At 43.6% G+C, this 278,611-nt stretch overlaps 3 protein-coding genes across 3 annotated transcripts; 2 read left to right on the forward strand and 1 right to left on the reverse strand.

Moving 5' to 3' along the window:
* Window positions 1–74,935: 74,935 nt before the first annotated feature.
* Window positions 74,936–96,941, reverse strand: KIAA1143 (KIAA1143 ortholog). The gene is made up of 4 exons (XM_068236321.1): window positions 96,858–96,941; window positions 93,793–93,902; window positions 90,690–90,834; window positions 74,936–77,904 (listed from the first exon to the last, which is right to left on the reverse strand). Exons 2-4 carry the CDS (start codon window positions 93,898–93,900, stop codon window positions 77,696–77,698), a joined length of 462 nt encoding a protein of 153 aa, XP_068092422.1. The 5' UTR covers window positions 93,901–93,902; window positions 96,858–96,941; the 3' UTR covers window positions 74,936–77,695.
* KIF15 (kinesin family member 15) lies at window positions 96,851–215,017 on the forward strand. Its single transcript, XM_068236320.1, has 35 exons — window positions 96,851–97,103; window positions 110,268–110,301; window positions 110,386–110,572; window positions 113,395–113,471; window positions 118,919–118,956; window positions 121,835–121,936; window positions 125,332–125,507; window positions 126,063–126,272; window positions 127,603–127,728; window positions 131,064–131,186; window positions 137,141–137,264; window positions 142,428–142,516; window positions 143,930–144,139; window positions 145,427–145,604; window positions 146,551–146,689; window positions 149,773–149,914; window positions 152,222–152,419; window positions 153,049–153,156; window positions 155,357–155,462; window positions 158,080–158,245; window positions 160,786–160,936; window positions 163,413–163,498; window positions 163,576–163,654; window positions 167,673–167,759; window positions 184,054–184,158; window positions 184,451–184,573; window positions 184,738–184,884; window positions 185,560–185,643; window positions 187,272–187,409; window positions 199,212–199,318; window positions 202,465–202,540; window positions 203,308–203,345; window positions 207,823–207,988; window positions 211,651–211,761; window positions 214,902–215,017. Exons 1-35 carry the CDS (start codon window positions 97,085–97,087, stop codon window positions 214,974–214,976), a joined length of 4,125 nt encoding a protein of 1,374 aa, XP_068092421.1. The 5' UTR covers window positions 96,851–97,084; the 3' UTR covers window positions 214,977–215,017.
* A 21,033-nt stretch (window positions 215,018–236,050) lies between these two features.
* Window positions 236,051–257,707, forward strand: TMEM42 (transmembrane protein 42). The gene is made up of 3 exons (XM_068236323.1): window positions 236,051–236,309; window positions 250,120–250,266; window positions 256,835–257,707. The coding sequence occupies exons 1-3, from the start codon at window positions 236,166–236,168 to the stop codon at window positions 256,970–256,972; spliced, it is 429 nt and encodes a 142-aa protein (XP_068092424.1). The 5' UTR covers window positions 236,051–236,165; the 3' UTR covers window positions 256,973–257,707.
* The last annotated feature ends 20,904 nt before the right edge of the window (window positions 257,708–278,611 follow it).

The raw sequence follows: 278,611 nt of genomic DNA on the forward strand, positions 1-278,611 counted from the left end.
AATTACAAGAAAAGACACACAAATCCAGGCACATTACCTAAAGTTAGGACATTTAAATAAATTATTAGGAAGGTGCTAAAGGGGGTGTGGCCAAAAAAATGGCAAAGACAGTTAACCACTTCAGCTTACAGCCCATTTTACCTTAACATGAACCTCCAGACTAAAAATCTGCTCAGCATCACTGGACAGACTTGGTATTTCTTTAACAGTTTCACAGCATCAGAACTTTGTTTTTCTTACATAAGCCTTATTTTTAGCTGCACAAAAGCTTAAAGAGAATCTGTATTGTTAAAATCACACAAAAGTAAACATCCCAGTGCGTTAGGGGACATCTCCTATTGCCCTCTGTCACAATTTCGCCGCTCCTCGCCGCATTAAAAGTGGTTAAAAACAGTTTTAAAAAGTTTGTTTATAAACAAACAAAATGGCCACCAAAACAGGAAGTAGGTTGATGTACAGTATGTCCACACATAGAAAATACATTCATACACAAGCAGGCTGTATACACCCTTCCTTTTGAATCTCAAGAGATCATTTGTGTGTTTCTTTCCCCCTGCAGCTGTCTTCCACTGAAGTGTCAGGCTGTTTCTTACTGCAGAGTGCAGACAGCTCTGCCCATATGTAATTCATCAGTATGTGAAAGCCCAGCCAGCTCAGAGGAGGATTTATCCAGCTTGTAAAAGATAAGAGAGAAGAGAGAAGCTGCCCTAATCTAAATAATACACAGGCAGTGTGCAGAGAGGGGCCTGGAGGGGGGAGATGCATCACAGAACCACAACACTGAAGAACTTGGCAGCCTTCCAGACACAGGCTGACAAGTCTGACAAGAGAGAGATAAGTTGATTTATTACAGAGATGGTGATAGTAGAACGTGCTGCAGTAAGCCAGAACACATTAGAATAGCTTTTGGAACTTGTAGGATGATAAAAAACAGGATGCAATTTTTGTTACGGAGTCTCTTTAAGCTGCGCCCCATCAAAGAAAACTGCCCGGGCTTTTTTCCCTGATGCTGTGCAAAGCATGAAGGTATTTCCTATGTTGTTATTCACGTTGCCTAGCAACTGGGAGGGGTGATAAGCACACAGGACAGTTGGAACTGTGTCTCATGCTCCCTGTCACATCCTTTCAACCAAAAAGATGGCTGCCCTTATGAAATCAAACATTTGCCTGCTCTTTTAAAACAAGGTGGGCAAGAGATTATATTGCCTATCTATTTTAATTAACATAACTAATGTAACTTAATGACAGTATGTTTGTTTAGGCTGAAGTTCCTCTTCAACATAGCAATTTACTGTCTCATTTCTACTCTTGATAAAAAATGATCTGAGTCACAATGGATCCCTGAGTGATATCATGTTCTGTATGGACAACGGCCTACATAAAGTTCCTCCCGCAGCTGTAATTTGGGCATATGGAAATACATAGACAGCTCTCCCAGTGCTGTCTAATCTAGGGGAATACAACAAACATATTCTCCTACTGATTACCTAATTAATCCCTTTTCACACGTAATTCAGGCCCAAGTCAGGCACTGTGTGGTGCTGTGGAGGTTCCAATGCAACCTGACTCATGGACAACCCCCATCTCTGTGACACAGCACATGATCAGTTTGGTAGCCCACATCTTGCAACTGTTCAGCCTGTTGAACTCCTTACATGTTAGTTCTGCAGTGTTTACACACATTGATCCTTGGTACTTTCCATGTTGCGAGGTGAATCTTTTATGTAGGCAATGTATGCTTCACTAAGCTTTGGGATTCTGCTATATTGCAGATTTTTTTATCCCATTTTTCCATGGAGACCAAATCTACCTGCACCATTTTAATACTGCACTTTTCTTAATCATGGAAGATTATCAGCACATTATTTTCTGTGACTCTACACTCTTCAGTGTAAAACTCTTTTGCTTCGTCTTCATTACTATCCTCTGTTGCAGTAAAGGCATCAATGAAAGTTAATTTGAAAAATCGGCCTTTGACTTTTAATCTGTAAAGACTCTTTCATTGATCAGTCTAAATCCCAGAACAGCTGGTCTTGTTTTAATGGTCTATTCCACTGTAAAAGAACAAATAATTCCCACTTACTTCACATGTTCCTCTCTAACGTTGTTCTTGCAAAGCTGCTATTTCCATGTATGTTGCAATTCCTTCCACATTTCCTGCTCTTAACAATGTTGTAAATTACAGGCACCAAGTTTCCAAAAGAAAACCATTCTCTACATCCTCCTAGTTTGCTGAGGTAGTGACTGTAAGATCCATCTGTTTTTGTCTATGCATATATTCATTACAAAAAGATGTTGCTTAACCCTGCTACTAAGTGTAAACCTGAAGAACCAGGGGCTTTGATTATAGACTAATTTGCATTCACCCCAGTCATATTAATGTACATTAGCCTAGGTGTGATGACAATGACAAACTAGTTTGTCATCCGCCATCACCCTTTATGTGAAAAGGGTTAATATAGTGAGAGTATCCAATGTTAAACGGAATAGGAGTAAAGAAGCAGAAAATTAGGTGGGCCAAATCCAGGAAAGCTATTCAGTACTGAACCGATACTCTCTGAAATCAACAACAGCGAAAGCTGCACACATAATCTTTACCGCAGCAGAGTCAAAGATAACTGAGATTCTGCTATTACCCCAAGCAGAGTCATAAAACGCTCTCTAAAGTGTTTAAACAAACTGCCATTTTCCCAGTGGTGTACCTAGGGTATTTGGCACCTAGTGTTGATTATTACAGACATCCTCCCATTGCAAAAAAATTTTGAGTGGGTGGCGGCGCAGAGTACATTGTGGCAATTTTTGGGGGAAAAGGAGTGAGCGCAGGGAGTGAAGTGTGCCACGCCGTAAAATGGCCGTGGTCATGACAGGATGCAGGCGGAGCTAACTTTAATGTAACAATGTAACTCAAAGATAGTGGGCCTGAGTTTCCTTCCAAACACAGTTAGGCAAAGTGACCCTGAAAGTAATTAGACAACATTCCCCCACACAAGAAAAAAAAACCTACACACATTAGAAAGGCCATGATATGGTGGAATGGGAGATTTGCATCATGGTCAATTTTATAGGTCTAATCCCATTAAGCGAAAGTGTCCAGAGAGGGTGAAGGAAAGACTGTTAGTGAGAGACGGTAGGCAGAGAGACAGAGGTTGAGAGTTGGAGGGCAGAGAGAGACAGAGACCGAGAGAAAGTAGATGGAGAGACAGAGGCATCAGGAGACAGAGGGGGGGGGGGGAGAGACTTTGTGGGCAGAGAGAGAGAGAGGGTGAGAAAGGATGGGCAGAGAAAGACAGATGTCAGGCAGAGAAGTGGAATGGTGGGGTGAGAGAGGGTGGGCAGAGTGAGAAAGTGGGTGAGAAGAAAGATTGAAGGCGAGGCAGGGTGAGTAAGAGAGAGCAGTGAAAGACAAATGGTGGGCAGAGAGAGACAAAGAGGATGGACAGAGAGACAGAGGGTGGGTAGAGAGAGACAGAAGGTGAGAGAGGGAAGGCAGAAAAAGACAGATTTGGGCAGAGAAGGGGAAGGAGAGGGATGGTGAGAGAGGAAGGACAGAGAGAGACAGAGTGAGTAGAGAGTTGGAAGGAGAGGAAGGGTGAGTGAGTGAGAGAGGGAAGTGAAAGACAAAGGGTGGGCAAAGAGAAAGAAAGAGGGTGGGTAGAGAGAGACAGAAGTGGGCAGAAAAAGACAGTGGTTGGAGTGGGTGCTCCCAGCAGGTGATAGACTACCTTACAGCCAGGACAGACTGGCAGACTGAACTGACTCCAACGTTGGGTTCCCTACATCTCTGCAAACCAGAGTTATGGGGGTGCAAAAGGACAAAGTACCCCTTACCCATTTCCACAAAGAATAAATGAAATAAAAACACAACGACGAAAAAAATCCTTAATGTTCTTAATTAACCAGAAATACTTACCTGTACCTTTAAATACATTTTCTCACGCCAATATCCTTGGCAAATGATCCCACGAATACAGTATCCTCTTATCTTGCGATCTTCAATTAAGTTGATTGAAGATCTCCGCCGTCCCACACATAGCAGAGAATGCGTCCTTTGGGACGCATAGCTGCCGGCTCCCGCTGTCTCTCCCCACCTGCCTTCACCTGTCACCCTCACCTAGGCTGGCACCTAGAGCACCCATGGGTGCACCGGGTGCCAGGCTAGGTGAGGGTGACAGGTGAAGGCAGGTGGGGAGAGACAGCGGGAGCCGGCAGCTATACGTCCTGCACAGGACGCATTCTAAGCTATACTTTCGTGAATTTCATGAATGATACAGTTCTTTTTAATGAATCGGCTCTTTTTTCTTTGAAACTTTAAAATCGATTTTCTCAAAAAGTATAAGGTCTTTTTGAAAAAAAAATGTTCCTCTTGTTCCCACTTTTCTTCTTAACATTCTCAGCAATTTTGGTGTTTCTAGCTTTTAAAGGGGCTTTGCTATTAACCGCTAAAGTCGGCAGGGGTTAATTTTCCCACGGTCGGAAGGAGAATTTTCATTGAAACTTTTTTTTCCCTCTTGTATTCACTGAAAAAACTCAAGGTGTTAGACCCCTTGAAACATCTTTTCCATCACTTTTCTGGCCAGCATAAATGTTTCTAGTTTTCAAAGTTCGCCTCCCCATTGAAGTCTATTGCGGTTCGCAAAAGTTCGTGCAAACCGAACTTTTGCGGAAGTTCGCATTCGCGGTTTGCGAACCGAAAATCGGAGGTTCGGGCCGTCTCTAGTGTACACTTCAAGGGGCGTTTGCCCCTCATATGTCACCAATATAACGATCCACACTCTTAGATCTTGATGACTTTGAGCCTGATTCACAAAGCTTTTCTGTTAAATTATCTCACCTTACTTATTAGCTCACAATGCATCACTCCTTAAATGACTTTACCCATGATTTAGCTCTCCTTAACTGACTTAATTAATTGTATAACTCTCCTTAACTGACTTAAATCGCGTACTAGGTCCCGGCATGCTCCCCAAGCGTACGTCGGGCGGGCGCACACAGGCTGCGCAGTCGCGCTAGCGACAAAGCGTACTGTGCAGCCGCGGAGCAAGGCGGCGGCCATATTAGAGGTGGCATCCATGCGACCCATTCGGTGGGGTCGGGCCGAGCCGTAGGGGAACAATAAGACGTGCATTGATGGCGGAACAGAGCGGAGGACGGGCAGGACGTCCTCCGTGGATTCTGCAAAAAAAAGGTATAGTGTGATTTTATTAATTTTGGCCTCGGAAGTCCTTTAAAGAGAACCCGAGGTGGGTTTGAAGAATGTTATCTGCATACAGAGGCTGGATCTGCCTATACAGCCCAGCCTCTGTTGCTATCCCAAACCCCCCTAAGGTCCCCCTGCACTCTGCAATCCCTCATAAATCACAGCCACGCTGCTGACACACAGCTTGTCAGAGCTGGCTGTGTTTATCTCTATAGTGTCAGTCTGCTGCTCTCCCCGCCTCCTGCAGAACTCCGGTCCCTGCCTGCGTCCCTTCCCTCCCCACTGATTGGAGGGAAGGTACGGGGACAGGGACCGGAGCTATGCAGGAGGCGGGAGAGCAGCCGAGACTGACACTACAGATGTAAACACAGCCTCACAGCATGGCTGTGATTTATGAGGGATTGCAGAGTGCAGGGGGACCTTATAGGGGTTTGGGATAGCAACAGAGGCTGGGCTGTATAGGCAGATCCAGCCTCTGTATGCAGATAACATTCTTTAAACACACCTCGGGTTCTCTTTAAGGCGAAAAATAAGTAACCTTTGTGAATCAAACCCTTTGAGATTTATTTGTAAATCATTTAAAGCATTGCACAGGGAACAACCTTTTATGCATTTCACCTTGCAGAGGCTTACTCATAAGGTGAGTGATATGAGTGAAAAGTGTTAAGGTAGCCATACACTGGTCGATTTGCCATTAGATCGACCAGCTGACAGATCCCTATCTGATCGAATCTGATCAGAGAGGGATCGTATGGCTGCCTTTACTGCAAACAGATTGTGAATCGATTTCAGGCTGAAACCAATCACAATCTGTGGAGCCACCGCTGCCGCCTGCCCCCCCTCCCCCCCCCCCCCCCCGCGCATACATTACCTGACGCTGGCTCCCGGGCATCTTCTCCGCATCTTCTCCACGCTGCACCCGCTCCATCCCAGCGCTTCCTCTATTTGAACTTCCTGGTCACTGCAGTGACAGGAAGCGCCGGGATGGAGCGGGTGCAGCGCGGAGAAGATGCGGAGAAGACGCCCGGGAGCCAGCGTCAGGTAATGTATACCTGATCGGATCGGCCGCCGCTAGCGACGCGCTCCCTACCCGCGGGCGATCGAGGGTAATTTCCCACACGGCGCGATCGACGGACCGATCTGATTTCGGGAGGAAATCGGATCGGCGGGTGCGTTTAGCGCGAACGATTGGCAGCAGATTCGATCCCAGGATCGAATCTGCTGTCGAAACGGCCGCGAATCGGGCCAGTGTATGGCCACCTTTAAGGTTGTTCTCTGTGCAATGCTTTAAATGGCTTACAAATAAATCGCAAAGTCAGCAAGTTGTGGGTGTGGATCATTTCCTTGATGATTGTACTCAAATACTACCACACCTGGAAGACTGCACAGTTCACATAGCTGAATTTTTAAATTAGAAATGTCCTCTTTGCACAAAAAAGCCTCTTCAGTGAGTTATTTTATACTCAGTAACAATCCGGCTTGCCAAGCTCTGGTTCTTCTCAAGGCCCATACACACACAGGATGGATGTCACCCAATGCCGATTGGCACCTGATTCATCGGGCAACATCTCTGGGCCAAGGCTGTACAAGTGAATAGTCAGCCTATAGGTTGACAATGCATTCTGTTGCTATGTGGGGGGGGGGGGGGGGGGGAAGAGGGCCAACAGAGTGGCACAGATGTGTTGTTGCGTGGCAGGCGGGCAAGTTGTGAATACAAAGGTATTGGAGTTGATCTGCCTGGCAGATTGCTGGCTGGGCGGCAGTCATGAGCTACTGTACACCCTGGATTATGGGCAGAGGTGGTCTTTATTGGCCACCTCAGCCGACTTTAATCTGCCGTTTGTATGGGCCTTTCCTATTGTTTCTACTACTGAGCATTATATAGGTACAGGCTTGCGAAAACCTCAAGAGGGAGAAAAAACAGCTGGGGTTGATCAATCATATTATGTAAGAGGTTGGTATTAAATTAATTGATTTATTAAGCATATTATGTCCTGTTAAATGCATGAAAAATAAAACTGTAAGCAAATATTGCTTTCAGCTAATCTATCCTTTAGTGCCTCTATCTAAAAGTAAAAGAAAAATTATTTGGCCATTGAACTTTAGCACTGTAGTAAAAAAAAGTAACTACTTTTTTATGTAACTATTATATCCTTTTAAACTTAGAAATATTTCTTCAGTGATTGAGACAGTGATGCTAACGGTAAAGATCTTTTGTCAACTTTCAAATACTAATTATACAGAAAAAGAGGATCTTTAATGAGAACACTGGTGACATAGTTGGCAGTAACACTGTGGGTTTGGCAGAGTACAGATCTGCCGATATGAATGATTGATGTGAATAATATATTATTCTATTATCCAGATACTAAGTCATCAGTCTATGCAACTGTGTTTTTGTATTAACAGTATAGTTAGGCGTAGTTTATTTCATCAGGAATGTCACAGTGAATATGCAAACTTAACTAGGTGAAAAAGCAGTTTAATATATTTTAAGTGGAAGACGAGGAAAAGGCCTAAATAATGTAATTTCTCACACAGGCCTGGCTATATGAGCTCCAGTGTCTAGGCAAATTTATTCCCTCCATGTGATATCCACTGACGGGTATCACTGTTCCTAAGGCAGAGCATACATCATTTCTATGTTAAGATAGAGACCAGCAATGTGCTTTCAGTGATTAATGGAGTGTATCAGTGCGGATGAAAATGCTCAGCTCAGTAATAATATTGTAACAATTGTTCAAAGTTGTCTTATTTAAAAAAAAAAAATCAGTGAAAATAGATAATACCAAACCACTGATTTGCACACCCGATAACATTCCCAATGAACTGACAATACTCTTGAATTTATTCAGCAGCAAATGTAATAATCCAGCAGTGAGGTTGGTGTTCGAATTCGGGTCACCATTAACTTCAACCTAAATATGGCTGTTTGAACTTGGGCCTTGCCAACCCAAAAAACGCTGATATTCACGGGGCAAATTTGACTTTTTGGTGCCATTCCCATAATGCCCTGCGCCCAGGCTCACCCATAATACCTAGGGGCCTCCAATATCAGAGGGAATCCTCTACTTCATCTTAGTGGTGACAGGCAGCTTATTGTCTTTTTGATCTTGTTGGGCCTCTGAGGAAGCGGCTAGTAGGCAGAGAAACCTGCTCCAGGCAAAGAAAGGTAATGCGCTTACTTGGATAAATAGCCAAAACTATGTGATGTATAAATTGTATGAAGAAATTTGTGATGGAGTGTTTATTTCACTTTAAAATGTATATATATATATATATATATATATATATATATAATTTTTTTAATGCATTGAAGCTATAATAAAATAAAGATTTGTAATATACTACTTCTACTTGATAATTGCCAAGGTATGCAAAAAGTCCCTGCTTGAGTCCTATGTGAAGGTGTGGGGCCAATACCTGAGGCAGGAAACAAAAAACATGTTTTCTTTTTCATCACCGATTGGCCACATACAGAAACCACGCCCAACTGGTATTCTTATCACTGCAGCAGGCAATGGCAGCTTCCACCCCATCATCTCTCATGTGACGTTAGTTATGGGGGACAGGATTTGTCAGAGAAAAATTATTTGTGATATGGGGCTTTTAAAAAACTTCAAAATTGTTTGTCAAACACCTGCGCCAGTGAGGCCTGTCAGCTGCTGGATGGATAACAGTATGCTTGTATTACTGAATAGGTGCTTATAGTAAAATTTAATCCACAGCGCTATTTTCAAAGTATTACAACTTCTTTATTGTTAAAACAACAAGCAACATGTGTCTCCTGGGTCCTTAACCCTTTTTAAATCATCTATAATTAACATGCATGCATTACCCACACACATACAATTCACTGCAGTGAATAAATATTAAATGGAAAGAGAAAATGTTGGGCCCAAAACAAAGACATGCGCTAGTTCAAAACTTAAAAATTATAAAGAATAAAAACTATTGAATCAACAGCGAAAAAAAATGAGCTTTCCACAACTATTAAGACAGTCTCCTGTCAAAAAACTGGAGGCATCCAGTCTATCAGAGGCAAGAGTACTAATTCCATAAAATTGCACTGGTGATTGATTGTATATGCATGCAGTCTCTTTGAATCCAAATGATGCAGCCGCTATAGTAGATCCTGTGACATGTATGCAGTTCAAAGATGGCTGCTTAATCCTGCATAATCAAATTTCAGATCAGCTATAAACTGGGTCAACGTTCATACGTTACCCGTCCAGAGAGAATGGCTGGTTAGATGACAGGTATCTGTGTCTCAAAGTAATGAATGGCTGACGTTTCAAGGGGTCCGCCCCTCTTCTTCAGTGCTCTTGAAACGTCAGCCATTCATTACTGTGCGAAGTGACGTCACTCTGAACAGCACGATTCTGTACCCTATCAGCGGACACTTTGGTATTTGCGTGCAGCGCTAGATACCTGCAGCTTCATGAACGCTAGTCTCTCCCTGCTTGCTGGAACGGCCGTCTTCTAGTGGAGGATTGAGTCAAAGATACCTGTCATTTAACCAGCCATTCTCTCTGGATGGGTAACGTATGAACGTTGACCCAGTTCATAGCTGATCTGAAATTTGATTATGCTGGACAGGGGTGAGCCTGGGGTGCCTGGCACCTGGGTGCAAGACTTTCTCTGGCGCCTATGGGAGTGGTTAAATTAACCACGCCCAAACACATAACCACACCCATGTCCATAAGCATTATGTGGGCAGTATTCACCAGAAAATAATTGCTATGTGGGGAGCAATCACCAGAAAATAATCGTTATGTGGGGAGCAATCACCAGAAAATAATCGTAATGTGGGGAGCAATCACCAGAAAATAATCAGAAAATAATAGTTATGTGGGGAGCATTCACCAGAAAATAATCGTTATGTGGGGAGCATTCACCAGAAAATTGTTATGCAGGGAGCATTCACCAGAAAATAATTGTTATGTGGGGAGCATTCACCTGAAAATCGTTATGCAGGGAGCATTCACCATTTAATATTCATTCACTGCAGTGAATTGTATGTGTGTGGGTAATGCATGCATGTTAATTATAGATGGTTTAAAAAAGTTAAGGAACCAGGAGACATATGTTGCTTGTTTTTTTAACAATAAAGAAGTTTTAATACTTTGCAAATAGCGCTGTGGATTAAATTTTACTATAAGCTTTTAAAAAACTTTCTTTTTTGTTTTTCATGCTGGTCCTCTGTCTCTAATACCACCCAAAATGGGTCTGCAGATCAGGTGTTCTGACTTCACTGGCTGTATTTTTTCTACAAGTGTGCAAATCAAACACTAAAAGACAGTCAAACAACTAGCATTGATGAATACTTCTAACTATTGTTTTCTTTAAATATTATATATTTCTTTGCTAAGATATCATTTTGCACGAACAAATTCTCTTTTATCAGAGCAAAAATGCATTTGAAAGGAAGATATTTCTGTTCTTCTCTCTACGCATGGCCAGGCTGTGTATTTAAGACTGCACACTGGTTTTTCATTTGCCTCATAGATTTTATTGTTTTTTAAAAGACTTAAATGATGCCATATTTTATTGGCAATCTCCCTGCCCTAACATTGATTTTTGTCATTGAATTTGCTCATTACTAAGCAGCCTGTACAGGGATCCAGAATTGTCTTATAAAGAGAGTCTATCATCATATTTACATTTTATCAAAGGCCTAAGAAGTGTAGCATCTTTTTATATCGTGTATTGGGTAGTTTGCATAATAGTCTTCAATTTTGACTAAGAAATTCTTGTAGAAGCAAATCTTACAGCAGGTCCTCAAGGGAGATTGAATGCACTACTAACCTAATGAAGAAATTTCATGAGCAGGTCATACTGTTGCCCTCTAAAACCTTTCTGTAAATATGCTAAATAGGAAGCTGGGAGTACATTTTAATGTGTGTTTTTTTTAATATTGTCAGAAGATTGGATTAACCTACATAGCAGAACCAAATCTACACCCGAAAACAGAGAATGCTTGTAAATCTAATAAAAAAATGTGAGTTTGCCAATGAAAATGCTACACCCCATTAGCTGTTGTTGTTGATTTAGACAGTGTCACTAAGTGCGAAAGAACCGCACAAACAGGCACATTTGCTCAACAATGTGTTACTACATTTCTTTTTTTGGTCTCCAGTGCAATCCGTATACAAATGACACCCACATTTACTTGTGTAACTTTGAAACTGTAGATGGAGGCACACTAGGCTAGAACTTGCGTTCTTTGTTTATTGCAATGTTTAACACACTACATGTTTAGGGCGGTGCCCTTCATCACTTGACGCCAAAACATGTAGTGTGTTAGATACTGCAATAAACCAAAAATGCAAGTTCTAGCCTGTAGTGTGCCTCCTTCTACAGTTTCAAAGTAGCACTTTGTGTCCCAGGTGTGGTGTACCTACTTGAGGGAGTGCACCGGCGCCAAGCTCTCCTACCCAGGATAGAACCTATTGGGGTTCCACAGCAGCCATGGTATTCAAATCTACTTGTGTAATCCTGATCATTCTCCCCTTGTACTGCAAATCAGTACTAATTACTCATCGGTCACATCTTTAGGGAAATCTGAAAGGTACCTACAATTTGGCCTCAGTAAAGCTAAGATAACTACAGAGGATTAACTACTGAAAGAGCAGCCCCTGTGCCTGCAGGTGGATGGGGGTGTAGAGCTGTGGGTGGCAATACCCTCTTGCCAAGCAATACAGTGGCTCAACTCCAAATCAGGATGTTGTGGCCACACTTGCTATAAGTTGGGGGAGTCATGGTAGCCACACTGTTATGGAGCGGGGATCATAGTGGCCACACTTGTTATATGACCCCTGAAAATGTGACCCCAGGATGTGCGGGCTACAAAGGAGAGGGGGGGTAAGGGGTGTCAATGTAGGGGAGGCCACGTCAAAGCTTTGATGGGGATCCTTATGGTTTGTAGATACACCTCTAAATAACTCTCTTCCCTATTTACCTTGCATTCCACTCTGTAGCATCTGTGTGTGTAAATAATACTGTAATTCTGCCATCTGAACAAGTTTCTCATCTTAGAGTCACTCCAGGACAGTGTTTCTGGTAAACCAGGAAACTTTTCAATGCTTAGTGAGTAAATTCAGCTCATGTACATTGTGCATATCATCTGGACAATATTTTTTATTTTTACTTTTGTTTGACCTACATACCAACTCGTCTCTACTGTTTTCACTACAGATTTATCTACACCAGAGCAGGACAGTAGGCCACTGGCACTATGTTATTGTTCCATGGCTACAGGGGTTTATTTACTTTCAAATGATTACCGGTTCCTTTTATGGAAACTGCCTCATTAACTTTACACATCATATCCTCTCACTTAAGCCTTGTACTGACATGAGGCATGCTGGATCTGTAGGTGATGTCGAGGAGCACTTGTACACACGGTAGATTCTCAGACACTTCAGTCCTTAAAGAGACTCCGTAACAAAAATTGCATCCTGTTTTTTATCATCCTACAAGTGTCAAAAGCTATTCTAATGTGTTCTGGCTTACTGCAGCACGTTCTACTATCACCATCTCTGTAATAAATCAACTTATCTCTCTCTTGTCAGACTTGTCAGTTTGTGTCTGGAAGGCTGCCAAGTTCTTCAGTGTTGTGGTTCTGTGATGCATCTCCCCCCTCCAGGCCCCTCTCTGCACACTGCCTGTGTATTATTTATATTAGGGCAGCTTCTCTCTTCTCTCTTATCTTTTGCAAGCTGGATAAATCCTCCTCTGAGCTGGCTGGGCTTTCACATACTGAGGAATTACATACAGGCAGAGCTGTCTGCACTCTGCAGGAAGAAACAGCCTGACACTTCAGTGGAAGATAGCTGCAGGGGGAAAGAAACTCACAAATTATCTCTTGAGATACAAAAGAAAGGATGTATACAGCCTGCATGTGTATGAATGTATTTTCTATGTGTGGACATACTGTACATCAACCTACTTCCTGTTTTGGTGGCCATTTTGTTTGTTTATAAACAAACTTTTTAAAACTGTTTTTAACCACTTTTAATGCGGCGAGGAGCGGCGAAATTGTGACAGAGGGTAATAGGAGATGTCCCCTAACGCACTGGTATGTTTACTTTTGTGCGATTTTAACAATACAGATTCTCTTTAATGGCTGCCTTGGTGCAGTTTAATCCAGAGTGTGTACACAGCTTAGCTCTTATCTGAACATGTGACTAGTGGTACGGCTATCATATCACTTTATATAGGTACCTAATGAAGATAGCTTTTAGTTAAGCAATAGGCACTGAGGACAACAGAGCTACAACCTGGCAAAGGGTTGAAAATGAATCAGCAAAGAGAGGGATGACTGCAAACGTATTTGAATGCCACTCAAGAACCCTAACACTAATGACCTTTGAATACAGTGCCAAACTGAGGCTGGGGTAAAGTAAACAGCAGGAAGGGCTCAAAACTGGCTCCTACAGGCAGGGCTGAAGTCATGCAAAGCAATAAAAAAAATAGCAAAGGAAGAGTCAGGCTGAGGTTAAAGAACACAGGAATTAGACAGAAGAGAATTGGCGTAAGGTAATCTCTGATTAATCCAATTTCCAGCCTTGCCCAGCACCTGGTCTTCCTATAGTTAAAGGATACCCGAAGTGACATGATGAGATAGACATGTGTATGTACAGTGCCAAGCACTTCCTGAAATAGTTAAATATCAGGTATGTAAGTGACTGACTCAGTCCTGACTCAGACAGGAAGTGACTACAGTGTGACCCTTACTGATAAGAAATTCCAACTATAAAACACTTTCCTAGCAGAAAATGGCTTCTGAGAGCAAGAAAGAGATAAAAAGGGGAATTTCTTATCAGTGAGAGTCACACTGTAGTCACTTCCTGTCTGAGTCAGGACTGAGTCAGCCACTTGCATACCTGATATTTAAATCTTTAAGGCAGAGAAAGAAAAAAAGGAACACAGCATAGTTATTTGTGTGCTTGGCACTGTACATACACATGTCTATCTCATGTATTCTTTAAACAGAGACCTGAAGAAGCCTACAACCCCCAGTGCCTCGCACAAATTGTAAAATATAGAGGAGAGTCAGTGATGATCTGATGATGGGAGGGTCAATGATGAGTCAGTGATTATTCAGCAAGTCTGCAATGTGTCTTTGTGAAGGAAGCATTAATCAAGCCCCATACAAAGGCTACTATTAAAAAATATATTGATTCCTTCTGTTAAGAGAAAGCCATCAAAGAAAGCTGAGCTGTTTGATTTTTTTGCAGAAAAAATGACATAAATTTACCCAAGAGCAATGTGAAAATCTGGTCGAGAGCATGCCAAAATGCAGGAAAGCTGTGATTTTAAATGGGGGTTATTCCACCAAATAGTGATTTGTGAATGTTCTGTAGCGGAAACATTATTGACATTTTGTTTAAGAGCGGACAAGGGATTTGTTTTCTTAGTATTACTCAAGTTCTGCAAGCACTGCAACATTTCTCTTGTTTTTATGTCATTTCCTTTAAAATTACGCTCAAAAGAGCAATATTTTTATTTGGAAATTTGGAGGAATATTGTCAGTAGTTCTTAAAAACTGAGACAGTTGTTCAGTTCAATGCTTGCACCTATAAAAGAATAAACCTGAGAAACTGATCATCAGCAGTAGTGTCAATCTTTGTTTATGCTATTTTTGGTATTTTGGGTTTGTTATTTCTCCCCCGTCATTTTGCTGACACTAAGGGGTTGATTCACAAAATTTGGGTAATACTGCAGTGCACAGACAGCGCACGATATTATTACCCTTATTTCCATCCTCAAATACTGTGAGTTACACTATTAGCGTGACCCTTGGTACTCGAGTAGGGTTCCCAATGATACAGTTATGTGAGTTACTAACGAGCGGTACCGTCAGTAGCGCACATTACCACAGCAATGGTCGCACTACTCAAGTACTGGGAGTAACTCATGGTACTTGTGCACAGAAATAAGGGTGATACTGTCTTTGCACTGCGATATTACCGCAATTTTGGGAATCACCCCTAAGTGACTACATGTAATAAAGCCTTCTTTTTGACACTTATCCCTAACTTTAACCATTGACTTACCTTTTTCTGATGCATAACTTTAATCTGCCTGCCCCTAAAGTTAAACTCTTTCTGACTACTAACTCTATCCTCCCTTTTTCATGTCGATCCTTCCTGTTGTCTAACCTTAACCTCTCTATTGAAAATAATAACAATTAGGGCGCTCAAGGGTAAATATGCAGCCACTATCAACACTTCAGACAAATCTGCCTAAAAGAATTCAAGTGGAAGCGCTTACAAGTAGTTATTAATAAAAATATTAAACATCAATTGTTGTTACAGAATTGGTAGACATAGTAATAACAGTTACAACTGTAACATGATAAACAAAATATATAGCAAATTCCAAGACACAAATGGATGAGAGAGCCATCACTACACTCACACATGTCAAACAAACATGGAGTTCCCCTTTAATTATTATAGATGATCTCACCAACATCTCCAGGGACTCCTCATTACTCATAAAAGCCAGAAACAAGGTATAGCATCAACCTCTGTATGGTTCAGTCATGGGACAACACTGAAGATATAACACTTTGATACAATGTAAAGTAGCCAGTGCACAGCTTGTATAACAGTATAAATTTGCTGTCGCATCAAAATTGCTCAAAACACAGCCATTAATGTCTAAACCCATGGCAACAAAAGTGAGTACACCCCTAAGGGAAGACTTTCAAAATGCTGCCCAAAGTGTCAATACTTTATGTGCCCACCATTATTTTCCTGCAAGTCTGTGTACAATTAGATCCTGGAGGAGGGGGTGAGAGCCCACATGGGTGTGATACATGCATTACCACTATCTGCTTTCAAAGCCCCCACACACGCGGCTATGAGACTGGCTACTGCATGGAATGTCTATGACCCGGCATTGTGCCTGCACAGATCATGACGAGTTATGCATATTACACACCACAATATAAAAACTGGAGGACAGACATTAATAAAGCATGGATTTGCAGATTGCCATGTAAAATCTCTCAGGAGTATATTGGACATTGTTGCAGTGTGTATGCTTAGTGTGAATGGTTGTGTGTAGACACAGCCAGCTGTGATAGGTTTATTAGGCTGTCATTAATAACCACTGTATGTTGGCTACTTTTAAATGGGGATGGAGATAGGATTCACAAGCAATACAAATTGAGTATGTGTTATAATCAAACACCTGTGGAATCCTAACACAGATAATTGACCTTCAAGGATACCTGAAGTGAGGGGAATATCGAGGCTGACAAATATTTCCCTAAACAATACCAGTTGCCTGGCTGTCCTGCTGATCCTCTCTGCCTCCAATAGTTTAGCCATAGATCCTGAACAAGCATGCAGATCACTTGTTTCTGACTGAAGTTTGACTGGATTGCCCACATCATGCTTGCTTCAGGTGGGTGATTCAGACACTACGCTATGACCCCCCCCCCTTGTTGGCCAGTTGACAATATTTGCGTGGTACGTTTGAGTCCCTATTCTGATGAATACAAAGTATTGAGCACTATGGGAGATCAGGGGGGATTACTGCTCAATTCACACAGGAAAAAAGAAACACATCCCACAGTGATTCACCTTGCCAACAGTAAAGATGCCAGCATCACTGGTAAATTTACAAATGCAAATAAGGGTCAGGTAAGATTTTACATTCACTAAACAATTTATCAGTGAATATTGTAAAAGACAAGCAATTTTATTAATCATATTTCAAGTTATTTTCCTCTTTCACTAAGCGCTCCACTTTTGATATGGTTCTTTTGCTGGCTAGCAAGATGTGAGCTGCAAAGTCTTTCGCTGAACAACTGGAGTTTACATAACAAGCTTATTATCGTGGTGGGTCTGTGGGAAAACTTTTTAGGCATTGCTGCATGTGAGGTAGGTATTCTGCAAGGCTGAGTTCCCAAAAATATATTTTTTGTGTATTTGAAATTTAGCCTGAGAGAATAAAAGGGGATAAATAGCCTTACTGCTGCATTTAAGGATTTAGGAAAGAGTGATAAATAATTCACTCAGATATCTGTTCATAAATACATTAAGAAGTGACAAAATTAGGAAATTGCTAGAGCAGAAAACTGAAGCTTATCTACAATTAAATTTTAGGATATTACAAGGGAGACTAATATTGGCTGTAAGCAATGTGAATGATATGATTACCAACTGGCAACGCAACATGTGGAATTAAATAGCAAAAAATAAACAAGACTCTGAAATGAAAGACATAATTCAGTTTATTCAAGAAAGGCTGAAGGTGAAGCAATGTCAGCTTCAACACATCCATCTTTGGTTTCTGAGAGACAGACAGTTGAAAGAATAGCTAGCTTCCCTGAAATGTGGTCACGTCCAACTCCATAGCTGTGACATGGTGGGAAGGGATTTGGTTAGACAGAGATGCGCGCTCATTGGACAATTTTAATTGTGCCTTCTCTTGTGCCTCCTAGACATTTATAGTGCCTGAAGGAACTATAATGCAGTATACAGTTTTAAAGTGTACCTGTAATGAAAAAAAAAGTGCACAGTTTAGACACTTACCTCAGTAGAGGGAAGCCTCTAAATAATCCAGAGGCTTCCTCCACCCCTTCCACCTCGCCGTTCCAGGGATGGAGCCCCCAAACTCCATCAACAAGAGCATGCTCCTGTTCAGGCACAAACCATCCTGCGGCTGCGCAATGCAGCTGCACTTGTTCACATACAGGAGCACAGCTACCATGTAGGGGCATGCGGCTCACACCTATGCAGTAGCATGGAGTCCTGGCAGCTTTATATCTGAATAAGCATCAACTGTTTGTGTACCTTATTCTACGTATAAAGTCTGGTACACACTTTCAATTATGATTGGCCAATAACTGGTCACTTTTACCACCTCTATGTAGTATGAGGGTTTATCTACACAATCTGCCCATAGTATTCAATATCAGTTGACCCCCATACTACATGGAGGTTATAAAATTGGTCAGTGATGGGCCAATAATAATTGAAAGTGTGTAGCGGGCTTAACTCTTTCAAAAATACATTTTATATTCTCATGTAAATTCCTGTTTGAGTAATTCATCTGCCATGCCGTAATTATTGGTTTCTAAAAGCAAAAGCTTATTTTTATATTTTTTCAAAGTGAGTTTTCCATGTATGACTGAAAAGTGTAAATAGAAGCATGGCACACGTCTTTACATTGTTGCATTGTTACAACCATTGGATGTCTAGTGAAGCTCCTTAGGGCTCTTTCACATTGGGGCAGATTTTCTGCGTTTCAACGCAAAGGATAAAGTTTGCGTTACCCAAGGTGATATGAAAGTCCATAGACTTTCATTTTAGCTTTCACATATAACGCAGCCTTTTTGTGCGTTGCGTTACACTGCACCCAGGCGCAGTTTTTTGGCCAACGCTAGCTTTATGCGTTGCAATGTTAGTCAATGTAAAACGCACACTATGCGCGTTTTTAATCCGTTAACGGAGGCAATCAGTCCCAGAATGCAACAGAGGAACAATGTAGAAAGTTGAAAACAAGAAAAAAAAAATACCTGCGTTTTCCTATGTCCTGTAACGCATTGAAAACGGATTAAAAATGCACACTCACTGCAGTGCAACGCATATCAAAACGCATTAAAACGCATACAACAAAACGTATACTTTGAGCGTTCTCCAACGCAAGCTCTGATGTGAAAGAGCCCTTAGAGAGTGGTTGGACATCTTTCTGTAACCCTTAGTCAGGTTACTTCTTGGTTATCTACAAGATACAGGACGTGTCCTTAGTCTTGAGGAATTGACTTGGGAAAGCGGTTTCCCTTTACTTACTTTGGATTTTAGGGAATTAGAGATAAACTCAAAGCAAGACCTCTAAGGTATGTTTTTTAGAAATGCTGCCAACGGCTTCTGGTACACCCAAGAGGGAGAAAACATATAAATAAGTTGCTAAAAAAAGACAGTATAGGAAAGAGGGGTTTGGGTTTGGATAGCATAAAGGAAGAAATGGTTACATTTCCAAATATTCACTCAAGTGTTACTAAAAATAAAAATTATGGAGGTAAAAAAAATACATAATTAATGCTAACTAACACAAGGTTCTTTACAAACAAAACCAACAAACTGGAATTGTTTATAAGAGTTAAAAATACTGCGATTGAGAGAATCACTAAGGCTTTATGATAGCCATGATAAGATAGAAAATTTAGAGGTGTGTTTGAAAGGATGAACCAGAGAGAAAACATGGAGGGATTTATTTATTTGTTATTTTAACAACTTTTATGACCAAATAATGGCTGAAGACTGTGACAGTATGTGGTAGCACATGCCTGTTCTGATCACACCAGGCAACAGTTGTGGCTCTAACCAGGGTGTTTCCCCCTGTTGTCTGATTCCCTAAATTTGTCAGTCTAAAAGAATGGCAAATCAAAAGCAGATGTAAGGACTGACTTTTCTATAACCCTATTTTTTTTAAATGAGGCACAGTGTAAAATGTTAGTAAGAACAGAATGAGATAAGTTAAAAAATAATTTAAAACATCTATATTTTTAAAAACTGTATGCAAAGTGAGAAAGTTTAGAAGTTTTATGACAATTTAAGAAAGAGTGAAAAAATTAGTAATGCTAGGAAACATTCTCAGACTATATTAGGTTATTATACAAAAGATTAGTAACATAATTGGGATGAAAAGATCCTTTTACACATAAAGATAGGGCTCTATCTATATCTATATCTATAGACAAAAAGAATAATGGTCTTGATTCATCAGTGAGCGCTATGCACGCCTTACATAGCAGCGCTCGCTGCCATGTAAGGAGCGTGCCTTCCTTAGTTACGTGCATTGCTTCTTTAGCAATAGTCGTAACATTAACTGCGGGTGGTCCTGCTCCTGTGAAGTATCGCCACCACAATACTTCACTCGCGGCCGGTACTGTGTTAATATACATAACAATGTAAATTGGCAGCATCATCATCTACCATGGACAATATAATTAAAATATTCAGAGAACAGAAAAGAATCTCTTTACACAAGGGTCAAGGCCAACAGTCAATATTGGATGTGTGTGATTATTGGCACCTCAGGTGGCACTGCATTAAAACAGACTTATTTATGTACTGGAAATCACTAGATGGGTTCAGGAACACTTCTGAAACACTATCTGTTAACTACATTTGATGCATCATCCATACATGCAAGTCAAACTCCATCTTAGGAAAAAAACATATATAAACATAATCCAGAAAAACTGCCAGCTTCTCTGGGCCCAACCTCATTTAAGGTGGACTGAGGCAAAGTGGATTTTTTTCATGTTATCTGAGTAATTAAATTATTGTCTGGTATTGTATGGGCTCATTGGTAGCTTGCTCATGTGGGAAGGTGCCATTAATATTTAATGATAATGATATGCTGACCACTAGAAGATTTCAACTTCAAGGAAACCTTGCTTATTTCAGCAAGACAATATAATTTTGCACGTATTACAACAGCATCAATCCAATTTTAAAATAGTCTGAATGCTAAACTGTCCTTCCTGCAGACCTGTCATTCGGTATAAATATTGTAAACTGTCATTCGGTATAAATATTGTAAACATTATAAAATGAAAAAATATGACAAAATAACTATTGAGCATCTGAAATACTATATCTGACTGTAATGAAAGAACATTTCACTTTCAAAACGAAAGCAGCTGATCTCCTCAGTATTCAACTGTTTACAGAGTGTTGTTAAAAGAGATGGTGATGCTACACAGTAATAAAATTGCCCCAGATCCATTTTTTTAAATGTGTCATTGCCATTATACAGTATGTAAAATAAGTATACCTGTATATACTCGCATATAAGCCGACCTGTGTATAAGCTAAAGTAACAATTTTCCCCTCAGAAACAAGAAGAGAAAAAGTGATTGACTCCTGTATAAGCCCCCTCCACAGTAGCCAGATGTTCCCCGGTATAAGTCAGTCCCCTCCTCATAGACAGATGTGCCCCAGGATCATACAGCTATGTCTCAAGATGCCGCTAGATGGCGTCATAGATATGAGACACAGCGAGTGCCACACAGGAAGAATCTCCGATCATTGCACTGGTGACATATTGCTTGCATGCTTCGCTCCACAAGTCAGGGTACACAGGTCATCTTTAGCAGCGCACTCTGCACACCATGTTGTAGGGGATGGAGGACATGGACACAGCAGAGAGATAGCTGGGGAGAGCAGGATTACTAGTGCACAATCCTTACGCTCCTCTGCCATTAACAAAACCTGCTCCACCATCTGTTTTGCTCCACTAACTCGCATATAAGTCGAGGGAGGGGGGGGGGTAACTTTTCAGCACATTTTTTATACATACAGAACGTAAATGATTTGCCAAGCATTATCATCTGCACCTCTTTAGAAATAAGGTTGTACATTCAATTTATATCTATTTTAGGGTGACCAAGGATGGCTCCCCTCTTCTGTGTGAAGTGATCATAAAGTAGCAGGAGTGTAGATTATCTTATCCCCAGATGGCTGCATAAACCCTGGATCTGGCATGTGTTGCAGCGCTGTTTCTGAATCACATATGTTGCTTCTTTTAAGTGCATGTGATTTCCAGGCCTGGATAATCAAGTTTTTGTGCTGCTTTGGTACTATTTAAGACACACATGCTAGATCCCATTGGGTAATTGAAAAACTCTAGTATTGCAACCACAGTAGCCGTTAATGATGAATCAATTTAACAATTACTACATGAGAACTTGACCATAGGGATCTCATTAAATCCTGAAATCTAGTTTCTCAGAAACATTAAGCATACTGGAGCTTTAATTTTGAGATTAAAATTGAACTATAACCTCAGATGGGCAGATTTCACAGAATATAGCATGGCACCGCTAAACCAACCAGACATGTTTATAGATACTGGTGCTGAGCTTATTAATTCCTACAATGGGTCTCACATTAACCTTAACACCTCTACATTAACCTTAATACAACTAACATATACCTTTTTTACATAGTTACATAGTTATTTTGGCTGAAAAAAGACATACGTCCATCGAGTTCAACCAGTACAAAGTACAACTCCAGCCCGTCCCCCACATACCCCTGTTGATCCAGAGGAAGGCGAAAAAAACCCCACCAGGCATGGTCCAATTAGCCCCAAATGGGAAAAATTCCTTCCTGACTCCAGATGGCAATCAGATAAAATCCCTGGATCAACATCATTAGGCATAACCTAGTAATTGTAGCCATGGATGTCTTTCAACGCAAGGAAAGACCTTTATACTAATCTAATCTTTATAATACTAAAGACAAACCTTAACTCTTGCAAGAAATATATTACTAAACGAGCCCATTCAGTTATTTGCTAATTGATCATAAGGTCAACCGTATCAGTACAGACACACTGCTAAGCTATAGGCAAGCACCATGTACTGTATAATAGACAGAGAGAAAAAAAGAAGAACATGCAGAGAATTTAGCAGCATTCTGCAGCACAAAAAAGACAAGGACACAATGTGCTCATTTGGTGTTTGTCCTTTAGCATTAGCAATCTGTCATAGTGCAGCACTAAACCACGCTGGGAGATGGCTGTACACATGCTAGCTTATCTAGGTGCTGCATTTGATTCAACAGAGAGGGACAGAAGGATTTGCTAGTAAAAGAGGGAATGTCCTTCCAAAACAGGGACAGTTGTGAGATATGATTTTGTGGTGCTATAGATATGAATTTTACAAAAGACCACCATGTTAAAGAACCTCTGTGTGACTTCCTGTGTTGGTCTTAAAGTAGTTTAAAACTCAGAATTTCTTCTTTGCTCTAAAAGATTACTTACAGCTTTAAACCTACAACCACATAAAAATAGTAACAGAACAGCATTCAGACAGTTAAACACAGCACTTTTCTCTGCAGTGGAAAGCTCCATCAGCTTATGATCCGCATCCGAAGAAGTGATAATATTAACTTTTGTTTACATTCCTCAGTTGTTACATTCTTAACTGTGCTAAAAATAAGCTCTTTCTACTTCAAGCATACACACAATATAGAAAAGCTTACTAGAAGATTTTAATATATAATTTTTAGCAGCTATGAATAAAATGCAATGGCAGCTTTCAGAGCAGATAAACTGTACTTTGGGTACTTGTAATCTGTAAATGGACAATATTACTTGAGTACAAAAGCAAATATGATAACTGTATGGGTAATAAAAAGTAGGAAAACACATTTGTATTGAATGCTATGTCAGAGTTTTATTCCACATTAAGTTGTAAACTATCATATGTCTGAACAACAGGTGCTAATCTGTAAATTGCCACAATATAGGCTACAGAGTATGTTCATCGCACTCCCTTCTCCTTTAAAAGACATCAGTAGGCTCCTCCTTTTAGCACCATTTCATATTGTGCATTAATAGATCAGATAAAATACTGTAGTTCTCGCTGAATAATTTACATTCTGTTCCTTCTTGCAGACTCAGACACACCGTGGGATGTACTCAGTGAAATATGAACTACACAGCTCCTCATTTGTCATAAAGAAATGTCATAATAATTACACTGACTTTCTCTGTGCCTCAGTAGCTATAATAAAGCTTTCTATAATAAAGAGATTTTCTTTTGTGTTCTACGGGTTTCTTTGTGGCTTTATAAAGTTTTCCTTAAAATATTGTCTTCACAGGAAGAGCAATAACAGATACTGTCTAATGTGCATGTGCTTCAGTGGTAGTTATACCCACAGGCCAACTAAGAAAAACAATTTTTATGATTTAAAGGGATACTGTAGGGGGGTCGGGGGAAAATGAGTTGAACTTACCCGGGGCTTCTAATGGTTCCCCGCAGACATTCTGTGCCTGCGCAGCCACTCCCCAATGTTCCGGCCCCGCCTCCGGCTCACTTCTGGAATTTCAGACTATAAAGTCTGAAAACCACTGTGCCTCCGTTGCCATGTCCTCGCTACCGCTGACGTCACCAGGAGCGTACTGCGCAGACGCAGACCGTACTGGGACTGCGCAGTACGCTCCTGGTGACATCCGCGGGAGCGAGGACACAGCAACGCAGGCGCAGTGGTTTTCAGACTTTAAAGTCTGACATTCCAGAAGTAAACCAGGGGTGGGGCCGGAGCATCGGTGAGTGACTGCGCGGGCACAGGACGTCTGTGGGGAACCATTAGAAGCCCCAGGTAAGTTCAACTCATTTTCCCCTGACTCCCTACAGTATTCCTTTAAAAAAATGTCTGAACTATCAGATATATTGTTTATGAAGCATCCTATCAAGGGTTTGCAAGCTTTGGACTGGCTGATTTCATTCGTGTGATCATCTATCTGTTTATGCTCCTTCCTGTAAAGACAAAAACATGTTTGCAACAAGCTATCAGAAACTTACCAATCTGTCACACTTTTCCCGACTTTTCCCTAATTTCTCCTTTAGGAGAATTTATGTATAAGAATTTGACCAGTGGCGTAGCCAAGGAGCTATGGGCCCTAGTGCAAGTTTTCATTGCCCCCCCCCCCCCCCCCCCCCCCCAAGCACTCCATACATACAACTGATACAGTTCACCAAAATCTGCCAAGGACAACCAAGTAGGGGATGGGGAACTGTTTGTTAATGATTGCTACTATTTTTTAACTCTTTTTATTGAAGAATGTTTTGAAATAAAAATTATAACACTTACATCCATTACAGAATTCTTATTCATAGTAAAATAAGACTCATCATTTAACGTCTTATCCACAAAATGTTGTCATAGCCCATATTAACATTTGTTTGAATAAATTCACCATTAACTAAAATACGAGTGGGCGTCCATTATAGTAATATTACAGTCCATCATGGTATATAGTCTTCACCAAAGGTTGGTAATATTACGATTCGAAGTAAGTATGTTTTGACCAAGAGCCCAAAGTTGCAGAAGTTGGTAAATGCTTACCGTACTAAAAAATGATATAACCAAGGTATGTAGCACCAAGATAAATTACTGATTCAATAGCGTGACTAAATAATAACATGAGATAACTTACAGAAAAATTGCAATTACTGTGAGTTGACTGTAAGAGGGCTATCTAGCCATATTGACCATGTAAGAAGAAATTTGCCTATACATCCTCTATTCTTATAAGTAATTTGTTCTAACGACAGGTTAGCATTAATAAGCCTTTTCCACATTTCTACAGAAGGGATTCTGGGCTTCATCCAATTTAGGTCTAGAGATTTATTAGCAAAATAACATTATATATAATGTTATTATGTTATATATATAATTATATAACATTAAATAATAAGTATTTGGACCAAGCCTCTTCATCTATTATTCCTAATAAAGCAATCTGAGGAGAAGGGTCTATGGGGAGTTCTATAACTTGAGATATCTCAGAAAGAAGACGTCAGCCCAATTTTTTTTTAAGTATGAGAAACTCCAGATCGTATGGAAGTAATCTGCTGCATATAGTTTACATCTGGGGCAACGTTTAGATTGTCCCCTTCGTATTTTAATCATGCGTTTGGGAGTACGATATACCTGATGAATAAGAAATGTTTGTATAAGTCTGTCATTTGCAGCTACTGAAATCTTTGAAGGTAGCTCCCAGACATCATCCCAGTCTTCATTAGTTAATTCTGGAATCACCTCACGCCACCTGTCGTATGCAACATCCTCTCCTATCCTAGTGTTTACTGCATATGAGTATAGAGTAGATATAAGGTCAGATGGTCCCTGAGTTTTAAAGATTCCAATTAAAGGAAAATCAGAAATCTTGATGTCCACCGTGGAGAATTGGGTAGTCAGTGCATGGCGCAACTGTAAATATTTGTAAAAACCTTACCTAGGAATACTGAAGTGTGACTGGATCTGCTCAAACGATTTAAAGACATCATTATCATATACTTGTTGAATATATTGTACACCATACATATTCCACCATCTAGCATCTTGGGATCCTATCAAATCTTGAAAGGCCAGATTATTGCATAGAGGAGATTCTGGAATAATATCATGGTAATTAGATCTATTTTGATCTGGGACCAGGTCTTATGGCTGAGCTTGAGTTATTGCTACTATTTAAAGAATCTATAGAAGTGATTATTACCAGCACAGAACAAAGAAAGAGCTAATACTGTGGTTAAGGGAGGGCCCCTCTGGCCCAAGGGCCCCGGTGCGGTTGCTACCTCTGCACCCCATATTGCTAGGCCACTGAATTTGACCATCTCCAGTAATATCTTTGGCCACTCTTATACAAACTTGTTGTTTAAAGGAGTTACAGGCAAATATTAATAAAACAAGTGCTACTTTCCTGGGGCTTCCTCCAGCCCCAAGCTCCCATGATGTCCTTCGCCGTAGCTCATGTCCCTTGCCACCTGCGCAGTCTGCTCCGGTCCATGTGGCAGTGATTGACAGCGCCGCTCGCAACCTGGAGGTCGGCCTGACGTCCTCGCCGGGGACCGGGATGGAGCTGGGGTGAACAGCTGCGTGCAGAGCTTTGGGGCTGGAGGAAGCCCCGGGTAAGTAGCGCTTGTTTTATTAATATTTGCCTGATAACTCCTTTAAGATCTAATGGGTTTCTCTGTAAAGATTAAGTAATAAAGCGCCCTGCAAGCGCTGGGTCCTCCGGTTCGAATCCCAGCCAGGTCAACATCTACAAGGAGTTTGCATGTTCTCCCCGTGTCTGTGTGGGTTTCCTCTAGGCACTCCGGTTTCCTTTCACATTGCAAAAAACATACATACAAGTTAATTGGCTCCCCCCCCCCCCCAAAAAAAAAATTGGCCCTAGACCATACATGCACTACACGATACATACATATGACTATGGTACTAGATTGTGAGCCCCTCTGAGGGACAGTTAGTGACAAGACAATATACTCTGTACAGCGCTGCGTAATATGTCGGCGCTATATAAATACTTAAATAAGTAAATAAAGAGATCACTATTTTTTATGTGTTTGTATAGCAATGATAGACCAATGAGCAACTTATGCTACTAAAGATGCATACACACATTCAATCTTGATAGGCCAATTTTACCACCTCCATGTACTATGCAAACCAAAAGATTTTGAATACTATGAATATACTGTGAAGGTAAGCTTTTATACTGCATGGAAGTGGTAAAATTGCCAATGAAGATTGAATGTGTGTGAATGCGTGTGTACGCACCTTAACTGTCCTGTATTTGGTTTGGGAGATGAGAGGGAGGGGATATTAAACCTACAAGTTTTCTGGTAGTGGAACGAAACCTATAGAAACACAGGCAAAGCGTGCAAGAAAGCAGACAGTACCCAGCCTGAAAGTCATACTCAGTAGTAGTGCTAGGTGAAACCACAAAACAACCGTTCGGACTTAATAAAGTTAAAATATCTTCAGTTTTCATTACACAGCTCAGTAAATCCTACAAATCAATAATTTATAATAACAGTGAAATAATCAATAATAATCAAGGAGCATTAAGACAAGTAAAGCCTAGGCTCTCAGCATGCAATATGCAAACCCTGGGGTTACTTCAGATGGAATCAGGGAGAACCAGGGATGAGCAGAAACTATGCTAGTGCGAATTTACGCATCGTAATTCGCATCTACGCATCATAGTTCATAGGTGATGTTTCAAAACTACGCTTATGAATTTTCCGTAGTTTATGCCCGATACGCGTTGTTAACATGTGTATTATGAAGTAAACTATGAATGCGTTATTCGCGTCTAATATTCAGCGTACGATTGTATGCTTACAAAATTATGCATTGGAAAGGGAAATGTACGCATAGAAGAGTTCCCGGTACAAGCTTTTAAAATGGAATTCATGTGGAAAATGTTCTGCATCATGGCATAAGCGTCCGCATAAACTACGCTTCACACTATGCGTAATTGCGTATTTTAACGCGTAGTCTATGAAATGCATACGAAGCGAATATTTGATTTCAAAGCCGTAGTTTGGCTAAGCATAATTGCGTAAAACTATGTGTAGTTCCAGCGTAGCGAAGTTGGCTGACTACGACCATCCCTGGGGAGAACTTGAGATCATTAAATAAAATTAATTAAAGCATGGTTTAAGATTATTAAAAATATAGATAACATATAAACAAATCCAAATAAGTATGTTTTTGTTATTTTAAGTGTATGAGGGTGTTTGTAATGAAATTATACAGTATATATGTAAATGGTATACGGTACTTGAGATGATGTTACCAACAACATTGGGTATGTAGCAGACACCAACCATCTTTCATGCTGTAAAGATGTTAAGGAATACTGAAGTAAAAGAAGCAGCCTAGCACATAGCAAAGTCACAGCGGTAGCAATATTTAAAAGGGCAGCACAGTGGCATAGTGGGTAGTGGAAATGTCTATAAATGTGTCAGAGAACATAAAGCTTGTAGTGAATGTACACTGCTGAAACACCTTTCTCTGTTCAGTCACAGAATGTGAGTATGCACACACTCAAAACTGACGCCACTTTACAACTGCTTACTGCTTACATAGAGAATTATTCTGTCCCTCCCCTTGTCCTGTTCCACTACAGGTGCCATACAGAGCAAAATCTGTGTGCACAATTGTTTATACAGTCTTCCCTAACATGAATGAAAATCTGAGAAACTATTCATTTTAGAAAGTTTAGCTTTGTAATCAGAGGCGTAGCTAGGGCTTTCAGTGCCCGGGGACATAGACTATTAATGCGCCCTCTAAGGGGGGACCTGCGGCCAAAAAAGGGGCCATGCAACAGAATGCAGGTTTCTAATGGGTGGGGCCAAATATACATGACCTTAGCAGTGGTGTAAAGGTCTGCCAGGGAAGTTTGAGCTCTGCCATAGTGTTTCCCCCAAAATACATGTAATCTGGCAGCATTTCACCAAAAATACATGTAATCTGGCAGAGGTTCCTCCAAAATATAGATAATTTGGCAATGGTTCCCCCAAAATAGGCATAATCTGGCAGCAGTGGTTCCTCCAACATACATATAATCTGGCAGCTGTTCCCCAAAATACACTTAATCTGGCAGCAGCGGTTCCACAAAAATATAGTTAATCTGGCAGCAGTTCCCCAAAATAGGTGCCCCTAGTATAGGTAACCAGGTGTATAGGTGTCCCCAGTGGAAGTAACCAGGCCTATAGGTGTCCCCAGAATAGGTAACCAGGTGTATATGTGTCCCCAGTATAGGTAGCCAGGTGTATATGTGTCTCCAGTATATGTAGCCAGGTGTATATGTCACCAGCATATGTACCCAGGGGTATAGGTGTCCCCAGTATGTGTAGCCAGGGGTATATGTGCCCAGTATATGTAGCCAGGGTATATGTGTCCAGTATATGTAGCCAGGGGTATATGTGCCCAGTATATGTAGCCAGGGGTATAGGTGTCCCCAGTATATGTAGCCAGGGGTATAGATGTCCCCAGTATATGTAGCCAGGTGTATATGTCCCCAGTATATGTAGCCAAGGGTATATGTGCCCAGTATATGTAGCCTGGGGTATATGTGTCCCCAGTATAAGTAGCCAGGGGTATATGTGCCCAGTATATGTAGTCAGGGGTATATGTCCCCAGTATATGTAGTCAGGGGTATATGTCCCCCGTATATGTAGTCAGGGGTATATTTCCCCAGTATATGTAGCCAGGGGTATACATGTCCCCAGTATAAGTATCCAGGCATATATGTCCCCAATATATGTAGCCAGGGGTATATGTGTCCCCAGTATATGTAGTCAGGTGTATCTGTCCCCAGTATAAGGGGTATATGTCCCCCCCCCCCCCTTTCCCTCACCTTAGGGCTCACCCTCTCTCTCGCTCCCTCTGCAGATATGAGTGGCGGGCGGGCGGCAGAACACTTACTCTATTCCCAGCGGTAGAAAGATCTGTTCTCCGATACTCTGGTCTAGACTAGACCAGATTATCGGAGCACAGATCTGTCTACTCTGCCGCGAATTGAGTAAGTGTTCTGCTGCCCGCCTATGCTCATATCTGCAGGGGGAGCGAGAGAGAGGGTGAGCCCTAAGGTGAGGAAAGGGGGCAGACTTCCCCCCTTCCCCACCGCTGTGTCCACCATTCTCTCCCTCTTCTCCGCGCTCCGCTGGGGGGAAATAAATAAATAAATAACCTCAGGTCACGGCTGGGAGCCCCTAGGGACCCAGCGCCCTGGGGCACGTGTCCTACCCCGCCCACCCCAAGCTACACCCGGGTTGTAATTTACGCAGAATCATGTTACTTTAAAAGTAAAAATAGAAATGGAGACTCAGATTAGATGCTGAACATGTGCCAGGCACATTTAAGGCTAGAGTTAATATTTCAGACTAAATACAGGCATTCAAGCTATCAGGCTAGTGACAAAAATACATTAAAATAGGTTTACAATATAACCATAAATTTATGTTTTGGACCTCAACAATTACATAAATATACAGTCAAAATTCCATAAACTTAATAAATACATGACCTAATAAAACACAGGATGTAAAAACAATGGAATGTTTCCATAGAAGTATATTTATGAGAGTTTAATAAGCCAACAAATACACCCAACAGGTAGATGAAACACCACGAATGGGGACCAAAATAAGAAAACCCCATGTGCAGATTAAGGGCCCTTTTCCACCAGCGCGTTTGCGCTGGCTGAATCGCAAAAACGCAAACCGCTAGCGATTTTACAATCGCTACGGTTTGCTTTTTAACATGGGAATCACGATTCAGCAATCGCTAGCGTTCAGCGTGAACGCTAGCGATTGCTAGTGGAAAAGGGCCCTGAATGAGGTTTACAGACTAAAGGTTCGTCTTTCTCTTTAGTAGTGCATGTGTACGCACCTTTACTCCCTTGAATTAAAGAAGTTTTGAATCAGGATGCTACCATTTATTGGCTAACTTAGAATAAAAGGAGTAAGCTTTCGGCTATGAAGCCTTGACTTGGCTTGAGGTCAGTATACAGGAATCAAGTCTGAGGAAGGCTTCATAACCAAAAGCTTACTCTTTTTTTTCTAAGTTAGCCGATAAATGGTATCATCCTGATTCAAAACTTCTTGCTTTTATTGATAGCTAACACGGCACAATACTCTACTGCTACTACTATCCCTTGAATCAACAATGTACAACACCTCAGCAAATGTGTCATGTACTAGGCAATACAGTAGGTCATCAACAGTGTTCTTATGCTAGATCATGAACCTAGTATGTTCCACCATAAAATGTTTCCATATCATGGCAGCAATGGGGCATATACCGGTATTGTACTGGATACAGGTTAGTTTTTATAGTCATATCAGTAAATCAATCATTCCTAATAAAGGATATGTGCGGCCAAGGAACCAGGTATAGACTTTCCACAGAGATATAAGCTCTAATTGAAATGATTATACATTATAATAACATTAATAAAGAATTACCAAGAAAATAATCTTAACCAAGCATATATAACACCCAAAATTGGCATAAAAAGCACCAGGTACTGCAGTGCAGAAATACTGTAACTAAACTGAGAGCAAATATTTCATTTGCAAATCAGAAATACCCTTAACATATTTTTTTTACAGTGCATTCATATGGACTAAAACTCTGATTTTTACATTTGCCTGAAAAATGACTGTAAAGGAAGAGGATCCCTTTAAAATAATATGAAATCATTTCATTATTTTTAATGGATACATGGACTCACAGCACTTTGCAAGATCTTTCTTCTATGTACATTTATTCTTAACAGAAGCAAGTTATATCCACCTTACCCATTAGATAAAGGTCTTGTCATAGAGTCTTGCTGCAGTGCTTAAAGTAAGGGGTAAGGAAGCAGATGTGACTTTAAGTTCACCTAAAGTAATTAAGTACCATGGGTTTAGGTATATAAGGTCAGATGTTGTTATCAGTTTGCTCTATGAAGAAATCATTCTGCATATATCTCTAGGTTTAATATCTATAATATGCAATAGCAATCCACATAAGAACAATAAACATCATTGAAAAGGCCATAAATATGTGATTCTAAGGCTGTGGCATGCATGTATTTTCAAAATATAAATTTGCTTTCTTAAAACAGAAGGTATTTGCAATTATTCAGCCACATTAAATGACAATATTTGTTGAAAACTGTAACATTTTAAATACATAGATATAAAATGTATGCTTGAATAAAATGCACTATCATTTTTTTCCCCTTTCACTGTCGCTTCCAGTAGGGAGTAAAAATCTCACAGCTCTAACAGGTTTTAGACTAGTCCATCTTTACATGGGAGATTCTCAGGTAATTCTTAATTTACAAAACCACTAATTAATGTCAATTGTTTAGTCCAACTGCAAAACAAGCATGCAAACAAGTAGGGAGGCGGTCAGGCATCTTTGTATAGATTCTTTTCAGTAAGTGCATTTGGAAGCAATACTGTGAACCCCTCATGGGGAGATAAACTAGTCGAATGCTGTCAGTTTTTTACAACCTACTGTAAGTGACAGAGCATACGGAAAAAGTAATTTACAGTGTATTTTACTCTGGGAGACATGTACATTTTTACTTTACAATTTCTTGTGATAGTTGTCTTTTTAATTTATAACTGAGTGATAAAGGCCAATTTAGCCTAAATCAGCTGCATGCTGGCAAACCAGTCTGCATGCTGGATTAGTACAGCGCTGTAAAATTGACAGGTTACATTTAAGCTCCGTACTCACCACCCAACGGGTCCAGCGACATCCCTTTGACGGCGGCCGTTAAGCGACGCCTCTTCCTGCCAGCGAGTATGCACTACTACATCACACGACGTTACATGTCGGGCACGAACTAGAATTCTAGTGATTGCGGTACTTTGCGCGGGAGTTATCGGGGATCTTAAAGATCCAATCTGCCGTGACAGTCGTTATTGGTGTGCTACACTAAGCGACGTTTGCGTGGTCGTGTGTCAGAACCCACATCACAATATCGCGGAAATGACCGCTCAGCGCTAAAAAAAAAGCCGGTCGTTGGGAAAATCACAATGTGGGTACATAGCTTTACACTGTACATCAGTGACTCTGGATGTGTGCTTGGCTTTTCAGGAACATAAAGTAATGATTTTCATATTCAGTCAATGATTCGAAGTTATGTGTCATGGTAGTTCCTTCTTGCTCACATAGGGCTCGATTCATCAATGTATTTCACGCTGTTCAGCACAAGATACATTGATGACCGTGAAGTAAAACTTACTCTGCAAGCTATGCGCACTGACAGCAGCGTAGCATGCACTGTTTGATGTCCACGCGCTCCTTGCAAAGTACGTGTGCTGGTGCTGGCCAGCGGCCGCGATACTTGACTATTGCAGCGGCTGTGATAGTCGAGTATTGCGGTCGCTGGCCTGCACTAGCACGCATACTTTGCAAAGAGTGTGCGGACATCAAACAGCGCATGCTACGCTGCCGCAAGTGCGCAGAGTTACTTTTATCTGGCGGTCATCAATGTATTTCGCACTGAACAACAGCACATAGAGCTGAATACACTGTAATTGTAAATACCTTTTGACATTTTTATTTATTGAAGGCGATCCAAGGTTCTGGTGATTTCACATCCAGGAATTCTGGGTCACCTCATGCAGAAGGAGGGAAGCAGCAAAATGGAAGACACAACGTTTCCTTTAACTATAAAACTGCTACACATTATTTGTTAGATCAAAACACTTTGTAGCTGGATCTTCATTCAAAACCATTTGGTGTATTTATAAACACTTAGGCTCGTTCACAATGCACGCGTTCCAGACCAGTGCGGTTCAAGAACGTATGCTGCACGCATTTTTTAACAAAACGCGCGGCTGACCCATTCGGGATCAGCCACGCAACGCATACAAACGCAGATGGCGTGCGCGTTGCGTTCCGAACGCACGGCAATCTGTGTTTGCTGATGTGAACGGGGTCCTATAGCATTTAAAATCCACAATATGCAGTGTTCTCTAGGAGAGTGTTATCAGGCAGCCAGGCAGATCTTGCAAGTTCTTTTGCTAACCATACAATAGGGGAAACAGCTGAGATCCTTTTCCATAGACTAGCAGTACAGAGTTGCTCATATGTGGTACCTGCCTCCCTCCTCAACTTCTTACTATTGCTTGGCAGGTGAGCTCCTCCCTTTGCTATAGCAATGGCCAGCTCTTGCACTACAGGTGAGAAAACATAATCACATTGCCAATGCAATACAATTACATTGTAATGGTATGTTCCATCAAGCAAATGTGGGTGATCATTCACCATTCACCAACTAACAGCCAACTTTGAAACATTTACCACCAGATAACCTTTCCAGAGAGTCATCACTAAATGCAGTTGTTAGCATTTTCAACAAACCACTTGATGCACATAATTGCAAAGTGGCCCAGAGCAGATGGAACTCAGGTAGCTTTTAATGTCTTTGCTACTGGTTTAGTTTTTCTTCAGTCCTTCACTGTGTTACTTTACATATCTGTGTCTGCATTCTGTATGCATTGTACATGACAAGACACAGAACACTTATATTGTGCTTTTCCTCTGGCGGACTCAAAGTGCTTGAGCTGCAGCCATTTGGGAGCAGTAGCAGTGTTAGGGAGTCTTGCCCAAGGTCTCGTTACTGAATAGGTGCTGGCTTACTGAACAGAAAGAGCTGAGATTCAAACCCTGGTCTGCTGTGTCAGAGGCAGAGCCCTTAACTAGTACACCATGCACATGAGTACACCATACATGAGTGCATGGGAAGGTTTCATTGCTCAAGTGTGCTAAGGGCTGTACGCACCATCAAAATTTTGCTGCAGGGTCTTGTGATTTTAGCTACACCACTTTCTGCCTACCTGCTCCAAGCTACAAGCTAGTGATCTGATCTACATCTGTGCCCCTTTACCCAACTATAGGATCTCAGCACATCTGATGTGAGCAACTGAGCTAATGGTGTTGCTTTTAGGGCTCTTTCACAGTGCGACGTTAAGGTAGCACGTTATAAAAAGTAATAACGCAGACTAACGCACAGCAACACAAAGTCTGTGCGACATTCACAGTGCACACGTTGCGTTGTGTGTAACGTGTAGCAACATTTAGTAAGTGCTGCATGCTGTGCGTTCTCTGCGTTATTAGCTACGTTGGACTGTTTGCACATGCTCAGTAATGTTTTTGATTTTTCTTAAAAATGTGTCGCATGCGCCGTTTTCATTCTATCAGTATGCAACGAAAACGTTGCATCGCAAGACACATACTGCAGGGCAATTTAACGCCACACTTCAAAAGTGACATGCGTTGCGTTAGGGGCACGTTGTGCGACCATAACGTCGCATCAAAAGCAATGTCCTAGTGTGGAAGAGCCCTTATATGACAGTGGATGCAATATAGCCAGTTTACCAGATGGTGTCTGGATTTGTCTTCTGCTTTCCATTAGTGAGAGGTCCTACTGGCAGTCAATTAAAGGTGCAACTGGAAACAACTAAACTGTGTGGCAATGGGAGAAACCACAGGACAGTTGAAAATACAAAAACATAGCAATAGCCACAGCCAAATGTTTTTGATGTATGGTACTTCTTGATTTTATTCAGCTTGGTACAATTCTATATTATCTCTTACTTTTTTTTAAAGGAGCATTTATTTTCAGAGCCTGGCTGCTATAACAAGTTCAGATGTATATGGTGGTTGCAAAATTGTAACTATAGCCTTGATTTTTGCCAAACCATGATTGCATATCCAGTTAGCATGTAATTTTGTTTGGTTTTAAGTGGTGTGTTAAACACAGTATACTAAATATGTTACTGTGGTTTGTACAGTGGGCCTGATTTAGTATGGCATCTGCATGCTGGAGTTCATTGTAGGATATTGTAAAACAGAAGTCCTGCATACCTCACATAGACTTATTAAAATTCCTTGTAATCAGGAGGCAAAAGTTGATAACTCTCACTTAGGACATACCAGACCATAGTAAGGGCTGCTGAAACGTTAGTCAGTTTGTAGTTGAGCATCATGTGACTGCTGTCACATGCATGCAAACACAGCTGGATTTTTCTAAATAAAATCAGGTAATCTGATGTTTCCAGCGACCTACAGCCTAGAACCTTAGTAACCTATCCCTAGGGCAGGCAGTGTTTCCTCTTTCACAATACTGGTAGTAAACACACTAGCATGTATCATTCTTTCAATTAATATTTTAGAGGAAAAACACCTGCAGTACCGGTACCATGTTCTGCATAGCTGCCCTCATTTAGAATACTGGAGGGGTAGCGAGCAGGACGGGGGTATTGGGCCTAGCGGTGGGGAGGGGGTTGGACCCCCCCTCCCTCGCCTGGGTCCCCCGATCTGCGCTCCCCTCCAGCTTTAAATAGTTAGGAAGCAGCCGATATAGTAAGAGGCACGGGCGGGGAGGACTCACCTCTTCCGCATTCCAGCGTGCACTCCACTGACGTCACTTCCTGCAATGCCGTCCACTTACAATACAGTGGGCGGCGTTACAGGAAGTGACGTCAGTGGATCGCACGCTGGAACGCGGAAGATGTGAGTCCTCCCCGCCCGTGCATCTTACTATATCGGCTGCTTCCTAACTATTTAAAGCTGGAGGGGAGCGCAGATCGGGGGACCCAGGCGAGGGAGGGGGGGTCCAACCCCCTCCCCACTGCTAGGCCCAATAGCCCCGTCCTGCCCACTGCCCCTCCAGTTCGGCGGCAATTTTTTCTAAATTTGCCTCAGGCGGCAAAAAGTCTAGGGCCAGCCCTGGGAGTAACTAAATAAGATGCTCTGTCTATAGGATGAGTTGCCAGAGGTAACTGGAGCCCTTCACACAACAGTTTAATTGACAAGTGCTAAAAGTTTTGTGGTGATGAAACCAGTTGTCAAGCAAGTCAGTCAAAGTGATCTCAAATGTGCTTGATTAAGTTAAAGGACCACTATCGTGAAATGTTGTAAATTTAAATATACATACATATAAAATTTAAATTTCTCATAAAGTGAAATGCACTATATTTTGGACTAGTCCATCTCCTCATGGCAGGCTCTCAGTATAATCTTTATTTTTAACAAACGCTCTTCCTGCTAAGGATCTATACAAAGATGCTAGTCAACTTCCCTAGTCATTTACACAATTTCGGCAGTTGGACTGAGCAACTTCAGTTTAGTAAGTGCTTTTGTAAATTAATGAGAATATTCCATGACAAGATGAACTAGTCCAAAACCTGACAGATCTGTTAGATTTTTACTATATACCTCGGCCACTAGTAGTCCAATTCTCTGAATGACCTATAAATGCGATCAGTCGGAAGTTATTGACTGGGTCCGTTAACAGAAAGGAAGATGGACTCAATCCGAAACACTTATCGAATCCATGGATCAGATTGGATACGTGTTCTCCTCCCCTCTCTTTAGTGGGCCCAATCTACAGTTTCCGATTGCATTGATCAGATTGGCCAATCGATCATCTGGAATATTGTGGCCACCTTTAGTGACAGCAAAATAGAAGAAAAGTAAGTTCTAGTGCATTTGAAACTACAAGAAATGTACATTTATAGGTATGTATTTTTCTGCCAGGTGGTACAAGGTCAAGGTCGGTACACCTGTGCAAATTGCAGCCATTTATTTTTTTTGCAATGAACCCCTATGAGCATTGGTGCACTTAACAGCCATTTGCTCTGGAGCACCATTTGCACCAGTGTTCACTTCACAGTCAATTCCTATACAAATCTAGAAGTCTACTGGTTAATTTAGACAGTGAGTTGCTCCATGGGAGCATGCCAATCAGTTCACCCCACATACACAGCCGTCCATCATCTCTCACATCAATGACTTGCTATTCCCCACAGCTATCATGTCAGGTTGTCATAACGGTTGCATTTGCCCCTCACAGTGCACTTTATCTATAGCAGCCTGCAAACTGTTCACAAGCACAAATGTTTCCAAAATGTTGTTGCCTTTGATCCCATAGCAGATGATCATGCCTTTTTCAATATCTAATAAATCACATAAATTTACCCTATGACAGCTCCAGTTGCGATATATAGATAACTTACTAACATCTCATTTGGTATACATACAAAGTCTGCAAATTTGTTCATTAGCTGTGACATCAGAGGTAGACCCTGGTCATAATAGTATGCCTCAAACAAAGAAAATATATCCACGTTTAGCTGACCTATTTTAGCATTGGATTTTTGCTGTAGTTTCTGTTTTTATATGCAAAAGAAAAAAAAAGTAAGAGTCAAAAATAACATTTGCTGAAAAACACAAAACAGATTAGTTGCTATGTATGCCACAACAGTCAGACATCATTGACCTTTAAAGTGTACCCGATGCGACATTTGACACAATGAGATAAACATGTGGATGTAAAGTGCAGAACATACTAATAACCAGGTTGCTTTAGTTTTTGGTTTGTTTGTTTGTTTTTTACTGACTGAAAGAGTTAAATTTCAGGCATGCAAGTGCCAGCTTCTGTCTTGTCGGTATGGGAATATAGTAAACCTTACTGATAAGCAAATTACAGCCATAAAAGTTTTCCTGACAGAATACTTCTGAAGGCAGGGGAGAGAGATAGAAAAAGGTCAATAGTTCATGTATTTTAACTCTGGGACACTTAATAGACTGCCATTGAGACAATAAAACATTCAGGCCGGTTTTATACGAGGCAAACAATGCAAATCGCCACCCGCATCGCCTCGTAACGCCAAAAACTAAATTCATATGATCCTGCGGTGGAGTGCACCGACAGGGTCTTTAGAATAGCACCCCACACACACTTGCCACCCAGTAACGTCCTTCATGCTGGACAGGAAGTACATCACTGGGATTCCAGCCTTCCCAGTCATATTTGCATTCCGTGCAAGTGTGCCACACCGCCGGCAGCAAGTTTCAATTTTTGCCTCGCACATTGACCTTCATGCATTCTGCCACCACTGAGTTGCTACGGCAGTTGCACAGTGAGGCACTGTTGGCTTTGCGGTGGGCCGGGAGCTTAAAGTGCAACCCAACAGGGTAAGTGTACTAGGCCCCATAGACTATCTTTGCTGTTGCGTTACTCTACGTGCAGAATAGGTAACGCAGCACAAAGAAAGAGGCCTAGTGTAAAAGGGGTCTTTACCTAATTTGAAAATGTTTAAATATAAAATAAAACCATGGACTCTCTAAAAAAGGTAATTTTTAGGAATAGGAAGATAAATACAATTGTTTATCTCATTAGTTTATTTTCACCTCCGGTTCACTTTAAGTAAAAGGAGCCGTTATCACTTTTAATGAATTATATTCTAACAAGGTAAAATAAAACATAGCAATTTGGCATTGCAAAGAAGAATTTTTTAATGCATTCGCTACAGAACTGTGTGAACTGAAACTACTATGGCACAGTTTACAGGCACTGTACTGAGGATGCAATATTAACTGAAAGCTTTACAGCTCCCTTGACCTTGAATGTGTTCTTTTCAATCCATCACTATAGGTCTCTGAGTCCGATAGCTCCCGTTTATCAATGACAGTGGCACATTTATCTTTAATGTGGAATAATTATTTTTCTGCAAGTGAGACACTAGATACATATCATTTGATCAATGGCTACGGTATTTCAATGCAATCTGTTTTAACAAAAAAGGGACAATTCTGTGAAAATTTAATTTTATTACATTTTACATATAAATATACATGTAAATATACATATTTTCTGAATGATCTAAAGCATACATGTAAAACTCTGGCCCACAGACCAAATCTGGCCTGCAGAGCCATAAAATCTGTCTCGCAAAAGGTTTCCCTACTTTGCATTATGTTTGGCCCACTCTACACCACCAGGGATGGTCGTAGGCAGCCAACTTCGCTACGCTGGAACTACACGTATTTTTACGCAAATACGCTTAGCAATCTACGGCTCCGAAATCAGCCACTTCGCTACGTTAGCATACCGTAGACTACGCATTAAAATACGCAAGCTTCACGTATAGCGTAGCGTAGTTGATGCGACCGCTTATGCCCTTATGCGGAAAAATTTCCACAATAATCTGCTAACTATGCGCATACACAAACTAATTTAAGCATACATTCCAACATCCAATGCGAAATTGTATGCGTACAAAGGGCAATAAAATTTCTGCGCATGCGCAATGACCCATATCAATGCAGTTACCGCACGCGTAGTTGACTTCGCAATACATACGTCAACTACGCGTAGCGGGCGAAGCTACGCATAGCGGGACTACGACTACGCAGAAATGCGTAAGTGTAGTTCTTAAACTTCGCCTACGAACTACGATGCGTAGTTGCGTACTACGATGCGTAGATTCGCGCTGGCGTAGTTTACGAGCAACCCTGTACAACACAAAGGAAGTGATATTGGTGGTGAAGCCCTATATCACCAGGGAAGCCAAATAAGAGAGGGAGGGGGCGGGCCACTAGATACCAGAAAACTGTATCGGGGAGGAAGGGGGTCACTAGACACCAGGGAACATTATATGAGTTTGTCCTGTGACCTGGTCCCAGGGTTCAATTTTGTCCCACTTTGTATGTGAGTTGGACACCACTGATCTAAAGACTTACCTTACTCACACACACTAGCATCAGACCTCGCTGTTTACACACCGTCCATCATCCCGTGTGCCCAGGTAATGCCTGGAAGGCTGGCCCCTCCCCCTCCCACTGCAACCGCTACTGCATCCTACAATTGTCTTTAACATCCAGTGTAGGGTGATGGTGATTGAACAGCTGCTTTTGCCAAGCAGGCATTCACAGGAGACAGGGCAAGTGGCATCTGTTGCTATATTCAGTAGCATAAAGAGTTCATAGCGAGAGTTGCAATATTTCCCCTCCGAGAAGGAACTGTGGGATACTGGGCCACATGTCTGTGGAAGTCTCTGGGATCCAGGAGAGAAGACAGATTATGTAGCAACAGAACATTCCACATGCATTTCATAAGTAGGTTCCTTTCTTAGATGGTAGGAGAAGCCAGGGCAGAAAACCAGAAACTAAATCCAAGAACATGTGTTTTTTAAAGTGCAATGTAAATTCATGTTGAATGTAGTAATAAAATATATATCTAATGAAGACAAACCATACATAAAATGTTTTCAAGCAATTATAAGATGCAATCACATGCCATGGGGTAAACGTTCACCAAGGGACTCACTGCATCTCTAGCATGGGCTTCCTCCAGCTGTTCTAATTTCCCTTAACAGGAACAAATTGGTAGGTTAAGTGTTAAAAAAAATGGTATTTGGATTTGGTAGAAATGCTTCTTTGTGGGTTGTATTGGATGATAAAAGCACACGTGGAACTATGAAAAACAGGAACACATTGCATCACATCTTATATCATCCTGACCCTGGCAGACACCACTAATGATTGTTTTCATACAAAAAAAAATTGTTGTTAGTGCTCTTTTTCCCACCACCCTACTAACATCTTGTGATTAATAACCCAACAAATTTTAGTTTGGCAAGACCATGTTTGAAAGTCAGTATGCACCTTCCGTAAGGCTCTTAATCATGAAAATCTACATATTATTGTCAATTAAGTTGACTGTTCATTGAAGTTGCTGGATTTCTTGTATTTATAAAATGCATTTCACATTACACAAGTTACTCTGCAGGAGCACTGATTGAAGAGGAACTCCGGTGACATCCAGTAGAATGTAAAAAATTATTCAAGATATCAACTTTTATGGGAATTTCCCTGGTTTCAGTATCAGAAACACTTACTATATCTATACTGTATATTGGTATGTAGCCCCACTCTACCAGTGATGTTTAGCTAGGCTGTCCATTATGCAGAAATCTCCCAGTGCACTATGGGAGACCAATTGTTGTTTCTAAACACTTCAGAACTAAAAAGAAAAAAATCTGCACTGATGCACCTGCCAGCAGTAAAGATTTTGCCACCTTTGATACACTTCAGAATGTAAATAAGAGGGAGGAAACCTTTTACAATGCCAAACACTGACAAAATAATTTATAAAGTAATATTGTAAACAATAAGCAATTTTATTAATTACGTTATACAATACAATATATTGAGTTTTTCCTCCCCTTGTCTAACCTACCTATCATCCTGTTTCAAAACGTCTACCTAATACTAATGTGCTTCCACTCAAATGCACCAACTCCCCCTTTTTATTGACAAGACCTCCAAACGTCTAGCAATTTTATCACCCTCGGGCTTTCTTCTAGGTTCCATTCAGCTCCTGGAAGTGGATTGCTGAATTATCACACCTGCCCAGACACCCACTTTACTACAGGGAGGAAACATGGTACTCAGGCCAGTCACCCTTCCCTTCACTGACTTGAGGGGAAGTGTGCCTAGTCCAGCTACAGTATATCAGTCAGTGGTGGGTGTGGTTTTATGGATGATGCAGTGGGTAATCAGCAAGGTGGGTGTTTCTAGGATGAGGTATAGAAGGTTGGAGGGGAGGCAGCTGGAAGTACTTTCCCCGAAAATAAGACAGTGTCTTATATTAATTTGTACTCCAAAATATATGCTAGAGCTTTTTTTGGGGGGGGGGGATGTCTTATTTTCTTTAAGGGGTATACGGTAGAAAATCGTAAGCTATGTTTGTGTATGGGGAGGTGTGGAGTCTCTTACCGCACCTCCCTTGTGACTGCCTCCCCCTCCATTCCCCTGTGTGGCGACTGGGTCAAAGGGCATCAACCATCTTAGAATACTGGAGCCGGTTACAGCAGGGCTGTGGAGTCGGAGTTAGAGGAGGAGTCAAAGCAGGAGTTGGAGTCGGGAGTCGGATGATTTTTGTACCAAATCCACAGGCCTGCTAAGTATTAGACTAAGGAGCCGGAGTCGAGGAGTCTGAGCAATTTTGGGTACCTGCCTGGAGTCAGAGTTGGAGTCTGAGTCGGTGGTTTCATATACTGAGGAGTCGGATGATTCTTGCACCGACTCCACAGCCCTGGTTTACTGGCGAACTTAGGGGGACGCAGGCACGAGGAAGGTGCGGCAACACACACCTCCCCAACACACTAACATAGCGTCCGATTTTCTATGCAGCTTATTTTCAGGGGAGGGCTAATAGTTGAAGCATGCTTGATATATAAGCTAGGGCTTATTTTCAGGGGAGAGCTTATTTTTGGGGAAACACAGTAGGACAATGTTGATCTCAGTTGTTTGGGACCAAAGTGGTTTTCGCTATCATGGCTGTCGAGCAGTGGGGGTCACATAACTCCAAAGTTGGGTGCCTTCAGATACTAAGTATGGAAGAAGATCTGGGGGGATAGACAATTTAGTGCTATGTTAGTTACCGGAGGAGAGAAAGGTTTATTAGAAAAATGGTCTTTCAATATAAGCAAATTGGTACTTTTGCTATTGCAGTCCTGTGTCTGCAGCAAAAACTTAAAAAAATGCACGAAGAGCGGTTGTAATAAAGAGAATCATGAATAAAGAAACATTTGTAAAATTGTATAGCCAAATTTACTAAAAAATATTTTAAAAGACAGATTGCCAGCAGGAACCTCCTAGTTTTGTACAGGAAGCATTCTCAGCACTTTAAATCAACAGATAAGTTTTGTGTTAAACTGAGATTTTTAGATTTTTTTTGTCGTGAACATCATAACGTGTTAATTAGAAATAAACACACAGCTATAAACCAGCAGCGCTTTCCAGGGCGTGAAAAAGATTCCTGGCTACAAATATTTTGTTGTAGATCGCTGTTGACTGTCTTGTACCATCTTGCTGGCATAGGCTGTGCAGACAGAATTTTTATTTTCAGCATTCTGATGGCAGAGCCGAAAGATCTAACACAAACGTATAATGATACTTGCAATCAGAATAGAGAACAGCAGGTTCCTCCAGAATAACGTGGGCGCCATGAAATAAAAGAACATCTGTTTTTAAACTAGGAAGCGTCACAAATTAGGAAAACTGCATAATTGTCCAAATATTCCATACATCCATGCCACGGATCGCGTCAGTCAGCACCTCCTTTTCTTGCTGTAGGTTAGCATGTAGCACTTACTCCCATCTAAGTACAGCTTTCTGCTGACATGCCAAATGGGAGCGGTTAATTGGGTTAGAAGGGAGAGAGCATCTACCAGCTGCTTGACTATCACAAAGTACTAGAATAGCATTTCGGAACTGAGCCTTGTATATAAGTAAGAAGTATACAAACGCACAGTTATTGCAAACTTTAGAAAAACTCATCATTTTTATTTATCACAAATGGAGATGTTTATGCAAAAAAAATGTATTTCTAGGGCTTTTGTGCATTTTAAATTAAGTAAAACATAGGCAGCAGGTGCTGGTATAGATATGTAGGAGAAAAAAAAATGCAGTATGCAACTCCCAGCTTTAAAAACCTAATGAAAAACACGCTGAGTTACCAGAAGCTTCTTTCTAGTCAGGCCCCCTGCTGAGATAAAAGGTCAGAAAAGAGAGACTGGCAATGGGAGGAGGTAGGGAGGAAGAGCAGAGGAAAGGTATTTTGCAGGAAAGATAAATTTAATGCGAGTCAGTGCCCAAGCCGATAGTCCGGAGTGATTATTTTCTTTGAATGCCAGATGTTAGCATCTTTCATAAAGAAAAAATAAGATATAATCCATTTAAAAACAAATACAGGCAGCCAAATTTCCCCTGCTGCACTGACATCTGCGGCAAGAAATTCTATTTCATAGCTAATCGTTTTAAAAACCTATGGAGGGGTTTTCGGCAGTGCCCTACTGCCTCCTGCTGGCTAACTTGCAAATTGAGCTGTTCTTGGAGCCATTTACTATAGACAACAAAAACATTAGCAAAATAAGCACATTTGTCAAACGTTTACTTTATATCTATAAACTAGATTACAGTGTGTGTTTATGTAGAATATAATTTCCATTGGTTTAACTCTTAGATACAATATAACTAATATTTTAATTAACATCCAGCTCTGTAAAGAGCATATGTTTCAGCTTGACAGACACTGAATTCTGCAGTCACTAGAAGACAAGGATTCTTATACAAAGACCTAGATTTGAGACAAAGAAGATGAAAATCATGTACAGTCTAATGTTACAGATTGTCTTACAATACATTTATGTCACACAGGTTATAGAATCCAGAGCTGGTATACATAAAATAAAATGTAGTTTTGGACATACATTATGCCATATTTTTAAATGTAGGTATTTTAAGATTCAAAAGCTATGGAATTTAGATATTACATGAATTAAATGTTAAAACTAGCCTGCACCACCCATTCACCCCAAACTATGTGGATAAAAAGCTACCTAGATCCAGGAGTGGCATTCAGGTGGATACTTGTAGGATACGTTGCTCACTACCTTCTGCTTATTATTTGGCTTGGACATTTCTCTTATGAGGCAGACTATGTTGAGTTTTCTTTGACCAGTTGGTTTCGACAGCCACATAGTTTTTGCACTGCATCAAGCTGCAGTAGTGCAATAAATCTGACAGATTAAGTCTGACAGATTAAATGCTGCAATATGCTAAATCAATTACAATTCAAATAATCATGTTTTTTTGTTTTTCAGAACCATGCATGCCTTACTCTCTACTGAAAAAAAACATGATTATTTGAAATGTAATCGATTTACCATATTGCAGCATTTAATCTGTCAGACTGATTGCACTACTGCAGCTTAATGCAGTGCAAAATGATGTAGCTGTCGAAAAACCAACCAACTGATCAATGAAAACTCATCACTGTTCCCTATCAGGTTTAAAAAGTACTTACTATAGATACTTTTTAGTACTGCTTGTTGCCTTCAAGGTTCCTTCTGGTCCCCGTTCAGCAAAGTCTTTTCTACACACAGTCTCAAAGTTTCACAGAGCTGTGAACAAGTGCATTTAATCTGGGAATGCATGGTATGAAACTCTTGCATGCCCAGTTAAAATGTACTTGAGAATAAGCACTCATGCCCATCTTCTGTCCTTTCGGCACATGCAAGTTCTGAACCATGCATGCCCAGTAAGACTGCATTTGTACATTGCCACAACTGCCAATTAGGTTGATTATTATTATTATTGGGCAGAACAGGGAATGGAGGGTGGGAAGACCCTGAAGAAAACAAGCAGCACTAAAAGCAATTGTAGTTAAGTACTATTTCCAACAATGTATTTAGTTTAAAAGCCTTTTCTATTTTCAGGTTTCCTTTCATCGAACAGTTAAGTTATAGTGAAAAAAATCATTTGTTTCTTATTTGATCAAACTGACTGGATCTGCTAATAAACTCATCTATATCTACCTTGAAGGTGCTAAGAGAGCCCGAAAATCATATTACCACCTACCAAATTCTAAAGATTACTGTTGTTTTAAATTAAAACAGGCCTTTGTCCTCTCCTTTATTTTCCTTCCCTCGCCCATTAGAAACAACCCTCAGCTACAGTAGCTCCAAAGAAAAAGGCAGAATTCCAGATTTGACATTTCTTGATATTTGTGTGTTTCGGTATAGTGGACTTGCAGGACCGACCTAAGCTCAAGAAACTTGGATTTTGTTTTTTGTTTTTTTTTGTTTTTTTCCACTTGATTCAATTTGAGGTTTTCTTAAGCTGTCCATTGACAAGTTTTATAGGTCCTCCGAACAGGCCAAGGCCCAATTAAGCACTCCCTCTGCTTAATACTGTAGATAACCTATTACAATTCTGCAACTGGTTAGAAATTCTCAGTTATCAATGCTTATAAAGAACTAGGGCATAAAGTCCTGTGGTCCCTTCCTGAACTTCGCCTTGGTATCAGAGGTGGGTGAAGTCAGTGTGAAAGGGATAAGGAGTACGGCTCCCTGCACACTGCAAATCCGTTTTCCGATTCCGTTCCCGATTTTCAATTCCGATTTTCCCTGAATACATTCAACAGAAAAACAGATAAAAAAAATGCAGCATGCAGTAAAGATTAAAAATCGGAATCGGATGTAAAAACCGATTAAAAAGCGGAATCGGAATCGCATGCAGTGTGCAGGGGGCCTACATCTGTTTTCCTTGTGCCCTAGACCCACATTAGAACTATAAGTTCTGGTTTGCACTGATGAATGATGCAGGAATGTTTATAGTACCCCGATCCCAACCTTCCTCCACACACAAAAAAAAAAAAAAAATAAAACTCATCAAGAAGAATAAAACAGTTTTTAAAGTCAAACTATATACTTAATATTAAACAAACACCCTTTAATAAAAGTCATCTGCTATGTGTAGTTTTAACCATACACTTTCCTAACCACTTTTGCCCTGACAACCCTAACATGAGCCTTGTGCCTGTACATAACCCTTGTTAAGGCATATTTTCCACACTGAAATACATAAAATGATGCCCACACCATGCAGCAATAGAGAAAAACAAGAAGTCGCAAAACACTTCAATCTACCCCAATCAAGGCCCGGATGTGTATTTTTTTTTCTTATTTTTTGTCCCTAGGCCAACATTGTTGTGGCTCTCCTTCCAAGCACAGCAGTTAGCCTCCCATTCCATGTTCCTCCCCCTCTAAACAACAGCTCCTCTTTCATATACAGTTTCCTTGGACAGCAGCTCTCCTCTTCCGTGTGCTGTTCCCGATTTGCAGCCTCCTCTTCCATATGCAGAAAGTCAGCAAAACTTTTCCATGTCCAGCTGCCCCTTTGGCCAGCAGCCACCCAATGGGCTTCAAGACTTGACACCAATATAATACATATGTGCCCCATCAACTACCTTCTAAAATGGTAAATTGTGCAAGGTCCTCTTCTAGTTTGTGTATCTACTCATTATGTATTGACATGTTTTATTTGTACTCTCCTACTCACTGTCAGTGAAGTACTATCTTCAACAAGTGTTAAAAATATCAAGGTATTGTCTGCTTTCTAAGAATTCCTAAGATTACTGCTGCAAGTAGGTTTACAATGTATATTTAAAGCAGACCTGAACTCAGAACTTCCTCTAAGCTCTAAAAGATACGCAACAGCATAATAACCTTTAAAGAAAAACATTTCTTTGTTACAGCTGATACAAATCATAAAATAAATCTTCAGTGTTTCTACTTCCTGCTTTCATGGAAGCAGACATATAACTTAACATCCTGTGCTTTCAAATGAGCTCATCTGCTGTGGCAGTCAGGCGACACAGGGAGAGATCAAATTACAACTTATGATTAGACACAGATGATGAGGGGGAATTAGACAGGCTAAACTCTCTACATACATACTGGGTACATTTCTCTATGTTTTCCTTCTGTCATGTGCAGGAGTTTAAATTATTTGCCTTACAAAGTCCAGTAGGTCTGTAATTCCATCTCCATATGTGTATCTTTGCTAACCTTAGTATAGTACAGCTCCATCCATTTTATAATATCCCTACAAATATAGTAACCAGACTGTTTAGTACGGAGTAGGAATGCAAACAAGTTTTGACATGTGGACCTAGAACAGCGCATACCTGCCTCTGTTGTAGAGACCAGGGCTGTTTCTGCCTATTCTGGTGCCTACGGCAAGATACCCACTGGCATCTCACAACATGCTACTAGGAAACCACACTAATGCATGAATACAATAATACCTCCTCACAGACCAGTATTATGCTATTTAGGCTATTGTTCATGTAATTATAAAAAGGGATTAGGCACTAATAAATTACCGGATCTGGATAGGTGTTACATCACACCCTATAAACAAAAATTACGCCACTCTTCTATTTCCTTTTTTTTATCATGTATCCAACAAATTAATTTGATAAATGATCATTTGCTTGGCATGATTTTTACAGGCGGAGAAACTCCTCCTCTTATGGTCTCTTCGTCGTGCGATCATCAGAGAGGACGGCAGCCATGTAAGTAAGCACACACACACACACACACAATTTTGCCACATAGACCCCCTGATCGCCCGCCGCCGATTTGAGTGCCCCATGATTGGCTGTGATTGCCCTGTGATTGGCCTTTGATTGGCTTTGATTGGCCTGTGATTGGCTTTGTTTTCTCGTGATTGGCTTTGATTGTACCGTGATTTGAGTACCCTGTGATTGGCCTGCGATTGCCCTGTGATTGCCTTTGATTACCTTGTGATTGGCTTTGATTGGCTTTGTTTTCTCGTGATTGGCTTTGATTGTCCAGTGATTTTTTCTGATTTCCTCTGATTCCCCACTCGCCATCACCCCCAATCCCCCCACCCCACCCCAGATCACCCCCCTGTCACTATCCTAGTGATCTAAAAACAGTGATCAGTGAAAACTGTCACTTTTTTAGTATCACTAGTGTTAACAGTTAGGCCAGTTAGCTAGGCCCCTTTGTTAGTGTCAGTTAGTGCTCAGCCCACTGCACCACAGTCACTAAATAGCGTCATCACTGTCGCTAATCAACATTGGTACTATATAGTTTCTGTAAGGGATCATTACTGATCGCAGTCAGATCTATATTAGGGTCACTAGGATCCACTAAAAAAATGCAGTGTTTGCCCGATCAGGCCTGATCGTTCGCCTGCACTTGCGTTCAGCCTGCCCCTCCGCAGTGACAGAATTTTTTTTTCTGATCACTGCAAAAAACACTGTACAATAGCTGTGGCACTGTAAAGATCAGTTTTGATTTATTTTTTTTTTATCAAAACTCAGTGACCACAGCTTTCTGCTTCTCAAGTACTCCCTTTTGCTAGGTAGGTGCTCTTTTTTCTGGGTAGTCTCAGAGGAATACCCCCTAAATTTAACAGTCCACCATGGCAAGAAAGGGGTATTCCGATGATGAGGTGTTCAGGTACATGGCCCAGTCGGATGAGGACGATTGGGACGACTCATTCGACGAATCTTCTGGGTCAGAGTTTGAACCTGTAGAGAGCAGTGGTTCACTGACCGATAGCGATAACGAGGATGAGGTCCCGGCTAGAGCCAGGCGCACCACATCCCATGTCACTGGACTGCAGGTGGCGCAGGATCTGCCTCAAGGGCAGCAGAGTGGTGCTAGTGCTGGTATGATATTTCAATGGTGAGGCAGGCACCAGCAGCACAGCATCTCCTGGACTTAGCACCAGTGCTTCCTTATACCCTGGTGAAGTGGCGAGCACAAGCATGGAAGTTGAAACTGGTTCGGTGGCACGTGCAGTAAGATCCCGGTCGCAGCCACCAAGAAGACGGGCCCGTACGACCCCTAGTTTACCAGTGGTGCTGGCAAATCCTGATTGGCATTCCCCTGATTCCGCCACACCCGTACTGCCCTCTTTCACCACCCAGTCTGGAGTCCAGGTGGAGACAGATATTCTAGGATCGGCCCTAGACTTTTTCTATCTGTTCATCACCCAGGATTTGCCCAGCCTTTTCGGTGGAAACCAGTACAAGTTTCTGAACTTAAAATTTTTTTGGGCCTCCTCCTTCACATGGGACTAGTCAAAACAGAATGTGTTCTGGTCTTATTGGTCTACGGACCCAGCACATCACGTTCCCTTGTACTCTGCTGCCATGTCCAGGACACGATTTTTGTTTTGTTTTTTTTTGTTTTTTTCTCTTTTTTTCCATTCATAACCCTTCCAGGTGGACCGAGCAACTGACCAACCAGCTGCAGCACTGATGGTGCATCCTGACAGAAGCATTGTGCGTCTGTCAGATTACACACAAGTCGGTGCATGCAGCGCTGCAGGACGAGATTTCTCCTCCGCAGTAAAAAAGATACGTTTGCCGAGGCATATGAGCTGAGGGGCAGTGTTGGAGTTTCTATGCTTTGGCAAGCACTTTGTATCAAAAAAGAACTCTGGCAATGATTTGTTCATCCACATCGATCAGTGTGAATGGAGAAATCGAGTTTGCCAGGGCATACGAGCTGAGTGGGTTTGGACGTTTTTGGGTGGCAGCTCATATGTCCTGGCAGATGCCTTCCCCTCCTTTTTTTCACATTTTTTGGCAGATATTTTTTCATGCACATTGATTGATTGATTGTTTGACGTTCATTTTTCCTTTCAGCCCAGAGTGCATTACCCGTATGCCCAATATAAGGAGTATAGCAGAAATTCCTAATACTGGCCATACATGTAATGATTGCAGAGACCCTAAAATGCCAGGACAGACCCCACAAATGAGGCCATTTTGGAAAGAGGACACCCCAAAGTATTCCGTGAGGTGCATGGTGAGTTCATAGAAGATTTTATTTTTTGTCACAAGTTAGCAGAAATTGTTGTTGTTTTTTTTTTTGTTTTTTTTTTCACAACAGTGTCATTTTCCGCTAACTTGTGACAAAAAATAAAATTTTCTTTGAACTCACCATGCTCCTCATGGAATACCTTGGCGTGAATTCTTTCCAAAATTGGGTCATTTGTGGGGTTTGTTAACTGTCCTGGCAAGTGGGGGTGTGTGCTAAATTGTAAGCACCCCTGTAAAGCCTAAAGGGACCCTTAGCGCAGTTAGGACGCAAAAAAAGTGCCACACATGTGGTATCGCTGAACTCAGGAGAAGTAGTGTAATGTGTTTTGGGGTGTATTTTTACACATACCCATGCTGATTGAGAGAAATAGCTCTGTAAATTAGATTTTTTTTATTTTTTTACACACAATTGTCAATTTACAGAGAGATTTCTCCCACCCAGCATAGGTATGTGTAAAAATACACCCCAAAACACATTATACTACGTCTCCTGAGTACGGCGATAGCACATGTGTGACACTTTTTTGCAGCCTAGGTGGGCTAAGGGGCCCAACGTGCAATGAACACCTTTAGGATTTCACAGGTCATTTTGAGACATTTGGTTTCAAGACTACTCCTCACAGTTTAGGGTCCCTAAAATGCCAGGACAGTATAGGAACCCCACAAATGACTCCATTTTAGAAGGAAGACACCCCAAGGTAGTCCATTAGGAGTATGGTGAGTTCATAGAAGATTTTGTTTTTTGTCACAAGTTAGCGGAAAATGACACTTTGTGAAAAAAAACAATAAAAATCAATTTCCGCTAATTAGTGACAAAAAATAAAATCTTCTACGAACTCACCATACTCCTAACAGAATACCTTGGGGTGTCTTCTTTCTAAAATGGGGTCATTTGTGGTGTTCCTATACAGCCCTGGCATTTTAGGGGCCCTAAACCATAAGGAGTAGTCTTGAAACCAAATGTCTCAAAATGACCTGTGAAATCCCAAAGATACTCATTGAACGTTGGGCCCCTTAGCGCACCTAGGCTGCAAAAAAGTGTCACACATGTGGTATTGTCGTACTCAGGGGAAGTAGTATAATGTGTTTTGGGGTGTATTTTTACACATACCCATGCTGGGTGGTAGAAATATCTCTGTAAATGGACAATTGTGTGTAAAAAAAATCAAAAAATTGTCATTTACAGAGATATTTCTCCCACCCAGCATGGGTATATGTAAAAATACACCCCAAAACACATTATACTACTTCTCCTGAGTACGTTGGTACCACATGTGTGGCACTTTTTTTCACCCTAACTGCGCTAAGGTGCCCAAAGTCCAATGAGTACCTTTAGGATTTCACAGGTCATTTTGAGACATTTGGTTTCAAGACTACTCCTCACGGTTTAGGGCCCCTAAAATGCCAGGGCAGTATAGGAACCCCACAAATGACCCCATTATAGAAAGAAGACACCCCAAGGTATTCTGTTAGGAGTATGGTGAGTTCATAGAAGATTTTATTTTTTGTCACAAGTTAGCGGAAATTGATTTTTATTGTTTTTTTCACAAAGTGTCATTTTCCGTTAACTTGTGACAAAAAATAAAATCTATGAACTCACCATACTCCTAACAGAATACCTTGAGGTGTCTTCTTTTTAAAATGGGGTCATTTGTGGGGTTCCTATACTGTCCTGGCATTTTAGGGGCCCTAAACCGTGGGGAGTAGTCTTGAAACCAAATGTCTCAAAATGACCTGTGAAATCCTAAAGGTACTCATTGGACTTTGGGCCCCTTAGCGCAGTTAGGGTGCAAAAAAGTGTCACACATGTGGTATTGTCGTACTCAGGAGAAGTAGTCTAATGTGTTTTGCGGTGTATTTTTACACATACCTGTAATGATCTTCTCGGCTGCCTGTGCAGGCAGGCAGCTTTTTGGCCATTGTTTAGGTTTGCATGCTGCAGGACTCTGGAAAGAAGAGCTTCTGTCAGTTTTGCAGCTTGTGCTTGCTGAGGAATTTGCATACGTTGTCATGCAAATTGCCTGGCCACATTCATTGGAGGCGTGTACTATAAGTACTATGTGTTTCCCACAATGCTTGGCTGGTCATAAGGATTTAGTCCTGTGTAACACGCCTGGAGGAGTGTCAGCCTTACTCTCTGTTTGAAGATCAGCTTAGAGTAATTCCTGGAAAACTGCACTAGGCAGGTTTCCTTAGTGCAGTTAGGATTGCTTATCTGTTTATTTGTTCTGTTGCTATTGTCCTGTCCCAGCGGTGGTCGACAGGAAATGGTTCTGATCTCTGTTCTTGGAGTATAGCTGGTGCAGCGGTTGCTACCAGCTATCTCTTCTGATCTGTCTCACTTGGATCGTGCTGGCATCTTGCGCTAGCGCTGTGGATCCTTCTGTTCTGTCTCCTTGGATCGCGCTAGCCACTTTCCGCTAGTGCTGTGGATCCTTCTGTTCTGCTACTCTGTACCTGGATCGCGCTGGCGTCCTGCGCTGGTGCTGTGGATCCTTCTGTTCTGTCTTCTTGGATCGCGCTAGCCACTTTCCGCTAGTGCTGTGGATCCTTCTGTTCTGCTACTCTGTACCTGGATCACACTAGCATCCTGCGCTAGTACCGTGGATCCTTCTGTTCTGTCTTCTTGGATCGCGCTAGTCACTTTCGCTAGTGCTGTGGATCCTATCTCTCGCTTGTCCCTGTTTTCGTGTGTCTGTCTTGTCTGCTACGAACGCTTGCTGGAGGCTCGGTGAGGTAACCATTAAGCAAGCGCTCGCGTCCTCTGTTACATGTTTGTCTGTCGATGGTTAGTTAGGCGTGCTTGTCTCTATTGTGCTTATCACGTGGAGACCGCGCATGAACGCGTGCACTGTTGCGAATGAGTGCGGTGTTCGCGTTCAGTTAGCAGTTGTTATTTTCCGTATCTCCTCATTGTATGATTTGCTGTGCCTTTGCTATCATCGTATTCTGTTCTGATCTGCCTTGTGTCACTTGGCAATCGCCTTTCTTGCGGTTGCGTTTCTGTTTCGTATCTGCTGTTGTGTGTGCGCTGTCGCGGGGTGGCGACTAGGTTGGCGCACACACATACAACCTGCCCCTTTGCTCGTTCTCATTCGCAATCGCCTCTCTTGCGATTGCGTTCTGCGCTTCGTACAATTCCTGTCTGCCATTTGTGGAGGTACAGAGGATTGGTTCCTCTGCACTCCCTAGCGCCATCTGCCGACAGGAATTTCCCTCTACGGGTGCGTAGCACCTTTTGCTGGGTGCCTGCAATTATACGCTTGTGGAGGATTTCCGCCGTGTCAGCGCACGTGTTGTGCGCTGATCACGGAGAAAGTTCCACGATCGTTACAGTATGACCAGCCCAACCCAAAACCCCAGTGTAGACGGAATTTCCGATTTGTACGATTTTGGCGAGTTTGGGTCCTGTGTCTTTAAGAGCTTTAAAAGGCAGAGACCAAAGCGGAATTTCTTTCTGAATGTGTGAGGTTTTGTCTGAATCCCACCTTTCAGATTACTGATCCGTCTACGTCGGCTCTTCAGTTTGCCTATATGCTCTTAAAAGACGATTTGTTCACCTGGGCATATGATGTTCTAAAAAATAATTCTTGGAATGGTAATCTGTATCAGTTGCTTGCAGTGATATTCTCTCACTGGTTTAAACTGCCTGGCTTACCACCTGCTCTGATTGAATGTGTAGCTGCTGATAAGTCAGCTGATCTTTCCCTTCCATGCAAAACTTTTCAGTATGACAATCAGTTCAATGTGTCTGTTGCCACTTCAGGTTTTAAACAGCAGACATGCAAAGTGGCTAAAAAGAGAAAAACTAAAAAACGCAAGCATCGGAATAAAACACTCCCTATTGATGTTTATAATGATGTTGTTCCGTCTCCGGCCTTTTTGCCCCAATCCAAAGCTTATGTGGATCCTGCTATAGGTAGGATCGCACACTATATTAAAGCAGTTAAAAAAACTGGTCTTTTTCCTGAACTCCACCCCTATGGAGATTATCTGGATACTGGCCTGTTTGAACCCCCATTTGCTTCCTGGGATGTTGGGGCCTTGCTGGAGGAATTCGATTTTGATTGGAAAGCCTTTTGCGATTTCTATATCGCAAAAAGCGAAGATGTCTTGAATGCTTGTCTCGATTCTATGTACCTTCTGATTGATTCCGATGAATGTGACGAGGGTGATGTGGATCTGGTGATTTATGTGTGGCAGACGATTTTGGATGAGTTGCACACACACCAACCAATTGATTCCAATAAAGAGACATCGTTGTTGTTCCTGCCTTTCTGGGGTAAAGCATGAGAGTCTTGACTTTGTGCAATCTGAAATGAATGAGTGTGCCGCTGTGGTTGATTCCTCTGCGAATCCTAAAGGATTCGCTCCTGACAGTGTGCAGTTTGAATCTGTGCGATCAGAAGCCTGTTTCTCGGATGTTCCTGCAGATTGTGATCGGCATGAGTCTGCCGGTTTCCTCAAGGATGTGTGGGATCCTTTGTCATTTAGAAACAGATCTTTGAGATCTTCCGTCTGTGACCCTGCTATGGGGAAAATTTCTCGACTATGCAGCGTCAAAAGTAAAATTATTATGCCTAATAAAGTTTATCCTGTTGATGTCGCTATTTCTTCTACAGATGAGTCTCTGTCTCACCCTGTTCACACCTGTAAGAACCCGTTGCCTGGTGACAGTTGCTCCAGAGTTTCGGTCATAGATGCCTTGCAGTCTGCTCCGCAGATCGCGGAGGTTTGCGCTATGGAAGTGTCAGTTTCACAACCTAAAGTGAATTTTGATTCGCAGGTTTTGCGTTCTGGTTCCTCGGATTCGCCATTGTTAGCCGAATCTAGGAGTGAGACAGCACTTCGGTTTTGCGAATCTGATGCTGAACCTTCTTTGCCTTATTCAGAGACGCTTTCTATGAACCTGCCCTGTACCATGAATGAAAACATGTTTTCCTTTCACACTGACGTTTGTGAGCCCCTTTCTTGCTCTGAGGGAAGTGCTGATTCTGCACCCTGTACTCTGGATGAGTCAATGTGGCCTTGCTTAGAATCCCCTGCAGTGTCCCTAGAGGCTCGTCTAGGTATTGCCACTATACTCACCTGTTTTTCTGCAGTTTTGGAGTTTCAAGCTAGTTTGACTGCCACACAGAATTCTGGGTACAGTGAGAATGAAGTTAGGGAGTCAGTGTGTGTTCCAGTAAATATTCCTGTACATCCCACCAATTATGATGAAGTTCAGTCTCAGGTTATGGTGGAACCATTCCTGGGACATCTGCCCTGTTCACAAAATAAAGTTCCAGTTTTGCCCTGTAACATGGATAGTTCAGAATTCTTCTTAGAAAACCTGGAAAATGATGTTCCTGAGGTCTTGTTTGATGTTCTGGAGGTCTCCGAGTTCCTCCCAAAGAGTGCAGAACTTGTGGGAGATGTCTCCTGCCCCCCAAGTCCTTCTGAGGTGTTGCCCTCTTCCGTAGGCATTGCTGCCTTGCTGGCTACCTTTTCAGCTCTGGTGGAGCTTCAGTCATGTGTAGTCAATGATGAATTTCTGTCAGATACCATTACAGTCATTGAGATTACTAATCCTGAGACCGAGTCTTCTTTTGAAATACCAGTACCTGTGACCTCTACTCGTGATGATTTTCTGCCCGGTCCTGGTTTTGGTCTGGTCGTGCCGGACTCTGAGGTTGACAGTTCCCCGACGTGTCCTGAGGTTTCTCCTGTGCTGGTGTACCCCAGTGTGCTCTGTGACCCAGAAAGCCCAAGTGTGCCTCGGTTACCAGCGTACTCAGATGCTTCCTTAGTGGAGACATGTTCTGATTTAGCCTGCCTGCTTGCATGCCCAGAAGTGGTCTCTGAAAGTCCTGATCTTGATGGTTGTCCTGCTAATTCTGAATCTGGAACTGTCATAGGTTCCATGGGGGTGCTTGGTAGCTCTCCATGTGAGCCTGGTGAGCGTTCTGGCTTCTTGGAATCTCTGCGGAGCTTCAAGGCGTTCTGGGAGATTCCGAGAGAAGTTTTGCTTGGTACCCTGAATACGATCAACAGCGGCTTTTGTTTTGAAAGAGACACTTCGAACGCGTTTTGTGGCAGATTTGGTATTTTCGGACGCTCCTTGGAAGGTGGTGGGTGTTGTCTGGAGGGTGTCAATGGCTTCTTCTCTGGTATCCACAGTCCTGATGGGTGTTACGCTGAGACTTCTAGTGCTGATGGGCATGTTTCGGTGGCTTCTGTTTCCGATGAGGTCGGTTTCGGTGGACTGACTCTGAAATTGGACCTTGTCGGGCTGTCCCGACCTTCATGAGTCTTCGGTTGGAGTCTTTTGCTAATAGCAGTTTTGAGGGTTGTCTGGAATTCGACCCTGGAGGGGGGGGGGGGGGTACTGTAATGATTTGCTCGGCTGCCTGTGCAGGCAGGCAGCTTTTTGGCCATTGTTTAGGTTTGCATGCTGCAGGACTCTGGAAAGAAGAGCTTCTGTCAGTTTTGCAGCTTGTGCTTGCTGAGGAATTTGCATACGTTGTCATGCAAATTGCCTGGCCACATTCATTGGAGGCGTGTACTATAAGTACTATGTGTTTCCCACAATGCTTGGCTGGTCATAAGGATTTAGTCCTGTGTAACACGCCTGGAGGAGTGTCAGCCTTACTCTCTGTTTGAAGATCAGCTTAGAGTAATTCCTGGAAAACTGCACTAGGCAGGTTTCCTTAGTGCAGTTAGGATTGCTTATCTGTTTGTTTGTTCTGTTGCTATTGTCCTGTCCCAGCGGTGGTCGACAGGAAATGGTTCTGATCTCTGTTCTTGGAGTATAGCTGGTGCAGCGGTTGCTACCAGCTATCTCTTCTGATCTGTCTCACTTGGATCGTGCTGGCATCTTGCGCTAGCGCTGTGGATCCTTCTGTTCTGTCTCCTTGGATCGCGCTAGCCACTTTCCGCTAGTGCTGTGGATCCTTCTGTTCTGCTACTCTGTAGCTGGATCGCGCTGGCGTCCTGTGCTGGTGCTGTGGATCCTTCTGTTCTGTCTTCTTGGATCGCGCTAGCCACTTTCCGCTAGTGCTGTGGATCCTATCTCTCGCTTGTCCCTGTTTTCGTGTGTCTGTCTTGTCTGCTACGAACGCTTGCTGGAGGCTCGGTGAGGTAACCGTTAAGCAAGCGCTCGCGTCCTCTGTTACATGTTTGTCTGTCGATGGTTAGTTAGGCGTGCTTGTCTCTATTGTGCTTATCACGTGGAGACCGCGCATGAATGCGTGCACTGTTGCGAATGAGTGCGGTGTTCGCGTTCAGTTAGCATTTGTTATTTTCCGTATCTCCTCATTGTATGATTTGCTGTGCCTTTGCTATCCTCGTATTCTGTTCTGATCTGCCTTGTGTCACTTTTGGCAATCGCCTTTCTTGCGGTTGCGTTTCTGTTTCGTATCTGCTGTTGTGTGTGCGCTATCGCGGGGTGGCGACTAGGTTGGCGCACACACATACAACCTGCCCCTTTGCTCGTTCTCATTCGCAATCGCCTCTCTTGCGATTGCGTTCTGTGCTTCGTACAATTCCTGTCTGGCATTTGTGGAGGTACAGAGGATTGGTTCCTCTGCACTCCCCAGCGCCATCTGCCCACAGGAATTTCCCTCTACGGGTGCGTAGCACCTTTTGCTGGGTGCCTGCAATTATACGCTTGTGGAGGATTTCCGCCGTGTCAGCGCACGCGTTGTGCGCTGATCACGGAGAAAGTTCCGCAATCGTTACAATACTCATGCTGGGTGGGAGAAATATCTCTGTAAATGGACAATTTTGTGTAAAAAAAATCAAAACATTGTCATTTACAGAGATATTTCTCCCATTCAGCATGGGTATGTGTAAAAATACACCCCTAAAACACATTATACTACTTCTTCTGAGTACGGCAATACCACATGTGTGGCACTTTTTTGCAGCCCAACTGCGCTACGGGGCCAAAAGTCTAATGAGCACCTTAAGGCTTTACGGGGGTGCTTACAATTAGGCACCCCCCAAAATGCCAGGACAGTAAACACACCCCACAAAGGACCCCATTTTGGAAAGTAGACACTTCAAGGTATTCAGAGAGGAGCATGGTGAGTCCGTGGCAGATTTCATTTTTTTTTTTGTCGCAAGTTAGCAGAAATGGAAACTTTTTTTTTTTTTGTCACAAAGTTTCATTTTCCACTAACTTGTGACAAAAAATAAAATCTTTTATGAAGTCACCATGCCTCTCAGTGAATACTTTGGGATGTCTTCTTTCCAAAATGGGGTCATTTGGGGGGTATTTATACTATCCTGGAATTCTAGCACCTCATGAAACATGACAGGTGCTCAGAAAAGTCAGAGATGCTTCAAAATGGGAAAATTCACTTTTTGCACTATAGTTTGTAAATGCAATAACTTGTAGCACAATAAATTTGGACAAAAATGTATACAGAAATTTTACTTTATTTGACAAATTTTATCACAGAAAGTTAAAAAAAAAATCATTTTTTTGACAAAATTCATGTCTTTTTTGATGAATATAATAAAAACTAAAAATTGCAGCAGCAATCAAATAGCACCAAAAGAAAGCTGTATTAGTGTCAAGAAAAGGAGGTAAAATTCATTTAGGTGGTAGGTTGTATGACCGAGCAATAAACTGTGAAAGCTGCAGTGGTCTGAATGGAAAAAAAGGGGCGAAAAGACTGTGCTCCTTATGTGGTTAAAAAGGTGCTGCTTGGAAATGAGCTCTTACCTAATCTGTGTTTTGAACGCATGTATATTCATAGGATGTGCTCCATAGCGGTTAGTAAAAACTTTCCCTGAGGCTTTTAAATATTATTGTATTTATAAAGCACTAACATATTATGCAGCGCTGGACAATAAATACATACAATAGTACAAAGGATGACAGAAGTAACATAACTGGGTTATAACACAAAGTTAGGTAGTTCCAGTAATTAAAGTATGAGGAGGTCATAGGAAAGGAGCATACAATGTAGAAAACACTGGGGAAGGGAGGACCCTGCCAAAGGCTTACAATCTAATTTAATTGACTATAAATACTTATTTGGGTTTGTTTATATAGGATGTATCATTTCTTTAATGTTAAAACTTAAAAAGACTTTCTCGACCTATAGGTCACAATGCTGCGAGGAGAGTCTCTCACAGCGTGAAGGGAGGTGGGGGAGCATCAGGGGGCGTGGCCAGGGAGAGCGACCTGCCCAACGGCAGGTCTGGAAACTCTGCAGGAACACCCCTGGTGAGTGTTTGGAACAGGGAATTCCTCTCCCTGTGTTTACCTCCGAGATAGCGACAGATATTGTCGCTAATCTTGGGGAGGGGGGGGGATGGGGGGGCGGCTATAGTGCGATAGTGCGGCGGTGGGGGGAGCAGAGAGCAGTGGTCTGGTGGGACAGAGGCATGTCATGAGGCAGAGAACATGCCTGTGTGTCCCATCTGCCCCCCCACCTCGGGTTCTCTTTAATGTAATGGATTGTCCATGGCAAATTCTAGTATCCCCGGGACATAAGTACCACACATTGAGAACTTAAGATCTAGAAAACCTGTATTTAAAATTTAAAAAAGGGACCCTGAGCAGAGTACAAAAATTAAGTGCAAAAATTAAGTGCAGCGAAGTCATCCGTAACTGCACATGTGCTCCCGGCTCGATCACGTGCACATTGCCGGAAACCTCCAGCACATGCGCAGTTCAGTCTTTTGAGAACTGCACATGTGAGGCTAATGACGACGCGCATGTGATTGAGTCGGAAGCGCATGTAGAGTTGCAGACGATTTTGGCCAAAGACGCCACATTAACAGGGTGTGGCCAAAGACGCCACATTAATATGGTGTGGCCTAGAGGGTGATGTCATCTGAGCGAACATACCAGCAACCAGCAGCTACAGCTCAATACGCTGGTCTGGCGGCTGAGAGAGCTGCAGGGACGCGGTGAAAACACATACAGCTGAGAAGCCGAGCGTGGTGGAGAGCCGGCGGAGGAATATTGTTGCAGCCCGTGGAGGTGGTGAGAGCCCTCTCGGGCATAACTATAACGCTGTGCCGCAAGCCTAGTGCAACGTTTATCATCTGACACAAAGCAACCTTGGACTTGGCTGAAAGCGCAGTTGGGAAACTCCTGTGATATACTGTATATCTAGATGGAGAGAGGCCTATTAAAGGAACTGTGACTGCATAGCCAATTAATTTAAGGCTTATATATAGTAACTAAGCTGATGCTGTGGAAATGAACTGCACTTTAAACTGAGGCTTTGCAATATCTAAGGGCAATCAACTGGCAGCTGCAGAAAATAAATTGCTCCCGGGAGTAGTACGAACTTTCAGGTTGAGTGCGGTGTGAAAGAGGCTGAGTAAATGACACAGCTGGCTGTGTATGGGTCCAAAAGTATACAACCCAATTAGGCCATTTTAATGGGGGTTGAGGGTTTTTGTATGCAGTATGTGTAGTAATAAAAATTGTATTTATAAGCAGACACCTGTGTAAAAATTTGATATAACATTAACGGGGCCGCCAACAGGAACATGGAAGGGACTGAAGATGCCGAGGGACCTCACGGGCTACAGGAGGCTGGAGGAAGCCCCAGGTAAGTGCCAATTTTCATTTTTGTACTCTGTTCAGGGTCTTTTTATATGTTGTAATTTCCCAGTTAATCAGTCAGGCAGTCCTTTGCCAAGGCTTGCACCCAAGGACACAAACTCAAAACATATGCAGATATAAAAGGTTCTATGCATGTAAATAATTACGGGGAAAAGCTGCTATTATATAAGAGTAAATAATACATCTTTCTATGCCCTCAATTTATTTGTGTAACCTTGCAGAGTAGAGGCAGTTACCTTTACAACACGAGCCCCTGAATTAAGAGACAGAAAGTAATAGCCACCTCATTTCACATTAATACAACAGCAATTCCATAGTATGCCTGTACTACACACAGCCCATTAATAGGGTGGGCCATGAGACATACTGCTGTTTGCCATCATATGGCAAGAATGTAATGTAGTAACTGGTCCTCCACCCCGCTGTCTCCATATCGATCATATGGTATTATTTGAACAACGTTCCAATTATAGCTCTGCTAATCTGTGGAGTGCAAAAATAAGCCCAGCGTGCAGGGAAACCCGAAGAGGAGGGAGCAAAACTAAGCTATCAACACGGACAAAAGAGCAGAATCGGGCAGACAGCAGGGGGAGAACCTTATGAATGGTGCAGAAAAATGAGCAATACAAATTAGATTGCCTACCGCTAATGCAAGCCTTAGCACACAAAAGATGTAACACATGCACAAAAAGAAAGAAATAGAGTAAGGTATTATGACAGAAATGACAAAACTCCTGGCTGAAAAAAAAAAAGTTGTCTTTTGTAAGTAAAAGAGGCAGTGCTGAACAAATCCCAGAAGACAGGAGGGAATGTATGTGAAAAAAAAAAACTCTTTTTACATTCCTATTAAAGTTCTAACCCATATAAATCTAAATTTTTTAAGGTTATGAATGACCCACAGACTGAGTGTTAGCTTTAACCACAGAAGGGCCAGACACTTTTTTTCCATTCAGACCACTGCAGCTTTAACGGTTTATTGCTCGGTCATACAACCTACTATCTAAATTAATTGTACCTCCTTTTCTTGACACTACTACAGCTTTCTTTTGGTGCTATTTGATTGCTGCTGTGATTTTTAGTTTTTATTATATTCATCAAAAAAGACATGAATTTTGTCAAAAAAAAAAGGATTTTTTTTTACTTTCTGTGCTGACATTTTTCAAATAAAGTAAAATTTCTATATACATTTATGTCCAAATTTATTGTGCTACATGTCTTTGATTAAGAAATATCCAATAAGTGTATATTTATTGGTTTGGGTAAAAGTTATAGCGTTATTACAATGCAAAAAGTTAATTTTCCCATTTTGAAGCATCTCTGACTTTTGTGAGCACCTGTCAGGTTTCATGAGGTGCTAGAATTCCAGGATAGTATAAATACCCCCCAAATGACCCCATTTTGGAAAGAAGACATCCCAAAGTATTCACTGAGAGGCACGGTGAGTTCATAGAAGATTTTATTTTTTTGTCACAAGTTAGCGGAAAATGACACTTTTTTGACTAAAAAAACCAAACGTTTCCCTTTCTGCTAACTTGTGACAAAAAAAAAATGAAATCTGCCACGGACTCACCATGCTCCTCTCTGAATACTTTGGGGTGCCTACTTTCCAAAATGGGGTCATTTGTGGGGTGTGTTTACTGTCCTGGCATTTTGGGGGGTGCTAAATTTGATTTTTTTTTTACACACAATTGTCCATTTACAGAGATATTTCTCCCACCCAGCATGTGTATGTGTAAAAATACACCCCAAAACACATTATACTACTTCTCTTGAGTACGGCGATACCACATGTGTGGCACTTTTTTGCAGCCTAGGTGCGCTAAGGGGCCCAAAGTCCTATGAGTACCTTTAGAATTTCACAGGTCATTTTGAGGCATTTGGTTTCCAGAGTCCAGACTACTCCTCACGGTTTAGGTCCCCTAAAATGTCAGGGCAGTTTAGGAACCCCACAAGTGACCCCATTTTAGAAAGAAGACACCCCAAGGTATTCCGTTAGGAGTATGGTGAGTACATACAAGATTTTATTTTTTTGTCACAAGTTAGCGGAAATTGATTTTTATTGTTTTTTTCACAAAGTGTCATTTTCCACTAACTTGTGACAAAAAATAAAATCTTCTATGAACTCACTATACACCTAATCGACTACCTTGGGGTGTCTTCTTTCTAAAATGGGGTCACTTGTGGGATTCATATACTGCCCTGACATTTTAGAGACCTAAAACCGTGAAGAGTAGTCTGGAAACTAAATGCCTCAAAATGACTGTTCAGGGGTATAAGCATCTGCAAATTTTGATGACAGGTGGTCTATGAGCAGTTGAATTTTGTGGAACCGGTCATAAGCCCAGTGGCCTCTTAGATGACAGGTTGTATTGGCACTGAAGTGCAGGAAGCGTGGGATGTTCTCAAATCATGACCTGGACATGGCAGCAGAGAACATGGGCATGTGATGTAATGGGTGCGTAGACCAATAAGACCGCAATACATTCTTTTTGACTGGACCCATGTTAACCACTTAAGGACTGCAGTCATAAAACCCCTTAAAGGACTTACAAGGCCAAAATCCTTAAAAAAGTGAAGTACCTGGAAGATGTTTAACCACTTGCCGACCGCACGCTTATACCGTGCGTCGGCAAAGTGGCAGCTGCAGGACCAGCGACGCAGTACTGCGTCGCCAGCTGCAGGCTGATTAATCTGGAAGCAGCCGCTCACGCGAGCGGCTGCTTCCTGTCAAATCACGGCGGGGGGCTCCGTGAATAGCCTGCGGGCCGCCGATGGCGGCTCGCAGGCTAAATGTAAACACAAGCGGAAATAATCCGCTTTGTTTACATTTGTACGGCGCTGCTGTGCAGCAGCGCCGTAAGGCAGATCGGCGGCCGGGGATCGCCGCCATGTGACAGGGGACGTCCTGTCACTGGCTGCACAGGACGGATAGCGTCCTGTGCAGCCTCGATCACCGGGGGGGGGGAACAGGTAGGAGAGGGAGGGGGGAATTTCGCCGCGGAGGGGGGCTTTGAGGTGCCCCCCCGCCAGCCACACGCAGGCAGAAGAGATCAGACCCCCCCTGCACATCATCCCCATAGGGGGGAAAAAAGGGGGGCAATCTGATCTCTCTGCCTGCACCCTGATCTGTGCTGGGGGCTGTAGAGCCCACCCAGCACAGATCACTAAAAACCACGCTGGTCCTTAAGGGGGGGTAAAGGGTGGGTCATCAAGTGGTTAAATGCACGGAGGACGCCGTCCACGCCCTCCGTGCAGTTCCGCCAGGTCCCCTTCCTGAAAGCGCCCCCCCGTGCCGATCACGACCCCACAGGCCGGGTCGGGCTCTCATGCCGCTCCTAATATGGCCGCCGGAGCTACAGTGCGTGGTTTGGAGGGGTTGGCCCTAGAGCTGCGCAGCCGCACTCGGGGCAATGCGGACTGCGCAGCCGCTGCCAGCTCCAGCGGCCATATCAGCCTGTGGGGTCGCGCTTGGTACGGGGGGCGCATTCAGGAAGGGGACCCGGTGGAACTGCACGAAGGGCGCGGACGGCATTCTCCGTGCATTTAAACATCTTCCAGGTACTTCACTTTTTTAAGGATTTTGGCCTCGTAAGTCCTTTAACCTATTTTAGTTCCTGGACGTAGAAACTACGTCCAGGAACCATGCGCGCTCCCGTGGCCGATCGCGCTCCCGGCCCGCGGTTCGTTAGCCAGGCAATCAGTGAATCGGGCTATGGTGCCCGATCACGGATTCCTCTCCCCCGCTGAAAAAGCGACAGCTTCTCTCGGAAGCCTAGCTTTTTCTGGCTGTTGCCTCCCCCATGTTAAAGCATGTTAAAGTATGTTACGCTTAGAGTGACGTCATGTAAATAAACTCATGGCCGCCATCTTGTGGCCAAAAAGTAAAACTACAACTAAAAGTAAAAAAAAATAAAACTAAACACACATTTACATTATAAAACTATTGTTTACATCCCACCCTCCCAAAAATACCCAAATAAAATGTTTAATATAAAAAAAACAAACAAACATTACAATAAAAAAAAAATGTAAATATTTACCTAAGGGTTTAAACTTCCGGGTTCCGGGTGGTTTTGCTGATCTGTGCTGCGAGGGCTCTTCAGCCCGCAGCACAGATCAGATAGCAGGCAGGGCGATCAGACTTCCCCCCTTTTTTCCCCACTAGGGGGATGTCCTGCTGGGGGGGTCTGATCGCCGCCGGCTGTTTGCGCTTGCGGGGGGGGGGCTCTTCAAAGCCCCCATCCGCAGTGCTTTCTGGCCTCCTTCCCCTTCCCTCACTCTCCCTCCCCCTGTGAGCGGCGCAGGACGGATTTCCGTCCTGCGCCGCCTCAGATAGGCTTCAGCCTATCAGATGCTGGCGATCCCCGGCCAATCAGAGGCCGGGGATCGCCGATCTCCTCTACGGCGCTGTGCCGCAGCAGCGCCGTATGTATGTAAACAGCGGGAAAGATCTTCCCCGCGTGTTTACATTTACCCTGCGAGCCGCGATCGGAGGCTCGCAGGGTGTTCACGGAGACGCCCTCCGTGAACTGACATGGAACGGCCGCTCCAATGGAAACCACTTCAGGATTCAGGGGCGTACTTAAGCGTACGCAGAATCCTGAAGTGGTTAAATATCAATGTAAAGATGAAATATTTCTATATTTTTTGTATTTTAAACTTGTAAATAGTGATAGATGGAAAACGGAAAAAATGCACCTTGATTTCCAAATAAAATATTGTCGCCATACATTGTGATAGGGACATAATTTTAATGGTGTAATAACCGGGACATATGGGCAAATACAATACGTGAGTATTAATTATGGAGGCATGTATTATTTTAAAACTGTAATGGCTGAAAACTGAGAAATAATGAATTTTTTTTGTTTTTTTCTTATTCTTCCTGTTAAAATGCATTTACTGTAAAGTGGCTCTTAGCAAAATGTACCCCCCAAAGAAAGCCTAATTGGTGGCGGAAAAAACAAGATATAGATCAGTTCATTGTGATAAGTAGTGATAAAGTTATAGGCTAATCAATGGGAGGTGAACACTGCTCAAGTAAAAACGACGGAACGCGAATGGGTTAAGGACCAGACACTTTTTTTCCATTCAGACCACTGCAGCTTTAACGGTTTATTGCTCGGTCATACAACCTACCACCTAAATGAATTTTACCTCCCTTTCTTGTCCCTAATACAGCTTTCTTTTGCTGCTATTTGATTGCTGCTGTGATTTTTAGTTTTTATTATATTTTTTTAACTTTCTGTGCTGACATTTTTCAAATAAAGTAAAATTTCTATATACATATATATTTGTATATATATACAAATTTATTGTGCTACATGTCTTTGATAAAAAAAAAATCCAATAAGTGTATATTTATTGGTTTGGGTAAAAGTTATAGCGTTTACAAACTATGGTGCAAAAAGTGAATTTTCCCATTTTGAAGCATCTCTGACTTTTCTGAGCACCTGTCAGGTTTCATGAGGTGCTAGAATTTCAGGATAGTATAAATACCCCCCAAATGACCCCATTTTGGAAAGAAGACATCCCAAAGTATTCACTAAGAGGCATGGTGAGTTCATAGAAGATTTTATTTTTTGTCACAAGTTAGTGGAAAATGACACTTTGTGACAAAAAATAAAAAAAAGTTTCCATTTCTGCTAACTTGTGACAAACAAAAAATAAATCTGCCACAGACTTACCACGCCCCTCTCTGAATACTTTGGGGTGTCTACTTTCCAAAATGGGGTCATTTGTGGGGTGTGTTTACTGTCCTGGCATTTTGGGGGGTGCTAAATTGTAAGCACCCCTGTAAAGCCTAAAGGTGCTCATAGGACTTTGGGCCCCTTAGCGCACCTAGGCTGCAAAAAGGGTCACACATGTGGTATCGCGGTACTCAGGAGAAATAATATAATGTGTTTTGGGGTGTATTTTTACACATACCCATGCTGGGTGGGAGAAAAATCTCTGTAAATTAGATTTTTTTGATTTTTTTTTTTTACACACAATTGTCCATTTACAGAGATATTTCTCCCACCCAGCATGGGTATGTGTAAAAATACACCCCAAAACACATTATACTACTTCTCCCGAGTACAGCAATACCACATGTGTGGCACTTTTTTGCACCCTAACTGCGCTAAGGGGCCCAAAGTCCAATGAGTACCTTTATGATTTCACAGGTCATTTTGAGACATTTGGTTTCAAGACTACTCCCCACGGTTTAGGGCCCCTAAAATGCCAGGAAAGTATAGGAACCCCACAAATGACCCCATTTTAGAAAGAAGACACCCCAAGGTATTCCGTTAGGAGTATGGTGAGTTCATAGAAGATTTTATTTTTTTTGTCACAAGTTAGCGGAAATGACACTTGTGAAAAAAACAATAAAAATCAATTTCCGCTAACTTGTGGCAAAAAATAAAATCTTCTATGAACTCACCATACCCCTAACGGAATACCTTGGGGTGTCTTCTTTCTATAATGGGGTCATTTGTGGTGTTCCGATATAGAGATGTCCCGAACGGTTCGCCCGCGAACGGTTCCAGGCGAACTTTAGGTGGCTCACATGCGAAGGAGAACTTCTCCTATTTCGCACCATAATGCTCCATTGAGCAGAACTTTGACCCTCTACATCACAGTCAGCAGGCACATTGTCACCAGACTACACTCACTCTTGGAGCCCCATCTGCCCCCTTATAAAGGGCAAGGTTCTAGCTGCTGACAGACTCTGCTAGGGAGAGTTTAATTAGACTCTTGTAGGCTTGTTCCTAGCTGATTGTTATTCCTTATATTACCCTTCTTCCTCACTCAGGCCTGGTGCACACCAAAAAACGCTAGCAGATCCGCAAAATGCTAGCAGATTTTGAAACGCTTTTTCTTATTTTTCTGTAGCGTTTCAGCTAGCAGTTTGCGGTTTTGTGAAGCGTTTTTGTGTAGTAGATTTCATGTATTGTTACAGTAAAGCTGTTACTGAACAGCTACTGTAAGAAAAAACGCCTGGCAAACCGCTCTGAAGTGCCGTTTTTCAGAGCGGTTTGCGGTTTTCCTATACTTAACATTGAGGCAGAAACGCATCCGCAATCCAAAATCTGCAGCAGCCCGGGAGTATGCGTTTCTGCAAAACGCCTCCCGCTCTGGTGTGCACCAGCCCATTGAAATACATTACCCTAGCGTATCCGCACCCGCAAGTGGATCGCAAACTGCAGCAGAACCGCTCTGGTGTGCACTAGGCCTCACTCCCTCCTCCTCCCTCTCTCCCTCCTCCCGGAGGGTCTCATCTTCCAGGGAATTGTAGTATTTCAAAAGCCAGCTTACATACCGTGGCTGGGAATTGAACCCAGGCTGGGCTGGGAATTTAACCCAGGTCGCAGCGTGTGGTAGGTAACTCACTTAACCACTATACAACCAACAACACTACATGCTGAAGCCAGCCTAGCATGTACCATTATGATCAATCCAAGAGAAAAATTAGCTTGCTTAAGGATTTGTAGCATGTCAAAAGCCAACTCACATTGGCTGGGAGTAGAACCCAGGCCTACCGCTCTGTAGGCTGCTATCCTAACCATTATACCACCAACACTACATGCTGAAACTTCTTGGAGCAGACTTACTTTCTTCCTCCAAATGACACACATACATCCCCTTAAAATCATTCAACACCAACTGCATGCACAGTCTTTGTGGTACACAGTCTGTGTGGCACAATTAGTTAGTGCGTTTGGCTGTTAACTGCAAGGTTGGTGGTTCAAGCCCACCCAGGCATGGCCTGGCCTTTTGTGTCCAACAGTTGTCCGAAGAAAACCCCAGATAGCCAGGTAGATTAATCTCTCTCTCTCTCTCTCTCTCTCTCTCTAGTAGGGATGGTCACCGCTTTCCGCGGAATTGTATTTTCCGCAATTTTAGGCGGAAATTGGTCATTCCGTTCCGTGTGGTTGGAACGGAATTGCTTTTTCAATCTGGCGGAATTCCGAAATTGCCTGTGAAATTCTGCCGGTATCCGTTGATGGTTTTAAGCTGAAAATTCACTTCAATGGCATGAAATCCTAGAGAGAGAGAGCTCATTTTTCTCTTGGGTATATCACAATGGTACATGCTAGGCTGGCTTCAGCATGTAGTGTTGTTGGGGGTATAGTGGTTAAGTGAGTTACCTACCACACACAGACCTGGGTTCAATTCCCAGCCACGGTATGTAAGCTGGCTTTTGAAATAGTACAATTCCGTGGATTAAGCAAGCTAATTTTTCTCTTGGATTGATCATAATGGTACATGCTAGGCTGGCTAGCCGAACCTTCCGCAAAAGTTCACGACTGGGCCCCTTAGCGCACCTAGGCTGCAAAAAAGTGCCACACATGGTATCGCCGTACTCAGTAGAAGTAGTATAATGTTTTTTGGGGTGTATTTTTGCACATACCCATGCTGGGTGGGAGAAATATCTCTGTAAATGGACACTTGTGTATAAAAAAAAAAATCAGAAAATTGTCATTTACAGAGATATTTCTCCCACCCAGCATGGGTATATGTAAAAATACACCCCAAAACACATTATACTACTTCTCCTTAGTACGCGGTACCACGTGTGTGGCACTTTTTTGCACCCTAACTGCGCTAAGGGGCCCAACGTCCAATGAGTACCTTTATGATTTCACAGGTCATTTTGAGACATTTGGTTTCAAGACTACTCCTCACGGTTTAGGGCCCCTAAAATGCCAGGGCAGTATAGGAAGATTTTGTTTTTTGTCAAAAGTTGGCAGAAATTATTTTTTTTCACAAAGTGTCATTTTCCACTAACTTTTGACAAAAAATAATACTCCCCACGGAATACCTTGGGGAGTCTTTCTAAAATGGGGTCATTTGTGGGGTTCCTATACGGCACTGGCATTTTAGGGGCCCAAAACCGTGAGGAGCAGTCTAGAAACCAAATGCCTCAAAATGACTGTTCAGGGGTATAAGCATCTGCAAATTTTGATGACAGCTGGTCTATGAGGGACCGAATTTTGTGGGACCAGTCATAAGCAGGGTGGCCTCTTAGATGACAGGGTGTATTGGCACTGAAGTGCAGGAAGCGCAGGATGTTCTCAAATCGTGACCTGGACATGGCAGCAGAGAACATGGGCATGTGATGCATTGGGTGCGTAGACCAATAAGACCGCAATAAATTCTTTTGACTAGACCCACGTTAAGGAGAAGGCCCCAAAAAAATGTTACGGTCGGAAACTTGGAGTGGCTTCCACCGAAAAGGCTGGGCATAGTAGCTTCTTGGATTGGCGGTTGCATATTGTGTGGCATAACGGTTGGTCTCAGCCGCAATTAAGTCGTACCAGCAGTGATGGTTTGGCCGGGTGATCAGAAGCCCACAAGGGGGCAGATTAGGGCCTGATCTGATGGATAGGAGTGCTAGGGGGTGACAGGAGGTGATTGATGGGTGTCTCAGTGGGTGATTAGAGGGGAGGATACAATCAATGCACTGGGGAGGTGATCAGAAGGGGGTCTGAGGGGGATCTAAGGGTTTGGCCGAGTGATCAGGAGCCCACACGGGGCAAATTAGGGCCTGATTTGATGGGTAGGTGTGCTAGGGGTTGACAGGAGGTGATTGATGGGTGTCTCAGTGTGTGAATAGAGGGGGGAATAGATGCAAGCAATGCACTGGGGAGGTGATCGGGGTTATCTGAGGGCAATCTGAGGGTGTGGGCCGGTCATTGGGTGCCCACAAAGGGCAGATGAGGGTCTGATGATCTGATGGGTATGATGGGTAGCAGTGACAGGTGGTGACAGGGTTATTGATAGGTGATCAGTAGGTGATTACAGAGGAGAATATATGCAAGCAATGCACTGGTGAGTTGATCAGAGGGGGTATCTGAGGGTGTGGGCGGGTGATTGGGTGCCCGCAAGGGGCAGATTAGGTTCTAATCTGATGGGTAGCAGTGACAGTTGGTGACAGGGTGATTGATAGGTGATCAGTAGGTGATTACAAGTGAGAATATATGCAAGCAATGCACTGGCGAGTTGATCAGAGCTGGTCTGGGGGGCTATTTGAGGGTGTGGGCGGGTGATTAGGTGCCCGCAAGGGGCAGATTAGGGTCTGATCTGATGGGTAGCAGTGACAGGTGGTGACAGGGTGTTTGATGGGTGATTAGAGGGGAGAGCAATGCACTTTCGGAGGTGATCTGAGGGTGGTTCTGCGGGCAATCTAAGGGTGTAGGCGGGTGATCAGGTGCCCACAAGGGGCATCACAGCACGCGATCCCCGGCCAGACAGTCCCAGGATCCAACGCCTATCGGCGTTACGTGGTCCTGGGCGTGGCACTTTGCCGCCGCCCATAGGTAGTGGACGGTCGGCAAGTGATTAAGGAGAAGGCCCCAAAAATGTTACGTAAGAAACTTGGAGTGGTTTCCACCGAAAAGGCTGGGCATGGTAGCTTCTTGGATTGGCGGTTGCGTATCGAGGGGCATAACGGTTGGTCTCAGCCACAATTAAATCGTAGAGACCAGCAGTGATCAGAAAAAAAAAAAAATTCGGTCACTTCGGTGGGGCGGGTAAGCGTTTGGGCGGGTGATCAGAAGCCCGCAGGGGGCAGATTAGGGTCTGATCTGATGGATAGGAGAGCTAGGGGGTGACAGGTGGTGATTGAAGGGTGTCTCAGGGGGCGATTAGAGGGGGGAATAGATGCAAGCAATGCACTGGGGAGGTGATTTGGGGGGGGGGGGGAGGGGGGTCTGAGGGCAATCTGAGGGTGTGGGCGGGTGTATGGGTGTCTGTTGAGTAGCAGTGACAGGTGGTGACAGGGAGTGACGGGGTGATTGATAGGTGATCAGGGTGTGAGAGGGGAGTATAGATGCAAGCTATTGCACTGGCGAGGTGATCCGGGGGGGGGGGGTGTCTGAGGGCAATCTGAGGGTGTGGGCGGGTGAGGTGCCTGCAAGGGGCAGATGAGGGTCTGAACTGATGGGTATGATGGGTAGCAGTGACAGGTGGTGATTGATGGGTGATCAGTGGGTGATTTGAGGGGAGTACAGATGTAAATAATGCACTGGGGAGGTGATCGGGGTGGGGGGGGGGGGGGTTTGGTCTGAGGGCAATCAGAGGGAGTGGGCGGGTGTTTGTGTGCCCGCAAGGGGCAGATTAGGGTCTGATCTGATGGGTAGCAGTGACAGGTGGTGACGGGGTGATTGATAGGTGATCAGGGTGTGATTAGAGGGGAGAATAGATGCAAGCAATGCACTGGCAAGGTGATCAGGGGGGGGTCTGAGGGCGATCTGAGGGTGTGGGCGGGTAATTGGGTGCCTGCAAGGAGCAGATTAGGGTCTGATCTAATGGGTAGCAGTGACAGGTGGTGACTGACAGGTGATCAGTGGGTGATTATAGGGGAGGTTAGATGTATACAGTACACAGGGGGGCTGCCTCCTGCCCTGGTGGCCCCTCGATCACTGGGACCACCAGGGCAGAAGGCAGCCTGTATAATACGCTTTGTATACATTACAAAGCGTATTATATGCTTACTATGCTGCAGATCGGGGGTTAACAACCCGCCGGCGCTGCTAATTGGCCGGCGGGTTGACGTCACAGGTAGGCGAAGCGAAATGCAGAGGATTGCGCGATTGCCCGCAATCCCCGCCCCCAGGAGCTGCCGCCGATCAGCATTAGCCGGTCGTTAAAGTCATTTTTAACCTACCATAACAATAACCACTTAACGATATAGGTACAGTACATGAGACGTTACCTCTTTTTTTATATAGTGTTGGTTGCACTAATGCTGGTTTCACACCAGCAACCAGCGTTTTGATGTGGTGCGAGCGGATGATTGCATCACTAAAAACAGGCTTTGTATTTATAGTATCTGCGGTAATGAGCCTTCAAGTAATTCTTGGCATCAATTCAAATCATAAGTGAGGCTCTCTAGTCCTCTCTTTCTGTGGCGGAAATACACATTGCAAGCAAGTGTATGGAAAAAAAAAAACAAAACTGGTTTTTATGGCACAAGTGGAGAGTTTAGACATTTTTTTCCCCCTATTCTCTGTTATAACGTCTGCTGCATGTGCTGATTGTGTGGGGTTTACTTTCACACCAGCTGTATGCTTTAAAGGGACACTGAGCCCAACTTAAAATAGTACTCACCCGGGGCTTTCTCCAGCCCAGTGCTGGTCGGGAGGTCCCACGACGGCGTCCTGGCTCATCTCCTAGTCCCCGCTCCGGAATGGCTGCTCAGACTAAAGCACACATGTGCCGTACTTTCACGCCGGCCGCCGTGATGACGCGAGGCGGCCGGCGTGGTGACATCAGCCGCGTCATACGCGGAAGAAGGAGCCCGACACTCTACCGAGTGTCGCCGGGCAGCCATTCCGGAGCGGGGACTAGGAGAGGAGCCAGGACGCCATCGTGGGACCCTCCGACCAGCACTGGGTTGGAGAAAGCCCCGGGTGAGTACTATTTTCATTTTTAAAGTTGAGCTCAGAGTCCCTTTAAAGAGTAACTGTCAGGCTGCAGAAGCTAATTTAAACCTCTATTCTCCTGTGTTAAACAGTTTAGACAGAAGCCAAAAAGACATTACTAAAGATAAAAATCTCTCTTACATTTAATGTGTGCTTATCAGCACAGCTAAGCTCCTAAGGAGGACGCAAGCCGCATTCCATACTGCAAAGCATTCTGGGGCCCTCCCCTCGGCTGCTAAGGAGAAGACGGGATCAAGTTTCAGCAGCTTCTAACTCAGTCCAGCCACAGCACAGATAAATCTCCGGGAAGAGTACTCTGCAGGAGTCCGCTATTGTTCCTAGCCACATGGCTCATTAATATTCACTGCACACTGTGTTATTCTGTATGAGCTCCTCTGTGAATAGGGAAGCAGGCAGGACATGAGGACACATTTGGCTTCACAAACATGGAGCCTGCCATGAGCTGTCAGGAGCATCATTCTCTGCATATACTATATAAAAATTCTGTGAAATCCAAACGTGGACAGTGAAATGCATATGTAATGTAAGTACAGCCAATCTTTAGCTACTGATATATGTGTTTATTTTCTCTGAGACCCTATACCTAACAGCTCCTCTTTAAAGATTTTTTTTAACCAGACTGCGGTATTTGCAAGCACGAATTGCTCTGTTGTTAGTTTTAATGCAGAGATGCAGAAGATGTCATTTTTTCTCTTTTTACCAACCTAGAATTGGTCATAACATTATAGCCAAGAACTTTCCCTTTAGAAACTCACAAAAGCTCCAAATAAAGTACAGAGCGATGGACTAATGTTGCTGCATTGTACACAGATGGTATACCCAGAATGTTTTGTCTTTTTTCTCAACAAAAAGTAGAATTACACTAAGCAAATAAAAGCGACATTACATTTACTTTTTTTATTCTGTATCAAAAATGTACATTTACACACAAGTAACATCCAGACAACTATAAAAAAAAAAAACAACTATCAGTTATAATAGAAACAATGCAATACACACGTAAAGGACAACCGAAGCGAGAGGGATATGGAGGCTGCCATATTTATTTCTTTTTAAAGTGGTACGAAACTCAGCATTTCTTTTTTGCTCTTAAAAATTATTTACAGCATAAAATATACTATGACAAAAAAATGGTAGCAGATAAGCATTCAAACAGTTGAAACACAGCACTTTATTCTTCAGTGGAAGTCTCCTTGCTTCAGTGAGCAGCTACGAGCCTCATCCGAAGAGGTAATATTGTATTTTGTTTACATTCCAATGCCTGCTACATTCCTGGCAGTGCTGAAAATGAGCTCTCTCTGCTTTAGGAGTAGAGAGTTGAGAAGGGATCACTAAATAGATTTTAAATATAGAAATAGAGCATCTATGCAAGGAAAAAAAGTGGCAGCTTTCAGAACAGATAAACTGTACTTTGGGAACTTGTAATTTGTAAACACAGTATTACTTATGCACAAAAGCAAATATGGTAACTGTACGGGTAATAAAAAAGTAGGAAGACATGTTTATTGAATGTTATGTCAGTTTTATCTCACTTTCAGCAATACCAGTTGCCTGGGTATCCTGCTGATCCTTTGCCTCAAATACTTTGAGGGCCCATTTCCACTATCGCGAATTCGCATACGTTTTTCGCATACCAATTCGCATAGCAATACAAGTGAATGGGACTGTTTCCACTTGTCAGGATTCCTTTGTTTTTCTGTGCAGAAAAAATTCGCATGGCAGAGCCATCAGAATTCGCATACCGCTATGCGAATCGCATACAATGTATTCAATAGGAAATTCGCATGCGGTTTGGGTATGCAAATTTTCATGCGAATTTGCATAGAAACAATGGAAAATCACACCAGCACTGCCATGGTTAAATTCACATACATCGGCACCCATGCGAATTCGCATGATAATTTGATTAGACTCGCATGCGAAATTCGCATCCGCATGCAAATTTTCCCGCGACGATTCCCACCGCACAAGTGGAAATGCAGCCTTAGCCATAGACCCTGAACAAGCATATGCAAATCAGCTGTTTCTGACACATAAGCTGCATGTTTGCTTCTGGTGTTGGACCCTGTTCCCTGCTCATCACTAAACAGGCAGTAATCAGCTCCCATTTTGTAAATAGGAGCCGTTCACACCTGTCATGCTGCAACGGCTCCGCGTGACCCGTTGCAATCAGCAGACCGCACTTCTGTGCGGTCAGAGATAATATCGTGCAGGCGGATGCATTCCTCCATATAGCCTATGGGGGTAATATCTGCCCCAGGCTATAGCTGGAAACAGCAGACCACTGGCTCCCGCTGGCCGGCTGTGGTCTTGCACAAGTGAGAACACAGCCTTATTCAGACACTATGGCAGCCAAACAGATCAGAAGGGCTGCCAGGCAACTGGTATTGTTTAACACAGGGTTGGCCAAATGTTGCATGGCCCAGCTGCGGACAGCACTCCTAAAATTCCTTCTCTCCCTGCAGTCGCAAGTGGAAGAAAACCAAGGGTAAACATTTACCTACCCAGCGCTCCATATGTAAGGTCTCCATGGCCACAGAGCATCATGTGACACACATCACATGACATGCAGTCAGGACGCACAGCATAATATGCTGTCATGTCCTGACCAGCGTCTCACGTGATGCCCTGTAGTCATGGAAACCAGATGCGGGAATCGGCGAGTAGGCGAGTGTTAACCCTTGGTTCCATCCACTTGCGACTCAGCAAGGAGGGAGTAGAAGAATATGGCTGCCTGCCAGCCCATGGGCGTAGACTGCCCATCGCTTTTTTAACTCAATTATCTTGTTTGATAACGGGCAATGCTTTTGACCTCAGCAAGCAGAACTAGTTGTGCTGTAAATTCTTCAAATGCTTTGATGTCTCTCTGCTAGGAGAAGATATAGAAACTGAAAGCAGAAGTCCCCTGTTATTGTCTCACACTGCCCCTAGTGACGTGTGCATAAATACAAATTGCAGCAGTACTAAGAAGTAGCAAGGAAATGTAACTTATAAGAAATAAAAAAAAAATGTGCTTAAATAAATTTGCCTGGAGAACCTGCAAGCCATTAAAAACCATTGGCTGCTAAATTGTTAATAGGAAATAAATATGGCAGACTCCATATTCTTCTCACTTCAGTTGTCCTTTAACAGGTTCCAAGTGTATATAAGAATTAGGGCCGTCGATTTAAAAAAATGCTTTCCAATGAATGACTGGTGGTGAACCCGCTAGAGTGTTTGCACTGTAATTTAAGCTATGGGAGCACAGAAATCGCTTCTAAAATCACTAGCACTTGCAATTCCAAGTGGGTTCCTGTCCTTATTAACTTAAAACCCCTTACAGCTGGTTAACACTGGCCATATAAATGGTCCGTTTAGCGGACCACATCTCAACGGTTAATGGTTATATGTTAATCAATAGAATCCGTTCGCATATTGCTGTTGGAATGGATCCGGCTGGCCTGTTCTGCTTAATAGGCCGCAAGTTTGAGGAGAGAGCAATTTTTTCCGGATCATTGGATGCGTCGCATTCACTGCACGCTAATGGAACTGAGGGTTACAGATCAAAAACTGATGCCCAATAAAAACTCATCGGTTTCCCAGGTTTTAAACGGATTAGTTTTTGATCTGTGCAGCGTGAACCGGCCCTTAGACGCTGATAGCCTAATCATCTTCTTCATCAAATGACAGTAAGCTGCTATTCCGTAGTGGTTTCTGGCTGGACTTGCTGCTAGGACCGGAGTCCGTGCTTTCTTCTGCCTTCTTTTTCTTGCTGGAAGCTGAACTTATACTTGAAAATGTATTATTATCAGTAGTGCGTTTAGCAGGCTTCCTGAACAGGATTTTTCCATCAGCAGAAGCTGGATCTTCATCTACAAAAGAATAAAAAAAAGTTAATAAAGTATCTGGTATTAAAGCAGAGTTAAAACCCCAATCCATGCACTTTTTTTTTTATAACTGACTTTCAGTTTTTGCAATACAAGAATGTAAATTTCAGGATAAAAGAGTTAGGCCTCGTTCAGACTATACGCGCTGCCGTCCGCATTTTGGCAGCGCGTATAGTGTGCGACACGCAAGAACGGTAGAAGGGCATAGACAGCCCTTCTACCGTTCCCATCATATGCGCTGCGTGGCAGCGCGATTGCGCTATCGCGTGCTGCACGCATTTTTGGGAATCGCAGCGCAGATCCCATTCATTGTAATGAATGGGATCTGCAGCGCAGCGCATAGGAGCGCAGATGGCGTGCGATCGGACGCGTTGCGTTCCAATCGCACAGCCATCTGCGCTAAATGATGTGAACGAGGCCTTAGTGGTAGATGGGACTGCTGTGTTCACAGCGGTAATCTCTGCTCTCTCCCTCCAAGGCAAACGCCAACCTCTAGCAGTACTGTGGTTAGGCTTGGTTCCCACTACAGCAATGAAAATTATCTGCAATGAAAAACTGATAGTTCACGGTTCCTATTTTATAAATCGGATCTGTTCACATTTGTGAGTCTGCAACAGATCCCTCGTCTTTGCTACAATCTTTATTATTTTTATGTATAAAGCCCCAACATATTCCATAGCGTTGTACATTGCGCAAAACATACAATGGGGAGCATAGATGCATGAGCAGTTCAACATACTGTTCTATCAGGACAACCAGTCGGATAGAGGTTCATTTGATGCCTAGCCTTGCGAGCTTACAGTATACTCTAGAGGGTAGTGGGGTTGAGACAGTGGGGGGGGAGTAGACAAAGGTGTTAGCAGATTAGGCAGTGAGTGTCACATTCTAGCTTGAGTGGTCTGATTTTTCCCAGAAAGTGGATACGTTTCCCATATATCCTATGGTGGAAACGCATCTGCCCCAGACTCCAACTGGACCACAAATGGAGCACTGGTTGGACACTACACTGTCTGCTCCCACTGGCCATTGCAGTAGGACTCAAGTGGGAATTCAGCCTGAATGTGTAGGTGGAAGGACTGTAATGGTCAGATAAAAAAAAAAAAAAAAGTATGCGATAGACAATTTCTGTAACTGTGCATTTATTGTTCCGAGTGCAGCCCCTTCCTTTGAATTTTAGGTGGGAGAAGGAGTCACAATTCTCTAGCGATTAGCAATGTATACACTGGCTGTCAGTCACTAAAGGAGCATGGTGGCAGAAGAGATAGCAGGTGGTCCCACCTTCGCATGACATCTAAAGTGGAAAACTTATGATATAATGATTTGTACCGTCTTTCCCCGAATATAAGACACTGTCTTATATTCTTTTTGGGGAGGAAGTGTGTGCTAGGGCTTATTTTCGGGGGTGGGAGGGGCTAGACACTGTGTGCATGGGCAGGTGCGTGGTCTCTTACCGCACCTCCCTTGTGGCTGCGTCCCCCTCCGTTCCTGGTAATTGCTCCGGTGGCGGCGGCATTGTAATTCATCTGTGAGGGCGCCCTGTGACCCTCACGCAGTACGCTAGGCCGGTTCTGCGCTGGCACTCTCTTCCTATCATCATGTGCGCCCGGCAGATGCGTCCCAGGCGCACATTGATGTGCGCCTGGGACACATCTGCCGGGCGCACATGATGACAGGAAGAGAGCGCCAGCGCAGAGCCGGCCTAGCGTACTGCGTGAGGGTCACAGGGCGCCCTCACAGATGAATTACAATGCCGCCGCCACCGGAGCAATTACCAGGAACGGAGGGGGACGCAGCCACAAGGGAGGTGCGGTAAGAGACCACGCACCTCCCCATACACACAGCGCCCCGCCCCAAGCTAGGCCTTATTTTCGGGGTAGGCCTTATATTTCAAGCATGCTTGAAATATAAGGGAGGCCTTACTTTAGGGGAAAGACGGTATGTGTAGTACAGCTAAGAAATAGAACATTAGCAGCACAGATACCAGTCTGGTATTGTTTCCAGTACAGGAAGAGTTAAACCTCACGTGTTATCTATGCAAAAGAGCTTCTCTGAGCTCTCTGACCCAACATGGGTCAGCGAGTGCTGTTTTCTGAAGCACTTATCTCAACTTGTCTCTCACGGTTTGTTTAAGGTTTTGCTGCCAGGAAGTTCAAAGGGTCATTAGTACTGCTCTGTTTCATCATTTAACCCTCCTGGCAGTTAATTAATTCTGCCAAATAGGCAGAAATTATTTTTTTTTGTGTCATGTAAAGCTACCAGAGTGGTAGCTACATGAAAGACTAGAGGGCGCATGTGTCCCTCTAGTGCGATCGTCACCGGCATCAATAGCAAACAGGGGAAAGCGTATATAACGCGTTCCCGTTTGGATCGGAATGACGTCATGGACGTCAGCCGACGTCCTGACGTCAGACGCCTCCGATCCAGCCCGGAAGTCATTGGTCCGGGCAGCGCAGGACTCTGGCGGGGGCCCTCTTCCGCCGCATAGCGTGGTGATCAAGCTGTACGAGCTGCGCGTACAGCACTTTAAATGGGGTGAATTACCCCACCAGGGCCTGAGAAATCCTCCTGCGCGGCATAGCCGCCAGGAAGGTTAAAATACAGTGTAATTTGTAAACTGCAAATAATGTTCTATTCATTATCCGTACTACACATACAATTCATCATACTATTTTTTTTCCCGCTTCAGGGTATGTTTCCCCTTGTGCGGTGCGATTTTGACGGGAAAATCGTGGCAACGAATCCGCATGCGGTTGCGTTGCCTTTTCTATGCGGAATCGCTTGCGGTTTTCACAATGCGATTTTAACCATGTCAATTCCGGCAAGCATTGACATAGGTTTTTAAGCGAAACGCCGGGAAAACTGCAAGACTAAAACGCTTGCGGTTTTCCTATTTACATTACGACGAATCGCGTGTGGGTGTGTGGCGTGCGAATTCTGATGGTTCTGCCGTGCAGATTTTTTCTGCACAACAAACCGCACAGAATCCTGCACAAGTGGAAACAGTCCCATTCATTGTAATGGGTTAAGCGAATCTGCATGCAGAATACGCATTCAGATTCACTGTAGTGGAAACGGGCCCTCACTGTCACTTCAACTGTTTCACTACTAGGGGCAGGTGAGCTGACTATATGCCCAGAGGAGAGGAGAGCAATGTGCAAGAACAGAAAGCAAGGGCAAACCCAGTCAGTCATCAGTTTTGACTTTTTTGTATTTTATCAATCTAATTGCACAATGATTTTAATTGCATTTCAAATATAATTCAAAAATTGTGCCTGAACTACAAACTTTAAAAAGGTGCCCATTAATGGTATATTTTCCTCAGATACAATAATTTGATCACAATATTCAGGATCAATAATTAACAGGAGGGTAATTATCCATGGTTCTCATAAAAGAGTCAGTAAGGACACTTGGGGGTTGATTCACTATAACAATGTAAATCTTTACTAACCTGGGGCCTCTTCCAGCCCCTAGATATCTTCCGAGTTCCTTGCCATTGCTCCCTGCAGGCCGCCTGTTAAGTTTGCCGACCCATTGCCGTTTCTGCGCATGGGTGAGCAGCCGCACACCCACATCATCACGCTGTACTGCGCAGATTAACTGCATAAACACAGTATGCGCCCGATGATGTGGGTGCGCTTGCACATGCGCAGAAGAGCTTAAAGGACTTACGAGGCGAAATGCTTAAAAAAAGTTATGTACCTCATTGCTAAAGCAGACCTCAGGGCAGACGAACAGCACCTTCCTTTTCACGATCAGGTGCTTTATCAGGCTAATCCAGGTTACATGGCAGCTCCCGACCCTCCACAGGGTCGCCCTAGCAGAATCGCCGCTTTAAAAATCCAACTCCTGCGCAGCTCGCATAGCCGTGGCCGCGCAGGATTACAGCCCCGCTCGTGTCCGCCCTCACTCCGTGCGCTCTACTATACGTCATGTGGGCGGCTCCACATGACCACCCACATGACGAACTACACTGCCAGCCAGCCGCGCCCCCTCAGCAGAGAATACAAGCTCTGAACGAGCAGGTACTCACTCGTTCAGCGCTTGTATTCTCTGCTGAGGGGGCGCGGCTGGCTGGCAGTGTAGTTCGTCATGTGGGTGGTCATGTGGAGCCGCCCACATGACGTATAGTAGAGCGCACGGAGTGAGGGCGGACACGAGCGGGGCTGTAATCCTGCGCGGCCACGGCTATGCGAGCTGCGCAGGAGTTGGATTTTTAAAGCGGCGATTCTGCTAGGGCGACCCTGTGGAGGGTCGGGAGCTGCAATGTAACCTGGATTAGCCTGATAAAGCACCTGATCGTGAAAAGGAAGGTGCTGTTCGTCTGCCCTGAGGTCTGCTTTAGCAATGAGGTACATAACTTTTTTTAAGCAATTCGCCTCGTAAGTCCTTTAAGGGTTGGCGAGCTTAATGGGCAGCCTGCGGGACAGTGGGGAGCACTGGAGCTGCAGCGAGGGACTCAGACATCTAGGGGCAGGAAGAAGTCCTAGGCGAGTAAAGATTGCCTTTTCTTTTCACCTTAGGAGTCCTTTAAGTGTAGGCACTGTCAGGAACCGGCCCGCCTGTGTATACGGTTCCCGACTGCAGGTTTGACCAGATCAAGCGGGGAACAGCCTTATTTAAGCTACAGACAAGGCTGGGACCCCTCAAACGCTCCTTACTGCCACCACTAGCTGTTGCTAGAAACGTCCACTCTGCGGTCGAGTGCTCATGCAATCCACGTTTTCGTATTCGGGTCAGCTTTGCGCTTAGGCCGAATACGGGAACACCACGCATGCACACACACACACAATTGCAATCTTACACTGTAGTGAAGCAAAACCACTAACAGTCGTTCCGAACGATACTATTAGCCACTCTGCTGTCAAGCTACTCGCACTGGCGGTTTCGTACGTTGGGTCAGCTGCACGCTTTAGGCCGACGTATGACAAACGCCCCACACACAATGCAATCACAATCTTATATGGTAAGGTTGCTCAACATACAATTAGGCATGGACTTATACACAGTTGCACTTCAGTCTCTTCTAGGCTATGAGTGTTAGTTTAGTACAGCAGAAGTCAAGCTTATTAAATAACAATTTAATATTCCAGGAAAAAAGTGGAACAATGCAGAAAATAATATATACAAAAGACAAAATAAACATTACAGAGTTAAAAACCAAAGTTACACACAAGGACAGTTGCGTAAAATAAACGGGGGGAAAAAAAGACCGTTACCAGCGTAGGTTAGAGCGTTGTTTGACTGGAGAATGACGTTTTTCGACCAGGAGTTGAGATCATCCCTAGCTATGCGCTACCTCCAGGAGAAGATCCCTGTGACTGTCCTGGACCAACTTAAATAGTCCGAAGTGTCCCGTGGGGCATTTAATGTCCAGCCCCCAGGAACTAATGCAATCTCCTAGATGGTGACATCACAGAACGCTTGTCAGCCTTCCTGTGATATGCGAACTTCAAAGGGTTCCTGTTTTAGCTTTTTGAAGGTTGCAGATTTCAACAGGTAAGATTGTATCCTAACAGACTTCAAAAGGCTTCTCTACTCCAGGTGAAAACTTGATTAAGGCTTCCTCAACAGTTCAGACTCAGGCCTAGTGCACACCAAAAACCGCTAGCAGATCCGCAAAATGCTAGCAGATTTTGAAACGCTTTTTCTTATTTTTCTGCAGCGTTTCAGCTAGCGTTTTGCGGTTTTGTGTAGCGGTTTTGGTATAGTAGATTTCATGTATTGTTACAGTAAAGCTGTTACTGAACAGCTACTGTAAGAAAAAACGCCTGGCAAACCGGTCTGAAGTGCCGTTTTTCAGAGCGGTTTGCGGTTTTCCTATACTTAACATTGAGGCAGAAACGCATCCGCAATCCAAAATCTGCAGCAGCCCGGGAGTATGCGTTTCTGCAAAACGCCTCCCGCTCTGGTGTGCACCAGCCCATTGAAATACATTACCCTAGCGGATCCGCACCCGCAAGCAGATCGCAAACAGCAGCGGAAACGCTCCGGTGTGCACTAGGCCTCAGTCCTGATTTGTCTAGTGGGACAAAGGGGGCTGTTTACATGAATACAAAGATCAAAGCAATGCAACACCTTTGCACGATGCCAGACAACAGGGGATCGTTACCCAATTACCTGTATCCTTGATGGCCAGAGGAACTGTATGCCAATGTCCAAGCTCCCTGCTTCCAGAGGAATTTAATGCAAACATAGGTCTATTGACACATTAGCAGTTTGGTTTACCTGGCTTAACACAGCACCTAGGCCAAAGGCTGAGGCGTCCGTCTGGACTACAAACCGTCGGCTGTAGTCTGGCGCTTGCAACACGGGAGGGCTGGCTAGGGCCCTCTTCAGAGCTGCGAATGACTGTTCACATTCTGGCGTCCAGAGAATCTGCTTTGGCAGCTTCTTTTTGGTGAGATCTGTCAATGGCTTGGCAAGGGCACTGTAGTTGGGGACAAACTTTCTATAGTACCCAGCAGTTCCTAAGAAGGACTGAATCTGTTTCTTCATTTGGGGGGTGGGCCAGGACACAAGGGCATCTACCTTCCCAGTATCTGGACGAAGCTCTCTCCCCCCCCCCCACCACATGTCCCAGGTACTGTACCCGTTTCATACCTATCTGACACTTGCTAGGCTTGACTGTTAGTCCTGCTGCAGTGATGCGTCCCAGAACCTGTGAGAGCTACGCTAAGTGGTCTTTCCAGTTGGCGCTAAACACGGCGATGTCATCTAGGTAGGCGACAGCGCAGTGTTCCAAACCTTCCAGGAGACCATTTACAACCCTTTGGAAGGTGGCTGGGGTGTTTTTCATTCCAAAAGGCATCACATTAAACTCAAACAGACCTGAGGGGGTGATAAAGGCAGACCTCTCCCGTGCCTCAGCTGTTAGAGGGACCTGCCAGTATCCCCGACTCAAATCCACGATTGTTAGATATTGCGCACCAGCTAGCTTATCTAACAATTAGTTGACCCTCGGCATTGGGTAAGCATCTGATGAAGTTATCAAATTTAGTTTTCGATAATCTACACAGAACCGAGTGGTCTGGTCCCATTTGAGTACTAGCACTACAGGTGATGCCAATGCGCTGTGCGACCGTTGGATCACCCCTAGTGACAGCATTTCCTCAATCTCCTTGCTGATGTGGGCCTGAACCTCAGGGGAGACTCTATATGCTTACTGTCTAACCGGCTTGTTATTTCCGGTGTCAACATGGTGTACAGCCAGGCTGGTCAGACCAGGGCGGGCTGTAAAAGGTACCACGGTAAAGGGTCAGCACATCAGATCGCCCAGCCTGCTGCACTGCTGTCAACTCCGGGTTGATCTGCACCTCGGTAACAGAGTCGGTTTCCTGGGTATCAAACCAGGGCCTCTGTTTCACAGTCCGGTAGTAAACTGCAGACAGGGAGAGTGCAAGCGGTTCTATCATGATGTTCCTTTAACATATTGACATGGTACGTTTTCAGCTAGTTACCTCGGTCATCCAGCGCGACCACCTAGGTCACATCACTAATCTTCCTATGTATGGTATAGGGGCCATCCCAAGCGGCCTGCAGCTTATTCTATCGCATTGGGTTTAGGACTCCCCCCTTCCACCCCCCCTTGCGACCTACCTCATAAACGCTCTCCCTAGCCCCGTGGTCATACCACTGCTTCTGGGTGGCCTGGGCTTGAGTAAGATTCTCTCGCAGCAACCCCACCAGGGTGTCCATCTTTTCCCGGAACTTTAGGACGTATTCCACTATGGAGACCCCGGGACCCATATCCTGCCCCTACCAGACCTCTCGAATGAGATCGAGGGGTCCACGTACCCTCCTCCCATATAAGAGCTCAAAGGGCGAGAACCCGGTGGATGCCTGGGGCACCTCACGATAAGCAAACAGTAAGTGGGGCAGGTATCCCTCCCAGTCTCTCCCTTGCGATTCAACAAACACCCTTAGCATCTGTTTCAGAGTACCATTGAACAGCTCACATAACCCATTTGTCTGGGGGTGGTAAGGGCTGGCCATGATGTGTTCTACCTGCATTTGCTTACAGAGGCATTCCATTAGGCGCGACATGAATTACGGGCCGTGATCGGTGAGCATTTCGCTGGGAAAACCAACCCGTGAGAAAATGCGCACTAATGCGTCCGCAACCTTGTCTGCCCGAATGGAGCTCAAGGCTACAGCTTCAGGGTAGCGAGTGGCATAATATACCACCGTAAAAATAAAACGTTTCCCTGTGCTGCTGGGTATTGCTAGAGGCCCAATTATGTCAACAGCAACCCTTTGGAAGGGCTCCTCTATTATGGGTAAGGGCCTCAGTGGGGCTTTGTCTGTTTCACCTGCTTTGCCGACCTGCGACACAAGACCGGCAAAAATCGGCAATATCTGTCCCCATGTGGGGCCAATAAAAATTGTGGGCAAGACCAGATTTGGTCTTGCAGATCCCCAAGTGACCAGCCAGGGGCACCTCATGTGCTATTCTTAATAGCTGCTCCCTGTACCTGTGGGGATCAACTGACGGTCTGCCTCCTCCACTTCAGACGGCTCAGAGGGAATAACCTCTCTGTACAGTCTGCCTTGCTGCCAGTACATCCTCACTCTGTCGCCCTCAACCGGTGCCCTGTCCGCCAGACCCCTGAGCTCTTCCAGGCTGCTATCAAGTCGTACAGACTCGGAGAACTCATCGCTGTCGGCCACAGGCACCAGGGAGGTGGCAAACTGAGAGGCCTCTGGGTCCTCAGAGCCAGGCTCTGAAGTGGAAGAGCCCGACCCAGTGGCATCAGCCCCTTCAGTGGACAATTCGTCTGCTGCAGCCCGGTGAGCACTGCGGGTCACCAATGCAGCTAATGGAGCATTCACTGTACACATGTCATTATGCAACACATCACATATTACATCAACATTATCTGCATTCATGGTAAAAACGTGTGTCCCCCCCCCCCCCCCCAGGCCTGGGCACTGGAGACTCACTAGGGCTGGCTCCTAGTACACAGTCCGTAGCCCCTGGGGCCTCACCAGCACTCCCCACTTGCACAGCATTATCAAACAGTACCTTGCAAGAGTCCTGAACTTCTGCTGGAGATGCAGGCTCCACAGGGTTTGGAGTAGGCTCATACCGGGCCACTAACCGTCCCAGGTCAGTACCCAACAAAACGTTCGTTGGGATGGCATCCGTTACCCCCACTTCTTTTATTCCACTGCCGGCCCCACAATCCAGGTGGACCAAGGCGGTGGGTAAGGCGGGGGTGACACCCCCAACTCCTTTGACAGCCATAGTCTTGCCAGGAATGTACTCCTCGGGGTTCACAAGTTGGGGGGTGCACTAGAGTCACCTCTGCTCCAGTGTCTCTCAGACCGGTGGCAACTGTATCCCCAACCGTGACAGGATGCAGATTCTCTGCATAGCTACCTGTATTCCTGGTGGCACACAACGCATTTTGGGCCCCGCCAGAGTTTGGGGCTTCCTTCTTTTCTGGGCACGTAGCACTGATGTGACCCGGTTTGTTACAGGCAAAACATTTCCGAGTGTCAACTGTGGCTGTTCTACCTCCAGGAGGCTGCGGTGCTTGGCTTTGCTGGGTGCTCAGAGAAGGTCTCGCGGTCTTTTCTCCCTTCCAGCTGGGCGCCGTAGTCCTCCGAAAATCCAATGCACGATTGGACGTGTAGGAATCAGCGACTTTCGCGGCCTCATCCACGTTCTTCGGCTCTCGGTCCCGTACAAACTGCCGGACCTCAACAGGACAAGTGTGGAGGAACTTTTCTTTTATTATCAGTTCCTGCAGGGCATCAAAGGTTTCAACCGCCAGTCCTTTTACCCACTGCTGGAAGGCAGTGCGCAGGTTGCACGCATGATCCAGGTAACTGTCATTAGGACCTCGCTGCACTGTCCTGAAACGTTTGCGATACACCTCTGGCGTGAGGTGGTATCGCGCAATGATGGCTTTCTTAATTGCCTCAAAGGCTGTTTCTTCCTCCTGGGGGAGACTCACAAACGCCTCCAGGGCCTTGCCTCTCAGCCCTGGTGTGAGGTATCTTGCCCACTGCTCACGGGGCACCCCATACTGCCGTCAAGTCCTTTCAAATCCCTGTAGGAAAGTGTCTATGTCAGAGTCCTTGTCCATAGCAGGGAACTTATCCAGGGGGATTCTGTGGACTCGCTCACCTTCGTGTTCTGCGGGTCCAGCAGACCGGTTCTGCTGCTGAAGTTTAGCCAGCTCCAGCTGGTGTCGCTATGCAACTTGTTCCCTCTCGGCCTGGTGTCTTTCCCTCTCGACCTGGTGTCGCCATTCCGCTTGTTCCTTCTCTGCCTGTCGGTGCAGTAGGATCAGCTTTAGGCGCAGTTCAGGATCAGCCGAGTTCAGTAGCTGTAGATCAGCTTCCAGAGATGGCATCTCCCTGTTTGGTGGGTCGTCCAGGACATCGTCTCCACTCGCATTCTGCGGCGTGAGCGATTCCTCCTCTGGCAAGTCGTGAGCTGCATCCGCTGGTGTTGTAGCACGGGCTTGCTCTGCCACATCATACTCCTCGAGGGCATGAACTAACTGCTCCTTAGTCTGGCCGCTCGCCGTCTCGATGCCTTTGTGCCCACACAGGTTGAGTAGTATCTCTTTGCTTTGCCTTGCATAGCTGGATGCTTTCTGAGCCATCGTGTTGAAAAAAGAAAAAGAAAAAAGGGGGAGGGGAAGCAAAATACCAAGTGTGTATCTTTGGGGGGGGGGGGAATATATAGATTCTGCACGGAGAAGACTTCTGTAGGCTAGTCGCTTCTAACAGCTTCCAGCCTTTAGTACACAGAATAGAGAGCTAAACTGCGTACTAATGTACTAAACGTTCCCACCACTGCCAGCCAATTATGTCAGCAACCGGCCCGCGGCACGCCTGCGTATACGGTTCCCGACTGCGGGTCTGACCAGATCAAGCGGGGAACAGCCTTATTCAAGCTACAGACAAGGCTGGGACCCCTCAAACACTCCTTACTGCCACCACTAGCTGTTGCTAGAAACGTCCACTCTGCGGTCGAGTGCTCATGCAATCCACGTTTTCGTATTCGGGTCAGCTTTGCACTTAGGCCGAATACGGGAACGCCACGCACAATTGCAATCTTACACTGTAGTGAAGCAAAACCACTAACAGTCGTTCCGAACGATACTGTTAGCCACTCTGCTGTCAAGCTACTCGCACTGGGTCAGCTGCGCGCTTTAGGCCAACGTATGACAAATGCCCCACACACAATGCAATCACAATCTTATACGGTAGGGTTGCTCAATATACAATTAGGCATGGACTTATACACAGTTGCACTTCAGTCTCTTCTAGGCTATGAGTGTTAGTTTAGTACAGCAGAAGTCAAGCTTATTAAATAACAATTTAATATTCCAGGAAAAAAGTAGAACAATGCAGAAAATAATATATACATAAGATAAAATAAACATTAGAGTTAAAAACCAAAAGTTACACACAAGGACAGTTGCGTAAAATAAACGAGGGAAAAAAAAGAACGTTACCAGCGTAGGTTAGAACGTTGTTTGACGGGAGAACGACGTTTTTCGACCAGGAGTCGAGATCATCCCTAGCTATGCGCTACCTCCAGGAGAAGATCCCTGTGACTGTCCTGGACCAACTTAAATAGTCCAAAGTGTCCCGTGGGGCATTTAATGTCCAGCCCCCAGGAACTACTGCAATCTCCTAGATGGTGACATCACAGAACGCTTGCCAGCCTTCCTGTGATATGCGAACTTCAAAGAATTCCTGTTTTAGCTTTTTGAAGGTTGCAGATTTCAACAGGTAAGATTGTATCCTAACAGACATCAAAAGGCTTCTCTACTCCAGGTGAAAACTTGATTAAAGGGACACTTAAGTCAAACAAAAAAAATGGGTTTTACTCACCTAGGGCTTCCAATAGCCCCCTGCAGCTGTCTGGTGCCCTCGCCATCTCCCTCCGATCCTCCTGGCCCTGCCGGCAGCCACTTCCTGTTTCGGTGACAGGAGCTGACAGGCTGGGGACGCGAGTGATTCTTCGCGTTCCCAGACACATTAGCACCCTCTATGCTGCTATATGGCATATGATATATGCTATAGCAGCATAGATGGCACTATTGTGGCCAGGAACTCGAAGAATCACTCGCGTCCCCAGCCTGTCAGCTCCTGTCACCGAAACAGGAAGTGGCTGCCGGCAGGGCCAGGAGGATCGGAGGGAGATGGCGAGGGCACCAGACAGCTGCAGCGGGCTATTGGAAGCCCCAAGTGAGTAAAACTCATTTTTTTTGTTTGACTTAAGTGTCCCTTTAAGGCTTCTTCAACAGTCCAGACTCAGTCCTGATTTGTCTAGTGGGACAAGGGGGCTGTTTACATGAATACAAAGATCAAAGCAATGCAACACCTTTGCACGATGCCAGACAAAAGGGGATCGTTACCCAATTACCTGTATCCTTGATGGCCAGAGGAACTGTATGCTAATGTCCAAAGCTCCCTGCTTCCAGAGGAATTTAATGCAAGCATAGGTCTACTGACACATTACCAAATCCATTTAAACGTTCCTGCTCTCCTGTTCACAAATGTACTATATACAATTAGTAGCTTCCCCCAAAGCCAGACTTGCTTGTAGCAGGCATACACATCTGAAGTACACAGCAGACAGGAAAAAGAAGACATTTGTTCCTGTATTATCCTTACATCATAAGCACCCCAGTATATCACCACAGGCACTACTTTACAAGAATTACAAAGGTTATACCAGATTATATTATAACATAGATTCATCTTTTTCAAACTAACCGCATACAGAAATAAATACCAACCCTTTTCACTTCCTTTGATTTGTTCTTTAATTTTCATGACTTCCTCTGCTGACAGGTCACCTTTTTTAAGCACAACCACTTGTGGCTGCTCATCGTCCTTGTCACTCCCATCACTGTCATCTGCTACAACAGGAAGGTCCTGACGCTAAGGGGAAAAGGGATACATAAAAAGAAAGTTGTTACACACTAAGAAAAATCTTAAAGGAGTGTAAAAACACTACTTGCATAAGGAACTGTTTACCGGTACTTACAGGCTCCAGGAAATAAAATGTTTTGGATAGTTTGAAAAAAAGGTTAGAGCTGGTTCACAATGGCATTAAAAAAAAAACGGTCTGTTTAGAGGAACTAAATGGACCGGATGCTAAGTTAATCAATAGGATCCGTTCACATTGCTCTGCTCTAACAGATCCGTTTAGCCTGTTCCGCCGAACGGCACACAAGTTTGGAGTGGCTGTGATTAATTTGGAGCAGTTTTTGATCCGTGCATCGTGAACCAGCCTTTAGGGCCTGCTTGATATTGTTATTCGTGACCTGTGTCCCATTGGGAGAAACTATCACTTCCTGTTCAGACAGGAACTGAAATAAAATTCCCCAAAAGTGACAGCAAAAATCAGTAGAGCGAGACCACCAGTTTTCACATTAAAGCGGACCCAAACCAAACATTTTTGCAATTGAAAATATTTAGTTGCACCACTCTGACACATAAAAAGATAAATAAACACTCCAAGCCTATGAGCATTTCAGTGCATGCTTTTCACCCTTCTCTTTTCATAACTAGGGTTATACATGTGGCAGCCATTACTTCTGAGCTTAGTAGTAGGTTTTAGATCATGGGTGTGTTTGTCATCAGCTACCCTCCCTCACAGGGGCGTCGTCTATGTGAAATCTCACACAAGCTGAGATCACCTCCCCTGTGACATCAGTAGCAGCCTGTGTTTTGTTTTTTCTCTCCTCCACCAGTCTGCTGGATTCTGTCCCGTCAATATGAAAAGAAGGGAGGGGTTCATCCAATAAATGTAAAATATTTTATATTTGTCAACATGCAGCTGAAAAAAAAAAGGCTGCTATTTATTATTATAATTTAGAAAATAGATTTCATTTCTGAAATCTTGTATTTTTAATTTGGGTCCACTTTAAAGCCACAAAGCTCTATTGAGGTCCTAAGGACAGGAGGGGAGAGGGAAAAAAATCTGGTAGGGACAGCATTAATAGCTTCCAAAAGATTTGAACATTTCAAAGCTATCCAAATGCAAAACGGAAAGGAGAAACATCCTGAAAAATGGCTGCAAGGTAAATATAGAAATAGGACTCAGTGATATAGGCGCTTGGCTGAATTACAAACCTGCTTGTATATGCTCCGTCCTTATTGCCTGAGGAAGCCGGGTCAATCCTGTGAAATGCGTTGTATGATCTTTGGAGTGTATGAATAAACTGCTTTATTGATATTACATCAATATTATATTGCGTCTGCTTGGAGGAGGTAAGTCCACCACTGCCTCTTTTTTTTTTTTTTACTTTTTAGATACTTTTATTTTTTTTGCACCTCTGTATACCTATAACCAGCAATAATACTTGCCCAAGTACACAATATTAGTAATCATAAGACACTTAGGAAAAAGTTTTCACCAAGGGAACACTTAGGAGTTAATTCAGCCACAGACAAGAGTATTGCTTACCCTTCTACTCTGCACTGACAGTTCACAGGAGTAAACTGGCCAATTGAGCAGGGCCTCAAGCTTCTCAGGAGGCTGTCCACAACCCCAAGTCATAGACTGCAGAGGTCACTACAAATTTATGACAGTAGTTCTGTACAGTAAAAACTAGGGGGACACATTCATTTTTTACCCAGGAGCTCATCCCTGCTCACACTCCCAGTGACTGAAGTTAATGTTGCATTACCATATTCACTTTTTATGGAACACTGTTGGATTCCTTCCATTACTAGCCATTAGTTTGCAAACAGCAGTAGCAGAAAACCTCTGCAAAATGCCGGTATATACACATCAGAAATGGATGAGCAGTAGCATAGTGTCCAGTTTATGTGTCTGCTTTCACCTGCTGTTCACTACAGTAAATGGTGCTGTGCATAAAAGTAACACATAGGGCCGGTTCACACGTGCATTTTGTTGACATATAACCTCTGAGGAATGCATAGGGTCTCCAGCACTCCACTGTTACTGCCTGGAACAGGGGGTGTGCCACTCAGCATATAAACAGCAGCTATTCACCCAATGTACAGTACTGCATCCTAGTGCAGAAAACACATCCACAATGAACATGTGAGAACAGGTCTATGGGAAAGCATAGAGCCATTGCAGTTGTCCATTTCTTGTCCAATGTAGTACAACATAGCAGAACAGAGCAAATGTGAACCAGCTCGAGATTTTGAATACCGTCACTCACATCACATGCATTGAGAATGCTAACACTGAAATGCACAGGACATACTTTCACTTCGTAAATGCATTCAAAACTGTATACAAAAACAAAACATGGTGTGCATAAAGCTTAAAGGGAAGGTCCAAGCAAAAAAAAAAAATGAGATTCACTTACCTGGGGCTTCTACCAGCCCCATGCAGCCATCCTGTGCCCTCGTAGTCACTCACTGCTGCTCCAGTCCCCCGCTGGCAGCTTTCTGACCTCGGAGGTCAGGGCCAAATTGCGTACATTTTTACACATTCCCGCTAGTGCAGGATAATTAACACATACATTTTTACGCGTTAGTGGTGAAACGCGTAAATTTTTGTTCCTGCACTAGCTGGAATGCGTGAAAATGTATGCAATGTGGCCCTGACCTCCGAGGTCAGAAAGCTGCCAGCGGGGGACTGGAGCAGCAGTGAGTGACTACAAGGGCACAGGATGGCTACATGGGGCTGGTAGAAGCACCAGGTAAGTGAATCTCATTTTTTTTTTTTTGCTTGAACCTTCCCTTTAATGGAAGTTTCAACTATAAATACTGTAGAGGATTCCATTTCAAAGTGTAGGTAGCAACTATGGCAGATATAGAATATTCCTTATAAATGTGCACATGAGCCATTTTACTACCCACAATAAACAGCTAAAGAAACACATGTTTTAAAGTCTCAGAGCAGTAAATAGATACCTTAGTATCCACAGTCGGTCCTTCTTTGTAGCCAACATCTTTCTTGAATTTTGTAAGAAAAGAGGGTTCGGACGGTTTCACATAGGACACCTGATTCCTTTTACTCATGACTAAAAAGCAACCACAAGAAAAAAAAAAAAAAGTCAGTCAACACAGAGGAAGGGCATAGTAGAAGAAAAAATAAAAAATACAAAAGACATATAAGATAGATCATATATAATTTTTTTCCAGTCGTTTGAAAATCATACACACAAACAAGGTAAGGGAACAATAAAGATCCACCATGGTACGCAGGCATTTTGAACCTCCAACATGACTGATCACAAACAACATGATGGATCATTCTTTATGAATTAACATTTTGCTACATTTGTTCCGATAATCACCGCACAAGGCGGTGATTTATCACTCTGCTCGGTAGTGTCATTTTTTCATGCGGAAAGAGCCTTTATGAATGCTGACTTTGCCGAGTGGTCGGTAAAGTCAGCTGTTTTTAGCATTTCCGCATGCGGAAATGCTTTATGAATGATACCCTATGTCCGCAAAGTCTACAGCAGTGTTTCTCAACTTTTTTAAACCAAGTACCCCTTATCGCTACTCCATATCTACAAAGTACCCCCTGCGAGTGTGTGCACGCACACGGCTGGCTGAGGGTGCTGGAGAGAGGCAGATGCGAGTGCTGGGTGGGGAGAAACTGGTGAGGGCGCTGGCTGAGGCTGGCAGAGGGTGATGGGCGGTGAGAGACTGGGGTGGGTGCTTGCTGTGGCTGGCAGAGGGTGAAGGGTGGGAGAGACAGGTGAGGGTTCTGGCTAGACTGGCAGAGGGTGAAGGGTGGGAGAGGCAGGTGAGGGTTCTGGATAGACTGGCAGAGGGTGAAGGGTGGGAGAGACAGGTGAGGGTGGTGGCTGAGGCTCGCACAGGGTGATGGGTGGTGAGGGACCTCCTCTTGTTCCCCTGTGTCACCTCATGTCCCAGTTTAGGAAGTGAGTGGTGCCCCCAGAATAGACAGCCCTCCCAGTTTAGATAGTGAGTGAAGCCTCCAGTACAGGCATCCCTTCCCCAGATTAGGTAGTGAGAGCCCTCCCCCCCCCCCCCCCCCCCCATCCAGTCTAGGCAGTGAGTGGTGTCCTCAGTATAGGCAGCCCCACTAGTTTAAGTGGTCAGTAGTGCCCCCATTATAAACCCCCCCAGTTTACGTAGTAAGTGGTGCCCCATCAGGTAATATGTGGTCCCCGCAGTATAAACGCCCCCACCCGTTACAGACCTCAGATCAGCGCTGTCCAGTGCCCACCGTTCCCGCTGCCTTCCCATCACAGCCTCAGACCTCCAATCAGCAATGCCCGCCGTCCCCATTGCCTCCCCGTTACAGCAGCAATGATCATTACGCTTCAGATCAACAGGAAAGTGAAGGCACATGGTACCCGTGCAGCTGTACTTCAAATGCGGGAAGTAACTATTGACATCACTTCGACATATGCAGTACTCTGTGTGGGTACCATGTGCCTTCACTTTTCCATTGATCTGAAGTGTAATGATCATTGCTTCTGTAATGGGGAGACAGAAGCGATGGCGGGCAGCACTGATCGGAGGTCTGAGGCTGTGGGAATGGAGAACAAATGAAAAAAAACCACTGTCCAGCCTTGGGAAGATGGATTGGCTCAGGTAACAAGCCACTGTGTGTATCCTCTGCAGTGGTCTCGCGTACCCATGGGGTACCATGTGTTGAGAAACCCTGGTCTACAGCACTTCCCTCTCCAGTGTTGATTAACAAGCCTATTGGTAAACAATTATTTGGAATTTCAGTTCCAGTCTTCTGCCATCATTCACACCACAGCACTTGACATCTTCTGTATTTGATCACGGTACGGGCATGCTTAGGTTATTTCCAACCATTTTATCTTGAAGTGTGTATGTAGCTGTACTCAGTTACTGCTGATGACAAAAGATATACATGATAACCAATGCCATTCAAGTGGTAGTATTTTTTTAAACACAATTCACTTCCTTCATACTCCTGTATGGTGTGTGTATGCATTAGAGTCCTTTTACACTTGGTGTGGGGCAATCTGAAACTATCAAACTGCACCCAAAAGAAGCACTGCGCTGCTGTGCAACCCAAGAAAAGAAAAAAAAAAATGCAACTTTGTGCACTTCTGGGATTACCACGAAAAAAATTGCACAGTAACTCACGGCAGCTTCTGCGTTACCTGGAGCTCTTCTGTCTCACCGCAACGCAAGCAGTGTGTCATGTTCCATTGCCTGTAGCATTTATGTAAACAGGATGCACAGAAATTTGGGCGCAGGGTGAAGCTAAAAATGTCTCACTCTGTTCCTGCAAAGGTCCCGGCCTCCCGGGCACCATAGATTACCATTCCCCCTCCAGTCTGTCAGGGTCCCAGGGGTGAGATGAAATTCTGGTGGCGGGTGAATTGCAGTGCATTTTTCCCATAATTTAAGCTCAGTCTTTTGCCTAAAAGACCCTCTGAGCACTGCTATAGCCAAAATTCACATTACATTTCCAGCACCCTATTTTACCAGTCTCGTTGTATGTAATGGCCATTGCAACAGGCTGTGGTAGGAGAGAGTACCATGACACCCACGTGACCCACCACACCAGTGTAAACACACACACACACACACACACACACACACACACACACACACACACACACACACACACACACACACACACACACACACACACACACACACACACACACACACACACACACACACACACACACACACACACACACACACACACACACCCCCCCCCCCTAGTTGTGTTTTGAGAGGGGGGGGGGAATAAGCAAACGGAATAAATCAATGCAGCAGCATTTTGTATTTCAAAGCATCAGAGGCTACACTCCAGACTGCAGAAGGTAGTGTGGGCTACAGGATGCCATGTAGGTTTATATTCAGCCCTGTAGACCAGACAAAAGCCTTGCTTATGCCATCTCGGCCGTACATGCTGCACGATGTCAGAGACCAGCCTACAGCACACAGCAGTGGGATTTAGTGTACTACAGTATAACACAATACACAACAGCAGCAGCAGCACTCACCTCCTGCCCGGCCAGCCGCACAGCCAGGAACCAGAGAGCAGCTGCTGCAGTGACGCTTCCTGGGCCCACCCCCGTTCAGGCCGATCATGTGACATGCTGGCAGCCCCTTTCGCCCTGGAATCGCTTGTAGCTGAAAGCGCCAAATTTGAAGGCTCCGCCATTTTTGCTATGGAAAGGTGCTGAAATAAAGGATCGCCGCAACGGAGTTTACGTAACCAAAAAGCGAGATGGCTCCGGTGACAAAAAGTAGGTGCCTGACTGCCGCTGCCTGCTGAGTGTTATGTGAGGCGTGTGTTCCGGGGGAGGCACTGCACACAGCAGGGGTCGTGTAGTGACAGGCAGTGAAGAGTTCACTTCAGACCCATGATTATGTGCACTGAGGTCTCAGCCCTGCATATGATTGGAGGTTTCATTGAACACACTGCATATCTATCATTCCCAGAGTGTTCTGTAGTGTTTCCCTGGGCAATAGAGAACAATCGATGTGGGTCCATTTAACATGTAAATCGCAGTGCTGTTTTTCCACCAGTGCACTTTGATTTTTTTTGGAATTGCAATCGCTGGCCTGCATGAATTTGCATGCGATCGCGCTTCCTAGTGCCCTTTTCCACTAGCAAGCGCGATTGCAAGCGCAAATCACTTGCGATCACGCAGGCTTCTTTTTCCACTGTCGGCGTTCTGCTGTACCGCCGCCGGGAGTGTAACGCGATTGCGACGAGAATCGTGCAGGACGGCGATTGCGTTTCGGCAAAAAATGAATCACGATCGAAGCGCTGTAGTGGAAAAAGAGCACCGGGATTTACATGTTATCGCGGTGCTCTAGCGATTAGAAAAACGGCTGCGATGCGATTTTTAAATCGCATAGCAGCCAGTGGAAAAGGAACCGTGCTGAAATTCAACCGTGCTTCTTCCAGTTTCCACTCGTGGTGAACTATCAGGTACCGAGTGTGATCGAAATTTGAAAAATCGCACAGGCCTTCGATTTGAAGAAAATTGAATCGCGCTAGTGGAAAAACAGCAGTGCGATTTATCAGATTCGATGGTGCCAATCGACCACAATTTGTTTTATTGATCTGCTGATCGATATGTTTTTTTTGGATCTATGCTATTTGAAATTATTGGATTGGTCCCTTTTTTTTTTTCCCAATCCCATCTATGGACCTGAGCAATCATTTCCTTCCAATCACAATTATCGGATCTGAAGATCAATCGTTCGCTAAAATTGTATCATTAATCACCTTAACCTGTCGATCTTTATTCCAAGTGGAAGTCACGCTAACAAACAAAGGTGAACATTTAGTTCACCAAATCAGTATGTTTCTAGTCTAAATGAATTAGAATCAGTGCATGCTAAACTGGAACTTTGCAGGAATTTAAATCTGGGCATTAATAATTAACTAATAGCAAAATATAAGTAAATGAGGATTGGCTCTTGGGTGCATGAAAAAGACAGACAATGCTTTATTACTGACAATCCCATATATTAGAAAAATTGTACAAAAAACAGTAAACAATGGAACCCTAAAATCCCCTACTAAAACCCATAAAGACTCTCCCCACAAAATTTCCAACACCAAAAGGGGCTGCAGTCCCTAACATGTCAAAAACAAGGAGTCCTGTACTCTGACCAAAAGGATGATTATTGTAGATGATATCACTGTTGAGCGTAGTAGCTATTATTATTGTGGCACACATATGGTGAAGTTCATAGCAGCCAGCAGAAAACAATGAATGGCATGTAGTAGCAGGTGATGTTATTATAATGGTGATCAGATGATAGAGTTCATAGCAGCCATGCAAAAAAGCAATAAATAGCACGTGAATGCAGATGAATCAAGCTGATGGCTCTTCTGAAGCATGAGAGCAGCAAGGATAGCAACATCCATGAACATATGATCAAGCAGGCTGATAGCAACCAAAGCAAACTGATGGTATGCACAATACATACATGGAAAGTCCCCCAATCGCAGGGCATAAGCTGTTTGTGGGTGGATCACACACAAATGGAGAAGCTCACAAAACAGGTAAAGCGACCAGTCCCCCAGTCGCAGGGTGTATGTACAGTCTTAGTGTGATGGACATGAATGCCACATAGTTACCAGTCCTTTCATCAGAAGATCCAGACGACAGTGCAGCTGCAGACTCCAAAATGTATGAGCCACGAGTGCCATATGTTGCCAAACATGCATCATCCAATGTGGTGGGTACAGGTCTCCAAATGCAGTGGAAAAGGAGGAGCGCTGTCAGGAGAAGCCTGACATGTTTCGCCGCAGCTAGCGGCTTTTTCAAAAGCAGACAGCGGTAGTATGTACATGGACGCTATAATGGCGTCCATAAATACTGGACGCGGCTGCGCAGCTCCGCCCGCCCACCCCCCAACCCCGTCATCACCGCACGCCCACCAAGCACCATGTGGGCGTGCGGGCAGCGAACATCCGGAGCGCATATGCGCTCCACCAACGGCCAGGCCGGAAGCGCCAAGCGGCGCCAGGCAGGGGGCGTCAGAGGAGTGGCCGCCCATTGGGGAGGGAGGTCAAAGGCAAGCCCGAACAGCGCAGCCGCACCCAGCATGGAGACGTGTGAAAAAACACACAAAGTAAATTAGACAAAAGAATGAAAACAAAAAATAATAACAAATATCCATAACCCTCCCTAAATAGCCGTGCCCGGCAAAAAGTAGGGAAGGACATTGAATCAAAAATTTGTATCATATAATTATAAATAGTGGACACTGAACCTCACAAATACCGAAATCCGCATCAACAGACGACATCCCCCAAAAAAAATTAGGTACGCCGTATACGCGGACGCGGATATCCGTACATCTCAGTAGACCAATATACATATTCATAGGAAATGGAGAGTGACCGGCTCATGTAAAAATATAACAACTGTAGGGGTGTAGTAAAAAAAAACCCCATCAGTATATAAATTGGCCAACACCAAAAAAGCTACAGCCAAAAAAGGACAAGACCTGAGAGAGTAAAGCAGGAGAGGATCAGCGGGCGAAAGGTCCGGAGGACCCCCGCAAATGGTGGCTTAAAGTGCACATAGGGATAGAGGGGAAGGGGGGAGGAAGCAAGGAGAAAAGAGGGAAGGGAAAAAGGAAAGAGGAAAAGAAGGGGGGGGGGGGGAGAGGAGAGAGAAGGATGGGGGGGGGGGGGTGAAGGAGGGGAGGGGAAAGAAAGGGAAAAGGGGAAACAGTAAGAAAAAGAAGGGAAGGTAAGAGAGCAGATCAAAAAACATCCCAACAGGCTCCAGGGATGTTATTGGTTATACTATGAAGGTTATTTGGGCAGAAACACTCGATAATTGATACTGTCATTCAAACCTTTTGGTTCAGTGGTATTAAGGTTGAAAATCCAACGAGATTCCAACTGTGAGAGGGCTCTATGAATATCACCACCTCTGGGATGCGCGTGTATCCTGTCTAGACCTATAAATCTAATGAAACTAGGATCTCCTCTATGTTCCAAATGCACGTGTCTGGAGATTGGAGATTTAAAGGATACCGCAACTGAAAATAAGATTGCGGCAGTGTGTGGGGGAGTGTAAGTAAATACCTTTAGCTCCTCCTGCCCCCCTCCGTCTGTTGCCGTTCCTCTAATAACCCTCCCGGTGTCCGGCGACTTTGTTGACCTACAACCTGGACATACTGCGCCCTGTGCGCGCAGTATGTCATCCCCACTTCGCTTCTGGCCGGCGCATAGCGTCCGGCTCAGAAGCACGCCGATTCCTCTGCCTCCCCTGGGCTGCGTGTGCGCTCCATTACACTAAGCGTCACATGCTAATCATGTTTTACCAATGTAAAAACATCCACATCTGCAATACAGTAGATAAATAACACCCACCGTATTGCAGTTAACAAAATGTCTTAATTTCCATTGTCGCCCATTGGGTAACACTACAGACTTACCAATTTGCAGATACTGACAATAAACACACCCTTCACAACGGTATGTACCCGTAACTGTACAGTGTTTCTGGGGACTAGTTTTGCCCCAGAAATGCGATGTTACACAATTTCGCAGAGTTTTACTGCGTTTATAAGTTATCTGAGGGGAAGATGACACAAAATCCCTCACAGTTTTGTCGTTTGTTAGCACATGCCAGTGTCGACAAAGTATCCTGTCAACCTTTGTTTTGATCATAAAAGCGAGTAATCAAACGCGTAAAATTGCTACTGGGGATATCTTTATTCTTTTTGGTCAAAAGTGTCGTACGATCCGCCGTTTTCGCACGTTTATAGGCCTTCTTCAGCCACCGATCCTTGTACCCCCTCTCTCTAAAACGAGAGCGTAATAATTTGGCTTCCTTTTCAAAGGTAATTTCGTCACTACAATTGTGGCGTGCCCTCAGGTATTGACCCGTTGGAATGCCGCGAAACGTATGTATATGATGTGCGCTGTTGACATGCAGATATGCATTAGATGCAGTAGGTTTACGATACAAGTTGGTTGACAGAAAACCATCGACACTGACCCCAATCATAAGAGAAAAGCTATGGAATGATCACTGCATTCCATCGTGAATTTTAAATTCCAGTTGTTACAATTAAGAGCAGTGACAAACTCATGCAACAATTCCTTGCCACCCGTCCAAAACATAAGCACATCGTCTATGTACCTGTGCCACGCAACAATGTGGCACAGGTACATGACGAAGGCATCATTGCCGAAAAGAGAGCGTTAGTAAATCAAGAAAAAATTGGTTGTGAGGCATCTCTCCAATCTCCATCTCTGAAAGAAATTTACCTACAACCTCCACTCCCCTAGCTTGTGGGATACTGGAATAGAGGGCCTCCACATCCAGGGTCACTAACAAAGAATCAGCAGGAAGCTGCAACCCCTCGAATTCCCAAAAGGTGCAATGTATCCCGAACATATGAAGGTAAACGATGGACATGTGGCTGTAGATGCTTGTCCACATACACACTAATACGCTCGGTTAGTGGCCCATTGCCCGAGACGATGGGTCGTCCCGGCGGTCGACTCAAACTTTTGTGTACCGTACTTTGGGCAGGGCATAAAACGTCGGTATAGTGGGGTTAATAATTAACTATTTGACAATTTGAATAATAAAGTCTACCTGAACTGACATAAACGTGCATACATATTAAACACTTGTCTGAGGTCCCTCTCAATCATTGTGTTATTATTTTCTACTTTGCAAGGGCTAAGGTCCCTTTCATGCTATGCGTGGGTATGCGTTCAGCATTGTTTGATGGGCAATGTAAAATGCACCCAATCTTTTTAATGTGTTATTTTTTTGCTTTTTCCCTAGTGCAGAGCACAACATGCTGCTGTACGCATTTTACCAGACTGCGCACAAGTCTGTCATACATTACGAGTGGGAGCCATGCTGCAGCAGACAGAGCTATGTTGCGTTAATGCAATGCATATCATTTTAAAAAGGCGCTCAAGACAGGGGTCACACTTGTGGGAAATGAATGCATTTTCCCCTCATGCAGAATTTCACCAGATGTGACAGATGTTGATTGGTTGGTTTCCGCATTCTGCCTGCAATACATTCTCGCACACCATGTGTGATGCCAATTGCGGGCAGTCAGCTAAGGTGTGTAAAAAAAAAAAAAGCACATTAACCATTTACCGCCATCCTAACGTATTAAAACGTCATGCTTACCGCTATTAACAGCAACATGACGTTTTAATACGTCGCGCATTCCCGCCGCTGCTACCGCCGTGTGTCCGCCGCTACCGCCGCCATTACCGTCGGGATCCCGTGCTGGGTGATTGGGGAAGAGGACCGAACAGTCCACTACCCAATCGCAGTGCCTGGAGTGAATGGACGTGACCGCGAACAGCGGCTACGTCCATTCACATAAACAGGAAATGTAACAGTTTAATAAAGTGTAAAAAAAAAAAAAAAAAAAATGAACACGGCCTATGAGTGTTCACTAGCGCCATCTTGTGGCCAAAAAGTATATTACACCTACAAAATACATACATTTTCAAGTATATACACATCATTAATAAAATTACACTTCCGACCCTCCCCCCCAAAAAAAACACTTGTAAAAAAAAAAATCAGCTTAAAAAAAATAAATAAATAGTTGCCTTAGGGACTCAGCTTTTTTTATTCTATATTTTATGGGGGAAAATTAATTTTAATTTATTACATAGGGGCTTGTAATTATGGCCAGAACAAACAGAAAAATAACCACTTATATTTCAAAATAATATACTGTCGCCATACATTGTGGTAGGGACATAATCTAAACGGTTTAATTATCGGGACCACTGGGAAAATAAAACGTGTTTGTTTTATCCACAGGAGAATGTTTAATTTTAAAACTATAAAGGCTGAACACTGAGAAATAATGATTTTTTTTCTTTTTTTTTCTGTTTTTCTCATTAAAATGCATTTAGAATAAAAAAATTCTTAGCAAAATGTACTATCCACAGAAAGCCTAATTGGTGGCGAAAAAAACGAGGTATAGATCATTTTCTTGTGATAAGTAGTAATAAAGTTATTAGGGAATAAAAGGGAGGAGCGCTGACAACTGAAAATTGCTCTGGTCCGTTAGGATAAAAACCCTTGGGGGTGAACTGGTTAAAAACCGCAAAAAAAACTGCAAAACCATGAACATGTTCTGTGGACTCAATTGTGATTCCTCCCTAAATTAATGATGATAAAAAAAGTTGCTTTTATCAATTCAAATCAGTCTTAACTCTCTTGAACAGGAAATCGAACCCAAAACTCTTTTATTTGGCTGAGGGAAGCTGAGAACTCAAGATGCCTCTGAATCACACACCTGAAACAAGCATGCAGCTAATCGTGTCAGAAACTTCTGTTCTGCATGCTTGTTCAGATTCTATGGCTAAAAGTATAGGGCCAGTTTCACACTGGCATTAAAAAAACGGTCCGTTGTGTGGATCGGAACGGATACTGTACAAATGGAACGGATCCAATGTTAACCTACGGATCTGTTCACATCCATCTGTTCAAACGGATCCATTCCGCACGAACAGGCACAAAGTTTGCTGCAGCACCTATTTGTTCTGGACCGCTGAGCCAGCGGACCGGAAATGGTAGATGAAGCCCTGCATTGGGGGCAATGGGAAAACGGAACATTTCTTCACACTAGTGAAGAAATAGACTGTTCTAAGGGCAAAATACACAGGGGGTGGGGGTCTGGGGATGCTCCACTGGGGGTGGGGGGACGAAGTGTACCTGGGCGGGTGAGGGAGGGAGTGAGTGTTTCTTACCAGGCTTCAGTCTTCTTCCCCTTCAATTGTGTCACACATCGCGTCATGTGACTACCACACTTCATACTTCCGGGTTGACGGAGGAAGCGTGGTAGTCATGTGATGTGACTTGGAACCCGACGTAGGACGCAATTGAAAGCGTCCCTCCGTCACTTGCCCACTAATGTAATGCCACAGGTGTGATCCCACTTGAGCGAAGTGATTTTGTAAAAATCCCCCATAGCATTACATTAGCAAGAGCTTTTTCAAATCACTAGCACTTAGAAAAGGCTGTTAGGGCCCTTTTCCACCAGCGCTGGCTGAATCGCAAAAACGCAAACCGCTAGCCATTTTACAATCGCTACGGTTTGCTTTTTAACATAGGAATCGCGGTAGGTCATTTCCACTACCGCGATTCGTTTTTGTCGGGAACGCGAACGCGCGGCGGAGCGATATTTGCCGCGATTTTGCTATGCAGTGCATAGCATAGCAAAATCGCGGCCGCGAACGTCGGGGAATCGCCGCTAATTGCGATTCAGCAATCGCTAGCGTTCAGCATGAACGCTAGCGATTGCTAGTGGAAAAGGGCCCTTAATGGGTTTGAGCCCCCACAGCTACAATAAAGCTACCTTTACAATTAAAGATTGGTCGTTTCTTGGTTAGAAAGCAAAATCAGCAGGGGATCAAATAGTTCTTTCCTTCACTGTATGTACTGTATATACTCGAATATAGGTTGACTTCGTTTATAAGTCGACAACAATATATGACCCTCTTAAAGAGACTCTGTATCATAAAAAAACTCCCCTACAGGGTACTTACCTCGGGAGGGGGAAGCCTCAGGGTCCCAATGAGGTTTCCCCCATCCCTGTATCTGCAGGCAATTCAGCGCTGGCTCCCCCGAAGCCTCCCGCAATCCTCCCCCGACAAGCCTGACAAGGCTTGATATATTTACCTTGCCGGGATCCAGCGCAGGCGCAGTAGTGGCTTTTCCTTCGGGCTAGGCGGAAATAGCCGAGCCCGATCGTATCCGCTCTACTGCGCAGGTGCAAAGGGACTCACGCCTGCGCAGTAGAGCGGATTGATCGGCATAGGCTATTTTTCCATTAACCTCCAGGACAGGTCCACCATGAGAACGACAGGCTCCTCCCAGGAACAGGAAACGTCCAGATAGAGTACTCTATAAATCTTTGTCCAACCCCTTGATCCTCAGTTGACGTTTCCTGTTCCAAGGAACAAGGAGTGCTCTAGTCGCTCGCCGGTCCGTCAGACCAGGTGTGTTTGGGACCCGGTTGGCGGCGAATGGTGGACCTACCTAGAGAGGTATTTGGGTCTAGTAAGGAGAAGCGAGGTGTACCTTCTCCTGTGGCTGTCCTGGCTGCCCGAGTTGCAGGTGGATCCGGAGGACACGCGCGGTGTCCATGATTCCCCTAGAGCGGAGGCTAATGGCGCACCGGAAGTGACGTGGGAAGTCTAGCAGGCCTCCGGAGGGAAGGTGGCTGATTGCCCTCAATGGCGGCGTCCTTGTGACGTACTTCCGCCCTTACGCGGCGTCACTTCCGGTGGCGCGGGGAAGAGACGCCGGAAGCCCACATGGTTCGGCATTTCGTGTCACGAACGGAGCGGGAGGGACGCTAAGCAGGAGCCAGGAAAGGTGAGAGTGGCGGAGGCTTGGGGACCTATATGGTATGAGCCGTACGCCTTATGCCGCGTCTGTACTGAGGTCTGTTACTTATTATCTGACTGTGCAGTATAATATAAAGCCGGCTTAGCGTCTGATCTGAGGTCTGTATAAACTTATGCATATAGCTGGAGATATGTTTTGCAGATATTTCAGTTGTGATATTGCTGGGTCATATGTTGTGTGTGTGTGTGTGTGTGTGTGTGTGTGTGTGTATATATATATATATATATATATATATATATATATATATATATATATATATATATATATATATATATATATATATATAGGGGCCAACATAGGATCAGTGTACAGGCAATATAAGTGTATATAACCCTGTTGGCAGTTTATGTGGTATCATCCCCTGTCTAATATATATAGGGGGATTATATAGATGGCCTCAAATAAATCATATGTATATGATATTTCTATACATGTTCTTATCCATCTGGGCTCAGGGTTACTTATCACTCTTTGACATATGCGCACCAGGGTGTTCTTTCTTTAGGTTTAGAAAGAAAAATGACACTATATTTTTTGTTTGTATTGTTATAGGGCACAGAGTCTACTGACCCAGCAAGGCCAAGAAGGTGGTGCCCGCTCTGTGATACAAAAATGGCCCATACTTATAATAAGCAGTTTTGTCAAACCGGTTTAAGTAAAGTTAATGCAGGAACATTCAGGGGACTTAAAGGAAGAATTAATGTCAGCCGTAAAAATGGAGAGGGCTGAGACAATTAAGTCATTAAGGGAAGTATTTGCTTCTGCTATCATACCAGCAACAGAAGCAGTAATCCCTGGTACTAGTACGACCAGGCCGGCCGTAGATATACCAAATACAGAGGGTGAAGAGGAGGATAATGATGAGTCAGACTCTTCTTCTAAAAGTATGGACAGCCAGACTGAAATCAGAAAATCTCCAGGTTTAGATTCCAGCTGATGAGACTGAGCAGCTTATCTGGGCTATTAATAAAACTCTAAATATTGAATCTAAGAAATCAGAATTATCGATGCACAATAGATTGTATCAGGGAATGGAACCAAAAGAATCTTTGACTTTCCCTATACATAGATCTACAACATCTCACAGGTTAATATAGACAATGAATTAGCCTTTGAGGATCCGGGATACCTGAAGGATCCACAAGATAAGAAAGTGGAGTTTGCCCTTAAGAAGGCCTGGACTGCAGCAGGGGCAAATTTTCGACCAGCAGCAGCCACAACATACGTAGCAAGGGGAGACCTGGGGCTATTAATAGAGAGGGAACGAAAAAGAGTTTTCTTTTTCGAAACCAAAATAGTCAAGAAAAGAAGTGACGCCAGAGAAAGAGTTGGGGGTCGTCTATCGGAATTCTATTCCCAGTGGACGAAAATAAGCAAAAACTATTTCATCCTCAATCTTATAAACCAGGGGTACAAAATTCAGTTTCAGTCCCTTCCAGCAAGAAAATTTATTGCCACTCCTCTTCCAAAAGGACAGAGAGAAAAGCCAGCATCATAAAATCAATGTTAGACGAGAACATGGTCGGACCGGTTCCGGGCAGTCAGATCACTGGCAACCAGGGATTTTATTCGACGGTTTTCTGGTAAGAAAGCTGACGAGAAAATTCAGGTTAATTCTAATCTTAAAAGCTTAAACACCTTTTGTGTCTTATCAAAGATTCAGGATGGAATCCATATTCTCTGTGAGAAACTTGTTAACCACAAACTGCATGATGATAAACATAGATTTGAGGGACGCATATTGGCACATTCCAATAAGAGCGTTGTCTCAGAAGTTCCTGAGATTTGCGGTAAGGGAAAAGAAGACGATTCAACATTTTTAGTTTACTGTCCTGCCCTTCGGAATATCATCAGCACCGAGGATCTTCTCAAAAGTAATGGCGGAAGTGATAAAGTATTTACATGCAGAGGGAATTCTCATAATTCCATATCCAGACGATCTCCTTGTAGTGGCGGAGTCATACCAAAAAACAGAGAGGAATACAAGAAAAAGTACTAGATCAGTTACAGACCCTCGGATGGATAGTAAACTGAGACAAGTTGGTCCTACAACCAACGTCAAAGATTCAGTTTCTAGGAGTCATAATAAATTCAGAAACAGAAAGAATGTACTTAACAAGCGAAAAGATAAAAAGATTAAAGAAAATAATACAAGCCGGGTTTAGATTTCAGAAGATGTCTTAGATGCTATTTAGAAAGGATAGCGGAGTTTAGGAGTTCTAGAGCCCTTTTAATCAACACTTCAGGGCTACTAAAGGCGGGAAAATGCCAAAAAAGAACAATCGCTAAGTGGATAAAACGGTGTATAGAGGAATCCTATAAGATTACAGGGGATACGGTATTATATACAGTTAGAGCTCATTCAGCTAGAGCAGCGGCCACTTCATGGGCTTACAGAGCGAGTGCTACGCCGGAAGAGATCTGCAGAGCAGCTACGTGGTCAAGTCTAAGTACCTTCTCTAGACACTATAGAGTGAACCTGATGTCTGCAGGACAGCAATCATTTGGGAGAAAAGTCCTGCAGGCAGTCGGCCCACCCTAATTGGGTAAGATTCTTGCTCATCTTCTCATGGTGGACCTGTCCTGGAGGTTAATGGAAAAACCAATGTTAGTTACCTGGTAACATCCTTTTTAGTAACCTCCAGGACAGGTCCGTAACCCACCCGAGTAAAGGATTTATATGTGTATATAAGTACAAGAAAAGTATATGTATATGCAGTATGAATATTAAAACCCCTTTGTTTTTAGGAACAGTACTTGGAATTGACTGAGGATCAAGGGGTTGGACAAAGATTTATAGAGTACTCTATCTGGACGTTTCCTGTTCCTGGGAGGAGCCTGTCGTTCTCATGGTGGACCTGTCCTGGAGGTTACTAAAAAGGATGTTACCAGGTAACTAACATTGGTTTCCGCCTTACCTGAATGAAAAGCTGCTAGTATGCCTGTGCTGGATCGTGGATGTAGGAGGACAGGGGCGGAAGCCTCGTTAGGCTTCCCCCTTCCGAGGTAAGTATCCCCCGGAGGGATATTTTTTTTATTACAGGATTTATTTAAGCTGAAATTTTTTAAATGACTCAAGTATAAGTCGACCCTTCAAAGTGTGCAATTATGGATTAGACTTAGACATTATGGGAATAGATTTAGGGCTGATTAACCTCCCTGGCATTCAATTTTCCCAAGATTTCAGTGCGAAAGGTGATAAAATTTATTTTAGAACCTTTTTTTTTCCTTTTGATTTGTATGCACGTTTATACTGTTCACAGCATGTTTTTATTGAAGGATATATCTGTCCATACCGCTAGGGAGGTTAAGGTGGTGGGGGAATAGACAACGGGATTATATAGGGTGCTGGGATAATAGACTAAGGCTCAACACACACCATACAATCTTGGTTGTTCAATCTTACCACTTTCATGTAGTATAAGAGCTTATCCAATCAAGCATGTAAGGTATTTTCAATCTGTTGGCCCTTATACTACATAGATTTGGTAAATCTGTACAACCAAGATTGTATGGTGTGTGTTGAGCTTAAGAATTGATTGAGGATGCAGGGAGATTGGGGAAAGCAGGGGCACAATTGAGGTTGTTGAAGGGTTGAAAAGAGAGAACAAGGGCAGAGAGTGTGTGGGTATGTAGGTGCCCCCCATATAGGCATGCAGGGGCCCTCAGTATAGGTATGCAAGGGGGGGGGGGGTCATGAGTCTAGGTATTCAGGGGGGCCCTCGGTATAAGTATATAGGTGCCCTCAGTATAGGTACGTAAGTAACATCAGTATAGGTAACCAAGCACAGGTTCCCACCGTATAGAAAGTCAGGTGTAGGAGCCCTCGAGATAGGAAGTCAGGTGCAGGGCACCCAGTAGAATATGCAGGCGGCAGTCACTGATCACTCCCCAGCTCCGTGGCTTCCCACGCTGACATATCGCTTCAGCGCCTGCTCTGTCTCCCTCTCTGCTTTTGTACTCCGCTTCCACTCCGTGTTTACTGTATAGTTAGAGCTACAACAAAATGTCCGCATTTGTCAACATCACCATTTTCTTGTAGCCCTGTTCTAATTCTACGTGGAGGGAGGTAGACAGAGTGGGGCGGCAACACATACCTAAGGCTGTCATGTGACCTTACAGGCCCCAGAAGAATACAAATAGTTCCATGGCTGGCGGCATGGGCAGATTTGATTGCAGCCACACTTCCGCAAGGAGGGGGAAGGATGCAACCATTTACATATACCGGCCACAATTTCAGCTAGAATAGGGGTCAGAGTGGACAGGGACACATAGTCTGCTGCCAGCATTCCGGAGACCAGAATAGGGGAGAAACACAACAGGGAGACACTTAATACTTGGCTGTAAGTCAGAAATTTAGGTCTGACTCGGGTATAAGTTCTCCCCCATCCCTTAAGCAGAACAGATATGGTAGCTGTTTGTAGGCTTAAAAAGTACATGTTTGTGTGTTCTTCCTTATGTTTCTTTGTTTTTAGCATTGTTTTTTTTCTGAATTTGTGAAAATTGTTTACTTCACAGGTGACCTAGTTGACATTCCACCCTGCTTACCAAGGTAGAGAGAAATCTTTATGTAATAAATTTTACATAAGAATATATACTGTGTTCCCAAATGATTTTTTCCCCTTCACCTTTGCAGCTCTGAGGGTGATGCCATAAGAGTGTTTGTAAGGGTCCGTCCCCCTGTTGAAGGAAGTCTGGTCGGTGGCGATGGGGATCAGGCAATGTGTCTCTCTGTAATGTCTCCAAACACAATTCGCTTGCATTCCAAACCTGAGCCAAAGGTTTTTACATTTGATCATGTGGCTAATGTGGATGCAACTCAGGTCTGTATGCTTGCTGTATGTACCCTTTAACAAATTTTTACATGCAGTTCACAGAAACGAATGGGCTTGATTTACTATGGTTCTCAGGGCTGGGGATCATTGGTGAACATGATTATCCTGCATACCCGGCCAGCATTTATTAAAGTTAACCTGAGAGTGATATGGAGGCTGCCAAATGTATTTTAAGCTGAATCTACATGCAGCGATTATTAGCCGCCGGATCGCCTCTGCCACATCCCCGCGTCCCCGCTCGCCCGCCCGTGCGTGCGTCGGATTCAATCCCCCCCCCCTCGTCCCCGCCGGCGCCGCTTATCTTCCGCTCGATTCCCTGCGATTGTCCGCTCGTGGGGAACGAGCAGGGAATCGGCGGCGGCGAGATCGGACCTGTTGGATCTTATCAATCGAGCCGCATTAGCGGCTCGATTGATAAGATACATCGCAGCGTGTAGACCAGGCTTAAAACAATATCCGTTGCATGACAGTCCTTTTCTTCTGGCATCAGTAGTGTCTGAGTCACAACCCTGAAACAAGCATGTGGCTAATCCAGTCAGACTTGAGTTAGAGCACCTGATCTGCATGCTTGTTCAGGGTCTATGGCTAAAAGTATTAGGGACAGCCAGGCAATTTGCATTGTTTGAAAGTAAATGAATATGGCAGCCTCTATATCACTTCAAGTTCCCTTTAAAAATTATTTTCAAAGATGAAGACCGGCACCATCCAGTATTATAGCTTTTACTTATTAGCTATAAGAGCTAATTGCATTGCTGGGCCTGGAGTGCTGCCAGACCTTATAACCAGGCACATCACCTGCACTTGGGGAGTGGTGTTCACTACACAGAGCATATAAGCCCTCCTAGATCTGGGTAGCCCTAAATGAAAACAGAATACTTTCATAGCGTAAAACCAGAAATTTGAATATTCGCCCAATCCTCTTTAAAATGCAAGTACAATGTAATAAGAAAAGTCAAGCTTATCTGAATGCACTGCTCTCCCATCCACCGCAGTTGGATCAGACAACACATCTAAGCCACTCCACCCCTCAGAACGTTCCTCCTTAAGCATACATATGAATTGGCCGCCTTGGGCACAGGATACAGCCGATATGGCTTATCCTGCTGCTGCACAAGTTCCCAGCGGCGTTAAATTCTATTCCCCTTCTAGGTCGACGTGGATAGTGGGGAATAATGTAATTTGGCTTCCAGCTATTGCTGGAAGGCGAATTACATTGTTTTAGAAGCAACTTCAGCTCTGTCTTCTGACGGCGCTGAAGTTACTGACTGTGCGCCGCTATAGACGTAATTCCTATTACGGCCTATGGTGGCGCCGGCTGCGCCCAAATATCCTGCACTGTAATCACAGCACTCGCTCCTTGCTCCCAGGTATATTCTGGTTCACACGTGTGTCTCGCATATAACCAGGATAAACACATGAGAACCAGGATATACCCAGGAGCAAGGAGGAATGTTATGAGTGGTGTAGCGGCTGTCTTATTGATGGGGGGGGTGGAATTTCTGTCATTAGTGTATTAGGGGCAAGCAGGTAAGGGATTGTCCCTACCACCCGCTGATCCTTGCAGCAATAATAGAGAGCCTTATGGTGGGGATACACGGGACGACCCGAGTCTCGTCCGCACGGATCGATTCACGCACGTCCCCGCCGGCGGTCCTTATCAGCCGCTCGATTCCCTGCCATTGTCCGCCGGCGGGAATCGGGCGGGCGCGGGTCGAGCGGCATGATCGGGCCAGCTGAATATTATCAGCTGGCCGGATCAGCTGGTCGATACATGGTACAGAAACGTACCGTGTATCCCCAGCATTACACTGGATGAACTCTACAAACAATAAGGTTGATTCATTATAATTAACGCACCCCTCATTGCACAGTAATTTGCGGGAACGCGAGTTAAAATTAGCGTACACCCGCCATGCATGGTCCTCCCCGTGTAGCGTGCGCTCCTAACTTACACAAGCTAAACTTAATTGCCATGTGATAGCATGTAGCGCTACCGCAAAAGTCCACTTGCGTGGCCGATTCGTATTGTTAATTAACATAGTAGCAGTGGTGCTAGTGAACTATGGAAAACGTGCTACATGCTATTGCCAATTAGATTTAGCTTGCGTAAGTCAGGAGCGCACGCGGAGAGAACCGTGCATTGTGTGTGCATGCTAATTTTAACTCATGCTCCTGCAAATTACCTCACACTGACAGGCGCGTTAGTTATAATGAAGCAACCTCACTGTGACATAGGTATATTACAGCGTTAAATAATGGTACTCAAAATAGTGGTGAACTGATTGCAATGTAGGGTTACATTTAGCAGACAAGTCACTGAGTCTATAGCATTGTAAAAAAGAGCACATGGGGAAGAGGGCTCTGCCATATATGTTTACAATCTAAGGCAGGTATGTCAAACCGGTCCTACGAGGGCTGAGATCCTCACACATTTTTGACACAGCTCAAATGAATTGATGGGTCTGAATCAGGAAAGGTGTGGTCCATCAGGTAGAACACATTCCTTTCTTTTTCAGTCCATCCTAAACACTGGCATGGATCTGGCCCTCCAGGCCTGGAGTTCGACACATGTGGTCTAAGGTATCCACATTCATTGGTTCCATAAGCAATCCTTCATACATAATACAAAACATAGTGTTTGTTATATTTACTGTAAATAGTGGTGAACTATTATACAGAATTGCAATGAAGGAGCAGGAGCAGTCCATTTAGACTGAAGCTCTCAGTACAATCTAGCAGTATGAATGGTAAATGCATTGTGGTGTTAAGTGCAATTCTCAGAATCTGTGATATGTTTTTCTGTTTTTCAGGAATCTGTTTTCTCATGCGTGGCAAAAAATATTGTCGAGTCCTGCATGAATGGTTACAACGGTACTATTTTTGCCTAGTACGTATATAATGTGTTTGTTTTTGTACCTGAAGTATTTGTACCTCTGGTGCAGATATGCACTTGGGGAAGGGTTTTTTATTGAATGATTTATAATGGCAGCTGGTAAATTTTTGTTAGCCAGTGGCTGCATGGAATTGTATTGCATTGAACTAGAAGCTTGCCCCCCATCAAACTCCCTCGTCCAAATAACAGGACGCCCTGATTAAAAAAAAAGCCAAGCTGCATATTTGTGTAGGGAAAGGCTGTCTGAAACCATTAAAGAGACTCTGTAACAAAATTTTCAGCCTTATTTCTTCTATCCTATAAGTTCCTATACCTGTTCTAATGTGGTCTGAATTACTGCAGCCTTTTCTAGTTGTCTCTGTAATATATCTAATCTTCTTTTCCCTGTCAAGCTTTGTCGACCCAGGTAGGAATGGGCTGCCTCTGTTGTAATGAATACAAGTTATGCATGCCCCCTACAGTCTATGTGTGCTTTATTTACTCCTCTCTCTGCTCTCAGTTTCAGCTTGTCTGTGATGCAGTTTGTAAAGCTGAGGGGGGAGGGAGCTGCCTGTCACATGCTGAGAAACTGTGAGAATCCCAGACTGGAGTGCAGATAATTCACTGTGTAATAAAAACTTCTAGTATACTGTAACATGAGATATACACACACACACACACACACACACACACACACACACACACACACACACACACACACACATCACTTCCTGGTTAGCCGCTATGTTTTTTTGTTTGACACTGCCTAAAACTGGTGCATAAAAGCCAGGATTGCAGCGGAAATGGCAAAGAGGGTTCCAGGAGATCAGTATCTCGATTGGTATGTTTTTTTATTGTACAAATCGGACAGTACAGATTCTCTTTAAGAACAGTCCTTCAAGAGGATATTACTACTAGTGTATACAGGCTTTTAGGGCATCTTTACACAAACTCTTGTATGGATGTGCGTTTAAAGGACACCTGAAATGAGAGGGATATGGAGGCTGCCATATCTATTTCATTTTAAACAATCCAAGTTGTCCAGCATCCTGTTGATTTTTGTGGCTGCAGTAGTGTTGAATTACACACCAGAAACAAGTATGTTGCAACTCCAGTCAAACTTCAGTCAACATCTGATCTGTATGCTTGTTCGGTGTCTATGGCTAAAAGTTTTTAAGGCAGAGGAACAGCAGGGCAGCCATGCAATTTGCATTGTTTAAAAGGAAATAAATGTGACAGCCTCCATATCCCTTTCAGTTCAGGTGCCCTTTGACATATAGAAAACGCTTGTGTAAAACACTTTGCATTTGATCGTGTTTGCTCAAAGCATTTGTGTTTGTTTTTAATTAAAATTTCTGAAATTCCTGTACACCGCTCACAAACACCTAGTATTAGTAATGTGTTCTTTTTTTTTTTTTTTTTTTATTTTAAAGATTCTTTATTTATAACAAAGTTTTACATAGAAAAACAGAGAACATCCCAGACATAAAATGGAAATGTAATACATCCAGGAACATAGCATATCTAACACTAACATAGAAAATAGGCTGCTAGCCAGTGCTGCCAGCAGATATGGGTTAACAGATGTAAGATACTCCCATTACAAAACAGTACATAAATCTACAGTCTTCATATGCCCAGAAAAATAAAAAAGGAAGGATAAACAGTCATTTACATATGCATTAACAATCGTATTCACATGGCTGCCCCCATATGACTTACAGAGAGCCCCATGAACAGTACTTCCAAGTTGGAGGATAGAGAACGGGAGACGACCTCAAGGCCCAAAGGGATCATACACTCGGGTGTCTCCAGCGGGACAGAGAACCAGGAACCCCATGTCATCATACATAAATGATAATTATAACAGAGCATATGAGACCCGATATTCAGTGGGATAGAAAAAGGAGGAGAAATAGGGAGAATAAGGTAGGGAAAGAATTACAGGGGAAAAGAGAAAGTGTAACCAGAAGAAAAGATGATGGAGAAAGGAAGAAAGAAATGAAAGAAGTGTGGTAATGCCACATGATAGTGTGCTGAGGCGCAGGGGTCCACGGGGGGCCACGAAACATGGGTGACCCGCCAGGGGTTGTGAGTCAAGACGCCAATTAATGTCTACATGGGAAGGTGTATGTATATGTTGTCGGTAGTTAAGTATCAAGCAGTCTAGTGTACTCATCTGTTTCCTCATACTCTGACCAAGGAGCCCAGGTGTGGCTAAATTGCTCGTCCCGGTTGTATATTGATTGGGGGAGATTTTCCATCATTTAATAATATGTTTAACTTCTCTCAACCATTCAGCTATAGTGGGAGATTGTGTCGATTTCCAATGACGGGCTATGACTAGTCTGGCAGCATTAATTAAATGTTTGGAAAGGGACTTCTTGTATCTTCCTAGACTCCTGGGCGTGTTGTGCAGCAAATATGAGGGATCAGAGGAAGCATCGACACCTGTCACATTTTCCATTATACATTTCACAGATTGCCAATATGATTTTAGATCCGGGCAACTCCAAAAGACGTGCAGCAATGTGCTTGTATGCACTTGGCAGCGCCAGCACAGAGGGCTCGTGATGGGATACATCCTGTGAAGCCGCTCCAGGGTCTGATACCAGTGTGAGGAGTTTGTAGCCCGACTCTTGAATATGAGCCGATATCGAGGCTTTATGGGCCAAGATAACCATCTTTTGCCACTGAGAGTCTGTGAAAGAAGTTCCGAGGGAATGTTCCCATTTTGAACGTAGGATGTCACCAAAGTCTCTAGAGGTTATTAATAAGTCATATATCTGAGATATTACTTATGTCATAAAGCCATCCCCAGAGCACAACGATTCGAAGTGGGTTAGTGGACGAGAAAAATCCGCCTTCGAGCCCAGGCCGTGTAGGAAGTCTTTGAATTGGGAAAAAGCCCATACATCTCAGCTGGGAGAGTCTCGGCGACATTTCATATCATTCAAAAAGTTCCAGCTACCCTCAGCCAATAGGTGACATGCCCTCAGGGGGCCTCCAATTTCTATAGGCGAGCCCACAAGTACCCGGGGTAAAGCGGGGGTTATCTAGAAGAGGGGAGGGTCAGGGCGCCAGAGAAGAGAGAGCTATTTGACTATATTTGGCAAATAGCCTAATGGTGCCCATACATGACACAATAAAAACATTCGATTTTCCCGTTTTATTCAATCTGAATGATCGAATTGAATGAAAGGTGAAAATATTTTTTTTTTCGATCAAGAAATTCGAACAATTAGCCCGTTTTTCCGAGAAAAATCTGATTGGACATACTGGAAAAATCTTTATATTCGATCTAATGGAATAAACAAACTAAATTATGTAGTCCAAAAAAAAAATTAAAATTTGTACCATGTATGGCCACCATAAGGGAGTTTATGATAGCAGGATGAAAGACGGTTTCCTAGAGCACGGTGTGAAATATCACGCTCCATTGAGTTCCACTGTTTATAGGAATCGTGACGATGCCAATCCATTATCCTAACCAGAGATGCTATTGCATGATGAAGCTGCAAGTTCGGAATAGGCCCCCCCCCCCCCATATTTTTGGGTAAAGTCGTGATATGATAGCGTAATCTCGAGGCCTTGTTTTGCCAAATAAAGCGTTGTAGGCATTGCCTTATTTCTTTGAAAAAGGTAGGTGGTATAGGGACGGGAAGGGTCTGGAAGACGTAGAGGAACCGTGGAAGCAGGGCTGTGGAGTTGGTACAAAAATACTCCGACTCCTCTAATTTGCATATTACAATCTTGTTGATTAAAAGTATGTAACATAAAATGCTTCTTTTAACTGCCAACACTTAGGAATTTTAAAAGACAACTGAAGTGAGAGGGATATGGAGGCTGCCATATTTATTCCCTTTTAAACAATACCAGTTACCTGGCTATTTGGCTGATCTTCTGCCTCTAATACTTTTAGACTAAAACTAGTCCTTGGTAAGAGTACTTGTTCTTTGTTCCTGTCTGTACCTTCTACATCTATCAGTCCCTAGGGAATGTAATTGTGGGTACATGTAAGAGTGCAGTTACTTTGCAGGAGAATGAGGCGATTCTTCTGTATTACGCATTCTTCATGCACAATCTGAACCAGGTTTATGGGTGACAGACAACACCTCTGTGTTCAATGTGCATAACATTCTCAGTGGATTCCCTGCAGCTCTGTGGGGGCTGCATATGTAGAGTATGGTACTACTGTGTAACAAAGTAAACCTGAGACAGATGAAATTAAAGTTTTATACATACCTGGGGCTTCCTCCAGCCCCCTTCAGGCTAATCAGTCCCTCGCTGTCCTCCTCCGCCACCTGGATCTTCTGCTATGGGCCGAGGTACTTGAGCCAGTCTGGTGTAGTACGCATGCACACACTCCGCCGCTGGGAGCATACTACACCTGCGCAGCACTATTGCGTAGGTGCAGAATGCTCCTGACTGTGGAAGCGGCACATGGCCGGACTGCGTTGATTGGCTGAATTACCAGGACTCATAGCAGAAGATCCAGGTGGAGGAGGAGGACAGCGAGGGACTGATTAGCCTGAAGGGGGCTGGAGGAAGCCCCAGGTATGTATAAAACTTTTCTTTTCATCTGTCTCAGGTACCCTTTAATTCGTAGCCACCAAATTAAATTTTAACATATCGAAATTATTTGATTTCATGAGCAAATGATTTCATGAGCATACATTTGCATAACCTAGCATCAATGCAGAATTATTAGCATCTCATTGCCCATCTATATTAGTGACACCGCTACACATCAGGCTTTATTCTTACAGCATAGATAGATGTTATTTAGTATATATGTTAGGGCCAGAACCCGAAGTGTGGCCACTTCGCATTCTGGCCAGCCACTTCGGATTCTGGCCGGCCAATGTGCGAAGTGGCCGCAGCGCAGCGGCCAATGTTAGAGATGTAATGATTACACTAAGCACAATGTATTTTACGGCCATCTTGCTGCGGCCAAATGTATTACAACTTGCTTAATTTAATTAAATATAGCCGGCGGCAATGTAATAGTTGAAGCCACCGGCTTTCAGGCATAACTGCAACATTTTGTTTTTAATGCTCATGATTGTCACTTTTCATTGAATACTATTGTGAATATACACAATACAATTCTTGAATGCTATAACTGACTGTCTTTTTAAAAGCAAATCTGCATTTGTCTGATGTATAAATGCTTTATAAACAAGCAGTATGAACACTTGTGTCCGAGTCCCTCTGCTGCCACTCAGTCATCCAGCCTAGGTCTGGGTCCACCTTCCATTGCAAATGTGAAGCTTTAGCAATCCAGGTGTTTTGTTCCAGGGAATGTTTGATAAAATAGGGAAGCAATGATGGATCGATCTCACTTGACCTTTTATGAATAAAATAACAGCTTGAATGCTTTTGCTATTCAAATTTAGTATACCACAGCTGTGATTACTGCTATATGCTCATCCTCATTATTTACAATTATTTTTTTTCAGTGGTCAAACTGGTTCTGGAAAGACCTTTACGATGCTTGGTAAGCATAATGCATGGGTGTTTAAAGCTTGGTACACACGTTTTCAATTTTTTGTCAGATCGACAGATTTATCAGATAATTTCCGATTGGATTTCGATTGATAACACAATCTTTTGGGTAGTTATCAAAGCAAAATAGATAGCATTATCGATCGGAAACAATTTGGATGTCTACACACGATGCAATTTCTTATCAGATCACCCGTTGATCTGATGAGCAGCACAAACCAAATTATATAATTATATGCAATACTATGCAAAGCATGCATGCAGCACTGGAGATCTCCAGGAAATATATAAATACAGAGGGGCTGCAGCACACAACAGGAAAGCAGTGACAGGGGCTCTTGGTTACGCTTTAACGCGTTTAAGCTCACCAACTGTGCCAATCTGGTGAGTCCTACTCTGACCAGGCAAAAATGCTATTTTTTTTTATCAGCTTTCTAGTGGGAACCATGCCAAAAGCCCAATAGTCAACTAAATGGGAGAAAGGAAATTAAAAACACCTCGCCTTCTACAAGCCACTGACTGTGTGTGTGTATATGTGTATATTCCCCCCAAAGTGTGTGTGTGTGTGTGGGGGGGGGGGTTAAGTGCCTCTTGTGGTCTGAATGTGCACATATGTTCCCCTGTCCCCAAGTGCAGTACTTGTGGAGTGGTCAAGGTATAATTGAAACTGTAGGCAGTGTGCCCGTGAATCACATGGACAGCGTGTCTGGCGATGATTAGAGGCGGAAGAGCTGTCACTGAGTGGAAGTAGATGGTGCCCCATGGAATTTAGGCAGGTGGCCCAGAACAGCTTCCGCTCCCCAGCAGGTGCAGTGTAGCAGATCAGACACTGCACCTGCATGCTCAGACTCCTACCACTTCCTGTCCCAGCCATCTGAATGTGTGACCACAATAATACCAATAGTAATGGAACATTATAATTGGCTCCGATACCTCCGCGGGTGGGATCCTTCTCCACCAATCCCCATGTAATGCAGGCCGGCAGCCAATCCAGGAGGGGGCGTTTCCATTAAAGCAGCTTCCAGGGTCAGTTATTCAGATTGCCGGGACAGGAAGTGGCAGGAGTCGGAGCATGCAGGTTCAGTGTCTGATCTGCTACACTGCACCAGCTGGGGAGTGGAAGCTATTCTGGGCCACCTGCCTACATCCCCTGTGGCATCATCTCCCTCCACCTCAGCAGCAGCTTTTACTCCTAATCGTCCGCTGTACACTCTCTCCATGTGAGTCAGGGCTCACTGCCTGCAGTTTCAATGACCCCCGCAACTGACCAAAGAGCAGATGGAGGACTCTGGCTGGAGAGGTGATAAGGCCTGTACTTATAGTTGTTTAGGGTACATAGTGATTAGTATATGCATGGATCAGTGTTAATAATTGGAGCAGCAGAGGTTTGTGTAGCTGGGCAGTGTAGTTTAGACAGCTTGGGGAGAAAAGGTCCACAAGATGCCCCTGCACCATGGATGCATCTCAGCAAAATTTGGAAGCTAAGAAATATGCACAGCGTTCTCCTGGTATGGTGAGATGGAAGAACTGGCGACAGTAAGTGTGTGTAACTACATGACAAATATATTGGTGCTTCTCAATAAATTACAATATCACAGTAATTCAGCTCAGGAAGTGAGCCTCCTATGTCATAGAAATTCATCACACACTCAGAGATTTCAAGCGTTTATTTTCATTGTCACTTTGCTCCCGTCCGTGTATGAGCCTATCCATACAGGGCATGCGCGTTCATGCATGCCAAGAGAGTCAAAGCTGCTCATGTATGGCCCTGGTCTTCTGCAAACGAGTGGCTTTGTTCTGCTAGACATGTACAAACCATAACCACACCTGCAGTACTGATGTGCTCATTCACGGATAAGAGCACAGACCTGAAACTAAGGAGGATCCTGGACAGCCGGAGCTAGGTGGGCTCGCAGAGGATCTGTGAAGACCATCAGAGGCATCCCACTACCTACATTAGTATCAAACTTTTAACCTCCCACCCCCGCACCTTGAGTATATTTGGTACATTTTTAAAGGTAACATATAGTGTGTGTGTGTGTGTGTGTTTTTTTTTTTTTTTTTCTTGTGCTACGTAAGATGATACAAACTTTGGGTTGATGAACATTTTATGCTACCTTTTATGCCAAGTAGCTTTGTAATTGTAGCTTGGAAGCAATAAAGGAAATAATGGTGCATACAATGTCATGTACAAAGCTTCCACAGTCATAAATCTACAAACAATAAAGAAGTAAAGGATCATACTAATATACCTTGTTGAAATGGGGAAGGAAAGCTTCCAAAAAGTATTTTAACCATACAGTTATGCTTACAACACCAAGGGACCCTGTCTTTACAATGTCAGGCATGTACACAATTGGCTGGTCCCTTTACCTTTAAAAACGTATATGATGGGTAAAACATTTTAATGCCACTGGAACTGTGCAGGGAGCAAGGGTATGTTACATCCGGGGAAAATCTCTATGTGGATTTGATATTGCTTTATAATATTTGAGAATATTGAGTAAGTTTAGGCCCTCTGTCACATACCGGGAACTCTTTTAGGGTTTGCTTCTTTTATAAGTACTGTTGTAGTGCTGTAGCCAGTATTCTCTTTGTTTTCAAGACATACAATTTTTCCAGGTGTGGAACACAATTGGGGCTTTTGGATATACTAGGATAGGGTATGAACCTCAGTGTCATATTCACTGTGTTCAGTTTTGACTTTGTGCCTTTTTTAAAGAGGACTTACTAGAGTTTTAGGTGCTGAAATAATTGCAGTACGTTTTTGTTCTAGAGGAAATTGTTTTTTCACAAAAGTTTACATTTTCTTAAAATTGTCATAATCTTTATTTGTGGCACTAACTTAGTGTGCATGTTTTATCCTTAAGGACCATCTGATTCTGATAACTTCACTCATAATTTAAGAGGCGTAATACCTAGGAGTTTTGAATACCTGTTCTTCTTAATCAACCGTGAAATAGAAAAGGCAAGTATTGTGAAAAAGTAGTTACGATTTTTTTTTTCTGCATTAAATATCTGATTTAGCATAATTTGATGAAAGCTTTTGTATACAAATAACGCAGATACAAGAGGGACCTTTGTTATAAAAAAAACAAAAACCCTTTAATAGTTGGTCCTAAATGTATCGCAATGAAAGTCTTGACAGAACATGATGTAGCCAATTTTAATCAATGTGCGCTATACATTTGCACTTTTTTGTTGAATATTGATTCTGCTTGTACAAACAAGTCGACTCCAATATTTGACATTCTCAAGCTGCAATTTTTTATTGACTTAAGTGTAAGTCTAACCAGCAAAGTTAATGGCTGCACTTAGGGCCCAGGAAGAATTAACAGATGTACTTGGGGACTAGGAGGGGTTATTGACTGCACTGCTTACAGTATTGCAGCCATTAACTCCTCCTGTCCCTTAAAGCGGAATATAACCCTGCATTTCAACTTTGCTCTAAAACATTATTTACAGTATATTATATGCAACCAGCATTTTTTTTTTTACTAGACCAGCATTGGAAGGGTTTCACAGGGCTTTAAAGTTCCTTTAGATTTCTGCAGACGCATCCGAAGCTGAAAAGAGATACATTTTGTTTACAGAAATGTATCTAAGTGTTGAATGACTCATCTCTCTGACTGAGAAGGAGCTTGGAGGACTGCCAAAGAGTGTGTAACTGTTTATCAATAGATACATAGAATGTAACAGTCTGAACTTTTGCATATCTCTCCACGGAACTTGAAACGTCTGTGTTTAACCCTTCCAATACTGGTCTAGTAAAAAAAAAAATGCTTTTTGCATATAATATGCTGTAAATAATATTTTAGAGCAAAGTTGAAATGCAGGGTTATATTCCGCTTTAAGTGCAGCCAATAATTCCTCCAGGCCCTCATTATTCACCCTTCTTCCTGCAGGCCAGTTTTTCCCCTTGCCCCTTTCCCTGTTAATTATTGCGGCCAGGTCTTTCAGACCTCTGCTTTTTTGGCATTTCCATTATAAAGAATGTGTCACTTACTGCTGGGTAAATTGCTGTAAATGGGAATGTCACTAATAGTACACTCATTACTCAGTGTTGCCAGTGACTCGTGTATAAGTCGACCCCTATACTTTTAGTGAATCAGACCTGCATTTTTAGACTTATACTTGAGTATGTACGGTGTATATACAGTATAAAACTCATATTTGCTTTTCAATAGGATCTACTTACTGTACTGAGAAAATTACAAGACTGACATTTAGTTCAAGCCCTATGTCTGTCCTGCATTATAGGTGTGATTAGATTTCTTATAGTCGGTTTTTTATATGTTCAGTGCCATCTCTTAAAGGGGTTCTCTGGGGGGGTTTGAAAATAAAAACAGACACTTACCTGGGGCTTCTATCAGCCCCTGTAGCTGTCTTGTTCCAGGCCGTCCTAACAAGACGAATAATGTGCGCTTGCGTCATCGGAAGCTTACTGCGCAGGTTTGGTACGAAGTTTTCTTGTACTGTGCCTGTGCAGTAAACTTCCGATGACACAAGCACGCGTGCGGCCACGGCTGCGCAGCCACAGTTGGTTGGGGTGCCGCGCTAGACCGGGGCCGGCAGCGGGAAATTTCAGATCGTAGGACGGCGCTGGACATTACAGTTACAGGGAACTGATAGAAGCCCCAGGTAAGTGTCTGTTTTTATTTTCAAACCCTCCCTGGAGAACCCCTTTAATGGCTGTGGAAATCAAGAACATATTTCAGTGCTTGAGTACAACTAAAGTGAGAGTGATATGGAGGATTTCCTTTTTAAAAAATGTAGATTTCCTGGCTGCCCTATTGATTCACTGCTTTTAATACTTGTTAGCCATAGACCCTGAACTAGCATGCAAATCTGATGTTTCTGACAATAAATGCAGGACTGCCATGCAACTTGGTATTGTTTAAAAGAAAATAAACAGGGCAGCCTCCATATCCATCTCCCTTCAGTTGTCCATTAAAGCCTACAAAACACTGTTAGAGATGTTTAATAAAATACACTTTCAGCTTGGTCTCCTCTCGGAGACTTGGCTCATAACTAGGAGTGCAACCTATGAGGACCTCCTCATACTCGAGCGGTGGCGGGAAGTCCAACATATGCCCGATTGTACAACAGGAGGAAATGGCAGCGCTTCCAAATGCAGGCTGCACCCGAATTGACCAGCTTCATAGATGTGCAGAACCCGAAATGTGCAGATTACACAACTTGCATTCAAAACAGATGCAGCAAACTATAACATGACACAGTCAGTTATGCAGGTGGAGGTCATACAACATGAGAAATGTAAGCTTACACACTTGTGCACTATTGTAAATAAGGCCTACAGCCTATCAAGTAGTATATTTCTTGCAGGATATGCTGTAATCCCAAAAAGGTATCATGTTAAATCTATAGCTGCTACACTTTATAAAAATGAATCAGACGGTCAGTTATCTTAGAATTAATGTTTTCCCAGTTATCTTGTAGGGCTCGTTTTACCAACACTTGTTCTGATGCAATTACGCACCCAAATCACATGGGTGATGAAATATTTTGCTGCTGGCCATATGTTTGGTTTTTTCTTATCCACATGTAAATTCAGAGGCAGTCTATTGATTTCAATAGGCAGCGTTTCCCTGTCTGAATTCGCTAGCGGAAAATGCTGCCATCGCCCCTAGTGGAAATGAGACCATTGTGCAGCAACAGGAGGTGTAAGAGGCTTCTTGCAGGTCACAACAATGTAACATTTTTGACTTTTTGTGTCGGTTAGCCATGGTACTAGAAGCCCCATTCTGTTATGCCTCCTCTCTTTCTTTACAGGCTAAGGGCCTGTTCAGACTATGCACGTTCCTAGACGTTTTCAGGGAACTTGTCTAGGTACCAAAAACGCATAGAAACGGCTCCTAATGCTTTTGAATGGGCTAGTTCACATGTATGCGTATGAGACGCATACGTTTCTCATCCGCATTGCTGCACGCAGTTCTGTGCGTCACGCATACAAACGGACGCAATGAAAGTCTATGGACGCGTATCAAAAACGCGTACTATTGCGTTTTTAGCGTCCGTTTTCCTCTGCGGTTCCCATAATTCTTTTTCTTCTCCTGGGTCATGTGTGTGTGCAAAACGCAATAGAATACGCATTAGAACGCAAGAAAAACGCATGCGTTTTTCAACTTGCGTTTCTTTGATTTTAAACGCATTATTCATACGCAGATAGTCTGAACAGGCCCTAAGCTATCCTGTTTTGTATTTCTGAGGCCAGAAAAGTGCCATGTCCTCTCAAACCTGCACTGTCTACTAGAAATTAATTCATGTTAAATGTGTTAGAAATTAGTGTGTTATATTGCCTTCTCAAACTGTTGTCTAACTTCCTTGCTGGTTTTCTTCTAGGCAGGAGATGCAAAAAGTTTTCTGTGTAAGTGTTCATTTATTGAAATCTACAATGAACAGATATTTGACTTGCTGGACTCTGCATCCTCAGGACTTTTTCTCAGGGAACATATAAAGAAAGGAGTCTTTGTTGTTGGCGCTGTGGAGCAGGTGGTGACTTCTGCTGCTGAGGCATACCAGGTATGTTCCTAAATGGACAGTACTGCTAAAGGGGACTTCAATGTCAGGACTACATTTTCCTTCTGCCTTAACCTTTCTTTCTTATCTTACACCTGTATAACTGAGCAAGGGAATGATTGGTATAACTGAAGGAGACTGCTAAACACTCTGAGATCTTTATGTGAAAGTTGTACCTGCTGTGTTATTCTCTCCAGCCAGTGCCATGATTCTCGTAACTGAATAAAATAAAACGATCTCGGTGAGCAGCACTGTGCTCTTTCCTTGCTCCACCTCTGCAGCAAAGCCACACCGCATAGGCAAAGCCCCTCCCTTTTAGCCTTTTAAATAGACTGTGCAGCTTAATAGTTAACAATTCATCATTCTGCTTTCTATGAAATTAAGCTCATACTGTCATACAATTAGCAGCCTTCAGTACAATAGAGCTTATTTCCCGATGCTTAGGACTCCCCCTGCTTTACTAAGCCGTGTACACTTGTGTTAAATAATATGAAGACAAAATTGGTTACTTTTTTTGATAGTCTATGAAATAAATGTAATTTGTGACACTTTTGCCAGGTTCTCACCACCGGATGGCGTAACAGACGTGTAGCTTCAACATCAATGAACAGAGAGTCCTCTAGGTCACATGCCGTCTTCACTGTTACAATTGAATCCATGGAAAAAGTCAATAACATTGTTAACATAAGATCCTCCCAGCTTAACCTTGTGGATCTTGCTGGATCCGAAAGACAAAAAGACACTCATACTGAAGGAGTCAGACTTAAGGTGAGCTACAAATTGCCAAGGCATCCACTTGAACCAAAGTCAATGTTATGGACAGTCTTTTAAATATTGATGCTTACTGTTGAAAATATGTGTGTATTAAAGGACGAACAGCACAAAATAACAGTGATATGATCTAAATTTACAATGTAACACTTGCTTACCTTTTAAAACCCTTGTGCCAGTTATTGTGGACAGCTGGCTACGATGTGTTTTTTTTTTTTTGTTTGTTTGTTTTTATGTCACTACTTGTGTCCAGTTTTCAGTAGAGAATAAATCATGACCTTATATTTTCTCTCAAGCATATAAGAACAAAATTAAAGATAATCTAGCAAATCTAGTGGAAGAATTAAAGGTTGGGAAGACTGTCAAATTGTTATTGCTGTGTGGGTGCCTCTAGCTAAGTACATACTTAAGCACTGTCTGAAATGGTCTTTAAAGATTGTTTTGGAAGGCAATTTGGTAGTGTTTGATGTACAGACTTGCTACCTAGCTCCCAACTGAGCAACATGTTCCGCTGAATGGAGAGGAGAAATGCCTAAGTGTTTTTATGCTGTGGAATTCCCACTGGCAGCGATGGACAGATTACTACTAAAGAGGTCAATGCAGTTGCACATGTTATCAGCACATCAACTTGCAGTAGTCCACATGCCTTGATAGAGGGGGGCCCTGCGAGGCTCCCGAAACAATTGTTGGACTTCTGTGGATACTGGTACTAAAGAGTGTGCATTAAACGGCAACTTGGTGTGCTGATAACATTTGTAACTGCATTGAATCGGTGGTACTGCCTATACCACTTTATCAAGCACCCGTGAACGTTGATGGTGTGCCCGCTCTACTGATTTTCTTCTACTGGGGTCATCCACATTGGGAGACCATCTATACACACATTAGATTTTCAGCTGAGACAATTAGGAATGATCGTTCTGACTGAGGAAAATGTAAAGTATTTTACGCATGTCACAAGAAGTGTGTCACAGAAAACAGGAAATTGGGTGAAATTTCTCCCAGTACAGAAGCAAATTGCATTAAGCTGCTTTTAGTAGCCTGGAAATAAGACCGAACATTTTATATTTGTATTGTTGTCTGGCGCTCCATTGAAATGATTTCACTCACTTCTTGTTTGGTAAAAGCTTCATTGAGGACTAGAACGTATATTAGAATCCTAAAATGATTTTTAATCTAAAATTAAACAATTTGGGCTGGTGTTTCATTTTAGTATACTGACTGAACTACATGATTTTAATTACAGTAAATACTGATGGGCACACAAAGTTTCATATTGGTGATCCGTTTATGAAATATATGTAAAGTGTACATTCTTTCTCTGCAGGAAGCAGGCAGCATAAATAGATCGCTGAGTTGTCTGGGCCAAGTGATCACAGCCTTAGTAGACGTGGCCAATGGTAAACAGAGGCACATTTGTTACAGAGACTCCAAGCTTACATTTCTGTTGCGGGTAAGCACTAATACAATAAACTAGCTAACCAAAAGAGCATTATTATTATTATTATTTATATAGCGCCAACATCTTCCGCCGCGCTGTACAGAGTATCTATTGTCTTGTCACTAACTGTCCCTCTGAGGAGCTCACAATCTAGTCCCTACCATAGTCATATGTCTATGTATGTATCGTGCATTGCATGTATCATAGTCTAGGGACAATTTAGAGGGAAGCCAATTAACTTATCTGTATGTTTTTGGGATGTGGGAGGAAACCGGAGTACCCGGAGGAAACCCACGGGGAGAACATACAAACTCCTTGCAGATGTTGACCTGGCCGGGATATGAACCGGGAACCCAGCACTGCAAGGCGAGAGCGCTAACCACTAGGCCACCGTGCTGCCTGTGCATGGTTATGTATGAATGCAGTTTAGTAATCTATTGTTTTTGGCGATTCCAAAAAGAATAGGTTAATGAAAGTCAGTGGAGGTGATCCCACAGACAGTAGCGATTGCAATTTCTCCAGTGTTTGTTCTTCAATACATAGTTCAGTAGAATCTTGCTGTAGTAAACTCTGATATAGTAAACCTCTGGATAAAGTAAACTCAGTCCTCAAGTCCCAGCAAATGCGTCTGTATAAATATATAATGTATGACCAATTCTGATATAGTAAACTTCTTTTTCCTGGTCCCTTGGACTTTACTATAAAGGGATTCTACTGTATAGGATTGCTACAAAATCTCTTTTATTACCAATCCTATGCAAATCACAATCGTTGTGCAAATGGCTTGCATTAACCCTTTTCACTCCGTTTTTTTCCTAAAGGGAGTCGTTTCTGCGCTGAGTCCTTTTTTTTTTTTTTTTTTTTTTTTTTACAGAAATGCACTCTCCCTCTTACTCTCTCTCCCATTTTAACATGGAACATAACCTAGTAACATGGTATGTCTTATTTTAAAGAACACATTATATCGTTTAATTTAATACCTTATTTGGACAGTTTGGCATCTTCTATTGGCTGGTAGCAGAGAAGAAAGCCAAGGTATGGTAAATTTTACAGCAATTTCCTGGGTGTAATCCTGGCTTGCGTGAGCAATAATAGGTGGTTTTATGCCTGCCACCCGGTGTCTTCATGTCATTACACACGATGCAATCTTTGGTATTTCGATTGGGAATTAGAGCAATTAAATGCTTGCTACTATTTAGATGCTCCTCCACGTCCATTGCATAGGATGCCATTGATCCTCTATGCAACTTTGCAAGCAATCTGCAATGGAATCTGCATGAAATCTGCAGAAAGGAATCTACAAGAAGGAATCCGTAAGGAATAAGCAAGGAAACGCTTGTCCTACCACCTCGGTTAAGTCAACCAGTAGGGGAGTCGAGCCTAAAGTGTGGAAAGGGTAATTTCTTCACAATATAGGTCATGCAGAATCCAAAAAGAAGTATGTTTGTTTCTTTTTGGATCCAAACAGGAGGAAACATTAGAAAAGGATCCTTTTCCTTTTTTGTAGGGTTTTTATTTTCTTTTGTGTGATAGGAGACAGTCCCAAGATGAAAATCTGTTTCCAACAAAGAAATACTCGGGACAAATCAAGCCCAACTGTAACTGTGTCTTCTGCTCATTAGCCATAGACCAATGAGACAAGGCTGGGAATAGGTCACCTTTATCCCTTTGCTGAGCTATGGAAGTCGTTCTTTTTTATGTTTTTGTGGTTGAATCTTTCCCAATCCTTGGTCAATAAAAAATGCAGATTTAAATTGCAAAGAGACCTGCATTGGAGGTTTCTTCTAAACAATTTACAATTTGACTTAGCTCTGCAAGACTCCGCTATGGACCTGCTGTATGAAGAAATCATCAGGCAGGTTCCCCCTTCAGAACCATTTGAGGGATATTATCCTGGTTAAATCTTGGTTAGCACATACATTCAGCCTGAATGAATCCTGTTTTTTCCTGTAAATAATCTAGACCTAAAAGACACCTGCGTATTTATAGCTGTAAGAAATTGATTAGATTTGCAACTCTTCTTCAGAAGGAAATTCGATACTTTCAGTTCATTGACTTAACTTTTAGGTTATCCTCTGCTCTGTGGTAATTTGCAAAAGTTGTGTCAAGTGAGCCATATTTTACATCTGTTTTGACCAGATTAGTCTGAGGCTCCAGACAGCCTTTCTACTTTTAATATTTCTCAAGTTTTCACACATCTCAGAAAAATGTTAAGTCTACCTTTTGTAGCCTCAAAAACACTGAAGATACCAGAATTCCATAGTCTTGATGCAAAAAGATGGCTTTGTCATTAATTAGATTTTTGGAGAAAATGGGGTAATTTTTCCTGTATTCTATACTGGCAAAAAGGCACCTAAAATTCAAATCTTTCATAGCCTGATGTAATATGCAAGCAATCACTAACTGAACTAAAAAAAGGCATATTCGAGGAGACCAATATCTGCTTCCTGGGCAGAATGAGTAGGAGCCTCAGTCAAGACGATTTTCCAAGCCACCATGTGGAGTGGTGCTAACACATTTGTTTCGACAGTTCTGGCTGGATGTATGTGCTAAACAAGATTTAGCTTCTGGTCACAGTGTTTCAGGCTGTTTACCTGGCCAAAATGTTGTAATCTTGTTATTCAGAGGTGTGCTGTCCTGTAGATCAGAGTTCCTCAACTCAGTCCTCAAGTACCCCTAACAGTGTATGTTTTGTGGAAATCCACAGAGCTCCGCTGAGACACTTATTACCCCACCTGTGAATGTTTGTGGTTTTCTGCAAAACATGCGCTGGTGGGGTACTTGAGGACAGGGTTGGAAAACCGATCCAGAAAAGACCAAGTTAGACCTACCGGTAACAGCTTTTCCAGGAATTAACAGCATGGGCACCTCCCCGAAGCAGGTAATTTTGGTGCGCACTCTTTGCCCGCGCTGCGCCTGACCTGGGCGCCGCCATAGACATAATGTTATGTCTATTGCCATGCAAGTGAAATTTGGGGATCCGGCGGTTTCCGATCGCTGAATGCATTCTCCCTCCAAGTTGCTACGACCCAGAGGGGGAATAGTAATTCAAGGCACATGGAATTTTTGCGGCAGCAGGGAGAGTCATCACTCGGCTCTCCCTACACCAAAATGGAGGGTGCTGACATACCATTTACGCCCTCCCCCAAAAACCAACCTCATCCAGTTTCTTTTTTAGTTACCATTTACTGTAGTTTTGAAGCATTTTTCCCTGCATGGTAGCCTAATATCTCAGTTTTCAGTGGTGAACAAAGTTAGTATTTTAGATATAGTGACACTGTAAAACCATCTTTACCATCTGCTTATTTTTACCTCTTTCCTGTTTAACCATAATATTTCATCCTCAGGATTCCCTTGGAGGCAATGCAAAAACTTTTATCATTGCAAACGTTCATCCAGGATCAAAATGCTTTGGAGAAACTCTTTCCACTCTACACTTTGCTCAGCGTGCGAAGCTCATCAAAAACAAGGTATGCAATTTTATCATTTTTGTAGAGGACTTCAAGTTTCAATGGAGCTTGATTCTACATTAATCGCCCAGCTCCTTAGACCTTTGCAACATTATATTTTCTAAATATTTAAAGCTGATTAGAATTCACTCTCTTATAGAGTATTATGTTGGCTATAAAAAAAAAATCCTGAAGCTATGTCAGTAGTCTACCTGAAAGTGGCACAATTGTGCATTGTTCTTTAAAGGGAATCTGAAGTGAAAATAAACTGCTATAATGATTCGTATGTGTAGTACATCTAAGAAATAAAACATTACATCACATACATCACAGAGAGCTCTGTCTTCTGAAGCTTATTATCTAAATTGTCTGTCACTGTATTTTGTTTTTTCTGCAGAGTAAAGTTCAAAAATACACTACCCTGCTCTGTGAAATCATTAAGAATGCTGAGTGTAGTGTGTAAATAGCAAATATAAGAGAATGATGCAATGGTATAAAAAAAAACTGTATAACAAAAAAAAAATTAGACTATATTGTTTTTGCTACTAATGTTCTATTAATTATCCGTACTACTCATACAATTGATTATATCTTAATTTTTTTTCCGTTTCAGTGTCCCTTTAAAACTTTTTTTCTTTTCATTTTGTTTGCGGTTGTTCTTTGTGTGGGCAGTACTGGCAAGCAGCACAGCAGAGGATGAGAGTAGCAAATGGCCACCTGCAGCTGCTGATGGGCATCCTGAGGTGAAGAGATATTATGTAAACCTCAACTGTTTTGATCATCCTGACAGATGCAGCAATATTCTCAGTACAGAGAGGAGGTATACATTTATCAGTGATGTGCTTTCTCCTCACTGCAGTCAGTTGCAATCTCTGTTTTGGTCCAGATGCAGCAGCATAGAGGACCTGAATGGGAATAGCGAGATTGTGGCAACTTGCACTGAAGGAGCCAACACAGCTCTCTGATGAAGAAATAACTACTCTCTGCATTGAGCATATTGCTGCATCTATCTGGGATCAGAACTTATTCTGGAGTGCATTTGAAGCCTGCATGGAGATCTCCATCAGCACCATCTGGGCACTATCAGCAGTTATCCTGCAGTGTATCTTTGCAACGATTTTGCAAAATTATCATGGAAAAATTGATTCCTTTATCAATCAGGAGCAGTTTGAACATGTACACATGGTACAATTTCCTGTCCAGTCACCCATCGCTCGGACGGGGAAATTGCATCATGTGTACCTAGTGTTACCATTCTGTGTGTTTACCTTGACAAAGGGGCCCCCTCGGGGCCCCGAAACGAATCGTTGGTTATGGAATGGAATTGTGTCACGTTTTTTGAATAAAACAGCAGACTTGGTCTACATATGAGTGTGCGGACCTTCTGGATTTATCAGTGTTACATTTTGGTATTTGCTAATTACTGAGGAGAAAGTGCCACTCGCAGCTGCTGAGTTCTGCATGCAAATTTCATTGGAAGTTCTAGTCATTCCAGGCAGACATGGTAGAATACTCTGTGCAAGCAGAATGAGGCCTGGTTCACACTGCAAGCGCTTTTTAAGTGTTATTGATTTGAACAGCTCTTGCGAAGGCAATATGTTTTTTTTTTTTTTTTTTTATAAAATCAAATCGCACAAGTGTGAACACATACGGTACATAGCATTACATTAGCAAGAGAGTCTAAAATCACAAGAGCTTAGAAAAAGCTCTTGCAGTGTGAACCAGCCCTGAATGAAGTATTCCTTCTGTGATGTGATCTCTCTACCCTGTTCTAGTCCACATGCAGCAGCATAGAGCTGTTCTAGTCCACATGCAGCAGCATAGAGGATGAGAATGGGTAGAGAGAGCAATTGTGAATGACTGCACTGAGGACAATGGAACTTGTATTCAGAACTTCCAGGCATGCACATCACCATAATGTTTTCTGCATGTCCTGCGCAGAGTACCATATATACTCGAGTACAGAGTACCAGGAAATCGCGGCCTCCACCTCCACCGCCCATCGGAGGTGGAGAAGAGCCCCTTGTCCTTGGATTGGACAAGGGCTCGGAGGGGGAGGGGAAAGCTTGGCTGCCCCTCCCCTTCCGAGACCCCCCAATCCATGGACCATGCGGGCTGGTATAGTCAGGGTGCGGAGCCTCACGCGGCCGGTGCTCCGCATTCTGGCTATCCCAGCCTGCATGGGGGACAAGGGGTTAAAGAGGTCTGGAAGGGGGACCCCACGTCGTTTTTTTTTTGTTTTTTTTTATATTTCCCACACTCAGAACGAAGTAAGTAAAACTCTTCCCACTTGGGGGAATCTATGAAAATAATACACTATTGTTACCTGTGCAAAAAAAAAACTGACATTTTCCGCTTTAAAAGACATTTTTGCCCTTGAAACTTAAAAATCGATTTTCTCAAAAACTATAAGGTCTTTTTGAAAAAAAATGTTTTCCTCTTATTCCTTCTGATCTCCTTAATATATTCTCCAAATTTGACGCTCTTAGCATTTAAGGGGGCTTTGCTATTAACCCTTAAAGTCGGCGGCTACCTAACATTGATCCATGCGTCAACTTTTCCGCTTGGGAGCATGGCCTTACCCATTAATTGCTAGTAGGAAAATTAAGCGTAAGACTGTTCCGTAACAACCTGCATTACGGTATTCTTACGCGTAATTGCGTAAGGACCATGCGTAATTACAGACATGAACCGTAGATAAATGTCTACGCCGCAACCGTAATTCCGTAATGCGTAATAGCGTAAAATTACGCGTAATGATCCGTAAGCGTAGTTTTTTCCATTACGCCCAGCACTAGGGCAGCAGCATTTAAAAGGTGAGAGCAAAGCGGCTAGGTCTCACTGCCGCTCTGCTCTGAGGGGTTGCGGGGGTGCTCGGAAGGATGGCGGCCCACAGCCTGCTCATCTGCATGCACCTCTCAGTAGTGATGACTTGCACTTTTGGGCCACTTTTGTGGGTTGAAAAATGTGGCTTATATGCGAGTATATATGGCACATCTCTAAGTTCTCATGCATTGCAGGGCTGTGGAGTCGGACCAAAAATCATCCAACTCCTCAGTTTATGAAATCGCAGACTGACTCCAGGTACCCAAAATTGCTTCGACTCCACAGCCCTGGAGAGTGGTATTAACTTTCTCGACCACTGAAAAAAGTCAGGGAGCGGAACCACGTCAATCAGCTTGTGTTTTTATACATAAAAGTACATTTTTTGTAATGTAAACATAAAGCCCTTTTGTGATACAAGTTAAAAAGCATTTTATGTGCAACAAACTAAACGTTATGAGATCCGTTCCTCTTTACCTTGGTCTTTTTAAATTAAGTTCATATGTACCTGCCCTCCATCTCCAACATGTCTGTGTCCACACTTTCCACCCACTTTGTTACCCACATCTGACCAAGTTATACAGGCAGTACATGTATTACAGGCAGTTCACAGTTGCCCGAGTTGGATAATGTGTTCCCCTGCAGTCTGGATTAGCTGCTTGTGTGGACATCACAAAACCTAAACTGTTGGTGAGACTTGAGGACAGGTTTTGAAGCACTGCACTATGGCGATCTGACTGATGTGACAGCATCATGGGTCCTGAGTTGTTTTCATAGATCCGGTCTGCTGATATTTGCTGAAGAATTAAACACACACAGTAGCCAATATAAAAAAAAAAAAAATGTGCATCTTCACCAGTATGAAGCACCTGTAACAAATGTCAGGCTATTTTTTTTTTCTGACACCAAAGCATATTTTTATTCTGTAAATTGAAAGCTGGATATCAGATATCAGTCCAAACCACCATTACACGCTATGTCCATTCATTTAAGAACCAAAAAAGTTCTTTAATTTGTGCAATAATGGGTGACACTTTGCATGCAACAGTTTATACAATATTGTTTGAATACCAAGTACACATTGTTCATGTAGTGTGTATACACTATACCAGGGGTGCCCGCACTTTTTCGGCGAGTCCACGAGATCTACCAACCCTTCTCCCCCGCACAGTGTAATGATCCCCCATTCCAGCATACAGTTGCGTTCAAAATTATTCAACTCCCACGGAAATTGAGTTTTGGCCAGTTTGACAGATTTTGATCATTTCAGTCATCTTGTTTACAATTAAATCAAGGGCACTTGTAAGTCAGACAAATATAACATAACATTTATAATGAAATAACCACAAATTTATTTTCTGTGCTCACATCATTATCAATTTTATTCAACCCCCAAGTGACATTTATTCTTTGTACTTAGTACAACATCCTTTTCCAGTTATAACAGCTTTTAAAAGTGAAGCATAGCTTGACACAAGTGTCTTGCAGCAATCTACAGGTATCTTAGCCCATTCTTCATGGGCAAAAGCCTCCAGTTCAGTCACATTCTTAGGCTCGTGCGCTGCAACTGCTTTCTTTAACCTTCCTGGCGGTAAGCCCGAGCTGAGCTCGGGCTATGCCGCACAGGAGGATTTCTCAGGCCCTGCTGGGCCAATTTGCATAATTTTTTTCTTTGTACACGCAGCTAGCATTTTGTTAGCTGCGTGTACTGCCCGATCGCCACTGTGCGCTAGGCTAGCTACATGATTTAAAAAAATAGAATAAATAGTGCTGCGCTGCCCCCTGGCGGTTTTAATTGACCGCCAGGAGGATTAAGTCCCACCAGAGGTTCTCAATCGGATTTAAGTCTGGTGACTGCGATGGCCACTCCAAAATGTAATAAGTGCATGTGGAAAAATTATGTGAACCCCTAGACAAATGACATCACCAAGAGCTAACTGGAGATGTCATCAGTCTAGGGTTCACATAATTTTTCCACCTGCACTGTGAATGTTTACATGGTGTGTTCAATAAAAACATGGAAATAATTATTTGTGTGGTATTAGTTTAAGCAGACTGTGATTGTCTATTGTTGTGACTTAGATGAAGATCAGATCACATTTTATGACCATTTATTGTGCATAAATCTATATAATTCCAAAGGGTTCACATACTTTTTCTTGCTACTGTATGTATAGGTAGATAATTATAACTGAAGTACAGGTAGTCACTCAACTTACGAACGACCTGCCAATACAATTGATTCATTGGGGGAGCATTTTTTTTAAAAACGCAAATGCATCACTGACAGATCAAAAAGCGTTCTGCAGTGTGTCTCAGGCCTCCAGCGGTGGTGTCGAAGAGGACATGGGAAGCCTTTGGACTATGCATAGGCTTCCCTCTACCTAGGTTGTATCTTAACATTCTTGTTTGGGAGACTATAGGTTTACTTTAAGCAATAAACCTCTACATACAGTGGCGTAGCTAAGGAGTTGTGGGCCCTGATGCAGGTTTTACATGGGGCCTCCCAAGCACTCTATACATAACCATTGATACGGCGCACCAAAACCTGCCAAAGGCAACTACAGTGTCAGAGGTGCAAGAAGGGGATGGGGAACAGTTTGTTAGTGATTACCACTATACAAAGTATCTATATAAGTGATTATTATGAGCACAGGACCAATAGAGAGCTAATACTGTAGTTGAGGGAGGGCCCTCCGGGCCCCTCTGGCCCAAGGGCCCCGATGCGGTCGCTACCTCTGCAACCCCTATTGCTACGCCCCTGTCTACATAATATTATCAACTAGTGAGACTGGCTGAAGTAAATAGTTTACCTGTCCACATGAAATGCCCAGGTCTTAGAGGAACTGAAGAGATTACTCTGCAGGATTGGTGAAACCTCTTCTAGAACAGAAAAGTGTGTCTAGTTGAAGCTATTTGAATTTTTTATGAAATGAAAAATGGCAGTGCCCATAACACCATAAATAATGGTAAAGGAATAGGGAATAATCTACACAAACAAATAAGATCTTGTTCCCAGAATGCATAACAGGTTACTGTGGATTTTCTAGCTAATTATGCTGTCGATTGCAGTGCAAGACAATCAGCTCCTGGATGTGTGTCCAGCTCTTCTCTAGAGGTAATTCTAATTTGTCGCCATTGAACACCTTCAGGCTGTAGTTAATGAAGACACCCAGGGGAATGTGAGTCAGCTACAAGCAGAGGTGAAGAAACTGAAGGAACAGCTTTCTCAGCTCCTTTCCGGACAGATGCCACAGGATATTTCTGTTGCCAGAGGTGAGAAGAGAAATCAAAAGCATTTCCTATTACCTGCTTAACTCCTTCACCTTCACACTGTGCATGGCATGGTAATGATGGCTTCTGGCTGTCACTCCATAAATAATTTGTCACAGCACTGGATGGCAGATTCCTTCAAACTGACATTTTATTTGACTTTTTAATTAAGGCAACTTTTTAATAAATCAACTTTCTGCGAGTTTTGAAACTTTTTTGGGAGACTCAAGTTAAATCTTTAGTTGACAACATTTTAGATGAACTGTATACTTGCTAATGAGGCCAGCTGACTGTTTATTGACCAGCAGAGCATTAGCCATCACCGGTTCATTGCAATCTGAAGATTCTCATAGACCTTAGACAGCTGTCAGTCTGTCGCTAGGTTACAGGCCAATGTGAACACTTTTTTTTCTTTAGCTGATATATTTCTGGCCTATAAACTGCTGTGTTTAGTCTCTGACTCAGCACATAAAAATATCTTCTTTTTTTGTCATAGATCAGTATAGTATCCGTTATCGTTTTTGGCTTTGGTTTTTTTTTTTTTTTTTTATAAGGCTATACATAGTGCTCATTAGTGTAAAGGTGGCCACACACCATACAATGTTTTACATATCTGATCAATTCAAGAATAGCAATCAATTTTTCTGACTAATTGTAACAATTCAAAAATCTGACCAATGTACCACACACCTATGTTCAATTGTCCCCCAATCATTAATAAAATAATTGAAAGCTCAGAAAAAAATTGATTGAAAATGTGCATCAAGTAATTGAAAATCCATCACACACCATACAATTCTTGATAAAGTTGGTCTGAAATTTCAAACATGTCCAATCTCCAAAAATAGAAAAAAAAAGGAAATCCGATTGGATTTATTGATCGAAAACAAAGAAAAGCTCTCGATTTTTTAGGGGGACAACCGATCGTAAATATCGAATTGGAGAAAGAAAAAAAATGGATCTTTTAATAGTATGGTGTGTGGTCACCTTTAGTGTTAATAGCATATCTGGTTTATATCGGTAGCTGGGTTTACACAATCTTCTCTTGGTTGTTTTTATTATTATTAATGATTTTTATAGCTCCATCATCTTGGGACCCTATATAGTGTGCAATATGCAGTGTATGTAGATGCCCAAACTTAACAACAAATAATTACGAGTTGATGCAAATATATGCTAATTTATACATAATGGACAAACCAAATGAAGTCGAGATGGAAATTGATTTTTTTTTTTCAAGCTGCATACATTTGCATAAAAATGTTGCTTAATTCTGCATCATAACAGAATTATTTGCATCTTCTTGACCATCCCTACTAAAATTGCCCATATATTAGTCAATTTTCCCCGGCAAATACGATCACTGTGATTGAATCTGTCAGTGATCAATTCGCCTACATGTCCGCCTGATCTTTAATTTAGAGGACACATATAGTGAGAGTGACATGCAGGCTGCCATATTTATTTCCTTTTAAAGAATACCAGTTGCCCGGCTACCCTGATAGATATCCTGACTATCCTATGCTGATCCTCTACCTCTAATACTTTTAGCCACAGACCCTGAACATGCAGCAGATCAGGTGTTTCTGACATAATTGTTAGATTTGACAAGATTAGCTGCATGCTTATTTCTGGTGTTATTCAGACACTACTGCAGCCAAAAAGACAAGCAGAGCTAACAGGCAACTGGTATTGTTTAAAAGGAAATAAATATGGCAGCCTCCATATACTTCTCTCTTCAGGTTCCCTTTAAATTTATTTACACCTTAAAATGAGAACCGCTGGAGTATAGGAAAGCCTACATTTTTACACCAATCCAACATGCATATACTGTACATCTGTTTATAAGTTTTTTTTTGCTCCTCATCAGTCATGGATCATGGATTGATCGAGCTCTATGGGATAGGGCTTTCACCAGAACTATGGAATACCCAGAAAGCTCATGGTGACCCAGAACCACTAGGAAGCTATAATGGGCTTAAAGGGGTTCTGTGGGGGTTTGAAAAGAAAAACGGACACTTACCTGGAGCTTCTACCGGCCCCCTGCAGCTGTCATGTGCCCGCGCCATCCACTACGATCAGCAGCTCCTGGCAATTATTCATCTAATTAGACGAATACAACTGCGGCCGCGCGCATCCTCTCTCCCGCGTGCATTTCCAGAAGAGAGGACACAGTAAGCTCCCGGCGTCAGGAGCGAGGACGTGCGCAGCCACAGTTGTATTCGTCTAGTTAGACAAATAATTGACCAGTGACGATGCCGGATCGTATAGGACGGCGCGGGCATATGACAGCTGCAGAGGGCAGTTAGGAGCCCCAGGTAAGTGTCAGTTTTTCTTTTCAAAACCCCCCACAGAAGCCCATGAAAGTGTACCTGAGATGAATAATAATAAAAAAAATTTATACCTGGGGCTACCTCCAGCCCACTTCGGCCCGATCGCTCCCTTGTCGTCCTCTTCCGCCTCCTGGATTCTCTGCTATGGCTCTTGGTACCTTCGGCCAGTCGGCGCAGGCACAGTGTGGCCACTTGCGCTCCCCAGTTGCACTCTCGGGTGCGTTCTGTGCCTGCGCAGTACACTCCTGCCGATTAGGGGGGTGGGGTGCATATGGCCGGGCCACGCATGCATAGTAAGCCCCGACTCCTGAAGTTACGAGTCGTAATTCATCTCATGTTCTCTTTAAAGAGATCAAAAAGCCCTCTTACAAAAAAGCTATGCTAAATATAATTTTGCCTTCTTAAACCAGAAGGTATGTGCAATAATAATAATAATACGCTTTAACTAAGCAAGTAAGGACTCCCATGATGCATCAGTTTTGAATATGCAAACCATCTTTGTGCTCCTAATTTACAGTATTGCTTAGTACTGTCCAATTTCTACCGCATTGAAGTCCATGCCATGCACTGATGAGAAGCAAAATACTTGAAAACCGCTGTATGCATGTCAGATTAGTGTGGCTCTGTCAAATTTATAAGCTCAAGGCTCACTATACACAAGCGGTTCTGGATGTGTGACTGGGTTTTAGGGGCATAAGGAGATGATTTGCACAATTGGCACTGATGCACCATGGGAGACCTGGCTTGCTCACTTCTAGTATAGCTGTACGTAAAAAAAGTGCCCTGAATAAATATTTAGTATAATCTAGAGCAGGGGTAGGGAACCTATGGCTCGGGAGCCAGATGTGGCTCTTTTGATGGCTGCATCTGGCTCACATACAAATCAGTAGGGGTTGATTCACTAAGCTTAGTGTGGCAGTCCGAGTTAAATTTTCAAAGTAGGCGCGCTACTGCTGTAGCATGCACTACTAATTTACTCGCAAAACCAAAACCATGCAGCCACAGAAGTCGCATTTATGGTAAAAAGTACTTTATTCATCATTGGTTGGCAACCGCATAACAACGTTATTTAGAAAGAAACTCAGAGACTTATTTTACTTTAAAAGTGTTGGTCTTACATAAAATGCACACATTTACTTGTATTTAGTTTTGAAACCTATTGTATGGCTCTCGTGGAATTATATTTTAAAATATGCGGCGTTCATGGCTCTCTCAGCCAAAAAGGTTCCTGACCCCTGATCTAGAGGCTTCTCACATCCCCCTGCACCTCGGCATTCCAGTGCAGGAACGCTCTGAGCCTATTCAACAATGGCTCGTCGAATAGGTTCACACAGCCTCACTCCAGTCTGTGTACAAGTATGGCCACAATGCACAGACGCAAGACAACTCGCGCCTGTGCAGTAGCATAGAGCTGCTTGTGCTTGTTTTTTTCGCCATGCATGAGCGGCATCGTGCCACTGCGCAGGAAGTCCCCGGAAAGCGGTGTTGGTCTGGAGGAGGAGGAGGATCCAGAGACTTCCCTCTAACAAGGTAAGTGTATAACTTTTATTTTTTCCCTGTACTTTAAGGTTTGCTTTGAAACTGAATTATTGCAACCACCTTATGCTTCAAAGCGGACCTAAACTCAGAACTTCCTCTCTGCTCTAAAAGATGAGCAACAGCTTAAAGAGACTCTGTAACAAATTTTTCAGCCTTAGTTCTTCTATCCTATAAGTTCCTATGCCTGTTCTAATCTGCTCTGGCTTACTTTCCTAACTGCACCGTCTCTGTAATAAATCAATGTATCTTTCCTCTGTCCTGTTTGTCAGGCTAAAGCTTGATTGTGTGGAATGTGCAGGGCTGCTTGTGATTGGTAGAAGCGATACACACCCTCTGCAGGCCCCCTGCATACTCTGAATGACTCACACTCTATACTTAGCTGAGCCTATTAGAAGCTGGTTAGTTTGTTTGTAAACACTGCCTAAAACTGTTAATTACAAGCCAGGATTGCAGCAGAGAGTGGCAGAAACAGCACAGAGGGGCACAGGAGAAAATAATGAATAGAATGGTATGCTTTTTATTGTAAGAATATTAGAGTACAGATTCTCTTTAATGACCTTAGAAAAACATTTCTCTGTTACAGCTGATACAAATCCCTGCAATAAATCTGCAGTCTGTACTTCCTGCTGTTATGGAAACAGACATATTGTTAATATCCCCTGTTTACCAATTAGCTCTCTTCCGTGGCGGCAAGCTGACACAGCTGAGGGATAAAATTACAACTTGTGCTTAGTCACAGATGAGGCGGAATTAGACTGGCTAAACTCTCTAAAGACATACAGGGTGCATTTCTATTTTTTCCTTATGTCCTGTGCAAGAGTACAGGTCCACTTTAAGAAGGCAAAATTATATTTAGCACATCTTTTTTAGTATGGACTTTTATGCCGGGCATACACGGCTCGATGCGGGCGCGTGGATCGATTCCCGCTCGTCCCCGCGGGCACTTACTTATCTTCCGCACGATTACCGCTATTATCCGCGGGGATCGAGCCGGGAATCAATCCACGAGGTGATCGGACATGCCGGAAATGATCAATCGAGCCATCAACGGCTCGATTGATAAGAAGAATCTGGGCCATGTATGCTCAGCATTAGTCTTTTAAGCCCTTAAAACCTTCCTAGTGGTTCTGGGTATTCTGTGAAACGCAATGATAAATAGGAAAAAAATGTAATAATAAAAGCATTTTATTTTCCTGATCACTGCTTTATAAAGTGGCCCCTATATTTGTACGTATTTTATGCACATGGCATGCTTACTCATGTCCTTTTTCTTCCTATGCATTTGGAAATCCAGCTCCTTCTTTGGATGAGAATGTTGGTGATTACATGAATAACTTCTTAGAAGCAATGATGCTTTTGGAAAAGTCCGAAACTGAGAAGAAGGTAAGACCATATTTGTACAGTAAGCAATATTTTAAATGCACTTAATTTCTTAAAGGGAACCTAAACCGAGAATGATATGGATTTTTCCTTTTTAAAATAATACCAGTTGCCTGACTCTCCTGCTGATCCTGTGTCTAAAATACTTTTAGCCACAGCCCCTGAACAAGCATGCCGATCAGGTGCTCTGACTGAAGTCAGACTGGATTAGCTGCATGCTTGTTTCAAGTGTGTGAGTCAGACACTGCTGCAGCCAAAGAGATCAGCAGGACTGCCAGGCAACTGGTATTGTTTAAAAGGAAACATCCATATCCATCTCAGTTAAGGTTCCCTTTAAACAAAGTAAAAATGTATCCTATGATGAAATTCAGGCGTGTATAGTAAAGCAGGAGGAGCAGTCCTGCCAGAAAAGTACTTTTTGACACTTTCATTTTGCATGCCTACAACCTAGACTCGGGACTGGGTAGACCAACCATGTTGCAATTGAAAAATGTTTTTTAACAGTTCCAATTTGAAGTCTCAGAAAAGAAAAGTAAAACTTTGTAGATGAAAGTTTCCTGCTTTATGTTTAGGTTTGCTTTGAACTCTCAGCCCAACAAATCCCCAACAGTGACACCCAACCTTTCACCTAATCATAACCTTTAAACCATCTCTAAAACTAGCTAGGCTCCAAAATTGTTGCTAATACTCAGCTATTAACTGAGCTTTAAGCATAACCTGACCAGTACACTAACTTCCCCTAAACGTGGCCTTCTTACTGTAGCCCTGATGCTGACAATATTTGCCTTTTCAGATTGAAGAATTCTCATAATTAAAGTAGATGGCTAGGATAGTGTTTCTTCTGGCCACCATAACAGATTGTCTTTGGTGAAATACATTTGTGGAGGATGCATTTGATCTTTGAAAGCCTTCACCCAAATTACAGGGTACCCCTAAATCTTGATGAATTACTATGATAGATTGTTGTGGATTACAGCAGAAAGGTTGTTTGCTTGCATGATTATAAACTGGATTGGGCAGTGTCCTCTTCTAATCTAAACATATCTTCGCTTTTTTTTAATGTACTGTATAAGTTAGTAGTTGTAATGCATGTCCTCACTTATTCCTTTTTGTCACTGGAAAGTGTTATGATGTCTATTCCATTCAAGCAAATTTGATCATGCAAATCTTTCACCTCAACGACCCTATATCTTGAATTACCCACCTATTTTGACTGATGGCACAAGGCATAACCCCATTACAGGGGAAGCAGTCTACATTTATAAGACTTATTGGAATGCCTGCCCATCCACTGGAATTGGGCAGACAATACCTATACCTTGCCATGGCACCCTCCAGCCTATTTTTGTTCACATTATGGATTTAAGGTAACTAAAGGCCACCACTGATTTTGTGCTATTCAAAATTTTCTTGCAGGTTTTACTACAAAAAGTAGCCCAACTGGAAGACCTCTGCGGTAAGAAAGAGAAGTTTATCCAGTCAAATAAAATGATTGTGAAATTTAGGGAAGATCACATAGCTCGGCTTGAGAAGTCCCACAAGGAAGGCAGAGGAACCTTATCAAATAGTGAACAAGATGACCTCATAGCAGAAATGAAAAAAGAACTGCTTGTTTTAAAACAACAGGTAATTACTTGCACATGTTGATGACTTTACAAAGCATATTGGTGTGGTTAGTCTTAAATCTGATATTAAGTTTTTACATGGAAGTTTATTTTGCACTTTTAACTAAGACCACTGATCCTCAGCCTAAGATCTGCTGGTTACTTTGACACCTATTTTGATGCAGTCAAATTGTATCACCATCCAGTTTTTAACACTGTTTAGCAAAACTTTATTGTGGCGCTGTGCTCCGATCCAACCCCTGGTCTCTGTGAAGTAGGCTGCAAGAATATGGTTGCTGGAGCCCATTGTTGTAGACTTTATTAGTGTCTCCAGTAGTGATGGGCAGTCAGTTAATCTGTAGTTCCTGTTTCTGATTGCCCTCTGCAGACATCCATTTCCTGTCGAACAGAAACTTGCATAGAAGACACATTTTCACTCCTCTTCAGTCTCCAGCAGTTTTGTCCTACTCAACGCCGTACAAGGTTTTGCAGCTACTGATCTACCCTGCCGCCCCATGGCAAAATTTACTGCTGCTTCTAGTCCACAAACTGCATGTTAATTAGACAGTTGCAGTGGACAGATTACCAGAAGATTTGATAAAATATGTTGTATCTTATGTGAATGATCTGTTTAGGACTTGTTCACACCTGAGGTGTTTTTGCCCTTTTTTCAAGCGCCAGCGATTTTGAAAATTGCCCTAAAAAGCTTGTGCAATGATTCCCTAAGAGTGTTTTCATCTGAGCGGTTCATTTCTGATCCGCTCAGCAAAGCCTTCCTGTGGCATTTTCTGAGCGTTTTTGTCCAATAGAAGGAATAAGGAAATCGCAAAGTGCTTGAAAAAGTGCGTTGTATAGAGATTTCCCCAGCACTTTGATGATAAAATAATTGTATTTATTCATTTCCGGATCAAAGAGTTCACTTCCTGACTTGCGTCAGGAAGTGAAAAAAGACGAATCCCTCTGCAAAAGTGCTTAGAAAAGCACTTTAAAAGAACCACAGCACCCACCCGAGCGTCGGGAGGGTAAAGAAAATCGCCCACAAAATCGGAAATCTCTGCTGTCAGCGATTTCGATTTTAGATGTGAACAAAGCCTTACTCTTGCCTACTTCTGGAACAAGATTCCGAGTAGAGGACACAGCAGTAAGAGAATTTACACAGCATGATCATTTCTCCACCTCTGATATGCTTTGTCCTGTGTAATACACATCAACATTTTGTACGGTAAAGAAATATGCATTTACTAACGGTGAATAAAATCAGCTGTTGTGTGACCTATTTTTTGCTGAATTGATTTATGTATCCCTTCAGATTGATCAACACCCTCGTGTAGCTAAATATGCGCTGGAGAACCATAACTTGCGGGAAGAAAATAAACGCCTTCACTCCCTGCAGTCTGTGAAGCGAGCGCAAGACATCAACAATCAAATGGTTGCAGATCTTGAAAGACTTTTCCTAGACGTCTCCTCAGCTGCAAAGAATAATGGAGGTTTATTTATTTTATTTGCTTCTTACATTGACTAGATTACGGATTTCTGCCCACGAGTATCACCAGTAGCTGGAACACAGCCGAGTGTAGTAATAGCAGAATATCAGACTACAGAGCTCTGAAAAGCACCTGGAAACAGGATGAGTGGGCCAGCTAACAGCCATTAACATTATTGCCAATGTGGTTTGTCCCTGCTCTGGGGTTCTCTCCTAGTTTCTGTGCATAAAATACTGATCTTATGCTCCTTTGAAAGATATACTCTTAAAGTGACCCTTCTGTCTAATAATTTTTCAGACATGTGATCACTCTGGTTGAGTCTGTGAAGTACAAGACGGCACATCCTTCGTAAATACTTTTTATTGTGATAAGTCCAAATGCCAACGTTTGAAGGCCACATAGGGCTTCTCTGTCAAGGCTAAGTGTTGTTGACAAACTCTGGCATGCTGTCATCATAAGGGTTCCAAATATTCAGAAACAGAAGATGGTGCGAATTCACCTTATTATACCGGCTCTCGAGCCATGTAATCAGTCCAAGTGGCTGCTGCTGCACTGATTACACTGCTGTAGAGACGGTATGTTGAGGTAAATTCAGTCACGTCCTTTGCGCCTGATTACGTGGAACCTTATGTTGGCAGGGTGCCAGATTTTGTGAAGAACACTTCGCTTTGAAAAAGAGGCCCTATGTGGCCTCATAATGTTGGCATTTTTACTTATCACAATAAAAGTTTTATCATTTATGAAAAAGGTGCCGTCTTGTACTTCATGGAATTGATCTATGATTAGTGTCATTCACTCGTTGTTGCACCGGCACTCCACATATATGGTATGTTGAACTTACCTTAAGGTCTGTTTGTTAAACCTGTAGCAATACAGGTGCTTTGTTTTTCTATTCAAACAGAAGGAAAAAAATGTGCTTAATTAATTTTTTTACTTTATTTCTATGTAGTTTTACCAATGCATTCCACACCAATACCTTCTGAAAACCATATGGTTTCCACGGAGAGACTGAAGGAGAAGATACTTCAACTACAAAGTGAGCTGACCACAGCAAAGCAAGAATATGAAGAGTTCAAAGAGCTAACAAAGTTTGTAATAATCGAGTTTTAATTTCATTTTTTTATTCATGAACTTATGTTTTTTTACATCATACAATTATAATATAAATACACATTGAAGTATTTTTAATAGAAATTTAATGAAATATCAAACATTAAAGTAACACTGAAGCGAAAAAAAAATTATGATTATAATAAATTGGTTGTGTAGTACGGATAATTAATAGAACATTAGTTGCAAAGAAAATAGTCTCGTATTTTTATTTTCCGCTATATAGTTGTTGTTGTTGTTGTTGTTGTTGTTGTTGTTGTTGTTGTTGTTTGTTTGTTTGTTTTTTTTTTTTTTTTTTTTTTTTTTTTTTTTAGAACATTGCTTTGTTCTCTAATTTTTGCAGTTTACACACTACACTCACGCATTCTTAATGATTTCACAGAGCAGGGTAGTGTACTTTTGAACTGTCCTCTGCAGAAAAAACAAAATACAGTGACAGACAGTTGAGATAAGCTTCAGAAGACAGAGCTCTCTGCGATTTTGAAAGTCGGAGAGCTCAGTGAAGCTCTTTTGCATTGATAACAAATGGAGTTTCTTAACTCTTCCGGTACCGGAAACAATATTAGACTCCTATCTCTGCTGCTAATGTTTTATTTCTTAGCTGTACTGCACATACAAATCATTATATCATAAGTTTATTTTCACTTCAGATTCCTTTTAAAGCCGTATTGTCACCATAAAAAAAACAAATTTCAACAGCAACTGGTCTGAGTGTATTAAGTGATAAAGATGCTAATCCTGCATTCAAAACTTTTTCTGCCGTTATGGTTTGGAGTTATCACATACTTTAGGAGCACTGGCCCTAGTGCCAAACAGTTGAATGCTGGGAGTTCTATTTAATGCTGGGAGTTCTTTTTTATCTATAATATATTCCTCCTCTTCCATTTATTTCCCTGCCTAGCTGATCACTTGTGTTTACAAGCAAGGCTGAGGTGACTCAGTGATTGGATGTGTAAATTAAAAAAAGACTTTGGGAGGAGGGCAGCTAATAAATACACAATGAGCAAGAGAAGGGAGGGGGGGGAAACAAGAGTCAGGGAGGATATGATGTTAGCATTAGCTTGGCAAGATGGCCACTGCTTAGAGTAGGATTCTCTGCTTTTCCTTTATAAAATTCACAGGAATCGTTACGTGGATAGCACAATACATCTGTTATGTAAGTAGAAGTAGTATTTATCTACTTATACATGTGTATTTTATTTCTAGGTTAGCATGGGTGTCGCTTGTTCTTTAACCACTTCGGGACCGGCCGCCTAACCCCCCCTTAGGGACCAGGGCAATTTTGCGGTGGAGGGGGTGCCCGCGTTTGGGGGGGTCTGTCGGCCGGATCCCGTCTGTGGCTGGCTGTACTGTCTCCCCCCTGTGTGGCCAAGTGTCCCCCCTGTGCGCAGCAGCCATCACTTACCTTCCAGGCTCCAGCGATGAACCTCAGTAGCCCCCTTCTTCTCCGGCCGGCATCTCCGCTAGTGATGGGTCGTTCGCGAACGAGCCGGCTCTAAGAGCCGGCTCTTTGCTGCGAACGACAAGAGCCGGTTCTCAGTTTTGAAAGAGCCGATGCCTCAGCTGCCCCACATAGCTCTGATTTGCTGTGTAATAAAGGGCGCTGGGAGATGTAGTCCTCCTCTTGCAGCTTGTACGAGTGTATGGGGCAGAGCAGTAGCAGGAGGGATTGCCCAGTCAGAGAAGCAGTCTGGAGTTGTCATGGAGATGGGGGCGGGGCTTTTACTCCGATTCTGAGTGGTGTCTAGTGATATTTAACGAAGAGCCGATTCAGAGCCGTAAGAGCCGGCTCTTTAATTGGAGCCGATTCAGAAGAGCCGATTCTCCGAGAAGAGCCGGAATTCCCATCACTAATCTCCGCTCCAAATGACGCTCAGGTCGGGTCGCGGCTTGATGACGTCATCAAGCCGGGACCCGGCCCTGACGTCAGACTGAGCAGAGATACCGGCCAGAGCAGAGGGGGGTGCCGATCGTCGCTGGAACGGCAGGGAGGTGAGTGGATCCTCTTCTTTTCCCCCCTGCCGCCGCCGCTGTCAAAGTGATCACTACGATCCGACGGCGATCGTAGTGATCACGTGATCAGCAGCCATACGCGATGGCTGCTGATCACTGAGGGGAGATGCCAGCTGTCATATGATAGCTTAATCTCCCCCTCCGGGTGCGCATGATCGCGTCGGGAGCGGTTCTTTAGCGCGGACGTTGAATCAACGTCCGGTCTGAACTGTACAATCCCCTGCCGGACGCTGATTCAACCTGCCGCGGTCCCCAATAGGTTAAAGACGAGACATGAGACTGCCAGGGTAATCCCATCGCATGTCAACTGTGACACATGAGGTATTGTCAGACGCTGCCATTTGGCTGCATGTAATTGCAGCCGAATAAGGTTTGTGGCTGGGAGGCTGAAGTGCTCCATAAACAAGCAGTTTAGCGCCCATGGAAAAGAGGCCTAAAGGAATATGAGAGTTGTATTTGCCAAATTTGATGCAAGGCCCAGAACTAGGCATGCAGTTAGTGAAAGCAAAAATCTTTCACTGCCTCCTATTTTTCTAGACAAGAGAATCACCATTTAGACCCCTTTTCCACAGACAGCTGATCTTTGCTCTTGTCTGGCAGTTCTGCTTTCTGGCTACCGGCTACAAGCACCACGGTGGAATGGCAATGTTAGTAACACCAGGCATGTCATAGTTTCATGTTGTTACCCAGCAGAAAAAAAAAATTACTTGTCATGTCTGAGCACCACCAGTATATGAGGGGCTGCCTTTCCAAGTCCTAATAAGTGCTCGGTTGGTGCACGGGATCTGGAAACAAAGAGGGCAAAGATTTCACCAACATCAGATTATTACTACCCTTAATAAAAGTTATTGAAGATGAAGCCTGTGAGTGTTTTTACATTTTATGAGCACTGTTTATTACCATTTATGTTGATAGTTTCTTGTTATGTTTTTAACTTTTCGTGACTGATCTCCTTTAAAAGCTGTAGATGTTTACATTGATGATCAGTGTAATGTAAAGTTTATTTTTTTGCCATTGAGAATTCATCTGTAGATGTGTTTTTATAAAGGAAGAAGCAGGTGGAGCAAGAGTCAGAGCTTCAGTCACTACTCAAATCCAATAAACATCTAGAAGATATTTTGGAAGCCATTAAAGCTCACAAGAGGAATGAAGTGTCTCAGCTGAACAGGATGCATGCGGAAACCATAAAGGTAAGGAGACCGTTTACTGAGCAAAACCGCACCTGAATCCAATATAGAATTATATTTCTCTGCTATTGGTGGTCCATACAGTTATGTTTTTTGTGTTATGGACTTTACAGTGTGATATCATCATCAACAACAACAACAGTACACGATATGGTGTATTTTCCTGCTTGTAGTTCCACGTGTGATTTTATAACTTCGCTCATTTTTTCTGTCATATTAGCTCAATCTGCTGATAAAACAACCTGACATTGTCCATGCAAAGTATTGGAACTCGGGAGACAAGAAATGAAAACAAACACAGTAGACCACTGTCCCATACATAGATTACTTCATTGTGATCACAATTTAAAGACAGTCTGATAAAAAATAAAAAGGTAGTAACTTACCCAAGAGGCTTCTCATGTCTTTCTTGAGACCACCCCCACTGAATGGTTTGCAGTCGCGCTCCTCTTCGTGCATAAGCGCGGCTATACTGTGCCTGCATAGGTATGTCTGCGCAGTATAATGAATCTACTTGTGGAAGAGCAGCTTCATACATGGTGGGGAGTGCGGCCACGAGAACATATCTGACAAGCTCTTGTTTGATATGTTTAGAGGCTTCATGCACAGCAATGGTGGGGTGGAGGAGGAGATGGGAAGCCCTAGGCAAGTATCTAATTTTTTTATTTATTTTTTTTACCACTTCTAGGTGGCTTTAAGAGTGTGGATTCAGAATTTTGTAAATGTCCACTTTTAAAAGGTTATTTTAATATATTTGTATATTACAGTAGAATCTCGTTATAGTAAACCTCTGGATATAGTAAACTCAGTCCCCAGGTCCCAGCAAATGTCTGTATAAATATACAATGTATGACCAATTCTGATATAGTAAGCTACTTTTTTCTGGTACCTTGGAGTTTACTATAAAGGGATTCTAGTGTATATGGTCAAATATGAGATGTTTCACATCATTTTACACATGACCCATTGGAATGTATTGCTAGATTGGCCCATTTTCAAGGCCTTGTGTATATTTACTTGGTACTGTATATATTTGTATACTGTGGACCTCAGATTTACTCTACTGCAAGGTGACACCTTTTGTAAATGTATTATGTAGGAGTTTTGGATCTGGTTGTTGGCTGGACAAATATGTATTATGTGACATGTTTAAGTAACACTCCCAGTGATTTCTGTGCTTAGTGGCATTACAAAGTAAATTGAAATGCCTTATTTTGATTGATTGACAGTAGTAGTAGCAGTAGTAGTTGAGATGCATGCAGTGAACGTCGGGCTGTAGAGCCAAGTGATGATGTTCTGTAGTAATAAATGTGATAAGTTTGTAATTGTAATATTACCACATCATCCTAATACACAAAATGCAGGTGCTTCTCAGTTATCTGGGTACCTACAAGCCCTATACATCTATGCTTTGCAGGAAAGGGCAAATTCCCTCGGACAGCTGTTTGCAAGTTGGACTAAATACCTGTAAAATTAAAAGGTGTGTGTGTGTGGGGGGGGGCGGTCCTAGATGCATGCTTGGCCTGGAGTTGCATAAATAATTGATCTGTGGTGATTTATAGTCTTGGTTTTTTTGGACACATACTGAAAGTGATGAGACGCTTCCTGTTTTAGGGCCGGTTCACGCAGGCGTTTCCCAGGCTTGAAACTTCGGACTGCGGCGCTCGTCAAATGAATGGGCAGTGCATGTACTGTTGTTTACCAATTTTTTTGCAAAAAATGCCGCGTTTTTATCCCTGTATTTTGTGGTGTCTGCCTGGGGATTAGGCGATCCTGGAAGCAACATGTAGCTTCCAGGATCTTTCCTCTGTGTCCTCCTGTGTGGGAGAAAAACGCTGTACACCGCCGGAAGCCACTAAATTATTTTCTGCAAGCATGCAGAAAAGCATTTAGACAAGATGCAGAGCAGAACCTGTGTGAACCAGCCCTTCTGTAGGCAACAGTCTACTTTGCAGTGCTTTCAAATAGAATTAGGGGGGGGGGGGGGGGGGGGCTGATTGAATTCCTTTTAGCACTATTGGTTCCCTGTAACTTGCTGCACCTTACAAGGATAAGGGAAACTGAATATGGCTTCAGTATAGAGGTGAACACTAAATGTATTGCCACGAGGGTCAAAACAAAACAGGATGTTTTCTTTTACCACAGAGATTTGGCTGAAATGTAGTCTATATATAGTAGGTATCGCATAAGATAAATAGAAGCAACATGGTAGAGAAACTGAATTTCTCTGTTCTCTTTATCCTGCAGTCTTTCTTTTTATTACATTTTATTAAATGTAGTTATCTGGTTTTTGGCTTTGTTTCATACCAGATTCTGACCACTCCGACTAAAGCTTACAACTTAAGGTCTAGGCTTGTGCCTCGTCTCACTCCAGACATTCTGCAGCAAGACTTACTGGATACTCCTAAATCTGGGCAGCAGTTTGACAATATTATCAATGAACCTATTCCTCCTGAAATGAGTGAACAAGCCTATGAAGCCATTGCTGAGGAACTCCGACTAGTCCAGGTAGTATAAAAATGCTGGTGTCATTATCACCTCCTGGTTATATAACATTTCAATGCTGCTTAACCTTGGGACAATAAAAGGGATTTTTTTTCCTACTATAAAATGATCTACTGTAATCTTAAATCAAGACACCCCTCCTTTTTACCTATGTGAAAATGGTCATCTCCCAACTTCATTCCTGCCGGCATCCTGGTACTCTAATTGGTTCTTTCACCACTTATATATTGCCAGTTCATCACCAGTGTGGTTTCTAGGTCCAATTGGTCCTTCAGTCTCTGGTTCCCGACTATAGTGTTCTGAGTGCAGTGTGTGCAGTGGAGGTCCTATTTCCTACCAGGCCACCTGTGGTTTCCCCTACTCCCTAATGCAGAGTACTATCAGCAGAGCGTACTTGAGAGAAAGTGTAATGCTGCTGCCTGTGGTTCTGCTGCTGGATCTCCTGTCTATTGGCCACTTCCTTCCCCCGTATTTAGACTCTTGCCACTTTGTTATTTGGGTCCCCTTTTGCCAAAGTCTCTCTGAGCCCTGCTCTCCATCGCCAGTATTTGAGCCTCATATGGCTTCAATATTGGCAATGGAGTGGCTGGAATTTTATGAACTCATTGGTCAATGTTTTTTTTTTTTTACAGGAGCAAGTAATAACTTTGGAAGGTGAGCTTGATGAGGAAGAGAGCAAAAATATAAAGCTTCAACAACAAGTTAACAAGATGGAACATCATGCTGCTCAGATGGAAGAGGTTAGTTGTGTATAATTGTCAGTTCTCTGTTCCTCATTATACTTCACTCCTCTCTGTTTCATTACACTTCATTCCTCTCTGGGTATTGTCATAGCTTTTTATACTTCAATTTTCTCTGCCCCTTATGCCTTCTTTTAGCTTGACTCTTTTCTGTGCTTTTACCTCATTTCATTGTATCTTTGTCCTCTGAAAAAAAAAGAACAGAGTTCCAATGTCCGTTGCAAAGTATAAATCCACCTTTATTGAATCAGGATACAAATACACAGCCAGGTAGCTGACATGTTTTGGACTCACATTGGTCCTTAATCATAGCACAAGTTCACAATGCGCAATGCAGCACATAAATGCAAAAAGCCAAACCCACCTTGGGACACACCCCAAGGAAAAGGAGGGGAGAGAGGCCAGCTTTATTTTATGTCAAAACAATGTCCAGAACAGAAACATTCCACTACACTGGGTATTTAGCAATCACACTGCAAGCACAGCACTCTGCTTCTGTGCCAACCCTGACCTCGGGTTATCTTTGAGGGTTACTCCATACCACCCCTGTTACAATCCACAGCCACACTGGCTCATGAGTGACACCCTGCCACGGGCCTAATAGCAGTCCTGGGCCACTCACCTTTTCCAGGCTTCTCCTGGATTACAAGTACTGGAGTCCAACTCCCCTCCAGCACTTCACCACAGCAGCTTCTCTATTGCAGCAGGCCAGGCAGCCCTGTCGGCTCCACAGCCTTTCAGGAGCCTTCTTGCTCCACATGCAGCCCACTGCACACTGAGTGATGCAGCCTCTTATGCAAATAATGCATCTGAGCCAGTTAACCATCTCCCTGCCAGACTCAGGCCTGGACTTAATTTATTACAGCACGTCGCAATTGCTCTCGTGATGATGCGTTGTGTGTGAGTTTGACACTGTAGGATCTTGTCTTTGTGAATCGTGATGCCCTAATTGGGTGATCTCTATGGGGAGAAAACTGGCCCTTGAGAGAAGCAGGGAGTTGCTTTTGAACATTACTCCTAAGGTACGAGATGGCCACACTGCAGATGGCACGGTTTTTGTCACTACTAATCAAGTGGTGGGAGTGGCTTTTTGCATATACAGTATGTGCTGTGTATCGCCCTGTGAACTTGTTCTATGAATAAGGACCAATGTGAGTCTGAAACGTGTCAGCTACCTGGCTGTGTATTTTTAACCTCATTCAATAAAGGTGGATTTATACTTCACAACAGACATTGGTGCGGAACTCTCTCCTTTCTTCAGCATTGTTTGGGTTTGAGTTGCCTGGTTCCTGCACTGCCCTTGCAGCAAAGGTTGCGTGGATTTCACCAACCTTTGTGCTCCTTTTGTCATCCCCATTACTCATGTCTCATTATACATCACTCCTCTCTGCCTCATTATTCTTCACCCATTTCTGTACCTTATGCTGCCATTTAAAGGACCACTTTTGTCAAAAAAAAAAAAAAAAATTGCATTAGCTGTTGCTTAAAGATCTGACAGGTTTTTGGACTAATTTATCTTTCCTGGGGGATTTTTGGCATTCCCTTCCCATTTTATACACTATTTTGGCAGTTGGAATGAGCAACTGCTGTTTCGTAAGTGCTTTCAGAAGTAACGATTACTTGAGACTCTTCCTTGAGGAAATGGACTAGTCCAAAACTTGTTAGATCTGTACTACTAATACCTACTGTAAGTGACAGAAACATAGGAAAAAAGAAATGTGTAGGGCATTTTACTTTGGAATAAATGTACGTTTTATACATATGGATATACATGGATTTTAAATTTTACAATTTTTCGTGATCGTAATTGCATCAATATGTCTTCTCTGCATTCATGCCTTCTTTTACTTACTTCTTTTCTGTAGCTTTGCCATAAATATCATGGTACCTTTTTCCGTAGTTCTCTGCACTTCATGATTCATACTTCATGATTCATTTTATTTAATTTTTTTTTCCTCAGTGCCTCTTACCTCAGTCTTTTGAAGTTCTTGCCCTGCAATACTTGTGACCCCTCTCTGTACCTCACTGTGTCTGTTTGGGCATCCTACCTTACTAAAATTGGTTTTCCTGTATCGTTTCCCCGCAAGCTCCTATTTTCTTGCAATGATTATTTTCTCTCCTCTCAATGCACTTTTTACTGCTTGTTATACAGATTCAGCTTTTAAACATTAATCTAAAAATCTGACAAATTTTCCAACAGCTTCTTTCGTCAGAAAAGGCCAGCTGGATCAGCAGACACCAGGAGCTTATTGAGCAGATTAACATTTTGGAAAAACAGCAGCAAGACTATAAGGGCAGAGAAGATGGTAAGCTAATATGGAAGGTGCTTCTGTAGGAGTGGAATTTATGTAGCGTAGCACAATACAAGGCACATTTGTAAAAATGCTGAAGATGGATCAGCATGTTGTAAATGGGAAACTAATAGCCTTTGCAGTGCAGTTCATTAGGAGTGGTGCACTTTCATTTTGTCTGTATATAGTACTGACAATAAACAATACTTTATGGTTGCCCAATCTTGTTTAATATTATTATGTATATATAGTAATAGAAATGCCAGGCTAAACAAAATATATACATAAATTTTTTCCAAACTGTTCTATTTCGTGTTATGTAGATGTGGGTAAGATATTACTACCAGATTGTATCATGTGTGGCCAGCCTAGAGGTGCACGCAATCACAGGTAAAATGTGGCTCACTGGTATTGGAACTGTTCTAGGCCAAGTGCTGTACAGACTTGTAGCCTCACAATGCATTCTGTTGCTATTGCTATGGAAGTTGGGGGGAGGCATGACAAGGAGTTGTACAAATACGTGGCTTCCAGAAGTAGTGGTAAAGTGGAGAACAATGCACTTGGCTGAAACTCCACAGCACTCTGGATCTCTTGGCAACACATCAGGGAGGGTTTACACAAGGTAGATTCCTCAGGTCTAGGACACACGGGTGACAAATGAAAAACTATTTGTTGCCAGCAAAGAATAACTCAAATGGTCTATATAAATACTAGTGTCATAACTAACAGAGCAGCTTATCTGTGTTGCTAACCAAGATTCTGCTCACAACTAAATGTGCATACGCATGCACAATCACTAATGCCAGCAATGATCAGGACTCGACCCCCCTAAGCGACAGTTCACGACCAAGTTCTGTGCAGACACGTCGCTAGCCTACAGGCTACTGATGCATTCTGTTGTTGTGGAAAAGGGACGACAGCACAGCGCACAATGGAACGGCTTCGAACGGATGTTGTGTGGTAAGCCAGTCCATTGCTTGTGACACAAGCAAAGCAAAGCCATTACTGCCAATGTAAAATCAGGTGATTTGTCACTGATATTTTGTCAGCTAGCAATCACTTCTGCAATCATACATTTGTCACAGGCTCTGGGGCTCAGTCCAGATAAAGAGTGTTAGATCTGAGATATTTCTACACTAGATGTATTTTACCAACAGAACGGTAACTTTTCCATTTATGTCTTTTCAAAGAGACTTTCACCTCAAGTGATATTTTAAAGAATGATGTATTATTACACTTATTGTTCCTGTGCATGGGAATGGGATGCCAGCTGTGATACAATTAGCTTTTGTTATTATTATATCGATGTATAAAGCACATTAATTTAGCTTGGCAAAACCTTGTTTTTGATAAAAGAAAAAATGTGTAATGATTGAAGATGAGCCTGATTTGAAGACATTGGTTATTACCTAATCTCCCCAAAGTCAGCCTGGAACATTTTGTACACAATATTAATGTGGATTTGTGTCATACTAAATTAGTGAGATTTTGACAATATTTAAATTCATTTTTACAGTGTGTTAATAGCCTTTGTAAAAAAGACATTTGAGTAAATATTCATAAAACATTCCAGTTTTGGAGTATTTTGCATTAACACGTGCAATATTGCTTCGAGGGTTGAGCCCAAAATCTGCTATCTGCATTTTTGCAAACTTTAGGGGGAGCCCAATCATGCCACTTGCAATGCTGACCTTTAAGATATAAAAAGGTCTAACTATTATGTTAAAGTTGCCTTACCTTCCAAACATGCATGCCTTAAGGTGCGTACACATGCACTACAGAAGCCAACGACAGGTCCTCCGGACCCTCCCGCTGGGCGGACTTTCAGCAGACTGTAGTGTGTGTGTACGCACTGTCGGCAGACTGATAAGGCTGTTCCTGAACGATCCGCTCAGTTTAAGCTTTTTCGCTTAATGAAATATTTAGGGAGATTTAGCACTCTAGTTACAGAATTCTTGCGGCACATACTATGCCTCTCCACAAATTTTCTGATAAGCGCAAAAAGATAAGGCAATTACTGCTGCGTACATAGAAAAAAAGGTTCCACGGTAATTTGGGTGCTGGTAATAGCTGCTAGTAGAATATTGGTAAATTACCAATATACTTCTATTGGGCAGTGGCTAATTATGATAGTAAAATATCAGTAAAAATTACCAATTGTTTACTATCACCTAACCTGGCCATATTCTCACTCTGTTATGTTGCCTAACCCTAACAAACCTCCTGCGCCGCAATTGCAGCCAATATAAGTGCCACCTTCAATGCTTAAAATTCCCTCGGCCGATATTCTCTCCACCTAATCACAATAATTATGGGGCATCGTTTATGTGGCCACCATTTTACCAGGCGGACACTGGTGCCCAAATTACCTGCTTTGACCGCTCCCTGCTAAATACTTCGGTAAAATATCCAGAACAGAAAAGCGGTGGCTAAAAAATAATCTCAAATGTGTCCCCACAGGCTTGATCCAGCGGCTTGGCTGGAAATGTGAGTAAATCAATGTGTAATCAGAATTTTTCATCCCAGCAATAGTTGCTACAGGACAGTTTTCAGATAATAAGCAGTGTATTTATCTTCATGATAACCTCAGATGTTGCTATCGGCTTTCTAAAGGCTGCATTTTGGTTTCCAGTTTTAAAGAGCGAGGTTCATGATCTTCGCGTAGTTCTTCAGTCTGCAGACCGCGAACTTCGCAATGTCAAGACGGAGTACAGCTTGTACAAAGAAAAGCAAGAAAAGGAGATGAATGCATTGTCAGACCGACACATAAATGTGCAATTGCAGCTGGACAATGTCAGGTATTCAGGCTTTTATGTTATCATTGATAATTGGGCTGCTTTGCCGTGTATGGTGTATCATTAGCAGGTCCTAGCAATGTCTATTATTACAATCTAGCAACTTTTGTTTCTACAGTATAATGCTATTTAGTTTGTGGGACACAGAAAAGTTCTAATGTTGTAATACCGTATAGCTAAACTTTTGGTAGAAACCCTCACAGATAGTCTGTGGTCTGATTATTTTGTCTGCCCTCATGCCTGTCTCTTAATGAAGAAAAAGCCGAAGGGCCCTTTTCCACTACCTGCGTTTTTGGTTATTTGATTCCCGACCGCAATTGTCATCCTGCTGAGTTTTGGATGCGATCGAGCTACTATATGGAGTATGGTAACTCAGTTGCAATAAAATTTGTGGAAATAAGTTTAAAATGTGATCGCATCGCAGCACTTTCATAGTGGAAGAGAGCCCTTAAGCTCTCAAACGTGGTAGCTGTGCTCATCTTACGCAGACCATATATATACGGGAAAGGTAGGTGCAGAGGAATGTGGCCAGATAAAATGAAAAGACGTATTAAAGCTTACAGTTGCAGCAACGCACAGCAATAAAAGTCACACACATAAAATGAAGGCTGTTCTCTAAAAATGCTGTGGCATTCTCATATTAAGGGCACGTTTCCACTTGAGCGGAAACCGCCGCGAATCCGCAGAGTTTCCCAGCAGGCGAATAGTGCGGGGAAACTCTGACATAGGGCGCGGGAGGCTGCGGATCCCAAAGACGTGCATGGCACGGCTGATGGGATTAGTCTGCTTTTCCCGCAGACCCAGAAGAGCCGGCTCTCGTCTCGCAGACGCGTGCCGCTCAAGTGGAATCGCGCCCTAAGCCAACTTACCAATTGTCAAGATTCCCAACTTAGAATTGGTCCACTTATACCAGAATGCCTGCATACAATTCATTGCATACAATTTGAAATGTAGATTGGTTGCAAATGGGGTTCTTAACCTTTTAAACAAAAGGAACATGAATATGTAGGCATCAAACCAGGCAGTCGGAGAGCTACAAATTCTCTATTACACCACTGAAATAATAGGCTATAGTGGCATAAGGATAGGAGAGCTACAGATTGAAGCCTGGCCTACATGGTTTCCAGAGACATTCAGACAAGCAAGGTAGCTGTGCTCATCCTACATGGACCATACATAAAGGAAAGGGATTTGGCTAAATCAAAGGTAAAACAGTATTAACCCTTGCAGTAACACATAAAACACAGCAATAAAAACTGAAAATAAAATGCTGCAGCATTTTACAGAACCAAGATCCTCCATTTTATTTGCCATTTGCTATTGCTTTATGACAAGCGTTGCTGCAAGTGTAAGCTTTGAGTGCCAATTTTCCAAACCACCTGAGGCAATAAATATAAAAGTTGCCTCCTTGGTTCTGTGGTTGTTTGAAATGAATGAAGCTAAATATCCTATATCTAGACAGACGAATAATGTTCAAGATCTGGGTGCTTTGGAGGTCAAATAAGTTGTCCTAGTATACACGGAGGATAATTGTCTTCCCAAATTATTGTTTTGAATATCTGTTTATCCTTGCTGCCATTAAAGACAAAATTGTGAGGGCTCGTTTCCACTATTGCGATGCGGAATCGCCTGGATTCCACCGCTGATGAAATCGCATGCGGATGCGATTCCGCATGCGTTTTTTGCCGCGAATTTGCATGCGAATTCGCATAGGTGAGGGTATATGCGATTTTAACCATGTCACTGCCTGTGTGAATTTACATTGGTACCTATGCGAATTCGCGACAAACGCATGGGGAAAACGCATGTGATTTCCCTATTAAATACATTGTGTGCGATTCGCCTGCATTCCACCCGCAGGCGAATTCTGCAGGGTGTTCCGTGCAGATTTTCTCTGCACAATAAAACGCTCCCGCAGACGCATAAGTGGAAACAGGCCAATTCACTTATATTGTCTATGCGAATCCGCATACGCAAGACGCATGCGGATTCGCGATAGTGGAAACGGGGCCTGAGAAAAAGAAAGTTCCCCTATAGAATACATACCTCAGGCGGGGAAAGCTTCTAGATCTTTATGAGACTTCCCACCCCTCCTCTTCAGACTTGGAGATCCAGCACTGTCAGCCCCAGACAATCCACAGACAAGCTTGTCAGCGGGCGGTGCAGTAGCGTCTTCAGTGTGCAGCAATATTTAACGATCAGCACAGTAGAGCGGACCCGATCGGCCTCCGCTATTTCCACCGGAGCCTGAGGGGAAGATTGTACTGCGGCTGTGCAGGAGCAAGGGTTGGTAAATATTGCTGCACGCTGTTCGAGGCTGCCAGTGCTGGATCCCGGAGTCTGAAGAGGACAGGGAAAGCCTCATTAGGATCCAGAGGCTTCCCCCTCCCAAGATAGGGGCAATTTTTTCCCTTACAGACATTTGCTGAAATTAGCCATTTAACTTCTGGTGTTATTATGTCCGTTTAAATGTTTTATTTGTATTTATTTTTTACATAACATAATGATTATACTTGTATTTTTGTAATCTTCTCTTCTATCAGACTGGAGCATGAAACCTTGTTGGAGGAGAAGCGATCCCTTCAAGATGCTTATGATAACATGGAAGAAGTTATGAAATTTGAGACTGACCAGCTGAAAGCAGAGCTTGGCAATAGCAGGCGTGAAAATGAGATCCGTAAAGCAGAACTTTCTGTAAGAAGATCCGATCATCAATCCTTGTATTATATTTATTAAGTAACAACTTGTGTGCTATATGCAGAAAATAAGCTGTCTTATGGATAGAATATTCCAGACAGTCATAGAATAAATGGCACTTTGCTACCAGGAGGCCAGTAAGAGAACCCTGCCCCCCAGTGTACAAACATAATGTTTTCTTTGTTTAAAAATAAATTTGAAGCAAGTAAAAACCAAAAAGACTGATGCTTACCTATGGACAGGGAAGGCTCTGAATCCTACAGAGGTTTCACTGTCCTCTCTTGTTCCCCTATTCCAGCTCCGTCACCCCCGTTTAAATTTGCCGCCTAGGTAAGCTTCGGAAGTTCTTGTGTCCCCAAGTGCGTCTGAAGACAGGCGGCTCTACTGCGTCTGTGCGGACATATACTCACATATACACACAACAGGGGTGACGATGCTGGAACAAAGGGAGCAAGAGAGGACAGGGAAGGCTCTATAGGATCCAGAGCCTTCCCTGTCCATAGCTATCTTACTCCACATTTACTTTAAATCTGATAAATTGATGGTTCTATCCACTAGGCATAATGCACTGGTTTCTGTACAGTAAGATGCCTCCTGCTTCTGCTTATGTTTATTATTCCTGCACCAAGGTAATTAGTGTTTTTCTAGGTATCTCATATTTGATTGGCATACAGCTAGCTGATAATAAGGCTTCATACTTAGCAGCCTTGCCACCTGACCAGAACTGGCTGCAGTCACTGTCCTCTTACTCCAGTGGCTTGAATTCATCTAGACTTCCTAGTACTCGATTCCAGCCAGAGTCCCTCCCACCCCAGGCTGCCTCACAGAGTGGCCTTTGTTCTAATGCCAAGAACAAGTAATGCAGAGAATAGATAACGGTAACATGAGGTAGGGTGACTGCCCTAGTTCCCTAGTCCCTACTTTTCAAAGGACACAGTGGGACTGAGTAAAGCTCATCTTATTGACCCTTGCACTTCTGAATAACACCGCATGACATTCAGCCTTACCACCAGCTCTGTGTACCACCAGCTCTGTGTACAGCGATCTGCCACACGATGCAATAAAATGATCCAATTTTATGGCAATTCGATAAAAAAGATTCGAATTCCAGAAAAATTCAAAAGCTTTTATTCAAGCAAGAAATCTGATTGGATTTCCCGTTTTTATTCGATAAACGTTGATCGGGAATGGTTGATTTTTCTGATCAATTTTTATGAAAGTTGAATGGTGTGTGGTAGATTGTCAGTCTATTAATATATGCACCCAAGAAATTTTCCAATCATTTTTATCATAATTGAGGAAAAATTAAACACGTGTGTGGTACATTGGTCAGATTTTTTAAATGTTACAATCGGCCAGAATAATTGATTGCATATTCTTGAATTGAACAGATATTTTAAAAAATTGTATGGTGTGTGGCCACCTTAATGCAAGTCCAGTTTTCCTAAGTCTATGTGGGCAAACCTCATTCTTTTCTATGCAGGAACTCTGGTTAGGAGACCCTTCTCCTCACTTCTTGCCCCACTGACTTCCATAGCTCTAGTCTGCAATTTTCTCAGTGTATTCAGTCTCTGCTCCTTCCCTTTGCAACCTGAACATCATAGTGGATTTGATAAAAGCAGCAGCCTATCTAATACAGCCTACTGTAAGTTCTCAACCAGTGGTACGCGTACCCCAGGGAGTACTTCTGATGGTTGCAGGGGGTACTCAGGCTTGATATACTTAACCAAGAATAACAAATTCAGAGTTTTAGAAAATGATAAATCTTATTTAAACAACACCAAATTAGTATTTTAGCTAATTAAAAGCAATAGTACATTCTTGGAAATTGTTTAGAACCAATTATCATGTACTACGATTAAATATATATTTGTCAAGGGGTACTTGTGATAATGTTTACTATGCTAGGGGGTACTTGGTGTGTACAGGGTTTTAAAAGGGGTACATACCAATAAGATGTTGAGAAACACCGATTTACAGTATATAGAGTGAACCACTTCAAGTCGTGTGACCAGATTTATACCTGTAGATCAGGGGTGTCAAACTCAAATACAAAGTGGGCCGAAATTGTACACTGAGGCCTAGTCGCGGGCCAACCTCAATGTTTAATGGCCACACCTTCCTCCCTTATAAAGTTCTCTGGTGTCTAGAGGTCCTCCCCCCCCCTCCCCCCATACAGTTCCCTGGTGTCTAGAGGCCCCCAGCCTCCCCTATACAGTTCCCTAGTGTTTAGTGCTTTCCCCCTACCTCCCCCATATGGCTTCCCTGATGTTCAAGGGCTTAACCTCCAATATAGCTTCCCTGGTGGTCTAGAGTGGGCCAAACATAATGCAAAATTGGGTAACTACTTGAGGGCCAAATTTAATGGCTCCTAGGGCCAAATTCGGCCCGTGGGCCAGAGTTTGACATGTATGCTGTAGATAGATCATTAATGGTGAATGGCTTGTTGTAATAATGTTGTCTTATTTAACAGAAAAACATGGAGCTTCTGGAAACTGAAAAACAGCACAGGCAAAACCTGAAATACCAACTGGAAGAGGACAAAGAAAACAATTCCAAGTAAATGAAATGACCAATTATATGGCAAATGTTGTGTGATTGGCAAATACAGTGACACTGTGACATCTGTTTTGTAGAGAGCTCCTGAAAGTCTTGGAGGAGAATGTGAGCCTGAAGAGGCAGTGCTCTGAGCTGGCCAGCATATATGAGCAACAGGTAACTCAGATCCATACAGTTTTTTCTTCAGCGGTTTGTTCACACATACCATTTACATGTCAGATTTGCTGTAGCGGTAAAAGGATAATGCACTGATTTTGCAGTGCTATCAGAGCTCCTTACAGCCATACACTGTTTCCAGTGCTGATCTGCTCTTCTGGAAATAACCATAGAGATCCCGAATGGGAGACTGCATATTTTCAGAAGCAATGGCAAAGCATAAAATCTAAATATCTAAAATATTAGTATTTTGAGCTAGAAAAGCTGGCTTCCAGTCTGTATATTTAATACCAGGTGAGGGAGGCCAGGCCAGCAGTTAGGTATCATTCAGATAGTTTGCAGTGTGAAAGATACCAGATAAGCATCTTCTTTAGTTGCATCAGTGCCCCACCTCCTTATCTGGCGGGTGCTATAATAATACACACACTATTTTCCCTAAACTATCTTTCATACAGGTAGTCCCCAACTTACGAACGCCCCACTTAAAGGGGAACTTCAGCCTAAACAAACATACTGTCATTAAAGAGACACTGAAGCGAAAAAAAAATGATGATATTATGATTTGTATGTGTAGTACAGCTAAGAAAAAAAACATTAAGATCAGATACATCAGTCTAATTGTTTCCAGTACAGGAAGAGTTGAGAAACTCCAGTTGTTATCTCTATGCAAAAAAGCTATTAAGCTCTCCCACTAACTTAGTTGTGGAGAGGGCTGTTATCTGACTTTTATTATCTCAACTGTAATTGAACTGTTTACTTTTGCTCTGCTAGAGGAGAGTTCATTACTTCACAGACTGCTCTGAAAGACTCATTTTGAATGCTGAGTGTTGTGTAATCTGCACATATTATAGGATAATGCAATGTTAGAAAAAACACTATATACCTGAAAATAAAAGTATGAGAATATTTTCTTTGCTGCTAATCTTCTAGTAATTATTCATAGTACACAACCAATTCATTATATCATTTTTTTTTTCGCTTCAGTGTCTCTTTAAGTTACATCAGTTATGTTAATTAAAATAGATGGGTAATTTTGGCTTACCTCTCTTACCGGCCCTGTTCTAATTAGACCGGCCTAATCTCTTACCGGCCCTGTTTTAAAAGAACAGGCAAATGTTTGTGATTTGATGGGGCAGCCATCTTTTTGGTTGAAAGGAGGTGACAGTTTGCATGAGACACAGTTCCAACTGCCCTGTGTCCTGATCACCCCACTCAGCTGCGCGCGCTAGGCCTCAAATCTCAAATTAAAAAAAAAGAAAAAAAAATTGCGCCAAAACAGCAGGAGAACAACATCAGAAATCCCATCATGCTTTGCACAGCATCAGGAGAAAAATGCCCGGGCAGATTTCTTCTGTGCAGCTAAATTGAGGCTTGGGTAAGAAAAACAAAGTTCTGATGCTGTGAAACTGTTAAAGAAACACCAACCCTTTTCAGTGCTGCTGAGTAGATTTTTAGTCTGGAGGTTTACTTTAAGAAGTACCCGCCAATACAAAAGGCACAAAAATGAGAACAAGTCAAAAAAATTTTTTTCCAACAGAAAGAAGAAAAGTAGTTTTAGAGAAAACCAATGAAAAAAATGGTTTTAAAACTCGGTAAAATGACATTTTGCTACAATACACTAGACTCTAAAGTGAGTTCAGAGTTCTGCTTACACATTTTATACATTTTAAGCAAACCTGTGATCCAGCGCTGGAACCCTCTGGAAGATTGCGTGGATTGCACAAAATCAGTTTCAAAATTGTAACTAAGTATAATCATAATTGCAGAATTTTTTGTGAAATTGGCACATTATGATCATCACTAGGACAGAGAAACGTAGAGGTGGTACATAGGAACACGGAGGCAGAGGTGACGCCGTGGGGGGAAGGGGCAGAGGGGGACACTTGAAGGACCAGGGGAACAAAGGTGACACATAGGAGGACACTGGAGGCACAGAGCAGTGTTCCAACTTAAGAATGGATACAGGTTAGTGATGAACCTATAGTCCCTATCCCATTCATTAACCAGCGACTACTTGTAAAGGTCCATAGTAATGTGTCTTCCACCATGGGTGAAATGCTAACATTTAACAAAAATGCATACTTGCCCAAACAGCATTTCCTTTAGGTTCTGCTCGATCCTCCTTTATGCGCTGCCATGGAAGTACAGTGGAACCTTGGTTTGCAAGCATAATTCTTTCCAAAAACATGCTTGTAATCTAAAGCACTCTTATATCAAAGCAAATTTCCCCATAAGAATAATGCAAACTTAGATGATTCGTACCACAATCTGAAAACATTTATAGAAAAATATTTAATAACAAAGTACTATACTGTATAAAGTTAAAATGTAAAAATAGACTTTCACTATAACAGTATCATTGCTATCTGTTTGGCTCACCCAAACTTTTTTCTTCTTCTTTCTGTGGCTTTAAAGCGGTATAAAACCCTGACACAACATTCAATAAAAAACATGTTTTCCTACTTTTTATATGCCAGACGGTTATCTTATTTGTTTTTGTGCATAAGTATTATTATTCATTTAGAAATTATATGTTCCCAAAGTACACTTTTTTTGCTTTGAAAGCTGACTTTGCATTTTATTTATAACTGCTTTATTCATCTTCTAATGTAAGCAGAAATGCTTTCTGATTGTCTCACTGTCTTTAGGAGACCCAGCAGTGTCAGAGAAGGGTTTGTTTACATTCCTCACTTGATACAATGAAACACAAGATAACATTATCTCTAGTTTGGATGTCCAGCTTTCCCTGCAGGGGAGCTTCTAAGGCCTGTGTTTAACCCTTTAAATGCTGTTCTAGTAAAAAAAAAAATGCTGGTTGTATATAATATGCTGTAAATAATCTATTAGAGCAAAGAAGAAAAGCTGGTCTTCATTCCGCTTTAATAAGGAACTTATGACTTCATGCCAAATCGATCCCGGCCACGATTGTACACTGTAAGACATGCACAGCCGGCCCAGTGCAGGCACAGTGATGGCTGACCAGGAAGAGGTTGCCGGAGGGCATTTAGGAGTATCAGGGGGAAGAATGGAGAACGGAAGCGGTGAGCATCAGGACAGCTCACCATACATGCCTGCTCCAGCCCCCCTCCCCCCCCCAACAAACACTGCTGTAGTGACTAGAGCCCCATACACACGCTCAACAGCGGTCTTCTATGCTGCACAATTATCATACAACTTTTGTTATGAATCAAGTTGAAACTAGAAAAAGCTGCTTGCTATTGTTTAAAGTGAACCGAGCACTTTTTTAGCACTCAGGACATTTCTATAGCACATGAAAAAATGCATGCCAACAATCTGTTTCATTATTAAAATAAACTTTCATTCTACCTTGTATTTTACAATCAAAGTATTTTTATTAGCCTGTTTCAGCAGACCTGACCGTCCGCAGAGCTCTCAGGAAGCCAATTGTTTTATTGAGCTAATTACCCAGAAGTAAACCATAGCTCTTCATCAACAAAGGGGGTGGGTAAGTAGCACTGCTTGACACCTACAATGTCTTTGAAGAAATGTACAATTGTTTACTTCTGGGTAATTAGCTCAATAAAACAATTGGCTTCCTGAGAGCTCTGAGGACGGTCAGGTCTGCTGAAACAGGCTAATAAAAATACTTTGATTGTAAAATACAAGGTAAAATGAAAGTTTATTTTAATAATGAAACAAGATTGTTGGCATGCATTTTTCATGTGCTATAGAAATGTCCTGAGTGCTAAAAAGGTGCTCGGTTCACTTTAAACAACTGATAAGACGTCAATCCAACTGTTGGATTGACGCCTTATCAGTCTTATCATTTGTTTGAACAATAGCAAGCAACTTTTTCTGGTTGTTTCAATTTGTTTCACAACAAAAGTTGTTTGAAAATTGTGCTGCATAAAAGAGCGCTGTTGAGTGTGTGTATGGGGCTTAGGACAACAAAATAGTAGCTGATAGCCAAATACCCTTCACAGAGAGACCTAGATCTTTAATGATTATGTAAAACGTTGGGGTATCCTATGCACTTATGGTGTTTTCATTCTTTTAGGTACTAGAGCTTCAAAATGTGGAACGTCAATTATCTACTTCAAAAGAAGCCATTGCAGAACTTGAGAAAAAATGTTCTTCAGATAAGGTAGGATTGCTATTTGTGCGAGTGAAAACATCCATGTATTTATTTCTACAGTGCAGCTTTACCTCTGACATAGATGGAGAAATATCAAGATGCATATATGTTGCAGCTGGTTTCATAAAATTACGCAATCTTATAATCACTTTTTATTTATGTGGTATATATGTTTAACCCATTAAAGAGACACTGAAGCGAGACTAAATCTCGCTTCAGCTCTCATATATAGCAGGGGCACGTGTGCCCCTGCTAAAACGCCGCTATCCCGCGGCTAAACAGGGGTCCCTTCACCCCCAACCCACCCCCCGCAAAAGTTGGTCGGAAAATGGTCGCTGGTAATATTCTTCCTGGAGGCAGGGCTAACGGCTGCAGCCCTGCCTCCAGTCGCGTCTATCAGACGCGCATCGCCGCCTCTCCCCCGCCCCTCTCAGTGAAGGAAGACTGAGAGGGGCGGGGGAGAGGCGGAGATACGCGGACAGACGCGCGTGGGGCAGGGCTGCGGCGGTTAGCCCTGCCCCAACCAGGAAGCGCTCCCCCGCATTACGGAGGGGGTTTGGGGGGACAGGGACCCCCGTTAAGCCGCGGGATAGCAGCGTTTTAGCAGGGGCACACGTGCCCCTGCTATATATGAGGTCTGAAGCGAGATCTATTCTCGCTTCAGACTCTCTTTAAAAGCAATGAACGAGTTATCTTGTGTATGATAATGTGGGGCAGGGCTGCTGCAGCTGGCTATATCGGGCTAATAGTAGGGCCGATCCTGCGTCCACATCAGGCAATTATTAAGCACCCCTTGTGTCACTCTGCATTAGGCTGTGGGAGGTGCAATGGCAGGCTGGGGAGGCACAAAATAAAATGGTGCCACAGCGTGCATAACAAATTTTATAATAAAAATGGCTGGCAAAAGGTTAAAGTGAACCCTGAACTCTTGCACAGGTCAGAAGGAAAACTGAGAAATGCACCCTGTGTGTATTTAGAGAGTTTAGCCTGTTTAATTCCCCCTCATTTTTGTCTAATCAAAATTTTTAAATTGATCTCCCCCTGTGTCACATGACTGCCTATGGCAGATAAGCTCATTTGAAATCACAGGATGTTAACAATATGTCTGCTTCCATGAATCAGGAAGTAGAAACGGTGCATATTTATTTTAGGATTTGTATCAGCTGTAACAAAGAGATGTTTTTTTCTTTAAAGGTTATTATGCTGTTGCTTATCTTTTAGTGCAGTGAGGACGTTCTGAGTTCAGGTCCACTTTAAGAACATACCATTGTATTATGTGCCCCATGTTTCTTTCTTTCTACAGCGCCACGGAATATGTTGGCGCTTTATAAATCAACAATAAAAGGGCATCATGGTGTGAATTCTCCAGAGTATTATCCAGCATTTGGAGAGGTGCATAAACACTTTTTCCAAAGCTTGTCTGTAAGATAATGTCTACTGTTTGGAGTACAATTGCTGCGATCCTCTCCAGAAGCTTCCACCTTGCTGCAGGGGCAAGAGGCTTTCTTATTCACTTCCAACACGGTAATTGGCAGAAAACTGACACTAGCTAACAGTCTCAGTTCAAGTGCCCATTAATAACACAATCTTGATTGTGAAATCTTACCAAATCTGTTTAGTTGAAGGGTAAACAGAGTGAATATATTTTGAATTAGTACTTTAGGTAGTCCTTCATATTGAACAGAAATGGTAAGATTGTACAATCAAGATTGTGTCATTAATGAGTACCTTTAGAAGCACTGAGAAATCCCTTTCTTCTTTTTTTTTCTGCCTTAGAGTTAACATTCAGCTATGCAAGTGACAGTTTTCTCTTCAGTCAGGACCTTGTTGGACTATAGTATAAAAGTACCCATAGACTTGCAACAGATTCGACCATCAGATAGGTTCAGGCATCTGACAGGAATCTATCTGATGGTTCGAATCTGACAGCAATCTATCTGATGTGTGCCACACACTAGGAACATATTTCCAATAGATTTCAGTATGAAATCTCTTGAAAATCCATCGACATGCATTGCTGCACTATTTGATGCATTGCAATGCATTGGCCTGCCGCCAGCAGCCAATCGACCGGTCAGAAATCGGTTGCTTGATCATGCTGTGTGCTGCATCGATTACTAGCCGATTTGATCAGAGCGGTCGAATTGGCCGTATATCAATGGCAGAAATCAGGCAGTTTATGGGTACCTTTATCTTCACTGATAAAGAAATAAAGCCATAAAACCGCTTCTAAGTGCAGGGGGTATTTAAACATAGGTCAATAATTTATATTTTTAGCTCGGGGACGCTTGAAAGACTGTCATTGACAGAGACAATAAAACATTAAATCTACTATTTAAGTTTTTAAAACTAAAGTGGGCTATCAAAAAAATTACATTTTTAGGAGTAGGAGGATAGATACAATTTTTTTTTTTTTTTTTTTTTAATCTCATCAGTTTATTTTCACCTCAGTTTCAGTTTAAGCCAAAAACTGCTTGCCAATATCCCTTGCAATACTGTATATATCTAAATTAGAGATGGTCAATGAGATGCAAATAACAGCTTGCATTCAGATTTGATGAAAATTGTGTGCAGCTTTGAATTTGCCAATTAAATGCACTTTCTGGTGATTTTTTCTTTTTGTCTAAATTCCAACTGCATACAAATCACATTGAATTTGAATGCATTCTAGAAATATTTGCATTGTATTGATTATTTATAATATTGTGTTATTTTAACCACTTCCCGACTGCCGTATTGACAATTGGCGGCCGGGAAGTGGACCCCGCAAGGACCGCCGTATTGACAAATGGCGGCGGTCCTTGTAGGGGCATGGGCGGAGCGATCGCGTCATCTGTGACGCGATCCTCCGCCGGCGCCTGTCTCCGCTCACCCGCCGCAACATCCCACCGTCCATACGGAAGCGCCGGCGGGATGTTAACCCTGCGATCGCCGCATACAAAGTGTATAATACACTTTGTAATGTTTATAAAGTGTATTATACAGGCTGCCTCCTGCCCTGGTGGTCCCAATGTCCGAGGGACCACCAGGGCAGGCTGCAGCCACCCTATGTCGCACCCAAGCACACTGATTTCTCCCCCCCCTGCCCCAGATCGCCCACAGCACCCCTCAGACCCCCCCCTGCCCACCCCCCAGACCCCTGTTTGCATCCAATCACCCCCCTAATCACCCATCAATCACTCCCTGTCACTATCTGTAAACGCTATTTTTTTTTTTTATCCCCCTGCCCCCTCCTGATCACCCCCACCCCTCAGATTCTCCCCAGACCCCCCCCCTGTGTACTGTATGCATCTATCCCCCTGATCACCTGTCAATCACCCATCAATCACCCCCTGTCACTGCTACCCATCAATCAGCCCCTAACCTGCCCCTTGCGGGCAATCTGATCACCCACCCACACCAATAGATCGCCCGCAGATCCGACGTCAGATCACCTCCCAAGTGCAGTGTTTACATCTGTTATCTACCCTAAACACCCACTAATTACCCATCAATCACCCCCTATCACCACCTGTCACTGTTACCCATCAGATCAGACCCTAATCTGCCCCTTGCGGGCACCCAATCACCCGCCTACACGCTCAGATTGCCCTCAGACCCCCCCTTATCAATTCGCCAGTGCAATATTTACATCTGTGCTTCCCTGTAATAACCCACTGATCACCTGTCAATCACCCATCAATCACCCCCTGGCACTGCCACCCATCAATCACCCCCTGTCACTGCCACCCATCAATCAGCCCCTAACCTGCCCCTTGCGGGCAATCTGATCACCCACCCACACCAATAGTTCGCCCGTAGATCCGACGTCAGATCACCTCCCAAGTGCAGTGTTTATATCTGTTCTCTACCCTAAACACCCCCTGTCACTGCTACCTATCAGATTAGACCCCCATCTGCCCCTAGGGCACTCAATCACCCGCCCACACCCTCAGAATGCCCTCAGGCCCCAGCCCTGATTACCTCGCCAGTGCATTGCTTGCATCTATTTCCCCCTCTAATCACACCTTGAGACACCCATCAATCACCTCCTGTCACCCTCTAGCACACCTACCCATCAGATCAGGCCCTAATTTGCCCCGTGTGGGCTCCTGATCACTCGGCCAAACCCTCAGATCCCCCTCAGACCCCCTTCCGATCACCTCCCCAGTGCATTGATTGCATCTATTTTCCCCTCTAACCACCCCCTGAGACACCCATCAATCACCTCCTGTCACCCCCCCTAGCACTCCTATCCATCAGATCAGGCCCAATACAACCTGTCATCTAAAAGGCCACCCTGCATATGACCGGTTCCACAAAATTCGCCCCCTCATAGACCACCTGTCATCAAAATTTGCAGATGCTTATACCCCTGAACAGTCATTTTGAGACATTTGGTTTCCAGACTACTCACGGTTTTGGGCCCGTAAAATGCCAGGGCGGTATAGGAACCCCACAAACTGACCCCATTTTAGAAAAAAGACACCCCAATGTATTCTGTTAGGTGTATGACGAGTTCATAGAAGATTTTATTTTTTGTCAATAGTTAGCGGAATTTTTTTTTTTTTTTCCACAAAGTGTCATTTTTCACTAACTTGTGACAAAAAAATAAAATCTTCTATGAACTCGCCATACACCTAACAGAGTACCTTGGGGTGTCTTCTTTCTAAAATGGGGTCACTTGTGGGGTTCCTATACTGCCCTGGCATTTTAGGGGCCCTAAACCGTGAGGAGTAGTCTAGAAAACAAATGCCTCAAAATGACCTGTGATTAGGACGTTGGGCCCCTTAGCGCACCTAGGCTGCAAAAAAGTGTCACACATGTGGTATCGCCGTACTCAGGAAAAGTAGTATAATGCTGGGTGGGAGAAATATCTCTGTAAATGACAATTGTTTGATTTTTTTTTTACACACAATTGTCCATTTACAAACAATTGTCATTTACAGAGATATTTCTCCCACCCAGCATGGGTATGTGTAAAAATACACCCCAAAACACATTATACTACTTCTCCTGAGTACGGCGGTACCACATATGTGGCACTTTTTTACACCCTAGGTACGCTAAGGGGCCCAAAGTCCAATGAGTACCTTTAGGATTTCACAGGTCATTTTGCGACATTTGGTTTCAAGACTACTCCTCACGGTTTAGGGCCCCTAAAATGCCAGGGCAGTATAGGAACCCCACAAATGACCCCATTCTAGAAAGAAGACACCCAAACGTATTCCGTTAGGAGTATGGTGAGTTCATAGAAGATTTTAGTTTTTTGTCACAAGTTAGCGGAATTTTTTTTGTTTTAATTGTTTTTTTTTCACAAACTTGTGACAAAAAAATAAAAACTTCTATGAACTCACCATACTCCTAACGGAATACCTTGGGGTGTCTTCTTTCTAAAATGGGGTCATTAGTGGGGTTCCTATACTGCCCTGGCATTTTAGGGGCCCCAAACCGTGAGGAGTAGTCTTGAAACAAAAATGACCTGTGAAATCCTAAAGGTACTCATTGGACTTTGGGCCCCTTAGCACAGTTAGGCTGCAAAAAAGTGCCACACATGGGGTATCGCCGTACTCGGGAGAAGTAGTATAATGTGTTTTGGGGTGTATTTTTACACATACCCATGCTGGGTGGGAGAAATACCTCTGTAAATGACAATCTTTTGATTTTTTTACACACAATTGGCCATTTACAGAGTTATTTCTCCCACCCAGCATGGGTATGTGTAAAAATACACCCCAAAACACATTGTACTACTTCTTCCGAGTACGGCGATACCACATGTGTGGCACTTTTTTGCACCCTAACTGCGCTAAGGGGCCCAAAGTCCAATGAGTACCTTTTAGGATTTCACAGGTAATTTTGAGAAATTTTGTTTCAAGACTACTCCTCACGGTTTAGGGCCCCTAAAATGCCAGGACAGTATAGGAACCCCACAAATTACTCCATTTTAGAAAGAAGACACCCCAAGGTATTCTGTTAGTAGTACGGTGAGTTCATAGAAGATTTTATTTTTTGTCGCAAGTTAGCGGAAATTGTTTTTTATTGGTTTTTTTCACAAAGTGTCATTTTCCGCTAACTTGTGACAAAAAATAAAATCTTCTATGAACTCACCGTACTACTAACGGAATACCTTGGGGTGTCTTCTTTCTAAAATGGGGTCATTTGTGGGGTTCCTATACTGTCCTGGCATTTTAGGGGCCCTAAACCGTGAGGAGTAGTCTTAAAATGAAATTTCTCAAAATGACCTGTGAAATCCTAAAGGTACTCATTGGACTTTGGGCCCCTTAGCGCAGTTAGGGTGCAAAAAAGTGCCACACATGTGGTATCGCCGTACTCAGGAGAAGTAGTATAATGTGTTTCGGGGTGTATTTTTCCACATACCCATGCTGAGTGGGAGAAAGATCTCTGTAAATGGACAATTGCAATTGTGTGTAAAAAAAAAAAAAAAAAATTAAAAAATTGTCATTTACAGAGATATTTCTCCCACCCAGCATCGGTATGTGTAAAAATACACCCCAAAACATATTATACTACTTCTCCTGAGTACGGCAATACCACGTGTGGCACTTTTTTGCAGCCTAACTGCGCTAAGGGGCCCAAAGTCCAATGAGCACCTTTAGGCTTTACAGGGGTGCTTACAAATTAGCACCCCCTAAAATGCGAGGACAGTAAACACACCCTACAAATGACCCCATTTTGGAAAGTAGGCACTTCAAGGTATTCAGAGAGGGGCATGGTAAGTCCGTGGCAGATTTCATTTTTTTTTTGTCGCAAGTTAGAAGAAATGGAAACTTTTTTTTTTTTTGTCACAAAGTGTCATTTTCCGCTTACTTGTGACAAAAATTAATATCTTCTATGAACTCACTATGCCTCTCAGTGAATACTTTGGGATGTCTTCTTTCCAAAATGGGGTCATTTGGGGGGTATTTATACTATCCTGGAATTCTAGCCCCTCATGAAACATGTCAGGGGGTCAGAAAAGTCATAGATGCTTGAAAATGGGAAAATTCACTTTTTGCCCCATAGTTTGTAAACGCTATAACTTTTACCCAAACCAATAAATATACACTGAATGGGTTTTTTTTTAATCAAAAACATGTTTGTCCACATTTTTCGCGCTGCATGTATACAGAAATTTTACTTTATTTGAAAAATGTCAGCACAGAAAGTTAAAAAAATCATTTTTTTGCCAAAATTCATGTCTTTTTTGATGAATATAATAAAAAGTAAAAATCGCAGGAGCAATCAAATAGCACCAAAAGAAAGCTTTATTAGTGACAAGAAAAGGAGCCAAAATTCATTTAGGTGGTAGGTTGTATGAGCGAGCAATAAACCGTGAAAGCTGCAGTCGTCTGAATGGAAAAAAAGTGGCCAGTCCTTAAGGGGGGTAAAGCCCACAGTCCTCAAGTGGTTAATTAAAATATTGTGTTCTTTTAATTAACCCTTCTACCTTAAAAGAATCATCAGGCAATAAATAAAAAAATCAGCGTTACTCACCTGGGGCTTTCTCCAGCCCCTTGCAGCCAACTGTCCCACACTGACCGCTGCGCTCTCCGCCACCGTCCCGGGCTCCCCGCACAATGCAGAGGACGACCTCGAGGTCGTCCTTACTGCGCCTGCACGAACCACCGCTGTCAATCATGGCCACGTCCGTGGCGCAGTAAGCCGTGGACAACGTGACCATGATTGACAGCGGCGCTTCACGCAGGCGCAGGAAGGACAACCTCGAGGTCGTCCTCTGCACTGCGCTTGGAGCCCAGGATGGTGGCGGAGAGCGCAGTAGTCAGCGTGGGACAGTTGGCTGCAAGGGGCTGGAGAAAGCCCCAGGTGAGTAACGCTGATTTTTTATTTTTTGCCTGATGATTCCTTTAAAGGACATCAGAAGTGCGAAGAATATGGAGGCTGCCATATTTATTTCTTTTTAAACAAAACCTGTTGCCTGGCAGCCCTGCTGATATGTTTGGCTGCAGTAGTGTTTCAATAACACCAGAAACAAGCATGTAGCTAATCTTGTCAGATCTGACAATAATGTCAAACGCCTGATCTACTGCATGCTTGTTCAGGGTCTATGGATGAAAGTATTAGAAGCAGAGGATCAGCAGGGCTGCCTGGCAACTGGTATTGCTTAAAAGGAAATAAATATGGCAGCCTCCATATACCTCTCACTTCAGTTGTCCTTTAACCCCACCTATTGGAAAGACCTGCTCCAAAATTTTTATACTTGCTTAATTGTTGTTTGCCGCTTTGGAGTTCACAGGACTGCTCCAAGTGAACTGCCAAACTCCACTTCACACCCTGGCCTCCCTCTACTCTAACACTGAGTGTGAGGAAGAATATGGTAGCAGGCCAGCTTTGAACCCCTTACACAACCTCATGACACTACATTCCATAATGCCCTAAAACATATCCCACTACCCTCCACAATAACCATGTCCTTTTCCACAGCCATACCTTCCATCGGTTATCAGTAGTAGGTTGGAACATGAGGAGTGGCAGGATGCAATAACCCTCTCCTTCCCCAGGCACTGCAGAATATATTAAATAGACCTGCGCTCCTTATCCACGTGTGCAAAATAGACTCAATAAAGTATTGCAGTAATCCTTTTGATTAAAAGGATATAAATATGGCACCCAACATATCCTTCTCAGTTCATGTGTACTTAAAGCTGATCAACACAGCCGTGGTGTTTTCCTCTGACTAATCCTCACATTAACCCTGCAACCCTGCACCATGCATAACACAAATAAACGTTAAAGGCATCATGTCATATTGGGGGCATGCAGAAGCAGTGGAACCCCAGCTAGTTAGAAGCTTGCAATAACATTTGTATAGTTGGCCATGAAAGTTATTGCCTGAATCAATATTGGTTGGTTTGATGTCCGCATACGTGGTCTGAAATTCTGACATAACGTTCAATAAAAATGTGTTCTCCTACTTTGTATTACTCATACAGTTATCTTCTCAGAGAGTGTTTTCAGTTGTTACACACAAATGTAACAACATTGGAATGTAAACAAAGATACTGTTATCTCCAGTCTGGATGCGGATTTGAAGCTGAATAGCCTTTGTTTCCAGACTGTTGTTCATTTATCATCCTCCTTATCAGCCTTTTTCAGTATGCTTTGCGTTGTGTTATTTCACTCCTACAGTACTTTGTACAGTATGTTGACTTCAGTAGCTCAGATGTTCTTTGGTTGCAAGTGAGCTTTAAGTAGAAAAATTAACAATGCATATGTAACAATCGGTGTCGCAACACAGATGTCTGATTATGTGTGATCTGCAGAATCAACAATAATAACAAGTATAGCTAACAGGATAATGCAATAGTGTATAGTGCTTGGTGCAACAGTAACAGAGTAGAATAACTAGGCCTCACCAGAGGAGCTGGTGGGCACTATTAGAACACAGTATCGGATAGATAGCTAGAACCTCACCAGAGGAGCTGGTGGGTACTGTTTAGAACACAGTAACTGACTAGTTTGGCAGAACCCCACCAGAGGAGCTGGTGGGTACGTTTAGAACACAGTAACTGACTAGTTTGGCAGAACCTCACCAGAGGAGCTGGTGGGTACTGTTAGAACACCTCACCAGTGGCAAGGGCCCACTGGTGAGTAGAGAGGTCAGACAGGCTAGGTTCGGCAACTGAGAGACAGATACAGTACAGAATCAGTAAGCAAGAGAGTAATAAGTATTCAGGCAGTGTTTCAGCAACTAGATCAGATAGGCAGAGGTACAGAATAAATAAGCAAGAGCAGAGTCAGAGATAGCCAGAGTCATACACAGAGTATCAAATATACAGTAATAATAATCCTAGTCTTGTGTGAAATCCCTGGTTTCCTCCCAGATCAAAGCACACCGGATACTAGTCTAAGGTCTGAGCGCTAACACTTATGTATTCGCAACGGCAGACAGGTTGCGAGTGAGCAGAGAAGGCTTAAGAAGCAGAGGAGACCTCGCAGCCGCGCCCACCAATAATCAACCAATCCAGAGCGGTGTGAGTCCCCTCTGACGTCAGCCGACCAGCGGGTCAGCTGACGCGCCTCCTCCCAGCATAAAGGTCCTGTCTACGCTCGCGGCCGTGCGATACAGCAACCCTCTGTGTAAATGACAATTCCGTCCTCGGCGTGCTAGACGCCGACGGAACGGAAAACACCTCTGAACAGGGAGCCGAGGCGGCTGCGGAGACACCCGGCGTTCCCGCAGCCGCAGATGTTGCAACAGTGGTTCCCAACCCATGTGCCGCGACACATACATGTGTCGCTGCAGCTTCGGGTATGTGTCGCGGCTCTCTCGGAGGGGAGCAGCGCAGTGGAGGGAGAGCTGTGGGCAGCGGCGGAGAAGGGGGCCATCTCCCCCCCCCCCCCCTTCTCTCACCTTAGGGTGCTCTGCCTCCCTCGCTCTCTCCTTCGATACTGTGTGGCGGCGCTTGGCAGCGGGCGAGACATTACCTTCCGTGTCGCTCCAAGCGCCGGCCGGAAGTTCTGGTTCTGCAGCCGCTGCTCTGGTCTGGATCAGGCCAGAGTAGTGGCAAATCATCCCGCGCCGGCGACGAGACCAGACGGAGACACGGAAGGTAAGTTCCGCCCCTCTGCCAGCCACCGCACTTCGTTCCGGAGGAGAGAGCGAGGGAGAGCACCGTGCCGCTCTCCTTCCCTCGCTCTCTCCTCCTGGGGGGGGGGGGGGGGGGGGCACCTGCCTACATATACTGGGCACATATACCCACATATCAATTACTAGGTTATGCCTAATGATGTTGATCCAGGGATTTTATCTGATTGCCATCTGGAGTCAGGAAGGAATTTTTCCCATTTGGGGCTAATTGGACCATGCCTGGTGGGGTTTTTTTCGCCTTCCTCTGGATCAACAGGGGTATGTGGGGGACGGGCTGGAGTTGTACTTTGTACTGGTTGAACTCGATGGACGTATGTCTTTTTTCAGCCAAAATAACTATGTAACTATGTAACCCCTGCCTACATATACTGGGCACATATACCCCTGCCTACATATACTGGGCACATATACCCCTGGCTACATATACTGGGGACATATATACCTGCCTACATATACTGGGCACATATATCCCTGGCTACATATACCGGGCACATATACCCCTGCCTACATATACTGGGCACATATACCCCTGCCTACATATACTGGGCACATATACCCCTGGCTACATATACTGGGGACATATATACCTGCCTACATATACTGGGCACATATACCCCTGGCTACATATACTGGGGACATATATACCTGCCTACATATACTGGGCACATATATCCCTGGCTACATATACCGGGCACATATACCCCTGCCTACATATACTGGGCACATATACCCCTGCCTACATATACTGGGCACATATACCCCTGGCTACATATACTGGGGACATATATACCTGCCTACATATACTGGGCACATATACCCCTGGCTACATATACCGGGCACATATACCCCTGCCTACATATACTGGGCACATATACCCCTGGCTACATATACTGGGGACATATACACCTGCCTACATATACTGGGGACATATACACCTGCCTACATATACTGGGGACATATACCCCTGGCTACATATACTGGGCACATATATCCCTTGCTACATATACCGGGCACATATACCCCTGCCTACATATACTGTGCACATATATCCCTGGCTACATATATTGGGGACATTTACCCCTGCCTACATATACTGGGCACATATACCCCTGGCTATATATACCGGGGACATATACACCTGCCTACATATACTGGGGACATATACCGGGGACATATACACCTGCCTACATATACTGGGGACATATACCCCTGGCTACATATACTGGGCACATACATCCCTGGCTACATATACTGGGCACATACACCCCTGGCTACATATACTGGGCACATACACCCCTGGCTACATATACTGGGCACATACACCCCTGGCTACATATACTGGGCACATACACCCCTGGCTACATATACTGGGCACATACACCCCTGCCTACATATACTGGGCACATATACCCCTGGCTACATATACTGGGGACATATATACCTGCCTACATATACTGGGCACATATATCCCTGGCTACATATACCGGGCACATATACCCCTGCCTACATATACTGGGCACATATACCCCTGGCTACATATACTGGGGACATATACACCTGCCTACATATACTGGGGACATATACACCTGCCTACATATACTGGGGACATATACCCCTGGCTACATATACTGGGCACATATATCCCTGGCTACATATACCGGGCACATATACCCCTGCCTACATATACTGGGCACATATACCCCTGGCTACATATACCGGGGACATATACACCTGCCTACATATACTGGGGACATATACACCTGCCTACATATACTGGGGACATATACCCCTGGCTACATATACTGGGCACATACATCCCTGGCTACATATACTGGGCACATATACCCCTGCCTACATATACTGGGCACATATACCCCTGGCTACATATACTGGGCACATATACCCCTGGCTACATATACTGGGCACATACACCCCTGGCTACATATACTGGGCACATACACCCCTGGCTACATATACTGGGCACATACACCCCTGGCTACATATACTGGGCACATACACCCCTGGCTACATATACTGGGCACATATACCCCTGGCTACATATACTGGGCACATATACCCCTGGCTACATATACTGGGCACATATACCCCTGGCTACATATACTGGGCACATATATCCCTGGCTACATACAGTGGTGTGAAAAACTATTTGCCCCCTTCCTGATTTCTTATTCTTTTGCATGTTTGTCACACTTAAATGTTTCTGCTCATCAAAAACCGTTAACTATTAGTCAAAGATAACATCATTCAACACAAAATGCAGTTTTAAATGATGGTTTTTATTATTTAGTGAGAAAAAAAACTCCAAATCTACATGGCCATGTGTGAAAAAGTGATTGCCCCCCCCCCCCCCCCCCCTGTTAAAAAATAACTTAAAGGTGGTTTATTACACCTGAGTTCAATTTCTGTAGTCACCCCCAGGCCTGATTACTGCCACACCTGTTTCAATCAAGAAATCACTTAAATAGGAGCTATCTGACACAGAGAAGTAGACCAAAAGCACCTCAAAAGCTAGACATCATGCCAAGATCCAAAGAAATTCAGGAAAAAAAAAGGAGAACAAAAGTACTGTAATTGAAATCTATCAGTCTGGTAAAGGTTATAAAGCCATTTCTAAAGCTTTGGGACTCCAGCAAACCACAGTGAGAGCCATTATCCACAAATGGCAAACACATGGAACAGTGATGAACCTTCCCAGGAGTGGCCGGCCGACCAAAATTACCCCAAGAGCGCAGAGAAAACTCATCCAAGAGGCCACAAAAGACCCCAGGACAACATCTAAAGAACTGCAGGCCTCACTTGCCTCAATTAAGGTCAGTGTTCACGACTCCACCATAAGAAAGAGACTGGGCAAAAACGGCCTGCATGGAAGATATCCAAGGCGCAAACCACTTTTAAGCAAAAAGAACATTAAGGCTCGTCTCAATTTTGCTAAAAAAAAACATCTCAATGATTGCCAAGACTTTTGGGAAAATACCTTGTGGACCGACAAGACAAAAGTTGAACTTTTTGGAAGGTGCATGTCCCGTTACATCTGGCGTAGAAGTAACACAGCATTTCAGCAGAAGAACCTCATACCAACAGTAAAATATGGTGGTGGTAGTGTGATGGTCTGGGGTTGTTTTGCTGCTTCAGGACCTGGAAGGCTTGCTGTGATAGATGGAACCATGAATTCTACTGTCTACCAATAATGCCTGAAGGAGAATGTCCGGCCATCTGTTCGTCAACTCAAGCTGAAGTGATCTTGGGTGCTGCAGCAGGACAATGACCCAAAACACACCAGCAAATCCACCTCTGAATGGCTGAAGAAAAACAAAATGAAGACTTTGGAGCAGGGCTGTGGAGTCGGTCCAAAAATCCACCGACTCCGACTCCTCAGTTTAGGATTCCATCGACTCCTCTAATTTGCATATTACAATTTTGTTGATTAAAAGTATGTAACATGAAATTCGTCTCTTAACTGCCAACGCTTAGGAATTTTACAAGACAACTGAAGTGAGAAGGATATGTAGACTACTATATTTATTCCCTTTAGACTAAAACTAGTCCTTGGTAAGAGTACTTGTAAAAGGTACAGGCCGGAACAAAGAACATCTATCAGGCCCTAGGCAATGTAAGTGTGGGTACATAAAAGAATGATGTGCAGGTACTCTGCAGGGGAATGAGGAGATTCTTCCTCTATTACACATTCTTCATGCACAATCTGAACAAGGTTTATGGGTGACAGACAACACCTCTGTGTTCAATGTGCACAGCATTCTCAGTGGATTCCCTGCAGCTCTGTGGGGAGTGCATATGTAGAGTATAGTACTACTGTGTAACAAAGTAAACCTGAGACAGATGACATTAAAGTTTTATACAGACCTGGGGCTTCCTCCAGCTGCCTTCAGGATAATCAGTCCCTCGTTGTCCTCCTCCACCACCTGGATCTTCTGCTATGAGTCCAGGTACTTGAGCCAGTCGGGCATAGTGCACATGCACACACTCCGCCGCCAGGAGCATACTACACCTGTGCAGCACTATTGCGCAGGTGCAGAATGTTCCTGGCTGTGGGAGCTGCATGCGGCCGGACAGCGTTGACTGGCTGAATTACCAGGACTCATAGCAGAAGATCCGGGTGGTGGAGGACAGCGAGGGACTGATTAGCCTGAAGGGGGCTGGAGGAAGCCCCAGGTATGTATAAAACTTTACTTTTCATCCGTCTCAGGTACCCTTTAATTTGTAGTCACCAAACCAAATTTTAACAACATATCAAATTATTTGATTTCATCAGCAAAGGGAGTGCATACATTTGCATAAATCAGCATCAAAGCAGAATTATTTCCATCTCATTGACCATCTCTATTAGTGACACAGCTACACATCAGGCTTTATTCTTACAGCATAGATGTTGTTTAGTATATATAAGAGATTCCTGTGTACACATCATATATACAGTCACAATCAGATCTGTATATCTGACCTTAAAAATACGGGGACTGCTTTATTGAAGCAGCACAAGTAACTAATTTTGATTGGTTTATTTCATTTTTGTGGACTAAGCACAGCTATTACTGTATATATACTGTATATATACATTATTTTTAATGACTATTATCTGAGAAATAGAACATTTTATCATATTTTCTATTTTAATTACAGTTACAAATTCATTAGGAGTCGGAGTCGGTGCATTTTTTCCCGACTCCGACTCCAGGCACCCAAAATTGCCCGACTCCACGACTCCGACTCCACAGCCCTGCTTTGGAGTGGCCTAGTCAAAGTCCTGACCTGAATCCTATTGAGATGTTGTGGCATGACCTTAAAAAGGCGGTACATGCTAGAAAACCCTCAAATAAAGCTGAATTACAAAAATTCTGCAAAGATGAGTGGGCCAAAATTCCTCCAGAGCGCTGTAAAAGACTTGTTGCAAGTTATCGCAAATGCTTGATTGCAGTTATTGCTGCTAAGGGTGGCCCAACCAGTTATTAGGTTCAGGGGGCAATTTCTTTTTCACACAGGGCCATGTAGGTTTTGAGGTTTTTTTTCTCACTAAATAATAAAAAACATCATTTAAAACTGCATTTTGTGTTCAATTAGGTTATCTTTGACTAATAGTTAACGGTTTTTAAAGAGCAGAAACATTTAAGTGTGACAAACATGCAAAAGAATAAGAAATCAGGAAGGGGGCAAATAGTTTTTCACACCACTGTATACTGGGCACATATATCCCTGGCTACATATACTGGGGACAACTGTCTGTCATTATGTGTATTTACTGGTGAAAAGCTGTCTCTTATTATGTGCATTTACTGGTGAAAAGAGGTCTCTTATTATGTGCATTTACTGGTAAAAAGCTGTCTCTTATTATGTGCATTTACTGGTGAAAAGCTGTCTCTTATTATGTGCATTTACTGGGGAAACGCTGTCTCTCATTATGTGCATTTACTGGTGAAAGGCTGTCTGTCATTACCTGCATTTACTGGTGAAACGCTGTCTCTTATGTGCATTTAGTGGGGAAACGCTGTCTCTCATTACATGCATTTAGTCTACGTGTCACGGAGATCTGAACGTTTGGTTTGATGTGTCACGACTCCAAAAAGGTTGGGAACCACTGTGTTACAGCATACCAGGTTTTAGGCCTTTTATGACCCGTGCACAAATTACAGACATGTTGCTTTTAATATACTTACATTTTGATTTAAATTGTTTTAGGAAATCATGGCAGACCTTATGAACCAGATCCAAGGGCTAAGGACAACCATCATTCACAAGACAGAGTCTATCGATGTTCTTACACAAGAATTAGAAGATCTTAATGTATGTATAACGTTTTCCAATTAAATCTGTAGATAAAAAGTAATGTTTATCCTTGTGTGTCTTCTAGTCACCTGAGATATTCCCCTTTTCTTTCTATAAACATGAGGCTCTTTGGATGATGTATAAAGGCGTATTTCTATTTTTACAATATTCCGCAGTGCAATATGTATTCACAGAGAGCAGTTAACTCCAGCATGTAGAATATTATGAGGCTTGCGATTTCAGTACCCTGCACATTGTGTTATTTACATTGATGACACTGCCTCTAAATAAAGCTGTTTGTTTTTTATAGAGTAAATACAGTTGCGCTCTAGTTGCAAAAGAAGACAGTAAAACCGTTTTAGAAAAGCAAGAGAACCTAATTGAAGAGCTGCGGGAATGTCTGGAAAGGAAGCAGTCTGCTGACAACATTGAGGTGAGCTGTAACTAAGTAGCTTTTATTGATTTGTTGAGAGATCTACTTCCCCCTAGTGGTGGACTAGCCACGTGCCTGGCATAATTGCATGAGAACAGTAACAAACACTGGCTTTCTGTGAGAATGTTGCTTCATTAATCTATTTGCTTTGATCTAAATAACAGAGGGAACTTTTATGTGAGGACTTGGTCCATGCAACTGAACAGCTTGGCAAGTTAACTGAAGCTTTTAATAAACAAGAAGCGTTACTAAATGACCAGAAAGAAGAATTGCTCAAAAAAGACAAATTGATTACAGAACTAACAAACCAGGTAACTCGTCTCTGAGATTTTTTGTTTTTCTGGTACAATATGTAATTTGTTGGACAGGTATCAGGAAATAAGTTTGTAAACAATTTAATCTTATCACTTAATTTGGGCTCAGATTCATTGTGGTCACTAACAATACTTTCTAGTGCTAAACAAAAGTATAGGGTACTTGGTAGGGGCCGTATACATGTTAGGGGTGGGTAAAGGTGCCTATATATTCATGTTCCCAGCATTATAATCGAACCTGCTGGAGATTGATGTCGCAATATGGACAACCGATCAATCTGGCAGGCAGGAAAGATCTTGCTTGAAAGAGGGCGGTCAGGTGTGTGGCAGTAGCAGCATCCAATTTCCAGACAACAACAGACCCACCGGACAGTCTCCCCATCATCTAAAATGTGTACCCCTGGGCTGTGCAGAGTGTTGCAGCGGAACTCACAATGGCACGCTACTCCTGTGTCTTCTCTCCAACGCCACCGGTGTGCTTACACTACACAATGACGTGCCACGTGATCATGAGGGTCTCTGCAATAAGTCCTTTATTGTCCACATATTTTTTGTAGTTTGAGTAGTATTAGTAGTATTAGGTTTGTTTATACCACAAAATCCCTATCACAGGCTGATGTAACAGAGGTAATGATTTGGTTTACTGACTTGTATAGTAAATGTTTGTTTTAGATTCAGGGGTCTGAAATGGAAATATCTGATGAAGGAATAAAACCACCCAACAGTAGTAAAAGATCTCCTGCTAATCTTTTCCAGGTAGGTATGCGTGTGTGTCCTGTATTTTAAAATTTCCATTATACGCTGGCAGAAATGTTACATAAAGCAGCAGAAAACACCAGCACCAGGAGTATCCTACAAATGCTTATTGCAATTTTTGCAGAGGTATAAAGTTTGCAATTTCTTGAAGGGAATGTCCAAGCAAAATAAAAAAATGAGTTTCACTTACCTGGGGCTTCTACCAGCCCCATGCAGCCATCCTGTGCCCTCGTAGTCACTCACTGCTGCTCCAGTCCCCCGCTGGCAGCTTGCCGACCTCGGAGGTCGGCGGGACGCATTGCGTACATTTTTACGCATTCCCGCTAGTGCAGGAACATTAACATATACATTTTTACGCATTACTGGTTCAATGCGTAAAAATTTAGGCATTGAACCAGTAACGCGTAAAAATGTTTGTGTTAATGTTCCTGCACTAGCGGGAATGCGTAAAAATGTACGCAATGTGTCCCGCCGACCTCCGAGGTCGGCAAGCTGCCAGTGTGGGACTGGAACAGCAGTGAGTGACTACGAGGGCACAGGATGGCTGCATGGGGCTGGTAGAAGCCCCATGTAAGTGAAATTCATTTTTTTTATTTTGCTTGAACCTTCCCTTTAATTCTTCACATCACAGCTTAGTTCCCATTCTATGCTGTTTTGTGCAGTGGACATGGGTACGTTTGCAACAGATTCCGCTGCTCATCAGCGGTTTCCATCAACTAATATGCATTGCATTCCTGTCCATTGTAGTAGTTCTGCAAAGGTCAGCAGTGCTTTAGTGATGAAATCCTAGAAATAGTGGTATTGGGTAGTGTTGTGCATTACGAGTAGCTACAAGTACATAGGTACTCGTAATGCAAATTTTAAATTAGACAGCGCTGCCCACGACAGAGAGGGGGTTACCTTAGCCAGTGCACACTACTCACGTTCCACGATGCGCCTACGTTTCCTTCTTCAACCCAGAAGACGAAAGCATGAGAGTGACATGCAACGCGAGTGGAGCGCATCGGCTAAGGCAGCAGCATGGTAAGTTAACCCCACCTGCTGCAGGCAGTGCTGTCTAATTTAAATTTGGATTACTCGTAGCTACGTACTTGTAGCTACTCATAGTGCACAACACTAGTATTGGGCACTGCTTATTAACTCATGAGATGCGAGACATTAATATAATTGACATGTAGTTTTGTACAAATGTGTGGTGATAGTAAGTTTGTCTCCTGTAGCAGTTTCCCATTTTAGTTGCTGTGCAGCACATCAGGCTTCATAACGTAGTGCTTGGTAGCAGCAGCTTATGATACTTTTCATCTTCCACAAGTAGCAGCTTGTTTCTATTGACAGATGCAATTTAAAGCAAATCTGTTTACTTGAGCAAAATTCTGTCAGCAAAGAACACATTGCAACAGAAGCAGAAATGTCTTTTTAAACCCATGTTGAGTAATCCTTAACATGGGAAAATCAGCACTGTTGACAACTACATACAGTTGGGTAGTGTTATACCACTAGATTAGTTATACCTACAACTAGAACTCTACAATTGATATACTTGGATTAGTAGCTGAAGCTTTTCTTAGTAGATGTAAAAAAAGTTAAGAAAAGTTGTTTGTGCTAGTAGTAACATTTGTTTTTAACAGACTCCAAAAACACCAATGGGGAACCCCTTTGAGACTGAAGTGGCGCTTATATCTTATAAGAATGCAATGCTGGAGAAGCTTGTATCTGAGCTAAATGAGGAAAGGATGGCCAAAAATGAGGAAATAATCAAACTTAAGGTATGTACCTAATATTTTGTTGGAAGTTCATATGAAACTGGAAAAATTAAAATATCGTGCAAAAGTCTATTTATTTCCGTAATTCAGCTTTAAAGGTTGAAACTAATATATGAAGTAAACTCATTACATGTAAAGCGAGATATTTTAAGCCTTTTTTTATAATAATTTTGATTATTATGGCTTACAGCTTATGAGAACCCCCAAATCATAAGACTATTGTGAAAATGTACAATATTCTAGGCTCAAAGTGTCAGTCTCTAATCAGCTACCGTATTTTTCGGACTATAAGACGGAGCGTCCGGAGCGGACCATAAGACGCACCTAGGTTTAGAGGACAAAAAACAGGGAAAAAAGAATATATACTAAACCTGGTGCATCCATGGTCCAGGGGAGTCTTGTAAAGCTTCTCCCAGTTACAGCAATGGCTGTGTGTACATACTATATATGCTGCCTGGACATTGTGGGAGCTGCTGCAATCAGGAGGATAACAAAGATTGACAATTATTGCAGCGAAATGGGTGGCAGTCTGTCAAGAAATGGATAGGGCCCCGTAAGTGGAATGCTGCAGCGTTACATAAGCCGTCACTAAACCATCCAACCACCAGAACACAGTAGATGTTCAGCACCTCATAATAGGTGTATATATATAAGATGATGGCTTGGAAGTGTGTGCAATCTGTGTTGTAGTGCATGTGCAAGACATGAAAAGGTATGTGAGATTTTTAATGCAAAAACTTGTTGGAGCACATTGGAATGAGGTGCTATTTATATGGTACACATGAGTTATACTACTGTTTTCTGCCTCTAGTGCAATTTTATGTCCTGTGCAGTTATTTCTCCCTACCATGCTTTATTCAGTGTGTGCTGTGGTCCTGTGTTATTTCTCCTACCAATGTTTATTCCATGTGTGCTGTGGTCATCCTCAGTTAAACCTTCAGACCCAGGGAAACGGCAAGTGAGTAATCTGACTCCTGCACAGCTGGACATCCTCTCTCTGCTGTCTGTTGCCCAGCGCTGCAATCCTACTCTTTCCCTCTGTCTCTTAGCCCCAGTCTTCCTTGTGTGCTGACTGTGGTCATCATCCTCACTTAAAGCTTTAGACCCAGGCAAACGGCATGAGAGTAATCTGATTCCTGCAAAGCTGAACATCGTCTCTCTCTCTCTCTCTCTCTCTCTCTCTCTGCACTCTGTACTCTGTAGTTCAGCGCTGCGATCCTGCACTTTCCCCGTGTCTCTCAGCCTTTTACTTCCTGCCTGTCATGTGAGCTCACAGGCAGGAAGTAAAATGAGCCTGAGAGACACTGGGAAAGTACATGATCGCAGCGCTGAACTACAGAGAGCAGAGAGAGAAAGACGATGTTCAGCTGTGCAGGAATACGATTACTCACATGCCGTTTGCCTGGGTCTAAAGCTTTAAGTGAGGATGATGATCACAGTCAGCACACAAGGAATAAACAAAGGTAGGGAGAAATAACACAGGACCGCAGCACAGCAGATTAACCACTTGGGGACCGCCCCCCAGCCGATGGGCGGCGGCAAGGGCTGGGCCCAAACGACCGCAATGCGCCCATCGGCGGCAAAAGGGGTGGCTGTGCGGCGATCGCGTCATTCGTGACGCGATCAGCCGCTGGCGACAGGCTCCGCCACCCTCACGCTGTAACCCGCCGGCCGTTCGGAAGCGCCGGCGGGTTACTAGCTGCCCGATCGCCGCTGACAAAGCGTATAATAGGCTTTGTAATGTATACAAAGCCTATTATACAGGCTGCCCCCTGCCCTGGTGGTCCCAGTGTCCGAGGGACCACCAGGGCAGGCTGCAGCCACCCTAGTCTACACCCAAGCACACTGATCTCCCCCCCCCCCTTCCCTCTGATTGCCCACAGCACCCCTTAGACACCCTTCAGACCACTGTTTGCACCCAATAACCCCCCTAATCACCCATCAATCACTCCCTGTCACTATCTGTCAACGCTATTTTTTTTCCTATGCCCTAAACTGCCCCCTGCTCCCTCCTGATCAGCCCCCACCCCTCAGATTCTCCCCAGACCCCCCCCTTGTGTACTGTATGCCTCTATCCCTCTGTAATAACCCACTGATCACCTGTCAATCACCCCCTGTCACTGCCACCCATCAATCAGCCCCTAACCTGCCCCTTGCGGGCAATCTGATCACCCACCCACACCATCAGATCGCCCGCAGATCCAACGTCAGATCACCTCCCAAGTGCATTGTTTACATCCGTTCTCTCCTCTAAACACCCACTAATTACCCATCAATCACTCCCTGTCACTGCTACTCATCAGATTAGACCCCTATCTGCCCCTAGGGCACCCAATCACCCACCCACACCCTCAGAACGACCTCAGACCTCCCCCCCCCCCCCCCCCCGTGTACTGTATACATCTATTCTCCCGTCATTCACCCGTCAATCACCACCTGTCACTGCCACTTATCAGATCAGACCCTAACCTGCCTCTTACGGGCATCTGATCACCCTCCCACACCATCAGATTGCCCCAGACCTACCCTCAGATCACCTCCCAAGTGCATTGTTTACATCTGTTCTCTCCTCTAATCACCCACTGACCACCCATCAATCACCCCCTGTCACTGCTACCCATCAGATTAGACCCCTATCTGCCCCTAGGGCACCCAATCACCCACCCACACCCTCAGAACGCCCACCCTCAGACCCCAGCCCTGATCACCTCGCCAGTGCATTGCTTGCATCTATTCCCCCCTCTAATCACACCTTGAGAAACCCATCAATCACCTCCTGTCACCACCTGTTACCCCCTAGCACATCTACCCATCAGATCATGCCCTAATTTGCCCCGTGTGGGCTCCTGATCACTCGGCCAAACCCTCAGATCCCCCTCAGACCCCCTTCCGATCACCTCCCCAGTGCATTGATTGCATCTATTTTCCCCTCTAACCACCCATCAATCACCTCTTGTCACCCCCCTAGCACTCCTATCTATCAGATCAGGCCCAATACAACCTGTCATCTAAGAGGCCACCCTGCTTATGACCGGTTCCACAAAATTCGCCCCCTCATAGACCACCTGCCATCAAAATTTGCAGATGCTTATACCCCTGAACAGTCATTTTGAGACATTTGGTTTCCAGACTACTCACGGTTTTGGGCCTGTAAAAATGCCAGGGCAGTATAGGAACCCCACAAGTGACCCCATTTTAGAAAAAAGGTACCCCAAGGTATTCTGTTAGGTGTATGACGAGTTCATAGAAGATTTTATTTTTTGTCAAAAGTTAGCGGAAATTGATTTGTATTGTTTTTTTCACAAAGTATCATTTTTCACTAACTTGTGACAAAAAAAAAATCTTCTATGAACTCACCATAATCCTAACAGAATACCTTGGGGTGTCTTCTTTCTAAAATGGGGTCACTTGTGGGGTTCCTATACAGCCCTGGTATTTTAGGGGCCCTAAACCGTGAGGCGTAGTCTAGAATCCAAATGCCTCAAAATGACCTGTGAATAGGACGTTAGTCCCCTTAGCGCCCCTAGGTTGCAAAAAAGTGTCACACATGTGGTATCGCCGTCCTCAGAAGAAGTAGTATGTGTTTTGGGATGTATTTTTATACATACCCATCCTGGGTGGGAGAAATCTCTCTGTAAATGGACAATTGTGTGTAAAAAAAATAAAAAAAATTGTCCATTTACAGAGATATTTCTCCCACCCAGCATGGGTATGTGTAAAAATACACCACAAAACACATTATACTGCTTCTCCCGAGTACGGCGGTACCACATGTGTGGCACTTTTTTGCACCCTAAGTGCGCTAAGGGGCCCAAAGTCCTATGAGTACCTTTAGGATTTCACAGGTTATTTTGAGAAATTTGGTTCCAAGACTACTCACGGTTTAGGGCCCCTAAAATGCCAGGGCAGTATAGGAACCCCACAAGTGACCCCATTTTAGAAAGAAGACACCCCAAGCAAGGTATTCCGTTAGGGGTATGGTGAGTTCATAGAAGATTTTAATTTTTTGTCACAAGTTAGTGGAAATTGATTGTTATTGTTTTTTTTTCACAAAGTGTCAATTTCTGCTAACTTGTGACAAAAAAAAAAAATCTTCTATGAACTCACCATACTCCTAACAGAATACCTTGTGGTGTTGTCTTTCTAAAATGGGGTCAATTGTGGGGTTTCTAAACTGCCCTGGCATTTTAGGGGCCCTAAACCGAGAGGCGTAGTCTTGAAACCAAATGTCTCAAAACGACCTGTGAAATCCTAAAGGTACTCATTGGACTTTGGGCCCCTTAGCGCAGTTAGGGTGCAAAAAAGTGCCACACATGTGGTATCGCTGTACTCAGAAGAAGTAGTATAATGTGTTTTGGGGTGTATTTTTACACATACCCATGCTGAGTGGGAGAAATATCTCTGTAAATGGACAATTGTGTGTAAAAAAAAAAAATCAAAAAATTGTCATTTACAGAGGTATTTCTCCCACCCAGCATGGGTATGTGTAAAAATACACCCCCAAACACATTATACTACTTCTCCTGAGTACGGCAATACCACATGTGTGGCACTTTTTTGCAGCCTAACTGCGCTAAGGGGCCCAAAGTCCAATGAGCACCTTTAGCCTTTACAGGTGTGCTTACAATTAGGCACCCCCCAAAATGCCAGGACAGTGAACACACCCCACAAATGACCCCATTTTGGAAAGTAGACACTTCAAGGTATTCAGAGAGGAGCATAGTGAGTCCGTGACTTTTTTTTTTTGTCACAAAGTGTCATTTTCCGCTAACTTGTGACAAAAATAAAATCTTCTATGAACTCACCACGCCTCTCAATGAATACTTTGGGATGTCTTCTTTCCAAAATGGGGTCATTTGGGGGTATTTGTACTATCCTGGAATTTTAGCACCTCGTGAAACATGAATGGTGGTCAGAAACGTCAGAGATGCTATAAAATGGGAAAATTCACTTTTGGCACCATAGTTTGTAAACGCTATAACTTTTACCCAAACCAATAAATATACACTGAATGGATTTTTTTTTTTTATCAAAGACATCTAGCACAATAAATTTGGACAAAAATGTATACAGAAATGTTACTTTATTTGAAAAATGTCAGCACAGAAAGTAAAAAAAATCATTTTTTTGACAAAATTCATGTCTTTTTTGATGAATATAATAAAAACTAAAACTTGCAGCAGCAATCAAATAGCACCAGAAGAAAGCTGTATTAGTGACAAGAAAAGGAGGTAAAATTCATTTAGATAGTAGGTTGTATGACCGAGCAATAAACCGTGAAAACTGCAGTGGTCTGAATGGAGAAAAAGGCTCTGGTCCTTAAGGGCTCGTCTCTACTTGTGCGGCGTGCGTCTCGCAGACGCACACCGCACTGAGCCGGTGGGCGGGATCGCAGGCGAATCCCATGAGCCGTGCCATGCATGGCTATGGGATTCGCAGCCTCCGTGGTGAAATCTGCGGGGGGTTCCGGGCGAATCGCTCCCGCAAGCGATTCCGCCGCGGCGCCGTCATCCCCTATGGCAGAGTTTCCCCGTGCGAATGATGTGCGGGGAAACTGCAGAATCGCCAGCGAAACCGCCCTAGTGGAAATGGGCCCTAAGGGGCAAAAAGACTGTGGTCCTCAAGTGGTTAAAGCTCTCCCACTGCTCTGATTGTTTAAGGATGGTCTAGAGGGCAGGAAGACTGCTCCTTCTTTAAGCCAATCACTGCACTGACTCAGTAGCAATGACGTATTAGATCACTGACATCTGATAGGTCAATGCTACTAAATAAGGGCAGTGATTGGCCCAGTGAAGGCGCTGTGGTCCCGCCCTCAAGACCATCGGCTGCACTTAGCACATAGAGCAGTGGGAGATCTTTTTTCCTTGTGCCACCATGTCGTGCGTTCCCGTTAACATGCAGGCGGCAGTGATATTTGGCTGCAGTATGTATTTGTGGGGGACACCTTCGGACTATAAGACGCATTGACTTTTTCCCCCCACTTCTGGTCTTATAGACCGGAAAATACGGTAATTAAACCAAAACACCTGCAAAGGGTTCCTATTTCATATATTAGTTTCACTCTTTAAGTTGAATTACTGAAATGACAAACACAATATTATATTTTTTTTGAGTTTCACCTGTAATGTGCACAATGCTGTTAGTAAGCCAGCTGCTATTCTGTAAGCCAGCACCTATTCAGTAAGGAGTCCTTGGGCTAGACTCGCTACTGCCTACTGAGCATGCCCTAGTGGCTGCAGCTCAAGCGCTTTGAGTCCGCCAGTAGAAAAGCGCAATGTAAATGTTATTTGTGTTGTCTAGTATCTTGGATGGAATGGATGTTTATCATATGCCACTGAAAATCTTAGTGTTACTACACCAGTTTCTGTGAAATCATTTTAGTGCATGCTGTGCTGTCACCCTGGAAGGGAAGGGTACTTATTGAAGCTGGAAAGGGTATTTATCTGCTTCTGGTTGTAATTAACACAGCCCCAGTGGTAGCTGTGACAGTCCTTCCACATCTTATACTCTGAGCAACCTATTCACCGTCCACATAAATACAGTATAATCTTGTTATACTAAACTCCAAGGAACCAAGAAAAGTGGTTTACGATATCAGAAGTTTACTATATCAGAATTTGTCCTAGAAATGACCTAGCCTCCCCTGGAGGCCTAGTCTCTCCTGCAAAGGACAAACTCTGTCTTCCCATTGGAGGTACAGTACAAGCACTTCCACATTTGGTGGACTACAAGGTTAAGTATACCTTGGAGCTGCAGGCTGAACAAATTGCGGGTACAGTATCCAGGGCTCTTTAAAAATTGCAATCGTTTCTGAATAGAGGCAGCCACTCTCTTCCTGTGAGTGGCTCCAATACCTCCGCAGGCGAGACTTGCAGTATGTGTCCTGCAAACTTTCTGCTGATGCTTGAGCCAATCATGAAGCCTCTCTTCAAAATGCAGCCAATCATGATAAGCCACTCACATCTGTAATGTGAGTGGCTCCGATACCTCTACGGGCAGGACATAGCACTCTCCACTCTACTTAGTTTTGCAGTAAGTAAGCCTTGTCTGATCTGCACAAGTAAAAGTAGCCTGTACTGCGCTGCACATGCTACCAGGAGCATCATCACTAACGGGAAGAGATACCTGAGAGTGTGTACCACCCAGTGGGAGGACTATGACAATACTTTTATTGGTGATTGCAAAGTGGAAGTGGTAACCCTGCATACTCTTTTGTTTACATTCACATTATTCCTCATTTTCCCCAGGCTGCTTATTAGTACTGTACTGTGTATCCAACGCCCTTGCCAGTCTTCTTGTCTTACAAATGTTATCAGGCATCAACTCACTTGGAACCAGCCTGAAGAAAGAAGCCGTCCATGGGTTTCACACTGACATATGACGCATGCACCGACCACTGTTTACTATATAAGGAGTCAGCGCCACGTAGGACCCAAAAAACATGTTTACTATAACAAAAGTTCTATTATATCGGGGTTTACTATACCAGGCATTGCTCCCATCGGTTTATAATGACAAATGGCCGGTACCTGGAGAGGTAGTGTACTCTACCTGAAAGTCTACTATACATGAGTTTATTAGAACGAGATTAAACTGTATTACAGTTTTATCAAAAGCAGTAGAAAGCATCTAGTAGAAACAGTTGCTTTGTACTGCTCGCAACAGAATGTAAAGTGTAAAGTAGGTAATTGAGCATACAGCCATGTTTGCAAATTAAACTTAACCAAAGACCACATTGTAATTTACAGCTTTAATAGCACCTACAGAGTAATTTGGGTGCCTGTGTTCGGCTACTGATTGAGGCATTGGCGGAGGTCTGTAAGCCGCACCCAGAGTTTGGCTTTCATGTAGGGTGGGTGTGAGTAAGCAGTGCTGAGTGCTTACCTTGACTATGCCTACAAGCTCTCTCAAGCAATGTTTGGGCTATTGTAATCTTTATAGTATGGCCTCTAATTATAAGCTGAATGAGCAGAAGTCAATAATGCTTGATAAAGGCTGCTCTCCACAAAAGAGGAAAAGCATTGGAAGCTTCTCTACTTTTGGATGGGAATTAAATACCAGTATCTAGGGGTGAGAATATGTTAACAAACAATAGACATAATCTTACAACTATGAGCAATGGTACCTAATGAAACAAGGCTGGGAACATTATTCAGTGTTTATACAATAATTGATGCCTTTCCCACCGTACTGCACAGGGTGGGAAAAGGTAGATGGAGTTAAGCTGGATGTGGAGCTATGGGCCAGGATCTTTAAAAAAAAAAAAATGTTTTTCACATCCCTGTATACAGCTTACTCAGTTTAAACTCTTAGCTAGATAGTATCTACGGTAACCCCTACCTGTATGGCATGCTATGGACTAGCAGATAATGATATCTGCTGGAAATGTAAAAGGCTGTCTGGCTCTTTCGCACATGTGATGTGGGAGTGCCCTGTGGTGAAAAATTTCAGGAGGGAAGTGGAGGCCTTTTGTGCATTAAAACTGATCTCAGGGACAGTTTTTGACGCTAATTGAGTAATTTTTGGATTACAGGGTGTTGGTATAGTGGAGAGAAATTCAGTGTGATGGTCTTTAGAGAAAATTGGTGTCTGCATAGCCCCCCCCCCCCATCCAACAACCTCTCAACACCCTCAAACATGCACTCTCTTTTTCAACCTGCAAAAAGTCTTAAAGTGAACCTGTGAACACACGAAAAAACTCAACCTGCAAGTGAACCTGAGGTGAGAGGGCTATGGAGGCTGCCCTATTTATGTCCTTTTAAACAATACCAGTTGCCTGGCAGCCCTGCTGATCTATTTGGCTACAGTAGTGTCTGAATAACACCAGTAACAAGCATGCAGCTGATCTTGTCAGATCTGACAATAATGTCAAACACCTGATCTGCTGCTTGTTCAGGGGCTATGGCTAATAGTATTAGAGGTAGAGAGTCAGCAGGACAGCCAGGCAACTGGTATTGTTTAAAAGCAAATAAATATGGCAGCTCCATATCCCTTTCACCTCTGGCTCACTTTAATAAAACCTCCTGGTTACCACTGTTCCTGCACTCCCCTTGCAGCACTGGGTCCCCAGTTCAAATGCCAGCCAGGTCACCATCTGCAAGGAGTTTGTATGTTCTCACCGTGTTTGTGTGGGTTTCCTCCGGGCACTCCGGTTTCCTCCCACAATCCCAAAAAAACATACAGATAAGTTAATTGGCTTCCTCTTAAAAATTGGCCCTAGACTAAAATGTATGCGCACTACACAATACATACATAGACATATGACTATGTATACTCTGTAAGCAATCCAAAACAATAATAATACTATTCAGGACCCCCCAGTAAAGATAGTCAGATGCTGCCCCCATTTTAGTATATGTACTAGCCAGGTGCTACCCACCCCCCTGTATAAGTAGTGAGGTGCTGCCCCCCTTCCTTAGTATAGGTAGACAGGTGTTGTCCCCCATTGCCCTCCCCTTTAGTATAGGTAGCTAGATGCTATCTCCCTCCACCCTCCCCCAATAAAATTCCCCCAATAAAATCAACCTTATACCAATAAAATTAGCATAGGAAGCTAGATGCTAACATTACCCCCCCCCCCCCCCATTTCCATAGGTAGCCAGAAGCCATGCTGTGTCCCCCACCAAATCCCCCCCCCCATTTCCATAGGTACCTAGAAGCCATGCTGTGTCCCCCACCAAATCCCCCCCTCCCCCCTATTTCCATAGGTAGCCAGAAGCCATGCTCTGCCCCCCACCAAATCCCCCCCCCCCCATTTCCATAGGTAGCCAGAAGCCATGCTGTGTCCCCCACCAAATCCTCTCCCCCCCCTGCAGGGCAGACGCCAGTCCTTGTCTTCTGTCCCTCTCCCTCCCTTCCCCGATCCTCCCCCCGCACGTACCCACAGAGTAGCAGAAGAGACGGCCACTTTACCTCTCCAGGCTCCAGCGCCGAAGCTTCCTTTGTCCCGCTGCCGCTGGGCGCTTCTTTCTCCAGTCAGCGTCTCTCCCATGTGACTCGCCGGTAACCTGCCGGCGAGTCACATGGGAGAGACGCTGACAGGAGAAAGAAGCGCCCAGCGGCAGCGGGACAAAGGAAGCTTAGGCGCTGGAGCCTGGAGAGGTAAAGTGGCTGTCTCTGCTGCTACTCTGCGGGTACGTGCGGGGGGAGGACGGGGAAGGGAGGGAGAGAGGGGCGCTGAGCGAAGGGATGTGGCCGTACCTGAAGCTGCACAGCGCTGCCCGGGGGTCACAGCAGGCTCGCTCTCTCCACCAGTGTGCACCACATCAAGCCCACATAATGAAGGGGCGGCTGTGGACTCGCAGGGGCTCCTCTCAGGGCTGGTGACAGGCTTAGTCAACCTGTCACCACCCGCCCCTAAAACTCTGGTGGATTCTGGCGCCCTAGGAACGGGCCTTGGAGGCCTGCCCCCAAATTCGGCCCTGTGCATAGCAAGGAAACTCCTTAAAAGGAAGTGGAAAAAACCCAGTTCCCCCTTGGTTGAGGAATGTTAAATCAGTTGAAAGCAAATCTTTGGGCATCGCTGGCCAAATAATTTGTTTAGGTAAGACTGTAAGGGTCCTTTTTACACCAACTGCATTTGGAAATACAAGGTCCTAGCCAAGATAATGTAAATCTAGGAGAACATTTCACACAGGTGTTTGTGTGTATTTTTTGTTTTTCTTGTGTGTATTTTACTTTTGTATAAAAGGTCAAAGAGAACCGGATTCACCAACCCTGGACTAGCTTTTTCCATAGCTCCATGGTTTGATTCTGGCACTCATTGACCCACTGTAGGCAATTTCACAAGTGGACAGCATGGGCAGACTTGTAGGTCTTTTTCTGGACAAAAGCCATACACCACAAGCTGCAATGCACTGTGTGCTACACCACTGTTCTCACGGGCAGTATTAAGCGTTTCAATAATTTGCACTACAGTTGCTTTTCTGTGGAATCTGAGCAAACTCTTTAACCTTTGCTCCACACAGGCAGCAATGAGCCCTTAGGTGCCCTTGATCATGTTACCAATTCATGGGTTGTCTTTAGTTTGTCTTCTGCATTAGAAACTCCATACAAGACCAGCTATTTTAGAAATGCTGTGATCCAGTCAACTAGCCATGACAATTTGTCACCTGTCAAAGTCTCTCAGATCTTCTTGCCTGCACATTTTTCCTGCTTTGAGACATCAGATTCAAGAAGTGCCCGTTCACCTGCTGCCTAATATATTACACACCTTGATGGGTGTCACTAAAACAAGATGGCCAATGTTATCCATTTCATCTGCCAGGGGTGTTTGTGCTGTGGCTGAATAATATATGTTCAAATATAAACAATATTTTTCTTTACAAATATAATCTTGGTTTATATTCTGATCACTGTTCTTTCCACCACTAGCACATATTGCACATGTGGGGGGGGAGGTACAGGGGTATGCCAGGGTGATCGTTATTGCTACCTTCCTAAGCATCAACTGGTGCTCTCTACCATATTCTCTGAAATGTGACAACATGACCACAAGGCTGCTTCGGAGTATAAGGTTGTGAGAAGCAGCTAAGTGAAGATTAGTGTCTTGGCTGATAAAGCGAGGAAAAGTTAGCTATTACTGATCACAAATAGAGAAGAGGTAGGAAGTTTTTGGTGCATATATGGTATGTAATTTGGCCAGGGGTGCACAAGCATTTGCTTACAGTTGTATACTTTCAGCTACCTTTTCAAAAATTTTGGTTCCATTTAGACAAGAGACGCTCTGACAAAGCATTTTCCTGTTTCCTGTCCCCAGGCTGGGCACATAGGCTCATAAATGTACTGTATCGTTTTATGTTTTAGACCCAGTTATGTGAGACAGAAAATCTTCGACTTGAGATACAGAACTTACAGGAACAGTGTACGGAATTACAGATCCAGCTGAAAAACAGCAAAGTAGAGAAGACTTGGTAAGTAAAAGTAATGGACTGGCTGTATTGTAGTCTGGGGATTGTTGGTGAATAGGCTGTATCGTGCTGTGGGAATCAGTTTAACATTGTTTATGTTCAGAGGAGAAAAGTACACTCAAGTCCATATTGAAACATTTCTTGCAGATTCTCACCTGCCTTAACCACTTGAGGACCCACCCTTTACCCCCCCCTTAAGGACCAGCGCTGTTATTTGTGATCTGTGCTGGGTGGGCTCTACAGCCCCCAGCACAGATCAGGGTGCATCCAGAGCGATCAGATCGCCCCCCTTTTTTCCCCACTATGGGGATGATGTGCTGGGGGGTCTGATCGCTCCTGCCTGCCGGTGTTGCGGGGGGGGGGCACCTCAAAGCCCCCCTCCGCGGCGAAATCCCCCCCCTCCCTCTCCTACCTGGCCCCCCTGGTGTTCCGGGCTGTACAGGACGCTATCCGTCCTGTGCAGCCAGTGACAGGACGTCCCCGTCACATGGCGGCGATCCCCGGCCGCTGATTGGCCGGGGATCGCCGATCTGCCTTACGGCGCTGCTGCGCAGCAGCGCCGTACAATGTAAACAAAGCGGATTATTTCCGCTTGTGTTTACATTTAGCCTGCGAGCCGCCATCGGTGGCCCGCAGGCTATTCACGGAGCCCCCCTGCCGTGAATTGACAGGAAGCAGCCGCTCTCGCGAGCGGCTGCTTCCTGATTAGTCAGCCTGCAGCTGGCGACACAATACTGCGTCGCTGGTCCTGCAGCTGCCACTTTGCCGACGCGCGGTATGAGTGCGCGGTCGGCAAGTGGTTAAGGTGGCCACCAATGTGATACAATTTGCTAAACAATCATTTACGAACAATTATTCGTATGAACATTCAGAAATTATTGTTTGGCACAACTAATAGACAAAAAAAGTGTGTTATGAGCAAAAAGAAGAGATAAGCAAAAGAGAATAAAAAATCATCTTACCCTGTCATTGTGTTGTAGAAAAAAGTCTCACGCAGCGTGGGAGGAATCATGTTTACTACTGGTACAGAGAGCTAGAGGATGTTTTCTTTTTTATTCCCTTAGTTGAAAACCATCCTTTTTTTTCCTCTTATATAGATACCCAAGTTTATCCAGATTGCTTAGGACCCTGTTTCACACTGATTCTTGTTCATGTAGCGATTGTTGCAGCAAAAAAAAAAAAAAATGCGTTTTCAGACTGGTTTTGACACGGTCATTTTCTGCTATTTCTGGCTGCTATTACACTGCTCTCCACTAGGCTTCTATGCTGGTGCTGAGAGGAGAGTAAAAGAAAGAAAAACAAGGGAAGAGCAGGAGCCCGTGGTGGTGGTGGTGCACACACAAAACACAGGTGATGTAATACCCACAAGTGTAGGTTGCTATATAAGGCAACCACTTTAAATCGCATGTGGGTTAGTACCGTCCCCACTCGGCCTTGGTGTTCAAATACTGGTCGCAGCTCTCTCTGATTGCAAAATATCCAAAATCCGTACTAGGGAAACAAAGTGTAGAAAATGTGGTCCTTTGAACGGGGCGTACTTATGTACGTACCAATAAAATGTACTTTATTAACAATGAAAACATTTGTCAACACTGTCGGTATTTGTCATCCAGCAGATAACATGCACTACACGTGTGTTCAGGTCTTCGCTGATCCCCCACCTCCACTTAACATCAACAGCCAGGGAGGGGTGTAGCGATCTCGCACATGTGTAGCCAGACCACTGTCACTCATGAACACTGTGATACCACCAGGCTGCTAAGACTAGACTGTAGGAAACATAAGGGTGCAAGTATTTACAGTGACACGGACCCCAACATGTTTCACCCCTAAAGCTCTCGTCAGGAGATGAATAAAGTGTACAGTGCATAGACAAATAGAATATTTACAACATCCCCACCACCAAAATTCACAGCAGTATATCAGCCCCTGTCACAGCACGTGCGCGCGCTCTTTCTCTCTCTCTCTCTCTCTCCCCCCAACCCTCCCCTGGAACTAACTCTGTGCCCCCCAGTCCCACTGGTTCCTGAGATGGGGTATACGAAGCTTAGCTTGTGAACCAGCGGGGATGGGGTGCTGCAGTTTATCACAGAGATGATTTGAAAAGGGGGGGGGGGTAAGATTGTGAAGACATTAGGATTTTAAATCTATATCATAACTTATTCTAAAACTAGGAGAAGCTTCATGTGGCATCATTACCCACAAGCCAGTACATTCAAGACGGAGTAATAATTAGCCTAAGCTAAACGTCACATAGTGGGAGGGCTTTCACCTCACTGGCAGTAGGACTTTTTCCCTGAAGACTGGGTTTTCTGGTTTTGTTTTGTTTTTTTCGTGATAAACTTGTCATCGCCTTCACACTGATGGTGAGTTTGTTTCCACCTTACAGTTTGTCTTTGAGGCCTGATTGGTATCCAGACTTGTTAATATTTATACTCTGTAAAAGCAAGCTATATTTGTCACTTAGGAACATTAAGGGTCCTTTTACACTGGTGCATTGTGGTAGTGGTGCGATTTGGAACAAGCGCAATGCAGACAAAAAGTCAATTGCCTGAATTTATTTTCTTTGGTTGCACCATCTCTAATATTTTTAGCCATAGACCCTGAACAAGCATGTAGATCAGAGGTTTCTGACTGGATTGCCTGCATACTTGTTTCAGGTGTGTGATTCAGACTGCACGGATTTACGTCACTGGAGCCTATAGGCACAGATGTCACACGATACCTACATGAGCCTACACAACCCCACCGAAAGTGTGCTGCCTGGCCCAGCTGTCTCTTCTCCCTTACTTCCCTTGCCCATCAAAGGCAGCTTCAGGTGTCCCTTAGTATTAGGCAGCCAGAGGTACCCTCAGTATTAAGTTGCATAGGGAAGGAGGAATAAAGGCACTCGAAGAGCAGAATTAACCGCCTTTCTATCATCAGGCGCCTGTAGGCACAAGCCTATAGTGCCTTATGGTAAAGCTGGCCCTGGATTCAGACATTACGGATGTCAGAATGTTTAACAGGGCAGCCAGGCAATTAATATAGTTTAAAAGGAAATAAACAATGGCAGCCACCATATACCTCTCACTTCAGGCGTCCTTTAATGTGAAAATCTAAAATAACAGACGTCATTTAATTTTTCCTGTGCATGTTTTCTTTCTCAGTGATGAGCAAACAGTATCTGGCATGCAAGAGTTGAAGAAAGAAATTGAAAAAGAAGTATTTGATAGACTGGAAAAGGTAACTTCTAAGAAGTCATTGTGAAATTCAACATGTGGTAACTCATAGGAACTAGATCCCTGCTTACCAAATGACATGAAATATCAGTACTTGCTGAATGCTTCTGTATGCTGTAATGTGCATCCCACTATTGTAGGGCAAGCGAGGAGTAAACAATCAGGACTACATTACAAGGCAGCAAGCCTGTATGTATGTGCGTGTGTGCACAGTGTATGTATGTAGATATGTATGTACATCTTTTTTTGTTCACGCCCACACATTCTGTGCACATAACACTCTAGACACACTGTTTAGATCAGTGGTCCTCAAACTAAGGCCCGCGGGCCGAATGCGGCCCCCTGAGGCTTTTTCACTGGCCCCCACACACAAAATGTATTACATGCTGTGTTGGAGGCATAATGTCGGCTCTGGATCAATGGGAGACATGAGAGCTGCCCATGTTAATAAGCGCTGTCTACAATACCTGGGCTCAATGTAAAGTTTTTCTACATCATTTTATGTATTCGCCGACCCCCCAGCAGTCTGAAGTATGCTTACCCGACCCTTGATTGAAAAAGTTTGGGGACTCCTGGTTTAGATTTAGAAATGTAAATGAAATTTGGCTAGTAAATGTATGTTTCATTTTTTTGTTTTTGACATTTTATTGAACTGCTAACACATTATAAAAACCTTTTTTGTTTTTCTTTTTAACAGAATCAACTTGTAATTCAGTCAAGGTTTCTGTACAGTTGTATTCTTATTGATTCTCTTCTCCTTGTTCTTAATAGGGTAAATCATCTGAGCAAATCCTCAAATTGCAGTCAGAGTAAGTTTGACAGTTATTTTTCATTTATTTCCATTGGATATAATCCATTGAATTTGGGGAATGATTTGAATTTCTGTAAAAGGTATTCTTGCTGTCTGAGCCTTAAAGGATACCAGAGTTTAAAAACTTTGGAGAAACGGGGAGCAGGCATATACTACTACCTGTCCTCATGCCCACTGCTTCCCCCACATCCTACAGCGAGCACCCATGGTCATGCGCATGACACAGTGACGTCCTATGCAGTGCGCTCATGGCCACAGGCGTGCGCTGTAGGACATGCACAACCTGGCCGGCACCTGTGCAGTATGTCTTGCCCCTGCCGACCGGAAGAGGATCCTGGGGGGCTTTTAAGTGAGCTATGGGGGTAGATAGGAGAACGGGGGAGCGGTGGGCATAAGGACTAGTATATGCCTGCTTCCCCGTTTTTCCAATGTTTTTCAGCTCTTGCATCCTTTAAAGCGCATACAAATACAAAATGGTCTTCGCCAGAAGGGGTCAAGTTACAATCCCTCAGGCAACAGTTTGGGGCCTCAGTGATGTACAAACACTGTTTTCATCAGGAGAGAAGGTTCCATGTTTTTCAAAGATCCTGCATTCCATGTTATTGGCAGTTAATAGATTTATCAGGCAGTTAAAGAAACACTTTGATGACACGTAGCAGATCATAATAAATTATTTAGAATACTCATTTTACCTTAGTTATTCTGGTTTTAGCAGCAGAAACCATTCACATATCTATATATAGCAGGATATTGGTATGTAGCCCCCTCATTGATTGTCTGCCATAGCAATGATTTAATTTCCTCTTCTTCCCCAGAGCATTCTGGGAGATCGGCTGAGTTTTCTGCTCAATTTACATAGGGGGGGAGGGTAAAAATAACAATCAGTGTATACACCTTGTCAGCAAGGAAGATGCCAATAACTGTAATAAATGTAGAAATGTAAATTAGGGGAGGCAAGAAAGAACATTGTACAATGGAAAAACTCCGACATTGAATATTGTAAAAAAAAAACTGAAAAGTATCCCTTTAAATGAGTAACAAAGAAAGTGTTTGTCCTATGAAGACAATCCTAATAAGGTGGTAGTTTCTTGACAGCCTCCTGGCCGAGTACTGTTACAGGGCTGTATACAAAGAAGGGCAGTTTGAGTTTCCTATCACTTTGGTATCTAACTTCATGGTCTGTTTCAGCAGGTACTGTGTTCTGTGGTATATACTGTAGGTGCCAAGCCTGTGGGTTCTCACTTGAGTTCTTCTATCTATGTTATTACACAGTGTTTTCAGGTGCCATGTGTAAAAAGGAGTTTTATACTTCTCATAGAAGCTGGAGGAAAGAAATTATGCCCAGTCTTTGAACATTACTAAACAAATTGCCTATATATATAAAGCTTTAGTACACCAGGAGATTTATGTACACATGATGATTTATCCACCAGCCAGTTGTTCTGCAAAGCATATAAGACTTTTTGCTACTTTACAGGCTCAGCAGACATTTCAAGCCTTCCTGTCTGGCAGTAAGGACATGGTATTACCACCTCTGCAGCACTGGAACTGGAGCACTGGATGTTCTCCCATATAAGGCTTTGTTGAGCCTCAATGAGTACCAGTGCTGGTTTGGAATGCCAGTCATCCTGCCTATGCCTGCTCTTTGCCATACTTACTCCTGGCCCCTTGATGACATCCTCACCTGGCATCTGTACCAGTACTGAGTGAAGGAAGATGTCACGTAGGGAGAAAGATAAGTCCATCGTCTTTTTCTGCTCCAAATATAAATAGGATACTTACAGTGGAGGAAATAATTATTTGACCCCTCACTGATTTTGTAAGTTTGTCCAATGACAAAGAAATGAAGTCTCAGAACAGTATCATTTCAATGGTAGGTTTATTTTAACAGTGGCAGATAGCACATCAAAAGGAAAATCGAAAAAATAACCTTAAATAAAAGATAGCAACTGATTTGCATTTCATTGAGTGAAATAAGTTTTTGAACCCCTACCAACCATTAAGAGTTCTGGCTCCCACAGAGTGGTTAGACACTTCTACTCAATTAGTCACCCTCATTAAGGACACCTGTCTTAACTAGTCACCTGTATAAAAGACACCTGTCCACAGAATCAATCAATCAAGCAGACTCCAAACTCTCCAACATGGGAAAGACCAAAGAGCTGTCCAAGGATGTCAGAGACAAAATTGTAGACCTGCACAAATCTGGAATGGGCTACAAAACCATTAGCAAGAAGCTGGGAGAGAAGCTGACAACTGTTGGTGCGATTGTTCGAAAATGGAAGGAGCACAAAATGACCATCAATCGACCTCGCTCTGGGGCTCCACGCAAGATCTCACCTCGTGGGGTGTCAATGGTTCTGAGAAAGGTGAAAAAGCATCCTAGAACTACACGGGAGGAGTTAGTGAATGATCTTAAATTAGCAGGGACCACAGTCACCAAGAAAACCATTGGAAACACATTACACCGCAATGGATTAAAATCCTGCTGGGCTCGCAAGGTCCCCCTGCTCAAGAAGGCACATGTGCAGGCCCGTCTGAAGTTTGCCAATGAACACCTGAATGATTCTGTGAGTGACTGGGAGAAGGTGCTGTGGTCTGATGAGACCAAAATAGAGCTCTTTGGCATTAACTCAACTCGCTGTGTTTGGAGGAAGAAAAATGCTGCCTATGACCCCCAAAACACCGTCCCCACCGTCAAGCATGGGGGTGGAAACATTTTGCTTTGGAGGTGTTTTTCTGCTAAGGGCACAGGACAACTTAATCGCATTAACGGAAAAATGGACGGAGCCATGTATCGTGAAATCCTGAACGACAACCTCCTTCCCTCTGCCAGGAAACTGCAAATGGGTCGTGGATGGGTGTTCCAGCACGACAATGACCCAAAACATACAGCAAAGGCAACAAAGGAGTGGCTCAAGAAGAAGCACATTAAGGTCATGGAGTGGCCTAGTCAGTCTCCGGACCTTAATCCAATAGAAAACCTATAGAGGGAGCTCAAGCTCAGAGTTGCACAGAGACAGCCTCTAAACCTTAGGGATTTAGATATGATCTACAAAGAGGAGTGGACCAACATTCCTCCTAAAATGTGTGCAAACTTGGTCATCAATTACAAGAAACGTTTGACCTCTGTGCTTGCAAACAAGGGTTTTCCAGTAAGTATTAAGTCTTTTATTGTTAGAGGGTTCAAAAACTTATTTCACTCAATGAAATGCAAATCAGTTGCTATCTTTTATTTAAGGTTATTTTTTTGATTTTCCTTTTGATGTGCTATCTGCCACTGTTAAAATAAACCTACCATTGAAATGATACTGTTCTGAGACTTTTCATTTCTTTGTCACTGGACAAACTTACAAAATCAGTGAGGGGTCAAATAATTATTTCCTCCACTGTATGTAATACACTGTAGGATGAGAGGTTATGTACACAGTAAAGTTAATTTGGATTATTAATGCTGCCATCTTTAACCACTTTGGGTTTTTACCCCTTAACCTCTTGAGGACTGCAGGGCTAAACCCCCCTAGTGACCAGGCAATTTTTAGTTTAAAAGGCCACTGCAGCTTTAAGGCCAAGCTGCAGGGCCGCACAACATAGCACACGAGTGATTTCCCCCCCCCCCCCTTTTCTCCCCACCAACAGAGCTCTCTGTTGGTGGGGTCTGATCGCTCCCCCCATGTTTATTTATTTTTTTAATAAATATTTGTGTTGCCGTTTTTTAAAAAAAAAAAAACCCTCTTCCTTTAAATCCCTTCCCTCCCTCGCTCCCTCCCTCCCCACAGCCGGCCAATTACGGCGATCGGCTGTCATAGGCTTCTGCCTATGAGAGCCGATCGCTCTCTTGTCCCCCAGGGACACGGCTGTCCCCAGTGCAGCGCTGCTGCTGATCGCAGCGCTGCACAGAGTAAATAGACGGCGATCACGCCGTCTAACAGTCTCCCGAGCGGCAATAGCAGCCTGCGCGCGATCTCCTGCAAAACAGAGCCCCAGGACTTTACGCCAATTGGCGTTAGGCGGTCCTGGGGCTGCCGCCGCGGCCACGCCTACCGGCGTGACGCGGTCGGCAAGAGGTTAAAGGATACCTGATATAAACTAAGAAGGAAAACCAGAAGGAGCATGCATATGTACTGGCAGCTGTCTGATGCTAACCGCTTCCCCGTTCTCCTCTCTGCCCCTCCGATCCTACCTAAATGCACCCCGGCAGCCACACTTTATATTTTAGTGTGACACTTTAAACTTATTAAAAAAAAATACACTTTCAATGAATGTTTGCTGCTATAACAGCAATCATTCACTTGTAAACCTGTGCGCACATGTGTGAGTGGTGACTACTTTTACCGCCAGATGCGTCTCTCATCCTGGAATCTTTAGGAGGACAAATTTGAGTCACGTTAAAGAGTCTCAGCTGGTTAAGGAAAAATTATATTGTGTACGTTTTTCTTGTTTCACTTCTATTATATTTCTACATCTTCCTTTAGGTTAGCAGATGTGAAGGAAAGACTTACTTGCAAAGAGAATACACTCAGCGAGCTGCATAAAGAAATGGAGCGAACAAGAGCTTTAGAGCTGAAGGCCTTCCAGGAGAAAGAGGACTTCCGTTCTTTACTGGAAGACAAAAATGAGGAGACCGAGAAAATGTTACAGGTAATTGAACTGGAATGGCAGTACTTTGTCCAATGCTCTTCATCGTTGCATCTTCTATGCAACAATTTTATCTTCTATTTTTCTGCAAAACATAGCAAGCTCTTACTTTCTTAATTAAAAATGTATTTTTCAATCAATATGCCACTAGTTGTTTACGAACTAAATATGGGAGCATAAATTGTGGTTCCATGATGACATATACATTATAGAAGAGCCACAACAAGCAGATTACAACTTTTTTTTCCGTTGGTTAAAGGGAGCCTAAACTGAGAGGGGTATGGATGTTTCCTTTTAAACAATACCAGTTGTCTGGCAGTCTTGCTGATTTATTTAGCTGCAGTAGTGGCTGAATCACAGACCTGAAACAAGCATGCAGCTAATCCAGTCTGACTTCAGTCAGAGCATCTGATCTGCATGCTTGTTCAGGGGCTGTGGCTGAAAGTATTCGAGACACAGGATCAGCAGGAGAGTCAGGCAACTGGTAATATTTTTAAAGGAAAATTCCATATACTACTCAGTTTAGGTTCCCTTTAAATACATAAAAATGCAATGACACTTCTGCATTTTAAAGCAAACTTGTAATATCCCCCCCAAAAAATATAGATACTTATCTTACCTAGGTAGAGGAAAGCCTCTGGGTAGGTCAGGGGCCTCCCACGTTCTCTTTGACCCCACCGTGGCTGACCAGGACCCTCTTCTAGTTTGTGGCAGCGCTCCTCTTCGTGTACGAAGGCTGTCGTTCGGTGCCTGCATGCTGTAAGAAACTATACGTTTCACACCTTTATTCCGGCACCAGCAAATCATTAGTAAGAGCTGCAAACACTACTCTCATCACAGCAACAGCATCAGGCGTCTTCCGAGTTAGGAGTTTTTTCAGTCAACAAATATACAGTACAGTTCTTACATCTTAGCAAAGCAGATTATTCTGTAGTAAGTCTTTTGCGTTACAGCTTCTTGATTCCCTTGCATGGAATCAGGTTTCTTCTTATGTCTATCCTACATTACATCTAACTACCTAGCCCGAAGGCCTACCTATCTAATATATACAGCATACGTTATATCAGATTACATAAATAAAGGAAAGTACCGTAATTAGGGTTCCAGTCAGTAGATAGAGAGCGTGAAAGTAAGAGTGCGCTCCGTTGGCCCATCATGAACCTTAATACTGACCAGGAAAGAGTTAACTGTGTCATCATCTGAACCATCCCCCTAAACCTATAATTGATTCAGATCCCTCGTAGGGTAATGACACAGACCTACTCAATTAATATTCCGAGTGTCCTCTACTCTACATACAAAGAATGCCATGTTTGGTAAATATTGGCCTCTGTTTTCCCCTTTGCAGTCTGAAAGTCTGTACATTTGAACAGATAGTGTTCCTGTCCTTCGGACGAGAACAATCTGCTTCTGGTAAAGGTCTTCATAATTTCTCTCCGAGAAATTATGCTTAAAGAGACCCTGTGCAAATCAAGCCTTTCAACTAACTCCGTTCAAATAACTGAGGCCTACATATACTTAAATTATAACACATGCGTATGGCTGCACTTGCACAGTAGCAATAAGCCGCTCGAGGTGTGCATTTATTAGTGTAATGGCTCCAGCTTCCTCCCACTACAATAACAATATAGGTTAAAGTTTTTTTTTCAAAAATGCTTGGAAATGCCTTTCTTTTTTTGGAAGGCCGCAACAGTCACATGACCAGCACTGGTCCATAAAGATCTTATATCTGAGTGTGACCGAGCTGCACTGCCTTTTGGAAGAGGTATGGCCAACCTGCTGATGTATACCCCTCCCATTCAGGACGTGGAAGGGTCATGGCCAAGCTGGTACTCAACCCCTCTCCCATAGAGGTTAATGGAGTATGCCATGTGACCAGTGCATGGAGCAGTTTAGATAGCATGGTACTCTAACGGTACTCACACATCTAGTGACTTGTGGCCGATCGACAATCTGTTTCCTGTGGCGGACTCGGCCGATTCCTGAGAGCTTTAATGCTAAAATTTATCGGGAATCGGGCTGCAGTGTATGGGCAGCCGACAGATCTCTCTCTAATCAGATTCGATCAGAGAGAGATTTGTCTCTCGGTCGAATCTTACCATCATTGCCTGATGTAAGGCTACCTTTAGTCTGCAAATGAGCTTGGCCATTGGCAGTGTATACAGGGTCACAGGGGTGTAGAAAAATTTATGGTATAGGAATTGTTTACTTACAGGAGTCTTTTTTCGACCACCCAGCTGAAACAAATTGAGGATAAAACACCATATATGCTTCTCTTGCACTGTAGTTTGAACACTGCTTGTTAGCTCTGATTTTAAAGGAACACTATCGATTAACACGTTTTTTTTTCAATTAAGATAGGAATTGTTTGGGACGTGCTGTTAAGTACGGGTGTATACATTTGACTGCTTATCTGTTTGTTTACTGTTATCAAATCCCTTTCACACTTCCCTGACGCCGATTCTGACGGGCCAGTGAACCATGAGGGCCCGTTTCCACTGTTGCGACGCGATTTCGCCGGCATCCCGACGCTTGTAAAAACGCATGCGGATGCGTTTCCGCATGCGTTTTTACCCGCGATTTCGCGTGCGAAATTAACCATGACTCTGCCAGGGCAAAATAACATTGAAAAAGGTGCGAAATCGCGGGTAAAAACGCATGTAAAAAATGCATGCGTTTTTCCTATTAAATACATTCGCGGCGATTCGCATGGATTCCCGACGCAGGCGAATTCTGTGGGTCCCGTCGTGCAGATTTGGCCCGCCGCCAAATCGCTCCCGCACGCCGCACATATGGAAACAGCCCCGGCCACTTCAATGTACCAAGCGAATCCGCATGTCGGCGCCGCATGCGGATTCGCTATGGTGGAAACGAGCCCTGAGAGGAGGAGGATTCCCGCACACTTTTAACCCTGTGTGTTAGAGAAAGCTCTCACTGCAGCTTCTTGTCTATGAGAGCTGTCTGCAGAAGAGCAGAGGAAATGTATCTTATGTGCAACTTAAACATTTGTAATAGTATGTGAAAGCTGACTCCAGAGGCATTTCTTATAACTGCTTCAATATTACACTGTTCTTAGCATGTCAGACTGCAGAGATTCACCTATGCAAATGAGACATTCCAAACGTAGCTAAAATCTATACATAATGAATTACAAATTTTGCCTCTTATAGTTAGCATGAAAAGTAGGAAAATGTTTACACAGCTACTTAGACATTATTTGTACATTGTCATTTTAGAATGCTTGGTTTGATAATGTTCCTTTAAGAAGCAGTGTAGCAAAGACAGAGGATCAGCATGCCAGAAAGGAGCTTAGAATTTGTAGAAAGAAGTCCGCAATTGCAAAACCTGTTTCCTTTAACAAAAACGTTGCCTAGTTTCTGCTCATTTAGTGATCAAAGCTTGCTCCCCACTGTGTGAAACAGATGTGTGCAGAGCTGACCAGATCCACAGAAATTCAATAAAGTCTGTTGCTGTTTATATATTAGAACATTATCATCAGAGCATAGAATAAATATCACTGCTAAAATTGATGCAAGCCTATTAGGAATTAGATATAAATATTAATATAACCATTTTTTTTTTTTCAGCAGCCGTTCATTCAATTGGATCGTGATAAACATAAAATTCATGAATCTCAATGAGACTTTCAATTCTTCTCCCTGCAGGAGTTAAAACTGCTAAGAAAACAGATTGCATCTCTTGTAGAAGAAAATGGAAAATTACTTGGGCACCAAAACCCGCAGCAGAAAATACAGTATATAGTGAAACTTAAAAAGGTATGACAATCTTCCCAGGTTATTACATAGAGGTGTATTCATATCATTATACAAATGTACAATGCACAATTAACGCTGCGATCAGTCTTTTTTTTATATATATTTTTGTGGTCACATAATGCATTCTTTTTAAACCAAAATGGATATGTTCAGTTGGGTGAACTCTCTTCAGTGTTGGGGATCAGTGGCTGAAGTATCAGTGAGTAAAATATGTAACTGTTTCCCAGTCCCTTCACTCTAATAAACTTTTATAAAAAACCTGGCGACTTACGAACAACCCGCCGATACGAACGGCATGGATTCTGTGTTTCCATGGGAACAAATAAAAAAAAAAAATTTCAAATTGGACTTTCAGTTTTTTAGAAAATAGATTTTTAAAAATACAAAGAAAAAATGGCTTTTAAACTTGTATAAATAAGTACAGAGGGCAGCGGTGACACAGAGAGGGACACTGGAGGCACAGGGGGGCACAGAAGAGGTACAGGGGACAGAGATGGCACAGTGTTCCGACTTAAGAACAGATTCAGGTTAAGAACGAACCTACAGTCCCTATCTCGTTCGTTAACCGGGGGCTACCTGTATACAGAATGAACCTTTTATCCAACAATTTAATTACCGTATTTTTCGGACTATAAGACACACTTTTTCTCCCCCCTCAAATTGGGGGGCAAAAGTGAGTGCGTCTTATAGTCCGAATGCTACAAATTTTGCCTGGTGCCTCTGTCTCCTGCGATATTTTTCCCGCGGGTGAATGGAGAGAGGTTAACCGCTAATGTAGCAGCGTGCACGGAGGGCTGCTAACGCTGCAGGGAGAAGATCCAGTGGCTGTTAATGGTTTGCCCGCTACCTGCTGACAAGCCGGGTGAAGGGAGAGAGGAGTGAGCCTGTAATGTAGCAACCTGTCACTGTTTGCACGGAGGGCTGTAAGCGCTGCATTCAGCAGTTTTTAATTGTCATCCGCTGCCCAATCTAAAACTTACATGCCGGGTGAATGGACAGAGGGAGCTAAGCGGCGAATTCACCCAGCATGTAAGCTTTAGATTAGGCAGCGGATGACAATTAAAAACCGCTGAATGCAGCACTCACAGCCCTGTATTTTTAGTGGTTTTGTTTTTCCTCCACGTAAAAAAAAATAAAAAAAAAAATCGGACAACTCTCTGCTTTTTTTCCCCCCGCATACCGTCTGTTTTCATGCACTTACAGAATTGTACTAAAAAATGAAAAGTTACATGCGTAAACCGCAAACAGGAACGCAATAACGTGATTTAAACCGTGGATAGGATGCAATCCTATTGTAATGCATAAACAAAGAACCACCTGCGACATTGTACAGTCAAGTGTGGTGTATATAAACAAATATTAGGCTCAAGCTACAGTACAGGGACTGCAACAATAAAACAGAAATAAGTAGTAGGCAGTGTAGGCATGTGTATCCTGCGCTAGATGGCAGTGTTGGAAGGCAGGAGAGATTTCTGCTTCCAAAAGAGATAGTAAATTGCACTATAGAATTTTTGCAGTACTCTGTGTTCTTATTTCCAAACATTGGTGCCATGAGAATGTCCAGAACTTCAGACCGTTCTGTAATGCTGAGCATAAACGGCTCCATTTTGCCGCTCGATTCCGCGCCCGATCATTTTCCACGCTCGATTCTGCAGGCAATTCTCTTATCTTCCGCTCGTTTTTCTTATCTTTTCCCATTGTTCTCCATGCAGAATCGAGCGTGGAAACAATCGGGCGGGAGATCAGACATGTCGGAAATTATCTATCGATCCATCTAAATGGCTCAGAATCGAGTCGTGTATTCCCAGCATTAGAGTACCGTTTCTCCAAAAATAAGCCTTAGCAATGTTTTTTCAGGATTTTTGAGTAATATACATAGAATGCAGCATGACAGATAGACCCTTCACCAAGGAAAAGCCGGCCACTTGACGTGCCTGTGACATGAATGACGCCTATGGAGAGACCATGAAGATTTTAACATCTGCGTGATTGAAATGTACATCTGGTAATAAAATACACGGATTAACCAGCAGCCAAATCACTGCTTGGTTGTTTTTTTCCTTTAATAGCAGCATGTTGCATATTGATGTTAACTCGCTGAGGTAAAAGGAAATGCTACATATGCAGCCTTTAAGCCAGATTGCTAACGTGATCTGTGTGCGACAGTCCCTATTCCATCCACCAACACCACATGCAAAAACCTAATTGTATTGTATGGTCGTATATTTAAATAAATGCTGATTTATTTATTTTTATACGATAAATGTAGATTGTTGTTCATGGAAAAACAAATCAAAATTATTCTAACCCATCTAGGAGCAAAACTTAATGTAATGCCCTGTCTTGTTTTGGGGAAACACAGTATTTGGCTTCATAGGTCAGCAAGCTTTGGCATTCCGATCTGCCTGTTCCTGTTAGCTGTACTGTGGAATGGCTGTGTTTTCTATGCACATAAAAACAAAGTAATGAAGTTGAAATTGTGCTTGCTCATCAAACATGGAATTAAAGAGACACTGAAGCGAAAAAAAAATGATGATATTATGATTTGTATGTGTAGCACAGCTAAGAAATAAAACATTAAGATCAGATACATCAGTGTAATTGTTTCCAGTACAGGAAGAGTTGAGAAACTCCAGTTGTTATCTCTATGCAAACAAGCCATTAAGCTCTCCGACTAAGTTAGTCATGGAGAGGGCTGTTATCTGACTTTTATTATCTCAACTGTTCCTGGACTATTTACTTTTCCTCTGCTAGAGGAGAGGTCATTACTTCACAGACTGCTCTGAAAGACTCATTTTGAATGCTGAGTGTTGTGTAATCTGCACATATTATAGAATGATGCAATGTTAGAAAAAACACTATATACCTGAAAATAAATGTATGAGAATATTTTCTTTGCTGCTAATCTTCTAGTAATTATTCATAGTACACAACCAATTCACTATATCATATATTTTTTTTCGCTTCAGTGTCTCTTTAATCCCCCTCTAAACTAACTTACTTTTGTATACACCCGTATGATATTCAGTCTGAAGCCAGATGGCACAGTCTTTATCTGTTGCTGTGGCTGACAGACTTTATGCATTCATTTTTATTGCCTTTCCATTATATCACATGATTCTTGTTTCTTTCTTCTGCAGGAGTTAAACAAGCTGCAAGAAGAAGTCCTGTTGCTGAGAGAAGGCAAAACAACTGAACCCTCCTCAGAAATATAAAATTCTCATTTATACTACCATATAAACATACTGTAAATGTAGACACCACTGTCTGGGTATCAAACGTTGTGCTATCTATGCTAGTTCCAGGGAACAGTATGTGTGTTTTATTCAGCGCCAGTAATCTTACCACCCCAAGACCAACACAACGTCATATCGCTGAAACCTATAGATCAGTTTGGGAGTTTACTGCCCCCACATCCTCAGCAGAGGGAAATATGGAGAGACCATGCAGATTTTAACATCTGCGTGATTGAAATGTACACCTGGTAATAAAATTCACACGGAAGATTAACCAGCAGCCAAATCGCTGCTTGGTTGTTTTTTTCCTTTAATAGCAGCATGTTGCATATTGATGTTAACTCGCTGAGGTAAAAGGAAATGCTACATATGCAGCCTTTTTTAAGCCAGATTGCTAACTTGTTTCCCTAATTATTCTTTTCTTGGTTATGGATACAAAGTATTCTTGGGAACTGATTTTTTTTTACCCATTTTTGTCTTGGTATTTTTGTACACCACAGCAGAGGTCACTCACTAGTGTGTCTGATGCCAGAGCTCTCCTGAAGCGCCACATCAAAGTCTTCTCTGTAGTAACACCAACAGGAGCACCCAGTGTAGGAAAATTTTAGAACACCCTTTTTTTGGGTGTGCAAACATTTCTGACAGGAATATCTCACCCCAGAGGTGGTCAAGTCACTTTACCTAGTGATCTCACCAGCGGGCATGGAGCGTGTGTTCCTTGCTAAGAGGTAGCGATCACTCTCCAGCTTTTCTCTTTACTGCTTTTTGTGGCCTGTGCTACAACTTAGTAGCTTCTATTCTGTTTTGCTGCAGTCATTGCATGGAGAGTGATCGCTGTTACCTGCTGTATGTGAGGAGAAAAAAAGACATTTTTGCTATTTAGGATCAGTGCACCTGTCACCCAGAATCTTCCTCTATTGTTTACCTAAATAACCAAGTTTATTTTCTTTATCATACATCACAAATAACTCTCCTGACTTTGTATCCATAACCAAGAAAAGAATAATTAAGGAAACAAGTTAGCAATCTGGCTTAAAAAAGGCTGCATATGTAGCATTTCCTTTTAGGGAGAGCTGAGTGTAAGGCCTCTTTCAGAAGGGCAGTGGACAGGTGGATTCACCACTTGTCAACTGCTTTCCAGCATCTACAGGCGCTTGTTAGCCCCTATGCCCCTGCATAGAATCAGATCTGAGTGTGGCCACAGCCATGCTCAGACTCTACATGTTGCGGTTCTTTGCTACCTGGTAACACTACCCCATCAGTGCTTGACACGGGTGGTGTTACAACCTCTGCAATTTCGCTGCCGTTAAATTCCACCCGATTTTCACTGGCAGATGGGATGCTGAACTGCTCAGCATACTCGCAATTCAGTTCCCAGCCTGAAAGAGGCCTACCGCTGCTTTCTGTCAGCTCAGTCATGTGTTTAAGGCAGCATGAACCATTTCAGGCCTTTGAAGTCAGGTGTGGGGAATTTATTAGAGCAGAGTGGAAATTTTGACTTATTCCACTTAACAACATACAGTGGTCCTAATCCTTCGCTGACCCTGATCTAAAACTAGAAATTAAGTCCTGTGTAAAGCTGTATTTTTAAAATTCTATAGTTTTGTCTAGGGACAGCTGCTGTTGTATGATTTCATAAGCATAAACATGGCAGCTTTTTCCAAAATAATGTTGACATGTAAATAACTGTTGAGTGCTTGAAGTCTGTCTTCTTTTTTATGTGTTTTTGTATATGTAATGTAGAGATGGTCAATGAAATGCAAATAATTTCGAGTTGATGCAAACTTGTATGCAAATGTATGCAGCTTGAAAATGAAACAATCGCATTTTACTCCAGCAGGGTTTGATCGGTTCATTTTCGAGCTGCATAAATTTGCATCAATTCACAATTATTTGCATCACATTGATCACCGCTAGTGTAATGTATCAAATGTGTATAGAAGTCAGATGTACATGTGCTCTACACCTGTATATGTAAACACACAATGGAGGGAGATGATACCAATTTGTTTGTTTTTTAAAAGTACTTTTCTCTGTAATTTAGTTCTCATATTGCAAATAGAAATTAAACATGGTTCTTGTGTAATTGTAACCTTTTAAACTATGCTGTTCTCACCAAACTTTAATAAATTGTGGACTTATTTACACAGAAGAGTTCATCAATCTGAGGTACAAATAATTATTTTCCATAATTTGTTTTTTATAGTTACTGCATTTTGACTACTCTCAGTTGCTTGCATTGCTGTCCTTTTTCCAACCTGTTAACCTATATTGATTGGAGAGTGGTAATGACTGTTTTTAATGCAATGCCTCCAGAGCTTCTGTAGATCATGGCTATCCAATACTGGCTTCTGGCCATATCCCTCACATACAACTATTTTCTCTGGCCCATATGCAAATCACTTTTTCTCCTAGGAGATAATTTTTAACCTTGTGTTTAAAATAACTTTTCAGCACTTTGAATAATTTTGACAGTACTTTTTCAACTATTTTTGGTATTTTTTCAATTGCAGTATATGTTCTTTCTTCCTGGTGGCTTAAAAGGCATTTTATTAACAAGGTGTAAAAATATCAACTTGGAGAACAACGGAAAATTGTAACTTACCTATCGGTAATTTTCTTTTCCCAATGCTTACATGTCATCACACATGGGTAGTTGCCCCACCCCCTCTACCCCATAGGACCCCCCATTCCCCCCTTCCCTAGTCTGTGTAAGCCTCGACTCACCGAAGCATACAAGAAGGGAGGGCCTGGTGTGATGACATGTAAGCATCGAGAAAGGAAAATTACTGATAGGTAAGTAACAATTTTCTATTTTCCCTATGCTTCCATGTCATCACACATGGGAGTTAACTAGGAAAAAGAAAAGAGGGACACAAATTTGCTGCACAACAAAAAACACTGATTTACAATTCCAGTCCACTTTGTAATGGCGCATGAAAGCATGAATCGAAGACCAATTAGTCGCCTGACAAATCTTGTCCGCTGGTACTTAGTTAAAGGCTGGCCAAGAGGTTGCCATACTGCGTGTTGAATGCGCCGAAATGCGCTGCGTGGGTTCTAGGTTAAGAGCCCTGTATGCTTGCATGTATTGTCTTTACAATTCTAGATACAATGCAGCAACCAGGCAACCCCTTTCTATAGCCACTGGGTATTGCCCACAGTCTTTCCGTATTTCTAAAATCTGCAGTCTTTTCCAGATAGATTTTAATTGCTTGAACTACATCCAAAGGATAAGCTTGCTGTGAAGGTAGGAAAAGTCCAATCCTGATTAAGATGATAGGTAGAAGTCACCTTTGGTACACATTCCTGGATCGGCCTCAATACTAACCTGTCTGGGTAGATGGTTAGATAGGGTTCTTTAACCTCCCTGGCGTTATGATTATTTGCGGCGGGAGGTTTTTTTTTGCCTAATTTTTAACATGTAACATGTAGCTAGCCTAGCACTAGCTACATGCTTCTCCCCTCCCTGTGGCGTCCGCTCAGCCCCTCCGATCGCCGCCGGCGCATAATCCCAACAGGAAATCTTGTTCTGAACGGGATTTCCTGTATGGGCTTCCCCCATCGCCACGGCGACTATCGCGGTGACGTCAGGGGGAGTCCCGATCCACCCCATAGCGCAGCCTGGCCGTAATTGGCCAGGCTGCGCAAGGGGTCTGCGGGGGGGGGCCCTCTTTCACGGCGGGTATCGGCAGCGATCGGAACAAACACGCAGCTAGAAAAGTGCTAGCTGCGTGTTTGAAAAAATTATGCAAATCGGCCCACCAGGGCCTGAGCAATCCTCCGCGGCGGCATAGCGGGATTACCGCCAAGGAGGTTAAACCCCAGAGCCTGTAGCTTAGAAACCCTTCTTGCTGACGCCATGGCCACCAAGAAGACTGTCTTAAAGGGAACCAGAGATGAACGTTTCACACAAAATAAACATATCAGTTGATAGCTTGTAAAGAATAAATGCTCTACCTGATAATTTTGCTGCTCTGGTGTGCCTTTTTTAGTGTTTGTTATCCATTATTGCTCCAGGAAAAATCAAATATGGCCGCCGGCTCATATCCCTTCTCCTTCTGGGTTATCAGTTGTTCTGGATGTGCTGTCTAGGCTATATGAGACTATGCTGCTATCTAGGCTAAATGCAGCCTTTCATCTATGTGCTTTCATTTTGGTATGATGTACAGCTGCCTGTAGGAAGTCTCTCTCATAGAAATGAAACTGCCCATATTATCAGTATCTAGTGCACACAGAGCACACAGGGATCATATTACAGCCACAGAGCTTCTCTCTCAGGAGCAGCAGCCTCTCCCATATCATCACAGCTCTCAGTATGCAAAGCAGGAAATCTAAGCCAGGAGAGGGGAAGGCTTGGGCTTGAAAAGACTACACAGAAGAGTGACTCAGCTATAATGATTCCAGGTCAAACCTCGACTGAATAGTCAGTGGATTCTTATCACAGTTGCTAATAGACTAATTAAGCAGATAACAATGAAACTAAAAGCAGGGTAGGTGTTTACTGTCATGTTCCCACTGATAAATGTAATAAAATACATGAGGGTGCTTTATCTCTGGTTCTCTTTAAGCGTCACATTCCACAAAGAACTGTCCTGTAATGGGTGGAAAGGGTCCTTTGCTAAAGCCTCCATAACTAAAGTTAAATCCCATTTCGGGAAGAACGTCTTTTTTGGTGGCTTTATTGTTAAAACTCCTTTCAAGAATTGTTTCACTAATGGATGGAAAGCCCAAGATATGACTGTCAGTGCCGAAATATGGACCTTCAGTGTATGATATCCTAAGTCTTTAGATAATCATCTCTGTAGAAAACTCCAGAATGTGTTTAGGTTCAGAGTTCATTACTTTAAAGTTTGACTCCTGTGAAAATTCAAGAAATCTATTCCAAATCCTCTTGTAGGTTTCATTGGTCGTGGGTTTTCTAGCACTAAGAATAGTCTTTATCACTTCTTGAGAGCATCCTGTTCTTAGCCTCTCTCCTTTAACATCTAGGCCATTAACTTCAGTTTCTGAGGGTTGGGGCGACAAACTGCTCCCTGAGTTAGTAAATTCTTCCTGAAAGGGAGAGGAAGTGGAGACCGTAACTTCATTTCCCACAGCAAGGAAAACCATAGACATGTTGGCCAGTAAGGAATGATTGCTATGATCGTCACATTCTCTCTGCATAGTTTTAGAAGTAGCGGATGTATCATAGGAATTGGGGGGGAAAACATAACCCATCTTGAAACTCCAGTCTGCCAATAACACATCCACCTCCAGAGCTTGACTGTAATGAACTCTGGAAAAGAACAGGTTGCACTTCGTATTCGCTGGTGTGGCCATACAATCTATTTCTGGTATTCCCCAAAGGCTACACACAGTCTCCCAAGAAAGTCTCCACTCGTTGTTTAGTCTGTTCCTGCTTAGGTAAACTGCTAACAGATTCTGCTTGCCAGGTATGTATACTGCTGTCATATTCCATAGGTTTTGTTCCGCAAATTGGAAAATGTTCGCTACCTCCTGTAGCAATGTGAAAATCTTCATTCCCCCATCTCAGTATGTAGGAGACCGCTGTCCTGTTGTCAATTTGAAGAATTAGTCTTTCCCCTGATTAGATGTTTGAATCCTAACAGGGCTTGATGTACTGCTCTCCGTTCTAGTATATTCGATGGTGTCCCAGTGTGATTATACCCTACTAGTATACCCTTTTATACCCTACTAGTAGACCCAAGCCCGGTCTTTTTCTCTCCGCCGCATGTTACTGCACACCCGGCTGCCCGCTCACACGCCCGCCTGGCCCCGTCATCCTGTCTCTGTGAAGCTGGGTCTGTGCTGCACTCATGCGCAGTAGCAAAAAGCACGGACCAAGCTACACAGGGACAGCGTGACGCAGGGACACGGGTTTTATTATAGAGGATAACATCACTGATCTGTTGCTAGTTAACCTGAATAAAGGGAAGATTCAGGGAGTGGGGAAAAAAAAAATAAAAAACCATATCCACTTACCTGGGGCTTCCTCCAGCCCGTGGCAGGCAAGAGGTGCCCTCGCCACCGCTCCGGAGGCTCCCGCTCGTCTCCGGTGGCCGACCCGACCTGGCCAGGCCTGGCTGCCAGGCCGGGCTCTTCTGCGCTCCAATCTGCGCCTCACGGGGGCGCGCTGACGTCATTGGACGTCCTCCAGGCTGTACTTATTGAATTTTTATAAACAAGGAAAAAAATTAACACAAACCATCCCCTAGCAATTCATTGACCTCACAAAAGGATAATGAATACAAATATTTAAATACAAATCTATCAGGGAAGGTTCGACTTAGCAAAGGTATATATAACAGTACTAAAAATCACAGCAAATGGGAGAATAAAGCTGGTCATACGCTTATAGATTTCCAACCAATGTTCCAAAACAATCTATTCCTACCAAATACAGCATGTCAATTGCCAATAGATTCCAGCAGGGAATCTATTGAAAATCGATCGAACAGCAGAGTAGCACTGTTCGATGTACCAATGCTCTTGCTTTACCCCCGATTGTTTTACATTTTTCACCCTATCTGATTGATTCTTTCAATTGATTTTGTTTAAAATAGATCAAAGATCGATCGGACATTTGGGGGAATCAATTTGCAGCAGATTAATTGTATATGCAAGGAATTGAATAAAAATCAATGTGTATGGCCTCCTTAAAGAGGAACCATCGCAAAAATCTTAAAACGCATACAAATAAGAAGTACATTTCTCCCACAGTAAAATGAGCCATACATTACTTTTCTCCTATATTGCTGCCACTTACAGTAGGCAGTAGACATCTGACATTACCGACAGATTTTGGACTAGTCCTTCTCTCTATAGGGGATTCTTAGCATGGCCTTTATTCTTTATAAAGACATCCCCTGAAAATGATTAATACAAAGATGCTGGCCAGCCTCCCTGCTCGCTGCACACTATTTTGGCAGTTGGACGGAGCAACTGCCATTCACTAAGTACTTTTAAAAATAAAGAAAACCCTGAGAAGATGGGCTAGTCCAAAATCTGTCTGTAATGTCAGATTTCTACTACTTACTGTAAGTGACAGCAATGTAGGAGAAAAGTAATTTATGGCTCCTTTTACTCTGGGAGAAATGTACTTCTTATTTGTTTGCCTTTAAAATTTTAAGATTTTCGCGACTCTTTAAGAAATTGTCCGCTTAACCACTTGAGGACCATGGTGTTAAACCCCCCTAGTGACCAGGCTATTTTTTCCTAATCAGACCACTGCAGCTTTAACGGCAAGCTGCAGGGCCGCACAACTCAGCACACAAGTGATTCCCCCCCCCCCCCACCCCCCCTTTCTCCCCACAAACAGATGTTTGTTTACTTATAAATAAATATTTGTCTTTATTTTTTATTAAATTTCCTTTTTTTTTTTAATTATTTTAATTCCCCTCCCTCCCCCATCTGCCTAGCACAGCGAACGGGTGTGATAGGCTTCAGCTTATCACTCCGATCGCTCCTGTGTCCCGCAGGGGGAAAGCCGTTTCACACGGCTGTCCCCAGTACAGCGCTGCTGTAGAGTTCAGCGCTGTACTAACTAAATAAGTCTCCGAGCGTCGATCGCCGCTGGGAGACTGAAGGCGGAGCGTGTGATCTCCTGCAAAACCCAGCCCCAGGACTAGACACCAATCTGGGTTAGGCGGTCCTGGGGGTGCCGCCGTGGTCATGCCCATTGGCCTGACGTGGTCGTTATGTAGTTAAAATAGTAGTACATCAGAGGTAAAGGTCTTGAACCATTGCATTGATGTCTAATGCTGGGAATACACGGAGCGATAGTGTGTTATCAATCGAGCCGCTGATGGCTCGATTGATAGTTTCTGACATGTCTGATCACCGCACGGATCGATATACCGCTCGAGCGGGAATCGATCTGGGGGGACGTGGTGGGAGTCGATCCGGCGGCTAATCAAGCCGCCGGATCGCTTCGTGTATTCCCAGCATTAAGGCTCTATTCACAATAGGCAGTTCGGTAAAATTATTTTAGATGGCAAAATACCTCATGCGGTATTTTACACATTTTCCAAATTCACTAAAATTTTCCCCCATGAGGCAGAAGTTCGGGAATTTTCTGAACAAACATGCCTCAATTCACTACGCCCTGCTCGGTACGTGTCACTAGCCTTCAAGCAGGGCAGCAGGCAGGGAGCTGTGTGTGTGACTCTGTTTTCTGTTCAATGCAGCCTGTCATCCCTTTAGAAGTGCTGCAGCCACCAGGGGGAGCTCTTCTGTATGCTACAATACAAATATGCACATCTAAAGGGATGCCCACAGAATTGTCAGCTTCCTCTGAGTTGATACACTATAAGACCCACCCGATGCCCCATCACATCAAATCAGAGTGAGAAGCAGGCTGTGCGGCTCTCCCTATTGGCTGCCTGGCTCACCCCAAAGGCTGTCTGTCAGTGTTACCGCACAGAGACAGCATGGGGAGAGCCAGTTATCGGCTGTTGTGAGCTGAAGAAAAAAAACAAAGCACTTTTTGCTGGTAAATTAAATGCGGAAATGTGTGACTTGACATTTCCCAAGGTAATTACCGGACAAGTCGGTAATTTACATCACTAGTCGGTAACTATGATTTTCTGTGCAGAGATAGGTTTAGTGAATTGTAACTAGGGAAGGTGATCGGTAAAATCAGCTGTTTTGAGCATTACCAAATGCGGTAATGCTTCGTGAATAGAGCCCTAAGTGGGGGGATGACAAACTTAATACAATTATTAATTATTTCACTTGATGAGGATGAAAAACTATAATAGGCTTATGTACTGCCTATTGCCATGGAAGGTGGGTGGGGTGGAGGGATGATGGCATGGCGCACAATGGAGCTGGAGGGATAAGAAAGAGAACAGTGGCCTCAACCTGCACTCAGCTGAGAGCCATCTAGCTTGTGTAGAAAACATGAGTAAAGGTGCGTACACACATGCGACTATAGTCGTTTGTAACGATCGTTCCCCGATCTTTACCAACGACGATCGTTACAAAAAACGAACCACCGACTATTAAGTCTAACGACGAACGAGGCAAATCGCTACAAAAGAAAGTTCTGTCTCGGCGGATTTTTCCCAACGACGATCGTTTGCAAAAGTAGTACATCGTTGGAAACGATCGTTCGTACCAGGCTGGACATGCGCATTTCACTTTTTCTCCATGGAATTTTACAATTTTATGCGCAGGCGCATTAAGTGCTTTTACGTGGTGTAACGTTCGTTCTAACGATGTGATCGTTACACACTTTTTAGAACTAACTTTACTTCGGTCGTTCTTTCATCAATTAAAAGATCGTTCGTCGTTAACAACGAACGATCGTTGTCGCATGTGTGTACGTAGCATAAGAGTTTTTAAATGGCATAATGCCACAGGGGCTGCTTATCCCATGTCCTGCATGATGATAAAGCTTTGTAGGGTGGAGTCTTGTGCAGAACAGTGAGTGTTACACCCATTTCGACAGCAATCCAACAACAAGCTCCTCCGACCCCACGGCACCGTCCAGCTCTGTCCTTTGTGTCCACGTCATTCCGTAGAAACCCCATCTGTTCTCCTTGCTTGCCATGCTCCTGGGAATCACATGCACCTTTGTTTGCATGGCCTGGGGCGGAGCTTCTGCGCTGCTGGTGGTAACGCCAGGGCTATTTAAAGTGAATCCAAGGTGAGCATTTTATGGAGACTGACACATTTTATTTCCTTTTAAGCAATACCGGTTATCTGGATGTCCTGCTGATCGTCTGCCTTTAATACTTTCAGCCAAATACCCTGAACAAGCATGCAGCAGATCAGGTGTTTCTGACAATATTGTCAGAACTGACAAGATAAGCTGCATTCATGTTCAGGTGTAATTCAGACACTACTGCAGCCAAATAGATCAGCAGAGCTGCCAGGCAGCTGGCATAAAAGGAAACCGATATGGCAGCCTCCATATCACTCTCACCTCATGTTAGTTTAAAACCCTGGCCAGGCACCGCTGCACTCAGTGCTGTTTGCTCACAGCCACAGCTTTCTTTTCTGCCAGTGTACAGATAATTTGAGTCAATTGCACTGGTCTCCTCAATTGTATCTGCCAATGTGTCCTGTCTGTTTCGTCAGTCTCTCCTGTTCAGTCCGCCTAGTCAGTCAGACCGGCTAGTTCCTCCTGCCGGTCCTGCCCTATCTATCTTGATCTGCTGGTGCAGCCTAGCTCCGTTCAGTCAACATCCAGCCTGCCTTGTAGGCCTGTCCTGTCAGTCACTTAAAGGGAACCTTTAGGGCTCGTTTCCACCATAGCGAATCCGCATGCGGCGACGAGATGCGGATTCACTTGTTACAGTGAAGTGGCCGGGGCTGTTTCCACATGTGCGGCGTGCGGGAGCGATTTGGCGGCGGGCCAAATCTGCACGACAGGACCCACAGAATTCGCCTGCGTCGGGAATCCGTGCGAATCGCCGCTAATGTATTTAATAGTAAAAACGCATGCGTTTGTTACATGCGTTTTTACCCGCGATTTCGCACCTTTTTCAATGTTATTTTGCCCTGGCAGTGTCATGGTTAATTTCGCATGGCACCCTGCCATGCGAAATCGCGGGTAAAAACGCATGCGGAAACGCATCCGCATGCGTTTTTACAAGCGTCGGAATGCCGGCGAAATCGCGTCGCAACAGTGGAAAGCCCTTAGGCGAGAGACCTACCATATTTGTTTCCTTTTAAACGATACCAGTTGCCTGGAGGTCCAGTAGTGTCTGAATCACACACATCAAATGAGCATGCAGCTAATCTTGTCAGATGTTTGTCAGAAACATCTGGTCTATGTGCTTTTTCAGGGTCTATGGCTAAAAAAGTATAAGGCAATGGATCAGCAGGACAGCCAGGCAATGTGCATTATTTAAAAGGAAATACACATCAGCCTCCATATCCCTCTCACCAAGGGTTACCTTTCACATTAACTCCCTTGCCGTCACAATTCTGGCAGGCATTTTTTTTTATTTTTTTTTAAATCATCCCCCTATCCTTCGGCGATCAGAGTAAGCAGGAAATCACGTTCAGAACGGGATTTCCTGCTGGGCTTCCCCGGTCGCCATGGCGACCGAGCGGGATGACGTCATGGACGTCGGGACGTCAGAAGGAATCCCGATCCCCCCCTCAGCGCTGCCTGGCACTGATTGGCCAGGCTGCGCAAGGGGTCTGGAGGGGGGGGGGGGCGGCGCGGCGGGTAGCGGCGAATCGGCGGCGATCGGAGACTAGCAGGCCCCAGCGGGGCCTGAGAAATCCTCCTACGCAGGTTACCCCGAGCTGAGCTCGGGATAACCGGCAAGGAGGTTAAGTAAACTAAAGACATGGGGGAGGGGGGGGGGGGTTTAACAGATTTTCTCTCCCTGCTGATCTGGGATCGAAGATCTTTGCAAATGGTGATTGTAGCTGTGAGATTAACCACTTGAGGACCACAGCCTTTTCGCCCCTTAAAGAGGAACTCCAGTGAAAATAATGTAGTAAAAAATGTGCTTCATTTTTTACCATAATTATGTATAAATGATTTAGTCAGTGTTTGCTCATTGTAAAATCTTTCCTCTCCCCGATTTACATTCTGACATTTATTACATGGTGACATTTTTACTGTGGGCAGGTTATGTAGCTGCTCCTAGCTGTTTGGGCTGTTAGAGACAGCTGTAAACAGCTAATTCCTGTCTGTGAACATTGTTACATTGTGGCAGTTTGCCCAGAGTACCGCGGTACTCAGAGCTTCTTGTGGGAGGGGTTTCAGCACAAAATCAGTCATACAGCGCCCCCTGATGGTCTGTTTGTGAAAATCATATTTCTCATGTAAAAGGGGGTATCAGCTACTGATTGGGATAAAGTTCAATTCTAGGTTGGAGTTTCTCTTTAAGGACCAGAGCCTTTTTCTCCATTCAGACCACTGCAGCTTTCACGGTTTATTGCTCGCTCATACAACCTACCACCTAAATGAATTTTACCTCCTTTTCTTGTCACTAATACAGCTTTCTTTTGGTGCTATTTGATTGCTGCTGTGAGTTTTAGTTTTTATTATATTCATCAAAAAAGACATGAATTTTGTCAAAAAAATGATATTTTTTTTACTTTCTGTGCTGACATTTTTCAAATAAAGTAAAATTTCTGTATACATTTTTGTCCAAATTTATTGTGCTACATGTCTTTGATAAAAAAAAAAAAAAAAAAAACATTCAGTGTATATTGATTGGTTTGGGTAAAAGTTATAGCGTTTACAAACTATGGTGCCAAAAGTGAATTTTCCCAGTTTGAAGCATCTCTGACTTTTCTGAGCACCTGTCATGTTTCATGAGGTGCTAAAATTCCAGGATAGTATAAATGACCCCCAAATGACCCCATTTTGGAAAGAAGAAATCCCAAAGTATTCACTAAGAGGCATGGTGAGTTCATAGAAGATTTTATTTTTTGTCACAAGTAAGCGGAAAATGACACTTTGTGACAAACAAAAGTTTCCATTTCTGCTAACTTGCGACAAAAAAAAATGAAATCTGCCACGGACTCACTATGCTCCTCTCTGAATACCTTGAAGTGTCTACTTTCCAAAATGGGGTAATTTGTGGGGTGTATTTACTGTCCTGGCATTTTGGGGGGTGCCTAATTGTAAGCACCCCTGTTAAGCCTAAAGGTGCTCATTGGACTTTGGGCCCCTTAGCGCAGTTAGGCTGCAAAAAAAATGCCACACATGTGGTATTGCCGTACTCAGGAGAAGTAGTATAATGTGTTTTGGGGTGTATTTTTACACATACCCATGCTGGGTGGGAGAAATATCTCTGTAAATGACAATTTTTTGATTTTTTTTTTTTTTACACACAATTGTCCATTTACAGAGATATTTCTCCCACTCAGCATGGGTATGTGTAAAAATACACAGCAAAACACATTATACTACTTCTCCTGAGTATGGAGATACCACGTGTGGCACTTTTTTGCACCCTAACTGCCCTAAGGGGCCTAAAGTCCAATGAGTACCTTTAGGATTTCACAGGTCATTTTGAGACGTTTGGTTTCAAAACTACTCCTCACGGTTTAGGGCCCCTAAAATGCCAGGGCAGTATAGGAACCCCACAAGTGACCCCATTTTAGAAAGAAGACACCCCAAGGTATTCCACTAGGTGTATGGTGAGTTCATAGAATACTTTATTTTTTGGAAACAAAATGTCTTAAAAATGACTATTCAGGGGTATAAGCATCTGCAAATTTTGATGACAGGTGGTCTATGAGGGGGCAAATTTTGTGGAAACGGTCATAAGCAGGGTGGCCTCTTAGATGACAGGTTGTATTGGGCCTGATCTGATGGATAGGAGGGTGACAGGAGATAATTGATGGGTGTCTCAGGGGGTGGTTAGAGGGGAAAATAGATGCAATCAATGCACTGGGGAGGTGATCGGAAGGGGGTCTGAGGGGGATCTGAGGGTTTGGCCGAGTGATCAGGAGCCCCCACGGGGCAAATTAGGGCCTGATCTGATGGGTAGGTGTGCTAGGGGGTGACAGGTGGTGACACGGGGTGATTGATGGGTGTCTCAAGGTGTGATTAGAGGGGGGAATAGATGCAAGCAATGCACTGGCGAGGTGATCAGGGCTGGGGTCTGAGGGCGTTCTGAGGGTGTGGGCGGGTGATTGGGTGCCCTAGGGGCAGATAGGGGTCTAATCTGATGGGTAGCAGTGACAGGGGGTGATTGATGGGTGATCACTTTGTGATTAGATGGCAGAACAGATGTAAACAATGCACGGGAGGGTGATCAGATGCCCGTAAGAGGCAGGTTAGGGTCTGATCTGATGGGAGGCAGTGACAGGTGGTGACCGGGTGATTGACGGGTGATTACAGGGGAGAATAGATGTATACAGTACACGGGGGGGGGGTCTGAGGTCGTTCTGAGGGTGTGGGCGGGTGATTGGGTGCCCTAGGGGCAGATAGGGATCTGATCTGATTGGTAGCAGTGACAGGGGGTGATTGATGGGTGATCAGTGGGTGATTAGATGGCAGAACAGATGTAAACAATGCACTTTGGAGGTGATCTGAGGGTAGGGCTGCGGGCGATCTGATGGTGTGGGAGGGTGATCAGATAGGTGGCAGTGACAGGTGGTGATTGACAGGTGAATGACAGGTGATTACAGGGGATGATAGATGTATACAGTACACAGGGGGGAGGGGGGGGGGCTGGGGAGGTTCTGAGAGTGTGGGGGTGTGATCAGGAGCCCCCAGGGGGCAGTTAATGGACTAATTTAAAAAACAGAGCTTACAGACAGTGACAGGGAGTGATTGATGGGTGATTAAGGGGGTGGTTGGGTGCAAACAGGGGTCTGAGGGGTGGGCAGGGGGGGGGTCTGAGGGGTGCTGTGGGCGATCAGAGGGAAGGGGGGGGAGATCAGTGTGCTTGGGTGCACACTAGGGTGGCTGCAGCCTGCCCTGGTGGTCCCTCGGACACTGGGACCACCAGGGCAGGAGGCAGCCTGTATAAGACGCTTTGTATACATTACAAAGCATATTGGTGTGCGGCGATCTGTGAGCTAGTAACCCGCCGCGCTTCCGAACAACCGGCGGGTTACAGCGCGAGGGGGCGGAGCCTGTCGCCGGCTGCTGATCGCCGCATAACCACACCCGCTGCCACCGATGGGCGTATTGCGGTCGTTTGGGCCCAGCCCTTGCCGCCGCCCATCGGCTGTGCACACCAAAAACCGCTAGCAGATCCGCAAAATGCTAGCAGATTTTGAAACGCTTTTTCTTCTTTTTCTGTAGCGTTTCAGCTAGCGTTTTGCGGTTTTGTGTAGCGGTTTTGGTGTAGTAGATTTCATATATTGTTACAGTAAAGCTGTTACTGAACAGCTTCTGTAACAAAAACGCTGGCAAAACCGCTCTGAACAGGCTTTTTTCAGAGCGGTTTGCGTTTTTCCTATACTTAACATTGAGGCAGAAACGCATCCACAATCCAAAAAATGCCTCACCCCGGGAGTATGCGTTTCTGCAAAACCCCTGCCGCTCTGGTGTGCACCAGCCCATTGAAATACATTACCTAAGCGGTAATGTAGCCGCAAGCGGATCGCAAAATGCAGCCGAACCGCTCTGGTGTGCACTAGGCCTTTGTATGACTTGCTTTGGATGGTTTGTATATTTTTTTGCTGTTTCATCAATAAAAACAATTTTTAACCACTTTGTCCTCCTTGACGTATAAAAACGTCAAGGAGGACATGCGCGCTCCCGCGGGCGATCGCGCGCGTGCACTCCCGGCCGCGGATTCGGTAGCCCAGGAATCAATGAATCGGGCTATGGTGCCCGATCACTGATTCCTCTCCCCCGCTGAAAAAGCGACAGCTTCTCTCGGAAGCTACGCTTTTTCTGAAGCTCTGTCCCTCTAAGCGTACATTGTACGCTTAGAGTGACGTCATGTAAACAAACTCAAGATTGCCATCTTGTGGCCAAAAAGTAAAACTACAAGTAAAAGTAAAAAAACATTACAATACACAAATATTTTCCCCAACACTATTTATATCCCACCCTCCCAAAAATGCCCACATAAAATGTTTAATAAAAAAAAAACAAAAAAACACTACTATAGAAAAAAAACAACAAATATTTACCTAAGGGTCTAAACTTTTTAAATATCTAATCTAAATATAAAAACGTCAAGGAGGACATGCGTGCTCCCGCGGGCGATCGCGCGCGTGCACTCCCGGCCGCGGATTCGGTAGCCCAGGAATCAATGAATCGGGCTATGGTGCCCGATCACTGATTCCTCTCCCCCGCAGAAAAAGCGACAGCTTCTCTCGGAAGCTTCGCTTTTTCTGACTCTATGTCCCTCTAAGCGTACATTATACGCTTAGAGTGACGTCATGTAAACAAACTGCCATCTTGTGGCCAAAGAGTAAAACTACATCTAAAAGTAAAAAAAAAAATTACACTACACAAATATTTCCCTAAATAAAACATTATTTACTTCCCACCCTCTCAAAAATACCCACATAAAATGTTTAATAAAAAAAACAAAAACATTACAATAAAAAAAAACACAAATATTTACCTAAGGGTCTAAACTATTTAAATATCTATGTAAAGATGAAATCTTTCTATATTTTTTTTTATAAGCTTGTAAATAGTGATGGATGCAAAACGGAAAAAATGCTCTTTTATTTCCAAATAAAATATTGTCGCCATACATTGTGATAGGGACATAATTTAAACTGTGAAATAACAAATGGGCAATTACTATACGTGGGTTTTAATTATGGAGTCATGTATTATTTTAAAACTATAATCGCCGAAAACTGAGAAATAATGAATTTTTTCCGTTTTTTTCTTATTCTTACTGTTAAAATGCATTTACAGTAAGGTAGCTCTTAGCAAAATGTACCCCCCAAAGAAAGCCTAATTGGTGGCGGAAAAAACAAGATATAGATAAGTTCATTGTGATAAGTAGTGATAAAGTTATAGGCGAATGAATTGGAGGTGAACATTGCTCGGATGCATAAAGTGAAAATGACTGAGAATGTTTACCAGATTAAAAAAGAAAAAGTCAGATACTCACCTAAGGAGAGGGAAGGCTCGGTCCTAATGAGCCTTCCCCCTCTTCTCCCGGTGCCCGGTCCCACGCAGGATCCCCCGTGGCAGTATTCGACCAGTTTGGTCAAATACTGCCACTTCCGCATGCCTTCAGGAGCTTTCGGAAGCCTTCGGGAGCACTCAGGCTCCCGATGACGCGGGCGCTCCATACTACGCATGCGCGAGCACCCTCTATGACGCACTCGCGCGTACGTAGTATGGAGCGGCCCGTCTTCGGAAGCCCGAGTGCTCCCGAAGACCTCCGAAGTCCCTGCGGCGGCGGACGCTAATGGGGGAGCCAGCGCAGCACCGAGGGCACCGGGAGAGGAGAGGGAGAGCTCATTAGAACCGAGCCTTCCCTCTCCTTAGGTGAGTATCTAACTTTTTCTTTTTTAATCCGGTACCCATTGGCTTTAAGTGGTTAAAAAACTGAAATGATTTATGTGCAATTCATTCCACAAAATTTACATTAGAAAATACAAGCTGAGAACACCGAAATCTTCTACACTCAGTGTCAAAGACTTGCCATAGTCATGTGGTAGTAGGCACATGCAAAGTCCAAGGGCCAATTGAAGTCCTTGGTGTAATGCTGGGACTGATGGCAGACAATTTGTATGCGAAGAAGGAAGAGAAGTCTTCACACCTTTCCCCCTTTCCCTAGATAATGTGGTTGAGGGTTTTAGGCATGAGGGATTGCAGAGCTTCCACTGTGTGAAAGAGTTGAGCAGCCCTGTTGTTGGCTGTAGATATTTTGTAAAGGGGTCACCATATCTACAGGAGACCGTTATTGAAAGCAGGATTGTCACCATAAAAATAAAATTTCAACAGCAACTGGTGTGCGTGTATTAAGCGATAAAGATGCTAATTCTGCATTCAAAACTTTTTCTGCTGTTATGGTTTGGAGTTATCACATAACTTAGAAACACTGGCACTGGCCCCTTAATTGTCATTGCCATCGGCTGGCAAAACAGTTGCATGCTGGGGGGGGGGGGTCTTTTTATCTATAAAATATTCCTCCTCTTCCCTTTATTTCCCCTCCTTCTGACTTAAGACAGTGCGGGCTTGATTCACAAAAGAGTGCTAACTGTTAGCACGGCCGTTTTCACGTGAATTTTCACATTTGCGCGCGATCGCGAATTTTCGTGCGCAAGTAAACGGTTTCACGTGCAAACACGAAAATTCACGCTTGTGCGTAAAACCGATAACGATTTAGCGCGAAAATTCGCGATCACGTGCAAACGAGAAAATTTGCGGGGAAAACGGCCGTGCGCACTCTTTTGTGAATCAAGCCCTGCACTCCCTAGTACAGACCTCAGTGGAAGTGTCTGAAGAGGAGGGTGGATGACAAATGCACAATTAGAGGGGAAAAAAAAGAGTGAGGGAGGAAATTATGTCAACATTAAATTCATTCTAAGGCAACCTAGATGGAAACTCTAGAATAGGATTCTCTGCTTTTCCTTTAGAAAAATTCACAGGAATCATAACATGGACAGTGCAATACATCTGTTATGTAAGTAGAACTAGTATTTATCTACTTATGTATGTGTTTTTTATTTACATACTCTGAATAAGGGGCAACGCGTTTCGTGAGTATATCCCACTTCCTCAGGCAATACAAGAGACCGTGTAACATATCACATCTGGTTCTTAGCTTAGCGCCTCTGTAGCACCTTATTCGGAGTTAGTAAATAAACTACTTTTGTTGTCTAAACCAGCAACTTTTTGTGTCTGCACTGAAGGGGTAAGTCCACCACTACCTTCATTTTAAACGTTTTAAAAATTAATTAAAACTACGGTATAATAACCAGTGTCAGAGGTGCAAGAAGGGGAAGGGGAAACCGTGTATTAATGATCACTACTAGTCAAAGCATCTATAGAAGTGAATATTATCAGCACAGAACCAATAAAGAGCTAATACTGTAGTTGAGGGAGGGCCTCTCTAGCCAAAGGGCCCCCAATGCAGTCATAACCTCTGCAACCCCTATTGCTACGCCACTGCTAAGTGTGTTGTGAGTGGCAGGGCCTTAAAGGAATACTTAAGTCATTTAAAAAAAATGACTTTTACTCACCTGGGGCTCCCCTCAGCCCCCTGCAGCTGTCCGGTGCCCTCGCCGTGTCCCTCCGATGCGGCTGGTCTCGCCGGCGGTTTGGCCGTCACCGGCCGACAGGCTGTGAACGCGGCTGATTATCTGCGTCCCCGGACGCAATAGCATTGTAGAAGGCGCGGATAATCAGCCGCGTTCACAGCCTGTCGGCCGGTGACGGCCAAACCGGAAGTGGCCGCCGGCGAGACCAGCCGCATCGGAGGGACACGGCGAGGGCACCGTTCAGCTGCAGGGGGCTGAGGGGAGCCCCAGGTGAGTAAAAGTCATTTTTTTTAAATGACTAAAGTATTCCTTTAATAGAGCACTCAGGCTCCCGATGACGCGGGCGCTCCATACTACGCATGCGCGAGCACCCTCTATGACGCACTCGCGCGTACGTAGTATGGAGCGGCCCGTCTTCGGAAGCCCGAGTGCTCCCGAAGACCTCCGAAGTCCCTGCGGCGGCGGACGCGAATGGGGGAGCCAGCGCAGCACCGAGGGCACCGGGAGAGGAGAGGGAGAGCTCATTAGAACCGAGCCTTCCCTCTCCTTAGGTGAGTATCTAACTTTTTCTTTTTTAATCCGGTACCCATTGGCTTTAAGTGGTTAAAAAACTGAAATGATTTATGTGCAATTCATTCCACAAAATTTACATTAGAAAATACAAGCTGAGAACACCGAAATCTTCTACACTCAGTGTCAAAGACTTGCCATAGTCATGTGGTAGTAGGCACATGCAAAGTCCAAGGGCCAATTGAAGTCCTTGGTGTAATGCTGGGACTGATGGCAGACAATTTGTATGCGAAGAAGGAAGAGAAGTCTTCACACCTTTCCCCCTTTCCCTAGATAATGTGGTTAGGGGTTTTAGGCATGAGGGATTGCAGAGCTTCCACTGTGTGAAAGAGTTGAGCAGCCCTGTTGTTGGCTGTAGATATTTTGTAAAGGGGTCACCATATCTACAGGAGACAGTTATTGAAAGCAGGATTGTCACCATAAAAATAAAATTTCAACAGCAACTGGTGTGCGTGTATTAAGCGATAAAGATGCTAATTCTGCATTCAAAACTTTTTCTGCTGTTATGGTTTGGAGTTATCACATAACTTAGAAACACTGGCACTGGCCCCTTGTCATTGCCATCGGCTGGCAAAACAGTTGCATGCTGGGGGGGGGGGGTGTCTTTTTATCTATAAAATATTCCTCCTCTTCCGTTTATTTCCCCTCCTTCTGACATAAGACAGTGCGGGCTTGATTCACAAAAAGCAATTGTTTAAAGCGCCATTCAGGGGTACTTTAAGGTAGCCATACATCTAGCGATGATGGGCCGATTCGACCAAGAGACAATTCTCTCTCTTAAAGGGAAGGTTCAGGGAGGGTGGGTAAAAAATAAAAATCAATTTCCACTTACCTGGGGCTTCCTCCAGCCCGTGGCAGGCAGGAGGTGCCCTCGCCGCCGCTCCGCAGGCTCCCGGTGGTCTCCGGTGGCCGACCCGACCTGGCCAGGCCGGGTGCCAGGTCGGGCTCTTCTGCGCTCCAAGGCCCGGAACTTCTGCGTCCCACGCCGGCGCTCTGACGTCATCGGACGTCCTCCGGGCTCTACTGCGCATGCGCAGTAGAGCCCGGAGGACGTCCGATGACGTCAGCGCGCCGGCGTGGGACGCGGAAGTTCCGGGCCTTGGAGCGCAGAAGAGCCCGACCTGGCAGCCGGGTCGGCCACCTTTAATCAATTATGATTAGAGAGATTTGTCAGCTGCCCGTACACTGCAGGCCGATTCCCAATCAATTTCAGCATGAAATCTCTTGAGAATTAGCCTAGCCCGCCACTGTTCCCCTATGTATAAATGTGTATGTATATGTATGTGCACCATCCCTTCTCCCTGCCGATGTGTGGCCATTACTTTCCCCTCATGCTGCGACCCCTCCAGCCCCTTAAAACGGCCCTGAGCGGGCTCCCCGCGGGTGCAAGGGGTGTAGCCCCTATTGTTACGCCAGTGCATATACATTCATACATACATAAACAGTGCCGGAGTTTCATTGCACGTTCCGATATCGCTCGCTGTTACCATCGCACACCCGACTGACCACGATGGCCCGACATCTTGCAGCATGTCCGATCAATTAATGCAACCAATTTCGCCCCAAAATTGGTTCCACTGTGGAACGGGCATGCACTTAGCGGCACCGATTTTCATCCAATTCGATAATACAACCTTTAGTTGTCAGTCTTTCGGGACAAAGAAAATAAACTGCCAGAAAATGTACAGAGTCTTTCTAGAGAGCTCTGCTATGAGGCGACTGCCAAAGTGTCTGTGGTTTGAAACGCCTCTGCTCACCAGCTGCTCACCAGCTGCTCGGACTTGCTTTTCTGCCAGTTACAAAGATGGTTGTCTGTCTTCTGTAATTATCACTGTTCACAGTCACGTGGTGAACCAGGAAGCAAACTGAGATCTGCTGTGACGCTGTCACTGTGTAAAGGGGGTGGTCTGCCATAGACGTCTGCACTCTGAAGCTTTTGTCAGAAAACGGAAGTAAACCAGTGATTTCTGCATTTCAATGTGGTCCATCTGGGGGTGCAGCGCGGTGGCCGGACTGCTGGGGGCGCTGTCAGCATGTTCTGCTAAACTAGCCCTCGGAGCTGATTACTTGAGGGACTTGTGCTTGGTGTACGCAGTAGCACAGCCTGAGCTCTGTAACTGGGTAAGTGGTCGCTGCAGATAGCTGGAGATCATCCCCAGTGACACGAAATAGCTGGAAAGCCTGGGTTTTCCGTGTATGAGATACTATAGAGCTGTTCAAACCACAGACAATACAGGCAGTTTCCTCAAACAAAGCAGAGCTGCTTAGAAAGGCACTGCAAATGTTATGGTAGTCTAGGAAGAAAAAGTTTACCCAGGATATTTCACAATTAAAGCGTAAAAACCTGTAAAATTTTGTTATTAAATACAGATATTTTACTAAAGCTAAGCCTATTCTTACACTGAACCCTCCCACTATAATGCTACTACTGCTGCCATAACACCCCACCACCACGGCTAACTTAATCCCTCCGCCCCCAATGCCGCTAACCTTCCCCCACGGCTAACCTTAACCATCCTTGCTGCCTCCTTTTAAAAAAAACGCAATGAAGCGTCAGTTTTCAGGTGCCGCCATAGAGGACGTTTGGGTGCACAATAATTATGCAGACCCGGACTCCCGATATTTAGCAGATGCCACGACTGCCCAAATTTCCCCTCCTTACCAATAAATACAATGGACCCCTATGGTGGCACCCAAACTTCTGCTGCAAGTGCGTGCCCAAATTTCCTGCTTCTGCTGTGAGCACAATAGTGTAACGCTATGTTTCTCAACGTTATTAGATTATGAACCCCTTTATGATAGATGGTGTTCACCGAATACCCCTATTGTGAGCCACATCAACTCAAGTGCGTGCTCCCCTGTTGCTCTCCCATGGCCGGGAGCGTTCTACGGCGGCGCAGAACGTTCCTGGCCATGTGAGCACGACGGGGGAGTGCGAACAGCCGCACTACGCCGACTGGACGACTTATCGTAGCCAGGTGTGGAGGCTGCAGGCAGTGGAGGGCGGCGGCGAGGGAGTGATCAGGCCAGAGAGGGTTGGAGGAAGCCCCTGGTATTTTTTTATATCCCCCCATCTCAGGTACTCTATAAAAAAACTCTTGCAGTGTGAACCAGGCCTTATATGCATCTCATTGACCATCCTTAGTATGCATCTTATCACCCTGCCTTCTTGTATGTGCAGTTTGGGTCACCCTGAGCTGCTTGGTTACTCTGTTGTATGTGCAGATGAAAGGATCTAGCAAAGAACAGGATTTCAGTAGATGCATTACATCTTGAAATTGGGTGTGATGGTAAAAAGGGCAAGATGACGTGAAGTGCACGTGTGACATCACACAGTAGAATTTTTTTAGAGAAGATGCAAAAAGGCTTTCAGAAAGGCGAGTATCCATGCATGTAACTCACCCCATGACATTATGTGATTATAGATGTTTCCCTTCAACTGCATTTAAAAGTATCTGAAGTGGATGTAGAAAACTAAATTAGATACTTGCCTCATTAGCAGGAGTCCTCTGGATAGTTCAGAGGCTTCCCTGATACTCCTGCAGCCCACTGTTCTAGAGCTGGCTCCCTCTAGCATATTCAACAAGAGCTTGTCAATTAAGCAAGAGCTTGTCACGGATGAGGGCCCACCACGTACAAGCACATCTGTATTTGGGCATACACGGGTCTGTTCATGCCCAGTAGAACAAAGCCACATCTGCACTGCTTTTTCCTTCATCCATGAGTATTTCTGTTGTACTGGTCATTTGTGGACCGTGCTTGTGCATGTACATTGCGAATCCGCTTGTAAAAAGATGGGAGTTGCAGATGAGGATCCCGGGCAGCAGCGTGTGGGCTCAAGGAGGATCTGGAAAGCCTCTGGATCATCTAGAGCAGTGATGGCGAACCTTTCAGAGGCTGAGTGCCCAAACTGTGACCCAAAATTGAATTATTTATCACTGAGTGCCAATTGGGGGGGGGCGCCTAAAAATGGGCATGGCCATGACATTGTATGGGTGGAGCTAACGTAATGATGTAACAGCGAGGCACAAGAATGCAGTGTTTCCGCCATGATGTGGTGAAACTAGGATTCGCATCATGGGTGTGCAGAAACTGTGTGATGCTATTTATTAGTATACCCACCGTATCCCCAAAGCAGCAAATATAGCAAACTATGACCGTGAAATAATAAATACAGCAACAGTTACCCCAGACACCAGAAAATATACGCAATGTGGGCAACATTTCAGCAAAAAATAGCGCAATGTTGGAACATTTCAGCAGAAAATAACGCAATGTGGGCAACATTTCAGCAGAAAGTAACGCAATGTGGGCAACATTTCAGCAGAAAATAATGCAGTGGGCAACATTTTAGCAGAAAATAATGCAGTGGGCAACATTTCAGCAGAAAATAAACGCAGTGGGCAACATTTCTCCAGAAAATAAACGCAGTGGGCAGCATTTCACCAGAAAATAAACGCAGTGGGCAGCATTTCACCAGAAAATAAACGCAGTGGGCAACATTTCACCAGAAAATAAACACAGTGGGTCACATTTCACCTGCAAAAAAAGGTATTTACTCACCTGACAGAAGTCTCCTCTCCCGGCCGGCCTCTGGAGCTCAGCTCCCCGGACGATCCTCCTGCAGTCTCCCGCGCTGAATGGAATAGCAGGGCTACGGGAAGATGGCGCCCAAAGCCCTGTACTAAAGACACAAATAGTCTCCAGTACAAGGCTTCAGATGCCATCTTCCCGTAGCCCTGCTCTGCCTGCAGAAGACTATGCAGGCTGGAGCGGGGTTACGGGCTATAAACTGGTGCCGCGTCTAGTAGACGCCGCGGACAGTCTAGCGCAGCAGCGATGGCGTGCCAGCAGATTCGGCTACGCGTGCCGGGTCTGGCATGTGTGCCATATGTTCGCCATCGCTGATCTAGAGGCTTGTAAGCAACTTTTAACATTTTCTTTCTCACTAAACTCAAAACTCCTTTTTTCTGTGTTTGGATAGAGCAAGAGAAAGATAGAAATTCTGTTAGGCCTGGTTTCCACTTGTGTGTTTTGTGTCAGATTTTTCTCTCAGAAAATTCGCATTGATTTTGCAACTAATGGTAGTGAATGGGGCTGTTTCCAACCAATGCAAATTTTCGTACGTGTGAAAAAATCTGAGGTCCTGTATCATTTATTCGGACATCGCGTACGATTCGCGTACAATGCTTTGTATAGGCCATGCACATTTTTGCATTATTTGCCCCAAAATTCACATTAGATCCATGGTTACAGGAAGTTGTCAGCAGTCATGACTAAGCTGTTACTAGGCAGATTATCTTATATTTAACTAACGCGAATTTTCGCGTACTAAAAATTCGCTTAAAAACGTGTAAAAATTTACATGCAGATTTTAACCAATCAGAAAAATCTTCTACGATTTTTTTGCAGGCGAAAATGTGATGCTATAGTGGAAACGTAGCCTTAGTTCTGTCTTATTTTCCCTATATCCCACGATTTTAATAAAATCAAAAAGCGCACGTGACCACGCTCATGGGAAATCATTGCACAAGCACTTTTAGGGTGATTTCTAAAATCGCCAGCACTTAATAAAAACGGAAACACTCATAGAGTGAACAAGCCCTTAGCTCAGTCATTCCCAACCAGCATTGGGTATGTGTCGCCGCTCGCCACCAGCTCTGTCTCTCTGCGCTTGTCTCAGCCTCTGCTCCATCTGTAATTAGAGCAGGGTATAAGAAAATGGCAGCCGATGTCCCCAAATGCGAACATGGGCAGCCATTTTGTTGTAGCCATCTAAATATAGATGGAGCAGAGGCGGGGAGAAGCAGGGAGAGAAGACGCCTATGATGGAGGAGAGGGGTCAGCCAGGTACAATAGAGGAAGTGGCCGCCAGCTCAGAAAGTTACACGAGTGGCGGCCCAGGTAGGGAGGAGGAAGCAGGCTGGCCACCTACCTGGCTAAGCTATACTAGAGGCAACTATACTAACTACCTATACCGGGGGCAACTATACTACCCATACCGGAGGAGAGGGGTCAGCCAGGTACAATAGAGGAAGTGGCTGCCAGCTCAGAAAGTTACACGAGTGGCGGCCGCAGGAAGGGAGGGGGGAGCAGGCTGGCCACCTACCTGGCTAAGCTATACTAGAGGCAACTATACTAGCTACCTATACCGGGGGCAACTATACTACCCATACTGTAGCTACTATACTACTATACTACCCATACTGGGGCAACTATATTACCTATACTGGGACAACTATATTACCTATACTGGGGCAGCTATACTACCTATACTGGGGCAACTATACTAACTACCTATACTGGGGGCAACTATGCTAGCCAACTATTCTATCTACATATACTGGGGCAATTATACTGGCTTCCTATACTGGGGGCAACTATACTTGGCTACCTACCTATACTGAGTCTGAGGGCATTTTTTTTTGGGGGGGGGGGCACCATGGCTATAACATGCAAGATGCAAATTGTCAGTACTATGCTATCATTCCAAATTGTAGGGGGCCCCTAACTCTTCCCTGAAAGGTCCTAGCCTTCATTTTTAAGTGTATTCCGGATAATGTACTCTTTCTATCCATTTAGTGGTTATTGTTAGTATTTATCTATTATGCATATGTGATGTGTCACGGAGATCTGAGCATTTGGCGTGATGTCACGACTTAAAAAAGGTTGGGAACCACAGCCTTAGCTAGTCCCTTTCTCCTTCTGTAAAGTATCTTGATATTGTAGTTGCTAACTGACTAATTTGTGTCAACTTAGTACAAGATTTGCTGAACAATTTTTCTAATTATAAGGGAACCTAATGCGAGGCTTCCATATGTATTTCCTTTTAAAGGGACTCTATAAAAAAATACTCCCCTGGGGGGTATTTACCTCGGGAGGGGGAAGCCTCAGGGTCCCAATGAGGCTCCTCACATCCCTGCAGGTGCAGGCAAATCAGCGCTGGCTCCCCCGAAGCCTCACGTAATCTTCCCCCAACAAGCTTGACAAGGCTTGATATATTTACCTTGCCGGGATCCAGCGCAGGTGCAGTTGCGGCTCTTCCTTCGGGCTAGGCGGATATAGCCAAGCCCGATCATATCCGCTCTACTGCGCAGGTGCAAAAGGACTTGTGCCTGCGCAGTAGAGCAGATTGATCGAGTTTGGCTATTTCTGCCTTACCTGAACGAAAAGCTGCTAGTATACCTGTGCTGGATCGCGGAGAGGTAAATATTTACATCTCCGCACTTGGGGGGACCCTGGCACTTAACAAAGGGACACCGGAGGACAAGGGAAGCCTCGTTAGGATCCAGAGGCTTCCCTCTCATGAGGTAGGTATCCCCCAGAGGGGTATTTTTTATTACAGGATTTCTTTAAGCAATACCAGTTGTCTGGCTATCCTACTGATCTCTTTAGCTGCAATAGTGTCTGAATCACACACCTGAAACAAGCATGCAGCTAATCCAGTCAGATGTAAGTCAGAGCACCTGATGTGCATGCTTCAGGGTCTATGTCTAAAAGTATTAAAGGCAGAGGATTAGCAGGACAGCCAGGCAATATGCATTGTTTAAAAGGAAATACATATTGCAGCCTCTATATCCCTCTTGCTTTAGGTTCCCTTTAAGGCGACTGCCTCAGCCGATTATCAGGTGTGTGTATGGCAGCCGCTGACCTCTAACTCGCATTGACCTGCTCCGCGGATCTACTCACCCGCAGCAATGCCAATCCCATTGTTTGCGCTGATCCTCCGCCCGGCGTTAAATCAAGCATGCACCGTTCATCGTCCTTCCCTCGCCTCCCGCATTGTAACACAGTGCATCATCAGCTACACAGCTAACACGCGTGTGTGCAACCCGGCCCAGCGATGTCACACAAGGGGATCAGTTCCTGATCCCAGTCCGGCGACATCTGTCAAAGGTGTGTATGCACCTTTAAACATACATGCATCAGGAGTACTCCAGATAATATAACCCACCAAAAGCAGTAAACATTGTCAAGCGTAAAGGCATACATGCTGTAATGATGTTGAGAACCACTGGTCTAGTAGATACGAGTAGAAGTCCATGTTGAAGGCAGCTGTGACAGTGGAAATTACTTTAATAGTTCTGGCTCTTTCATATGCAGTTGCTGATGATTTTGATTGGTCCAATGCCAACCTTTTTGAATGTGGATACAATTGACATAAAATTAGCATCAGCTCTAAAGTATTACCATCTTCAATGTTATCACACTTAACCACTTGAGGACCTTGGGCTTTAACCCCCTTAAAGGGAATGTCCAAGCAAAATAAAAAAATGAGTTTCACTTACCTGGGGCTTCTACCAGCCCCATGCAGCCATCCTGTGCCCTCGTAGTCACTCACTGCTGCTCCAGTCCCCCGCTGGCAGCTTGCCGACCTCGGGGTCGGCGGGACGCATTGCGTACATTTTTACGCATTCCCGCTAGTGCAGCAACATTAACACATACATTTTTTACGCATTACTAGTTCAATGCGTAAAAATGTACGCATTAAACCAGTAACGCGTAAAAATGTATGTGTTAATGTTCCTGCACTAGCGGGAATGCGTAAAAATGTATGTGTTAATGTTCCTGCACTAGCGGGAATGCGTAAAAATGTATGCAATGCGTCCCGCCGACCCCGAGGTCGGCAAGCTGCCAGTGGGGGACTGGAGCAGCAGTGAGTGACTACGAGGGCACAGGATGGCTGCATGGGGCTGGTAGAAGCCCCAGGTAAGTGAAACTCATTTTTTTATTTTGCTTGAACCTTCCCTTTAAGGACCAGGCACTTTTTTTCCATTCAGACCACTGCATCTTTCACGGTTTATTGCTCGCTCATACAACCTACCACCTAAATGAATTTTGGCTCCTTTTCTTGTCACTAATAAAGCTTTCTTTTGGTGCTATTTGATTGCTGCTGCGATTTTTACTTTTTATTATATTAATCAAAAAAGACATGAATTTTGGCAAAAAAATGATTTTTTGTAACTTTCTGTGCTGACATTTTTCAAATAAAGTAAAAATTCTGTATACATGCAGCGCGAAAAATGTGGACAAACATGTTTTTGATGAAAAAAAACCCATTCAGCCTATATTTATTGGTTTGGGTAAAAGTTATAGCATTTACAAACTATGGTGCAAAAAGTGAATTTTCCCATTTTCAAGCATTTATGACTTTTCTGACCCCCTGTCATGTTTCATGAGGGGCTAGAATTCCAGGATAGTATAAATTCCCCCCAAATGACCCCATTTTGGAAAGAAGAAATCCCAAAGTATTCACTGAGAGGCATAGTGAGTTCATAGAAGATATTTTTTGTCACAAGTAAGCGGAAAATGACACTTTGTGACCAAAAAAAAAAAAAGTTTCCATTTCTTCTAACTTGCGACAAAAAAAAATGAAATCTGCCACGGACTCACCATGCCCCTCTCTGAATACCTTGAAGTGTCTACTTTCCAAAATGGGGTCATTTGTGGGGTGTGTTTACTGTCCTGGCATTTTGGGGGGTGCCTAATTGTAAGCACCCCTGTAAAGCCTAAAGGTGCTCATTGGACTTTGGACCCCTTAGCGCAGTTAGGCTGCAAAAAAGTGCCACACATGTGGTATCGCCGTACTCGGGAGAAGTAGTACAATGTGTTTTGGGGTGTATTTTTACACATACCCATGCTGGGTGGGAGAAATCTCTCTGTAAATGGACAATTGTGTGTAAAAAAAAAAATCAAAAAATTTTCATTTACAGAGATATTTCTCCCACCCAGCATGGGTATGTGTAAAAATACACCCCAAAACACATTGTACTACTTCTCCCGAGTACGGCGATACCACATGTGTGGCACTTTTTTGCACCCTAACTGTGCTAAGGGGCCCAAAGTCCAATGAGTACCTTTAGGATTTCACAGGTCATCTTGCGGAATTTGATTTCCAGACTACTCCTCACGGTTTAGGGCCCCTAAAATGCCAGGGCAGTATAGGAACCCTGCAAATGACCCCATTTTAGAAAGAAGACACTCCAAGGTATTCCGTTAGGAGTATGGTGAGTTCATAGAAGATTTTATTGTTGTCACAAGCTAGCGGAAATTGATTTTAATTGGCTTTTTTTCACAAAGTGTCATTTTCCGCTAACTTGTGACAAAAAAATAAAATCTTCTATGAACTCACCATACTCCTAACGGAATACCTTTGGGTGTCTTCTTTCTAGAATGGGGTCATTTGTGGGGTTCCTATACTGCCCTGGCATTTTAGGGGCCCTAAACCGTGAGGAGTAGTCTTGAAACCAACAATGTCGCAAAATGACCTGTGAAATCCTAAAGGTACTCATTGGACTTTGGGCCCCTTAGCGCACTTAGGGTGTAAAAAAGTGCCACACATGTGGTACCGCCGTACTCAGGAGAAGTAGTATAATGTGTTTTGTGGTGTATTTTTACACATACCCATGCTGAGTGGGAGAAATATCTCTGTAAATGACAATCTTTTGATTTTTTTTTTTACACAGAATTGTCCATTTACAGAGAGATTTCTCCCACCCAGCATGGGTATGTGTAAAAATACACCCCAAAACACATTATACTACTTCTCCTGAGTACGACGATACCACATGTGTGACACTTTTTTGCAGCCTAGGTACGCTAAGGGGCCCAACGTCCTATTCACAGGTCATTTTGAGGCATTTGTTTTGTAGACTACTCCTCACAGTTTAGGGCCCCTAAAATGCCAGGGCAGTATAGGAACCCCACAAGTGACCCCATTTTAGAAAGAAGACACCCCAAGGTATTCCGTTAGGAGTATGGCGAGTTCATAGAAGATTTTATTTTTTGTCACAAATTAGTGAAAAATGAGACTTTGTGAAAAAGAACAATAAAAATCAATTTCCGCTAACTTTTGACAAAAAATAAAATCTTCTATGAACTCGTCATACACCTAACAGAATACCTTGGGGTGTCTTTTTTTCTAAAATGGGGTCACTTGTGGGGTTCCTATACCGCCCTGGCATTTTACGGGCCCAAAACCGTGAGTAGTCTGGAAACCAAATGTCTCAAAATGACTGTTCAGGGGTATAAGCATATGAAAATTTTGATGACAGGTGGTCTATGAGGGGGCGAATTTTGTGGAACCGGTCATAAGCAGGGTGGCCTTTTAGATGACAGGTTGTATTGGGCCTGATCTGATGGATAGGAGTGCTAGGGGGTGACAGGAGGTGATTGATGGGTGTCTCAGGGGGTGGTTAGAGGGGAAAATAGATGCAATCAATGCACTGGGGAGGTGATCGGAAGGGGGTCTGAGGGGGATCTGAGGGTTTGGCCGAGTGATCAGGAGCCCACACAGGGCAAATTAGGGCCTGATCTGATGAGTAGGTGTGCTAGGGGGTGACAGGAGGTGATTGATGGGTGTCTCAAGGTGTGATTAGAGGGGGGAATAGATGCAAGCAATGCACTGGCGAGGTGATCAGGGCTGGGGTCTGAGGGCGTTCTGAGGGTATGGGCGGGTGATTGAGTGCCCTAGGGGCAGATAGGGGTCTAATCTGATGGGTAGCAGTGACAGGGGGTGATTGATACAATACAATACAATAACATTTCTATAGCGCTTTTCTCCCATAGGACTCAAAGCGCTTAGGCTCTCTCAGATTCAGTAATTAGTAGGATGAAGTATTCACACAACAAAAGTTATATTTCTGCAAATGCCAAACTGAACAGGTGGGTTTTCAGTCTGGATTTAAACACGTCCAGGGATGGAGCTGTCCTGATCTGTTGAGGTAAGGAGTTCCAAAACGTAGGGGCAGCATGACAGAAGGCTCTGGGACCAAAAGTTTCCAAGTGGACTCTGGGTATGACTAGATTATTAGAACCTGTTGATCTGAGAATGTGGGGATTGCTACGCAGCTGCAACATATCTTTCATGTATCCAGGGCCTAAATTATTCAGGGATTTAAATGTCAGTAGGCCGATCTTGAATAGGACCCTCCATTCTATAGGTAGCCAGTGAAGGGAGTGCAGGACTGGCGTTATGTGGCAGTGACGGGGTTGGTTGGTTGGTTAGCAGTCTGGCAGCAGTATTCTGTATCAGCTGTAGTCGGTACAAGACCTTTTTTTGGAAGGCCAGTGTAGAGAGCATTGCAGTAGTCCAGTCGGGATGTGATGAAGGCGTGGACTAAGGTTGGCAGATCTTCTGGGGGTATGAGGTGCTTGATTTTTGCAATGTTCTTCAGGTGAAAATAGGATGATTTCACCACAGCAGAGATTTGAGTTCTGAACTTTAAATCCCAATCAATTAGAACTCCCAGGCTACGCACATGATCAGAGCTGCGCAGATCCGTGCCTCCTATTCCCAGTGGTGAAGACTGCAAGTTAAGTTGTTTTGTTATCATGCTCTGCCCTCCTATCAGAAGGACTTCAGTTTTGTCTGCATTCAGTTTCAGCCAGTTGTCATTCATCCATTGCTGTAGTTCACGTAAGCAGGCGTTTATAGCTAGAGTTGGGTCTGTCACACCAGGCTTGAAGGAAAGATATAGTTGAGTGTCGTCTGCATAGCAGTGGTATGTCAGGCCATGTTTTTGGATTAGTTTTCCCAGCGGTAACATGTAAATCGTGAAAAGCAGGGGAGAGAGGATTGAGCCCTGGGGCACCCCATACCTAAGTGATAGAGGGGTGGACAGGAAGGGCCCCATAGACACTTTTTGGGTTCTGCCACTCAAGAAGGATTGGAACCACTGAAGAACTATGCCATCAATGCCGCAGTATTCCTGTAGCCTGTTTATCAAGATGTCATGGTCAACTGTATCAAAGGCTGCAGAAAGGTCTAGCAGTATGAGGATGGAGCACTCTCCTCTGTCTCTTGCCATGAGCAGGTGGTTGCATATTTGGATGAGGGCCGTTTCAGTGCTGTGGTGTTTCCTGAAGCCAGACTGGAATGGGTCATAACTGTTGTTTTGTAGGATTTTGGCTTCTAGCTGGAGGTAAACAGCTTTTTCAATTAGCTTGCCCAGAAAGGGAAGGTTAGAGACAGGTCTGTAGCTGGTCATTGCATCTGGGTCCAGGGAGGGTTTTTTGAGGAGAGGCCTGATGATTGCTTCCTTCAGTAAAGCAGGAAATATCCCTGATTTTAAGGAACAGTTAACAATTTTTAGGAATACCGGTACGAACAGGTCGGGGCAGTTCAACATGAACTGTGTTGGGCCAGGATCTAGGTCACAGGTAGTTAGGCGGACGTGAAGGAGGATGCTTGATGTGACTTCTTCATCAATTTCTTTGAAGTTTGACCAAGGTGTTACATTGTCTCTGCTAATGGTCTTCAGCGCTATATTAGGCTCAGATGCTGTAAGTTGGATGTCGGACCTTATAGCGGAGACTTTGTCTGTGAAGAAATGGGCAAATTGGTCACAGAGGTCCTTTGAAGACTCGATGTTAAGTTTTTGACATGCCGGGTTGCAGAGTTTTTCCACTGTGCGGAACAGTTGGGCTGGTTTGTTAACTGCATTCGCAATCTCTTGTGATAGAAAGGATGATTTTTTTTCCCGTGATTACCTTTTGGTAGCTCTTCAAGTGGAGGATTAAGGCATGTTTGTCTTCTGTGGACTGAGATTTGCGCCACAGTCTCTCAAGTTTTCGGCCTTGTCTTTTCAGCTCTTTTATAGCGTTATCAAACCACCGTGCATGATGGTGTGGAGTAAGATATTTGGTGCGCAGAGGAGCAATGGTCTCAAAGGTGGAGGGTAATTAGTGGGTGTTTGGAGGAGAGAACAGATGTAAACACTGCACTTGGGAGTTGATCTGATGTCGGATCTGCGGGCGATCTATTGGTGTGGGTGGGTGATCAGATTGCCCGCAAGGGGCAGGTTAGGGGCTGATTGATGGGTGGCAGTGACAGGGGGTGATTGATGGGTGATTGACAGGTGATCAGTGGGTTATTACAGGGAAGGACAGATGTAAATAATGCCCTGGTGAATTGATAAGGGGGGGTCTTAGGGCAATCTGAGCGTGTAGGCGGGTGATTGGGTGCCCGCAAGGGGCAGATTAGGGTCTGATCTGATGGGTAACAGTGACAGGTGGTGATAGGGGGTGATTGATGGGTAATTAGTGGGTGTTTAGAGGAGAGAATAGATGTAAACACTGCGCTTGGGTGGTGATCTGATGTCGGATCTGCGGGCGATCTATTGGTGTGGGTGGGTGATCAGATTGCCCGCAAGGGGCAGGTTAGGGGCTGATTGATGGGTGGCAGTGACAGGGGGTGATTGATGGGTGATTGACAGGTGATCGATGGGTGATTGACAGGTGATCAGAGGGGATAGATGCATACAGTACACAGGGTCTGGGGAGAATCTGAGGGGTGGGGGGGTGATCAGCAGGGGGCAGGGGGGGGGGGATAAAAAAAAATAGCGTTGACAGATAGTGACAGGGAGTGATTGATGGGTGATTAGGGGGGTGATTGGGTGCAAACAGGGGTCTGGGGGGTGGGCAGGGGGGGGGGTCTGAGGGGTGCTGTGGGCGATCTGGGGCAGGGGGGGAGAAATCAGTGTGCTTGGGTGCGACATAGGGTGGTTGCAGCCTGCCCTGGTGGTCCCTCGGACACTGGGACCACCAAGGCAGGAGGCAGCCTGTATAATACACTTTGTAAACATTACAAAGTGTATTATACATTTTGTATGCGGCGATCGTCGGGTTAACATCCCGCCGCCGCTTCCGTATGGCCGGCGGGATGTTGCGGCGGGTGAGCGGAGACAGGCGCCAGCGGAGGATGGCGTCACGGATGACGCGATCGCTCCGCCTATGCCCTTACAAGGACCGCCGCCTCTGTGGGTGAGCTGGTCCTTGCGGGCTCCACTTCCCGGCCGCCGCTGTGCGTTAGGCGGTCGGGAAGTGGTTAAAGTGAATAGGAACCGCATTTTAAAAAATGAGACAGATACTTACCCAAGGAGAGGGAAGGCTCTGGGTCCTATAGAGCCTTCCCGCTCCTCTCCTGGTCCCCTCGTTACGGTGCTGGCTCGCCCGGTAGCAGTATTTGACTAATTTAGTCAAATACTGCTTTACCTGGCCGAAGGGGGCTCCAGAAGTCTTCAGGGAGCCTGAGTGCTCCTGAAGAAGGGAGGCCCTGTACTGCACCTGCGCAAGCACGCTCTCTTGCACGCTCACGCCTGTGCAGTATGGAGCCGCACGTCTTCGGAAGGACACAGCTCCCGAAGACTTCCAAATACCCTTTCGGTGGGGGATTGAAATGGTGGGGAGCCAGCACAGGATAGAGAGCACCGAGAGATGAGACGAAAGGCTCTATATGTCCCAGAGCCTTCCCTCTCCTTAGGTAAGTACCGTATATTCCAGCATATAAGACGACTGGGCGTATAAGACGACCCCCCCCCCAACCTTTCCAGTTAAAATATAGAGTTTAGTACATACTCGCCATATAAGCCTACCTCCCTCTTCTAACACACACCAAATAAACATTAAAAAAAACATGGTGCTATGTATGAACAGATACTGGTGCTGTACTGTATGTGGTACAGTATATAGCAGTATACAGGCAGTTGATTGACGGGTTGGATTGGTCAACTCTCCCTCTCCCTAAGTGGATTGGTCAGCTCTCCCTGTCTCCCTGTTTATCAGAGCAGTATGGAAGAATAGATTGCGATGTGCCCATAAAACACGCCTCTTTCACCTGTCTGCCCCGCCCTTGTACCCTATTTACCTCCATCTCTGCCTCTCAGATCTCGCACATGTGCGCCTGCACTGCTTCACTACAGTCCTCAGCAGCGAGATCTGAAAGTCAGTAACAGGATAGGGCGTATCACCCGGCATCAATGACACCCAGCGTATAAGACGACTCCTGACTTTTCAGAAGATTTTCGAGGGTTAAAAAGTAGCCTTATACGCCAGCATATACAGTCTTTGCTTCATTTTTTTAAAAATGCGGTTCCCATTCACTTTAAGAACACTTGAGAGACTCTGGATGACACTTTTTTTTTCATTGCAGATCCATATTTTCCTCCGTCTCTGCTGTTTAGGACTTGTGTTTCTGTGCAATGCTGCTATGTGGACGTTTTTTGCTAAAGCTTTAAGATTCTCTTCATCTTCAGCAGCTGCTACCGTGACCACAACTGCTTCGAATTTTGTTTTTGCTGTAAGTAGTGAAATGGAAAAGCATTTACATACTTTCATCTTTTTAAAGGGAATGTAGTATGGTGGTTTTCAAATAGTTGTTTTTTTTTATGTGCAATATTGTGTTAAACACTTTTTTCAATTACAAATTAGAAATGTATGAAATATTTAAAAGAGACTTTATTTTTGTTTGGGCCTTCGTCGAGCCTGGGAGAGTGGCCAATAGCAGTCTTTCTGACAGAAGAAATGCTCCATAGGGTTCTATGAACACATACATGGGGATGTTTCTGGCCAATAAAAACCTGCACTATTGCAACACTCAGCGCAGCTTAAAGCAGAATGTTTCGTCCTGTACCTCCAACCTAAAGATATCATTTGGGGAATGTAAAGCAACATTTGTTTCATCTATGAATCACATCTGTAAGCAAAATTAAATTAGTTGATGCATTTTTTCAACTAAGGATAATATAAGATAGAAATAAAAAGCTGACATTTATTTAGATTTGGGTTGAACTCAATAATGTAACTTCATAGAGAGCAAGTGCTATGGGTCTGGGGACTTGGCTCTTGCAATGTTACCTGCAATGGAGCAGACAACATTATAAGACCCATAGCACTTGCTCTCTATGAAGTTACATTATTACGTTCAACCCAATAAATCTAAATAAATGTCAGCTTTTTATTTCTATCTTATATTATCCTTAGTTGAAAAAAATGCATCAACTAATTTTATTTTTGCTTTTAGATGTGATTCATAGATGAAACAAATGTTGCTTTACATTCCCCAAATGATACAGTGGTTTGCAAAAGTGTTCGGCCCTCTTGAAGTTTTCCACATTTTGTCACATTACTGCCACAAATATGAATCAATTTCATTGGAATTCGACGCGAAAAGACCAATACAAAGTGGTGTACACATGAGAAGTGGAACGAAAATCATACATGATTCCATCTTTTACAAATAAACAACTGCAAAGTGGGGTGTGCTTAATTATTCAGCCCGTTTGGTCTAAGTGCAGTCAGTTGCCCATAGACATTGCCTGATGAGTGCTAATGACTAAATAGAGTGCACCTTTGTGTAATCTAATGTCAGTACAAATACAGCTGCTCTGTGATGACCTCAGAGGTTGTCTAAGAGAATATTGGGAGCAACAACATCATGAAGTCCAAAGAACACACCAGACATGTCAGGGATAAAGTTATTGAGAAATTTAAAGCAGGCTAGGGCTACAAAAAGATTTCTAACGTCTTGAACATCCCACGGAGCACTGTTCAAGCGTTCATTCAGAAATGGAAGGAGTATGGCACAACTGTAAACATACCAAGACAAAGCTGTCCACCTAAACTCACAGGCTGAACAAGAAGAGCGCTGATCAGAAATGCAGTCAAGAGGCCCATGGTGACTCAGGACGAGCTGCAGAGATCTACAGCTCAGGTGGGGGAATCTGTCCATAGGACAACTATTAGTCGTGCACTGCACAAAGTTGGCCTTTATGGAAGAGTGGCAAGAAGAAAGCCATTGTCAACAGAAAAGCATAAGAAGTCCCGTTTGCAGTTTGCCACAAGCCATGTGGGGGACACAGCAACCATGTGGAAGAAGGTGCTCTCGCCCAGATGAGACCAAAATTGAACTTTTTGGCCAAAATGCAAAACGCTATGTGTGATGGAAAACTAACACTGTACATCACTCTGAACACACCATCCCCACTGTCAAATATGGTGGTGGCAGCATCATGCTCTGGGGGTGCTTCTCTTCAGCAGGGACAGGGAAGCTGGTCAGAGTTGATGGAAAGATGGATGGAGCCAAATACAGGGCAATCTTGGGAGAAAACCTCTTGGAGTCTGCAAAAGACTTGAGACTGGGGTGGAGGTTCACCTTCCAGCAGGACAATGACCCTAAACATAAAGCCAGGGCAACAATGGAATGGTTTAAAACAAAACATATCCATGTGTTAGAATGGCCCAGTCAAAGTCCAGATCTAAATCCAATCGAGAATCTGTGGCAAGATCTGAAAACTGCTGTTCACAAACACTGTCCATCTAATCTGACTGAGCTGGAGCTGTTTTGCAAAGAATGGGCAAGGATTTCAGTCTCTAGATGTGCAAACCTGGTAGAGACATACCCTAAAAGACTGGCAGCTGTAATTGCAGAAAAAGGTGGTTCTACAAAGTATTGACTCAGGGGGCTGAATAATTTGCACCTCACTTTGCAGTTATTTTTTTTTGTAAATGTTTGGAATCATGTTGTAACGATTGTATAACGTATTGGTGTAGCGACACAGATGTCTGATTATTGTGTGATCTTCAGAATCACCAATAATGCAGACTCTATACCTGATTATGTGGTGATCTGCAGTATCACCAATAATGCAAGTATAGAAAGCAGAGATGTAGTGACAATAGTGTTTGGTGCAACAGTAGAGGGTAGATCTCACCAGAGGGGCTGGAGAGAACTACCAGAGGATATGGCAGATAGTTTGACTAAACCTCACCAGTGGAGCTGGTGGGTACTATCTGCAACCAATCTGTGCTAGGCCCCACCAGAGGAGCTGGAGGGTACTAGCCAAGATAGAAGCTGGGTAGCTAGGAGCCCACACCAGATGGGCTGGTAAGTGCTATCAGCAACAGTAACTAAATAGTTAGCTAGACCCCACCAGAGGAGCTGGTGGGTACTACCAACAATAGTAATTAGATAGTTTAGCTAGACCTCACCAGAGGAGCTGGTGGGTACTATCAACAATAGTAACTAGATAGTTTAGCTAGACCTCACCAGAGGGGCTGGTGGGTACTATCAGAGCACCTCTCCAGTGGCAAGGGCTCACTGGAGAGTAGAAGAGTCAGACAGGCAAGGTTCAGCAACAGACAGGCAGGTACAGTACAAAATCAGAAGGCAAGAGAATAGTAATGATTCAGGCAGAGGTTCGGCAACTTAGATCAGATGGCCAGAAGTACATAAATGTAGAGCAGAATCAGAGTCAGAGATAAGCCAGAGTAGTACACAGAATATCAATAATACAATAAGGCAATAATCCTAGTCTTGTGTGAAATCCCTGGTTTCCTCCCAGATCAAAACACATCGGAACTAGTCTAAGGTCTGAGCACTAACACTGACGTATTCGCAACAGCAGACAGTTTGCAAGTCAGCGGAGAATGCTTATGAAGCAGCGAGGAGAGCCCACAGCCACGCCCCTGCCAATCAGCCAATCCGGGCGCCGTGAGTCTCTCCTGGCGTCAGCCGACCAGCAGGTCAGCTGACGCGCCTTCTTCCAGCAGAAAGGTCCTGTCTCCGCACGCGCCCGCGTGAGACAGCAACCCTATGAGCAACTGACAGTCCCGTCCCTGCCGTGCTAGACGCCAGCGGAACGGAGGAGTATCCTGCGTACCCACAGCCGCCATCATAGGGGATGTTACACATGTATGATTTTGGTTCCACTTCTCACGTGTACATCACTTTGTATTGGTCTTTCACGTGGAAATGACAAAAATGACAAAATGTGGAAAACTGTAAGGGGGCCGAATACTTTTGCAAACCACTGTATCTTTAGGTTGGAGGTACTGGACGAAACATTCTGCTTTAAGCTGCGCTGAGTGTTGCAATACTGCAGGTTTTTATTGGCCAGAAACATGACCCTGTATGTGTTCATAGAACCCTATGGAGCATTTCTTCTGTCAGAAAGACTGCTATTGGGCAGTTTTTCCGCGTGAGGGAGCATAGCTGGATCGCAACATACCTCCTGGTGGTCGGGAAACTGCCTCCAGGTATCTAGATGAGAGAGACCAGGAGCCCAGTATGCAGTAATGTTTGTACAATTTTGTGTAATAAAATATGTATGTATTATACTCACAAGGGTGGAATGCAAGATCTGCAACCACTGTTAGAGCCTATGGGAAAATCACAGTTCCTGCTCGGTATTCCAGGTCTGCTTCGCAGGTTCTGGTTGGTCGCACTCCTTTGATTTACTGGAAACTCTAGGTTTACAATAGGGCACCCCTAAAGATATAACTAGTCTAAAAAACACTATTGGAGGCGCCCTGTGTGTCTGATTTCTGGAGTAAAATAGTTAGGAATAAAATAGATCTTACCTCGTTAAAAGACAAATCATTAGAGTAAGTATCAGTGTTTTTTATACCTGATGGCTGATACTATCATTAGTGCACTTGACTGTTGCATTATCTGCCTCTGAAAGTGAACCTGAACTCTTGCACAGGACAGAAGGAAAACAGAGAGAAATGCACCCTGTATGTTTTTGGAGAGTTTAGCCTATCTACTGTATATACTCGAGTATAAGTCTGGAAATTTAGGTCTGATTCATTTAATAAAAGTATTGGGGTTTAATAAAAGGTAAGGGGTTGACTTATAGATGAGTGACTGGCAACACTGAGTTATGTGTGTACTAATAGTGACATTAACATTTGCAGCAATTTACCCAGTGGTAAGTGATACTTTGAGGAAAGGAAATGCCAAGAAAACACATGTCTGAAAGTCATGGTCACAACAATTAACAAGAAAAGGGGCTGCGGGGAAATACTGGGCTGCATAAAAGGGACTGAATAATTGCAGCACTTGGGGACCTGGAGGCACTTAAGGGACAGGAGGGGTTAATATCTGCAATGTTGTATTCAGTGCAGTCATCAACCCCTCCTGAGCCCCAAGTGCAGCCATTAACTTTGCTGTGTAGATTTATACTTGAGTCAATAAAAAAATTCCAGCTTAAGAGGGTTGAATATTGGAGTCGACTTATACTCGAGGTCGACTTGTATTCGAGGATATACAGTAATTCTCCCTCATCTGTGACAAATTACAAGTTTATTTAGTTCTCTCGGATGTGACAGCTCAGGAATCTTGGCAGATTCGACAAAGCAGCTAATTTGTAAACACAGGATGTTAATCTTGTGTCTGCTTACATGAAAACAGGAAGTAGACACACTGCAGATTTATTGCAGGATTTCAATCAGCTGTAACAAAGAAATGTTTTTCTTTAAATGTTATTATGATGTTGCTTATCTTTTAGAGCAGAGAGGAAGATTGTTCAGGTCCACTTTTAAAGAAGAACTGTAAGGACTGTAAGGTGGAAATTAACTCGCCATCAGTGTGAAGCTGATGGCAGGTTTGTCAGGGAAAACCCAGTTCTCATAGGGGAAAAAGTCCTGCAGCCAATAGAAATCTAGCTGAAGAGTGAAACCCTTTCCACTCTGTAAGCCTAATGAAAATTGGGCCTACAGATGTACAGCCTTGTATGCAGCTCATTACGGATTTGCATATGCTGATATTAAAGGCTCAATATCTCAGCACTCATAGACACTGCAATTGAGGGTAGGGAGGCGACCCCTTGAAATACATCTGTGCCAAATTGCAGCCCCGCTGGTTCCTGAAATAAGATATATTGAAGCTATCTTTTGAACCAGTGCGCCCAAGAGGCTTTAATTTAGCACAGAGGTAGTTCAGATGGTCTCCTTCCTACCCTCAAAATTTGGAGTGTGTAGCATTGCAGAGATATGAGCGTTTAACATCAGTAGCATGATATAATACTGTAGATACAGGAGGATCAGACACAGCATCGGCATAACACACTAGTGGAGAGCAGATACAGTAAATAGCAGCAGTACAGGGTCAGACACAGAACTGACGTAGCAGCCTGGTAGAGAGCAGAGAAATGGCAGCAAGGGCGTTGGTAGCCCCAAAGATCAGTGGCCTTTTCCCCCAGATCTATTCTGGGGTGCCCCGAATGTCCCCCAGGTAACCTGGGACTTCCTCCAGCTCGTGGCAGGCAGGACATGCCCTCGACGCCGCTCCGGAGGCTCCCGGTCTTCTCCGGTGGCTCACCCGACCTGGCCAGGCCGGCTTCCTGGTCGGGCTTCTCCTTGCGCTCCAACGTGCTTCTCACTCAGTCACGCTGACGTCATCGGACGTCCTACGGACTGTACTGCGCCTGCGCAGTACAGCCTGGAGGACGTCCGATGACATCAGCGCGACGGCGTGAGACGCACGTTGGAGCACACAAAAGCCCGACCTGGAAGCCGGCCTGGCCAGGTCGGGTGAGCTCCCGGAGAAGACCGGGAGCCTCCGGAGTGGCATCGAGGGCACGTCCTGCCTGCCACGGGCTGGAGGAAGCCCCAGGTAAGTGGATTAGTATTTTTTTTTTCTCCGTGAACCCTCCCTTTAAGTGTCCTAGAGTCAGAAAAAGGTCAATAATTCATGTATTTTATCACTCCTTGCCCATAATGTTCTGCCAGGAAAACTTTTATGGCTGTAATTTGCTTATCAGCGATATTTACTCTATTCCCGACAAGGTACCGACAAGACAGAATTTGTCACTTCCATGCCAGTAAAAGGGACTGGTGGAAGCCCCAGGTAGGTATAATTCCCCCCCCCCCCCTTCATCTCAGATTATTCTAATGTGGCCTGCAGGTGAAGACCGTGAAGTTGTCTGTTTTTACAGTTATTTTACATGTAAAGTGATTCATATCATTTTTTTATTATTATTATAATATAAAATTCAGTGTTATTTGCCAAGGATGGCTGCATTTGCAGCAATTATTTTATTGCGATGAGTTCAGCATGTTCTTCAGAAATGTCCATCTTCTTTCAGGCTTTCCTGGGCAAATTGCTGTTTGGAGAGTCCCGTTCTCTTCTTTGGTGGGTTGGAATTTCTGTGACTCTTTGTGGATTGGTTTTACTGCACACGTCATCCCCTCAAACAGAAGAGAGTGCTAAAAAGAAGAGCTAGAAGACTGGAATTGCCTGGAAAACGCCATATAAAGACTTAGAAACCATAACCAAGGATTGAATTTCATCCCAATCAGTAGCTGATACCCCCTTTCCCATGAGAAATCTTTTCCTTTTCTCAAACAGATCATCAGGGGGCTCTGTATGGCTGATTTTGTGGTGAAACCCCTCTCACAGTGTGATGTCAGCACCTCACAGCTCTGAGGTCCTGACATCACACTGTGGGAGCCTTGTTGCATTGTGGGAAATCACAGCTGCCAAAAAAAGCAAGCAGCATCTCCTTCCAGTGACATCACCTGCCAGCAGTAAAAATGTCACCATGTGGTAAATGTCTGAATGTAAATCAGGGAGAGGAAAGATTTTACAATGAGAAAACACTGACTAAATCATTTTATATATCATTATTGTACAAATGAAGCACTGTTTTTACTACATTATTTTCACTGGGGGTCCTCTTTAAAATATTTGGGTTTGTTTTTTCTGCTGTGCTCTCTGTTTCCCTGCCCATGTGTGCATGAGTTGCTGCACAAGCAGTAACAGACATTGTTTGTGAAGCCATTGTTATAAGGCCACTCTTGGTTGAATGCCCAGGAGATTGGTCAGCACTGTAGTGCTGCTCCGGAGAAGGATATTTCCCATGTTGGACTCCATTTCTACAATATTTGTTTGCATTTCTGCTGTATTTTAAAAGTATAGGTGGCCAATGAGATAATAAAGCTAATTTCTCTGACTTTCATACAGATTTTAGGCAAATTGTATGCATTCCGTAACTGAGCCAGTCCAAATTGGCAGGGAGTGAATTTGTTTGGGCCAATTATAAGCTCACAAACACTGGTCCACATGACAGCCCGGGGGCCCCAGGTCTCTCTCACTCACTGGGGCCCCCAAACCACCATGCGACACCTAGAGGGAAGTGTGGGCAAGCCCTGGACCTCTCACCTCCAGGGAACTCACCGAACCACCTCTAAACTGAATGCCAACTGCAACAAACACAATTGCTAACTTCCAGCTAGAGCAATATCCTGCCTCTATCTGGCCAGCAGACGCCAGTCAGCCAATCAGGTGTACTGTCATACACCCTTTGCCTGCTGTACCAAATCTAGAAGGTATTACATAAATTAGCATTCAGGTGGGAGGCTTTGGTTGGACGCAATCTTGAATTGCATCGTTTACAGTGACGCCCCGTGTAGGCACATCTCCCACACGGTCCCCTCCCTAACCACTCACCTGTCAACCGCATCCTAGAAGCTGCAAAAAATAAATTTAAAATCACAAACACTGGTCCACATGACATCACTCTCACTCGATGGGGCCCCCAAGCCAATTGCTCTAGCCAATGATAAGCTACATGAAATTTGCAAACAGGCTGCAATTATTAGCATATTACTAACTTTATTTAAAAGTACAGGAATGTGGTTTTACATTCACTTTATATTACAGATGTTAAATACCTTTGAATTACAGGTTAAGGACAACTTTAGGGAGGCTGCCATGTTTTTTTCCTTTTGTGCAATACCAGTTGCCTGTCTGTCCTGCTGATCCTCTGCCTCTAATACTTTTAGCCGTAGACCCTGAACAGGCATGCAGCATATCAGGTGTTTCCGACATTAATGTCGGAACTGACAAGATTAGCTGCATGCTTGTTTCTGGTGTTATTCAGACACTATTGCATTCAAAGACATTAGCAGGGCTGCCAGGAAACTGGTATTGCTTAAAGGGGAACTTCAGCCTAAACAAATATACTGTCATTAAGTTACATTAGTTATGTTAATTAGAATAGATAGGTAATATAATTTTTTACCCACCCTGTTTTAAAAGAACAGGCAAATGTTTGTGATTTATGGGGGCTGCCATCTTTGTCATGGGGGCAGCCATCTTTTTGGTTGAAAGGAGGTGACAAGGAGCAGGAGACACAGTTCCAACTGTCCTGTGTCTTGATAACCCCTCCCAGCTGCACACGCTAGGCTTCAAATGTCAAATTGAAAATGTAAAAAAAAAAATTGGCACCAAAACAGCAGAACGAGAGCAACAACATCAGAAATCCCATCATGCTTTGCACAGCATTAGGGGAAAAAAGCCTGGGCAGTTTTCTTCTGTGCAGCTAAAAATGAGGCTTGGATTAGAGAAACAAAGTTCTGATGCTGTGAAACTGTTAAAGAAACACCAGGCCTTTTCAGTGCTGCTGAGTCGATTTTTAGTCCGGAGGTTCACTTTAAGGAGGAATAAATATGGCAGCCTCCTTATAAATCTCCCTACAGTTGTCCTTTAAGTGATTCAGTGAAACTGTTCCATAACTAATATACAATCAACCTCTTCCTTCATTAACTAATAAAGGCACAGCTAAATATTTTATTGTGGACACATTTGTAGTAGAAATGAGCCATGTCACATGGTATTTAACTGTGAAAGCAAAACATATGATTAAACCACAAAGCAGCTGTTTTATCTCTGCATGCTGCTCATCTCTTTCCAATAAACGAATTTTCTTTACTGTTAAGTAAGGTTTCCACTAGAGCCCAGTGTCCGCCTCTGAGACAGTCAGCAGCACTTGTGCAGTGCAATTACACATATGAATCCCTCTAGCTGTGCTATGCATAGCTATTGCGATTAGAATGCATAGTCCGAAATTCTTAAGCAGTGCTCAGTTTTTTTTTCCTGCATGCAAATTTGGAAGCAACCTATTGATTTCAATAGGCTGTGATTCCTGATTTGTGTGGCTCCTGATTTTCATGCGGGTTTCCTTTAGGCCATTAATCCTTAACTTTTTTTTTGGCTCAAGGAACAATACTTGGGGGTGGGTTGGTGTAGTGGTGGCCTGAGAGTATGGATTGGAGGTATGTTGATGGTAATACACTGGGGGACGGGGTTGCCGGGTCTGTGGTTTGGAGAGAAGACTGAGTGTAGCTAGAGGTGAGCAGTCCCTGCAGTTGTAAGGGTACCCCAACTACTACTTCACTTCCTCTAATAAAGGGGTCCAGCCTTCAGATCAGGTGTTTGTATGGCTACATTTGTTATGGGTGTAAAGATCATGATGGCCACATTTGTTTTATGACCCTTGTCAGATGGGCCTCCAGGCTGTGAGAGCCACAAGGGGTTGGCAAGTGAAAGGGTGTAAACATTGGGGGGCCCCATAAAAGTTTTGCTGGGACCCCCCCATGATTTATAGGTATTCCCCAAGAGAAGACCCAGGCATCTTTATCGCTGTATTACACCTTGCAATACGTGCAAATGTGGTTTGAAATTTTCTTGCTAAAATAAACTAGGCTTTCCCTGAAAAAAGTTGTCTGGCTGGCCACAGATTTATGCCAGAATCTATATCATTCATGCTTTAATGAAGCCTTCCCAGATATGTAAGCTACCATGTGCACTAGTACACGTTTACAATATCTCTGCTTTAACAAGCCAGGTGGTCCTTTACCTCATTAGCTTGGGGAATATGACATCCAGGGTTTCCAAAAAGAATTTCATATTTTGATTTGTCATACCTCATTTTAGTTTTCTACATTTTTATGTTATGTTTCTTCTTTGTGTGATAGAATTGTTAACTTGTATTTATGGACCTTTACCTTGTCATTTTATGTGTCCTGTGAGGGCTTCAAATGTGCATGATTGTCTCAAATAAGGCTTATTCCAATTTAAAGCACACCTTGCCCATAAACTACATCTCCAACAATGTACATTGATTAACTACAAAGTGACATCCCACCACTAGAGTGCAGTGTTTCGACTTGGGCGTTTCACAGCTGGTTTTTCAACTTGAGGTTAGAAATATCAACATTCAACACCAAGATGTCCAAGAAGATAAAGATTAATGCTGAAGAAAGACCATGTAATGACAAATGGGAAAGTGAATATACAGCATGTTCATGCTTCAAGAAAACAAACTGGTATGCATTGTTTTATGAGGCAGCATCAGTGGAGTATAATACATATGATACATGTTGGCAGTGTGACACAAAATATTAAGTTAAAGGTAACAGTAGGGATTTAAAGAACATGAGATTTACTTACCTGGGGCTTCCTCCAGCCCCTGGAAGACTATGTGTCCCTAACCTCAGCTCCGCTCCAATCCGGTTTCCCAGGGGTCCCCTCCATAGCAGGTGGCAGCCTGTTGAAGTCGGAGCTACTGCGCATGTGTGAGTGCACGGCCTCGCTGCTCTTGGTTGCGCGCCCCTCAACAGGAGCATTCTGCACAGAACGCTCCCAGCGAGGGGATCGCGAGAGGTGCTTGCAAATGTGCAGTAGCCGCCAACTTCGGCAGGTCGTCGGCTGCTATGGAGGGGACCCCGGTGGACTGGTGGAACTGAGGCAAGGAACACATAGCCTTCTAGAGGCTGGAGGAAGCGCCAGGTAAGTAACTCTTCAGTTCTTTAAATCCGCTAATGTTTCCTTTAAGTATGTAAAATATGCCCTTCAACAAAACATCAAACTGACCAAAAATTGAAAAGCAATTACAGCTGGAAATGGTTACTAAAGCTAAAGTCAAAAAATATACAGCGGTGAGCTTAACCACTTCACAACTGAGGGGTTTTACCCTTTGAGCACCAGAGCAATATTCACCTTGCAGCGCTCCTTCCATTCATTCGTCTATAACTTTATCATTACTTATCACAATGAAATGAACTATATCTTGTTTTTTTCACCACCAATTAGGCTTTCTTTAGGTGGGACATTATGCCAAGAATTATTTTATTCTAAATGTGTTTTCATGGGAAAATAGGAAACAATTTTTGGGAAAAAACATTATTTTTCAGTTTTCTGCCTTTATAGTTTTTAAATAATGCATGCTACTGTGATTAAAACCCATGAACTTTACTTTACTCGCTCCCCCTCCTCCACCCCAACTTTACTCCCTCCCCTCCTCCACCCCTCTTCCACCCCAGCTGCACTCACTCCCGAACTTCACTCACTCTCCCGTTTCAACTTTTAGCGCCACAGTTTACTTTAAATAAATTTCCCCACACAATAGTCATCATGTTGGACAATGCAGTACAGTGTACATCCTGCAGCATGTATGCATGCCTTGATCAGCGGATTGAGGGTGTTTACTGTTGCCCTGGGTGTGTGCGTGTAGCTCAGTTAGAGGTGGAAGTCGCAGAGCTAAATAAGCATCTCGCAACACTGAGACGCATACACAACATGGAGATGAGCTTGGATCTCACAATCCAGACACTGGATGGTACCGGTGAAGATGAGGTGGGTGGAGTAAAGCCGGAGCAAGAAGCAGAGGTAGCCGCTAGTTGGGTCACAGTTAGAAGGGGTAGGGGAAAAAGTGGCAGGGAGGCTAGTCCCGAGTTGTCCCTCACTAATAAGTATGCTTGTTTGCGTAATATTGGGGAGGATGATTCTGGAGTAGCAATGCTGCAGCAGGATGTGCTCCTTAGCAACCAAGGGGCAGACTGCTGTAACGAGAAAGGGAATAGGAGTGCAGCTAAGGCTAGACAGGTACTGGTGGTAGGGGATTCAATTATTAGGCGCACAGATAGGGTAATCTGTCGAAGAAACCGTGAATGCCGTACAGTCTGTTGCCTCCCGGTTGCTTGGGTTTGGCATGTAGTGGAAAGAATTGACAGATTATTGGGTGGGGCTGGGGAAGACCCAGCTGTCATGGTACTCATTGGCACCAATGACAAAGTTAGTGGGAGATGGAAGGTCCTCAAAAATGATTTTCAGGTACTTGGAGATAAACTTAAAGCAAGGACCTCCAAGATGGTGTTTTCTGAAATACTGCCAGTGCCACGTGCTACATCTAAGAGACAGAGGGAGCTTAGGGAGTTAAATAAGTGGCTGAGAAATTGGTGTAGGAAGGAAGGGTTTGGGTTCCTGGAGAACTGGGCAGAATTTGCAGTCGGCTACAGGTTCTACAGCAGGGATGGGCTGCACCTTAATGGGGAGGGTGCAGCTGCATTGGGGGAGAAGATGGCTAAACAGTTGGAAGAGATTTTAAACTAGGATCTGGGGGGAGGCGGGAGGATAAAGTCTCAATATGTAGACAAGAGAAGGTAAAAAGACAGTGGGAGCCTAACATTATGGGGGATGGAGAGGGGGGTGGGGACAGAATAAAGATTAAGGAGGTTGATAAAACTTCAAGTAGCCCATTTCATGTAAACAAAATTGGTAAATGTTGTGGTAAAAATATAAAGTGCATGGTAACCAATGCTCGGAGCCTTGCAAATAAAATAGACGAACTAGAGTTCATTCTGAATGACAAAGGCTATGACATTGTGGGAATAACCGAGACATGGATGGATGAAAGTCATGACTGGATAGCTAATTTAAAAGGATGCAATGTGTTTAGGAGGGATAGAACAGGGAAAAAAGGTGGAGGGGTTTGTCTCTTTGTTAAGAAATATTCATGGTGGAAATAAAAGTTGCCAATTGCTTATTGGGGTATGCTACAGACCACATCATATTAATGAAGCTGCAGAACTGCGATTACTACAGCAGATTGAAAAAGCTGCAAGTAAAAATGAGGTCATAGTTATGGGCGACTTCAACTTTCCAGACATTGACTGGGGTATTGAGGCTACCCATTCTGGTAAAAGCAGCAGATTTCTGGCAGCACTACAGGACAATTACTTGACTCAAATGGTAACGGAACCAACTAGGGGGAATGCGTTACTGGATCTGATCATTTCTAATAGACCAGATAATGTATCAAATGTGCAGGTTCAAGAACATTTGGGAAATAGTGATCACAACATGATAACGTTTGATCTGGTGACTGATAGGCCACTGGGCAGCGGGACCACTAAAACTATGAATTTTAGAAAAGCAAAGTTCAATCAAATTAGGCAGGCACTAAGTTTGGTGAACTGGGATAATGTACTACAAGGGGAGGACACTGAAGGGAAATGGCAAGCTTTTAAACTTATTCTCAATCAATATTGTAGTATGTATATCCCATATGGAAACAAAATGTCTAGGAATAAAAAACCGCCTCTATGGATGAATAGAAAGGTTAGGGATAAAATGAAGAGGAAAAGGAATGCCTATAAGTTCCTAAAACAGGAGGGGACCGAGGCTGCACTAAGCAATTATAAGGAGTGCAATAAAAATTGTAAAAAAGAAATTAGGCTGGCAAAGATCGAAGCTGAAAATCAAATCGCTAGGGATATCAAATCTAACCCAAAAAAGTTTTACAAGTACATCAACTCTAAAAAAAGAAAGGTTGACTGTATAGGACTCCTAAAGGATGAGGGTGGGAACTCAATGGTGGATGACCAAGGTAAGGCAGAGTTATTAAATGTTTTCTTTGCTTCTGTCTTCACAAAGGAAACAGCACTGTTGCAAATTACAGAGGCAGAAGAGTCTCAATCTTCTAACTGTAATATTAAATACTTAACGCAGGAAGAAGTGAAGGCAAGACTAAATAAATTAAAAATAGACAAGGCACCTGGCCCGGATGGCATGCATCCTCGGGTCCTAAGGGAATTAAGTTCAGTTATAGCTAAACCCCTTTATCTTTTTTTTTTTGTGACTCTCTTGCAACTGGCAGCGTCCCAGTGGATTGGCGTACAGCCCACATTTTCCCTTTATTTAAGAAGGGCAAAAAATCAGATCCAGGAAATTATAGACCTGTAAGCTTAAAGAGGAACTGTAAGCTCAAAATAATTTATTGCCAGCAGGTAGCCTATACCCAATTTATAGATGAAAACCCAGTATTTTCTGCTAGAAATCCAGCATTTTGCTGGAATTACACCTTTAAGTACGAAGCCACGCCCCCTCATAAGGCTGCTCCGCGGCTGTATATTCATTAAGCTTGTGCGCACTGCCTTCTGGGTAGTGACATCATGGGTTGCTAAGGGGGAAAAAAAACAGCAGTCCTCACTGTCATCAAGGTGGGACATGTGCACGAGGCAGAAGAAGTTTATCTTGCAGCCTCCGATGGGATGATTGATCATCCCTCTCTGCCCTGTGAAGCTGCCACTGCCACTATCAGGTCAGCGACATGTGTTTAACTCTCCTCATCCCAGCTGGAATCCCTCTTGTCAGCTCTTCCTACAGCCTCCGATGATCTTATAGCTCTGCCTGCGTGTCATGTGCATTCACCCGACATGCAGGCAGAGTTAGATCATCGGAGGCTGTAGGAAGAGCTGACAAGAGGGATTCCAGCTGGGATGAGGAGAGTTAAACACATGTCGCTGACCTGATAGTGGCAGTGGCAGCTTCACAGGGCAGAGAGGGATGATCAATCATCCCATCGGAGGCTGCAAGATAAACTTCTTCTGCCTCGTGCACATGTCCCACCTTGATGACAGTGAGGACTGCTGTTTTTTTTCCCCCCTGAGCAACCCATGATGTCACTACCCAGAAGGCAGTGCGCACAAGCTTAATGAATATACAGCCGCGGAGCAGCCTCATGAGGGGGCGTGGCTTCCTACTTAAAGGTGTAATTCCAGCAAAATGCTGGATTTCTAGCAGCAAATACTGAGTTTTCATCTATAAATTGGGTATAGGCTACCTGCTGGCAATAAATTATTTTGAGCTTACAGTTCCTCTTTAACATCAGTTGTATGCAAACTATTTGAGGGGTTACTAAGAGATACTATACATGACTTCATAGTAGAAAATAATCTTATTTCTCAGCATCAACATGGGTTTACTAAAGAAAGGGCCTGTTTGACTAACATGCTCAGCTTTTATGAGGTAGTGAATGCTAATATGGATATTGGGAATGCTGTAGATGTGATATACTTGGACTTTGCAAAGGCCTTCGACACTGTTCCCCACAAAAGTCTGGTGCAAAAGTTGAGGATGCAAGGACTGGGGAAGAGTCTGTGTGCATGGATAGGGAACTGGCTAATGGACAGAAAACAAAGAGTTGTGGTCAATGGATCGTACTCAAAATGGGAGACTGTTACCAGTGGGGTCCCACAGGGGTCTGTACTGGGTCCAGTGCTCTTCAATTTATTTATTAATGACCTAGTAGATGCAGTAGTGAGCAATGTTGCTATTTTTGCAGATGATACAAAATTGTGCAGAATCATCAACTCTCAGGAAGATAGTGTCATATTGCAACAGGATCTGGATAGGATGGCTATATGGGCACATACATGGCAGATGAAATTCAATGTTGAAAAATGTAAAGTCATGCATTTTAGTCGTACCAATGGTCTAGCACCATGCAAAATAAATGGGATACAGTTGGGGACATCAAACTTGGAGAAGGACTTAGGAGTACTCATCGACAACAAGTTAAATAATCGTACTCAATGCCAAGCCGCTGCAGCTAAAGCTAACAAAATTTTGGGATGCATTAAAAGGGAAATAAAAACTCGAGATGCTAGCATAATATTGTTTAACTCTCTAGTAAGGCCACATCTGGAATATGGAATTCAGTTCTGGGCACCACATTACAAAAAAGATATTGCAGGTTTAGAGCAGGTGCAGAGACGAGCAACAAAATTGATACATGGGATGGAAGGTCTCGCTTACCAAGAAAGGTTAGATAAACTGGGTTTATTTAGTCTAGAGAAAAGACGCCTTAGAGGAGATCTAATTAACATGTATAAATACATCAGAGGGCAATATAATAGCTTGGCGGATGAGCTTTTTGTCCCTAGGCCTTCTCAAAGGACTAGAGGACATGATCTGCGCATGGAGGAAAAACGTTTTAGCCATTTATTTAGGAAAGGGTTCTTTACAGTAAGGGCAGCACGGTGGCGTAGTGGTTAGCGTAGTGGTTAGCTCTCTCGCCTTGCAGCGCTGGGGTCCCTGGTTCGAATCCCAGCCAGGGCACTATCTGCAAAGAGTTTGTATGTTCTCTCCGTGAGTGCGTGGGTTTCCTCCGGGCACTCCGGTTTCCTCCCACATTCCAAAAACATACGGATAAGTTAATTGGCTCCCCCTAAAATTGGCCCTAGACTACAATACTTACACTACATAATATAGACATATGGCAATGGTAGGGATTAGATTGTGAGCTCCTTTGAGGGACAATTAGTGACAAGTTATATATACACTGTACAGCGCTGCGTAATATGTCGGCGCTATATAAATACTAAATAATAATAATAATAATAATACAGTAAGAGTGATTAAGATGTGGAATGCATTGCCACAGGAAGTCGTTATGGCAAACTCTATACCTGCATTTAAAGGGGGCTTAGATGCTTTCCTTGCGTTGAAAGACATCCATGGCTACAATTACTAGGTTATGCCTAATGATGTTGATCCAGGGATTTTATCTGATTGCCATCTGGAGTCGGGAAGGAATTTTTCCCTCTTGGGGCTAATTGGACCATGCCTTGTAAGGGTTTTTTCGCCTTCCTCTGGATCAACAGGGATATGTGAGGGAGCAGGCTGGTGTTGTACTTTGTACTGGTTGAACTCGATGGACGTATGTCTTTTTTTCAACCAAAATAACTATTTAACTATGAAATTTATTTGCCCATTTGTCCCGGTTATAAAACAGTTTAAATTATGTCCCTATCACAATGTTTGGCGCCAATATTTTATTTGGAAATAAAGGTGCATTTTTTCAGTTTTGCGTCCATCCCTAATTACAAGCCCATAGTTTATAAAGTAACTGTGTTATACCCTCTTGACATAAATATTTAAAAAGTTCAGTCCCTAAGGTAACTATTTATGTATTTTTTTTAATTGTAATTTTTTTTTTATTACAAAAAAAAAAAAAATGGGGAGTGTGGGAGGTAAGGGGTTAATTTTTAGTGTAAAACTAATGTATTTGTATATGAAAAATGCTTTAGGGTGTAGTTTTACTATTTGGCCACAAGATGGTCACAGTAACTTTTTGTTTATGCGACCTGCAAGCATAGGAAATACGCTTGCAGGAAATGTTATGAGGCTGGGAAACTTTCTTTTTCACAATGATCGCGCTGCTTCTTATAGAAGCAGCCGATCATTGCGGGGGGCTTAGATCAACTAACGGGAACGTTTTTTCCCGTTCATAAATCTCCGGGTGAATGGGCGGGCGGCGTGCACGAGCACGGGGGCGCGCGCACGAGCAAGCGGGGGCGCGGACAGCGGCGGGAGGTGCGGATATCTCCGTCCCTGGTGTTGACAGGGTGAAAAAAGGGATGGAGATATCCGCACCGCTGGTGGTAAAGTGGTTAATCATGCTTTACCCCTGCTCCAGGGTACTAAACCATAAAAACTTCAAAGGAAGGGAATGCTGTAAAGGTACCAGTACATTAGACAATGTATGGGCAGATGGACCAAGAGACAGATCTATCTCTGATCAAATCTTGGGCGCCAAAAACTGCAGGCCGATTCCAAATCACTTTCAGCATAAAACATCTTTTGGGATTCTACCTCATAATGCCGCCTCAACACCCTGCCTCCCCGCCACTGTTATCCACCCCTAATGTACATGCACTTTCCTCCCATGGCTGCGTGCAATTATACTTTATCTGGTGCCATCTGCCACTGTCTCCACACTCCTTCTGTATTAGTTGCCTGCGATTTGTGTTATAGCACATGGGGCGCGTGTGTGACATCACACATGCCCGACATGCTATAATGTAATGTGCCGGCAACCATGTGGGGTGCAAATCCGGAAGGAGTGCGGCAACCGACAACAGCGGATGGTGGCAGGTAAAGTATAAGTGCATGGGGCACCGGTAGGCACATTTTACGCTGGGGGACAGCAGTTGAGGGGGGGGGGAGCTCCGTGGCGTTCATCATTTACAATTATTGCACACCTGATCCAGCATGTCGGCCTAACATCTGGCAGCATGCCCCATCGATACATGCAACCAATTTCAGCCTGGCATTGGTTGCATCATCAATCTGGCATGCTTTTAGTGGCACCGATTTTCATCCAATGCAATAATAATCATCAAATCGGATGGTCGTAAGCTGCCAAATGTCACTTACTATATATAATCCAAGCTTGAAAATTAGTGTGTGAGGGCTGTTTGATATTGACAACATTTATATTTTTTCTTTAACTGATCAAAGTTTCAGGACGTAGATTCTACGTCCTAATTATTCCCCCTGTGTGTTCTAGGACGTAGAATCTACGTCCTGCATTAATTCCGGCCGTCTGTCGCTGCCGCACGTGACCGTGCACGTGACTGTGCACGTGACCGTGCACGCTCGTGCACAGTCACGTGAATGGTCAAGTGAACGATTGTTGCTGTTGGCTAGCATTCAATTCAATAAAGTTAGAAAAAAAATTTAAAGTGTCATGGGCGCAATAAAATAAAAAGTATTTTTTTATTCCCCATTAATTTTTAACCCAAACCAAGCCTATTAACCCATTATTAACCCCTGCAATACCTATGTCTGTTAACATTTAATGACTGCCGCCAGTAGCGATCGAATGCAATCGCTAGGGTGAAAGTCTCAGGCCCCAATGCTCTACAGATGTAACACTCTGTCATTGCCTAGCCTAGTACAGCACTCTGGCCCTGAACTGTCGCCCTAGCAAACGCATTCGATCACCACAGACGCGCAGACTGGGGACAACAGTCCACCACGTATTCAGCAAGAAGTAAAATGTGGCATATGGGGTAATAATAATATTACCCACTTCACCCCCCCAGTGCTAAATTTCTCCGTCCCTCTGCACACTGCTTCACCCCCAGGGACGGAGAAAGGCGCACTCGTTTGTTTACCGGCTGGGAGTGGGCGGGGGAACTCGCGCGCACACTCCAGCCAGCCAGCACAGCAGGTGACTAATTGGATGTTAGGAACAAGCTTCAAACAGAGGCAGTCTTCATTCATAACAATGAATAGTAAACAAAAGTGCAGATCGCGCGCCCCCGCGACCCGCGTGCGCACACACACCCCCGCTCTGCAGTGCAATGATTGGTTATGGGGACCCCAGTCCCCAATAACCAATCATATCACAGAAAAAAAAAGAATGGAAGCAGCGCTGAAACGTAAAAATCGTGCTGGTGTTTCAGGGGTAAAACCCCTCCGTTGTGAAGTGGTTAATATTATTACCCAAAGAAAGCCTAGATTGTACTGAAAAAAACAAGACATGTATCACTAAGATGGCTAATATAATTAAAAAGTTACTGCAACTGACACAGCTAAAGTGTCAAAAACGTCAGGAACTTTAAGGTGTAAAAAGCGTGGAACGAGAACCAGTTAAACATGCTTTTTCATGTATCAGACCCGTGATTATTTTTGTGTCTTGCTATCAAATTGAACAGATTACAGTATTTGCCTCCATATAAGACGCATATCTGCGTCTTGTATGGCAAATGCTGGGAATCCCCGACTTACGAACGCCCACTAATACGAACCACTGACCCGCCGCCACATTGGGGATTCCCTGCATTAGCTCCCTGTGTGGTCTGCTCCCCCTCCCGGAGTAATTAACAGTGCAGCGGCATGTCCCGAGTAGTGTGCCGCCTGTGTGTCCCTGGCTTCCTGTATGGTCCACTCCCCTCCCCACTTGTGTGTACACACTCCCTTCGGGTGTAATTATCAGGCTAGTGGCAGTCTCTGTCTTACCTACTCCAGCGACTCCCGGGGATCGCAGACCTGTCTCCTCTCTCGCTGCTCTCCCTAGTGATGGTTTCTACTGATGATATGTGTAGCAGAAGCCATTACTAGAGGAGCAGAGCAAGAGAGAAGACAGGTCTGCGATTCCTGGGAGCCGCTGGATTAGTTAAGACTGCCGCTATCCTGATAATCACAAGCAGGGGGGGAAGCAGACCACACGGGGAGCCAGGGACATACTGGGGAACCACACCGGGGAAACCCGAGGACACATGTGGGACAAATGGGGACACCAGAGGACATTAATTGGGGGAGAACATCTACAAGACGCCTATGGAATATAGACGCACCAGGTTTAGTATATACATTTTTTTTGCCTCTAAACCTAGGTACGTCTTATATTCTGGATCGGCTTATACAGTGGAAGATACTCAATACTAAATATTCTATACACATTTTGTTTACAAAATGTTATTTGAATTACGATGGAACTGGAAGTTATTTATTGGTTTTGTATGTGTGAAATGATTCTGCTATTAAATGACATTATTAGTAGATGATAATGTGCTCTGAGGTGTAGTATTTTACACATGTTTACCTTTGCAGATAGATCACATGTGAGATTGGGCAGGGATTGTGTGTTTAATGTGTATTTAACATGTGGTAAAGGTGTATTTTACTAAATGCCCTGAATTGCTTAACACTATTTGTCATTTAATTATTATAAACATTTGCACAAGTAATTTATTTTCCCATAATGTTATGAAGAAGGAGGAGTGCATTTATCTTAGTTTCTTTGTCACGCATCTATTTGACCTTGGTCACTGCTATTATGATATGTTGCCTTATATATCCAACAGTTGCCATTTCATAACTTTCTTAAATTTTCTTGTTTTATCTAAATACTGATTGCACAGTTACAGAACTACATAGTATAAAAGTAAGACTGTAAGAAGCTTCACAATTCCACGTACTATGGCTATGGGATTTCTAGCATAATAATAATAATAAAAAAAATGATGGTAGTCCTTAGCAGGTTTCAAAATTAGGTAAATGTAAGTTCATATGAACAACAACCCATGACATAGTATTCCATTTTATACAAAATGGAGAAGCAGTGTATGAAAATGTAAGAATACCTTTACCACTTCTACAGAGATTAACCTCCTTAGCGGTAACCCCGTGTGTGACACGGGGTAAGCCGCCGGAGGGTGCCGCTCAGGCCCTGCTGGGCCTATTTACATAATTTTTTTTTTGCTGGACGCAGCTAGCACTTTGCTAGCTGCACCAGCACCCCAATCGCTGCCGCCCCGCGCCCGATCGCCGCTATCGGGTGCGGAGTGCGCCCCCCCAGAGCCCGTGCGCTGCCTGGCCAATCAGTGCCAGGCAGCGCCGAGGGGTGGATCGGGACTCCCAATGACGTCCCGACGTCGGTGACGTCAACCCGCCCCGTCGCCATGAACGGGATTTCCTGATCGGAGATCGCCGAAGGCGATCGAAGAGGGTGGAGGGATGCCGCTGAGCAGCGGCTATCATGTAGCGAGCCCTAGGCTCGCTACATGATTTAAACAAAAAAAAAACTGCTGCGCTGACCCCTGGCGGAATGTTTCATACCGCCAAGGGGGTTAAGAGGGTAAATGGCAACCAGATGCTGCTAATCAAATGCACTTGATGAACTAATCATCAGCAAGTTTAACCACCACTATAAATGTAGAAGTTTTAGCAGTTTTCTGCTCATGCCAAAACTTCTACCCATGACCCTTACATCTGTCATCATGAAGACATATTAAAGAGTGGTCCTATCCCTCCCTACACTGCCCCTACTGGACCCATTCCAGTTCCCATATAGAGCAAACAGGTCCATTGATGACACCATCAATATCTGCCTGGAGCTCATCTGCGACCACCTGGACAGATTGTACTCGGTACGCCAGGATCCTCCTTCAGGACTTTAGCTTGGCTTTTAATACTCTCTGCCCCTGTATACTACAGGACAATCTTGCTGTACTTGAGGTCCATCCAACCCTACACCTATGGATCATGGACTTCCTCACCAACAGGCCCCAAGTCATCATCTTGGGTGATATCTCCTCTCAAACAAGGGTCTCTAACCCAACATGGATGCCCCAGAAGAAGTCTGCGTCCTGTCACCGATCCTTTTTTCCCTCTACACAAATAACTGCAGATCCACTGCAAACTCTGTTACGGTCATCAAATTCTGACGCTCAAGGGCCCACCTATACTTCTGATGCCCATGCTAACCTCTTGGCGCTTCTCTATGGTATAGCTGAGCACACACTTCTGCTATACCTGCCGCAGCTGATCACCAGTGCCCAAATGAATTCCTTGGTGCTCGGCTATAGTATAATCAAACGCCATTCTTTTTATTCCCACTGCAGCCAATTTAAAACCTTGGAGCTGGGCTATAGTATAGCCAAGCGCCCATTTCTGCTGCACTGCCACAATCAATGGCTAATTGCTCCCCAATGCTCATAGCCAAACTCCATAGTCTGCCAAATTACCTGCTTCGTAACTTTGTATGTTTGCGAAGACATTTGTAACTTGAGTCATTTGTAAGTAGGAGTCTACCTGTATGTGGTTGCTTTTCCCAGTCCTCCTTTACACACAACCAGAATACTTTCTGATTGTGCATGGATACGCCAAACCGCATCTCCACATGACTTTTTTTTTTTTGTCTGAACAACCATTAACTTGGCCTGAGCTAAGTGTGGGGTCAAGTTCTGTATGCAAACATTGCAACACACATGGAGAGACAAATCAGAGGCCAGCAATGTCAAGGACACAAAGCAATCCATGGTACCTGCGGTGTACCATAGTCTTTGATTTGTATACCACTTACGGTTCAGTTTAAGGTAGCAAATGAAGCTGAAGCATTGTTGAAATGTGAGGTAGTTCTTTCAAAGGAAAGAAAATAATTGCTATGGGAGAGATGCATACAATCTGTTGACTATTCATATCCCCCTATATTTACAGTTGCTGTTCACAGGCCAAGTTTCAGATGAATCCAGTAAGTACAAAACTGCATAAGAAGTGTCGAGAAGCATATGAGCCACACCAAAAGCAATCACAATGGTTGTGCAAACTGGAAAGGGTGTTGAAAAGGTTAGTTTAAATTAGATATTAAATATTTATTTTCAGATTTAATAAATGATTCTGAACAAAGTGTATGTCTAAGTGCCACCCCAACAGCAATCATTTCCTCATATGACACCACTTTGCTTTTTTTTTTTTTAATAAACAAAACTGAGGTCATTACATGCTTTGAATAACCCACCTTTTGATTATTTAGTGTGTTTGTTGAACTACTAATATAAAGGAAGAGGTGACGTACTGCTCTTTTGAATAAGGCAAAACACACTCAGAATTCCCCCAACTTTAAAAATCACTCCCTGGTAGCTTTATGAATACTTTCACTGCTCCTCACTTCTTCTTCCTCACCTTTCAAAAATCCTTACATACTAAACTGTTATCTGTGATTTGTTTCCCTCTCCTACATACCGGTACAATTTTATTGTTTTTTATTTTATATGTATTCTTGTATTATGTAGAAGTTCAAACATACTGTAATCCAGGGCAAATCATTTAAAGTGGAGCTGTCAGCCATACTATCTCAGAAAAAAAACATATATATAAGTAGATAAATACTTGCTCTATTTACATAACATATGTATTCCACTGTCCATGTTTTTATTTTAGTGATTTTTCTACAGTAAAAAACAGAAAACCATTCTTAGCATTTCCCATTTTAACTGTGGCTATTTTGAAGCCAATCATGATGTCATTTCCTTCCTTACTCTTCTCTGCATGATTGTGTATGCATTGCACGCCCTCACCATAGAAAGTGCATTGTCTCAGCATGAGAAATATTGGGCAATCAGAGAGGAACAGTGGTTTGTGAGGGGAAAACAGGAGGGAAAGAGGCTTCAGCCATTCAGGCTGCATTAGTTAAGTCTGAGGGGAAAGTAGAGAAGCAAAAAAGGACAACCCAGCATACCCTGCAACTTCCTTTGTGCATACCAAATGTTTTGCATACCAAAAGAGTCATGTGAACTGGGGAATGATCATTTATCAACAAGAAAAGTAACATTGATTTTAACTTTGGATTGCCTGGTTAGCATCCTTGTTACTTGTTTACCAGATAAAAATAAAGAATTTATTTTTTGTTTTATGCCCAACAGTTACACATTAAAAACAGTGTGTTACAATGGGCACAGCTATTTAGCAGCTATAGCAGGCATGGGGGTTCCGCTACTATAGGGGAACTCAGGATAATAAGTGGCTATAGCAGGTGTCAAAATTCCGCTATACAATAGCAGAATTCCGCAGCAAAATAATTACTGGCAATGTCTTAAAGTTAGCAGGATAGTTGGCGGCAATGTCTAAAAGTTACTGCTACTGGGGGAGGGGGGTTTTAGGGTTAGGCATAGGTAGAGGGAGGGTTTTGTTTGAGGCTAAGGTTAGTTTAGGTCACAGTAAAATATTGGAGAAGCTTATTGATATAGAAGTTTGTAAACTTCTCAGAAAAAGACCGCTCTTCAGAAAGATTTATAAAAGAAATAATAAAAAATTAAAAGCTGCAGTTGCCATGTAGGCAAAGGCCTACTATCATGAGACTGTAAAATACACTCATAATTTGTCTTGTCAGGATTGAATCTCAACCTCGCAGTCTTTCGTGGACCTACAACCAAAGGCATCCTACGAAAAGATTCAGCAGGGCACTGTCTGTGTGGGCAGTCATGTGGAATGTAAGATCACATCCCAGCTTATTATATTATTTATATATATTTATATTATATATTATATTATTATATTATTATTATATTATTTATATAAATATATTTATTATATTATTTATATATATATATTTATATATATAACCCTGAAGTCCACAGGACTTTACAGAGTATAGTGATGTCACTAGTTGCCATTAAAATATTAGCATGTGTTTGGGATGTGAGAGTAAACCAAAGTGCCCAAAAGGCTCCCTCACAAAAAATGGGGAGAACATATATATATCTGTGCAGATAGTGTCCTAGCTGAGAATCCTACCCAAGTTTTTACTATGCTAAGTTATCCTCGTAGCTTACCCCAGCAGTGAATCCAAGTCAAAACAAAGCACTCTCTGTATGTTCTCTTATCTGCAATGGCAAAATCATACCAGTTATAAATATTGGAACCATATTTTTATTTACAGCTAGAAAATTGGACATTTTTACTGAAAATATTAATGTGATTTAGTAATGCAGGCAAGTTGTAAGTAGGATTGTTGCTATATCTTCACATCTTATCTTATCTAGCCACATTTCACTTAACCAGTTCCAGACCGCATTGGTTGAAATCTATGTCCTGTTTTGTGACCGCTTACTTCATACTGGATGTAGATTTCAACTTCCCCGCCACCAGCTACCACCGATCGCGTCACTTTCTCGCCGCTGCAGCTCATTTGCCGTGCTGTCGGTATGACGGCAGAGCTCTGTGATCCAGTCAGGAACTGATTTCATCGGCTCCTGACCCTGTCATCACTGTGAGCCAATCTTAAAGGAATACTATCGATTCATATATTTTTTTTCAATGGACACAGGAATTGTTTGGGAAGTGCTGCTAAGTACTGGTGTATACATTTTAGTAGCAACTTCTTTGTTTACTGTTAGCAAAATACAGTCAAACTTTACTGACGCCAAAACTGATGGCTGACTGAGCCATGAGGAGAGGGGAAATTCCCCTCACACTTGTTCAGTTAACTCTATGTGTAGCTCTGTGTGTGACAGAGAAGAGGGCTCCCAACAGCTGCAGCTCCTGTGTCCTGTGTTTCTGACTGAAGTGTCTGAAGAGAGCAGAGGAAATGTAACTAATTGTCACAGCTTTGTCATACTGTTTTTGCTTTCAGAGTTTGATATGTTTGATATTTGCTTTCTGTAGTCTGATATGTAACTCTGGCTGCGCATTGAAGCAGACACCCCTTCTGCAATTGATTTGTCCCAATATAGCTAAATCCTACCCTCAATAAATTACAGTTTTTGCCTCTGATATTTAACATAAAAAGTAGGAAAATGTTTACACAGCTACTTAGACATTATTTGCACACTGTCATTTTAGAACACTTGGGTATCGATAGTATTCCTTTAATTAAATTGGCTCCTGACTGGGTCACAGAGCTCTGCCTCCGTAGCGACAGCAGAGCGGGTGAGCTGAGACAACAGGTGAATGGCAATAGCGGCGATTCCATGCAGCAAGACGTCGGCGAGCCCCAATATTTAGTGCCAGCAGTCTCTGGTCTTTTAGGGGCCAGAGGCTGCTTATACCGAAGTGGTTAAATAGACCCAGAGATGTGAGAATCGCTGTATTTTTACTCACCCGGGGCTTCCTCCAGCCCCATAAGCATGGATGTGTCCCTCGCCGTCCTCTTCAGTGCCGCCGTTCAGCCGCAGTCAAATCCCGGTAAGTGGCTCAGTCGGAATCAGTCTGACTGAGTGATGTCAGCCAGGGCCTTCTGCACTTGTGCAGAAGGTCCGCCGCTGACGTCACTGAGCTGCTTACTGGGGAAGATTGCGGCTGAACAGCGGTGCTGAGGAGGACGGCGAGGGACACATCCATGCTTATGGGGCTGGAGGAAGCCCAGGGTAAGTAAAAAAAATACAGCGATTCTCTCATTTCTGGGTCTCTTTAAGGAACCCTTTCAAAACTTAACAATTAAGGAGACACTTGGAAACTGCTTAAAGGACCTCTGTCGCGAAAATCTTAAAATTTAAAATATATGTAAACATATACAATTAAGAAGTATGTTTCTTCCAGAGTAAAATGAGCCATAAATGTATTTTCTCCTATGTTGCTGTCACTTACAGTAGGTAGTAGAAATCTGACAGAACTGACAGGCTTTGGTTTAGCCCATTTCCTCATGGGGGGGTTCACGGGATTTCTTTATTTTCAAAATGCGCTTAGTGAATGGCAGCTACTCTGTCCAACTGCCAAAAAAGTGTAGGGAGGCTGGCCAGCATCTTTGTATAAATCTTTTTAAGGGAGTGTCTTTATAAAGGATAAAGGTCATGCTGAGAATCCCCTATGGAGAGATGGACTAGCCCAAAACTTCAGTAATGTCAGATTTCTACTACTTACTGTAAATGCCAGCAACATAGGAGAGAAATAATTTATGGCTCATTTTATCCAGGAAGAAACTACTTCTTATTTTTATGTGTTTTAAATTTTCAGATTTTCGCGTCAGTTCCTCTGTAACAAAATACCTTATGTGGAGAGAAAACCAGCGCACTGCAATAAAGAGCCACAGTTTGGAGGACCTGGCAGTACCTGACTACAGTACATAGTCATTAATGCTAACAGTAATAATAGCGTTTTGGAGTGTTTCTTTTGGCACCCTCTATATAACTGTTGTGAAAGCTAATAGCATAGTGCTCTGCAGGTTTACCTACTGGTTTAGAAGAGTGACTGGTTCTGAATTCAGGGGGCCCTATAATAATTTTGCCGTAGGACTCCATCACACATAGTTGCATCCCCTTGCTTTGCTTTAGTTAAGTATTGAACTTAAAGGGAACCTGTACTGAGTAAAATTATTTAAAATAAACACATGAGGTAACTTCAAATGAACATTACATAGTTACCTTGCCCTCAGTCCTTCTCAGAAGGTCACTATTTGCTTCTGACAATGATCCCTTCCAGTTCTGACAACATTTTGTCAGAACTAAAATATTTCAGTTGCTGTCAGTTATATATCAGTTACTGTCGGTTATAGCTGAGTGGACAACTGATGTGCCCGGTAATGTCTATGTTTCCCTATGGCTAAAGTGGGCGATGTTACAGTTTAACAGTGTGCTGACCAGAAAGTTGTTATGGGGTAATGGCCATTTTCAAAATGGAGGACGGAGAATTCCATTGATTACAGTGGACAAACAGGATGCGGGAGAGGAGAAAGAGATTGATGAGTAGACTACATGGGAGGTAAGTATGACTTGTGTATCAATGTTTATTTTGACTTTTAATTTTTGAGTTCAGGTTTTCTTTAAGTTCTCTTCAACTGCAGGCAAATGGAAAATAAACTGGTTATTGATTCTCAATAGAAGTCAGAGACTGCAGTGTGGTGTATCAGTTTTTATGCCGTGATCAGTGTGTTTGAACTGATGAGTTCTAATCAGCTGTCAGACCAGCACTAGATGTGACTGTATTGCTACTGGCTACCCTTAATTTGACT

The sequence above is a fragment of the Hyperolius riggenbachi genome, chromosome 5 (genome assembly GCF_040937935.1).
Source record: "Hyperolius riggenbachi isolate aHypRig1 chromosome 5, aHypRig1.pri, whole genome shotgun sequence".
Taxonomy (NCBI): domain Eukaryota; kingdom Metazoa; phylum Chordata; class Amphibia; order Anura; family Hyperoliidae; genus Hyperolius; species Hyperolius riggenbachi.

Bases quoted from the DNA above. Each gene is read 5' to 3' on its own strand.
- KIAA1143 (XM_068236321.1), bottom strand. From the start codon at position 93,900: ATGAGTAAAAGGAATCAGGTGTCCTATGTGAAACCGTCCGAACCCTCT. The intron at 90,835-93,792 runs GTATCTATTTAC...TTTTCCCCTTAG, and splicing joins GACCGACTGTGGATACTAAG to CGTCAGGACCTTCCTGTTGT. The intron at 77,905-90,689 runs GTTGGTATTTAT...ATTCTTTTGTAG, and splicing joins AATCAAAGGAAGTGAAAAGG to ATGAAGATCCAGCTTCTGCT.
- KIF15 (XM_068236320.1), top strand. The intron at 149,915-152,221 runs GTAAGGAGACCG...GTTTCATACCAG, and splicing joins TGCATGCGGAAACCATAAAG to ATTCTGACCACTCCGACTAA. The intron at 207,989-211,650 runs GTAATTGAACTG...TTCTCCCTGCAG, and splicing joins AGACCGAGAAAATGTTACAG to GAGTTAAAACTGCTAAGAAA.
- TMEM42 (XM_068236323.1), top strand. From the start codon at position 236,166: ATGTGGTCCATCTGGGGGTGCAGCGCGGTGGCCGGACTGCTGGGGGCG. The intron at 236,310-250,119 runs GTAAGTGGTCGC...TTTTCATTGCAG, and splicing joins AGCCTGAGCTCTGTAACTGG to ATCCATATTTTCCTCCGTCT. The intron at 250,267-256,834 runs GTAAGTAGTGAA...ATCTTCTTTCAG, and splicing joins CTTCGAATTTTGTTTTTGCT to GCTTTCCTGGGCAAATTGCT.